Source organism: Centruroides vittatus, unplaced genomic scaffold, assembly GCF_030686945.1.
Source record: "Centruroides vittatus isolate TY-2023 unplaced genomic scaffold, ASM3068694v2 contig_391, whole genome shotgun sequence".
Lineage (NCBI taxonomy): Eukaryota > Metazoa > Arthropoda > Arachnida > Scorpiones > Buthidae > Centruroides > Centruroides vittatus.
Window position 1 is genome coordinate 1,410,594 of NW_027122207.1, and position 288,358 is coordinate 1,698,951.

Here is a 288,358-nt window from a genome sequence, read left to right on the forward strand (position 1 = left end):
AGCCGAGTTCTTCACAGTAAGCCTTAATCCTGTCCCTCTCCCCGCTGGAGAATATCGAAAAATCCCTTTTTAGTGTATATTCTGTTGACGTAACCTATTAAAACACAATTAAAAACGCAAAAAACCGCATGTAAAATAGAATAAATAGAAGCCGAGTTCTTCACGGTAAGCCTTAATCCCGTCCATCTCCTCCCAGTAGGGGGAATTTCGACATGTATATTATATAAAAACACGTGCGTATTCGAATGCAACGTTGTGTCAAAATTTCAAAGGAATCGGTAGGAACATACAAACGTTATATTTTACAAAAAACTTAAACAAACACCTTAATGTTCGCTGAGAAATTTATTAATTTAACTAACGTTTTCGGCTTATTCAATAAGCCATCTTCAGGTTTTAACTTTCGAACAAGAAACAATATCGTTCTATTAAAAGAATACATTAGTTTGAAAAAATTCAAATCATTAGGTTTTATTTTTTGTCCGTTACTAATGATTTGAATTTTTTCAAACTATTGTATTCTTTTAATAGAACGATATTGTTTCTTGTTCGAAAGTTAAAACCTGAAGATGGCTTATTGAAAAAGCCGAAAACGTTAGTTAAATTAATAAATTTCTCAGCGAACATTAAGGTGTTTGTTTAAGTTTTTTGTATATTGAATTCTGCTGGGTACTAGTGTGGGTTATATTTTATTTATATAGATAGGTAGAAAATGATCTGCTTTAGTCCATTCTCACAGAAAAGCATAATGCCTCACAGAAAAGCAAACTTAGGTCGTCTGAAGTTAGCGCCATCTGTTGGACATAAAAGTCTTAATCCATATATAAATATATTTTTGAAAGGGGGGAAATGGTGATCTTCACATATGCCACAAACCTTCGCGGGAGTGTATTAAACAACTTCCCAAAGTTTCATGGCAATCGGATAAATGATGTGGTAATGCATGAAGGACAAACACACACACACAAACATACATTCGTTTTATATATAGAGAGGTTTCATGTCGACATCACGAGTGACGTCATGAGCATGCGCAATTGTCCAGCGCCATCTTTGTGACTGTTTGTGACTTGTTTACGTTTTGTGTGTGTTCACGTGCGTTTTAACTGGAGTTCTTGTGTTGTTTTTTTCGTCGCGAATATCACTATGGTGATTTGTTGTGTAATTGGGTGTAATGCTAGTTCACTCAAGAACAAAGGAACATCATTTTTTAAAATTCCCGGCATTATTTGTCATCAAGGATCTCAAACTGAGGAGCTTTCACGACGAAGGCAAACTGCATGGCTCTCGAGAATTAACCGGAAAAATTTCGTTACGAATAAAGTGAATATCAATACAAGAGTTTGTCAGAAACATTTCATTTCAATATTTACGTTAATAAACACTAAGTTATATTTTAAAACCTAAAAGAGTTTACTGATTTGCTTATATTAATTTAGTTAGGTATAATGCATTTATAAACGAATAACTAACGTAATTTCAGGCTTTAGCTAGTGCAAACTTATAAACATTACACGTTAAAACGAAAAGCAAGTAGACTTATTATATGCTAGTTTCAACTAGAAAATAAAGGTACTGAACAATTTGAATTAAAAAATTTCCACGGCTGTTTTTAATTAGACTTTTACTTTCAGACAAAAATTCTTACTTAAGAAATACGTAAAAACACGAGTTTAAACAAACAAAAGAAAACATATCTTTCCAAGCAATATTACTTCGCTGTTATTAATTACTTTTACTTTTATATCAGGAGAAACCCAGCCACTTGTTAAATAGTTATGGGCCTCTAAAGATTTACAAGCTTTCATTTGTGACAGGGTGTAGAAATTTGTTGTAAAAACCAAATAGTTTATAATGTCACCAAATTCTACTTTCGGCCACAACTCTTGATATACGACGAAGTCTGATAAACTGGCTTCGTATGGATCACCTTGACATAACGAAATTTTCTCTTCGTACAGAGCTGCATCTCGTCCTGTTAGACTGCTAGAATAGCTTGCAAGAAAAGAATCTTTTTTAACTTAATCCATGATAATAGAACTGCAGTATTTTTGTACGTTTAAACTAAAAAAAAGACGTCGAATAACAGACTACGTGCAAGCTAAGCGGAGCGTAAAACAACTTCCCAAAGTTTCATGGCAATCGGATAAATGATGTGGTAATGCATGAAGGACAAACACACACACACAAACATACATTCGTTTTTATATATATAGAAGATTAAGAGGGTAAAAAGGGTAAAGGAGAAAAAGGCTTTATTCTTATCTTCTTATACAAAAAATTAAATATATTGCGAAATAACATCAATTATATTTGATGATAAAACAAAAATAATCACTTAATAATAGTAATACAATTTTTCTGCACGGTTGAATTCTAGGCTAAATATACGGTGTAACATATATAAATTTTGTTTTTACGAAACATTTTAACATATTGTAAGAAGGAAAAGGTACGTAAAATTAAAATATCATAACATCTTTGTGTTTTAAATATTTATTCCTATAGGAAATATATATATATATATTATAATGTCTATCTAAAGCATAGTACAGTACATATCATGCATGTTGGCAAAATTTTCCAGGGAAGGACGCACAAAGCTTGCAGACAAATAAATACATCAAGAAATTTTTATTACATTATCTAATTTTTGAGCGGGTTTTCACAAATAGATCATAGAATACAAGATGGCATCACAGTCTTTTATGATTATAATTTGTGGAAGTTTTTACTCGATCCTAAAGGAGGACAAATTGCTCCGTTTACCTTGTCTAAAGACGATCATGATACAGACACTTATTGACTTCCCAAACATCCCATTCTGTAACCGAAATTAGGTAAAAGCGCATTTAGACTGGTGAGAAGATAATCCCTCTGCGTTATAAGTTAAGGTCTGGTCCGTCTCAACACAGAAAAGCAAGATATCCAGCTATCGAAATCTCCACTGTCATTTGTGCCTATTTGACTTTAATTTTTGTAGTATAAAACGTTTCGCTTTAAATTTCGCTTGCATGTTGCAATAGCGGTTAGATTAGAGCTTACAGCAAAAAATAGTGAAAATATCTGACGTAACGTTTTTTCGATATAAATAACATCTACGAAGAGTTAGTTGTGCTGAGTAGCGTATTATTGGATGATGATGTTGTAAATTAGGCCTATGTAATTCTTCGTTTGCACTCAAATTAAAGCACAATCTGCCATAGTAGAAGAAATGAGCAAAGATTAAGTCGGCCGTCTTCGACCTGTTATTTTCGTTCTTTCTTCGCCCTACACGTGCACTATTTTTACAGGGAAGTCGGCCATCTTCGACCCGTTATTTTCCTTCTTTCTTCGCCCTATACGGGCTTTATTTTTACGGGGAAGTCGGCCGTCTTTTATTCGTTATTTTTATTTTTTACTGATTCTGCTTCATCTCCTTATTTATCCAAGTCAGTGTATGACAGGTTATGTGAAATCATGCCATATTTTAGCCACTATTTTTGTCTTGTTGATGGTTTTACATGTGCTCATGCTCCAGCAATTTTGTCAACAGCTTGTTTTACATTGATAACTATGTCTAGAAAAAGATCTCAATGTTGCAGAAAATGATCCTCAAAACTCTGCTTCAGTATTTATCCTGCACAATGTGAACTATTCCAAGATAGATTATAGAATAGAGGTAATTTACATGTTTTCCAGATGCAGTGGCGTAGCGTGGGTGTCAGCCGCCCGGGGCGGAAGAAAATTTCGCCGACCCCTTATTTAGGTATCTCAATTTAAAAGACTAAAATATACAGTAATTCTAAAGAACGTTTCGGCAAGAACAATCATCATTATTGTGTATTGTACAGGTTCAAATTTTTACAAGATATTATTATTTATTGTGAAATTTTGCCGTCCCCTAAAAGTGCCGCCCGGGGCGGGCCGCCCTTGCCGCCCCCACTACGCTACGCCACTGGCTTATATATATAGATTATAATAACTCCACAATGAAGCAATGAAACTTTGAGATATAATTTATATATTTGAGAGATTTTTATAATTATTTTGTTAATCTATTATATTATACAATAAATAATTCATGCTTTATATGTTGTATATCTTGAAAAATTTTATTTCTTTGTAATGGTTTGGTGTGAAATTAAGCAAATATTATTTTCCTAATAACAATATAGTGAATTTATAGTAATATGTCTTATATATTAATAATGTGAAATAATTTTGTAAATTTATTAGCACGCACAGGGAGATAAAAGTGATTCCGTGCTGTGAAAAATTTATAAACTGCGCTACGAAATGCGAAAAGTGCCGATTCGACAAAAGGGCGCGGAGCGTGCAGGATTCAACTGTGCGGAACGAGAAAAAATGTACCAGTGGCGTGCCGTGACATTTGATGATAGGGAAGCTGTGTTTCTGTAAGAAGCCGACTTACAGGGGCAATCAAGTAATTGCGCGTCAGGGCCCGTTTGTATTCGTTCGTTCGATAAGCCAGTAAAAACCGTACACTTCTTTAAATGTATTTTTAATAGATTATCCGACGTACTTAATAAATAAGAAAGTTCAATATAATTACCTCCGTTATTAGATTCAATAAATTCCCTATACCCTCTAAATAACAATTCTTGCTTTGAGAAAAAACATATAACATCTATTAATTTAGATATATCTATTAATCGTAATTATCTTGTTATAATTTTCAATATTTATTTTATATTGTCTACCAATGTTAAATTCTATTCCTCTTTGATTCCCAAATTGCTTCAATTTTACGAAAGAATCGTCATTCGTCATAAATTTTATCGTCAAAATGTCGAAATTTTTTTGACGTATTTATATTTAATGTAGGCATCGGTCTTTCTCTTTTAATAATGTTTTCTTTTTCATTATACGATCTTGAGCCAAAACTTTTTTAAATAAATTTTTGAATTACTAGCCACGATATAAGGACTAAAATTAAAATTATCAGAAAAACTTACTTGGTAAAACAAAATGTGTGATGAATACACATACCTAGTACAAAAAATTCTTCAATTGTACGAATATACTTTTAAAGAAACTTATAATTAAATATAACTTTGTGAATAAACGTACATAAAAATAACAAAATATTCTTTACTTTTTAAATCTTAAAACAATCCACTAACAAGTAAGTGAAATACTGTAGCTCCCTACGAGTGGCTAATGAATGGAATCAGAGACAGTCCAGGTAAGTGTGTGCGTGCCAAATCCCGAGGGTACCGATTCCGGTCAATGTCAGATGCCTCTTTTGTCGCATCACTAGTATATATCAAAAGACGCGACAGGGTTGTTGTAGATTTTAAACGTTTCTCACCATAGCTGTAAAAATCTAAATATGTTAAACTCAACAGATTGTCCGTCTTTCGTTTTCTAACTAATTCGTTTTAGAACCAAGTGTTCGCGGAAATTTCCAAAATTTACAACTTTTCGGGTCACTCTCATTGAACTGGAAAAATTTCTGTCTTTACTACATCTAATATTACGAAGAGATCAGACCTCACTGTACTCGGCAAGAAATTGGTTCGGATAAGCTTCTGTTTAAGTAAAATTTCGGCTCTCATCAGGGTTTTATTTATGTTTCTAATTCCCTAATCGCTTAATTATTTAACTACTTCTTAAGTAGAAATAAGTTGAAACCAGTTACTTTGTACTTGAATATCTGTAGTCTTGGGAAAGAAGTGGAAAGAAATTTTTATGACAACCGATACATAAATCGTAAATTTAAGGAAAATAAATTCTAGAGCTTTTTTTGTACCATTGTACGTCTCATTCATTAAATTTGATTGTAAATGATGCTGCCAAAGTAACAGTTAATTTTTTAACACTGTACTAGAATTGTACACGTTTTTTCAGCATCCCCTTACAGATGGGACATACTAAATCGTAATATCACCGGTTTAACATTGAAATCCGTAAGTAATATAAGATGAGAGAGCAGAATAAACGCGTTAGAAAATAGAAACTTTTCGCGAGCCATAGCTGGCCCGCGGGCCGGGGTTGCCCGCCGTTGATCTAGTCTACTCGTGATTCACATAATCGGGCGAGGGCGGCCGAATATCTAGCAGGCAGGCGGCTAACAGCCCACAACCGGTCCGGGATATAAAATTGGACACTTTATGCGTGTGTTGCTTCTACCAGCTAAACCGTGACGTTGGTGCTGTGTAAAGCGCATGCGCCAATGCCTATAATCTGGCTGATTGAAAACTGACCCGGTTTCGACATTCCTTCCGCCAATGAATTATTCGAATATACAATAGCAATTTTATCGTTTTTTTCACACGTAGAATAGAAATTTGTAAAAGATACATAATGCAGTTATAATAAAATATTAATTTTAATTAATTCAAATTACGTTAAAATATGAAAATTTATATTTTATAAAATACAAGGGAAGGTCATTGGAAGGCGGAATCGGCGCTTCCATCAACGGCACGCCACTGTAATATGCTCTCACTTATATTTCAGGAAACACTCACTAAATATACAGGCACAGATCCCACACACAACGACCACGAATACTAAAAATCAACACGTCCAAGGAAGTAGGAAAAACACTAAATTATGTAAACACTCACTTACTACCACACTACATTCATTCAATTTCTACACTCGCAGACATTTATACATTAGTTTATGCTAGGGCAGTCACAGTAGTGACACATCATGGACTGAAAGTACATTCACAGACAAATACATAGAAAACACAATTCTATCACAAGCATGCATGGCAGAGAAGAATAGAAACACAAATAAATGACATTAGACAGCAATTAGGCAGGCTGACACAATACACTAAAAACAACATAACACCCAAATTAAGGAAACAGCTCAAAAACATTTTTAAAAAAATAAAAACACACACAAAACATGAACATCACAACACATGCATTACAGAATACATTGATACACTAAAAACTTGCTGCCAAAGCACGTAGACTCAAACATTTCAAAACATGTACACTACGAAAACAACAAAATAAATTATTTACAAACAATGAAAAACTCTTTTACAGACAAATTAATAACAAAGCAAACACTGATACACAGCACAGTGGCACACCAACAGAAGAAGAACTCACAACATATTGGTCTTCTCTTTGGTCCAGTGCTGTCACGCACAATGCTGATGCAGGCTGGATCGAGGAGGAGAACAGAAACTTGCACAACATACCAACTATGCCCTGTGTTGAAATAAACATACATGATTTCCAATACACTGTTAACAGAACACACAACTGGAAGACACCTGGTGTAGACAACATTCACAATTTCTGGTACAAAAAGTTTACATCACTGCACCAGGAACTAGCTAAACATCTAACACACATCATCATCAATCCACAAGACATGCCAAATTTTCTTACTCAGGGCATCACCTACATGAAACCTAAAAACAACAATACCACAGACCCCACACAATACAGACCAATTACATGTCTTCCAACACTCTACAAATTATTGACATCCTGTATTGCAAACAAAATATACAAACATGTTGAAGAACACGACATTCTAACAGAACAACAAAAAGGTTGTCGTAGAAACCACAGGGGATGCAAAGAACAGTTACTCATAGATTCAGTCATTCTACGGCAAGCACACAAACAACACAGAAACATACGCATGGCATATATCGACTACAGAGAAGCATTCGACAGTGTTCCACACAGTTGGCTGCTACATATTCTACACATGTACAAAATACATCCATCACTCATTACATTCTTTCAAAACACTATGCAGCACTGGAGAACAACACTACATCTCAGGGTTAGTAACACTTCCATACAAACAAACCAAATTTTTATTAGGCGAGGAATTTTCCAAGGAGATCCTCTCTGGTTCTGCCTAGCCCTGAATCCATTATCCAACATGTTAAACAACACGCAATATGGTTACAATATCAGACACGAAAAAACAACACAGTTTACACTGTCACATCTCATGTACATGGATGACATAAAACTTTATGCATCCACACAAAAACAACTTCATCAACTCCTACAAATCACACATTCATACACCAAGGACATACAAATGGAATTTGGCCTAGATAAATGCAAAACACTTCACATAGTAAAAGGAATCCTGAAGAAAAAAGATTTTGCACTTGGAAATGGAGACGTTATTGAATCCATGGAAGAGGGAGAGTTCTACAAGTATTTAGGATTCCAACAGGCCAAACTAACAGAACATACACAAATAAAGCAAAGATTAATTAAAGGATACCAAAGTAGGTTAAATGCTATTTTCAGAACACAGTTAAATGCAAAACATACAGTTATAGCAATAAACACATATGTCATTCCAGTACTTACATATTCTTTTGGAGTTATACATTGGACTCACACAGATCTTGAGCAACTCCAAAGGAAAACAAGAACAACACTTACTAAGCATAAACATCATCATCCTAAATCTGCCACAGAAAGATTAACCCTTCCACATAAAGATGGCGGACGTGGTCTGATTGACATAGTTAACCTTCACTACAAACAAATACAGTCACTGCAAGAGTTTTTCTACAAAAAACAAGAAACATCACAATTACATAAAGCAGTAACTCTAGCAGACTCAAATAACACACCATTAAACTTACACTCACATCATATGGACACAACACAACATATAAAAAGCATAGACACTATTAAGCAATCGTGGGCTCGAAAGGCACTCCATGGCAGGCATCCTTATGATCTGGCCCAGGATTTTGCTGACAAAACTGCGTCAAACAGCTGGTTAGCTCAGGGATGCCTCTTTGTGGAGACGGAAGGATTTATACAGGATCAGGTCATAAATACTAAAAACTACAGAAAACACATACTCAAAGATGCAACACTCACAAATGACACATGCAGAAAATGTCACATCATGCCAAACTCATCAACACATCACCTCTGGTTGCAAGCTCTTGGCACAGACAGATTATTTACATAGACATAATCAAGTAGCAAATATAATACATCAAGAGCTTGCAAAGAAACAAATTTGTAGACATCCACAAACCATACTACAAATACATTCCACAGACAGTATTGGAAAACAACACGTATAAAATGTACTATGACAGAGCCATAATCACAGATAAAACAATTTACCACAACAAACCAGACATCACACTCATTGACAATAAAATCACATACATTATAGACATATCCATTCCAAACACTCACAATATACAGAATGCATGCACTGAAAAAATTAGCAAGTACACAGAACTCGCTCAGGAAATAAGGCGTCTGTGGAGGATGGATAGGGTGCTTATTGTACCTGTTGTTCTCTCTCTCTACAGGTGTCATACCACACACACTACACAAAAGCCTGGGCACATTACAATTGAATAGAAACACATACATCACACTACAGAAGGCCACTATATTGAATACATGTCATATCGTGAGAAAATTCCTGAATACAGACACACACACTGATACACTTCTTTAATTTCTGTTTTGGTTACTATGCCTTGACTTTGGTCCGGCATAGTACACAGCCACCGGTGTTAACCGAGTATATCTCACTTAACCCAACATAATAATAATAATAACGGTAACACACCCCACCATCAAAAGTCCGTAGCATAATCACTAATCGCACATCATGATATCCCCACTACCGTTGATCGACTGCGAAACATTTATTGATCTGTTGCATTGTACAATCGGCAGCATTAATTTTTATTTCTATTTTTGCATTTTGAAATGTATAATAAAGTCTGTGATTGTTGCAAGGAACATTTTTTACCTAATAATTTATCGGCTTTTTTGTTCGCACGGGTCTACAATTTGGGGGTCGCCACCCCCTCATTTGGAACTTGAATCTTACCCCCCTAAATTCAGAGATATACTGTCCCGAAATTCCATAGAGCCTAATCGGATGTCCTATAGATTACTATCTATGGAATTTCGGGACTTTGAGTATATATCTGACTTTTGGACCGGAGATGAAAAATAAGAAAGTTATCATACTTACAATTGTAAGGTAGCCGACCCGGTGAAGATAGGGGACTTGGAAACCCCTCCTTGGCACCCGTGTTAGGTTGCCGTCTTTTAGATGGGATCGGTTAATCCCGCATCAGGATGAACCTCGGGGGAGGTCGTATGTGAGTCGTGACAGAGAAGGCAAATGACAACAAGTGTTTTTCACACGAAACCCGTTTATTTGTTAACATTAGTGCTTACATTGCCAATCGACAGTCCTTCACTAATCCAGACGAGAAGTTTGGCGTCGGTCGCATGGGAAGGATCGCTGGGTGTTGGGGATGATCAGAGAGTCACAGAGATGTCTCAGGCGATGGCACAATCCACTATGAAGGACTCGGCGAGCTTAATCCAGAGGAGACTCTTGGGGATACTATAGATTACCACCTATGGAATTTCGGGTCTTTGAGTATATATCTGAACTCAGGAGACCAAGACTAGTTCAACGATACCCTACTTTTGGACTGGAGACGAAAAATAATAAAGTTATCATACTTTTTTCCAGCGATCGCCGCTGATAGGGAGTCGCGTCACTCTCTCCGCTCAGTCGGCTTCGCTATCGCAATCGGGAGTCGTGTCGCTTGCCGTTAAAATTGCCTTTAGTAGACGTTTCCCCCCTTTTTTACTTTGTTCAAGAACTACCGTGAATCAATAACTAGTGACGTTTAGCACATGGCGGCCTGCCGGCGGCTCCCCTCCGGGAGGTCAGTCGGGAGCACAAACAGTGGGAACGGCCGCCATGTTCGCTGCCATAAGTAACTAACCAAAATGGCGATCGCGTGATGATCGGAAGTCGCGTCACTCTCTCCGCTCTCGTATCGCGTGTTTAACCCTACTAGAGATGACCGATATCCAACGTCATGGTTTGCAGACTTTACCGCAAGATGGCAGTACTAGCAACTATGGTGCCGTCTTCATGAGAGCATTAAAAAGGTATGGTAGCTTAAAAAGTATATACTTTTTAAGTTACCATACCTTTTTAATGCTCTCATGAAGACGGCACCATAGTTGCTAGTACTGCCATAAAAAAGTTATACTTAAAAAGTATAACTTTTTTATTTTTCGTCTCCGGTCCAAAAGTAGGGTATCGTTGAAATCGTCTCGGTCCCCTCAGTTCAGATATATACTCAAAGTCCCGAAATTTCATAGATAGTAATCTATAGTATCTCCCAGTAATCTATATACTATCCCAAGTTTTTCATATAAAATTACTTTAAATAAAAATCCTAAATCCCGGATATAAGTTGTATAAAAAAATTACACGAAATAAATATCATTTATGTATATTGTGATATTACAATGAAATACAGTAATAAATTTTCTGTCGTTTAGAATTTTTTGTTCCGTAAACTTGAGGTACTTTTTTATTAACTTCTAAATATTTACAAAAAGACACACCAAGCAGTTTGTACAGTGTAACAGTACCTTTTTGCCTATATTACAGCGTGTTCGGATTTCCTGAAAGTGTCAATAATAGTTTTCATATTTTTGCAACAATATTAATTTGTTCTTCAGATAAAAATTCAGACAACGCAAATTTCATATTTATAGGCTAATTTCTTCATTGACTCATTTTTTTATTTTTGTTCATTAATTTTATTATATTAATTATTTTTTTAACTTCAAATAACTTTTGGAACTCCTTTATCTTTAATAATGAGGTTATCTTTGATTATATTCCATCCATATCCTGCATAACAAATTATATAGTTAATAAGGACAACGAAGTTAGATATACAGAACTAAAAATACTTATATAGTGAATATAATTTAAGTGTAAATTGAAAAAATAGAGACTAAATTATATGAAATGACATACAAGTATGATTATAGACTAAAATGTATTGAGCAATGCTGTTATATTAATAGAAGTAATATTTTAAGGTAAAAATAAAAAAAATTTTACTTTAATTCTAAAATCTTCGGAATTCAATTTCATAAATGCTTTATGGCTATTCATCTCAGTTCCAGCTTGGACATTTGCTTATTGCTAATGTGAATGATCATCAGGAAATGCACACAGAATATTTATTCAAGAATAATACAGGCAATGTCTTGTAGATAATATGTACTGCCCCAAAACATAATGTTGCACAATAGTGTGGCATACATTTTATGGTATCACCTTGCAACCTCCCAATTGTTCCCATTCATTTTTCCATATGCAAATATCATGCTTTCCTATTCCCAACAGGAAGAACAGACCATTCTCACAGCACTATGGAACTACGTTACACCACAGATAGAATACACACTACTTACTCCCATTTTCGCTGATAAGGAAATCTGATGTCATAACACTGAATGATGTCAATCCGTCTTGCCATCAGTACAATTTTCGGCTTATGTTAATAGAGATATTTTGATGTGCAAGCTGTGGGTCCATGATTGGCAGAATCAATTATGGACCCACAGCTTGCACATCAGCATCAAAGGAAAATCATCTGTTTTTAAGTGCTTTTTTTAGTTCTTTGAAAACAGGAAAGTCATAGGGCAACAGATTAGGACTGTAGGAGATGCTCAAGCTACTCCCATCCAAACTGCTGTAGTGGATCCTTTGTCCTTCCAGCCATATAAGGATGTGCTTTGTCATAATGCATGATGATCCATTCACGAGTTTTCCAGGACACCTGTGTTGAATTTGCATTCATAATGTATGCAAGATGTTGCAATAGGATGCTGCATTACGGTATTGTTGTGTTGCACAAACTAACAAGGAGAAGCCCCTGATATTCAAAAGAGGATAAGCACTACCTTCACTACCAATATTTGAAGACCCTGACTTTTGCTGAGTACAGATAATTGGTGTTTGCACTGCATACTGAGATCTTCTACCATTTGCACATTCTGTGATGTGGCTGCATGTTATGGACATCCCGAATGTTGCTTGTCCTTCAAGCTTGTCAAACCTTCCTTAAATTTTTTTGCCCACACCTTAACCTGAGCAAGACTTATGGTGTATGGACCATACACTTTTTGCATTCGTCGATGAATTGCAGTGGGTCCACAACCTTCAGCAACTAGGAACCTGATTACATCATGTTGTTCAACTTTGGATGCTTCCATTTTCCACCACAATCATGCAAACAAATGACTGAGACTACATATTTGTGTCATGGAGATATGTACCTTTTGGGCACCATGTATTCACAAGAAAATTTTCTGCTTTGCACAACACACATCAGCTGGTTATTTATTTATCCAACCTTACATAAAATCAAGTAACAAGCTAGTAATGTTGAAGCATAGATGTATCAGATTAAAAAATTTCAACAGTTTTTGAGGAATTTGAGATAATGTATAAATTTCTTCTCTCTGTAATCATATTCTGGTACCATCATTCACAATATGGGGATGCTTCCTGTTAGACAAAGCTATTGATGTCACAGTAATTTTTTTCAAGAGTTATAACCTCAAAATTCATCAAGATGAAAATTCAATCCAAATTCTACTAATCAGTTGGCTTCAAATCAAAGACAAGTCATCTAAACATTGACAATCTCTCAAACATAGTCTGATTCAACCAGATTATCATCCACAGCAGAGGTCAAAGCAGTGTGCTGAAACAATATGTTCTTCAACTATCAGAATTCTCTTTTCAGGAACACTGATCTCTTTGCACAGCACACACATAGATGGCAGATTCCACAGCAAGAACCAATTTGACCACTAAAGACAGAATAACAATAATTACAATATTAACATACTAACCTAATATGAACACATTACCATTATTGTTATTTACATACTACATAATAAAAATAATAAAGAACATTATGTAGAAAAATATTCTTTATCTTTAATGTGAATTTTGCATCTAACATTTATTTCATAAATCAAAACTAAACATTAAAAAAGTAAAAACTGACACATATTAAAATGTTTCAATTATTTTTTTCTTATGATAAAATAGTACTTCAACAAATTTCATTGTATGTGTTATAATCCATATTTATATACATATAATATATAAACACACATTTTTTACATGCACGGGATAAAATAACAAATGTAGGAATTAAAATTCAGCAATCAATCTAACTAAATAAAAATTAAAACAGGGTTACGCATCATTTTAAAATATGTTTATTATTTCATATTTTCTGCAAGTGATAGAATTTTACTGATTGAATAAACATCATAAAATTAATTACAATATAGCTGGTTATCCCAACATGAATGAAAAAGACAATAAAATTAGTCACAAATTATGTTATAGTTTCAAACAATAAAAATGAAAAGTCAAAAGATAAATGAATAGGTTGAATAAATATATCACTTCAAGTATCAACTAATGCACATTTTAGTTAAAACAAACCGCCATCTACTTCATACCATATGATGAAAATATGCTAAATTGTTACCAAGGTTTTCACCTTAATAATATCTAATTCACTACTTTTGAATCTATTATTTATTATTTTTTTTTTGTTTTAATTTTAAATATTTTATGTAGTTTATAAGATTTTTTGTCACAACAGCCAGAAAGGTCATTTACTACTTTCCTGGCTGTTAAAGTAACAGATGGAAAGTATCGCAAGCAGTCAAATTCTGACCTTCCAGGTTTTTTGCATTTTCTCAACATTTTTGGATCTGAATTCCAAAAACAACAAGAATAAAATTCCATATGTTAATTTCAATTCAGTTAAAACTGACCAAAATATTTTATTTTCTCACATATAGAAAAACATGACAAATGCATTTTGGATAAAGATTTATAATACAATTCCTCTTCAGTGTTATCCTGTACATTAATTAAAAATGCCACTACTTACTAGAATACAAAATAATCTTATAAAAAAGAAACTTGTTTAAAATACACTTACTCATACTATACTCCTAATTCACAACACTCTAGATCAGGCATGACCAACGTATGGCCTGCGAGCCGGATCCGGCGCACTTAATGAATTTATGCAGCCCGCGATTAATCTTTCAATATTAACTACTTAACTTCCAATAATTGGTCAAATGGATTTGCAATACTTTTTTTTTTTTTAAATTCCATTGTAGAGATTTACAACTTTTGTACTCATCTGTGTGATAGTGCCAAAATAATAATAAAAAAAAAAATAAATTTAAAATCTTAATATTTATCATAAAATAATGTGTTAGACAGTAATTCAATATATACAGATAATATTCAATTTAACTTGGTAATTCGTGTGCTTTGACAGAAATATAATACTAATATATTTAAACATTTATTTACTTAAATGAATTGTTTTTGTATTTAAAATTTTTTAATTTTAATATTTCGTTCGGCCCAGGGGCAAAAACTGTTGGCCACGCCTGCTCTAGATGCTAAGTACAAGTTTAATAAAAACATTAAAAGATTTACTAAAAACATTCTGAATTTCATTTTGTTAGATTTGATAGAACTTTTATAACAGTTTTATGTATCTTTACATGATAACCAACAAGACTCTTGCTGGTGTGATAATCATGTGAGTGTACAATAGTCCATGAGAGGCAGTACACAAAATAAATAAATGTTATTTATTTTTTTCACGTGATTAGCAATATACAGGATTCTTTCAGATTCCAACTCTTAATGTTATACAATATCCAAAACCAGGGTGAGGAATCGAGCAAATGCAGATCAAAGGAACATGCTCGCAATAAATAAGAAAAGACAGACTTGTAATCTTACGACTAACTTACACTAAATTATAAACTAGAAAGGAAAGGAAGAATAGAAAAAGTTTTAGTATGATAGAGGAGGTTATAAGGAATACTCGGGTTCTCTGTTTGGTATTGATGCTCTTCTGGCGGGAAACCACTCTAAATCGTTTCTCGCTGATCTTTTTCAGATCTCTTCAAAGATTCTTTTTATACAAGAGACGTTGTCTCTCTCCCTCTCTTTACGTTAGCGGGGTCCTTTCTCTTTCTGTGGGCCACCTTCGTCTCCTTTCGTCCTTCTAGACGATGAGCAGGAGCATAACTTTCGTATATCTACCTTCACCAAGAGTCTGACCCAAGAATGAACTTTCTTATCGTTTTAGTAGCCTCAGGGCCTTCACTTCCCATTGTTAATGTGGTTCGTGGAAAGGGTTACCCCACCCACGGGAAGGAATGTTAATAGAAAATTTGAGAAAACAAAAGGAAGAACAAAGAAAGAAAACTTAAAACTAAACTTATATCTAATATATACATTAATATGGCAATATTGCCACACTGGTTATCACATTCTAAGTCAATATCTATCAGTTCATACAGCAGCACACTTGAAGTACTTGTATCAGAGTTACATACTCGGTTTTCTTACACCCTCTATACAATTTGCATTGTTCGGCATTAGTCATTATGGGCTTTTCTGATTCAACACAGTGCCAATCTAACAGTCACAATTATCATTTATTTGGCCAACTCAAAAACATCTGAAAGATCAATGATTTGCATTGAACACTGTGTAATGTACTGTGCAACCAAACTAAGTCCAAAAAATCAAAAAAGCGGTGTTACACAAAATTAGGGTTCTTTCAAGTACCAGGCCTGCACTTAATGGAAAGAAAAATATAATGATCAAAAAATGACACTTAATGTATGCAAAAATCCACAGTAATATTTAAGTTGAACAGTAATATATATAAACAAATAAACAACAATGATTATAAACAAGAAGTTAGTAATAAATATATATTTCAAATATTCAAAATAAGTCAACATCAATTATGTACAGGAGGGTCTAATGATGTGTTCACTTGTTTATAATCGATCAGCGCAAATCGCAACCGTCAATCTCGTAACGGTCAAATCGTAACGGTCAACTCTTTGATAACAGGTGCGTGTCTGGGAATTGTAACGGATAAGTTACGGCGGCGCTGATCGATTATAAACAAGTGAACACATCATTAGACCCTCCTGTACAAGCAAAAAAAAACAGTCCTGAGTTGGGAAAAAGAATTTCTTTTTCCCAACTCAGGACATACAAGTAATTAAATTGCCACCAATATCAAATAAAAAGCAAAGAATGCAACTATTAGTCAATCGTTTCACCATAAGAATGCCAAACAATTCAGTTCAAAAGAAAGTCACTTTCAGGAGCTACATCACACCATTGAATGGGTGTATCGTCTTTTATCTGCTTACAAGCGTAATTCTGCACTACCCTATTTACATATTGAAGCATTATGGAATCAGTCACTTAAGTAATTTAAATTTTGAGTTTAGTATATTTTGGAAATTTTTGGGAGTTTCCATCCTTAAAACATAAATGTTCCCAAAAGAAAATAACAACTAAAAATAATGCCAAAAACATAAAATAATGATCAGACTTCAACTTCTTACACCTGAAGTCACAAACAGTATGACAAATTGTTTGCTTTCAGATCAAGGCCTTCTTTGAAAAGGATACACAATAGTTTTTGCAACAGTAGAATCATTGCCACTAAGCTCATGACAATTCTAACCAGAACATATGTGCTATCATTATGGGCACTTGTCATTTTTACATTTGACCATACCTTTAATATAAACATACATTAGTTTTTGAGATTAACATTATTTTCTGTACTGTTCATTAATATTGAATATTTTTTATGTTAATGCTTCTTTTATCTAAATAGCACATTTGTTTATTTGAGTGTTACAAAAATGTTACAAATTTTGACATTGAATTAATAATAGGTTTAACTGAACTGAAATAATTACACAGATACAAAGATATATGCACCACTCACTTGCTAACTTGATTAACTCCATAAAACAAAAAGGGGAGAGAAGTGACAAAATAATATACATTCTTTTTAAAATACAAATTAAAATAAACATTGTAAAATGTTTGTTTTATTGTAATTGTAAATGTTATTATTGCAAATGTAGCTGTTTTATTTAATGACATATAAAATTCATAAGATAGCACAGATATGATATAATCATTATTATTATTATTATCATTATTATGATTTTGGTGTGATTGAGGGAGTTAATCAATTTGGAAAGTGAAAAATGTAATATCAAATTCAGTCTTCACATAGTTTTTCATTATAGAGAAACTTCATTATCGTACATTTTATATTAGATTTTTTGCAAAAATGAATAACAACTGTTCTGTTACTTTACATTGATTGTTATTAGTATTTTGTTTAAATTGATTATTCAACAACATAAATGATGTCTTTTTCATCAGATGTCTTTGAGGTCCCATCGTGTTGATTTGTTCTTAAATTTTTATAAAAATCATGTTTAATAGGAGAAATGAAAAAAATTATTTTTAGTTTTATTCATCTTGATATAACAGTATAACTTTTCCTATTTCTAAAAACAAATGCCACCAAAATTAAAACAATCGTTCAATAATCCACAAGTATACTTACTTCTGTGGCAGTTGGACTGTAACTAACTAAATTAATTTCTTTTACTTACTTTTTGTCATGAGATAACATTAAATAATTTATTGTTATCTATAAGGCAGTGGTCAGTGCACACTGCTATTGCAATGCTGTGGTCTGTGCTGACAGATTTATATTACAGTATGGAGTTAATTAAATTGGCTTCTAAAATAAATAAATATCTTTTTCGATGTCCAATAAAACGCCATTGTTAAGTGGTATTGTAAAGTTTGGCTTGTAAACAGAAAGGAAACAAAGAAAGCACCGACCTCGCTAATTGGATTCAAGGGTGGTCTGGTCATAAACAACTTGCCAAGTGGTCAACACCTGGCAGTAAAGTAAGTGGGTGACCATCCACATCAAATATTGGCAGACAGGAAAGTAAGCTACACCATCATCTGATTCAAATGGACCTGGACAAAAGCTGTTCACCAGAAAGATCTGTAATTGGTCAGAAGCTCTTATCCAAAAAGTCCCTAAATTGGAGGGTGAGCAAGAGAGGAGGAGAGAAAGGGCTTGAGACTGGTAACACAGAAGTCTCAGACACTTGGAAAGCCTGCTGCTAGAGAGAGAGAGAGCAAACATACTTCTCTGCAAGATATCTCAGGGACGATAAGTGCCATAACTGGACGAACTGTGCAGTAGAGCTACTCCACAGGCTGACAGAGGCCTCTCCAGAATTTAATCATTGCCAAAAGCCAAACTAGTATGTGCAGTAACATGCTTTGTATATCCTGTGTATACTGTGTTGTCCAACTTGTATAGTCTATATATATTTTGTAAATAAACTGTGTATACTGACTATCTTGAGTGTGGAGGTGCGCTTTCACCAAACTACACCAGAACAATTTCGAGTCATGCTTCGTCCAGCAAACCAACTCAAGGAGATGGAGTTTAAGGGAGGAAACTTCATTGATATTGATCCTTATTATTAGGGAAACTTATTATGAATATAAAAAGTTACAAGTATATCATGTTTTAAATTTTAGTGTCAATGCACATTTGAAATTTGGAGTTAATTGATTTGGCTTGTGAACAGTTCATCTAATGATGAGTCTAAATTAAACTGAAAGTACTTGTTAATATTGGAATTTTATGCTGATAATAAGATATTTATATATTTGAAACTTTGAAGATTTTTGTAACTGTTAATACATGCTTCTTGTCTTTAATTAGTTATGTTATGCTTATGTCCACTTTGGACATTGGAAGTTTGCCTACTTCCAGGGGAATCATTAATCCCGTGTCTGGATGATCTAGGGTCGTTCGCGTGTGGGTGTGATGGAGGAGACACAGATGACAAGTATCTCACAAAAACCTGTTTATTTTAACATGAGACAACTTACACCAAGTACAGAATTCTTCAAACAATTAAAGATCCAAAGGGTCCAAGTCTCGAGGGTGTTTTCCAAATGTCGCTCGAATGTAAGCCCCGGGACAGCAGCAGGTGAGGAGATTCGTCAATTGTTGTTGGCAGTCTGACTGTGTGGCACAAGTTATCAGTTGGGCACGATGAACAGAAAAATGTCTTTGCGCATTGATTAACCATATGCAGGTGCATCGTTTTTTCCTGTTTTCCAAAAAGTCCTCTGTCCTTGAAGCTCGGTGATTATATCAATCTCCGTTTGGTTTATTCTGATTGGCTCCACATCCCCTTTTTTCCCACTCCTCGATTAGTCCCTCTCCTGTCTCTAAGCGAAAAACGACCCCTGTTTGAGTCACAAGAAAGATCCGCTTTGAAGAATCTACTTGACACCATCCATTAACTCTGGACAGAAAGAGTTGATGGGACTTTGAAACTTGCGCTCGTATTTTCCCCATTGTTGTCTAGTCTGCGATATTTTTGAAACTTAACGATTCGACGCAATGTTCCTTTTCATCATTAACCTTTCCCTTTTTCCAAATTTCTATGATCTAAAATTTTGTATACGAGCGACTTGTCAAAGGTCCATCTCTACTGATGGACACTCGTCTACAATTATTAATCATTACAATTATTGCATTCTGTTTTACATCAATAACATTTTTTTTCTTTTTTATTTTTCTCATTGCGATTTCATATGACTAGCACGACTAATCCGATCTTTGATCGGTTTTTAACAATGGACAATTTTCTAGTTTCGTTTTACCAAATTACTATAATAAATGTTTAATGTCATGTTTTTGGAACTTCACAACATTCTTGTAAACTAGGACTTGTTATACTTAGGGAAACACACCATTTCCACTTAAGATATACTCACTTTTTCACAACAATATATCTTAAGTGGAAATGGTGTGTTTCTCTTCCCTCAGTATAACAAGTCCACAAGTGGACACAAGCATAATATTTTTTGAAGTATTTATATATTTGAATTTTAACCAATTGCTCCTTTACATAATTACATTGTATTAAACTATATCTGTTTTTGTCTTGAACATATTTATTTATGAAAATAAGTTTCTCGTGTTTGATGTCATCACATCCCTGTAAAGTGTCTTCATGTGGACAGACTATAAGATGAAATTTTTCTCTCTCATATAACAGGATGTTAAAGTAACAGTCTTCTAATCAGAAATACTGGAGTGAGAAATGAACTGTCACAAACCAAACCTTTTTTACCAGTATTGAACTAAAGAAAACTTCCAAACATTTTTGGCTTTCACCAAGACCTGCTTCAGGTGCTGAACTAAACAGGCTTCCTACTTGGACCATTAGAACGATGCTGTGTGATTTTAAACATTGTATATATCACATTTGACCCTTCTGCCTGGCTCTGTTCGAATTCCTCAAACAGGTATCTCCACGCATGTGCAATAGTCTCACTGTCTTTAAAGTCAATACAGTTGCCTCTTAAGTTGGCTTTATAAATCTCCAAGATCTCCAGGTGACGAATATGATCTATTTGAAAGGCCTGTCTAATTAATCTGGTGTTCCGGAAGTCTGCCCAAACTTCCGGGTCAGTGGCAAATGCTGACAAGGCAGTAGTGTGCCTGTTGTTTGTAAGGTCAGATTGATGTTCACATATCCCGTAACAGGATGTTCTAAAACATAAAAAGTATAGAATAAATTAAGTTGATTCAACATTTAAAAAGTAATTTTATATTTGTTTTGTTAATGCTGAATTAACTTTATTCTCTTCAGCATTACAAAAGTGAATATAATATTACTTTTTATTGACAACCACTACTTGTATGTGGCAGGTATTAGCAATTCTGCTAATAATTGCATTAGGAAAAAATTTTACGTGTTTGAAGATTTTAAAAATTTTTGCATATTCAATCATCATTATCTTCCTGAAAAACTTAGAATCTAACTTAACTGAACTTTATTTCAAATTATGTGTGGCTTCATCACAGCTTTTTCATTGAAGAAGAAGCTATAATTCTGTACAAATTGACAAGAGAAGTTCAAACAATATATTTTTTTTTAGAATATTATTATAAATTAGTAATAGATTTAAGTATACAGAATAATGAAGGTTAACACGATGGTTAGATTCTCTACAGAACTACAGATGCTATATCAATGGAATCTTATGGATGCTGTATCAATACAGATTATCTGTAAAAAGAAATGCAATTTGAAATCAGATATAGGTTATGTGAAAGGGCAACTTATCTGTCCACTTTCAAACTTAAAATTTATTATGAAATATTTAAAAAAGACTTTCCAAAATCAATCCATCAGTTAATCTTTTATTCAAATTTAATGAGTATATCATTAGAAATGTAAAGAAACCTTGATACACAAATATTTTACCATGTTTAAATTAAAGCATTTACTCTGAAGCTTATAAATATGTATTTAGTATTGAAGTTTTTGAATCTTGCTTGAATTTACAACCTATTTCTTTCTAAGGGACTGTCCATAAATGACATCCACACTGAAAGAAGAAGGACTGAGCTTTAGTAGTAAATAACTGTGTAAAATTTAATTATATTTATTTATTTCAAAATAGCTCTCAAACTGGTAGAAAGGATAAGGCAGAATTTTCATTTTTAAACAAACATTATTAGCAAATCAACAATATATTGTAATGTTGTGTCTGTAACATACTATGTGACACAAAAGGCGGGGTTACACAATTTAGGGTCCAAATCAAGTACCAGGCCTGGACATGAAGGGAAGCAAAATATAATGATCCAAAATAATACTTATAGTAATGAGTATATATAAAAAACAAGCAAGATGAGTTATATACAAAATAAGCAATTAATCAATGAATGAAATTCTTTTTCATATAATCAAATCTCCACCAAAAATAATTAAACAAAGACTTCTTACAAGCTAATCACTTATCAAAGAATGCCAGACAATTCACTTTGACGAAGGTTGCTGTCGGGAGCTACACCACAACGTTAAATGGATGTGTCGTCTTATCTGTCTCTCAGTGTAACTCCCAGGGCCGGATCATCGCATAGACAAATGTCTAGGGCCCAGTTTTTTGAAGGGACCGGTCAAACTGTCTACTTTGAAAAGCTTTGTAAATAAGATAGTTTACTTTTCTGAATTTTTAAATAAAGTTTATTCATATTTATATACCATATTTTCCAGTGTATAAGACAACTTTTTAACCCAGGAAAATCTTATCAAAAGTCGGGGGTCATCTTATATGCTGGAAAATACGGTATTTACTTTTTTTAAACTATCTTGGCTTTTATTTAAATTATCTTTTTCATTATTCAATTTACCTTTCATGGGTAAAATATTATATTTAAATATTAACCAAAAAGTTTGAATTAAACAATTAATATTTTAAGGTAATATTGTTATTGTATAACAACGTTTGTTAGACATTTAATAAAATAAATTTAAATTTTTTAAATTTATAAACAAACTGTTCAAACTTTTCTAGAAAAACTAAAATTTATTGTTGTATATTAAATATTTTTTATTAATAAAAATTTAAGATTTGTTTTAGTTTTTCACATTATTTAGTTTTATTTTATTTATTGTTTTATATTTTTTGTGCTCTGTAAAATGTTTTAAAATTTTCTTGTTTACATGGTCTAAAGCAGTACACAGATTATTTATAACACAACAACAAAACTATTTGAAATTTATTTTCAACACTAACAAGTAATACTCAGGCACCTGACAATTAATTAATAAAAGCACAACATTGGTTCTTTACTAGCCACACAGCTACGCACTCTGGTCAACACTGACCAGACACACCAAAGGGAAAGCACAATTTCTCCCTTTCTAGGCAGGAAGAACTCTCCCCACATTCCCAAGTCTATTGTTACACAACACACCTGACACGTGTGACAGAGCTGCGGACTGTACAGTACATCAACACTACGTAACATAAACACACGTGTTACAATTTTGTTGAATTGAATATTGAACTTAACATGCTCTATTTCTTGTGGGAAAGGGAGGGGGCCCGGTAAGAAGAAAATGTCTAGGGCCCCAAAGTGGGTTAATCCGGTCCTGGTAATTCCACATTGCCCTATTTACATTCTGTGTGTCACAGGATCAGTCACTGATGTAAATTAGTATATTTAGATTTTTTATTTTTGAATTTAACACATTAGGACAGAAACTCCTATAAAACCCTAATAATAATAATAAAAAAAAGAGGAGACCCTGAAAAGAAAATAACTGAAAATAATGCCCAAAACATAAAATAATGATCAGATTTTGAGTCCTTACATATCTACTAAGCCAGCTTTAACACAATAATACAATAGAAAGGCATAAAATATCACACTGGACCATGTCTTTATTATGGACAAAATAGCACAAAAATTATGGCCATTTAATATAACTTTGTCTTCATTGTTGAAAACCTTTTTTTTTCTCAATTTTTAGGTGTGTTGTGGAATTGCAACATGTGGCCTGAATGATTTTTTTCCGATCATGTTATGCTATCTTGTATGATCATCAGATTTTAAATTCAATGGAACATCTATCATATAAATTCTAGAGTGCCTAAATGGATCGATACAAATCCAAGAAAAATAGAATAAGCACTAAAATTATATAAATACTGTCTTTTTTACAGTTTTTGTTTACTAAAAGATAATAAAAATTGTTTCTCAAATATTTGTTTTGTGTTTTATATTTGTATGATGTTATATTTATTCTTGTTCATTGTGCAAGAAAAATATTGGAAAAGGCAAATTTTGCATATTTTATAAGAGAAAGAATTAAATTTTTATTAGTATTCTATCATTAAAAAACATTTATTGGGCCAAGTGGAATTTCCATGCTCTAACTATTGGCCATATTCTAGCTATTTCCATTACATTTATATGAATAAAGTGTTGCTCCAAAGTAACATAGTGCAGATTTAAATGTATAGCATGTGTTGCATTTCTGTAACATAGCCTGGGTGAATTTCTGGGTGTGTTGCATATTTGCAAAACATGGTGATTAATATGCTAAAAAGTTGGTACACAACATGACTGCAAAATCTCTATAGGTTGATTTTAATCCTAAGGAATTTGGGAAAATGAAATATAGAAAAGTAAAAGTTTCTTCCATTCTGTCTTGATTTATAGGAAAACTGAAAGTATATCACAAACAATTTATGAAATTTTGCTTATTAAACAATTTTAGTTCATTTTTCTCTTTTTTCATTCTCACAAAATATTGAAGAAATATCTTCAAGAAATTATGATACACAGATGCTATGCTTCTTAATACCAGGCTATGTTTCTAACAGAAATAGATCAAATATTTGCCCAATTCTATCAAATGTTATTTCAGAGTTATATAGATTGTTCAAGTTAATGATATTATGTATCAACTAAAATGGGTGCAGAAAATCAGCATTTGGCTATCTCAAAGAAAATTTAATCAATACAAATAATTATTGACAATTTTGTATAGTTTCAAATAATTAAATAAAGTTTTTTCATCACTTATTCAAACTATAATACAATAAAAAGTTTACATTGCTGTGTCTTATCTTCTAAGCATATTTCTTGATTATTAAGAAAATTCCAATTCCTTAAAAATATAACAAATATTCAACAATGCAGATTTTTTGTTATATTCTTAATTATCATATATCATCTAAATTCTAAATGATACAGTGAAAAAAAGTTATAGATTTAAATTTCTTGATAATTTATCAAAATACATAGAACACCTTTATGAATTTTTTTTCTGATAATAATTGGTAATAAATTAATTTAAATAAAATATGTTCATCAGAAATATTTTTTAAACTAACATATAATCTTGAAATGAATTATTTTATCATTATATTTGCAATTTTCAATATCCTTTTAGATTTATCATCAAATGAAGTACATAAAACTTAAGAATATAAAAACATTGTTTTTGCCATTTTCTTGCTTAATGTCATAATTTATATATCTGCCCCATTTTAGTTTATTTAACTCTTAGTAGTATTAACAGACTGTTCTAATCAAAAAGCTTAATTATCCTTATCTACTTGACTAAAAATTATAAGTATCTTTGTTTTAAATTAAAATATATTAACACTTTATTTGGACAAATTTTACTAATATAAAGTGCATATTAATTTTAAAAAATGCCTAGTAAATTTTTTCTTCAATCAAAAAAATATATTTCCTATTATTTATTTATTTAGTGTAAAAAAACATATAATTTAAATTTGCAGTTGTTAAAAATAGTTCTTTAATGGGTTAAAAAATAATTATTACATTAGAGCGTCGATAAGTGGAACGTCGGTAAGTGGAATGGCCGGAAAGTGGAACGATTTTCAGTCGGACTGTGTCGTGCTGAATCGAATGTTTTTGATACTAAATTTACTTCTAAAGTATAATTTTCATGTTTTTTTATATTCTTTAATATATTTATTTTGTTTGTACAAAATGCAGAAATAATTTTTAACAATACGATAGCCTCGATGATTATTATAAAAATTTTCGTTAGGCTTAAAATCGACGAAAATTCAACACGAAGCGATACGCAACGGAGAAAAATTTGAACATCGGACAGGTTAATGTATTTTTTCGTACAAAGTCGGAAACTGGAACAAATCATTAACTGGAAGGACCCGTCCCCAATTGGTTCCACTTATCGACGCTCTACTGTATTGGTGAATTTACTATCAGAAATTTCAGGCTCAGTTTGCCATTTGGTTAACTCTGCATTCAATCATTGGATGTTTGTAATCAAATACAATCATAATCAAATTAATAAGTATTCTGAAAAAAAAGCATAAAATTGCACGATAAACATGTTTATATAAAAATAGCTTTATCAAAGAGACTTAATTAAATTCCAGTATAATTTAATAAAATATCAAGCATTCCATAATCGAATACATGAATCTGAAGTTCCTCCATTTATAGATCAAAAGTGTTAGTCAAAAAGTTTTAAGTTTGAAATAAATCTCGCTGGAATTCAACTAAGGCTCTCTGATTGATGTGATTGCTATATTATTCTAGTCTCCCAATTGCTGTAATGCCATGATTGTTAAATACTTTCATAAATTTTGTTACAAATTTTCAATAAAAAGCATTTTAAATCATCTGATTGACTACATAATTTTTGAGAAAATTTACATATTCTAATAACTAAGAATATCACTGTAATTGTAAGTTCATTATATATGCTAAAAATTCATTATAAAATTCAAAACAAAAACATAATATATTTTGACTGAAAATCATATCGTCAATTATAAACATAATAAAAACTGAGTGAAATCATTTTAAAAAGTTATTTATTTATGGTTTTTTTTTCTTTTTAATTTCAAAATTTAACTAAAGGCTAATTTAATTTTAGATTTTTTTTAATATAACCCAAAAATATTATTTTTGTTTAAATAAATATATTGTCAAAATAAAAAAGTATTTTAAAAATTCTATTATTAAAAAAGCAGATATTACATTACTCTGAATTTTATTCATAACAAATTTTAAAATTCAGCTAGCTTCTAAGAGTCAAGCTTGAGTGATTCCCATTTAACTAACATTCTTAGAATTAAACTAGTATCATAAAAGCAGATATTGACATTATTATAAAAGGAAGGCAATGTCAAAAATCGCATTGAATTTATTTTTATTTTGTGAGAGTATAATTCCTTTTTTTACTGTCAAAAATACTGTATTTTTTGTAATAATATACATTTGTTATTAAAATTTGATATTCACATTTTGAACTTTTTAAAAGCATAAGTTTATATGAAGTACCTTTGTGGCCAGCTGAATATACCTAAATTTCTATTTTGGCCCATTAAGAAAAAAGGTTGGATAACCCTGTTCTAGAGTCCTAGACAATGATACACCCTATAAAATTGTCAATTGTAGAGATTGCAAAATTTGTCACTTTCAAACCTTTGGAAGTCCCACTTTTGTACTCAATAAGGACCCAACCATTGGTAAATTTGATCTTCGCTCTGAAGAAAGAATATTCATTGGCTATTCTGAATAATCCAAAACTTATCGAATTTGAATGCCAACTGAGAAAAAGATAGTTGCAACCCTAGATGTCAAATTCCTTGGATTGAAGCTCAAATGAAAATTTCGAAGAATTCACCTCCAGAGAACCTTCATCACAAAGACAAAGAAGCTGACCATTACAAAGTGATTACTCAGCTAATCAAACTTCCACCTTTAAACCATTAACCATTAATTAAACAAGGAGAAGATATCAGTCAAACCATCCAACAAAACAACAATGGAAATGAAGTTCCCAGGGAAAATTAAGGAGGGGTCCAAGTCATCCCTGCCAAATCAAGACTGGCTTAAAAGGTAGACATTGCAAACTTTTCAACATGGTAGTGACCAAATCAAATCTTCAATACAAAATCGAAGAACCACATTTACAGAATGTGGAACTAAACCGAGAAAATGTCTAATAAGGGAGTGAATTCTTTCAATGAGAAAAGGAGGGAAAGACTGGAATCCAAATCTGCTGAGAAACTTTTGGACTGTTTCTCAATGAAAAAATACAAACCAGTCACAACTCCTCAACCCAAGCACCCACTAAAATGAGATGTGTTGGCAAGAGTATTGTGGTACCTCTCCTAGAAACATTCCAGGTGGTGCTTAAATCTTTCCATATATAAGACGACATCTTATATACACATGTTTTTGTACACTGTGTGTACTGTACATTAACCTTTCAGCAGTGGGAGAGTCAGGTATGGTTCTATCCCTTAGTAGTGGGGAATATACCCGAAAAATTTTTAAAGTATTTTTTTACGCAATTTTTCTCATTTCTGTTTTAGAAAAAGTATTTGTAAACAGTTATGTCTAGTAAAGAAAAGTCTTTTTTTATTGTTACATAATTCATTTTTTATGTGAATTTATTTTTTGCGGTAGTTTTTGGCTATATTTTGGTAATACCCCCCAAAAGAATTTAACGTATATATACGTCCCTCACCACTGCCACACGATCGCCCTCGACGTATATATACGTCCCTCACTGCTGAGTGGTTAAATTCTATTCCAACTAAGCAGTTCCTTTCTTTACCCCACTACCATACACTACCAGCTATAACAATTTGCTTTTTTTTTTTCTTTTTACTTAAGCGCACTGATTATCTGAAATCTTATTCTAAGATAAGAAACTATGATCTCAAGTATTTGTCTTTAGGATTTTATTATTCTGGCAGGAAGCAGTCAGAATCAATGCTTCTGTGTTGTTTGTCAAGATATTCTTTTCAACAATTCAATGAAACAATCTTTAGTAAAAAAAAGCATTTTCATATGACACACAAAAACCTGATAAGTAAGATAACTGAATTTTTTAAGTGAAAGAAACAAATCTAGTAAACAATTTCTTGTTTTTTTTATTTTTTGAATATGAAGGGTTTGAAGTGAAATCCAAATCAATTTGGAAGGTATATTTTAAGTAATAACTTTATTGGCTAAGATCCACAAATTTGTTAGATTATTATATTTCCTTGACATTAAAAATAAAAAATATGTACACTTGGAAAAAGTTACAGAATAATTAACAAAAAACAAAAGCCAAGCAATGTTTAGATGCAATATGAAATTCATTAACATACTGCTTGATTTTTGCTAATAAGTACATTGCTAAGCTTATATCAAAAATTTTCATCAGGCTAAAGATTGTTCATATTTGAAAAATATCCATGATAAGGAAGAAATAATCTTGTATTTTAGGTAATTACATTTATTTTTAATTATTGTGAAATAGTAAATTGTCTAATAATAATAATTAGTTTTACTAGTGAAATCTATCTTTGAATATATGCTTGTTAAAATTGTTTGGAATAATAATCAGTTAGTATTTAGAAAACTAAGTTCTCCTACAATTGATAAAATTTCTGAACAATAATCTATTATTTTTATCATTTAAAGATTTATTGAAGAATCTATTGAAGTGAGTTATAATTTCATGATTTATATTTAGTAAGATGCTCAAAATTGTTAGAAGTTAATATTGTTTAATTATAACATGGAGTCATATGAATCTATAATTTTACACAAAATACCGTATTTTACGGACTGTAAGACGCACTTTTTTCTTCGAAAAATTTCCTCCAAAATTCAGGTGCGTCTTATAGTCTGTAGCATCTTATAGATATTTTTTTTAAAAATTGCTTAAAAATTAAGGTGCGTCTTATAGTCCGTAAAATACGGTAATAATAATCACAAGGTTCATTCAAATCCATTGCTGTCTTTGTTCTATAACTTCGCAAGCTTGGCCGAAAGTTGAATTTTTGATACATTGTTATAACTTTCATTGAAATTTGGCTTATTCAGCCTTTATTCATCCATGTTCCTAAAATTTGGCACAAACATTTGTTTATATCAGTATCCTTGATCATCCAAATTTTAATTGATTAGTATAATTTAAGGTGAAGCTATCAACAATGGAAATTCATAATCATGTAACATACATCTTTGTTCTTCAGGACAATGTTTAGGCAACAATAATTTTGGCACCAATCATCCGACTGGTATGAAATTTAAAAGAAATAGTCATACCTTTTCTCTGTGATGATTTTCCAAGTTTTGCAGCAATTGGATTAGCAGTGTATGAAAAACAGTAAAAAACAAAAATAAGCATGTGCTACAGTTTTCACCACACTTCTTCCTTAGGAATTTTTCTATTATTCCTCTTCAGATGGTGTCTGCTGGGCCCATAATCTGATGTGCTAGCACAGTGTGTGGTAGCAAGGTAAAGAAAGGAACTGCTTAGTTGTAATAGAGTTTAATGTAAGTACATGCTGCAGAGGTACAAAAATACATATGTCTACATAGGTCTTCTTATATACGAAAAGATTTAACCACCACCTGGAATGACCCTAGAAGAGTACCACGATACTCTTGCCAACAATACCATTTGTGAAAAAAAAACAAAAATTCAAAACAAGCTATGTAACTGGCAACAGTAACATTTCAGTGTCTTGTCAATAAAGAAACTAAAACAACAAATCATATGAAGCACTCAAACTATTGTGGTTAGCTTGTTTACTTCAGAGAAAAGTAGTTACAATTATATCTGATACTTTAAAAATATTAAGAGAACAGTCATAATAAAATAAAATAAAAATGGAACTAAGCAAGCTTAAAAGAAAAATTAAGTTTGGCATCAATGGTAAATAAATTAATTAGATAATAATAATAAAAAAAATTTCTTCAACCATCTCAAAAATTCTGTGCTTGATTTAGTTCTCATCATTTTGTCAATATTTTCCTTGTGAGCTGTTCATGTACCCCCTGGGGTAAACATACCACAAATTTCAGAACCACTGCTGTAAAACACATGAAATAAAAACAAAGCTGCTTTAATGAGGATTAACAAGAAAAAAAATCAGAGAAAGTTCAAGTATTTTCAAATTATAACATTCACCATGATTGGATGCTCATGAAAAGGACCATTTCTTGAGCATCCTATGATTGTGAATATTATAGTTTGAAAGTACTTGGACTAGCTCTAACACTCACTATCATAAACAATAAAAATTATTTTTGTAAATGCTTAAACAATTAGTTTTGTTAAAATTCTTTTAATATTTATAAATTTTTTAACCAAAAAATATATATGATCATTATTACTATTATTATATTTTTAAATTTTAACTTAAAGGTTCATGGTTGGCATGAAAAAAATGGTCCTCTTAGACCAAGTGAACTGATACAGAAAATAAATTTCATATTTGCCATGTGTTTTGTCAGGCTCATAATAGCAATAGACAGATAGTGAGGAGGAGGTTGGCCAATACATCTGGATTAATCCACTTATGAGAATTTGAGTCAACCTAGACATGGAATTGATCCTGTAGAGAAATAGACTGAACCATTCTGTTATGCTGTCCAGAATAATTCATTTGAAATAAATAAGAGTTAATTACATAATCTATGATTAATAAAGTAAATGAGTATTACTATAATTAACATAATGTTGATTATAAGATTTAAATGATTATAAAGATTCCTATTATGGATTATTTGAATCTGAGAAATTCTGATTATTATTTTGTATAAAATTATTGATTCCATGTTATAATTAAACAATATTAACTGCTAACAATTTTGAAGGCATCTTACTAAATACAAATCATGAAATTATAACTAACTTCAATATATCTTTAAATGATTAAAAATAATATAAAATTTCTGAACAATAATCCATGTTATAAGAGAACTTAGGTTTCTCAATACCAACTGATTATTATTCCAAACAATTTTATCAAGCATATATTCAAAGATAGATTTTACTAGTAAAACTAATTATTATTATTAGACAATTTAGTATTTCACAATAATTAAAAATAAATGTAATTACCTAAAATACAAGATTATTTCTTCCTTATCATGGATATTTTTCAAATATGAACAATCTTTAGCCTGATGAAAATTTTTGATATAAGCTTAGCAATGTACTTATTAGCAAAAATCAAGCAGTATGTTAATGAATTTCATATTGCATCTAAACATTGCTTGGCTTTTGTTTTTTGTTAATTATTCTGTAACTTTTTCCAAGTGTACATATTTTTTATTTTTAATGTCAAGGAAATATAATAATCTAACAAATTTGTGGATCTTAGCCAATAAAGTTGTTACTTAAAATATACCTTCCAAAACTTGGAGTTAGCCATCTTTACATTATATGTTAAATATGTTTAAAACACTCTCATGTTATTTTTCCATATGTAAAAAAATTTTTATTCTAAAATTAATTTGTATTATAATAATCAGAAAACTTTCTTATTAGATATTTCTAAAAATAGTTTTTTAAAAAATCAATATGATGACTTTTATATTAATACAAGCAATCTATAATCAAGTCATTTCTTACAGCACAGAAGTGTGAAATAAATGCCATTGCACTTTATTTTATTAGTGTATATATACAGTATAAACATGTATTTACACTTATCACTTGACATTGGCAGATACAGATTAATTCTAATTCAACTATATCTGCTACAAGAAAAGACCAAATTTGTTTTCAATATGAAAGTCAACACTTGATTTTTTAATACTTTTAGAGATAACATATTTCTTAGAAAATCTCACATAACTATTAGACTTTTCCAGTATTTTATTCATTCATATAAATAGTAGATATATAGATTTATGTACCACTTGCACAAACTAGTTTTCAAGTTTAAAAATTTTCCAACTTTCAATCCATTTTTATTCCATATATTGATTATCATCATTAAAATTTTAAACAGTAGTAGAATGATTGTTTCAAATATTAAAGTAAAAATTTTAAGATTAGTTTTCTGTCTTAGATGCTGGGAAGTATTCATTGTATGTAAACTGACTGAATACAATGAATAGTCCTTTTTCCAGTCTAAAGATGAATTGAAGAAAATCTTTAAGTTGACAGTTGTCAATTACAGATCAATCTTTCCTTCACCCCATCTTTAGACTGAGAAAGTGTGTGTTCTCATTGTGCTCAATCAACTTAGTTTAAAATTAGTCATTATTTGGTTACTGAAACATGAATATTGATTGTGCCAATTCTAACATCAATAATCAAAAAAAAATTTATAAGTGAAAACAGGGATTGTAACATCTTTAAAATATATTTCATTTGATATTTATAATTCTTAAAAATATTTATCTAGAATTTTCATACTTAAAGTTCCATATTAATGGACATTGAATTGAATCAATTTAAAAGGTATTTTTTAACTTCTAACAGAAAAAGTAGCAACCTGCTTTGTAAAAATATATTAACAAAGTTAATTTTAGGAGTAGCTACATGTTCTAATAAAATCACTTTTCTCATTATTCCTTAATATAGATTTCAGAATTAATTCTGCAATATAGATAACACAATAAACTGAAATGCTTGATTACTTTTATACTTATCGATGTCAAAAAAAAGTCAATCCCATTCCCAGCTAGACTTCTTGGGTCCAGACAAGGGAAGATGGGTTTACTGTTTGTTGTTTCCATCTAGACTGAAGACAACAGCACCTGAGAGTAAAGAGGAACCAAATCAGACAAATATCACACAATTATAAAATATTTATTCTAATTTACAACAATAAAGCACAACTTTTTCTTTCAAACAGCAACTGTTATAATTTTCGCAACTATTCAATATAAACTATAAATTACATTTAACAAATTTAGACCGTATATATATTTTCATATTATACATTTTTTAACCAAAATTATTTGACAATCATTACAATTTTTACATTAATCTGATATTCAATTCATAAGAATATATCTTAATCACTAGAAGATTCATATTCTTTCCCAGATTCTCCTTCCGTAGGATATAGCTTTTTTCTTAAAGTTTTGTGATGCTGTCGAAGTACTTCATTTTCTTCTTGATGTTTTAAAAGTTCTTGTTGTAAGTCATCTAATGCATACTTGGGATCATACTGTAACAGCTGATCTTGCAATTTGATAACTTGCTGCTCAAGATCATGATACATATCTATCAGTTTATTGTGAGGTGTTTGCATTAGTTCATCAAATCTGGCTTTGTAGTAGGCCGTTTCAAAATCTCTAGCATAAAACTGAGTGGTGTCGACATCGTCTGCCGACGCATATTCGTAATCAATATCTTGAAATGCAGCATCACTTTCGTACGAACCTTTAAACGTTTCAATAAGTTCGGTTCCATAACTTAAGTTAGATTCATCGAATGGTTTTTCAAAACTGATATACAGCTGGGAATCTTCGTGATCATCAATAATGAACTGAGTGGAATTTTCGGGAGCCTTTGGCACATGAATCGGCCTTATAATTACCGAAGACAACCTCCTCTTTTTATTTGGAGAAGGGATAGTGTCCGAATCTTCCAACAACGTATCTTCAAACGTTTTGTTCACTTCGTCCACTGGATCGGGATCCGAGGTCGACCTATCAAAAGACGTATGAACGACATCCGCATCTTCTTCGTCGCCGACACTTTTATACCTTTTCTTTTTACCTCGTCTCGTCTTTCGTTGTTTGAAAATATTAACGGAAATAGAATCAGTTTCGTCCATTACATCAGCAGAATTAGCATATTCTACAATTGAATTGTCCATTGCCGAAACACCACCGTCAAGAGTCATGATGATTTCTTCCAAGATATACCCCTAATAACGTAATAATAAAACTTAACCTAAATAATAAATTATAAAATAAATAATTTTCTAAATATATGCTTAATCCCTCCGAAAACTAAAAACTGGCAAATGTTAAACTAAAGCCAAAAAAAATATTAAAAAAAAAACAACAGAATCCCTCGCTTCTTCCTAAACAAGTAGAAGTTCCGTAAAGCAATAACGCAACGACCGATAACAGATCTATTCAGTTAACCTAAAGTCAAAAGCGTTATCCTTCCCTAAGCCTTAATGGATATTATATTTACATCCAATCAACGCTATAATGTTCTAAATTAAGGCTCTTAACAAGAACCTACCATTCGTTCAACCGTTCAACCGTCATTCGCAATAATGGAATAATACAGAAAGGTTGCCAAATATAAAATATATATTGATTACTCAATCGGTTATCTATGGTTTTACGATTTTTCAAATATTTCATTTTATTATATTTTGTGATAAATTATTAATATATATATATAATTTAAGATAAATTAATTTAAAATATAATAATTATACACGTATTAATATTATCAAAGCAAAATTCAAATTATGGTTGGCAATTTTTGAATAGTTTCTTAACAGTACAAAATAACGACGAACGAAAAAATAATAATAATAAATAGAACGAAAATAAAATATTTTTCCGTTTAATTAAGCATTAAACGTTTGGTTGCTTTCTTTGAAATTAGAACTAATGAATTTAGGGCTCGTTCTTAAAAATTATAGTTGGTTTATTTTGTTATGACATCGCGACACGTCGGCGATTTGCTGCGGGGAGTGCTAATCGCCGATGGGGGACGGGGACAATTTTTTAAATGGGAAATTGGCTCCTGTTTAGTTAAAAAGGAGATACTATAGATTACTATCTATGGAATTTCGGGACTTTGAGTATATATCTGAACTGAGGGGACCGAGATGAGTTCAACGATACCGTACTTTTGGACCGGAGACGAAAAATAAAAAAGTTATCATACTTTTTTCGGCGATCGCGCGATGATAGGGAGTCGCGTCGCTCTCCGCTAAGTCGGCCTCGCTATCGCGATCGGGAGTCCCGTCGCTTGCCGTTAAAATTGCCTTTAGTAGACGTTTTCCCCCCTTTTTTTACTTTGTTCAAGAACTACCGTGAATCGATCACTAGTTTAGCACATGGTGGCGTGTGGTGGCGCCCATACGAGAGGTCAGTCGGGCCGCCATGTTCGCTGCCATAAGTAACATCAGAGTCGGTAGATTAACTGGTCTTTCGACTCATAGTTCAAACTTAGCTAGAGCCAATTTTTGCCGCTAGTTGGCGCCACTGTTGGCAGAAGAGCCTTGTTCTTGCTTTGGATATACAGAACTCAGTGATTTCGACCTATAATAATTGTTTTTTTTAGCTACATAAAAATGCCAACGTGCTTTGTGCCAGGATGCAAGGCAGGATATAAGTCATCGAACGAGAAGAGACATTTCTTCCGTGTTCCTAGCGATAAGATTGAGAAGTGGATGCGATGCATTCCACGAGACGACAAGAAGCTAACAAGTAAATGTTATGTTTGTGACGTACATTTTGCGAGTAGATTTATTTTAAAAACCTACTCCCATGTTATAAATGGAGAGAAAGTAGAAATTCCACGAGATCGCTGGGCATTAACGTCAGATGCATATCCATCAAACTTCCCTAATTGTCCTAAGTACATTAGTAAGTCTGTACCTCAAAAACGATCAACGCGATGTCTCACAAGAAATGAAGAACCATCTACGAAGAGATACCGAAAAGTCAATACCAAAGGTAAATATTTATATGTTTTTTATGTAATCTTAATCCTTAGTGAGCCATGTAACTTTTTGCCCTTGCCTGAGTTGCAGTGGGTCTCTCGGACCCTGTGTTTTAATATAAATTTTTCGATTGGAAGCTTAAGACATCTAGTCTAAGTAAAATCAAATAAAAAAACGTTCTAATCTCATGTTGATCGGGCCGAAAAGTTGGAAAAATATAAATTTTTTCAGTATTTTTAAGGAACATTTTATATTTAAAAAATGCTAACTAAAGATTGAGCTGGGTTTGTGAGACCCACTGTGATTCACTGAGGGCTATCTCTCTGTGGCCTAACTTTTCTTATAACTACTTTAAGATTAATTGTCTGATTTTTTTAATATTTTTTTATCAATCATTAGATTTGCATGATACACACTCTCAAGTAACAACTGTAGAAAATGAAATAGAAGAACCCTCCACATCTGAAGCAGCAACTACACAGCATCCTGAGCTGTTATATGTCAATAAAATCTCTGCTTTGCAGTCTGAATTGTTAAAAGTCAAAGAGGGTTTGTATCGGTGCAGAAAGCAAAAGATGATCTATAAGAAGAAACTGAAAACTCTTCAAACAGAAAATCTCAAGCTTCATCAAGAAAATGCTGAACTTAAAATAAAACAGTTGTCAGCTGATAAACTTGATTCCTTACCACCGAGACAGAAACTTGTAATAGAGCACATGCTGAAAGCATGCCATATAAAAAGCAAAAAGGGTATGAGATATGACATTAATTGGTTACTTGACTGTTTGCTTTTAAAAATTAGGTCACCATCTGTCTATGAATTTTTGAGAAATAATGATTACTTGCCTTTACCTTGTCAGTCTACACTGCATCAATATATCAGAGGCATTAATGCCAAATTTGGATTTGATGAAGATCTTTTTGTTATTTTAAAGTCAAAATTGGAGACTATTCCACAAACAGAATGCCAGGGAGTTTTAATTTTTGATGAAATTACACTTCAAAAACATATAGAACTTTCAAAAGCTACTGGTGAAATGATTGGACTTGTTGATTGTGGTGATAATTCTGTGTTGCCACAGAGTGAATTTACAGCAGGTGATCATGGCCTAGTGTTTATGTTCAGACCTCACTTTGCTAGTTGGGTACAATGTATTGGCACATTCTGTTCAAAAAGCTCTGTCCCAGGTTCTACTGTTGCAAAACTTATTTTGCAAGCAATTATTCATTTAGAGCAGTGTGGTATAATAGTCAATGCAATAGTTTGTGATGGTGCCAGCACAAACAAAGCAGCTTTAAAAGCTTTAGGAATTTGTGCAGACACAAATAATGTACAATGCTCATTTACAAATCCTGCTGCAGATAGACAAGTACTGGCAATTATTGATGTACCACATATTTTAAAATGTATGCGAAACAATCTTTTGAAAAGTAGATACTTTCAGGTAAAACTAAGAAAATAAAGTGTTTTCACCTAATTTATAATATAAGCCATTGCATTATTCTTCATTTTTACTTTTAGTTTCCTGAAGGAAGGGTTGAATTACAGCATTTTAAAGCAGTTGTTGATGAAGATTCCAAATTACCAAAGGGATTAAAGGCATGTCCCAAAGTAACTGAAATACATGTTAATCCCAATAACTTCCAGAGAATGAGTGTATTGCTGGCAGCTCAAGTAACACTTTTTTTTTTTTACTTATATAATCTGATTTGATAAGAATACTTTTATTTATCTCATTTCTTTATAGATATTTAGTAATACTTTTGCTGATGCTATGCTGTTTTATAAACAGTGTGAGGTTGCTAGCCTAAAGAATGCAGATGTTACAATAAGTTTCATACGTCGCATCAATGCTCTTTTTGATGCTTTAAATCGCAGATTGCCACAGGATGGAATCAGACATGATTCAAATGATCTCAAGGTAATAGTAATGATTCACTAGGAAAAACTATAAATGTTTTAATAAACAACTTTTTTAAAATAGGTTATTGAAGAATCTCTAGAATGGTTAAATAGATGGGAAACATTCAGATTATAGATTGAAAGCAGTGATCAAAAGGGATTTTTGAGCCACCAGACAGCAGAAAATCTACGCTTGACGCTAACTAGTATCTCAGCACTCATTAAACAATTGCTTCCAAACTCATATTATATCTTGACAGCTCACTTTAATCAGGACCCATTAGAGGTAAAACTGACTTAGTGTAATGATTATATAATCTTGTATTAAACTCTTAACTTATGTTTTCTTTTCAATTAGCGTTTCTTTGGAATGATAAGACAAGGAAGTGGAAGCAATTCTCATCCCACAACAGTACAGTTCTTATACCTGTATAGACTGATGACTGTGTACAGTTTGGTTCGTCCTCCCAAACGAGCATCAGTTCAAACTGATCCTGGATCTTCCCTTGTTACTTTAAAAAATCTTCTTCAGAGTCATAAAAAACCATTTAAGGAAGTTCAAGAACAATTGGAAGAACATTTACAAAATTTGCTTTGTAATCCAAGCCTGCCCTGTGGAGATCCTACTGATAATGAATTATTAGATCACAATTATTGTGCACCAGAAACATTTAAGTTTATTTTACATTATTTAGGAGGTTACATTGTTCGTCATCTGCTGCCATCACTTGGTTGTGATGAATGCAAAAATATATTAACAGCAAAACCTGAAGATGCTGCACCAGAGAAGACATTTACATTCATCAAATCTCGAGGAGGTTTGTTATATCCAAGCTATAAGCTTTGCCAATTGATGTACTGGGCAGAAAGCAAAGTATGTGAACAATTAACAAACCCAAACATGAATGTTTATTTTTCAATAATGGATATTATATTAAATCAGTGTTCTGTTACATTGATGATAGGATGCCACAATGCTGGTCACAAGTCCTACTTGACCTCCAGATTTTTGCACTTTTTTGTTACCTGTCGATTGCATTTTTTCACGCGAACGATTAATCAATCATTTATTTCATCAATTGAAAGTAAAAAACAGAAAAATTTCTCACTTAAAGTAAATTTTAATAGCGCAAATAATAATAATTATTATTATAATTATAATTATGTGTAATATAATTTGTTTGTATGTATAATAAATTTTTAACGTATAATAAATTGGCATAATAGCACAATTTAATAATTGTACTATTATTTCAGTTTTGTTCCTTGTCATTTATTTAACTGAATATCAATCTTTATTAAATAAACATTTCTCAGCGATGGAAGGTGTTTAATGTTTTATTAAGTGTCATTTATTTATCCATAAACCTGGTTTTGGGTTTAAATAAAAGCCTTTTCATTCTTATAATAAAATTCATAGAAAATTATGAAATCGAACTCGAAGGTTATATAACTTTCAATTAAAAAAAAATATTCGACCTCACTGCGATTCGATCTAGCGCTCTTGTAGTGATTGCAATGCCCCTGGTGGTAACATTTGTCTCTAGTTGATTTTAGCTACTAGCGAAGATAGGTAGTCGAAAGACCAGTTAATCTACCGACTCTGGTAACATTAACCGAAATGGCGATCGCGCGATGATCGGAAGTCGCGTCGCTCTCTCCGCTCTCGTATCGCGTGTTTAACCCTACTGGAGATGACCGTAATCCGACGTCATGGTTTGCAGACTTTACCGCAAAATGGCAATACTAGCAACTATGGTGCCGTCTTCATGAGAGCATTAAAAAAGTATGGTAAGTGAAAAAGTATGATAACTTTTTTATTTTTCGTCCTCCGGTCCAAAAGTAGGGTATCGTTGAACTCGTCTCGGTCCCGTCAGTTCAGATATATACTCAAAATCCCGAAATTCCATAGATAGTAATCTATAGTACACCCGTTAAAAATCATCGTATGGATTTATTTAGATTTAGCACTGCCAATAATCGGAATATAAATGGTGACGTCTTATACGACGAAATTAAAATATTTTGCAATGATATAACTAATGCGACTCCATGAAATGTTTTAAACATGCCATCTAAGTTGCAGATTCTTTCCCGAATCCAGGGCCGGATTTACATAAGGACATTTGGGACCTGTGTCCAGGGCCCCACAAAACTGTTTAAACAATTTTTTTTTTTTTTTTCTATTACTAGGACAGCCTAGTGTGGCCTAATCATGAGGGCTACGGGCAAAGAAAACCAAACCCGGGAAAAAATTTTACATAGGTATTTTTCAATTAAATTAAAATAATTAGTTTTACACAATAAAATGTATGTTTACAATAACCTTATTTCTAAATGAAATTTACAACTTCCTAGTTGAAATCCAGTTGAAAGTAGTACAGTATTTTGTGTGAATTTTCGAAATCATCAAATTTGCCTACTCTTAAAGGGGGCCCACCGAATTTGTGCCCAGGGCCCCTGGATTGGTAAATCCGGCCCTGCCCGAATCTAACTACTGTCAACAGAACAAAAATAACGTAGTAGGTTAGGATGCTGTGTATATTAATCCTGTATGAATCGTCTTTGTAAGCCAAGTAATGATATTGGTAGACGCTCAAACAGCTGTTAAGACCCTAAGGTTAGACCGAGGTCTATTGGTCTACAAAAAAAATGGAAAGAAGTCGGCTTACAGAAAAACGTGTTTATTTGTAATTAACATCAAAACGGGAACAAAAAAAAAAAAACATATACACAAATTCCCTTCCAACCACACGTGTCTAGATACAATTAGTACGCGTACACATCTTCGCTCTCCTTGTCGTTAGAACAACAACACGCGGTGACTCCGTAACTACACTAGAGTCTAGCCGACAATTATCCCGCTGGAGAAATGAAATAATTGCTCAAGACGATACCTTGGACCTTCCTAAGTTTGTATTAATTCATCTTAATTCGTTCGTCTTTCATACGGCTCCGATGGAGTTCGATTCTTGCTCCTCTTCTTTTTTGTTCTCAGAGGGCTTCCCGATCCTCACTCACGTGCTCGACACCGGTTCAGCTCAGGCGGACGAAGTTCGATCTCCAAAAAATCAGGAAAAAAGGTGCCCTTTCACGCCTGGACCTTCTGTTTATACCGTTCTCGGCTATCGTCTCCCACGTGGTCCTTCGGTAACCAATCCAAGGGCCCCTTTTGCACGCGTCCCCCAAAGGTGGTTCGAAAAGTGGGCGCGTGTCGTCTAAGAATGACGAAACAAAAAAAAGAAAACCCGATACAAAAAAGACGCGATAAAATAATAACCCGATACAGTAACGCGAAGTTATGTCTAATGATATACAATATATACAAACTAGCAGATAGGCCCGGCGTTGCTCGGGCAAAAGTAACGATAGCGAAGATTAAGATTATTACGTTATAGTCACAGAAGAAAAAGAGTAATTTCATCAACAAACTAAATATTTCTAAAGAAAAGTCGAATTTGAAAATCGAATATTCTTATATTGTTCGATTTTCACGACGTGTTCTGATTATTTTGAAAGAATTCTATTTGCATTCTGTTTCAAAACCGTCGATAAAAACCTGACGAAGATCGCGGAGGCGATCGAAAACGTTAGTTAATTGGTTGTTAATGTTCGTATTGTGTACCGGAAATTTAAAAGGCTTAAGAACTTATATTGGATATGTTCGATTTTCATCGAATGTTCTAAAGAAGAAAAGTCGAGAAAAACCGAACTAATCTGTTTAAATTTGAAAATCGAATATGCTCTAACATATTACTCTATTTCTTTTTTTTCCTCCAGCGCCAGTAAATCTTTCACGTCGCTTTCTCTTGTTCTCCATTGTTACTTAACACTTCCATTGTTGATGGAAGTGTTAAGCCTTAATCCTGTCCCTCTCCCCGTGGGGAGGAATTTCGAAAAATCCCCTCTTAGTGAACGTTCTCGTGACGTACCCTAACTATGTACCAAATTTCAACTTTCAACTCTTAACCGTTTGGGCTCTTAACATTTCCATTGTTACGTAACACTTCCATTCTTAACGCTTCCATTGTTGACACTTCCATTGTTACTTAACACTTCCATTGTTGATGGAAGTGTTAAGACTTAATCCTGTCCATCCCCCCGTGGAGAAAAATTTCGAAAAATCCCTTCTTAGTGTGCGTTCTCGTGACGTACCCTAACTGTGTACCAAATTTCAACTTTCAACTCCTAACCATTTGGACACGTCTCGATAATGTATATAGAAGCTTTAATCCCGTCCCTCCCCCCCGTGGAGAGGAATTTCGAAAAATCCCTTCTTAGTGTGCATTCTCGTGACGTACCCTAACTGTGTACCAAATTTCAACTTTCAACCCCTTACCGTTTGGGCTCTGCACTGATTATTATTATTATTATTATTATTATTATTGTGTTAAGTGAGATATACTCGGTTAACACCGGTGGCTACGTACTATGCCGGACCAAAGTCAAGGCATAGTAACCAAGACAGAAATTAAAGAAGTGTATCAGTGTGTGCGTCTGTGTTCAGGAACTTTCTCACAATATGACATGTATTCAATATAGTGGCCTTCTGTAGTGTGATGTATGTGTTTCTATTCAATTGTAATGTGCCCAGGCTTTTGTGTAGTGTGTGTGGTATCACACCTGTAGAGGAGAGAACTACAGGTACAATAAGCACCCTATCCATCTTCCACAGATGCCTTATTTCCTGGGCGAGTTCTGTGTACTTGCTAATTTTTTCAGTGAATACGTTTTGTATATTGTGAGTGTTTGGAATGGATATATCTATAATGTATGTGATTTTATTGTGTTTGTCAATGAGTGTGATGTCTGGTCTGTTGTGGTAAATTGTTTTATCTGTGATTATGGCTCTGTCGTAGTACATTTTGTGCATGTTGTTTTCCAATACTGTCTGTGGAATGTATTTGTAATATGGTTCGTGGATGTCTACTAATTTATGTTTCCTTGCAAGCTCTTGGTGTATTATATTTGCTACTTGATTATGTCTATGTAAATAATCTGTCTGTGCCAAGAGCTTGCAACCAGAGGTGATGTGTTGTATAGTTTCTGGCATGATGTGACATTTTTTGCATGTGTCATTTGTGAGTGTTGCATCTTTGAGTATGTGTTTTCTGTAGTTTTTAGTATTTATGACCTGATCCTGTATGGCAATCATGAATCTTTCCGTCTCCCCAAAGAGGGCATCCCCGAGCTAACCAGCTGTTTGATGCCGTTTTGTCAACAAAATCATGGGCCAGATCATAAGGATGCCTGCCATGGAGTGCCTTTCGAGCCCACGATTGCTTAATGGTGTCTATGCTTTTTATATGTTGTGTTGTGTCCATATGATGTGAGTGTAAGTTTAATGGTGTGTTATTCGAGTCTGCTAGAGTTACTGCTTTATGTAATTGTGATGTTTCTTGTTTTTTTGTAGAAAAACTCTCGCAGTGACTGTATTTGTTTGTAGTGAAGGTTAACTATGTCAATCAGGCCACGTCCGCCATCTTTACGTGGAAGGGTTAATCTTTCTGTGGCGGATTTAGGATGATGTTGTTTATGCTTAGTAAGTGTAGTTCTTGTTTTCCTTTGGAGTTGCTCAAGATCTGTGTGAGTCCAATGTATAACTCCAAAAGAATATGTGAGTACTGGGATGACATATGTGTTTATTGCTTTAACTGTGTGTTTTGCATTTAACTGTGTTCTGAGAATAGCATTTAACCTACTTTGGTATTCTTTAATTAATCTTTGCTTTATTTGTGCATGTTCTGTTAGTTTGGCCTGTTGGAATCCTAAATACTTGTAGAACTCGCCCTCTTCCATGGATTCAATAACGTCTCCATTTCCAAGTGCAAAATCTTCTTTCTTCAGGATTCCTTTTTCTATGTGAAGTGTTTTGCATTTATCTAGGCCAAATTCCATTTGTATGTCCTTGGTGTATGAATGTGTGATTTGTAGGAGTTGATGAAGTTGTTTTTGTGTGGATGCATAAAGTTTTATGTCATCCATGTACATGAGATGTGACAGTGTATACTGTGTTGTTTTTTCATGCCTGATATTGTAGCCATATTGTGTGTTGTTTAACATGTTGGATAATGGATTCAAGGCTAGGCAGAACCAGAGAGGACTCAAGGAATCTCCTTGAAAAATTCCTCGCCTAATAAAGATTTGGTTTGTTTGTATGGAAGTGTTATGAACCCTGAGATGTAGTGTTGTTCTCCAGTGCTGCATAGCGTTTTGAAAGAATGTAATGAGTGATGGATGTATTTTGTACATGTGTAGAATATGTAGCAGCCAACTGTGTGGAACACTGTCGAATGCTTTTCTGTAGTCTATATATGCCATGTGTATGTTTCTGTGTTGTTTGTGTGCTTGCCGTAGAATGACTGAATCTATGAGTAACTGTTCTTTGCATCCCTTGTGATTTCTACGGCAACCTTTTTGTTGTTCCGTTAGAATGTCGTGTTCTTCAACATGTTTGTATATTTTGTTTGCAATACAGGATGTCAATAATTTGTAGTGTGTTGGAAGACATGTAATTGGTCTGTATTGTGTGGGGTCTGTGGTATTGTTGTTTTTAGGTTTCATGTAGGTGATGCCCTGAGTAAGAAAATTTGGCATGTCTTGTGGATTGATGATGATGTGTGTTAGGTGTTTAGCTAGTTCCTGGTGCAGTGATGTAAACTTTTTGTAACAGAAATTGTGAATGTTGTCTACACCAGGTGTCTTCCAGTTGTGTGTTCTGTTAACAGTGTATTGGAAATCATGTATGTTTATTTCAGCGCAGGGCATAGTTGGTATGTTGTGCAAGTTTTTGTTCTCCTCCTCGATCCAGCCTGCATCAGCTTTGTGCGTGACAGCACTGGACCAAAGAGAAGACCAATATGTTGTGAGTTCTTCTTCTGTTGGTGTGCCACTGTGCTGTGTATCAGTGTTTGCTTTGTTATTAATTTGTCTGTAAAAGAGTTTTTCATTGTTTGTAAATAATTTATTTTGTTGTTTTCGTAGTGTACATGTTTTGTATCGTTTGAGTCTACATGCTTTGGCAGCAAGTTTTTGTTTTAGTGTATCAATGTATTCTGTAATGCGTGTGTTGTGTGTGTGTTTTTATTTTCTTGAAAATGTTTTTGAGCTGTTTCCTTAATTTGGGTGTTATGTTGCTTTTAGCGTATTGTGTTAGCCTGCCTAATTGCTGTCTAATGTCATTTATTTGTGTTTCTATTCTTCTCTGCCAGGCAGGCTTGTGATAGAATTGTGTTTTCTGTGTATTTGTCTGTGATTGTACTTTCAGTCCATGTTGTGTCACTACTGTGACTGCCCCAGCATAAACTAATGTATGAATGTCTGAGAGTGTAGAAATTGAATGAATGTAGTGTGGTAGTAAGTGAGTGTTTACATAATTTAGTGTTTTTCCTACTTCCTTTGACGTGTTGATTTTTGGTATTCGTGGTCGTTGTGTGGGATCTGTGCCTGTATATTTAGTGAGTGTTTCCTGAAATATAAGTGAGAGCGTATTAACTAAATCCATGTCTATGTTATCAGTGATGGACGAGGAAGCGTCTGTAGTATCATTAGTGGTAATTGTTGTATGTGTGTTATTATCAATGCTTTTTGCTGGATTATCCTGACAGGTTACATGATCTTCATTAATGTTAGATGTTTCTGTCTGTTGATGTATTTGATCAGCAACCTGTTGTTTGATAAGTTCAAGTGTTGTTTGTGGAATAAGGTTGTTGTGTATAATTGTTCTTTTTTGATCAACAACCCTTGTTCGGTGACAGTGAGATGAGGATACTGTTGTGTGAATCTATGGTGTAGTTGTTGTCTGTATGCTGTCATGTTTGTTTCGAGTTTTGTGATCGTGTAGTAAGTACGGATGATAAACTCGTTCATTTCTACTGTCCATTTCATCCGTTGGCGTGGTTTTTCAGCCTTTGTGGTCTGTGGATGCATTGCCACAGAAACACCAAGGCTGGGTTGGTTCCTCACATCTGTTGAGGGCATTGCAGTAGCCATGCTTGGGCCGGTGCTGCTTTCGCCACCGGTAACCAAGGGAGACTGTGGCCTATTTTTCGAACGTGAGCCTCTGCCTAACCCACAAACGCGGACCTTGTTAACCCGGGCGACGTCCGAGCCGATATCACACTTTGATCTAGTTATTACCATAATAAATATCACCACAGAATGTGGGTGTGGTCACTCTTAGCTTCATTTCTCCCCATAGACCTTACTGGCATGGGTGTCCCTACCAGGAGCTTGTGCTCCAGCCTGCATTGCCCTATGGATAATTAATATTACTGGGCTCTCCCACCACGACCAGGTAGTGACCACGGGAGAGTTATTATTATTATTATCATTATCATTATCATTATCATCAACTCGTCTCGATTATATATATAGATACACAAAAAAAACGAACAAATAGTGGCGGAGCACTACACAGCAATGGTTAGGTTAACTTAGTTTATTTAATCATATGCATTTCGGGTTGGTTTATTTCCCAACCCCTCTTCAGTGATATTATAAAGCTGGTGCGTTATTATAAGTTGGTACAATTTTTATAATTATTTTACTGTTTTTTTTTAACATAAAGGTGTGTTACATTCAATTTGCAGAGAGGGTGTTATGTTCATGATGAGTTTGAAGATGGGTAAAGGCTGCCACGCACCAGCTTTATAATATCACTGAAGAGGGGTTGGGAAATAAATCAACCCGAAATGCATATGAATAAATAAACTAAGTTTACCTAACCATTGCTGTTTGAGCGTCTACCAATATCATTACTTGGCTTACAAAGACGATTCATACAGCAAGAAAATATACGATAAAGTGGATTTTGCTGAAATCAAAGCACGGACTATAAAATTTTATAATATAATTCTTTTTAAGAGTGGCATGCCGTACATCGAAGCTGTGGAAGCGTCGCTACCCTTGTATTTTCTAAAATGTAAATACATATTGTGCGATTGTTTTCATATTTTAATGTATTTTGAATTACTTAAAATTAATATTTTATTACAACCGCATTATTTATTTTATTAGAAATTTCTATACATGTGAAAAACAATGATAAGATTGCTATTGTATATTCGAATATAAATTCGTATATGCATATTCCCAGTATTGTCGAATCCGGGACAGCGTCCACAGCGAAAGTATTTGAATCGTGTAAAGCAGCCAGATTACAGGCATTCGCGCATCCGCTTTACAGAGCATCAACCTCTGGCTGTTTGTCATAGTTCGTCAAGAAAATAAAAAGAAAATCAAAATAAGAGCGCAAAACATCTGTAATGATAGCTACAGTATCTAAGATAATCACCGTGGCGACATAGGAGCTAGCGCCGCCATTTTCAGTCGAGTGACCCAACTGTTAACATGAAGAAACGCAACTCTCAATTTAATGGTGTCTTTTATACGTGTTTTTATTCTCGAGTTTCATGAAAGGAAGAAGTTTTCAGGCGCAATCAGCCGATTGCAGAGACAGCGTTAACGTTAAACGACTTTTAACAGCCGAACAGCCTCTAGACGTCGCGACGTCTAGAAGCCGTTTCGGCCGCGGTTCAGCCAGCCGACGCGTCGGCTGGCTGAACCGCGGCTTAAAATGATTTGCAAAGACGACGATCGTCTATTTCTGAACGCCATCTAAACGAACCTCGGCAAAACGTTGGCTTTTACTTTCTTCGCCATTACTCCCCTGTTTTAGGAGTCGTTCAGCATAAGAGAATTATTCGTGTGACTGCATCGAAAACATGTATGAATTTTTCCGAAGAAGAAAAGAACGTCCTGGCGGAAATTATTAAAAATTAGCGAAGTTGAGGCCGAAGTTTTAAACTCGAAAACGTGTACGTCGGATGTTCAGCCCTGCTTTCCTGTAAGCCTAGAAGTTTGACAATGGCGTTTGGAATGTCGAGCATGATTCCACTGACTTTCCAAACACCATTTTATCGAAATTTAACTTAAATATGTAACTTTCTTAACCTTAATTAAGTAAGGATGATATTGTATGTAAATAATTCTCACCTGGCAGTTAATCTAATAGAATAATAGGATTTTCTATTATAAAAAAAGTTGAGCTCTACTGTTGTCAGGACACTGGATAGGTATATGAGTGCAATCAATTGCCCCAATTATTCCAGGAAAGTTATCCTTAGATAATGTAGAAAAATCTTGCATAATAGACGGAAGTTCAGATTCTGTCAGAAATACAATTTCGGCATTCTTCAGATGAACTAATGCCTTTGAAACGCTTTGGATAGTTCTGATAACGATATAGTGATAATTAATAGAGACTACAATATATAACTTAATACAAAGGTTAAACAAGACCTCATTCTTATTATAAACGTCTCTATTATTATACAAAAGCTTTTTAAATTTTGTAAAATGTTTTAACATGTTGCTGTTTACACGTTCTAAGCACAGTACACAAATTATTTATAACACAACAACAACACTATTTGTAATTTATTTTTAACACTAGTGAGTAACACTGGCACTCCACAAACGAGTAACACTCAGGCACCCGACAATTAATTAATAAAGGCACAACACTGGTTCTTTGCCAGCCACACAGCCACACACTCCGGTCAGCACTGCCCGGCCACACCAAAGGAAAAAACACAATTTTTCCCTCTCTAGGCAGGAAGATCTCTCCCCGCATTCCCAAGTCTGTAGTTACACAACACACCTGACACGTGTGACAGAGCTGTGGACTGTACATCAACACTACGGGTAACATAAACACACGTGTTACAATTTTGTTAAATTGAATATCGAACTTAACAAATTTATTTAATAATAGTTTGATAGATACCTGCATACAGTACAGACGTGAACTCCAATATCACCGGCTACACTCCGGAAGCTTCCAGTGGCATAAAATCGGAATGGTGTCAACAACTGTTGTTCAGTAGTTAATGGCAACCTCTTCCATCTAGATGCTTAATTTCGTCGCCAATACGAAAAAATCCAGATTTAGAAAATCTATACCGAATTCGAAATCCGTCTTCGGAATAGCTTTCTAAAGGATTACTTTGATCTCGAATTATCCTCTCTCTTCGCAACTGTCGAGATGAATAGTTATCTTAATTCGTCCAGTTTACAATATTTATTAAATAAATAATATCCATTATAATATAAAGTTTGTGACCAACAAATGAATATGGCGACTTTTACTCATGTACCGGTACAATGATGTTTAAACATGCTATCAAGGAAGTCTAAAAAGTAGGTCAAATAACTTGTTTCGAATCGCTGTCTAAACAGTGGCAATGAAATTTTTCCGAACCGCGGTTTACATGATCTCTAAATCGTCGTTGGCATCTAAACGTTTTCTCTGCAATCGGCTGTGTAAGTTCAATCGTAAGTTCGCGCCTCGCCAGGACAGACTGGCCACGTGGAGTTTTCCGGGTTTTCCCCACGTCTGTAAAGCTTGAATAAAAGCCAGTTATCCTTAAGATCCTAAAACGCGTCGTGATCAAAACAGTGTCAATTTCTCACCGAAATAATATATTATGTAAAATATGGTACATTGAAGAGGAACTAAAAACAATATCTGTGCCAGTGTCCTGCATGCAATAAGAAACAGTTTATATAAAAGTGTCGCTACTTGTTATACTTTCAACATCTGGTATAACAAGGTGACGGCCGGATGTTTGAGCGATTAAGACTTCAGTCTACCGCTCTGAGATCGATTTCGGGCTGTTGAAGAACCCGGGGCGATCTGTATCTGGTGTGTCAAGACAGTCCAGCAGCCCAAATTGTGGATCTTCAGAAACCGACGATGGGTAAGATTAAAACGGCCCTCTATAAACAAAACAAAGAATCACCAGCTGCCATATATGCAAGTGTGATGAAATATACGATGAGCACGAAGATCTTTAATTAATGACCATCTTAGGTAAGAGTTAGCAATACTAAAATACGAGCGAGATTTGTGCGCAGATAATTTCTTACCACAGTAAATTTAACAGAAAAATTTTATCACAAAACGATTATTGATGCTAATGTCTGAAATTCTATTTAATCCATGCAAGATGTGTGATACCAGAGCCCCTTCGGCCGCCAATTTAAAGTCTTTTAATCTTTAAAATTGGCGTTTCCACTTCCCGGGACGAGGACCCAGGGGTTGGATTTGTGGGAAGCGAGTGTTCGGGTTGTTTCATTGTGTCGAATTACACAGAACGTGGCGCTTGACGTGTAAGTGCGTGAGTGCGAGAATTCGAGTAAAGGTTAAACGGTGTATATCTTCGTGTACAGTGATGTTGTGTCCGTGTGTGTGTGTGTGATCGAAGAACGTATTCGGCATGCCTATAAACAGAAAAACAGTAAATTACGATATGAGAATAAGATGTGTTAAAAAAACGAAACGAAAGAGTTCTTACCATCGAAGATTTCAGAAAATATTCATATGTCCACTTGGTCCTCTTCGTGGTAAAGTTGGGAAGGGAGAAGAATCTCCCTCCCAAATGTTCCTACAAAACACAAAGACAGTGAGAAAAGCAGAAGTTGATTCATTCATTACCTAAGGTGAAGATTATTACCTTTATCAGACAGTCTTTCTTCCCGAACAGTGTTATGAGAAGAGCGAAAGACCTGACCTAGCCTAGCCTAACCTAACCAACCCTAATCGGAAGCTCAATCCTCATAACAGCTGTTTGGGAAGAAAGGTAGGCCGAATGTCGATTCCGGTGAAGAAACTTGTCACGTCCGGGTGGTCACAATCGGGAGTCAAATCCGTTTTTTTTTTTTTTTTTTTTTTGGTAACTCTTTCCGCCCTGTGGGCACTAAGAGGGCCTCTTACAGCAAGCCCATTATGGGTTCGGCCAGGCCCACAATGGGGCGGCCGGGTGGTGAGGGACGGGGACCGACATATCCGGACGGACCACCCCCCGAAAAATTCCTGGGGATTTCTCGACCCGTCCGGATTCGATCCCGGGTCCCCCAGGGCGGTAGGCTGCTAACCTTGACCGCTCGGCCATCCGGACATATTCAAATCCGTTGTCGTCGACCGAGTGTCACGTTCGGGAGACAAGTCCGTGGGTCACGTCCGGGAAAAGGTGTCGAGTCCGGGTGAAAAGTGTCTAATCCGGTAAAGATTAAATAGAAAAAAAAATTAATTAAATTTAAGGTTTTAGTTTAAATGTTAGTACGACAAGAGGAAAAAAAATTAAAAAAACCTCTTGCCTTCTTATACTACGTTAGTAAATTGAAACTAAAACCTTAAATTTAAATGATACTTCAGAAATAGCAAAGGAAAAAGTCGTTCACATCTCTTGCGAAGCGACGCTTTTTCCTTTGCATCCTTGCCCACACCGAACGAGAGGATCCCACTCGTTGGAAAAGGGAGGAATGATCGAAACATTCCTCCCCTCCCAGTGCGGCAAAGATGATGTCGTCAACATGGAGAATTTTCACTTTTCGGAACAAGTCCGAACAGCGAAATGCCTCCTCTCCGTTCAACGCGGAACAGAGAATGCTGTCGACATCTTCTATTCCTGAAGTCGTTCCGGTGAAGAAAGAACCCCTTCCGCAATTGATGGAAGAGAGTTCCTCTCCCCGCTCAAAGGGGGAAAAGGCCCTCTCTTCATCCATTGCGGAAGGAGAACGCCCTTCACACTTCTTCATCTTCTTCATCTTCTTAGGCCGCAGCCACCGCCAAAACCGCCAGTCCTTCATTCTGTAAAGAAAGAAAATATATATATATATATATTAATGGGATTCGGATATACTTAACGCAGAAAAAGTTCACGACGAATCGGAATTCGGATAGCTCGCGTTAGATCCTAGCGGAAATTGCTAGAACGTTCCAACTGTATTTGCAGTAGAGACGACCGACCCGGAACGAAGAAACTCTCTTACATGTAATTTGTATTTGTACGACGGAAAATTAAAGACACGCCGCACGTAGCCATGCGGAAAAGGCACTCGAGCCCAAGTCGTAACAAGTGTTTCGTTATAGAGCAATTTACCCTAACGTGTATGTCGCATAAACGCAACGACGGCATTTAAAAGAGTTTCGTGCAAAGAAATTGCCAACGAGTCGTCCAAAACACAAGACAAACGTACGAAGAAGCGAAACGTGCCCACAGCCGAACTCGCCATTCGGGACACGAACGTTTAAGTGGCACAAAGCATTGGCAGAGGGTTACGTAAGTGTGGAAGATCGACTGCACTCAGAAAAGACCACCTCGTGGAAAGACACAAAGAGCCTAAGGAAAAGAATTCTTTGTGTCCAGCCTGTATAGATAACTGCCAAGTGTATTGGTATTAGACGTGTTTGCAGACAATTTAATTCTGGCAAAATAAGCCATTGAAAAGCGTTGTAACTAATACATAAATTGCATGGAGAAGTCGGAGGTCAAAGGGCGAAATTTTTGACCTGTCGAAGGAACATCCCATGCTTCAGAATGCCGTCTCCGTCCATCAATGTTACCAGATGGAATTCGTATTTAAAGTTAGTATTAAATAATTTTTAATTGAATTTCTATAAATAATCCTTATTCTTTGACAGTCTTTATAAAATATAAATGAATTAATTACGAAAATAAACCAATGAGCAAATACTTAATTCGTTTTCGGCGCTTCGGTCGCTTTCCAATGTGGCGGCTTGTTTAAAAGTCCTAATTCACAAGCGACGGCAGATTTAAACGCAAATACGCCGGCCGATGCCGTCTCCGTCAGCTGGATTAAACGAAACGAAAATAAAATCGTACAGCTAGCTAAATTCTAATTAAAATCTTACTTTGTGTACTGTCGGCGTCCAAAAGTCTTCTTAAAACCACTTCGGGTAGCAAAAAACACCGAGAAAAGGCAAAAAACACACCGAAAACAGGAGCAAAGAGTGACGCAAAATCGTGTTGCAACAATACGCGTTTCCATAGAAACATAGAAACGGCAACAATTGCCGTTTCTATGGAGATTAGAAAGCGCTTAACGAATTCGAATGCGATTGACGTAATGGATTCTTTTTGAATTTTAAGGCTAAATATCTGCATTTTTTACGTTTCTATCCCCCGAATGACGACGGATTGGGATCGAGAGACTCCCTACCGCCCTCCGCCTTCCGTTTCCATTCTCCACAAGAGGTTAGAAGCAAGATTTTCTATAATCGAACGTCATCTTTACCTCGCCACCCCCAAAACTAGAACAAATCATTCCTCTCGTTCGTCCAGTATTCTCCGATTGACCGACAGCGCAATTTTTGCTAAATTTCGTAATATTTCGTTTATCCGACGCCATTTTAAAAGCGGTTTCCTGACGTCATCAGACGTTGGTTATATGAAATATGCGTGTTATAGTTTAGTTACGTAAACGTTAATTAAAGTGACTTATATATTAATAAGACTTATTTCCAAGAACTAATAATTTATTTATTTAAACAAGGAAGATGCGTGTACAGTACAACTGTAAGGACTGTTGAGCAGATTTGTATTTACCTCTTATGCTTGGGATGTGACGTAATAAATAAGAATGATGCTGATGAGTTTTAGGAAGTTTGGAAGGCAGTTATTGATTTGAAGAGGAAATAAATTAAAGGACGGCAAATTATGGCACTACGAGATACATTTTATATTCAAAAAATACTTTTTTTCTGTACATTTTGAGAATGTACTCATAGTAAATATTCAGTATAAAAAAGAAAGAAAGTTGCTATAACTAAGAGCGATTTTTTTATCGTATGTGTAATTTTTTTTAAACTTTCCGCCTTGTGGGCAGTTAGAGGCCTCTTTTTGCAAGCTCATTATGGATTCGGCGAGGCCCACAATGGAGCGACCGGGTGTGAAAGACGGGACTGACATACGCGGACGAACCACCTTCCGAAAAATACCTGAAAATTATTCGACCCTATTCGATTCCTGCTTTTCAGAGCGGTAGGCTGCCACCTTGACCGCTTGGCCATCCTGCCGTCGATTATTAATATCTAATAATTATTACGTTAAATTTTTGAAAGACTTTTGGAGCTAAAACATAGCGCCAGAAATCGCACACCACCATTTTATTTATCAAAATATTGTTGTAACATTTTTATCGTTCGCAGGCAGGTTGCCATCTCTACAATAATTATCGTATATACGATAATTTCAGAAATACGCCTTACTCTCAAAATAACCGTTAATTAACTATTGAAAACATTTAATTCGCAATCACCATTTTTGTACTATACGTACAACAAGCTAGAATATACTACATAGAATGGTTGAAGCGACGTCATGGGCGTTTTCAAAATTTCAGCGCGCAGCCAGCACCTCTCAGTACCTCTGTTCAAAATCTCAGATAACTTTCAGTTGCTGCCAGCGTGCTTCCAGCATACTGCATGCGTCTTTTTTCGGTGCTCGATACACCAACAAACAAGATGGCAGCCATCTTGAGGCTCTATTTTGCGTTGATAATTTTGAATTTATTTGTTAATGAATAAACCCCGAATAAATTAAAATTCAGTTAGTACATTAATAGAATATTTTAATATACTAGTATATCTGCGTAAGGCATCGCATAATTTGTTTGAGTTATTAAAGTGTAATCTTAGGATTGATTTAATTATTTAAAACTTCTACGGAAATTTAAAAAATCTACATCTCTATTTTTCTTTCCGAAATATTCATTTTTTATTAAGCTGTTCTCATTAAATAAGTTCAGAAATAAATTTAACACGTGGAAGTCCACATCATTAGTAATTTTTATTTTTATTTTTTCCCGAAATTCCCGGCAGTCAGCGTTTGTGTTCTCTATAAAACACCAGCAGTTGCGTCACTTCCGGCAGCATCTCACTGGATTAATGCTGAAATTTTGAATACGCCTTATGTTTGAGGAAAATTGAATACACGTCCGCCATTTTTCTTTTAGTCAAGGGGCATGGTATTTATGTTGTGTAAAGGCAACGTGATAGAATATTCTAACTCGTCGATACACCCGTCGTTGCCACCAAGAGCGCTGTAATCATGGTCACAGCCACTGTATGTAGTATATTCAGGCTTGTTGTGTACGTATCGACTTCTCGTTGATATTTCGTGTCTTTCTCTTCATTACAGGGATACAAAATTTTCGGCAGTTTTTGCTTACTCGTTAGATACTACTGTATATTCTCGATTATTAAGTATGAAAAAGGTGTGCCCATTCATACTTTTCGAGGCTGCTAACTGCTATTTTTAGACCAACTGATAAAATGCTCAAATTGATGTACAAAGAAAATTCGTACAAATAAACGTTCTGTTGAAATGCCATTATAATTCTACATGTACAAAATATAACTATATGTTAATATATTTTATTACAGTGTAGTTTCTATCTAGTGAACTGTCTAGAACTAAGATTTTATTGACTTAGGACAGCGTTTCTTAAACTAGGAGCTGCGGCCAAACATGAGTCGGGTGGATTAAAAATTTTAGACGGTCGCAAAAATTTCGAAAAACTAAGGCATATACATATAAAGTAAGTACGGTATTTACAGAAAGAAATGCGTTACATATTTATTAATGATTATTATTTGATAATGTTCGATATGTTGAATTTGTATGAAATTGTATGTAAATTTTAAATTATGCCATTTAGAGATTTGTTTTGAATCATATATTATAAGGAGGAGTCGTGAAAACTTCAGTGTAAATGGCGTTTAAAAATTTTTTTCTTGTAAGTAGGGATCTTAGATAAAAAGTTTAAAGAGATTCTGACGTAGGAAAACGTAGTTAATACGTCTATGGCTAGAGGGTGTAAGTGTGACGGATCAAGATGTCTGTACAATAATTTCTAGGGACAGATACGATAATTTTCTCTCGTAAGGCTGTCAACTCTGTCCGCAAGTGTCAACGCAGTGTTAGCGTCGATTAATTGAGGAGGAGCATTAGCAAAGCCTCTTCTATGTCACTTATAGAACTGTGTTCGTTCTCAATACTGTGTTTGATCGATTAATTCTGATAAAAATTTTTCATTTTCCATTAATTGCGATACGGAATCCAAAAACCATGATTTCGTTTTCGAGATATAAGGTCTTAGCATGAGCACACGCGATGTTCCAAGGTCACTAGCACGTCTTCTGTATGGCATATAGAATTATACAGAATTGACGTCGTTGTCAAAATCTGATGGTCGATTTTGATAAAATTTTACCACGTTCACTAATTGCAATGAGAAATTCAAAAATGTAATAAAAAATAGGGCTCATGACTTCTTTTCAAGATACAATAGGGTCAAAGTTACAATATTCATACTTCCTGACGCGAATTTCGAAGATAAAATATAAAAAAAGCATTAAGCACGCCTAACGGGAAATGGGCGCAAATACGAACAATACAAGAACAAAGAAATTGGCGTCAATTGCTTTGTTCTTGGATTGCGTCTTTCGTGGCGACAAATGCAAGGATCGCCAGTTTCTTTCTGGCTCCGCCTCAATTCTATCGCAATACGAGAAAATGGCGCGATATCCTAGTTAGACTAATATTAATTGTGAAAGAAAAGAATAAATGACGGAAGGGAAAGACAGTGGTCGTCAATATTTTAAAATGAGATATTACATTTTAAATCTCATCTTGAAATTTTCAATGTGGAAACCAAGCCTAAAGGCTTGATTGCGCTCTGTCAATGGTTACGGAGTAAAGATTTGCACGTTATTTATCCTAATGTTGATATAGTTCTGAGAATCATTTTTGTGCACACCTGTTCAAATAGTACACGCCTGGGCCCTTAGTCTCGAGTTTTTCGTGTTGTACTCGAATTGACGTCATTGAACTCACTCGTGTTACTATGACTCACATAATCGGTAGTCTCGGATTAAACCCGTCAAGCGAATTCGAAAGGCGAGCGGAAGTAGGTCATATTCACTTGTTTACGTGTGTCGTTAAGCATGATGGGATTATTTACAATGCGTCTGGGTTTGCGACTATAATGATTCGACCAATCAATTTAACTGTAACAAGTTGTAAACAAACGAACGTGAATTGAGCGGCTCACTTGCCAAATCGATTAACTCTACAAAACAAAAAGAATAAAAATTGATAATATAAATTATTTTTAAAAATTCTCTTTAAATTTTAAATTTAAATAAACATTGCAGAATGTATTTTTATATATCGTTATATTAAAGCATAGTTTTAATATAACGATATATAAAATTAATTACGCGAAAAATTTTAAAATAATGACGATTATTCTTTTTAAAGCCTTTCTATTTCCAGTAAAACAAAAATATTAACGTGTTCCAACCAACGTTTTCGTATCTCTATCGAGAACTGCTTCAGGTTCATTAATGTTTTAAAATTGGAATGCGCAGAGTTTAAAAATTAACTGCCAATCAATACAGGCGTTCGAATTATTTGATGTAAATTAATTTGGCTATTTATGCTCCTCCCCATTATAGGCTTTCACCGATTGCATCGGTGATATCAGCCCTATAATGGGGAGGAGCATAAAAGTATTTTAATTTAATCCTTTCTTCAGTATTTTTCCTTGATCTATTTCTTAATTTAACATTTCTGATTAATAAATAATCTTAACATAATGTGTATGCTCTTAATAATTTATAATAATAATAATAATAATAATAATAATTATATTATATAATTGGTCGAAAAATTTGTTGAAATCTTAAACAACGTCTTTCGGCTCTTTCTAACGCTTCGATTGTGATTAGAATAGCATATCTGTCAGCCATTTTCACTTTCGTGTAGCGATCTCACATGCTCGCATCAACGTGAGTAGCAACTCACATGGTGAGATGGGAAAGCACGTGAGTTATAATTCGAGACTACTAATTTGACGTCAGAGTGTGAGATGGTACCACGTGACACCTTCAACACGTTGGGAGTTGTAACACGAAAAACTGGAGACTAAGTGTCCTGTTCTTTTTCATGTTTAAAAATAATAAAAGGCTACCTACGTTGTAATATGACAGAAAATCGTTTCAACGCATTAGTCATATTATGCATTGAAGCCAAAACTGTGGAAAAATTAGATATTCAGTTAATCATTGACGAATTTGCTCAACGAAAGAATCGAGGAAAGGCAATCAATGACTAAAATTTATATTTATTTGTTCGAAGTTTAAATTATTATTTTTATGTAAAAAAATTTTTTAAATGTAAATAGAATTTTATTGCAGATTATCAGTATGTTTGTTTATATTATATGTTGTATACTATAATATTCATTAAATGAAATTAGGTGATGATTACTATTAAAAATTATCCATCTATATCGTATTTCCTCCTATTCTGTATTATTCTATTTAAATAAATATGAGATACGTCAAATTGGTTGAAAATAATAAAACATTCAATGAATACATACAGAAGTTAGTAATTTACATTTAACCCTTCGGACGATTTACTGTGAGTATAGTTATAAGATTAATGGACAACTTTAAAAAGTGATGTCTTGAGCAGAAAACACGGCGATAATTCGGTAATCCGTCGTTCGATTTTAATGAAACTTGTTTTATTTAGTTACTATTCTCATTTGGAGTATAGGATTCTTAAAAAATGTATCGGTATTTTCTATATAAAAATGCCGGTTTTTCTGTATTTAATTACAACCAACCAAACAATCTCAGACTTTTAGTATATAGATAGATTGTATGATTTATATTTCAATTATTTCTTCACATGACTTAGGAATCCTCTATCTTTAATTAGGCAATATTTCACATAAACATCATCACTTATAATTTTATTGTTTGATATATATTTTTATGATACTTTTATCTGGCACTTCGTTTATTTATTTTATGCACAAAAGTTTTTCTTTGTGTTAGACAAACGTAATTATAATGTAACCATAATTACGTTAGACTTTATCCCCGATGTTTACATAATACATTTTTGTGGAGAGCATTATTTAGTTTGACTTATTTGAAATATTTATCCTACATTTTCTAATATTAAGTGATAACAATCTGTGTTGGTCTTAAATACAGTATTTCGTAACGATTATCATTATTAAAAACAAAAATTTTCCTTAATTCATAGGTATATGAATGCTCTAAGTATTTTTTAAATTATAAATTTAATTATTTGATTTTCATTGGAGATAATTATTGCTTTTTAATAATCATTACTTCGGGCAAAATTCAAACTAAAATAATTATGTAAATTTATTCGTTTTAATTGCAAAAATTGTAGATAATTTTCATATACTTATAGTTATGCAGAATTCAATTGCAAGCATTCCACTAACTAATTTTTCAAACGCTTAAAATGTCAAATGAAATTTACTTTATACAAAAGAGTAAAAAGAAATGAACTGTATATATATATATATATACAGTAGAGAGTCGTTTATCCGAACCCCGGTTATCCGAACGCTTTCCAGTCGGACTGTGTCGTACTGAATCGAACTTTTTTGATACTACATTTACTTCTAAAGTATAATTTTTATGTTTTTATATTTTTCAATATATTTATTTTGTTTGTACAAAATAAATATTGTTGGTACAAAATAAAGAAATAATTTTTAATGATACAATAGCCTCGATTATTATTATTAAAATTTTCGTTAGGCTTAAAATCGACGAAAATTCAACACGAAGCGACACGCAACGGAGAAAAATTTCAATATCGGACAGGTTAATATATTTTTTCGCACATAATCGGTTATCTGAAAAATCAGTTATCCGAACAACCCCAGTCCCCGATTGATTCGGATAAACGACTCTCTACTGTATATATATACATGTTTATATTTTCAAAATAAAATTAATTAATTTTTCCTGACTAGATAGACTAGAATAATTTTTAATCAGCTAATTTCTCCGGAAATCCTTGTCAGAGATTTCCGGATTTCCGCGATAGGACAATGATTTATATTTCAGTAATTGTCATTATAAAAAATCAAACATTTAGATGTTTGTTTTTTCACATTCAAACTCAATACAAATCTTGAATAAGTTATGTAACATACAGAATTGGAATAAGTAAAAATTTAAACAACAAATATTGACAGTTTTGAAATATTCCGAATTGTATGATATGATCTGCATATTGTGATACGGTTAATAACATATTTTACTTTATTTTCAATTTATTTTAGATATTCTTGAATATTTCAATTCACGATCGGCGACTTATAAGAAATGCCTGTATATAATAATATACAAAAAAAAAAAAATTCCTGTAATGTATTATTTAATAAATTACTTAATGAAATAATAACATACATGATAGCATTATCATTTAAGAGAGGTAAAGTTTATATTCCCTTGTCTGCGCAGAGATAACTTAGATATAGAAAGCAGATATGATAATACGATATTATATAAACATATAGCAGTTTCTTTGATAAAACCAAAAACTAAAGACTTTTCTGAGAAATTTAATTTCAATATTCGAGTCGACTTTATTTTGTTACGTTTTATTTAAATTTTCTTATAAACATTGGGAAATCCCACAGAATAGACGTCATCGACTAATCGACCAATAAGGATTTCTCAAGTATGACGCAGTTTACTAAACCTGATGTTGACGGTGCTATCATTGAACGGTCCACATTGCACCATGTTTAGACGGATTCCAATATCTATACGTTGTAAAGTGGATTTAAAGTGTGAATTGTGCTGTAGGAACTTTATATTTAGGTGTTTTCCATCTTGACTTCATATTTTATTATCTATCGATACAATATTTTTATATAATTAACTTAAAATATGCCAAAAGGAAAGAAAAAGTCAAAGACGAGTAAGTAGGCCTAGGCCTCGTTTTAGGCTTAGCATATTTATAGAAAATAGCGATCGCTATTAAATTATTATTTAATATCATTTATATATCTTACATTATGCACGATTTTAACGTTAAATAATCATTTTTTTAATCTGTTAATTCTTAGAACTGCGGTCTTTGCTAACCTTGAGCTTTGTAGCTGTCCTTGGAATGAATGCCAATCGTGTAGCTGTATTTTCCGCTTTCTTAACGTTATTTTTAGTATTTTCTTATAATATTCTGTATATAATTATTATTAATGTTGAAATTGGGTCGTGTTCTTATATTAATAGAAGGACAAAGATATGTTTGATTATTATTCAATTAATATTGTTTGTATGAGATCATCTTTTGTTCTTTCTCTTTGCCACGTGGGGTTATGAATTGCTTCACATATTGATTATTTTTAGTTTAAAAATGTCGGATTTATTATTGATAAATTCGGTTTAAAATGTTTTAAACTTTATTAATTCCATGTGTTAATATATATATATTATAGAAATTTATTTCTTTTCCTTATAAAATTATTTGGTTTTAAGTTTTTAGATTTAAAATATGAGTATTTATTTTGATTTAGTTTAAATGATAAAATAGTAATTTTATATAGACGTAATAAAATTTGTGTCATGATCTTAATTGGAATAGTTGATAAAATAAGTTTTATTTTTATACTAAAGAATGTTTGAGATATTTGAGAATTAGGGCAGAAACATGCTATTACATAGATTGTTTTGATAATGATTTGGTTATTCCAACAGGTTTGTTTAGTGCTGGTATTTGAATTTATAGAAAATTTAATAAATATATGCAATTTTCGAATATATAGTAATAATTTTATTACTATATATACTATATATATATTACTAATAATAAAAATATTCTATAAAATTCTGTTCATTTAAAAATGAGAGATCTTTTCTTAAATATTATATTAAAAGCATGGTATTTATTTAAAAGCATTTTGATAATTTGAAGATTTTTTTTTTTCAGTTGTTAGTTGAGATTTACAATTTTGTGCACTATAAAATAAATTTTAAAATTTATAATTTTGTATATAAACTTATATTTTATATATAAAATTCAAATATTCTGATAAAGAATAATAAACAATTAATGTAGTATATACTTTACTAAAATTTCTAAACTATTTTTTCAATAACTTATCTCTATTAAAATACTAGATAAATTATAATGAGATAAAAAATTCCACATTGACTACAGGTGTTTATAGATTCAAAAAAAAAAAAAAAACTAGTAAGAAAGAATTTTTGTTCAGATTTCTTAAGTTTATTTTTAAGGTAAGTATGTTGACTACCTAATTTTGAGTTATCCGGTTTTAATTTAATTATGTTCTTGATTCTAAATAGTGATTATATTCAATTTGAAATAGCAATTGTACACAGAAAAGTTTATAATTTATTTTTATTTCATTCCAATTCTAATTTTTTTTAATTTTGATGTTTTTAAAAAAAATTATTTTCCATATGCTAAAAAACAGTTATTAATTTCAGAAATGAAAATATTTTATAATTTTAGTTCTTTTGACTTTATTGATAGTATATATAAAAGTTTTGATCATTTACGAATCTAATTTGTCTGTTAGCTTAATTTTTAAAATTTGTATTTCAGATCGTTTTGTTTTTTTTTTTTATTAAATATGAAACATGATTAAATATAATTTTTGCATTACAGTATTAAAATTTTTATGATTCTGCATTTTAATTTCCATTGTAAATGATAGAAAAATTTAAAATTTCAGTTAAATTTTAAAACATTACGTAACTATTTATTTTATGTTGTGGTTACCTGTAATAGATAACCAACTTTTATTGTGGGACCAAGCTTCTGTCATCAAGCCGATGAACAATAGACATACAATCAAACATCTAGAAAAGCTAGAAATATATAAAGCCCAAGAAAAAACGGGATGTATCAATCATAGAGACGCGGATTCTTTATCAACCGCATGGAAATCGTTTTATAAAGATAAACAATAACAACATACAAGAGATGCGGCCACGTATTTTTGTTTACATAATTTTATTCATTTATTCTGTATATTAGGCATCATGCGTGATACATTTATAGTTGTGCATGCGCATTTATTATTTTCGTATTTAATTCTATTTTATCGTTCTTTTTTTAATTTGAGTTGTAACTGAAGATGACCGTTGAAAACGATCGAAAATGTTTTTATTTTTGTTAAAACATTTGTGCTGGACAATTAAAGGTGATAATTTTCATGTAATAGATAAGCTAAGTCACATTTAGTATAATCAGTTATGTATTATTATTTGAAATTTAAAATTACTAAATTTGTTTTCCAAATCATTAAACAGTTATTATTTAGATGGAGAAAAATCGTTAAAATGTTGTTAGTACATATTCATTTATATATACAGTTGAACCTGTCTATCTGAAATTTCATGGGAATGAAAAAAAAAATTTGAGATATAGAGATTCCTACACGATAAACGATATTAGGTGTGATTGGATATATGATACCACTAAACATTGGTAGTTGATCATGGATTATGGGTTTGCACCTTGCAAATAGGTTGGCCAAGTGGAGTTTTCTGGGTTTTCTTAGTATTTGTAACATCTAAATAGGGGCCAATTTCCTATTTAAAGTCCTTCTGGGGGCATCCCTCCTTAGCATATCTCCTATATGTCATGTTGCTGTAAACAATTTTTTTTAAAACTTGTAACCAGAGAAAATCAGCATTAATTGCAACTATGGACTGTATTATAAGAGGTGTTTCTCAACTACAGTTTATTCTATCAAAATGTAATTGCTGAGCTTTGAATTTGTAATTGACACTTCAGTCCATAATTTGAGATAGAGATTTGGGAGAAAATGATTTGAGATAAACATGGAAAATATATTGAAAGGCTGAAAATGCAGGGGGGAAATACATTTTGAGATAATGTTTGCGATAGACAGGTTTAACTATATTAGCAGCAGTTAATAAAAATATTATTTATAGTCAAATGTCTTTGTGTAAGACTATTTAAAAAGTAAATAAATAAATAGGTAAAATAAAAATCTTGTATGATTTCTAGCATTTCCATCAAATATTTTAAGAATTAACTTTGGAAAAGTCCACTAAAAGTTGTGTATCAAAAGAGACTTGGGTATATAGGCCTGAGTTAAAATACACTAAAAACTTGTTTATTGGATCAGACTTTTGGTTATAATTATCATCTTCAGGTAAATAGGCATTTTTAAACTGTCTTGTCATGCTCTCTGCTTCAACATGTAGTTGATAATGTTTGTTACTAGTCACAATTATCAGTCTTATCCATTGCTTTAAATAGTAAATGTTTATTCTTTTAATCATTATTTGCTTTCAATACAGTAGTTTAAATTGTGGCAAATTTTCATATTTAGTTATACTTTAGCTATTATAAAAAAAAATTCAAGCAAAATAATGCTGAATGATTTATTATTAATAACTATAATAAATCTGCATAAAAAATTTCTCCACATGGAAAATTTGCAAAGTAATAAACTGCATTTAAAAGCTTTTTCTGATTTGTCTTTATTATATTAGCTAAATAGAAGTGTTGTCATTATTTTATAAAGATTTTTCTTTTGTCTCCATATTTATTTTTATAGATATATTTTGGCATTAATATTTTTTATTTTATAATAAAACTTAAAATCTTATATATAAAATTCTCGTGTCACAATGTTAGTTACCTTACTCCTCCGAAACGGCTTTACCGATTTTTACCAAATTTTATATGCATATTCAGTAGGTCTGAGAATCGGCTACTATCTATTTTTCATACCCCTACACCATTTCCCCCCTTTCAAAAATATATTTATATATGGATTAAGGCTTTTTATGTCCAACAGATGGCGCTAACTTCCGACGACCTAAGTTTGCTTTTCTGTGAGGCATTATGCTTTTCTGTGAGAATGGACTGAAGCAGATCATTTTCTATCTATCTATATAAATAAAATATAACGTTCGTTTGTTCCTACCGATTCCTTTGAAATTTTGACACAACGTTGCATTCGAATACGCACGTGTTTTTATATAATATACATGTCGAAATTCCCCCCAGTGGGGGGAGATGGACGGGATTAAGGCTTACCGTGAAGAACTCGGCTTCTATTATACTATTTTACATGCGGTTTTTTGCGTTTTTAATTGCGTTTTAATAGGTTACGTCAACAGAATATACACTAAAAAGGGATTTTTCGATATTCCCCAGCGGGAAAAGTGACGGGATTAAGGCTTACTGTGAAACTCGGCTTTTATTATACTATTTTAGATGCGTTTTTGATTGCGTTTTAATAGGGTACGTCAAGAGAATGTACACTAAGAAGGGATTTTTTGAAATTCCCTCCACGGGGGAAGTGTTATACATTTATAATAGATATATTTTGAGCCACAACAACATGTGGCCGAGTCAGCTAGTATCATTAAAATATGGTCACATTTTCAAAAAGAAAATAATAATGAAAAAGTCAGTAAAAACTGAAAAAAAGCAAAAAAATAATAATAAAAAAGCGTCATTTTGCAAAAAATTGGTGCATTTTTCAAAATAATTTTTCAGAAGAAATTGCATGATATCATTATTGTAAAGAAATTTTTGTATTTTTGAACATTGAAAGTCCTTTAATTATAAGCCCATACTAAAAATAGGTTGTTTATTGTATTAGGGTGGGACTATGCAGGTGCAAGTGAGTGAATTTTCAGAACGAGCAAGAATATGTGGTGAGAAGAGATGATGTTTTACGCCCTCTGTTTATCGCTCTCATTTATTATGACCACAGACTAGAGCGTTAAACATCATCTCGCCACATATTCTTGCTTGCTTGCTTCTGCATAGTCACACCTTTAGTGATGTCTGTTGCATTCAACTTCAATTTTACTTTTGTTAATGCAAATTTCAAAAATGGAAGTTACTTCTAACTTACCGGAAGAATATCAGTTAATAGTACTTTGAAATAATTCACAAAAAATAAATATTTCTAAATGAAATAAGGAGTTTTTTTAAATCAAATTTAAAATTCGGTACTAAACACGATACGCACACGCGATTGGCTAGCGTATGTCGGATGATCACTCCTCAACGTATTATCATCACTTTGCCTGACTAGGTGGTAGCAATATTCATAATGACCGGTCAATTTGATAAATGAATCAATATTTATCATACTGCACGCCCTTTTTGGTCATTATTCATAATGCCTGATTAATCACTTTGTCCATAACATATACATATATCTAACTGTTGGGGTTGTTTGGAAAGTAATTTCATTTTTTTATTACTAGATAATTAGTTGTATTTTTACCATCTAATTTCATTTTAAACCACATTTTCATTACATATTTTGACAACTGACATTTTAAGGCTTATTTGTAAAAATTTTTGTTTGATTCTGTACAATTGTTTTTTTTTTTTTTTTCCGGTGTCCCATCAAATATGGAAAATCAAAAGCATCTTTTTTGGCATATTTTGTTTTTTTATTACCAAAAAGTCAAAATGCTGTTCAAGCAAGAAAAAAATTTTGGTACATGTTTGGAGAAGATGTGTTTAGAGAAAGACAATGCCAAAACTGGTTCACAAAATTTCATTCTGGCAATTTCAATATTGAAGATGCACCATATTCTAGATGACCAATTGAAGCCAATGAAAACAAAATAAAGGTACTGATTGAAGCAAACTGCCGAATAACCAGACATGAAATCACTAAGAGATTAAATTTATTGAATTGAACCATTTATAATTACTTGAAACGAATTGGTTTCATTTCAAAGCTTGATATATGGGTTTCACGTGTTCTTAGAGAGATGCTCTTTTTGGTGGGATTTTAAAGAAATTTTTTTTTGAGCATTCACCAGACAATTTAGCAATTGATTTGAAAGTGTACTACCATCAAGTAAACAAACTGAGTAATATCATCAAACAGAAAAGGCCAGAATTGATCAACAAAAAAGGTGTAGTGTTTTACTATGATAATGTCAGATTTCACACAAGTTCATTGACTCATCAGAAACTTTTACAGCTTGGATGGGATGTACTACCACATTCACCATATATGCCAGATCTGAAACCCTTGGATTATTACTTTTTTTGATCCTTACAAAATTTTTTAAACAGTAAAACATTTACAGTAGCGAGTCGTTAATCGGAATCGCCGATAATCTGAACGATTTTCAGTCAGACTATGTCGTGCTGAATCGAACGTTTTTGATACTAGATTTACTTCTAAAGTATAATTTTTATGTTTTTACATTCTTCAATATATTTATTTTGTTTGTACAAAATGAAGAAATAATTTTTAACGATACGATAGCCTAGATTATTATTATAAAAATTTTTGTTAGGCCTAAAATCGATGAAAATTCAACATGAAGCGACACGCAACGGAGAAAAATTTGAACATCAGACAGATTAATATATTTTTTCGTACATAATCGGTAATCAGAACAAATCACTAATCTGAACAATCCCAGTCCCCAATTGATTCCGATTTTTGACTCTCTACTGTACTTGAGATCAGGATGTCAAAAATCACTTGGATCACTTTTTGTAAACAAAGATCAAACCTTTTATGAATGTGGTATCATGCCACTATCAGAAAGATGGCTACAGGTATTTGACCAAAATGGTCAATATATAATTCAATAAAATATTTATATATTATAAGAAAACTTTTTTTTCCCATTAAAAAAAAACTAAATTACTTTCTGAACAATCCAATATTAGTTTCTTGATTTCTGTGTATCAGTTCATGTTTTAACTGTTTATCCTCCTCATACACACTGGGGTGTATAGTAGATAAATACAACACTTACTTGAGCCTGTGACCGGTGTGAAAATAAACATGTTGATTTGATTTTGTTTATTTTCACACCGGTCGCAGGCTCAAGTAAGTGTTGTTTTAACTATTATTAGAGAGATTGCGACTGAAGTTCAAACTTTAAACTTGTACTTCCGGAGTTTGATCCCAAGTAAAACACATTGCGTCACACGTTTATGTCATGCACTGGTTCATGGGATATCATTGAAAAATGGCAGAAACATGTAAGAACAATGATTATCATCAGTGAATGTAAATAAACAAATTAAACTATCTTAAAATATTTAGAGAGTGTTTAATAACACTAAATAATTATTTTTGACTTTAATTAGCATTATGTCTCTTACTGTATGATATAATAGTAGGACAATTCCAATGTGTTTTGCCTTTTCTCATGACATTTTGTTGAGAGAAGTAGTGGCTTATATAAATCCATGTGTGGATGACAATCCGAATGCAGCTTGGAAAATTGTTTAGAAATTTACAAATGAATTATTCTGTTGATTGTAGATGCTGTGAAAGAACAAACCTACTTCTACAGTATTGTGATAAGCTATTATGAACATAAATGTATAAAAATTCTATAGGGACTTCACATTACTTGCAAAGAAATTGAATAATTAAATAATTTCTGGATTAAAATCATCTGTTTCTTTACAATGTTATTCACAAATGCTTAAATAATCATTATTTTAACAAAATACATCATAATTTTAACCCAAAACACAAAAAAGTGCAGACATTTAAGCTGAACTTCTACTTGCTATAAGTCCTGGTCACACTATGCGACTTCCAGCCGCGCAGGCGACCGCAACTGCAACAAGCGCGAGTCGCGCGCGTCTTCTCGTGGTCACACATTGTTTGTTGACGTTGCAACTCGGAACACCTGACCCTATAATAAACCAATAAAATTACAGCAGCTTGTTTTTGTCTACTTTCATAGAGTTTACCGACATTTTTACGTTCTACTTCAGAGTATTTACGGAATTTTAGCTACTTTTCTTATTAAAATAGCAAGCAGTTCCTTTTCTGGAATGAATAAAAGAAAAAAGGCACTAATTTTGTTAGAGCTGGCGAGAATATACGAAGAGAAAAATAAGAGAGAACGTTCATGCTGGGTTAAAACTTGGCGAAATAAAAATCAACAGGATAAACAATCGTGCTTTCACCAGCTGATGAATGAATTAAGGCTTTCGGATACCGTAGGTTATAGGGGATATATTCGTATGAATACCAATACTTATATATAATTTAGGCGAAACGTTTCGTAGTTTGGCATATCAATTTAGAGTGGCCCATAATTCGATATCAGTCATTATCCCAGAAGTTTTGGATGCTATTTATCAATCTTATAAAAGTGAATATTTGAGGGTAAGTGTTGTTTAGAGGAAAGCTTGAATGATTTAATTCATTTATAATCGATATATTTTTTTCTTTTATATAAGCATTTATTTTATTCAGTTGTATATTATTAAAAGTAATCAAACTTTTTAAAATAAATCTAACAAATAACTTTTATAAATTCAGATTTGATTTATATCAAATATAGCATTTAAATGTACTGAAACTGAGTTAATACAAATGTTATAATCAAGATATGTTGACAAATATACAACACAAAGTATGACGTGGCACAAAGACGTTTTCTGATTGGATGCGCGTTTGCAACCGTCGCGAATAGAACAAACTTTTTGTTTCTAGTTGTGGTTGCAGTCGCGCCAGTTTTTGAGGGAGGATTACTAGTTAACAGAAACAGCCGTCGCGGTTGCAGTTGCCCGCACGACTGGAAATCGCATAGTGTGACCAGGGCTATACTCGATGTTTCAAACACCATTGTCAAACTTCTAGGATTGAAAGATGGTGGCACTTGATGTTTGATGTTCATGTTTTAGAGATGAAAACTTCAGCCGCAATCTCTCTGTTATTAAACACTATTACTTGAACTTCATGTCTCAAAAGCTGATAAGTTTCCAATAATTTTTTCCCTCTCTATATAAAAATTTTCAGTGAACTATTTATTAATATTTAAAAGGTTCTGTTTAGAAGCTGAGCAATTGATTTTTATCCTGCATCAGTGAATGTCATTGACATTAAAATTTTTCTGTTTAATTCTAGTATTTAGAATAATTGTTATTTATTTATTTTTACTAATAAAAAACACAACACGATCACATGCAGCAGTTAGAATTCATTTGAATCTAGCCCCACCCAGGGGCTTAGGATTGCCTAATGACTGACATAAGATATTGACTGATCCAAGAAGAGCAGCTTTTTGTATTTGGTAGGTGGCAATTTTGCCAATGTTGAGTGTTTTTAAATGCTACTGATGATTTTTTTGATAGGGCCGATCACCACAGGTACTATATTGGCTGGTTTGTGTCAAATTTGCTGAATTTGAATTTTGATCTTCAAATTCTGGTATTTTGTGATTTTTTTCCTGTTTCTTTTCTTCAATTCTGCTCTCACCTGGTATGGCTATGTCAATTATCCATACTTGTTTCTCTTCAATGATGGTAATATATGGTTTATTGTGTGCCAATACCTTCTCTGTTGATCCAAAAATCTCACAGTATTTTGATGTGGTCATTTTCAATGACTTTTTAATCTGATAGTACAATCAGTTTTTAGAGGTAGGCAGATTGTAATACCTGCATAAGTTCCAATGAATCATATTTGCTGCTGAATTATGTCAAAGTTTGTAGTCGGTTTGGGCAATATTTTTACAGCAGCTTAGAACATGGCCCACAATTTCATCAGCTTCAAAATGCAGATTGTTTTATACAGTCTGCATTTTGCTTCATCTCATGACTTTTCGATTCTGGCTTTGATTACATTTGTTTGAATAGCTTGATCTTGAGTTGCTAAAGCAAAGCCTTCTGTTTCTTTTTTTTTTTTTTTTTTGTGTGTGTGTGTGTGTTTTAATTTTCCGGATGTTAACCCATTGTTACATTTTGCTGTTATCCACTTTGTGTTTGATCTTTTCCTTAAATTGGCTATGTAATGATTTATTTTGCCAGGTTTCTCTTTGTTCTTTGAAAATGTTCTTTCTCTACTCTTTTTTTGTATTTTTGACTTCAGTCAGGGCTTGTTATTGACTAGTCCTGACGTAATCTGCCAGTGCATGTTTTTCTTCTTCAACTGTTTGTTTCACTTGCAAAAAGGCCTCTGCTTCCAGTTTTGTGGGACAGGTATAATCTGTCAACATCACTTCAAGGGTTGAGTGATGAATAGTGATCAATTTTTTTGTCTATATCTGCTAAAGTCCAGTCAATGATTCCAGCAGTGTATCATATCATAGGCAAAGCTCAGCTATTGATGGCCTTGACTGTGTTGCCACCATTGAACATTAATTTTTCTGACCCTTTGATTGTACTCTTTGCTACCTATGCTTTTCACTTCACTATGATTGATATTGTTCATATCTAAAATTTCCATGTATTTATAAGCTTTATCTGGATTACTTTTGATAACTTGTCCATTTGGTATTATAATGCCATCACTGTTTTTAATTTTTTTTTGTTTATTGTTATAGATGCATTATAATTCAAATTTCATTGCAATGTCTTATTACTTATTATTAAACTATTATTGGTGTCTTATGATTAAAATATTTCGTATTCATATGCACTAATTTGTATTCTGATTTTATAGAGTAAAATTAATAATTTTGCTATGTTATAAGTATATTAATTGATTGCTGTACAAAAATGACATCTTTATGGAGAGAGCTTTAAAGCATCTTGAGTGTAAATGTTTGTAAGGGAAATCACAGAAAATAAAAGTGAATTGTATTTTTATCAACAAACTTGGGGAAGGAAAAACAATAATAATAAAAATTAAAAAATAATAAGATAAATAAAAATATTCTAAAACAATGTCTAGACCAAGGGACCTTTAAACTTTTTTGACTATCAACCCCTTCAAGGATTCAGTGGCTTTTTATTGAACTCTCTTTTACTTTCCCAGCTGTTAAATATAACAAGAGAAAGTATTGGAATTGTGTCAAGTTTTGACTCTTAGAGTTTTGCAAATCCTGCATTTTGAGACCTCTGGAATCCAAAAGGCAAAAATAATTCCATGGATGTGTGTATTGGTGTCTATTTTGCTTAATATCTCAGGATGGAGTAAAGATTAAGTAACAAAATTGGCATGGTGGCTTGTATATGAGGGCATCAATGCTATGAAATTTTGGTGGTGAAAGGTCAAGACCTTTCACCACCAAAATTTCTTCAAGAGACACCTCCTCCTTTCAGGAGGTCATGTCTCTTGAGAAGGGTAGGACTTAATGAAGATTTTATTTGTTATTAACATTTATACTTTTTTATAATTCATTCCTACTCTCAAAATTAAGCTTTTTACCATTTTATAGTAATTAAAAATGTAAAAAGATTTTTATAACAAAATCTCATAACAGATGGCACCATACACAGTTTTATTTTTTGATCAATAATATAAAAGTTTTTTTATTAAAACCTCATAATAGCTGGGAAAGTTAGGCATCTCTTGTTGTTGAATCTTTTTTTATACTAATAAGTTGCAGTTAATAATAATAACACTCCCACACGTTCACTACCTTGTTGGGAGAGAGCTCAATAGTTCCAATGAACCATAGAGTGATGCCAGTAGGAATATAGCTTTCTAGTAGGGCCATCCATGCCAGTAAAGTCTACAGGGAGAAATGAAGCAAAAAGTGACCCACAAGCAGCATTTGATCCAGAATGGGTGGTTGCTTAACAGCATCTGTTCCTATGTTAAGAGTGACTGAGTTATAAACACCTGGTTTTAGATATATAAGTACACATACTTCTGCGGAGATAACAGAAAAATGGCTGTTACAAGTTCATGACATGATGCTGGCTGACTGGGTGACTCTCAGCCACAGAGTCACTCAGGTTAACAAGGTTTGTGTTTGTTAGTTAGACAGAGGCTCATGTTTAAAAAATCTGTTGCAGTCTCCCTTGTCCACCAGTGACAAACACAGCATTGGCCCAAGTATAGCTACTGCATCACACATACATTCACCCCCTCGTTCACAGTTAAGAGTCACTGACCACTATGCCCAGAAAACCTTGCCAATTCATGAAGTGGATTGAAGAAATGAATTAATTCATTGTCTGTACCTCTATACCATCACAAAACTGAAAACAGACATGGCAGCTTACAGACAGATATTACAGGATAAATTCACACAAAAATACACATATCTCACTGTTACAGAGCAGAGAGTTGTTGATCAGAAAAGAAAGTTGATGGACTCAGTGTCTAACCAACTTCTCTTACAATTGAAAAAAATAAAGATCAAAGTTAACTTGCAATCATCTTTCTATCACCTACCAAATGTTAATGTTGTTAGTAAAGAAACTTAGATGACTGAAATTTGTTCTCACATTCTCAGAGTACATTTTCTGTTAAATACTTTCTTTTATTAAATATAATTAATGAAAGCTGCCAGAAGAGTGTTGGGTTAGACTACTGTTGATCTGAAAGGATTGGAAGTTATGTACAGGATCAAAACAAAAGCATGTTATTTTAACAAGTTTTGTGTAATAAATGTGAATCAAAAAGTACTTTCCACTGTAGTTTAGATAAAGTTAACATGTTTTTTTTATTAACCTTGAAAATAAATTAGTATCAACAAATATAAAAATATCTGACATTCAAAATGAAACTATTTTGTTATACATAATCCATAATTTGTAATATAACATAATCAGCATCATATGAGATTTCTTCATGACCTTCAAATATGCTTCTGTAATACAGGATACATGGTGAATACAGGGAACATAGTCAAACCTCGGGTCAAACTGAACATACAGTTCAGTTTACGAACAAATTTTGAACATCATATTTGCTCCAGTTGCCAAACAAGCTGCTCAACAAGAGCCAGACACAAATTAGAGAGAGACAGACAGTTAACTTTATATCCTTCCTGTGTTAAAGAAAGTCAATGGTCTGATCAATTAATGATGGAACTACTGATTTCAGAAGTCTGTGTTGCCAAGATCGCTTTGTGCTATTAGACGTCACCACATGAACCATCAATGACATTGTTATTCAAATTAGATTTCAGTGCGCCTACAAGTAAGGTACTACTTCCATTTTTGGTATGTGCCTCAATTGAATTTAAATCAAATTAATTAATGAAAACCATGTTAATTGACATTTGCGTAATAAAATGATATCCACGAATCCATGCTTAAAGGTTCTTAACCAGGGCTGTGGAGTTGGTAGATTTTTACACAACTCTGACTCCAACTTTTTCTTAACATTCGACTCTGACTCCAACCAGGGGTGGACTTGTTAACAAAGTAGGTCCGAAAATTCTGATGTTATCACGTGACCTCAGAATCTTAGTTCTAATAAAGATAGAATGTAGAAACTTTTTATTCTATAGCTAAAATATTCCTCTAAGTAATGAGTCAATATGATAATTTTTACTTTTTTGGCTTTTATACAGTGGAACCTCACTTAATGAGCATAATTCGTTCCAGACTTACTCATAATGCGAAACACTCATTAAGCAAAACAATTTTTCCCATAGAAATTAATGTAAAATACGATAATGCGCTCCATGCTGAAAAAATGCTCAAATGTTTTATGTATAATGTTTATTAAAAAAAAAAAAAGTACAATATACACTGTTAAGGAGTGTGAATCATCATCATCATCATCATCATCATCATCATCTTTTCTTCCAGCGCAGAATGAACCATCCTGGAATGAGAATTTGATTTGCAGAAACAAAAAATATTACAGCTAATATGTTTGATAAACACTCCAAATGATATGCCAAATTCTTGGGTTATGTAAAGGCTATAATTAAATATTAGAAATTAATTAATTTGACTAGAGGTAGGCAGTAATGTTTTCATCTCATATTAAATTTAATAATTATAAATAGTTAATTTTTAATTCAGACATTTCTAAAATTTAATTTGGAATCTGTCATTAAATTTAATGACCCAAGAATTTGGCATATCATTTGGCATGTTTATTATATAACAGGCTATGGCTGTTGATGTTTATAAGTAATATGCATGAACACAAGTTTGGAAAAATATGTGATCACAAGCAACACTAAGATGCTAGCGGAACAAGTGCTAAACGCATATAGAGCATGCCACATGCACACAATTCAGGACTTCTCCTCTCCTCTTCAGTCATTATGTGAAACATTATTCATTAAGCGAGACAAATTTTTACAATTTGTTTTGCTCGTTATGCAAAATACTTGTTTAGGTACTTGTTAAGTGAGGTTCCACCGTATATAACAAAGGAAAAGTGTAGTGATTGGTCAAAAAATGATCCCACCCCAAATTTTTGCATTTTTGGCTCAGCACCTTGAAATGTCAAGATGCCCTGAGTCCAAAAATGTTCACCTTCTATGTCTCTACCCTGTCAACCTTTAATTAAGAACCAAAATTTAATAGCATTAATGACCTTTATATACATGCTACTGTACCAAATTTTGTTTCTTAAACTTTACTCATTCTGAGATATTGTTTAATAGTTCAGAACGGTGATTCCCAAACTTTTTCGATTCACCGCCCCTTTGTCTATAAAGTTATACCCAATGCCCCCTAACCCATTTTCTCTTGTGTGAGAAAGGATTGGAAATATTCTTAGGAAAACTTTTCTATGAATCTCACACTTTGTGCCCTTACCGTACATTGTTCTCAACATCTGCAAACCTTTAAACGCAATGTTTCGTTTATCTTTTTAACAGAGGAAAGGGAATGGCTGTCAGTAACCCCAACTTTTGCCTTTGGTCACTGTTCAGTACCCTGCCTCCAGTGCCCCCCTAGATTTACTCACTGCCCACAAGGGGGCGTTATTGCCCACTTTAAGAAATGCTGATTCAGAACAAAATAAAGAAATTAAACAAATTAGATGCCAACATACGCGTGTGGACGCGTGAATTTTTCCCTTTATTTGACATGTTTTGGGTTTGAGAGATCTCCAAACGTATAGATTTGCAAAAAATTTGGAGAGTCAAATGTGACATGATTCAAATACTTTGTTTTTTATATACATAAGTTGGAAAAATAAAAAGAAGTTGGAGTCAGGAGGATTTTTGATGACTCCAACTAAAATACCAAAACTCCAAATACCAAAAGTCTACTATCTTTGATGACTCTGACTCCACAGCCCTGTTCTTAACTCAAATTAAATAACAAAAATTTATTAATACTAGGTAGCCAGTTAATTAAAACTCTGGTTTTTACACTGAAACTGAAACTAAAATTAAAACATAAATCAAAGCAATTGAAACAATGTTTTGGAAAGTGGATAAAGGTTGTCTGTCTTGATTGATTTTGTTATATTTCATCTAGGCAGAGTTGAGTCTATTTATAGCACTTTTTTGTAAAGTTCAAAACCTGAGATTTGACTGTATTTCATTAAAATTTTTAAATCTTGGAAGTTTCTTTGGAAAATGGGCTTGTGATGAGTATCTCTGTGGGAGACTGCTATGGTCTTTGCATTGGGAGATCACAAGCATCTTTGCATCAGGGGAATCCTGTACAAAGGAATGCTTGCATATGCAAACATTCCTTTGTACAGGACACAGACAATAGCACATCTTTAACAATGCTTCAATGTTGTGCTAACTGTCAGGATAAAGCTGTATTGTCTGTAATTGTCATGTGTATGATGTGACTGTCATCTCATGCTGACGTAACATTTTGTGAAAATTCGAACCCGCCGGAACATCTTCCTCCTCCACTCGTGTGACGCGTAACACGTAACAAACCTAAACCGCCATCTTGACTGTGGGCCGGTCTCACTGACCCGTTAGCCGAAAAAAAGGAAGGTACGACTCCGTCCACCTCCCGGTGAACCCACAATTTTGTTGTCCACTGCCAGATTTGTGACTCATCTGGTTCTCTTCAGCCAACTGCTTCCACACTCACATTACTGTCATGGTACTATGCCACATATGAGTTGCAATTTTGCAATAAGAAAATTCCCCTTCACACCTGCCAATCATTCACCCTGTTCAAACTTCATAACCTGCTCATATGGTACCCTTTGTCATCAGTGAGGAGACACAGTAACTTCTCATGAAACATTTACTGCTGGCAGACAATGATACATTACTTTCAACTTTCCACTACTGCCCTGTATTTATACGGCTAACATGACTCTTCAGATGGTGCTTTTCAGCCCATGCATATGCTATCACTCTAATAATCTAATCATTTGCATGTCATACCCTGCTTCTCATTTCCTGTAAGTGTCAGTTTATTTGCATGATTTCTTTACAGTGTTACAATTTTTATAAACATGAGTGTATAGCTATCAAGCGTTGAGATTTTTATATTTGTATTTCTCTTCACTTTTATATTTCTTGTACATTTATCTTCATACCTTGGCAAAAAATTAGCAAAAATTCAAATTACCTTCATTCCTTGTTCATTTACTACTATGATTTTGATTTCTGTTGTTTTCATTTTTACTATTGTCTCCAACACTTGCAACCACTTCCATATCAGCCATGTTTGTTCTTTTTACACCTGACTTAACATAGCTGTTTTATTGGTTTTTTAAGATTAGAACAGTATTGCATCAATTCTGAACATTTCTGAACTAAGAGCATTAAACATGATTGCTAGAACTCATGTTAACATTTGGTCTGAATTCACAGTGATGGTAATAGTTAATATCAAGAAATGCAGAATGGAAGAATCTGTGAGAATTTGGTGTTGGAAGGATTAGAGCACAGTTGTGTTAGCCTCTCAATTATACAAAACAACCTTATTTCACAAACATCACTTGAACATATCAAACTAGAAGTTGCACAGCAAATACATCAACACACAGAAATACTAGATCAGATGGTAGATCAGATACTCCACGAAGTATCTCAACAACAGTCACTCAATAAAATATATACAGCATAATATGCACCAATGAAAACACTAATACAGCAATTATAACTAGTGTCACTAGACACTGTAAACTGATTTAATTAACACACACACTAATTCATTTGAAGAAACACTCATTAAATATACAAGTTTAGTCCCCTACAGCAGTGTTTCTCAAACTTTTTGGTCCGCGACCCCCTTTTGCATTTAAAAATTTCAAAGGACCCCGAAGAATGAGTATGTGTAGAAAAACATCCCGGAGGTAGTGGGTCAATTTAAATTCAGGAGGAGTTAATTTCTTTTGTTTAATTAATCTATCCCATGTTGAAATTCCTCTCCGTTGCGTGTCACTTTGCGTTGAATTTTTGTCAATGTTAAGATTAACGAAATTTTTTAAAAAATTATTTCTTTATTTTTCACAAACAAAATAAATATTTTGAAAAATATAACAACAAAAAAAAAATTATATTTTGGAAGATAATCTAGTCTCGAAACGTTCCAATTCAGCACAATACAGACATCAGAAAAACAAGCAAAACTTACCACTCACGATGGGAAAAAGTCTCGTTCAAATACTGGCAAGTCCTTAAGGACCCTCCCAGTGTTGCCTGCTAAAAACACATATCAACTAAAATAATATCGGAGTATCCCAAGACATAGCCAAATATTGCAGCGCCACAGCACTAGCGGAAATTTGAATTTGCCGACTGAAACGCTTTCGGTTGATCGGTTTCCGGATAACGACGCTCTACTGTTTTTCTCACTAGACTTACCTAAAAACGCAACGCTGCTAGCGAACACCATTCCAAATGACAACATTGTTCTATCATAGTTTAGGCAGAGAGTGGCACTCGGGGATTCCCCAATAGCGCACAAATTTATGAATATTATATTTAGGCTCGTATTTAAATATTTATACTGTTTTTATTATTTATATGTGCAATTTATTTAAGTAAAAATTATTTTATATATTTTTGATATCTATTATTTCTAAACATGAATCCATAGTCAATTTATAAAATATTTGGAAAAAATTGATCTGGCATCATTTTTTCAGAGACCCCCCAAATATTTTTTACGACCCCCACTTTGAGAATCACTGCCCTACAGAGACCACGAAAACCCAAAATATATACATCATGATTATTATTGAAAAGTCTACACCAGTGGTTCTCAATCTTTGAGGCCACTGAACACTGTTCATATATTTTTTATTACATGGAGCATTAACATCAGTATATTCAAAACTAAATTAGTCCTCATGAGACGCAGCACCTACCGTCAAGGCTTAAAGGAATATATTCAAAACTATAAGCATTTTCATTTTTACTATTCTGATGAAACGATAAAGCGATAAACTAATAAACTTTGTTTGTAGACAGTTTCATGTTTCTATTTTATTGAATACAATTAAGTAATATGTTATAGTATAATGGAATGATTTGCAATAATAACTTTTTTGTGGAATACTTGAGGCAAGTTTGAGGAATACAAAATGCACTCAAATGTTATGCAAAAATTAATTTCTCTTCCTAGAATGTTTTTAATGTCAAAGCTTATAAAACAGATGGGTCTTTAAGGCCTCTCATGAATAAGCATAGCCATATCACATTTCTCTTAGAAAAGAGTTATTTATGTGCTTAGTTAAAGAATCCATATATGTAGTCAGTTCAGAGAGCCAAATTCATACCAGTGTATCAAAATAAAGTTTATGGAAATATTGCTAAGACATGATGTGGATAAGTATAATGTGAAAGCTATTTTAGATTTACTTTGATTTTCCAAACAAATTAGTTTAGATACAAAAGTAAATTTTGCTTGTAACAATCGAGAGTGTCAATGGGCTCACCCTTATCAGCACTCTTGGGCAAAGTAGTTATGAGAAAATTAGAAGAAATGGTTTATCACAGGCCCTTTATAATTCTATATCTAGTATTTTGGCACAGGTGCATAGACAACATATGAAGAGAGTGATTTCAATATCTTCTTTAGCCACATTAACATCTTACTATCTGTACAATTTTCTCTAGAAACACAGGATGTCATGATAATTATGTTCTTCGATTTTTATATATCTAACCCAATAACGTGTTTGTCTTTAGATAGTACCACAAAAACAACATACCCCAATTTTCCCTATAAAGGAATTTTACCAGTTTGGTAGATTTGTAAATGCTGCAATTCATGTCTCACATTTCAACGGTATATAAATATTCATTTAAAGCTGCTTTAGAATTAGAAATAGATATCATTAGGAATTCTTTGAACAATAGGTTTCTCTGCAACAAATTTTAAATCTTCAGTCAACAAATATAGACACTGAATCATCTTTCAGCTACTCTGATACTGGATAGGAAATTATGCTTATCTTCTGTCCCAATATCCTTTCTAGGAAACATCGCGCACAGTTTATTAAAATTATGTAAGAACCTACCTTTCCTCTTACCAATAACATTCCAGCTCACATTGATTGTGCTGTAATGATAGATAGATGGGAGTTTAAAGAGGAAATAAAAGTACAGTACATACTATACCACTAGAAAAACCAGTAAGCAGAACTTTTATTTTATTTTGATGTAACAGAAGAATCTAATCAAGTGTGTTATAGAATATCAAAAAACAACAACAGGTCTGGCTGCACTAACAATATAAGATAATTATGAACCTAAGTGGGACCAAGACTAAATTACTCAGCCCAGGAAGTCAAAAACTTTTAAGGCATATATATTAAAAGAAACAATATGTCAATGTCTCTCCAATAAAGTTTGTGTCTATATGGGTTTATGTCATTTCTTTTTAGCAGAAAGTATAGCATTTTCTGCTGTTTTTTTGTAAAAAGAAAGAAAACCCAGGGCTATTTTTACAAATGTGTTGTTTAATTTTTAAAATTTTAAATTTAAAAATGAATGCAATCATTCAATTCTGTTTTTTGTTTTGAACATTAACTGATGAAACTTTTTGTGTCAAAAGCAAGTACTTTTTATTAAAAGCAAATTTATACCATAGATAAATATGATATTTTATTTTGATTGATTATTTCTGTGAGTTAAAGTGAGAAAGTAACTTCAATCAAATGTGTACAGTTATAATATTGATTATTTTTGTCATTGGCTAAAGAAAGATTTGGCTACTCTAACTTCATCATAATATATATCTGTTGTGTGCTTCCTCTTTTCTGCTGATTGACAGTACAAATATGTTATTTTTAAGTATTTTAACTATAAATAGAATATGTAATAAATATTTTGTTAGGAATATTCACTATATTATCTTATTTCTATGCATTATCTATAGGATGGCTTTAAATTATGTTAAGCAATGTATATGTATTTTAAAATATACTAGTATTAATTTGTATTATTAATGTATTCTTATTTTTAAAACAGGTGGGAATTTTCATCCGAAAATTGAAACTAATCTATTAAATAGTGAAGAAGAATCTAATATTGATAATGCAAGTGTTATAAGTGTAGCATCAGATTCTCGATATGGTAGTGATGACGGAACATGTAAGTATTTAAAATAATTATATGAAATTCAATAATATAAAATACTGAAATGTTTGTAAAATTTTTTAAAATGCCAACATGAAATTTAGATAAATTTATATTTGCATATGCATTAATAAAATGATAGATAATATTTTTTGTAATTTAAATATTTCTTTATAAATTAATTTTGTTTTATTAAATTTGGAAATTGTTGGTCATTGGTATTAGTATCAAATTTTAGTAATCATTATTAGCCAATAATATTTTACTGATAACCAATAGAGAAATTAATAACATTCAGATTTTTCATATTGAATAACCACACTTCTGGCCATAAAAATTGCTACACCACGAAGGTGGCATGCAACAAACACAAAATTTATATGAAAGGTACAACATGCTGGATGCTCTGTACCTCAAGATTACTTGTCAGTTTAATTATGTCTTCCTATCATTATACTGTATGTGTGTAATAAACATGATTCTGCTATTTGCTTTCTTTCCTGGTGTAACAAATTTAATTGCCAGCAGTGTATTAATAAAGTTATCCAATGTTGAATATAAATGTGAAAAAATTAAGTATACAATAAAGAAATTGATAAATCTAATAGTTTTCATTACTATCAAATTAAATTTGAAATCAAAATTATTTGATCTAAACAATTATGCATATACTAGCAGGTAAGCCTGGCATTGCCTGTGCAAAAAATAAGAACAAACATTAAGATTATTAGATTATTTCATACTTCTAACCCTTCTATTACATTATAGTATTTGGTTTATATAACTACAAAGGTTAACTTATGTAAGATAACCTTCATAGTTATGTACTGTACAGTACATCAAATACTATAATACAACAAACATTAAAATGAAAACCATATAAGAGTTTGGTTATTTCAGACTACCATTGTCATGTTTATTGCAATACTTGGATGGTACAAAATGGCACAATTTCATTGGTCAAGTAGACAGAAATTGTTATATCTTAAAAATATTTTTTTAAGATATCAATTTTTTTTTTTCTAATGTTAGCTCTAACAAACTGTTCCATTCATAGCTGAATATCAAGTGGTAATCTGCCAATGAAAAAGTTTCTAAAAAATGGACCAAATACAAATCATACTTCCACATCTGAGCTTTTTGCTGAGAGAATTCTTTATTCACAAATGTTTTCAGCCTACTACTACAGCTCAGGTATTGGCAAGTGCCAAATCCGACAGAGGGTGCTCAAAATGGCTGCCGAAACAGGTAAGGAACTGACAGGAAACATTGTCTTGTAGAAGGTGAAGCTGTTTTGGATGCTGGATGCATCGTATTTTGTGGATTAAACTCTAACAACAACACTGAACATAGTTTTATTTATCATAATAGTTATGTTTTTATATTGGAACAATGTGTATACTGCTTAAAATATTTAAACACTTCTCACCTGTTAACGTGTAACAGGTGAGAAGTATTTTAATTCTACAGACGATAGTCTTTTATTTTATTTTTAAATAATAATTCTTATGTAGTCATGACGTAGCGATAATATTCCAATTCAAGTTTGAAAATTATTCTTTTGAAAATCTGAAGCCATCCACATAAAAAGAAAAAAATGTCTAATTGTTTTTGTAAATGGACATACCTGTCGAAAAATTGTTTTTGTACGCAGAGTGGAAAGAAAATAGGTAAATTTTCTATCTTCATATACATATGTCTAGATAACTTTCCAGTCAAATTTTTAAAAATATTCTTAATTGAAAATATAAGTTAATTTACATTTTTTGTTTTTATTTTAGTATTATGCTTGGCTGTCACACGTTTACAAAAACCAGACAGTCCCGCTTTGCACGTGTATTCTCCCCGTAATTGAGATGTATTAGAATGACAATATCTGAGATTGCAACACTAAAGCAACAACATGAACTTTCAGTGTTGTTGTTAGAGTTTAATCCACAAAATACGATGTGTCCAGCATCCAAAACAGCTTCACCTTCGACAGGACAACGTTTCCTGTCGCCGATACAGTCTAGAATTTGACATAAATTCAATGATTTGTTCTCCATTTGGTCATCGCAGTAGTCGTCACAGATGGAAACTGAATCGGTTCAGGCATTGAACAAACACATGGTCGGTTCCTTACCTGTTTCAGCAGCCATCTTGAGTGCCATCTGTCGGATTTGGCGCTTGCCAATAGTATTCTCTCTCTCTCTCTGCTGAGTACATATGGTATGAATGAACCAAAACCAAATACTGTATTGCTTTGAATTTAAGCCACAGTAGGAGTTTAAAATTGGAAAAAAAATAATAAAAAAATGAGCAATTATTTGTTGTAACATTGTTATGTAATATTACAAATTTTAATAATACAACAATTGAAATAAAAAGAAAGGCGATTACAAGCACAGATGAATTCAATGTCCGTTCTACATATGACCAGTCTGAAAGAGGTGACCTTTCTCTCCTCTATTTCCTGACCAAGCTCTTCCTTCCCCTTCGTGAACCCTCAGTTCTGAATTCTTGATAATGGCAGATGTGGAGTTAATAGGGAGGAGTCTAATGAGTAGCAGATTTTAAACTCTGCTTACATGTTACAATGCCAGGCTGCAGTTTTTAATCATATTTTTAAAATGTATGCTCTCCACCTCAAATTAGTAGTGACTTCTCCCTGTACATTATACTTTTTCTTTAACAAGAGTTGTGCCAGTCACCTATCTAACATCTTTTAGGGGAAATTTTTCAAATTGAAATCACATGGCTTCTAGTTTGCAGTGGAAGTTTGTATATACAGTAGAGTTGTTAATCCGAACCCCGGTAATCCGAATTGCTGGTTATCCGAACGATTTTCAATCGGACTGTGTCATGCTGAATCGAACATTTTTGATACTAGATTTACTTCTAAAATGTAATTTTCATGTTTTTGTATTCTTCAATATATTTATTTTGTTTGTACAAAATAAAGAAATAATTTTTAACAATACAATAGCCTCGATTATTATTATAAAAATTTTCGTTAGGCTTAAAATCGACAAAAATTCAACACAAAGCGACACACAACGGAGAAAAATTCAACACGAAGTGACACACAACAGAGAAAAATTTGAACATCGGACAGGTTAATATATTTTTTCGTACATAATCGGTTATCCGAACAACCCCAGTCCCTAGTTGATTCGGATTAACGACTCTCTACTGTAGTTAATTGGGACCACCTGTCCCTAAGGTTTCCATATCTGGTCTTGTCTTTCATCTATTTAACTTCATTCTCAAGATTAAGGAAAGACAGATGGACAACAGTAGGAATTTATATATATATTTGCATCAGTTGTATGGGGTATCTTCCTTTTTTAGGCCCCAAGAATGATTCTTTTCCTCCAATGATGCACATTCTTTTCATAAACTGTAAATCTTTTACCATCTGTGCAATTTCCAATCGTTTTGGTAAACAATATAACTTTTGAATTCAGCATCATATATGAATTGTTTTTCCATTATTAGTGAGTATTGGTAATAAAAAATTTTTAAAATTCAATTCTACACAGCTGCTATCAAACAGCAACTGGATTAAACCAGAAAAGTGTGAATAAGAAACCATTGAATAAATTGCTATTAACAATCGTAAATCTATACACATAGAGCATAAAGCAAAGACTCAATTGTTGGGAAGTGGGAGATTAGCAGAAATAAGAAGTTAAAATATTTGCTTTGAATTTAAACTGTCTAAAATATTTGAATAAAAAGTGTGGTTTAAATTCAAAATAATAAGGTATTTAATTAAACTTGAAAACCACTTAAATCATATTTTGTGCTCACTGGTAACCTTGTATTGTATAATTTTCTTATTTGAATGCCACCATATTGCTGGTCCAATAGAAAGAAGAGACTGCTGTTGAAGTAATTTGACCAAAAGTAGTTATTGATCCTCTCTTCTAAGAGAATGATCAATGTCTACTAATTAATACTAGTCTACTATTAATATTTGAAATGTGATCCATGTTGAACAGATAGTGATGGCTCCACATGTCATTGAAGTTGCTAACTTTAACATCTGAAAGACTTCTATAATTATTCACACTATACACAGACTACAACTACAGGAAATTTTGAATGAAGCAAATGTCACCATGATAATAAATAGGAAAAATAAACATTGGCACAAAAAAAGACTTTGAATTCAACTTTGTGCCTTAAAATTATTACACACACATTTGTTTGGCTGAATGTTAGAATATCTTTCAGCAGTATTAGTAGTAAGTTTGAGGCAATGGGTTTGAGTTAATAAGGGTAGATGAAATCAAGGGAGGGAGGAGGTGTGTCCAGATTTTGTGGTGGTTAAGTATGTCCTCGTAAATACTGCATTTATAGAAAAATTATTGGAATTGGTTTGGTTTATTTGATTGTGGAAACATGACAAATGAATGATCTGCAAAAGAGGATGCATGCTGGGAAGACTTTTATGTAAAGCTGGCTCCTATTTGAAGAAAACTCCATGTGGCCAGTCTGTTGGCAATGCACAAACCCATGACTGACTACTGGTGTTTGATGGTTTTATAGACTCAATTATTGGAGGGTACTTATTAGGCTGCAATTTGAAAAAATTGAAGACCTATAAATTTCCACTGTCATCCATTCGTCTGTCCTTCCTTAATGTCGAGACCAGATATGGAAAGCCTAAAAGCAGGAGGTCCAGATTAACTAAATACAGTGGTGCTTCATATAATGTACTTAATCCGTTCCAGGTGCACGTCTGTTAAGTGAAACGTCCGTTATACGAAACGCATTTTCCCATAGAAATACATGTTAAAACATCAAATTTGTTCCGCAGCATAAAATAATCGTACTGTATCATAAAAAAACGACCATGGGGTGCGTTCTTTTATTCCTCTGCGGATCGCATTCCTAAATTCCGGTGGGAGTGCACACCGTCGAATGGCAAAAACAGCCGCTTGTAGCAGTAGTTTACAGTGGAAAGCAACATGGCATCCTCCATGACTCAGATAGTTTCGTTTCCGGGTCCATTATGTGGTTTTATGAATGAAAATTTATAAATTGTGAAAGCATGAGTTAGCACACGCGGTGATGTAAGTGTCTTTACAAATTTTTTTTCGAATGGTAGCCGGCATTCTAATTTTTTTTCGTGGTTATTTTGAATGCTCTTTCAACAAATAATCCATTTTATGGTTAAATTTTACAATTGGGACCCTTCTTTTGCCTTTAAAAAGCTCATATTTTAGAATTATAGATTCATCCATCACGATACTATCGATAGTGCGGGCTCTGCCATCTTTCTTTCTTTCACCGTCGTTCCTAAATGCCTACAAACAGCAGTGCACTCCTGTAGTAGCGGAGACGCAGAGCAACCGCTATTAAAGAACGCACCCAGTGGAGCAGTCATCGATTATGCCGGAAAGTCCGTTGTTCTCAGCCAGTCTGTTGCTCGAGTCACGTAACGGCCAAACAGAAAGTCTGTTGTTTGCAGCGTACGTTGTACGAGGCACCACTGTATATATATTTATTTATTTATTTATTTTGTTCAAATTTTCAATCATTAATAAAATACTTTTTATTCATCCACTCAAGTTCAAATACATTTTTTTAAACTTGTAGTGGATGACACTTGATGTTAATACAGTTTTTTCAAATATTAATTCATTAATTAATTAAATTTAAACTGTGACGCCCGTCAGCAATATGCCGATTTGGACCGATAGAGGGCACGGGGAGAAAAAAGCAAACTTTGTAATTATTTAATAAAAACTAACTAAAATAAAATTTTTCTTTGTTGAGGGTACTTATTAGGTAGTAGGAAGTAGTAGTTAAGTAGGAAATTACTTTAAAAAATTTATTTTTATATTACTTGTTTGTAAGAATTATATATACAGTAGAGCATCAATTATCCGACTTAATTGGGGACTGGGGTTGGTCGGATAACTGAAAAGTCGAATAACCGAAAAGTATTGAAAAAAATACATTATTAGTATAGTGTATTAGGCCTGGTTTAAATACTAGCCTCCCTTTCATGGTCGAGCCAGTGCTGCCAGCTAAAACATGCAAAAATTTAACAAAAATAATATTAAAGTAGCCAAGACATAACCAAATATTGTAGCGCCACATCACTAGTGGACATTTGAATTTGCTGACTAGAACGCAGTCGGTTAATCGGGGGTCGGATAATCGATGCTCTACTGTAGTTTGTTTCCTTAAATTTTTCCAATAGATGGCACTACATGTAAAGAATGCAAATTGAATGTTGACAGAAATTAATTGACATAGAAATCCAATCAATATTTTGGGGTGGGATGTACGGCATTATCTAAGTTAAAAGTATATGAATGTAACTGCTGAGTTTTATAGCAATTGATCGAACATCCTAGGGATGTGCATAGCAAGCAAACAAACATCCTGATATACAGTGAAACCTCGTTTAACGAGTACTTTGCATAACAAGTGTTTCACATAATGGGCAAAAACAAATTGTTAAAAAATGATGACTTGCTTAACAAGCAATGTTTCGCATAACGAGTGACCAGAAGATGGAAAGTCCTGGATTTTTGCGCATGCTCCATCAGTCTGTGTTTAGCACTCATTTCGCTAGCATCTTAGTGTCGCTTGTGATCACACATTTTTCAAAACTTGTGTTCACACATATTACATATAAACATCAACAACCATAGCTCATTATATAATAAACATGCCAAACGATATTTCAAATTCTTGGGCTATGTAAAGTCTATAATTAAATACCGTCTTTTTCCGAAAATAAGACACTGTCTTACTTTCTTTTTTGGTCCAAAATACGCGCTAGGGCTTATTTTCGGGGGAGGGCAAAAATAAAAGTATATTTATATATTTTTATTTAATATTTATTTTACACAGAATACAGAAATTTAAATTTATTCAATTACAGTCATGTCATCTTTTTCTGGAACATCGTCATAAATAAAATTTTGAATTATATTCTGATTTTCTTCCAAATCCATTTCCTGTTGAATCATTGGTCCGAATCTCCATGTTTTGCGATATAGCTATCGTTAAATGAATACTTCTTGTCTAAGTAGCCTGTTCGTAGTGCATTGGAAACATCACTATCAGTTATTTTGTCCCATGAATTTTTTACCCAATTCACAACTTCTTGTAAGCCTGGTTTTACAAAATTACCTCGATGATTTCTCACCATTCTGTTTTCAATATATTCATTGATTTCCATCCGCAAATGATCCTTGAATGGCTTGTTTATTGCAATGTCAAGTGTCTGGAGGTAACCAGTCATTCCTGCCGGAATCATTATTTGATCAATCTTCCTCTCAGCAAGAAAGTTTTTCATGTCTTTAGCGCGGTGAGTACTGGCTGAATCCCAAACTAGTAAACCTCTATTCTGACCCCTCAACAGTGGTGGCAGCATAAAATCAACCCACTTTCTTATAACTGCTTGGGTGCACCAGGCTTTTTCACTTTCAATGACATAAATTCCTGAAACACGTTGAATCTGGTCTTTTTTACCTTTAGTGATTAAAAATGGCGATACTTTCTTGCCATCTAGACGAATCGCCAAAATACAGGTAACACGTGCACTATCGTAACCGGTAGAAGGAACGTAAATTGACGAAGAAGCCTTGTGGTGAACTGTCGTTTGAGCTCCTTGGCCTAGGAATACCGCGGTCTCATCCATAGCAATCATGTTGGAGAGTTGGTATTTCGAAAAATCAATGCCATCAACAAAAAGCTTAAACGCAAGTGCACGCTTAACAACTTCATTGTCTTCCAGCTTAAACAATGTTGTTGATCTCCTTAGAGACAATTCATATCGTTTAAGGAAGTTGTCCAACCAGTGTGACGATGCTTTAAATTCTTCTGTGGATATATCAAATTCAATTGCTGTTTCAAGGGCAAATTTTTGAATATCAGCCCTGCGCACAACCAAAGCCATTGCTTTCCTGCCTGCAATCCATTCCCAAATGCAATCTTCCAACTCAGAAAATAACAGCTGCCGACCTGATCCAATTCTGCATTTTTTCTCATTTCCTTGGTCCACCAGTTGACACAGGTAATCGTAGTCTGCACGCCATTTACGAACCATACAGAGATCCAGCATCTTCTCTTTACAGAATGCTACAAGATTTACACCCCTGGAGTCTTCCACGATTCCCCTTTTGTACTCGACGGAATAGCTCTTTCATTTTGTACTCATTTTAACTGGGGTTAAAAATTATTTACTTTATTTTTAAATAAAATTACGTATGAGGAAATAATCAGACTTACAAGACTGAAATGAATGAACGTTGTATACCTGCACTGTCGCTCAATGTAGACTGCTGCCTTATGTTGTATTTTTAACTCGGGTGAGGTCGCAAAGGTCAACAACCTATAGAGGTCGCTGCGGGTCACCATGACCCCAAAGAGCAATTATCTCTTAACACATTCTGAAAAACTGAGTAACGCCGATATGTTCCGATAATAACAATAAATTTAGGAAGCTACTGTGAGTCACATCGGTAAAACTTAATTATTAACGATTCAGTCGATCATGAAATAGGGGGTGCGGGTCAGAATGGGTCATGCGACCCCTCCCAGGTTAAGATAAATTCCAAGAATTAATTTGAAACGAACTGTAGAGGTAAACAATTAATTTCTCTGAATATTTTGTTTCAAACATTTCTCTGAAATACGAGTATTAGGAAAGCTAAACATATTATTACTTACACTTAATAAATCAACAGCATTTTTTAACGAATTCTTTTTGTCACATTATTTTAACTAGGGATTATTTACGAGGGATGTCTTATTTTACAAAAAGTTCCGAAAATCACGATAGGACTTATTTTCGGAAAAAGACGGTTTTAGAAATTAATTAATTAGACTTGAGGTATGCATAACGTGACCAGACATCCCGTTTTGAACGGGACTGTCCCTTTTTAGAGTTACGAGTCCCGGTGTTCCCGAAATGAACTCTGGGACGCAAAATTGTCCCGTTTTCTGAAACCGCACGAAAATTTTAGTAGTTGAGCCGGCCGGACGCGATCGGTGTGCGAGAGCAAACCGCGTCGTCGGTTGACGCGACGATAGCCGAGAGTGGCGAAGACGTCATCGCTCGCGCTTTGTTGACTAATTGTTTGGCAGATTTTTCGTTCGCCCACTTCTTGATATTTGTTTTCGTTGTTGTTTGATGCTTGTGTACCTAGTAAATAACTTAAACTTCTTTTGTTTTGGAATCATAAGTTAAAATGCCGAAACGCAAGTGTACGTTCAATGTTAACTTACAAGCAAAATATCCGTTTATCAAGCAAATAAATACTCCCTCAGATGTCAGATGTGAAAAGTGTCGTACAGAATTTAGCGTTTCCCATGGTGGTGCCAGTGATATTGAACAGCATTTAAAGTCTGAAAAACATAAAAACGCCGATCGTACCGCTGCTTCGAGTTCTTCGATGTTAACCTTTTTCAAGAAATCGGACGCACCAACTTCAAAGGATTTGGATATCGCCGTGGCAGAAGGCGTCTGGGCTTATCACACGATACAAGAAAACCACAGTTTTCGCTCTAATGATTGTGCGTCGAAATTAATTCAATCATGTTTTGATCCCAAATTTACATGCGCGCTTACGAAATCAGAAGCTATTGTAGTAAATGTTTTGACGCCTACAGCAATGAAAAAATTAAAAGATGATCTTGATAAGTCCAATTGTATTACAATACTAAACGACGCTTCAGCAGCAGATGGCCGAGCGGTCAAGATGGCAGCTCACTGCTCTGGGGGACCCGGGATCGAATCCGAGCGGGTCGAATAATCCCCAGGAATTTTTCGGGGGGTGGTCCGTTTGGATTTGTTCGGGCCCCGTCCCTCACCACCCGGTCGCCCCATTGTGGGCCTGGCCAAACCCATAATGGGCCTACTAAAAAAGGCCTTCTTAGTGCCCACAGGGCGGAAAGAGTTAAAAAAAAAAAAACGACGCTTCGAACCACGGTAACAAGAAAATATACCCTATTCTAGTGCGCTTTTTTCAACCTTACGTAGGTGTGCAAGTAAAAATTTTAGATCTTCAAGACCAACCAGGTGAGACTTCTGACATCATTGTCGATTATTTAAACCAAGTGTTGACAGATAATAATTTGACAGCAAAAGTCGTGGCATTTTGCGGAGACAATGCCAACGTCAATTCCGGAGGTGCGGCTAGGCGAGGAACTAACAATGTGTTAACGAAATTGCAATCATCACTGAAAAAGCCATTGATAGGTATTGGATGTGGAGCCCATGTAATTCACAATGCAATAAAATCTGCTGCAGACAGGCTACCCTTAGATTACGAAAGCATTATTGTGAAGATATATTCATTTTTTTATGTTTACACGATTCGAGTTGAAGCTCTAAAGGAGTTTTGCGCCGAAACTGAAACGGAATATCACAAATGCTCGGCTATAGCAAAACTAGATGGCTTGCTCTTATGCCTGCCTTGGAAAGGGTTTTAAAAATGTATCAGCCATTAATTAAAAAACTACTTTTTGAGTATTGAAAAATGTCCCCTGTTGCTAAAAAACTTTTTTGAAGATCCCACATCCGAATTGTGGCTTTATTTTTTACACGCTCTGTCAGCAAGTTTTCATCAAGCTGTATTGAAACTGGAAGGTCAGACTGTATCGGCAATTGAAGCTGCAAAAGAAATCAATCAACTAGAAGACAATTTGACTCAGAAACAGACCAATCAGTTTCTTCCATTTATGGTCCGTCAATTAATAGTGAAATCGAAAGATAATGTTACTGACATAGATGAAGAGTTTGTGAAAAGGGCGGCTACAGAAGTTTATCAAACAAGCCGTGAATATCTGGAGCAGTGGACTTGCTTTTTTACCAAAGAAATGGAGATATTTTATTGGGCAGATTTAAAAAAGGTCCCCGCATGGGAAGACGTTCAAAAATCTCTGGATGTATTAATTGAAAAGGAATATATTGACTGTAATAAAGATGCAGAAGTTTTTGAGAATTTTCGTTAATTTGTAACTACATTACATCGCAGAAAGTAACCGAATGGAATAATCTAAATGTTTCCACGGAAACTCGTTGGGTGGAAGTATTCAAACACTTTCGAGCCAACAATCTTCAGCATGAAAACTTTTCTATTTTAATTGAATATATTTTATGTTTGCCTGCTACAAATGCTCCAGTAGAAAGAGTATTTTCTATGATGAACAAATTGTGGCCATCTGAGAAGACTCAGTTACAAATTTCAGTTCTAAAGGCAATGTTGATAATTAAGGTAAATATTTTAAAAAAACGCGCCAAGAGTTTCATTCTTACTTAAAATCATCACCAGCTATATTAAAGCAAATTTGTTCCTCTGATAAATATAAATATAACTAAACGTTTCGGGTATATATATTTTTTTAATTCGTAACTTTTAAGCTAACTGACTATTTCTGAATAAATAACTTTAAAAAAGTGTTTTTTTTTTTTATTGACTACCTGTTAATTAACCTAAATAAACCAATGTCCCGTTTTGAGTCAAAAAATAAATGGTCACGTTAGGTATGCAGTATGCTGCCATCTTGTATTAAATTTAATAACCAATTCCAAATTAAATTTTAGAAATGTCTAAATTAAAAATTAATTATTTATAATTATTACATTAAATGTGAGATGGAAGCAGAACTGCCTACTTCTAGTCAAATTAATTAATTTCTAATATTTAATTATAGCATTTACATAGCCCAAGAATTTGGCATATCATTTGGTGTGTTTATCAGACATATTATCTGTGACTGTTTCTTTTCTGCAAATCGAATTCACATTCCAGGTTGGTTCATTCCAATATATAATATATATATATATATATATATACTATTTATAATGGTGGTGACATGTTTAACAAACAAGGAAGAAACTACAAGTAACTTGCCACAATTAAGCGATCAATGGCTGATGCTCATTGGTTAATACCCAAGTTGATTCTTTCCATAGACATTATAATCTAATAATTAAGCTGATTATTAGATGCAAAATATTGCCTGACAATAATTTTATTATTGAGCCACATTTTGGTTAATTAAATATACAAATGCTATGTAATTTGGACTAAACTAAATGTAGGCAATTAATGTGCAGTTGAATTGCCAATTATGTTGCCTGGACCTCCAGTTCCTGGATCTTTGTTTTAAGACAAATTAATGTAGAAAATATAACCATATTGGTCACTTAATATAAATTATGTAGCATTTATATATTTAATTACAAAATGTATGGTGATAATACAAATTCAGCTTGATTATTTGATTAATAAATAAGATATTTAAATTTCAGAATTGAAACTTAACATAAACGAACAATAATGATTAGTGATGTAACGAATAGTATATTCAGCTCAGGCCGAATACCAAATATTCGGCCAGGAGCGTGGCCAAATGGCCGAATATTTGGTTTGATTAACGCACGTACGAAAATTGCACACAAACCATATTATGGCAAGGATCACACACTCTGCTCTCTATTGGCCCACTGTCACTACGATTTTTTTCTTCCAGTAGGTCTAAATTATTTAAATTAATTAATTAAATTATAATTATTAAAGTTAATATGAGATGGAGTCTAATGTCTACCTCTAGTGCCAAATTGGTTTATAATTTATGTAATAGCCGTAAATAGCCTGATATGATTCGGCAGTTGGTATTTAGATGTAAGTTATAACTATAAGTTATTTTATTTGCAATCAATTTTTTAACTCTTTAATTAAACACTAAAATTTTGTTTCTACTATGTATTTGTAGACTGAATAGTACCCTAAGGATATACTTTAGTGGGGACATATAGTCTAGTTTCTCCCCAGTTGTGGAACAGTTCAAATATATTATTGGGGGGTTTCTATTTGTGAAGTTTTGTGATATTTTGTTGCTATTGTTTTTGTCAATATTTTTAAAATTAACATGATTTCAAATGTTATCTTTTGTATATAATGAGAAATGCTCATTCTTTGCTTTATATATAAAGTAAATTATATATTAGTTACTCATCTTCTAGAAATAGATAAATAATTCTTTCATTAAATATGATAAATTTCAATAAAACGTTTCGTAAATCATTTTAAAATATCATAAAAAATATTAAAATATACGCGAATACGAATATAACATAATTAACTAAACAATAACATTAATGCCTCGATACATTCTAACCTACAGCGCCATCAATGCCATAAGATATCGGGCTAGATAAAGGCTATATTATTATTTAATTATGAAATAATTTAATACTAGAGTTAGATGCTATTTCTTACTAACTTTAATAATGATAATTTAATGTTCAGCATTAATAAAAGTTACCAAAATGATTGATTTACTGTGTTTTTGTTATTTCTTACTCCTGTTTTTAGGTATTCGGTATTCGGCCAAATATCGAATATTTAATCACTATTCAGCCGAACAGTGATTTAAATATTCGGTATTCGGCTGAATAGTGAAAAATAGGCCGAATACTGGGTAGTAACCGAATATTCGTTACATTACTAATAATGATTAATTATTTCATGAGAACATTTTTAAAATAAATCTTTTCAATTCTTTAATAATATAGTTTTATCAAATACTTAATAAAAACTAACTTACAGATCAAGTAAAACATGCCAATTATATTTTATTATTATTAATGATTTAGTATATAATTCAAATTATGACCATTTGTAAGAAATTAAAATTTGATGTTTTAAAATCTGTCAGAAATGCTTATTAAAATTTGACGTGAAATGCATAGATGTAGTTTATGATGATTTTTTTTTAATTCTTATGGAATTATCATCATATCTTACATAAAACATTGAACTTTTACGATAATTTTAGTGTAAAATGCAACTTCAACATGTTTTCTGTTGACATAGCAATTTTTTTATTCTGATTTTTTTTTATTTTTTTGTAGTAAGCATATTTAATCCTTTAGTGGTAGAATTAAAAAAAATACAGTTGGTATTGTTGAAATTTTGGATATATATAATTTATAATTTTTCAGGTTTTGTAATTAAATCAATTATATGATAGTAACTATGTTTAATTTTGTTATACTTTAATTAACTAAATTAAAATATAACAAAATCATTTGAAAATTATTACAAACCAGAAGATGATCATACGGTAATGAAATTCTTCTGCCGTAAGAGATTATTTTGAATCTATTATGGACTCACATTGCTGCTACTGACATTTTTTTTTTTTTTTTTTTGAGTAGTTGATATTATTATTCTTTTTTCTTACCAATTCTAATCAGTTTTATTATGGAATTGTATTGTATAATCCATATGGACATCACACAAGAATGCAATATAACTTTAATATTAGATTTATTAAAGTTGAATAGGACAAGATAATATTCTGAAAATTGTTGGAATTATTATTAAATTGTAATGTTCAAACTTTTCTGTTTTTATTTGAGATTATCTAAATATATAAAATTACTTGTTTTGACTGACTGAGTGATTCACTGATTAATTCTTCATCGCCCAGAGCAAACCGTTGAACCTAAAGAGGTGAAATTTCGTACACAGTTTACAGTATGTCATGAAAATGCACACTTGAGGGGATTTTTCAAAATTTCACCCCCCTCCTTCGCGGGGGAGAGGGAAAGGATTAAGATATAACCTGAAGAATGGCTTATACTGTACTATTTTAGATGGAATTTGTTTTGTTTTCAACTACATTTAGTCTTCATTGAGTACTTAGGCATATTAAATTGATAACATTTCAGACATTGTTATAAATACATTTATATATTTCGATTTTTAACCAAATGTTTGAACCGTTTTAAATTCAAATTTGTTATTGCATTTTGGTTTGATTATAGAACGAATGTAAACGTTCCAGAAAATTGATCAAATTGAAAACAGTTCATTTGATTCTCAGCAGTTCTCATCATTCTCAGTGGTAGGTGTTATATAACAATTACTATGGCTGTTGAAATACCGAATACAAATGGTGTTTGTTTGCAAAATCCACATGGGCAAAGTCGCAGGTAACAGCTAGTAAAAAATATAGTAGAAATGTATTTGCTTTAAAAAGAACAGCACTATAAGAAATTATTCTAAACAATTTTTATATTTTGATTTAATTTTTCTTATTTTTTATAATTTAATTTAATTATTTTTATTCTGCATTACAGAAAGTAATTCACTTTTAGTATAACCTGAAGGTAAATGTGCCTATCAAGGTTGCAACCATTCTTTTATTTCAGATATATGATTTGTTTTGTTGGTGCTTTAAATTATACAAAATAATGCAGAGCATTATCCACAATAATGACTGTATTGTTGTGTATGTTTAGGAGAAGATTTTTTTAAACCATTGATGAAAATAAGCACCATTTATTTTGTCATGATAATCTTGAAACTTCATTTTTGACAAAAATAAAAGATGTAAAATTTGGGACAAAACAAGTATCACTTCCAGTGTGACACAAAATAAGATGGCACCCTTTGTAGATGTTTGACACTCATTAATTGTATTATCATCATGCCTTTTTTTATTGTTTATAACACAATCATTATTGTGGATAATGCTCCATATCATTCTGTAGAAAATGACTCAAACCATAGATTCTAAATAATGGAATGGTTGCAACCAAGACATACATACCTGTCAAGATACACTAAAAGTCATGTCTCAGCCAATGTATTCCTTTGTTACAGAAATGCTTTAATTGCCACAGATATTTATGATGATGTGTATCTTTTTCATATTTTAAGTTCTGCTTGTTCAGTGGTATTTTCAGAAATGTCAACGTGTCTCTAGAAAATTAAATTTTCTTTTAAAAAGACTTTAGTAATGTCCAAAGTGGGATAAATATCTTTCTGTGCAGTTCTATTAATATTTGTCTAACAACATACAGATCAAAATCATCCATATCATTCATTGGGAAATTTTATAGGCATTTCTTGCTTGGAGTTGTCAATACAGATTTCTTGTTGCTGAAATGCTTGCTTCACCATCTTCTATAATGTGTCAAATAGTTGAGAGAGAACACCTGATCTTCTGCCATTTGTTGCCAAAGGCCTTCCTTTATTCTATTGGGGAAGTTAAGATTAAAATAATTAAATACATATCAACACTATCTCTCTTGCTTGAGAATGTAATGTCTTTTCTTTATTATACTGACTTAACATTTCAAAATGTCAATGTGAAGTAATAATGAACTAGCAGTTGTGACAAGATAAATGATGTTTATGACTTGCATGTTTTAAGTCAGGGCTTCTTAAACTTTTTTTTATTCATGACCCCATTTGTGATTGTGATTTTCTTTCACAACCCGAAAAATATAAAATAAAGATATATAAATATTTTGTGATGATTTATTGATTAGGTAACAATATATATACATATGAAAAAATATAGTTTTAGAATTTGTTTAGAAACATACAAAAATATAAAATTAAAAATTGCACAAAAAGTTGTAAAATTGTATTTATTATAGTTACAAAAATTATATATCCTATTTTTCATCAAAACTGCATTTTCTGCAATAACATAAATAAAAGAGAATATTGGGCAAAATATATTGTCACTGATATATATTTGAGCCCAGGCATTTTGGCCGTCTTAGTTCGTTCAAATATATTCGAGCGCAGCCATTAAATGGTTAAATATACTGTACAAAAATTAAAGGAAAATTGTTTTTTAATGAGACTGATGTGCTTGCTTTTTACTGCATAACAAACTAAATGTTGGTGCAATGTTTGACACTGCTGGACATAAAATCTCTTCAACATATTTTAGTAATGAACGATATTGGAATTTGATGTGTGTTAAAGCCGAAAAAGTAATTTCACATAAATATGTGGTGTTCAATGGCAGAAGAACATTTTCAAACTCTCACAAATCATTTTCAATATTTTGCATTAAAATCTCGCGACCCCAAATGGGGTCACAACCCATAGTTTAAGAAGCCCTGTTTTAAGTGATCAGCAAACACCTTATTTGGAAGAATGATATCATGTTCATCTTTTGCCAAAATAAATATAATTATTAAATTTAATAGAAGATGGTTGCATAACTTCTTGATAAATTATTCAGTATTTAATTAACTACATAGCCATATTATATAAACTGATGAGCTGGAATAAAACATTTGCCAAATTAATAGTTAAATTTGGTTGTCACTTAAAAATTATTAAATATTTTGAATTTTTGTAAGAAATTGTTTTCTAGTGATTCAGATGATAGCTAATAAGTCAGTATACTTTTGTTCATCTGGTCTCTCAATTATCCAGTATATCTTCTCAGTGTGAACATTTGTGTGCTTCAGTTTCCATGAAAATGTTGTTACTCATCTGACACATTCTGTTTTCTTGTTTATTTATATTTCGTTTCTGTGTATAGCGCATGTCAGTGTGCCATATTATCAGTTTGCCTGCCTTCAAAAACAATTAGTACCAAAGGGGCACCACATTGCATCATTCATCGTCTTTAGGTAGGCTTTAGGTATATACACTCTCAGTAATTGGCATCTTTCTGTGCAAAGAACAGCCTGGTTAGCAAGGATCTAGTGTAATTTGAAAAACATTAACTTCTGTGTTTTCTGTCATTATACATTTTTAATTGTTTTTTATAATTAATATTGAATTTTTATAATAGATACATTTTGTCATTATTATTATTATAATAATGATATTATAACATGTTATTTTAGAATAATCTTTGAATGCAATTGAATTAATATTGTAGTTTAAAAGTAGACAATATAGTGCAGAATAGAAAGTAATATAAATACAAATAATGTAATTCAAGTATAAATTGATTTTAAATAATAATTGAATATAAATAGGGGGCGAGCCAGAAATTGAAGAAAGTCCTATATATGATGACTTTGAAGAGAAACTGAAAGAAGCAATAGATGGTACTAATCAAAAAAGGTAGTTTATTATTGCAATTATTAAAGTAAACATAATACAGTCAAACCTGTTTTTATGCGGTGGATAGGGACCGCATTAAAAAAAACGCATTAAAAAAAATCTCACGAAACTTCACGAATGGCTGTAAATAATAGTTTTCGCAACACAATTAAAAAATAATTTTTTTATGCGGTCAACAGGGACCGCATAAAAAAAGTCTCACATAGAAAATAACTCAAAACCGTACGAAATAGAATTTATTGACAACAGATGTCAGCACTCGACTGCATCGTCTGGTCTATCGTCTGTTTTACATATTTTTGTCCAGGTGGTGTTTTGTTGACTTAAAAAGTAAATTATTTCATTTTTCGCATATTCATGCAATAATATTACTATAATAAGTGCATTTATGCTATAATAAGTTTATTTAGCTATAATAAGTCAACGTGAGACATGACGAATCGCACGAGACTAGTCGCCAACTATACCGCACAAATTAAAAATTCGCATTAAAAAAATCGCACAAATAAAAATCGCACATAAAAAGAGCGCATAAAAACAGGTTTGACTGTATAGTATAGTAATTTATAAATCAGAATTTTCAAAATAGTGTAGATTAATATTTTCACAGAAGACAAAAAAAAATGAGACTATAGATTTTGAATGATTTTTCTTCATGATGAGCTATCCATAATTTATTTTCATATAAAATATCCAATAAAAATCATTTATTTGAAATTTTAAAATGAAAGAATACATTTAAATGGAACACTTGAAAAGTAAACAAGAATTTATTTCTTATATATTTATTTTGTTAGATATAAAATTATTTGTAACTAATGCATAACTTAGTATTTAACTCTAAACAGGAGATTGTCCAAAATTGCCTTAATCTGTTTGAGATGAAATCAGCCAAAGGTAAAGTTGTTTAACTGGTTTTTCTATACAAATTCCCTCATAGCCTGAGGGGTAAAAATTTCATCTCCAGGTACCTAGAAAGAAGAAATATTTAGAGCTTAGAGTTAATACAAAAACAATCTTTGTTCATAATATTATAAACAAATTGATATTTCAATTATCACACTTTACTTAATTCAAGTTTTCTTAAATGGTTGGTTTTCTTAGTAGTCTATAGATGTGCTATGAGTCCAGAGCTATGTAGTTGTAATTTGGAAATTTTGTGTATTGACTCCGCATCCTGATGAAAACAAACTTTGTTCTTAATAAATTTGTATGAATTACATTTCTCATTTGACAAATTTATTTGGGTGAAACACTTCAATTATTTATGCCTCCTAACTTAACATTGTTATGATTTAAAATAACTTTCAACAAGTAAAACTGTATTTGGGACAAGACTATGTCTCAGAGACTCACTACTAAGCACGATCACATGGGAACGAGACCCACCGTGAGCAGTCTCGTTCTCATTCTCCAAACATCTTTGGTATCACTGGTTTTGAGCACGATCATTCAAACTTTGCCAGCCACGACCACGAGGTCATCCACGATGCATTTTCAGTGAAATTAACCTATCCAATGTTGAAATTTCTCTCGTTGCATGATGCCCCAGGATGAATTTTTGTCAATGCGAAAATTTCCCATTTTTGAAAAAAATTATGGTGGCTATTGTATCATTTGCAGTTATTCTTTTATTTTGCACAAAAGAAATATATATATTAATAAATGTAAAAAGAAAAAATAATTCTATTTTGGAAGTTAGTTTTAATATAAAATTATAATGACATGCCATCTAGTTTCAAAAAGTTCCGACGACGAAACGAGATATCTGTGGTCAATCAGTCAAGGTTAGCACGAAGCAACCAGAAATATGTGGGAAATAACACGGGACAGGTAAATGGGTTTTTTTCAAAGATTCATTTGTCAAAATTTGATTTATTAACATTTGCTTTTTGAACTTCCTAATGCATGTGTTTGTCAAAATTCGATTTTACAATATTTGTATTTCCAACTTACCAATGAGCAACACATGCGCAAATCTCTCACTACTGCCTGTTTGTAGAGTGTGTCACCATTTTGTATTTTATTGTGTTTCGGTTCTCGGTGCCCTGACTACCTACAAGTCTGGTTTTTTTTTAATGCACGCATGATTTGGGCACCTAATACTCTGTGCCAAATTTCAACTCCTGACATGTACTCCTTCATACCTGTAAGCTGATAAGACAGCAGGCAGTACGATTTTATAGACAAGACATAGTCTTGTCAAAAATCATATATAAATTGAAAACAGATTTAAATTATTTTTCGTATCTTATGATTTAAAATGTACAAAATGGAAATTAGCACAAAATTGAATATCCTTTTTTTATGAGTTTTACTTTGAAATTTTGTTATCTATTCTGATTATATTATGAAATTTATTTGGAATAATAATTGTCTTAAAATATGGTTTTCATTCAAAGAAATATAATTGATGAAACTGAATTTTATATTTCATTAGATAGCAACAAGTTTCATTTTTAGCTTACAATTGATGAACAGATTGGTATTTCTATAATTTTATGTCACTCTAATAAATGAATATTAAATTAATGAATTCTTTAGGTAATCTGTTAAATTAATTGTATTTTAAAATTTTTATAATGTTTTATATAAATGAAAATTGCTATAATTTTTTAATTTTTATTACAAGATATTTTTTACAAGTTGATTACATATTTTGAAGTTTGGTACTGTACTTTCTAAGATATCAAAAAATTTTATATTGCAATATATACAATTATTTGCAATACAAATTTAAATATGATGCACTGATGAGACTTACAATCAATTTGTTTAGTTCCAAAAGTAGTCGTCTTCAACTATTAGCCCCAAATATGTCTGTTATTTAATCTCATGACATCAAAATAACTCATTTTAGTTATTTATTTTATCTGCTTATTTGTTTAACATATGGCATATAACTAATGATGATTTTTCCAAATAACAAAACAAAGATTTTACTGTAATTCCTCATATAATCCACACTAGGGTATATCCTGTGTAAAATAGCTTGAATGAAAACAAAGTATTGCATAACTTGCAATTCTAAAGTTGCCATTGAGAACATGTCATTTAACTAGTATGAAGTTTGGAAGGTTTTGTTTCAGACATTTTATTTTTCAGTATCTTTCATTCTGTTAGCAATTCATTATAGAGATAATTTTGTGAAATGAAGAAAATGGAATATTTGAGACAGAACTTATCTATGTGAAAACTGCAATCTGTGAAAAACACAAAATGTTACCAATTGATAAATTTTTTTACTGTTCAAATAATATAAATGTTAAAATAATAATACAAATAATAAATGCTGAAATAAACTGGACTTTATCCAAACAAAGTCATGCCCTCAATTTGGTGAGATTGGAAGTGTGTTTTGTTTTATGAACTGCTTTCAAAAAACAAAACGACCAATTGCAATGTATACTGTGACCAACTAGACAAATTAAATGCAGCAATTCAGGAGAAGTGTCCAGAATTGGTGAATTGCAAGAGCATTGTCTTCTACCATGATAATGCCCGGCCACATGTGGCATTGCAAACTTGGCAAAAAAATTATTGGAGCTTGGCTGGGATGTTGTTCCTGATCTTCCATATTTATCTGACCTTGCCTTCTTCCAATTACCACTTCCAATTCTGATGATGACATAAAACACCAGTTGGAGCAGTTTTTTGCAAAAAAAAAAAATAACAACATTTCCTCAAATTCTTTACAATTAAATGTCAAGAATTAGATATGTTGTCTTTGTTAACATTATCATTATCCACTTCATTGTTTGTCCTTGTTTGTTACTTGTTTTATTATTTTATTGTTGTTCAAAATTTTGTATCCCAAATCTTGAGCTATCCACATTCAGCCAGTCATTTATATCTCCTGTTTTATTTGAAAAATGTCATTACGTGTTCAAGAAACATCATCCAGTAATTGATTTTTTTTCATTGCTGTTACTTACATTAAGTGCATCTGATGGCCAAATTTTGTTCCAACTTCAAGACAGTGTTTCATTTGAAATATTCCATGCTTCAGCAATGTTAAAATTGCATGTTTAATAGATTTTTTTTTCCAAAATTATCCCAAATTCCATACCCTTATCACAAGAAATAAAATGTTGAACAAATATTTTCCAGTAGCAGTGCTTCAAATTTTTAATCACTTCCTGAATTGTCAGCTCAATCAGAGCAATTGTATTGGGAGGAAAAAAGACACATTTTATATCTTTATCAACTTCTAAATCATTTAATGGATTTGTTGAGGCATGTCCACAATTAAAAGTGCTTTTTCTGGTAAATTTTTAGATTTAAGATACAATTTCACGTGAACTGCAAATACATTACAGGGTGACAATAATTAACCCGTACAAGTTTTTTGCATCGTAAATTTATTAAAAAAATAAAAATTAGGAAAATAACAGTAGATAGCAGTGACAATACTTTATGTATTAACCAGATTTTCAACCGGTTTCAAAGTGGCCTCCTTTTGCCTTGATGCAGAGCCCCAAACGTGTTTTGAAATTCTTGGCGATGGGCCGCAGCTCTTTCGGAGACAATTTGTCCCACTCCCGGCGCAAGGATTGCTTCAGCGACTCCAAACTTTCATGGCGCTTAGAACAGGCCCTGGCCTCCAAAATGGACCACACACTGTAGTCCATTGGGTTCAGATTCGGCAAGTACGGTGGCCATTCCGCAGACGAGATGAAATCGGGAAAATGAGCCTTGCACACTCCTGAGTCTTCTTCGCCCTGTGTGTCGGCGCCGAGTCCTGCTGAAACGTCCATTTCGCACTGACAAAATGCTGCTGAGCCCACAGAAGTACCACAGCCTCGAGAATGTCATGGTGGTACACATCTTGATTGATTTTGGCCCCTTGATCGACGAAAACAAGGGGTGTCTTGCCGCTCGCACAAATTCCGCCCCAAACCACGACTGACATTGGATTTTGTGATGTTCGATGACGGCTGAGCTTCCAGGAGCCCCCGCGGACCAGTTCCTGTCGTTTTGATGGTTGTACGGAGAAAAGCTTGTTGTCTGTGAAGAGAATGCACTCCCATTGTCGACCTGCGGCCCGACGCTTGAGTTAACGGGATCTTTGGAGTCTCACGCACTTGTTTTCATCGGTGAGGAGCTGAACCTTTTGGAACTTGTAGGGCTTGAGTACGAGTTCCTTTTTCGCCATTAACCGCACCGATTCGCGATTGATTCCGATCTCGCGAGCAATTTTTCTCATGGAGACCTTTGCATTTCGGTCAACTCGCTTTTTGATGATCTTGCGGTTCCTAGACGTGTTGACGGTGCACTTTCTTCCACGTCCGGGACGGTCACCATCGTGGCCAAGCTCCTTAAATCGCCGAACTGCATCTGAGACTGTCATTTTGGGAACACCGAGCAAACGAACAATTTCACATTGTCGTTTTCCTTGCCGGAATAGCTCTAAAATTGCACAACGTTTGTTCGCCATCCTTAAATAAGTAAAAAACTAACTCTTATTACAACGAAAGCACATCTACATGCGCAGGAAATCACGGAGAATTAAACACAACAGTATACAAATTAGTGACGTAAAAAAATTCAGTTGCAGCATTGCTACAAACTTTGTACGGGTTAATTATTGTCACCCTGTATAAAACCAAGCTGGAAAGATTTCTTGATTCATCCATGCATTTTTTGGGGTGTAATAATCAACAGGCAATAATTTTTGATTAAAATTTTTTAGATCTCTTGGTTTCTTAGTTTTTCCAACTATTGTTAACCTATTCCATGTTGAAATTTTTCTCCATTGCATGTTGCTACACATTGAATTTTTGTTGATGTTAAGCCTAATGAAAATTCCATATTTTAGAAAAAATAATCATAGCTATTCATCCAAAATTATCCAAAATTATTTTTTTATTTTGCACAAACAAAATAGATATTAATAAATGTAAAAACAAAAAATATATATATATTTTGGAAGTTAGTTTTAATATAAAAATTATGTTGACTAGTGACATCTAGTGTCAAAAATGTCCCGATGCAGAAACGAGATATCTCAGGTCCACCAGTCAAGATCATTACGTTTCAACCCGAGATATTTTGGGAATACTAGGAAACAGGTTAATGGAAGTTTGTGATTTCCACTTGCATTTGAACAAACCATAATCATCAATTTTTCTTTCCTCATTTTATATTCTGGAGCTGAAGTTTCTGAACCAGATCCTAAAGTTTAAGTTTTTGTTGGTAGAGCTTTCCAGTACAGATAATTTTCATCACAACACTTATACACTTGTTGTCTACTTAAGCTTAAATTCAAAATCTGAAGATCAATTTTTCACATTAACTTTCAACATATTCACTATCAGCACTCATAACTTCTTGAATAGATAGCTGCTGAATCTTGTGTCACTGCTTAAATGTTTCTAGCCATCCTATGCTTGCCTTAAATTTGGGATTTCCATTCATGTTTGTATTCATTTCTAGTGCTTTTTGGATTAAAATTGGACTACTCAGAGGAACAGTTAAACTTCATTGTTGTACAAACCATAAGTACATAACTTAATCTAAATCTGTGTTTGCTACTGGAGTAAGTCTAATATGTTTACTTAACTTATATTCTTACATGAAATTTTCAGTTTTGATCCCATTCTTCTTTGTCATTTATCAACATTTGTGGAATTTGTAAATTTTACAGAGTTTGCTGGCACTTTCTCCTTTTCTAAGCTACTATAGAATTTCAAATTTCAATGATACTTCAGTAGATTGGTAATTACATGGTCTTTTTGAAGCCATTACAGGAAATATAATTCACTTTTAATTTATCCAAGTACAGTATGTAAAATGAGAATTAAAACTTAACAGTAAACACAATAAAAACATGCAGGCATGTTGCTAAATACAACAACTGACGAGAACTGGCTATAAGACATTGTGTGTGAAATATGAGTTAGTGTCTAAAAATTTCACCGTTTTCGAGGTGACAAATTATTGCATTTTTTACTGTATTAGGATGTATTGCACTCTAATACAACAAAGTAGTATTTTGGGTTTGGTAAGGAGAGCCTTCATGCACTGCTCAAACATTCAAGATGGGTGTGTGTGTGGGGGTGTGTTGTGTGTGGGTTGTGTGTGTGTGTGTGTTGTAATAAGTTGGATTATATTAAGGAGGTTGCAAGAAAGCTTGGATGCCTAAATCCTTTAACATCCAACTGTGAGAGCCCGAACTTGACGATCGAAAGAGAAGAAAAAGAACTAAAAAGGATATGATTATATTTTTTTCTCATAGACTTGTTTCTTTGTCCAGAGATGACACATCTGGTTGTGTCACCAGGAACCTAACGACTAGAATTTGTCTATTGGGCATAGAGCTTAACATTACCAAAGATGGGCATGAGAAAAAAGGGGAAAGATCCCCAAATAAGAGAAAATTGATGATAAAAAAGCAGTTTGCCATCTTCCAGAGTTCGTTTACCTCCAAGTAACTTGGATACACCTATCCTGCCAATCACCTCTTAGATCAACCACCTATGTTCTTTAAAATGTTAAGTTATTAATGCATCAGGAAAGCAAGCATAGTTATTCTTCTGTTTTAGAACTGAAATGGACTTAAGTCAGGAACAAAAATGCATAAATGCAGACAGAAACAGAAAACTTTATAAATAACAGATTGCACAACAAGCAAGCTGGTTACTAGAGTTTTGTACAGGACAACTTTTAAGTTAAGATGGAAATAATGTGTGAAGTTATAAGCTAACACATTGTTCACACATCACACAATATAAATGATTTAAACATAATAATAATAAACATTTAAATCAAATATTTGTTGTTCAGACAATAATTCTGAAATTAAATTACAAATTGAATATTATCATTTTCTTATCTAAAAAATTTCAAACAAAAATATTATCTTTGGATTAACAGCTCAGTTAAGATTTAGAATAATTAACTCAAATTGAAAATTCTGTTGATTAACTACAGTTTTATCTTATTCATATTTTATTTAACATCTAATTTGTATATTGTTTAAGATATCAGAAAAATATTAATATATAACAGGATTACATATGGTTTGATTTTTGTTAAAATTATAATGAAACAGAAAATCTTTAATTTTTAAATTACTGTAATATTTTATTATAGTGCTAAAGGCAGACAGGTGTGCCTAGAAGCTGTTAGAAAAGCATTATCTACAAGATATATGTGTGATTTTATTGTAGAAAGGTAAGATAGATAAATTCCATTTTTTTAAATTGTGTTTTATTTATTATTGTTCTATAATAAAATGTTTGTTGGCATTGGATATTCTGAATTTTGCTTATTTCAATATATTAAAAAAATATATTTTTATTGAAGATTACAAAAATGTTTTCAAAAATTAATGCATATATATTTTTATTTAAAAAATTTATTTGCTTGCATAGCTTTCTGCAACTTTGGTCTAAAAATCCTTTTTGTCACTGTGTTGAGAACCTGAGAACCCACATTAAAGAAACCAACATTTACTTTTTACTGTCATTTTTATAATCTAAGAACCACATTTCAAAAAGTAAACTTTAATGTGAAATCTTAATACAAATTTAATAGCCATGCAGTTCTAATAAGGCCAACCATGACCTTATATGGTTATGTTTATATATGTTTCATTTCATTTTTTATATGTACAAATCATAACTGAAGTGCTTTTATAAAACTCTGCTCAGATTTTGAAAATAGATCAAATATGCTTTAAGAATATATACAATACATTACATTTTTATAAAATATATGTAATGTCATAATGAAAAATGTACTCACCATATTGAACAATGAGCAAAATCTGATCCAGTTGCACATATCTCCTACTTTCTGCAGTGATGTTTACTGCAAACCAAACAGTATCTGACATATCCTCACATTCAGAAGAGCATGCTGATCAAGGAAGTGCTGTCAATAAACAGAATTATTAGTTAAGGCCAATTAACAGTTTATGAAGAACTAATTGTCTACATGGCTTTATTTTGCACACATTTATGATTACCAGTCTGGAAGTTAGGCTCTTTTCTGTCATTCAGAAATAATAATGTTTCTAATTTATTTTTAGTTTTGTTGTTATTGTCAATCTCCCGTTAGGAGATTGTGCATCAAAATATTTTAAAAAGCGTTCCACAACAATTTTTGTCGATAGTTCAAATTCCGGCCACATTCGATTGTAGTTGTTCTTGAAAAAGGTTATTAAAAATAACCTAAAACGTTAGAAGAATAGTAAAAAATGACTGTGGTTAAAAGGTTTTTAAGAGTCTTTATTTATGTGTTTACATAATGCAGTCATAGAAGAATTTAAAGTTTCTAATTAATATTTACAATATATATTACAGATTTGTTTAAAATGTTAAGCCAGCACATGAATACATATAGAAAGTAATAATGAAATAAAATTAGTATTTATTTACACAATGTAATATCACATATATGACAAACCACAATCAAATCTTGATTTTGCCTTAACAAATATTTGTCTCTGAAATTGTGATATTAAATCAATTGTGTCATTAAATTGAAGTATCTCAAACAATAAAAACTATATATATTAATGAGGTCTGCCTTATACCTGCCTGAGAGTTGATCCTTCCATGAGAGACATGATCCTTGCACTTGCCAACACAGCGAGGCAATCCCAGAACAAAGCAGTCACCATCATTTGCATTATTCTTGTGTTTTGTTTTATATTTTGTACTTATTTTCTGTTAGGTGCAACACAATGCTGACTGGGCTGAAATTTGAAAAAATTGTAGAATTATAAATTCCCACTGTCGTCCATCTGTCTTTTCTTAATCCCAAGAACACATTTAGGTAGATGAAAGAGACCAGGTATGGAAACCTTAGTGATAGGAGGCTCCAATTAACTGTATAAGAACTTATATAAACTGAAAGTCGTGTTATTTCAGTTCAAAAAGTTTTCCTTGAAAGGAGTTAGATGACTGGCATGAGTGTATTGCTAACAGGAAAAGTATGATGTTCAGGGGCAAGACACTACTAATTTGAGTTGGAGAGCACATATTTTTAATTAAATAAATTAAAATATGATTAAAAATTTCAACCTGGCATTGTGATGATGTCAGAAAAAATAATTGCTTGTTTTGCCTAAATTCTGTTAGGTATACTTAGTTGCATTAGAGAGCATGGACATTGTCACTTTAATACCTCTGTATATTTAAAACAAAGTTGTGGACTTCTATTTTTTCATTTAAATGGACTCTCATTATACTTTTGGATTCCTTGTCGCAATTAATGGAAAATGGCAAAGTTTCGTCAAAATCGATCCATTAAATTTTGAAAACAAACTGAATTCTATAAGCCCATATAAGGCATGCTAGTAACTATGGAACATTGTATCGCAAGATATTTTATTGCACATACTTGTGCTATGATTTTATATCTCAAATAAAGTCATAAATGCCCATTTTTATTACATTTTTGGATTCTATATCTCAGCTAATTGAAAATACCAAAGTTTAATCAAAATTGATCAAACAGATTTTGAAAATGAATACAATTCCGTAAGCCACAAAGAAGAGTCTTTGCTAATGCTCTGCCTGAAAAATTTTTTTATTTTTCATATTTCCATGTGTAGAAATCATAATTCAAACTGAAAATTTTGTTTGCTCTCTTTAAGTTTGAGAGTCAGAGGTTTTACTGTATATCTGTAAGGTGAATTCATTAAAATAATTATAGTTTCTGTAACTTGAAAATTTTTTCTTCTCACTTCCATTTTGAGTTATTGAAAGTCTACTGTACCAATGTACCAATAATTAATTTAGATTATAAGAGTTATATAATATAATGTTTTTATAATTGTACCAATATTATATATTTTGTATAGGAAAATCACAGTTTGTGACATGCTTGAGAGAAGCTTAAAAAGAGGAAAGGGAGATGAACAAGGTAGTGCTGCTCTTTTAACAGCTAGCATTTGTATCCAATTAGGAGTTGGAAGTGATAGTGAAGAAATATTTTTGGAATTACAACCTTACCTTGTTAAAGTATTGCTTGATCCTACAGCACTTCCTGAAACACGCCAGAAAGTAAGATTATAAACAATATCATCTTATATTCATATATATTTGCCATTTTAGGATTAGAAAAAAAAAATTCAAAGATTATTTAGCATAATAAAGCAATAATTAAATTGAAAGTTTCAAATAAACTAAATATATTTAAATTATAATTACTTTATATTTAAATATTACTTGCTCTGTTTTGAAATAGTTGTCATATTTATAAAAATTCTTGTTTCCATTTCTTTCTTTATCTACAGAAACAGTAACTTTTGTTTATTTCATGACAAAGATTAAATTTAATGTAATAACTAAACACTTTAATTAATATTAACACAATTTTGGGCTTTTTAATGTATTGTTTGTTTCCAGAATCAGGAAATTGTTTGGTAATGAAATTAGTTTTTTTGATGCAACAAGTTTAGCAATATGTTTCAGTTCTTTTGTTTAGACTGCTTCAAGAAGATCACAAAGCACTATTATGAGTATTATTTATTTCTGATTTCTTATGTTTTTTTTGTTTGGCCTCAAATTTTCATTCATTCCTATAACTTTAGAAGTAATTTTGCAATGACAGTGTGTGAACTTTGTTTTTCTTTGATTGATTGTAAGTTTGCTTTAACAAATAAGTAGAAGAGAAGTGGTGAATTCTTTTATTTGTTTCAAGTGCAAGTGTATAGGAAGTCTTCATTAATCCAACTAAAAGTCAATTTGATAGAACTATCAAAACTTATAAGATTTACAAATGTGACAACTGTTTTGGACAGATAGAGTTATATATATATATATATTAATTGTATCAAGATTCAAATGATAATTTGGATTAAGACATTAAAATTATTTTTGCAAAAATGTTTTTATAGTTATTGCTAAAAAGTTTTTTCTAGAAACATTTCATTATTAATATAATTATTTCATCTTTTCATTTAAAATTTAGCATGTGATTTAAATATACAGGATTATACATGACATGCCAAACTTCAGTATGTTTAAGACAATAAACAATGTAATAAATATGAATTTGAAAATCAAGGGAAAATGATATAAAATTATTTACTTCACTTCTGTAATAGAAATGCCAATAGCTTTAAAACTTCAGAAATTTTCTTTGACAGACATATTCTTTTTCACAATGCTTTTAATCATTTAACACTGTATATTGAAAAGTATTTTTTATCCTTAGAATCTTTGATACAAGACTTTGAATGATTAAAAAGAATAAAAAGTTTATGAGAGTGATTATTAAGGGCTGAATTTGTATGCATGTCCATGTTTTTTTTAAAGTGATATGATGATAAAACCTCAAACATGATTTGAATCCAAATAAATCATATTAGGTTGTCTGATAATGCAAGTGTGATGCATTATGCATGTTAAAAGCACCAGTAAAATACTAAAATTTGTAAATTGAAAAGTTTGTTATTCTGAAAAATCTGTTGTTCCACAATCCATTAAAGCAAGATTCTACTGTATACAATTGTTTACAAAACCTTTGAGGATGGTTTGGTTAACCTAGTTTCCTCATCCTATAGGTGTGCCACCAATTTAAAGTAAAGTAGTTGTATAATTTTGTTCATTGCCCTGTTCAAATGACGAGAAATAAGTAAATGTTCTTAAAGTTGTTAACTAATTATAGATTTAGTATCAAAGTTGATAGTAATGTTTTGTTCCCAATTGATATCATGAACTCTACTAAAATGAGTTAGTGCAACTAGCACTTCTTATTTTGCTGGAGTAAAGATATTTCAACACTCATTTTTAGCAAGAAATGATTTGTGGTATACATTACAATAAATTTTTTCATCTGTTTTAAATATCAAGGATTTGAACTCCTATACATACTTTATCAGCAATTCACCATTAGTTTTTGCATCTGTTACATATGTGGAAGTTTGACTATCTTCCTCATATTTAATTAAATATATTCACAAAATTTTTTGAAATATTTAAATTTTACATTATTATATTAACAAATAATTTAAATAAAACCATTAGAAAGATCATTTGTAACTTGTGTGTATTGAAAGAATGTATGTATATTTTTTTTTCCTTTAGAATAATTGAAATTCTATGAAACAATACATTTTTAATTTTGATATCTACTCAACATTTTTTACCGAATTTCTGAAGTGATTCTAAAGACAACTGTGGCATAATTTAGTGTTCTAAACTAACCATTAATATTATATTCTATTTGCAGGATTGGATGTTTAATTTAATATAAATCTAAGACTAACTTAGTCAAAGAACAGCTTTGAGGTGTTTGTTAAAGGGACAATGCATATGTAAACAACACTGAAATCATTTATATGTAGAGGTGAATTGGTCCATCAGCACCATTGTCTTTACAGCTTTCATTCCACACAAATAATAACAAGATTTTTTCATCATGTGATGGGATGTTGAACTTTTGGTTGGTCACTCAACTGAAATAAGAAATAAATGGAGAAGTGGAAACTTAAGAGTTGAGGAAGATACATCACTGTAGAAGAAATCTGGAGTTGTGTGAGTTGTTCTCTGATAGGGATGAGAAAGATTGTGATGGAAAGTTTGTGGCCTATGACAGCTATCCTCAAACTTCATCCAAGAGATAGCAGAAGTGACTTCCCTGCAGATAAATGGCTCTGAAAGATGTTTGGGACATTCACCTGTTTTAGCATAACACCTCCATATTTATACCAATATATATTGTATACTTTTTCTTCTTTATATTTTTGTACTTTTACTTCTTTATTTTTAAATAATTGAAGTTATCAGATCATTTATTTTAGAAATTTCTCAAGATAGGAAATATATAATTACATATTTATTTTCTTATTTTTTACTTCACTTTTTACTTTTATTTAAATTATTTACATAAAATTAATATTTGACTTTTCATTTTAGTGTGCCACTGCTTTGGGTGTCTGCTGTTTTATTACTGATGTTGGAGGAGATGTAAGTTTTGCTATGGAATTTTAAACATATTCTGTGGAAAATTTATTTGGTCAATCTGAAAACCACTACTTAACATGAAATTATTTCAGGTTTAGTGGTAGTTTTCAGATTGACCAAATAAATGTAAGCTTTGTTCAAAAATAGTGAGAACATCTAGAAATGACAGGAAAAATAATGGGAAACATGTTTCCTGCTATCATAGATGCTTTCACTGTTGAACAATAATGATAACAAAAGTTAAGTGAGTCAATAAGTATTTGAAGAATTTTGGAACAAATTTTGAGTAAAAAATCTTGCATAATGTCTTACTATAATTCATAGTAATTAGATTATCTTAAACTTGAAGAGAAGGTTCAAGCAAGTATAGTTTATAGTATCATGATTAAGTAAATTATCTGATTGTAATTGTTGAATTAGTTAAAAAAATTATTTTTAGTTAAAATTTATTAATTATCTCATATCTCAGTACATCATATTTTAATCAGTATGTCAGAATAGCAATACAATAGAATACAATACAATAGCACACTATAAATCAGCCATTTTTTGTACACTGGTGTGCCAGCTTAACAAAAATACTGGATTACTGAGTATGTAGACCTAAAGGCAATGAATGATGTGACACTCATCTTTTTTGGTACAGATTTTTTTTTAGGTAGGTGGGCAAAGAATATAATATGTTGACATTCAAAACTACTTAGAAATAAAAACTGAGTAAACAGGAAAACAGGATGTGTGACATCACCTAATATTTTTATAGGAAATCACACTGGAAGATATCCTGGATATTTGAGACACTGGAGTAGCAAGAGTCTATTATATCTCTCAGAAAACTTAAGTTTATTTTGTATCAGAGAATTAGAGCTTTGTTTGCTGATTAATAAGATAGAATCTTACCTTATACTTAAGAAACTATTTTAAATATATTTTTATTTGTGTGATATTAAAAAAATTACAGAAACAGAATGATTATTGCATTTAAAATACTCTGATACTGAGATAAAGTATAGATATCTAAACACTCATAGCACTATTTGTAGCATGTTAGGAAAAATTAGAGATTGATTCTTATGTGTTAAGAATTGACTTGTTTTCTTTTTCATAAAATGTTTTGTTGGGTTGTATCATATATTATTTTACAAGTTTCATCATAATAATTATGCTTTAAAAACTAGCATTTGACTTTTCAGTAAAAACAATTTTAAACCACAACCAGCAAAATTATTTATTACAGTAGAGAGTCGTTTATCCGAACGCTTTCCAGTCGGACTGTGTTGTGCTGAATCGAACTTGTGGGTACCGAGGAGGGACGATGAGGGCAGACCTCTGTTTAATTTCGGCTAACAAGTCGGAGTGACTTGCCCACGTGTCAGGGATGGCTTATTTGCCGGTAGGGATCCTGTAGGGACGGGACTACTTTTTATCCGGTCGAGTGTAGGAGGGAAGGTGGAGTCGTGGTAAGGCGATAAGCGAATATTCGAGCAAACAAGACACCATTTAACAGGATAACAACGATTTAATGGAAAACAAAATATACGTTACAAAAATCTGACATAAAAGGGGTGACATATAAAAAGCTATATATCCCTATCACGCGAAGGGAGAGAGAGAGTTCACATAAATGGGTTCCATACCTCTTAAACAATCAGTATTTCCAATATTCTGTCGGTCACAAGGATCGATAATTCTTTTGAAGGGAAGGATCGGTAACTCTTGAGGCACAACGTAAAATATTCCCTTAGGCACAAAGGACAAAAATGGACGAGATCGCGACTCGATCTAAATCGATGATTGACTCCCTCGAGGGGGGAAGGAAGCATCTTATATAGCTTTTTGCTGGGAATTTGGTCATGTGCATGTGCTTAGGCCATAGGTGTTCCCGGGATTGGAAACAATACGGCGAATTCGGGCACTAACTATAAACTTAAGTTGCAAGATGATCTGTACTCAGCATAAGAACAATGGATAGTTGACAGTTATACGGCCGGGGACGCATATTTTCTTGTCCAGGATTGTTTTTAGGCAGGATGTTTATAATAGGAAAATTTTCAATTCGATATAGGGAACAATTTTATTATAATTCATATTATATTCGGATTATATCCGGATATAAGAAAGGGGGTAATTATTAATTCGGACATAATTTATTAAAACTTTCGTTCAAGGGGGGTTTCCAGATCTCGCAAACTTTTTTGATTCTAGATTTACTTCTAAAGTATAAATTTTGTTTTTATATTTTTCAATATATTTATTTTGTTTGTACAAAATAAAGAAATAATTTTTAATGATACAATAGCTTCGATTATTATTATAAAAATTTTTGTTTGGCTTAAAATCGACAAAAATTTAACACGAAGCGACACGCAATGGAGAAAAATTTCAACATCGGATAGGTTAATATATTTTTTTGTACATAATCGGTTATCCGAACAAATCACTTATCTGAACAACCCCAGTCCTGAATTGATTCGGATAAACGACTCTACTGTATTCTAACGTTGCATGTTGTTGTGTTTTTATTTCTTTTTATATATATATCCTTTGTGTTCTTTTTATTTTATTTGTAATTCTTATTATTTTTGTTTTGTATTTAACTTAACTTCAGTTCTTGTTTGATATTTTAATATGAATTACATATATTCCATCTATATTATATTTTATTTCTTTTCTGAAGATTCTGAAGATGGCTGCATAGACAGCCAAAAATGTTTGATTAATAAATAATTTTACTAGTTGAGATTTAAAATTATTTTTATTAATAATAAATATTTAATAAAATTGTCAATATTTTCATATTGATAAAAAAGTAATTTATTGAATGAAATCGAATGTAATCATTTATTTAAGTTTTTTCAAAAATTTAAAAATATATATAAATAGTTTATCAGAATATTAATTAATTAAAATTGATGTTCTGATACACTATTTTTAGAAAATAATAAAAATGCTTTGTTTGAAATGTTTTATAAACATAATATTACTTAATGATGATGATAAAAATCATTTATATTTTATACTATATTTCTCTAAATACATATATTTTTTTACAGGTCATAACTAGCACAATGGATGCTCTTCAGTCTGTATTTAGTTCTTCCTTTTTGAAAGGAAATGGTGTTCCACCTTCTCATCCACCAGATGTAACTGCATTACATAGTACAGCTTTAACAGCATGGAGCTTATTACTCACTGTTCTGTCTATGAATCAAATTCTTGCTTTAACAAAAAGGTAAATATAATTTAGTTATTAGAAATTTTCAAATATAGATCATTTATATTAATATTATACAGATACACAGAAACAAAGCTTCTGTTAAATGTGATTTATTAGAAAAATTGAAAATTCATTTTTCATCTTATAGTAAAAATATAAAATCAACTGAACTGGATTTTAAGTATTACTAAGAGGTTCTGATCATTATGAATTTGTAATTTGTAAAATTTTAATATAATTGAAAGGTTTTTTTTTGTTCAAAATTTTTAAAATTTCAGATGTTTTACTTTTATATTTTATATGTTCAGCTTTTCTGTAGTGTCAAATAAAACATCTTTGAAGTTTATTGTCATGTTTTTACAGCATTTTAAGCATGTAGCAAAGAAATAAAGGAAGTAATTGATAGAAAGTAATTTTTTAATAATAGTCAGACATGATATTGGCTAAGTATCCTCTTCAGTACCTCAGAAAACCTTGTCCTTTAGAAATTCTTATGAAGCAGTCAACCATACCTGTATACATATTATTACTTAGTGTTATTTTTTTGGAAATTATACTCAGACATTTTGCCTGCATTAAGTAGTAATATTTAAATTGCTACATAAATCAGAAGAAAAAACTTTGGAATTATTTAAAACTGAGAAAAAATTATAGAATTATATATTTAGCATACTTAAAATGTTGCTTAGTATATTTCCTCAGTTTTAATGTGCAAATAGTAAGTCTGAATATAAAGTGAATGCTTGTAGCAACTCAAATGCTTTACTCTTCTGTTAATATAACAAAATCATGGCACCAAGAAAGGGATAATCCATCAAAATAATGGAGAAGATTGTAAAACTGCTTAAGAATATTCATTGTTGTCTATTGCAGAAGATGTGGCTTGTTCACAGTAAGCTGTATATAAAATTTGATGCAAATATAAACATACTCACCAACCGTGAAAGATATCAAAGCATCAGGTTAGGAAACTAAAAGCAATATGTATTGAAAATAGGAAATGTGCAACAAGAGAGATGACTAGGAACTGGAAAGAAGCAGATGTTAGTGTTTTTGACAGAACAGTGAGAAATAATTTGAAAGTGTGATTTCCATATGAAGAAGTAAAATGAAAACCAACACTGACATCAAAACATAAGAAAACAAAGTTACAATGAGGTAAAGCAAAGTAATTGTGGACTATAGATGACTGGATAAAACTGATAATCAGTGATGAATCACAAATTTGCATTAATCATGGAGAAGTCAGAACCTTTGTATGGTATTGTTCTAAGTATATAAGGATGACTGCCTAATTTAGGGTTGTGTGTCAGGTGAGGGATCAGGCAAACTGCCATTGTTACATTAGCATTTAATGCTCCGGTTTACAATGATGTTTTAGAGAGCTTTCTTATTCTATCCATTGAAAATGTTTCATGATGATGTCATTTTTCAAGATGAAAATGCATCTTGTCACAAAGCTTGAACTGTTAAAAATGTTCTTCACCAACAGCACATCAATTCAGTGGACTAACTAGCAAACAGTCCAGATCTCAATCCACTAGAAAACATGGTGGAAATTTAAGAAATTGGTTCAGGACAAAGCTCCATGCTGCAAATCAAATCACTTGACTGCTATTTAGATAAGCTATTAATGGCAAATATTGTTTTTCATTAGTGAAATCCATGCCTGAAAGAATTAGGGCTATCATAAAAGCTCAAGGTAGAGCAACAGCATATTAATTAAATTATTTAAGTTGATTAATTCTATAATTTTTCTCAGTTTTAAGTAATTGTAAAATTTTTCCTATATGTAAAATGAAATAATTGTGTTTAATTTATAAATTACTATTTTAATTGTTTAAGTATGACTTAAACAATTGAAATAACAACTTAACAACAAAAAGTTTGGATGTTATTGAAAAAGTATTTTGTATTAATTGCTTGTTTTGTTTATTTGCTACATGCTTAAAAAACTGCAGAAAATGTCTTTACAATGAACTGATTCCTTAATTTTTGCCAAGATTGTTGTCATTTTACCCAAATGTAATTATATGCTGTTTAGCCAGAGGAAAGAACATTTTTATACATCATATAGCTCAAATGTAGGTTACTGGGTAATCAGAATATTTTGGCATTTATTGATATGGTATTTATAAGATAAAACGTGGAAGGGGCATAAACAATCCATGCATTGAATAATTTTGAGAACCACTGATCTATACTGTTAATTTGTTATTGTATTTTTCATTTTCAGAACATGATATTGCTATATATTGAACTTAAAAATAATACTTTGACAGAAAATTTGTCTGTAAATTCTAAATATAACCTTTTAACTGCCTTTTAACAATCAAAAATCAATTATTGATTGCTTAAACATTTTTGGAGTTCAGTGATTCTATTCTCAGAATTATTCCCTTACAGTTAATTATCATTACAAATCAGAAAAAATCAAACTAACAATTTTTAAAAAGTAAATAATAATTAAAAATTTCAGAACCCAAACATTTCAAAATGTAGCTTCCAATATAAAACTTGTTAATAAATATTAATCACTATTGTGATTTTTAATTAGCCAATTTAATAACATTTTCATCAACAAGTTACTTTTACAAAGTTTAACTTTAAATGACAATATAACATTGAATTGTATAAAATGAAAATGTTGAATTTAAAATAATATAAAAAGTGTAAAAAAATAAAAATAGTTAAATAGGTTACAAAAACATTTTCTTATTTATTAGTAAGGTTTCATTAGTTTATATTTCATAGAATAAGGATGAAAATTTGTTTTAATAATAACAGATTATTCTTAATTAATCACTGAAGTGAACAATTGTTTTTACTTTCAGTCATTTAAAACGATTGCCTGAATTACTAGAAAGTTCGGACTTAGAATTAAGAATAGCTGCTGGAGAATGTATTGCTATATTTTATGAATTAATAAGAGAATATAAAAATGTAAGTTATTTTTGTATTTGAAATATTAGTCAATATGTAAAAAAATCACTACAGGTTAAATTTAAGTTATGTTTTTTATGAAAAGTTGACTTCAAAATTTTTTGTTTTGAAGTCAAATTTTCATAAATTTGAAGTTGAATGTTTGAAGTATTATTGTAATTATTCCTAACATAAAGATAAGTATTTTAACATACAATAAAGTAATAACTTAATATCAGTTTGCTTATTAGTTTTAATGGGAATATGGGGGATATTCCAAAAATAAGGTATACACTTTAATTGTAACTTAATGACAAATTAAAATATATAAATATATCTATATGAAACTATAATGTCTAAGCCATTTTTCTATATATTCATCAAAGTTTTTAAAATACTTTCTCAGTGAGACAAGGGCAAAAACTTTCATTTTAAAATCACTGCATTTTTATCTTGTTATCATCAGGAAAGTTAGCCACATAAGTGAAGATACTTTTTGAAAGGTTCAAAAAGATGGTAGAGGTTACTAAGTTTGGCTATGTGCAGTGTGCTTTTTTACTTCCTAGCAATATTTTTTTTTAGCTAAGCTGAATGAAGTCTGATATGCAATATTGCTAATCACTAGAAATTTTTGTATCATGGATATATATATATTTTTTTGCCTGAATATTAGATAATTTTGGTAATGCAATGTTTCTTAGCTGTGTGCATTTAAAGTTTCGTAAATAATAAATACAGGTATACCTCGAGTTACGTCGTTCCCGATTATACGTCGTTTGTCAAAAAAGTATATGGAAAGATAAAAATCAAGTTTAAATCACACAAAGCGTTAAAAGCACATAAAATCATATTAAAATATGTATATTTACAGTAAATGTTAATATAATCATCATAAATCCTTGAGAACGAAACATGAAAACATCTGTGTTCCTGTGTTGTCGTCTTATTTAGCGGTCTTTAAGTGCTCATTATTGGCGTTTCCTCCATTACTGGCGTCTTATTTAGCGACTATAAGTCGAAACTACGACTTACGTTGTAACTACACAAGTAAATTCGACTTACGTTGTTTTTCAACTTACGTCGCCTCTCCTGGAACCAATTACCGACGTAAGACGAGGTATACCTGTAGTAATGCAATTTTTGTATTTAAAGGTTACATTAATTTACTCAAAATTTAAACATCTTTTTGTAGATAATCCGGAGTTTGGATAATCTAGTTTCCATTATATATGTAAAAAAAATAATAGTTATTCAGCTGCAATTTGAAAAAATTGTAGACTTATAAACTGTTGTCTGTCTACTGTCTTTCCATAATCTTGAGAATGGAGTTAGATAGATGAAATCTGAGATCAGATATGGAAATCTTAGGGGCAGAAGGTCCTGATTAACTATATACAAACTTCTGATGCAAACCAGAAGTCGTGTTACTTCAATTTAAAACTTTTACCCTGAAAGATGTTAGATGACTGGCATGACTCTATTGTTAAAGGAAAAGCATGATGTACAGGGGCAAGCCACTACTAATTTGAGGTGGAGTGCATATATTTTAAATGAAATTAAAAATATGATAAAAAAAGTTGCAGCCTGGCATTGTGACAATGTCACAATAAATAATAGTTTATTTTTAATATTAATTTAATAATTCTGTTTTAGATAAGCTGTCAAAATTTTTCCTTTATTAAGGGTAAGCTTCATACATGTCCCTTATTTTGAGGTTGTGTCCCATCATCCTGATAAATTTTATTGTAACACAGAATTGTCCCATATTTTGTAGATTTGTATGTTAATTATTTTGTAAATTAATAAATTGTGATATCTTGCTTTAAGCAAGATATGCCAATTTATTAATTTGAAACACATTCAGGCTAGAATTGGTCTATATTTTTTTTTTTTTCTTTTTTATCACAAACATATCACTCTTAATGATTGTTAAATTTAATATATAATACAAATTTAAAATAATTTTTCAATGTTAAATTATCAAGAAAAAGCAAACATTAAAAAAAAATTAAATAGATGAATTTGCAGTGTTTATGAAGTACATGCATCTATTTTTTTAAAACAAAACAAACTGCAGGTTTCTAGCTGCCTGGGGTTAAAAGTTATTATTCTGTTTATGGTGTCAAGTTCCACCCTTCCTGCTTAACTGCAAAGGGTAGTGGAGTTTGCTGAATATATGGAATCTATGCCAAGCAAAGTGAATAAATTTTTTGCTTTGAAAAGTAAATATTAGATATTGTTTATATATTATATGAACAAATATTGCTATAATCAACCATAATAAGTAATTCATTTTTTCCCCTACGATTACATAACAATCGGAAGTGATGAGTTTCCCATATGAAGTAGCCCAGAATAAGAAACTTAATCAATTTAAATTTGTTAATCATGAATTTTCAATAAATGTTAACTTGTTTAACTATAGTGTATTGTAATGCTTTATTAGCTCTATTACCATTCATTAATTTTTGTTTTTAAGTCTTTGCATTCAAACTATTTCCAATGGTATGACTACTATACTCAAAGAAGTAATTCAAAAGCTATAATAATACAATCAATGATGATAATATTAAACAACTGAATTCTTATCAATTATTAGAAAGTGACTGAAAAGCTCATTGTACCAATATAATACCAGCTTAATTAACACATTAAAAATAATTTTGCAAGTGAGGCCAATAAAATGCTTGGAATTGTTTTAAAATCAACATTCCAGTGTAAAATTAAAACTATCTGCTGCATGTCACAATTTTTATGGTGTAACTGGTACAATATTAGAGCCTGTGCTTTAGTCTTTGTAGGTCAAACTTTTGCAGTTTTGCCATGATTGTGCTGAAAAATGAGTAAATAGACCTTTAAAGTGCTATTAAAATTTACTTTAATAATTCTTACACCTTTGCTGCACACTTGTCTCTTAGTAGTCCTTCAGATAATCCCACTGCCTCCAGAAGGTGATATCATTAATTTGATATGATTTTAGAAACACAACAATACACTTTACTAAAAAAAGATAAAATGCATAAATTTTATTTGATTAATAGTCAATTGATGTATTGGGTTTGAAATTTTTTAAAATATCTTCATTATTTTTCTTTTTAGGATTATGAAGGTGAAAATATAACTGATCTGTGTAATAAGCTTCATGATTTAGCTACAGACTGTCATAAATCTAGGGCTAAAAAGGACCGTAGACAGCAACGTTCCAGTTTTCGAGATATATTGAAAGCAGTTGAGGTATTATTTAAATTTACTAAATATAAAATACTACAATTAATTTTAATATCAAAATCATAAATTAGTACAGTAGAGCATCGATTATCTGACTTAATTGGGGACTGGGGTTGGTCGGATAACTGAAAAGTCAGCTAACCGAAAAGTATGAAAAAATACATTATTAGTATAGGTTTAAATACTAGCCTCCCTTTCATGGTCGAGCCAGTGCTGCCTGCTAAAACATGCAAAAATTTAACAAAAATAATATTAAAGTAGCCAAGACATAACCAAATATTGTAGCGCCACATCACTAGTGGACATTTGAATTTGCCAACTAGAACGTGGTCGGTTAATCAGGGGTCGGATAATCAACGCTCTCTGCTTTAAATTATCACACATTGATAATTTAAAGAAATTTAATTTCCAGTTTGAGAGAAATTTTTTAAATTTAATGGAGAATAATTTTTAAATGATATGCCTATTTAATTATAGCACTTGATTAAAAAATTATTTTAAAATTTTGTTAATTCCCAGAAATTATCTATAAAATAAAAAGCATGTGATGACTTTATATACAATTATGGGTAATAATACTCTGTAAATTCTATATTCAGTAAACCCTTGATTTAATGGACTAATTGGGGAAAGGTGGTGTCCACTATGCCAAAAGTTTATTGAATTGAATGTATTTTAAAAACATACATTTTGTACATATAAATTTGTTATTAATGTATTCAAATATCATTGTTATGTAAATATGACCATGATCATATTTACATTATAACAAATAAATGGACCGTTTATTTTGAAAGTGGTGTAAGTCCATTTTTTCTTCTTTCGAGATACTTAAACATTTGCGTTTTAGTTGATTCAAAAATATAAATAAAGTGTACTAAGTTTGACAATGTTTCTATGACTTGAAATATGTAAGTTGGTTGCATAAAGACTTCTACGTGAATTTAACTAAACTAATATATTCTCTCTGGGCCATAAATGGACTTGCACCACTTTCATAATTATTGAACTGTAAAATTCATTAAATTTCTATTATGTAAAACTCAATTTCACTTGAAACACATTATGTTTTATTCTGACTTTGTTTATATATAATAACAAGAAATAAAATAATGTTGTTTATTCTGAATATTAAAAATATTTACTTATTGTTAAACTATTTTATAAGTTTATTATTATTATGAGCTTACCGTTAGACACTGCTTTTCATTTAGGTTCATTACATGGATTTTTTTCCATTCCATCAAATTGTACATTTGTTGGTAAAATTTGTAGTTTTATTCGTCTGTTGTAAAGGGCTGTCCATAAATGATGTCCACACGGGAAGGGACTTGTCTTAAGAGAGGGTTAACCCCCTCCCTTACGACAAGTCGGACAAGGGCGGTTGAGCATTAGTGGACGTCCATTTATTTCATTAAATTTTATACAGTTTATGCATCTTATTATATTTATTTCAAAGTTTCTTGTATGTTTCATTTTCACTTATGGTATCTATCATTCATAAAGTGATGAAGGTTTTAATGGGGGTTGCATTATGTTGGACATCCAAACAGGGGAAGGGTTACAAAAACTGGGACAAGAGGGGGAGTAAAAGTTCAAGGAAAATGCAGATGTAATTTATGGACAGCCCAAGTGCTTAATTACACTGCAGAAAATGGACTTACACCACTTTCATAATCAATGATTATGCAATGTCATTTACCAATGAATTTATAATTGATCAAAGCGTATGGTTATTTTAAAATGCTAAGTGTGAATTGTTTATAAATAAAAAGTTTACACTAAATTGTATGTATATTATGTGATTTCTCAATTTTTTCCAAAACTGGACTTACACCACTTTCAAAATAAATGGTCCAAATATGATTATAATGTACTGTACACTGAATAATTTATAGTTATTGACTTATTAACCCAACCTCTTTTAATGTGCTCTGTTGCAAATAGAGGAAAAGTTCTATAGTTATTTCCTTTAGAGCAAAAATCTTTGTCTTTTAATAGACAGAAATTTCTGCTCTAAATTAAATCTAAAGTTTCTTAAATTGAGGGGTTATTGAATTGAATTTAACATATATGTATGTGGCTAGAAATAAACTGTTGAGTTAATCTTCTTTATTTTTGTGTTGTTAGTATAGAAGTCAGCAGTTGTTTAACTTCATTGTAATAATGCTATTTATTTATGTGAATACAGTAGAGCATCGATTAACCGACTTATCGGTTAACCAACCGCATTCTAGTCGGCAAATTCAAATATCCGTAGTGATGTGGCGCTACAATATTTCGTTATGTCTTGGCTACTTTAATATTATTTTTGTTAAATTTTTGCATGTTTTAGCTGGCAGCACTGGCTCAACCATGAAATGGAGGCTAGTATTTAAACCAGGCCTAATACACTATACTAATAATGTATTTTTTCATACTTTTCAGTTATCCGACCAACCCCAGTTTCCAATTAAGTCAGATAATCGATGCTCTACTGTATTTGTTTAATTATGTGTATGATATAATAATTTTAAAGTTTTATTCTTTTTATATAACAAATTATTCTATGTTTTACAAAAACTTATTGGATTAAAATTCTTACAGAAAAATATAAGTGTGATAAACATCAAAGAAATGTATCTAAAACAACAATTAAAAAAAATTTTTTAAGTACCATTTTTTTAATAAAATTGTTCCTACTTTGGTACACATTTTATAAATTTTTAATGACTTCATCCAATACAACACATACTGCAAAAAAAGAGAAAGATTGGTTTTATTTTAGATGACACTGGTTCTGCAGATTTTTGATGAAGATTTATTTCAATAAGTCTCACTAAAACTTCTGAATTTGCTATTGTTCTGTTCAATTAGTTCATAGTTTTTTCTCTTCTGAAGTAAATATTAATATTATTTATTTTAATTCACATCTTAAATACAATATTTATGAATTAGGTTTATTGAATCTGTTCATTATCAGGCAGATAATCCTTTAGGACTGACATCAAAATAAACTAATAAATAGCATAAATAAGGTATTTCATATATCTTTCTCAAAAAATATTTAATATATTTCTGTTGTACAAACAACATTTTTATAAATTATTTCTTTAGTTGTTAGTTTATTATGTATTAAAGTAAAAATTATATACAAAACATAATAATTGAATTATTATCTACAATATTGGTAAGATGTTTGTATAGTTCAGTTATTTTACTTTGAACAAAAGTAAAATAACTGAACTACACAAACTACATTTTACTACATTTGTGAATAGACTTTCTAGATGTTCCAGCAATGGAAAAAGTTTGTTTTTCTCAAACAAATCATAACATACTATAGAGGGTTTTTCAAAGAGCTGAAAAGTAATCACTTCTTTGTTACTTCATAAAATGCCATTATCATCACTTTCTTCTGTTTCTGATTCATCATAAAAACTATTAGTGTCATTTGAAGTTATTTAATGATTAGATAATTAATGTTTATTAAATTAGCATTATTACAGCTCAATAAATAACCCAGCAGTTCTGTTTAAACTGAAACTTCTTACTATTATGAATTAGCTTATACAATACAACTATCTCAGCACTTTGAATATATATATTATAGGATCAAGACACCAGTTTTGGATCAGCCTAAGTATCAGCATGCATATTAGCCAAAAAATAACTATTTTTTTGCATTTATTTGTTTATCAGACTCTTATAATTGTGATTATACCTTTTCAGCTTAATAAAAAAATTATTTCATTCATTTACTTTGTCTATATGGACTATGACATTTTGCCTACAATTGAACCCCAGGAACCAATTTGAGGGTCTCTTTGTACAATTTAAGGTTTTAGCTCATACTCAACTGTACATTGCCTAAGAACAGTATAAATAGTTTGTACTACAATGTGGTTTATATCTATGAAATCATTAACTCTCCTTTGTATTGTATTGAAAAGTACACCATATGTTCATTTAGCTTCCCTAATACTATGATCACCATTCATAACTGTATTTACAGCCATTTCAAGAGCTTCTTTGCTGTAATCAATTTTGCCATCAAAAAAAAGAAAATTTCTTACCTGTTTTGTTTAGTCATTAAAATTAAGCATTCATGTTGCTGCTATATAAAAGGAGCAAACATAAATGAGAAAAATTGTCCCAGAAACATAATCAAAGGACAGAATATGAATGAAGTTCATTATTTTTTCTGATAAATTATATTCTACACTATTATAATATACATACATAAATTCTAAGTATTATACTTATTGGTTAAAGTATACCTAGGGACCCCCAATGGCCGCGCTTCCGGTAATCTCGATGGCAGGTGATGTTTGAAAATCGGCGTAGGTTGCGCAATTTTTAAATAACGCTATCGTATGCAAATTTATGGTTTGTCGTGACGGCTCGACTGCTGCGTGTGGTTTTTTTTGACCAGTTAAACATTTTTGATGAAAAAGTGCTAATTTCTGCTATTTTTTAATAGTAAATAGGTAAGTTTCATAAACTGTATAAAATATCTAATCAGGTTGAGAAAACTTAAAAAGTTTCTATATATATAAACATATTCATGTAAATTAAAAACCTCCGTCTACTTTTCGTGGTGATATGTGCAGCAAATTTAGTAATTTTATCATATTTGTATTTGTTGTCAGAAGTTTTTTTTTTTTTTTTTTTTTTTTTTTTTGGCAAGAAAATTGATGCTGCAGACATTAATTCTGAAAATTTTTGGATTAATTGTACCTCCGGTCGATTCTTTCGATTAATGTACTCTGGTTTCAATGATTTGGCAATAGATAAGAAAATACCTAGTGATGTGAAATTTGCAATTTTCTTGAATTTGCAACATGTAGAAGATGTATGCGACAAATATGGGAAATGTCATAAATTTCGTAGATCCTAAAACAGGAGCAAACACTCAAAAAATCGAAAGATTGTGGGGGTTTTAAAAAACAGGAAACATCTTCCAGTATTACGGAGGAATACGAAAAAATTGTCAGAATCCTATCTGTATTCTTTTATGTATAAGAAATCTCACAAATGGCACTTGAAATCTGCAGGTGAATGTTTTTAAATTTTTATAAAACATTTGAGCTTTATTTATCCCGGGTCTGGAATCGAGCCGAAATGGAAAGAACCGGAGTCTGTTCCAAATGCTCTACAAAGCGACAAGTGTAAGAAGGTAAAAAAAAGTAAGGCACATTCGTGTGGCGGAACTAAAAAACGTGTAAAAATATCAATAAAAAGAGAAACATCAGCGATAGGGCTCGCAAAACAAAGAAAAGCGAGAAAAAACGGAAAGGAAATGTATGACAGAGCGTCAAACACGTGAGTAAAAGTTTGTTTTATTTCATAGCTAGCTGAACTTGCAAAATAATCTTAAAACATTTATTTTTTACTAATTTAATAATTATTTTTTCAATAAATTCTAAATACTAACTAATTTGCATAAGTTTTTGAACATAGTACGCGTGCGTAGTACAGTAAACAAAATGGTGACCGGAAGCACGGCCATTGGGGTTCCCTAGGTAAACTTTAACCTACTTATTAATATAATTTTGAAATGAACTCTCCCTAATTTTTGGATTTTGGCTAAATCAAAATCAACTTCATAAAATGTGTTCACTTTCTGCAATCCAGCTATAATGTGAACAAGAGCTTTAAAGAGTTAACACTTACTTGTACCTGTTTGATATGTTTGCTAACTGAAAAAAATTATGACGTAAATCATTCTGATCCACAACAGTGCCTTTTACCTTATTTGTTACAATAAGAGTGATCTAGCCATTATGGTTAGTGTAATTAATGTCTTTAACGATGGTTAAATTTCACCAATGTTAAAGATGCATTATTCAGGTCATATATGTTAATCTGTTGACTATAATAATTGTAGTAATAATTATGTAATTTGTGATTGGTTTCAATACCAATATTGTGTGAAGAAAACAAATAGTATAATAAAAAACATTTTAAAAAAATTCAGCTAATAATAATTATCCAAAGACATGATTTTATTTAAACAAATAAAATCATGTCTTTGAGTTTAAAATAAGCTTCTAAACAAAGAATACAATCTCACATTCTATTAATATGTTAAATATCACAAATGTTATAATTAAATCACACATCTAGGTTAAGATGTAGAAGTCAACAGTGCAACCGATAGATGCAATTTCCATTTTGTTATATAGTATTTATGTTTTTTGTATTTAAGTTTATTATTAGGGCATTTAGTTGTGTTATTTTTACTTTAAATTATGTGTATGTGATGTTTTAAGTTTATCAAAATGGGTATTGTTCAGGTTCTGGTAATGGATTCATTTTCCATTATTTCTAATGAGAAAAATTGATTCTGACTTCAAACAATTTGGAGTTTGAATGACCTCTTGGAATGAATTAAGTTAGAAGTACAAGGCATCACTGGATTTTATTTTAACAAGTTGATGTATTAATCATACTCACATTTTAATAATTATATAAAATTATTTGTTAATTAGTATCATAGTTAATCTTAAAAAGATATCAAAAATACTTTTATTGTACATTAATAAACATATGTTAAATTTTAATCTCTATATCTGATATCTTATTAACTGGATATTATATCAAATTGTTATTTTTTCTGCAATATATTAAAATTTTTAAGCTAATTATGCAAGTTTAAAAAATTTGCTTTATTTTATTTTATATAGAATGGTGAAACTCCAGATATAAGAATAAAATTTGGAAGAGAAACATTATATATTGATAGTTGGTGTAGGAAACATCAATATGATGCCTTTTGTCAATTATTGGGATCCGGCATGAATCTTCATCTTTCTGTAAGCATCTACTTTTTTAATATTTCCTTTCAGTGCTAAACTTTCATTTAATAATTATTAGTGAGATTTCAAAGTGAAAAAAATTACATGCTATTTTACATTTTATAGGTTAATGAATTGATGCGTGATATTTTTGAACTGGGACCACTTATAGATACTGGACTTACACCAAAAATTAGTAAAATGGAACGGGTAAGTTTAAACTGTCTATTAACATAAAATTAATTCCTTTGATGGTATTAAGTTATTTAACTTTTCATAAATTCAAATTTATATATTTAACAGAATGTTGCAAATGCAGCCGCATGCAAAGCTAGAACAAGGACTCGTGGAAAATTAAGAGATAAAAGAGCTGATGTTATACGTTGATGATAATTTAGATAAATTAAGATGAATAATTAACTTTGTTATAATAGATTGGTTTTAACTTTTGCAGTTATGACAATTTTTCATTATTTTAATGTTTACAATTTCTTGATAAATTTAATATACTGTTGAAAAATACATCGACAGTGCAATACAATGATTATAAAATTGTAAAAAGTATTTAAAAATTCTTATATAGACATTTTTTGAAGTCTTATTACAGAATATGTGATTAATTAAAAATAATTAAAATATAATTGTTTTTATTTTTTTAAATCAGTCCATTTTTACATTGTAATGACAACTTGTTTAATAGACTAAATGTAATAATGTTTAAAATTATAAAATTATTTTCTCACTGCACTGTCAATGCCAACAAATGGTGTTATATTCTTATGTATATTTAAGAAAATGTGATTCCAACTTATAATAAACTTATGTAATTAAATTTGTAAATTTGGTCTATTTTGAAATTGATAACTGGGATAAAAATTGTGCTTCCTAATTTTTATGTATCATATAAATTTAAATAATTATATTGTATGTATTTAAGTTATGAGAAATTTAATAGGTAAAAGAAATTGTATTTATTTATTTTGGAAAATAATATAAAATAATTATATAATTATTATATTGACTAATAGTCAGATATACTGTTTTAAATAATTATATAAGTATATTTTAACTAAGTAACTAATACTAAAAATATTAATAGGTCAAAAAATAGTAATTTATTTATTTTGGAAGATATTGTAAAAATAATTATATAATTATTACGCAGACTTTAATGGTCAAATATATTGTTTTAAATGATTATATAAGCAAGCTTTTTTATCATATAATTAATTACAGAGGATATTAATTTGGAATTCTTATAATTTTTTTTTCCATTTTGAAATTGTATTTATCAATATCTGGTGGTGGTTGGGTATTCTTATCAAAGTACAAGTCATCTGAGTGTGTATCAAATAAAGTGGTTGAAAGATTGAAGATTTTATGAAAACAGGTGCCTATATAAGCTAGTGATTTAGCCATTTGTTGACACACTGAAATAACTTGTATAATAATTGATGATAATGTTGAAATAAAATTCTGTAGTTCTGATTGTAGTAAATAAGTTTTTCTTGTTTTTTTCTTGGGATTTAATAAAACTACAGTTTGTAAAATAAACTTTCATTTTAATAAAATTTACTTTTTTATAGAATAGTTGAATTTGATTTGTATATAATTTGAAAATAAAATTTATTAATTCTCTTTTTTTATGGAAAAATTGTTTAAATATAAAAAGCGATGAATTTATAATTGTTATTTTTGTTAGGATTAATAAATATATTTCTAATAATCAATATTTATAATACTTTCGATCATTTCTTAATTAAGTAGCAGTATTATAGAAAAATAAAAATTTTTTACTTAGTTTTAAGTTTAGATGATATTTTTGTATCAAAAAACATTCATTAATTTATTTGTGTGCGTGTTATTAATCAAATAGTTGATTTGCATTATTTTATTATATTATTTAATTAGATAATTGCTATTATAGATTTTATAAAACTTTGAAAAATTGATACCAGCACATCATTTATTGGATGAAATATTTAGTTGGATTCTTCTCATGCTTTATTTCATATTATAAACTTTGGTTGTGTAATTACTTTTTTCAAAACAGTACTTTTAAAAGTAGACAATTGAAAGAAAAATTTATAGTCAGACATAATAGGATGCTTTATTTCAGTAGTAGTATTTCTAATTTTTAAGGTGTTTAGTTATAATTCTTATCAGCTTTAATGATCAAAATAAATAAATATGAATACAGTAGAGCGTCGATAAGTGGAACCAATTGGGGACTGGGGTCCTTCCAGTTAATGATTTGTTTCAGTTTCCGACTTTGTACGAAAAATACATTAACCTGTCCGATGTTCAAATTTTTCTCCGTTGCGTGTCGCTTCGTGTTGAATTTTCGTCGATTTTAAGCCTAACGAAAATTTTTATAATAATCATCGAGGCTATCGTATCGTTAAAAATTATTTCTGCATTTTGTACAAACAAAATAAATATATTAAAGAATATAAAAAACATGAAAATTATACTTTAGAAGTAAATTTAGTATCAAAAACATTCGATTCAGCACGACACAGTCCGACTGAAAATCATTCCACTTATCGACGCTCTACTGTATATTGAAAATACAAAAAGTAAATATTCTTGAATAGTTGTTTGTTTACTTTTATATAAGAACAAAATTGTATTTCGTTTTCGTATTCGTAATTTAAAAAGGTAATGTTTTAGTAATGATAGGAATATTCTCATCTATAAATAGACTAGGTCGTATGATAAATTTTAACTCTACATACGGTCTGACACTATCAGTCTGCATATAAACAGCCTTATATAAATGGTGTTTTTGACAAATGGTCTGTAATATAAATATGATATGCGTATCACTAAGAATAACGACTGTTTAAATCATTGCGGGAAACGCACGGCCTGTGTTGCACGAAATATTAATATTAAATTTTCCAAGGAAGTATGCAGCAAAAATTCTATCGTTATTTTCTACAATTTTTCCCGCAATGAATTGTTGCGGAACTCTTGTGTGCGGCCCGCGTTAGTTCAAAAGTTTTAAATGTGGCCCTTATGAAGAAAAGGTTACTCATTCCTGGTTAAGATAATTAATTGTTACGTTTAATTTATGATTTAGAGAGAAAAATTAATCCTTGATTTTGCGCTAATCTGACATTGTTATATAATTAGGATCTTTAAGCATTTAATACTTTTTAAGTCTTGTGAAGGTTCCAATTCGAATACGATACGGTCGTAATTTTTCACGATTAATTCTGCTTAAGAGGTTTCCCATTCTTTAAATGTATGCCAATTCCCGTGCGATTGGGCTCGCTTATATTGGACAAGTTGGTCCACGTACAATAATATATGATAATGGCATTGATGACCCAACCAAGTATTCAACGTCCTTAAAATATGTGGGCAATTTTCAAATATTTTAATTTTTACATATTAAAGGGCACATGTTTTAAAACAAAAACATTTTCGAATCCTTATATAAAAATGCTTAATAATAAATATAAATTTTGAAACTCATATTCTACGTTGTAAAATGTTTGTATCAATATTATGCAATTTTAATGAATAGTTTAAGTTGAAATTTTGTTTCAGAACGAGTAGTTACTGAATTGCCAAAGCAGCTGAGCTGCTTTGAGAGACCCCGGGTTCGAATCTGGATTAGTACTGTTTAGATATGTTGAGTCCTTATCGTCTGGTTAGTCCCATTGTGGGGCTGACTGAAACTGATGGGTCTGTTATAAAGGCTTTCTTGGTTTCTACTTTTTCCTTTGATGAATTATTGTGAGGTCTACTATGTCCAAGCAGTATATCGTACGTTTAGGTTTACCCTGTACGATGTAGACTATTAGAGATTTTACGAGTCAGCATATTACTAAGTCTGATAAATGTTTTCCATAAAAGAAGTTAATTTTTTTTTATGATTGGGTATTTTATCAAATTAATACTTAATGGTGATGAAGATAGAGTTGTGGTTTCATTGTTAGTTATGACATTGATATTTTTCTGTTTTCTATTATTCGTTCTAATTCATACATACACGCAATTTGTGCGAATATCAAAAAAAGTAGAGACAGTATGTTCATTTTATTGTGTTTATTCACTAATATTTATAATTTACTATTAATTAGTATGGTCCAACTTTTTGGGGCCGTCCATTAATCACATACACAATTTTAAGTATGAGAGGATAGCGAAAATGCATTATTGTACTATACATGATGGTGAGTGTGGCCTGAGAGTGCCATTTTTGTTGCGGGTGTGTATCCGAAAATAAGGGAGAGGGGACTCAGAAGGTCAACTGTAGACAGTATTGGAATTCGAAAAAACAGTAAAACAGTCTTGTCTTGCAAACGGCTACCGTTTGAGTTTAATTGTAAATTGAGTGTTCTTTAAATCGTTTAGTAAATTAGTCAAAAGTTTCTTCCTGGTCTCTATCGGAGATTTTCACTTTTTATCAGAATTTTAAAAAAGATGGTCAGTGATTTTACCCAAGTAGTTAAGATATCAGTCTACTATTAGGGAGGACCAGGAAACAAATCCGAACGGATCGAAAACCCCAGAAATTTTTCGGGATGGTTCTTCCGGATATGTCGGGCCCCATTTCTCACACCTGCCTGACCCGAACCCACGATGGGCTTGTTAGAAAAAAAGAAGCTCTTTTGTGCGCACGGCAGAAAGGGTCGAAAAACGAGAAAAATCAATTGAAAATTCAATAACGTTTCCAAATTATTCGAAAATAAAGACAAAAGCAGTTGGCTGTTCTTAACAAAGTTTTCGTGAAAGTTCTGAGAGAGCAGAACGATACGAAACGGATTGTTTTCGAGCTGATCATTCTTTCGGAGAATTGTCTTTTGTGTGGAATAAAGTTACAAGGATTTTGAAGTGAAGCTAGATAAGCTGGAATGTTCAAATATCGCGTAGGCAGAGGAAGGAATTTTAGACGATAGCTGTTGACTCGAATAGAATTAATGTCTGGAAATTAAATTGATTAAACTTTGAATTATTACATTACTTATTAATAAACTGTAAACTTAGTTTATCCTTTACTTTGTAAACTTGTTATCATTACCATGCGCATATTGCAGCTTAGTATGTTATGAAATTGCATTTAAATAAATCACGTTCGTTATTCGTGTAGTTTTATTCAATAAAATAGACTTAAAAATAGTTTTGACAAATGAGTAACATTGCTACGACGAGCGTATTTTTACAGATCAACAAATCAGTAGTTTATGTAATACCCAATAGAAGAGAATATTTAGATACAATACAGTTTAGGCTAACGCAGTAAATAATAGGTATTCAGTTTCATGCGGAGATATTTATTTGCCGAATTCTTCAATAAACCAAATTACTAGACGATGTGTTGAAGTACGCTACCACACAGATGATTCTAAGATAAGAAATAAATTATTCCGTGAGATAAAATTATGAGATGGACCCACATAAATTGGCGTTATTCATAAGTATGGCATAAATATTTTTTACGAATAAATACAACGTAAAATAACATTATCGGTATTTCTTAGAGCTTTGAGATTCTTCTACTCTCGCGAGATTCAAGATTGTATTCGATCTGGTTTCTGGTGATTATTTATGAGTAATTCAAATCGAAACTGCTTCCTTCGTCTCATGCCCTGCTTTAACTAACCAAGTCTAGTATTTAGTGTTGATTAATTAATTAATCGTTCTGATACCATTGTGGACCGGACTGGCTCGTAATAGGCAAAATTATGGCTCTTTATAATACCTACTGTATCGTGTATTAGTGTCTCGCAAAATTGTTTTCTTTGGTTAATAACATTAATTTATTTTAAAAAATGAAATTTTTCTATCAATAACATCTTGATTCTCTACACTTTTTAAATAAAAACTGTTAGCAAATACATTATTAAAGATAATGTTTTTAAAATATTTAATTGACTCTTGAGTATCAAATTCCGTTTTATCTAATCTTTATTTATCATGAGATGTTACAACACAATTTGAAAAAAACTAAAACAAAATATACATATATTATAAATTAAAATATTTAAAGCTCAGAAAAGTTATTTTAAAAAAATAAAAATTTTGTTTTGTTTTAGTCAAAGTGTTGTTCATATATAATTTAGTAAATAGATGCGATACATTATAAGCTTTTAATAATAAAGCGTCGATTTTTAACAATGCTGCCCCCAGACTAAATCAGGCCAGCAAACATATTTGACACATCACTTATAAATTATAAAAATTGGCTTACTTTTATTATATATGAAATATACAAAATATTTGTGGCTCGCCTATCTACGCCTTATGCGCAATTTGGCTTGCAAATCAAAAAGTTTGGACACCAGTGGAGCAGAAACAATATAATTTCATAAAAGTTCCATTTTCACATTTAATAAACGTATGAGATAAGAAGTAAAAAAAATATTCATGAATTAAATGTTTTATTTCATTCATAGTACAGTACTCTTTTACTTTTAAGTTCCACAAAATACTGTAATGGAATTTCAAAAAATTCATATTTATTTGTATTGTGGCTTTGCCCCACACTCGCTTCGTTAGCTGGTCCCACGGGCATCGTCTACCTGTTGAAAAATTTCGCGACTATTCTTAGATTACCCGTTCCGCCGTTTCTTTTATTATTTTATTTTATTTATTTCTTTAATCGACGATTTTAAGCTAAGTATTTTATATAAGTAGAGTGTATTAAATCATTCCACGTTTAACAGCGAGGAAACGTTTTCTACCAGTATATCCGAATTCGATTATTTTTAAAAGGATTTTTTCCTTTTCCCTTCCTTAAAATAATGAATTTTTTCCTATATTTAATATCATTTTCTTTTAATGTCATATAGCGTTTAGATAGATCTAATATTAAATGAATGTGTATTTCTTTTAAACTTCGTAATCGAATAACATTTTTAGTTGTGTCATCAGACTCTGTGGGAATTTCCTATGATTTTTCTCTTTAGATCGATTTTTAATTAAGGAGAAAAACCAAGTAGAGCGTCTTAAGTGGTTTGATAACACAACAACCGTTACCAACAAGAAACCACAAGGTCGGTATAACTAATGTACAGTAGTAATTTTGATTTTTATATATATATAAACGCACGTAGGCTACGTGTATGCCATTTTCATATTTTGTAGTAACGATGAAATTATATATTTTTCAAATTTGAAAAGTAATAATAAAAATTAATTTTACTATTTAATAAATATAATATAATATATAATTTAATATATAATAAATATATTTATATATTTATCTCTTACGATTATTTATTTATATTTTTATTTTACTTCAATAACTTTTTCTATTTATCATTCGCATCCGGTCTTTTTTATAAAACAAAATAAAAAAATTCTTTATTATTTTAACATTAATATTCGCTACATACACTACACTTTTTTAAACTAAATATGCATTTATTATTGATAAGCATTTCTGATGGTTACCAATTTCTATTCTAATCAATAACTTTTATAAAGGAAATAATGTATTTTCTTTTATTATACATTATTTAAGCACCCACAGATACGTTTATATTCCTAAAAACAATAAACAAATATTAATTCTCATATTTTTTATATCAAAATAAAACTTTTTTTGCGGTTTTTAATACTATTTTAGTCATTTCGACTATATTAAAATAAAAAGGAAAACTATAAAATTATTTTTAATTTCTTTTTTAATCGTTGATTTTTAAATATTATTTTTTAAATATACTGTACATATTTTTATTTATAATCGTATTTTTTAAATTGATAAATCTCAATTATATAGACTACACCATCACATTGTCACGTAAAATATTTTTTATAATACTTATAAATATGCAAAGTGGCGTTTTTAAATCAATTATAAATAATTCAGATTAAATACATAATACAAAATACAAAACTCACGAGTCGAAGTACAAAATAATAATACAATTGGCTGGTTACACGTAAAGATTTCAAAGGTTTTAATAGTAACAAAGTTCATTCAGTCTAGAAGTTTTGTCTATTCTCTATAATTTTACTCGCTTTGTGATAATTTTTTTTAATAGTACAAGACCGGAAACACTAAAAACTCATTCATCTCGATTTAAGTTATCTTCTGTCTGGAAAGATCACATAGATTCGATTGCATAAACATGATTCACGGGAGTCCTTGTAGTAAATGAATCATAGCTATTTTCTTATTTTAAAGGTTGGTACATTTTTAATAGGTAAATGATAAAAATTATCTATACAGTACTTAAAACATTACTATCATTACTTTTTCGAACGTTGCCGAATATGATAAAACGTATCTTTATCCAAGTAAAACTAACACGTAAGTCATAATTTATTAAATTATTCTTTTATATTAATGTAGATGTAGGCATAGTTTTAATTAAAACTGTAAATAAATTTATATTTTACATAGTAAACCGATAGATCAGATACTACGTTTTGTGCGTGTCGAGGGAGAATACCGGTTAGTCATTGATGTAGAAAACAGAAATGAATTTTGCGTAGGCGCGCAAGTATTTTTCCTCCACCTTAAATAACAGTTAAAAGCAAAATTGCTCCAGTTGAATACTTGAACTCGTCATTAATTCGACATATTTAAAAAGAATTGCGAAAGATCTCTCTCTCTTGACTATTTTTAATACTTAAAATAACTTCATTTTCCGGTTGCTGTTATTAAAGAAAATGTTACGAAATATTAACGAATAAGTTAATTTTCGGTTTAATATAAAATACTTCTTAGGAATAATCGATTTTCAAATCTTTTCTGACGAAAATATCATTTTTATTCGTAATTTTTATCTACATTCGGTAAATAAGAACAGGTTTTGATGATGTCATATTCGATTTTGTAATCCAAGCGTAGTACTCGAGGTTGGTGGCAGATGGCGTTGCGCAATGACTCAACAGGTGAAAATTTCTATGAACTGTTTGTAGAACTCACTCGACTTTTTGCGGCTCTTTAATATTGCGCTATTTTACTCCACGATATTTTAAAACTAAAGTTTTCAATTAAGAAAATAGTAATAATAAATTAATAAAAAAATTTACTGAATTTGTTTTTGAAACGACCTCACTTCCGGTCGAAGTAACGAATCCGGCTGTCAAGGTACGGCGATAGGTAAGGTCTTTTCGAATTTTAAAGTATCTAACTATAAAATACAATTATTTTAACTAACTTAAGAAAAAATATATAGCATTTTTTTACATAAAATTTGAATTGGAAGTAATTAATAGTTTCCCCTTCTTTCATATAAAAATTTTAGTACAAAGAAACCTAAAAAAAGTAAATTATTAATTCAAATTTCAAAGCTGGGAATTTCTCTTTATTTTTCAGTTTTTGTTTTCTGTTTATGGTTATTTATCGATTTCTTAATCATTTTACCTTCATCTTAATTAACTATTTTCAAAAATAAATCTATTATTGCGCAAATTTCTGAAAGAATTAAAAATAATAATTCAACAAAAACACTTCAACTTTTATTTTCATTTCTCGACGATTAAAGTCCCCCGAATTGAAAAATGTAAAAATTTTCAGGGGTCATTTTTTGACCTCTGTTATATATTACAGCCGGGGAAATAAAATAATACGTTAAAACTAACTGAACTGATAAACTAATATTCTATAAAACATTTAAATATTTTATCATAATCTTTTATATTGATAATTATTAAAATAGTGATTATATTCCAGTTAAAATAAACACGAACAAATATATTGATATTATTTCAAGTAGATTATAATCAGAGATATCGTTTATATGTTTAATCTCTTCGTTTATTTTCAAAAAGGAAATCGATGATCTGAAATAAGGATGTCCTTCGCAATTTACTTATTATAACGAACCTATAAAGATGTAAATATTGTTTTTATGTCGACCAATATGTTATCAATGAAAAAATTTTAATTAAAAAATGGTAAAGTTCTGTAGAACTTCCTTACATAGCCTACATAAGTATATAATAAATGTAATTTCTTACGTTAGTTTATTACTTTGGGTGTTTGAAAGTAACGAACAAAATTTTTGATATTGTCATATTTATTACATGAATATTGTAACCAAATAATAATCTTTATAATATATATTTATGAAAGTAAAAGTATAATTCTTAATTTCGATCATGGAGAATTAAATCAGTGGTCTAACATATTATATATTTTATTAACATTATAAATATTATTATCAATACTGTTACATTAGTAATAGTATTTATATCGTAATAAAATAGCAATAAATCACGAAAAATTCTGATTTATCGAATATTCTTAATTCATAAAATTTCTTATTATATTTACATTTAAATGATTGTTTAATATGTTTTTTTTTTTTTACTGTAATAAATACTATATATCACATAGAAAAATTATTTCAAAATTTATTATAAATATTTAATTTTAATTAATATTAATTATAATTAAATTTTCTCTACAATTAAAAAAGTTATTTTAATAATTCTTTTTAAAAATCGAAAAAAATCTTTATACATTATTACGTTGCCGAATTCAAAATAATTTTCAAAGTAAGTTTTTACATAATTTCTTTACATTTACCGCAAAATATGTTAAGGAAATTAAACGCTATTTATCTAAATAAACATATGTATACTGCAATATATTCTTTCCGTGATATAACTTATTAAAAATAATATTTACAAAGATTAAAATAAAGATTTCTGTGATAAATACCAATTACTTTTTTTCTGTTAATGATCTAACTAGATATGTATTTTGTGTATAAAAGGCATTAATTGAATTTGTTTTCAATAAAGCATTTGAGAATTTTTAATAGAAAGCCTTAGGCAAAGTCACCGGATGAGGCCTCTTCCTTCACATACTTCAAATTTTCCGCCTTGAGAAAATTAACTTACATTTATGATTGAACAATTGGTTGTTCTCCTCTTTAAATAGCGAAAATATCAATTGATAGTAAATTTACTATGTAATTTCGTGAAAAATTAGGCAATTTCTCTTTAGAAATGCTGTATTTTGTTCTTCGGGGCGTAAGCATCCGGGAAATAACGGGCGGTAATTGATCGGAAGTTAGAATATACGCGATAAACTATCAGTAGCACAAGTAAACTTACTTGGATATCTGAAACTTTTAATGTATTATACCACTTTAGGATCATCTGATAACTATAAAACCTGGCAATTTTTAAATTCGGTTTCTGTATTTAAGAGACATTCCTGTTCCAAGCACGTTCACATCTAACGTTTCTACTTGAACCTTTATAGAAAAATGTATTTATAACACGCGATAGACCTATATAAAAAAAGAAAAAGATAAATCTAATAATGGGGAAATGTAACGTGGTAAATGGATTCAAAATGGAATGTTTTGATATCCGGAACCAGAATTTTGTTTTTGGTAGTTGGTTTAAGTGATCGATGGTTAAAGTTAGAGATTAGCGTATCCAGACAGCTCCACTTGGCCTGTCAATTTACAGGACCTACGCTTATGTCATGAGGACAGAGAATGATATGAGAAACAGAAGGTCGGAGCGAATAGATAAATATGAATCAATAAACAATCGTATCTCTGCACTTTGTATAAAACGATTAACTGAAGGAACCGTTAAAAATAACTCTATTAGAAGGATTTTAGTCGAAAAAAATAGTAAATGTTGACCCGATAATAGCCTAAAATAGAAAGGAATATAATTTTGTATAATTTCTAAAGAAATAAATTATTTTCTCTTATAAGACGTGTAAGAAATTATCAAATAAAAATATAGTTTAGTTTTATTTGCGAATTATATTGAAATTAAATAAACAATAAAAATGGATAGATTCGTATGAAAAAAGCGCAAATCTCGAATCTTCTCCAAGATTCGTGGGATCCGATCATTCGTTAGAGATTAGAACCCATCTCTAATAAACAGTAGGCCTATATCTAATGTTAGTCTTTCTAAAATTATATTTCTTTATTTTCATACATATTTTTAATATTTTGTTAAAACACTAAACGTACTTTTTAATGAATAATTTCATTTAAACTTCCATGACCATAAAGCTTGTACATTACGAAGATTATGACAAAAGATATAAATGAATAAACAAGATTGAGTCAGACAAGGAAACTATATTCTTAGAACATGATTATGGTGATCATATGATTTGTTGTTGAAATAAATACACTTAGATTGTTTTTATACATTTTACAAACCAAAAATGTGAAAAATATTAATGCATTATGAAAAATTAATTTACTCATTAACTTTTATGATAATGCTTTTTTCTCATTAAAAGCTGAATATCACTTTCATATTTAGAAAGACCCTTTTCTAATATTAGTTACTTTCTCCTAACATCAAAATAAAATATTTTATAAAAGATAAATGATTCTTTCATCTGGATTATTTTTCAAAATCCATGAATATAAATCCTTTTTGTTAATTAGTTTCTTTAATATTAAGCTTTTTTCTCTAAAAAGGAAGAGGAATAATGGTTCCATATTCGATAATAAAACAAAAAACTATTCAAATTATGTACAATTGTTTCTCATAAAATAAAAAAAAAATAATATTTTTTTATTTTATATTACGCAAGAATGCTTATCATTTCATTTTATAATATGAAAATATTTTACATTTAAGTTAATGTTTAAATAATCAGAAATACGAAACGTAGGAAAAATTGACCTTAATCGTTTTATATACAACTTACAGTACGTGTGGTTGTTCGTAGATTTCTAAATTACTGAATTATTGGCCGCAGAGAGCAATCAATCTGTATAAAATAATTTATAATCCTGCTATAACATTGCATAACATTTTGCGACGTATCAAATTATTACATGTTAAAGATGGCGGTCCATAATGGAAACTCTTTATAAAATATAAAACAAGCTGTGTAGAAAAAAAAAAAAAGTTAATTTTCCGTTTTCTATCTATAATTAATAATAATAAAACGAAAATAATTTTTATTGATTATTATTTTCTGTTTCAATCAAGTTATATAATATATTAACAGAAAAGATATAGCTTCTGTCTATAAATGATTTTAATATTTTATTACGTGCGTAAATAAAAAAAATGGCAGCTTAGATTTATCTAAAGTCATAAGAATCGATAGCAATACCGACTTGACAGTCAAGCACAATTCGAAGCGAGCCGAATATTATGAACTGAATTAACGTTGAAGGGAAAACTCAGGAACAATAGGTAGTCAATGATTTGAAGTGACAAGGGTCGAACTTCTTATTACCCAACTTAAATACTGTAAATCAAAATTGAGGCGATATTAAAGCCAAGGCTATGACTGTAAAACTATGATTCGATTCGCTTTCTATAAATTATGGATAATCAAACAGAATATATGCATACAAACAATAAGGAAAAATGTTCTGCAATGTGAAATTAAATAATTATTAGAATGCAAGAACATTGCTCTTTTTAGAAAATTAGAAAAAACAGCTTTCATCATTAGTTAAATTTTTAAAAATTAGGAAGTATAATAGATATAGGAACAATGTAACAATTATAAAAGTAAACATTAATCCATACACAAGTGCGTGTATTTGGAGTGCGTGTATAGTTCATTCTATCATAAATTAATTATCGCGTTAGTGTGATTTTGGTATATGTGATGATGCTAACTTTCCTCATAAACGAAATGATAGGTCAGAGGTTATCCGCCAGTCAGGCTGACTAGTAACCTCCGATGGCTAGTTACGATATCCGAGTTCCATCTACAAAACGATGTTTTCATTCATTCTCCTAACTAGGACTCTCATTAATCTTTTCTTTACTCTCGAGTTGGTCTAATAATTTCACTAATTTCGCCGAATCTCCAAATCCAAATAACATAATGTATAGACTTATGCTTAGAATATAAAAAGAAAAGGATTGAAATATCTGTAAAGAAAACTATAAAAATTATATTACATAATAAAGACGGAAGCTGTGGCTTTAGTTAAATAATTATTAATTTGACTTAATTAACTAACAGAAGAAGATAAATATATAAGTTCTGTATGTTATTGAATTACTTATAAAGCAAACTAAAGATAATTTGATTTCGTAGAGAGAAGTTCGGCATTGTTTGCTAATAAATGTTGCAGCTTTAAGTTGTAATATTGCATTTCTAAAAATAGGGGATGTGCCTGTTGGAATTTTAGCTGATTTCTCTTCCTACCTTTAATTCATAATTCTGCATTTCCCGTATAACTGCGTATTGAAATAGGATATAGCGTTTTTTTAATAGTAATCGTTCGCAATTGTTCTCATTAAATTTCGGATTCTGAACTATTGGCTATTCCTCGTCGAAATAAACACTCTATCAGATTAGAGAATTCATTTTATAAATAATTATTTCTTAACGAATATGCGTTTATCAGCACGTAGCAATATCACTAATGATGCTGCCTATTATGTACAGCATCATTAACGATATTGCTATAGTTTAAAATACGTTGTATACGTTCATTATTTAAGTTTCAACATCTTTAGTGATTAATTTCGCACTAAAAATATTCATTTTGTCATCAGTATCAATATGTTTATGATAGCAACATCAGTCTCTTTGTATCTGTTATCAGTGTCAATGATAAAGTATAGCCTACATAAAATCCTATCACTGCGTTCACCAAATGTCTTTTTGATCAATTTGGAATATGACATATTTTTGATACAAAGTAATTTTGATGGATATAAATATAATTGCGTATATTACCGAGTTAAATATATTAAAAGTAGCCTACTTGTAACTCAATAGTTTCGTGTGGCAGTCTCAGAAATTATTCATGACGATGAAATGTCACTTAGCATTGAATCAGAGCACAGGCCTACTCTATCAATTTCATAATCTCTGCGCAAAAAACTTTTTTGAGTTGTTTTGTTACCAAATCTATTTTTGGACCAAGTTCACCCACGCTTATACTGCTTACAATGGCTTGCATTGTTGTGTTCAGATATTCCCACGACGGTTACCACTTAGAACAGTTGCAACAACAAAATGTTTCTGTATGAAATGTTGTTTTAAGCTCACTCTGTAAATAGCTATTAATTGCTCGAAACTTTACTATATATAATCTTACCACTAAGTTACTTCATAATCGATAAAATTGTAATATATATATACTTTGTAAATAATATAACTTTGGAGTTTAATATTTAGAATTTTTTAAATATTAGTTGCACCAATTTTTTACATCAAAATTGTGACTTAAGAAGACATTTTTGCATTTCAACGTAATTAACAAAGCATTTTAAATTTATACAACTATATATCTGCTATTTTACTATTATTATTAATTTGCATCACTGATTTTCTTGCAATTACAATAAATGCCAAATCATGCTAAACCTGCAATTTCTTCGGATTTAGTTGAAAAATCATAAACATTTTCATTTAAATGTGCATTTTTATAAATTTTCTCTTTCAGAAAAATAAAATAATTTTGTGTATTTCATAGAGGGGAAATATTTCTTTTTGGTATTTTTCTTTCTCATAATTCAGCTTATTACTATAAATAAACTTCAATAAATTAGAATTAAAATTAAATGAAATAAAAGTTCACATATTTAATTTAATAAATGTATTCTCTCTTTTAAAATAATATCTGCGAACAACTCAAAGATCCTGGTTGATTCAACTTCATTTAAGTACTTTAGAAGTATCTAAAGTAGTTTATATTCTCTTAAAGTAACAATTCTTGTCACTTATCATGAAAAAATTAATATTAAAATTATTTTTTTGTTTTATTATGGGATAAGTAGTAAAATATTTTTAACTTTCAATTAAAGAAATGTTGTATGTGTTGAAGATAGTCATAAAGAAAAAGTGCATTAGAGATTGCATCTCAATATCCTGTCATATGACTGAAGCAAAGGTTTTTCCCTATAGAAAAACTTCTAGAAAAGCTATTCTGCAAACAAAGGAAGTGATTTTTCCATTTATTTTTTAAGAAATAATATTTGTTATCAATTAATAAATTGAAAATTTTATAAATAGTTTCAATTTATTTTTATTTGATAGAAAACTTCCACCACGAAAAAACTTTTGACGCTCGTAAAGACTTTAAAAAATTCAGTAGATTGTTATTAATAAAATACTAAATTTTTTCACTGATATTTTAACTACAGATTCAGTAATTTACGTTAAGATAAAAAATCATTTTTAGGAAAGAACTGAAAAATACAAATAAAGTAAATAAGAAATAAAACACACGATTTATATATTGAGTAAAGATTTATAATAAAATAAAATATTTTTACTAATAAAAATAGATAAGGAGTATAGTAATAAAAGAAACATTAAAAATTATGCTTAATCATTTTCTATCAGCTGTTGCATTAAAGTTTATATAATCTAATGTAATTTAACGCTATGAAGAAATAACTCGCAAGCATTTTAGTTATTTAAATAAATAAAATGTCGAATAAATTTTAAAATGTTTTTAAATCAGATTCCGTATTCTTAGAAAAGGTGGAAGAAGTGAGACAAAACAGAAATAAATGAATTTTCCGTAAGGAAATTCTAAATAGGCCAACAATGTACAGTACAGTACGTTTAACATTTTCCGTTTCCGCTTTTTTTCTTCGAAGTTTGGTCAAAATTTTCCAATTTCTTTCGTTTAATGAATCAATTGTGAAAATCTATTGTGAAATTTAAGTTAATTACGTTTATTATATTAAATATTACTATTTAATCTTATAATGTTATTTCGTTTTAGCTTTATAAATTTATAAAGGAATATTTTCTATTGACGTAATAATTCAAATACAAGAACGTAAACATAAATTATATAGACCTACTATAACTATTTAGTAATATAATTGTCGTAACATAAAAGTGGTTATCTGATTTTACTTAAAATAAATCTGATCTCGATGTTTCGGTGCTTATTACTCAAATATTTGGTATTAATTTATATCAATGAAATAAAAATGGGAGTAAGAAAAGCTATTCTTAAGAAAATTGAAGAAGTTTCCTTGACTCTTCATTCATATAATTGAAAAGTCATCCGAGAAATAATAATTAGGAAAAGCGTTACCGAAACGTGTCGCTTCGTAATCTGTTTTGAAGTGGTCCAATTATCGAAGGAAGCAATTAATACGGTCGCGATCTTATTTTTCTGTCCCAAGGTGCGATGGGCCAATCCCTTCTGGCGCCGGGCGAGTTTCTTTAAGACACTCCGAACTCAGCCAAGGTTGACAGTGATGCTGTCCAACTGCCCTCCGGTTTGTTAGGGTGTAGCTGACGTCAAAAACAGACCAGCGAAATGCAAAGTTGATGTTTTTTCACCCACACCTTCACAATACTAATGTCTGTGTATCAGAGACAGCTTGAAAGAGGCCATTCATTGTCATGTCTCCGACGGCCGATGCTGTTAGGCACCGAGGCGCCTCTCGGCTCAACATATCTCCATCCGTCAAGTGTGTTTAGTTGCAGCGATTCGCTTAAGGAATCGCTTACGTTTCGTTATTATTATTTACGAAAATAATAACTGATCACCTGCATCTTTAAGAACCTCATTCAGGTAGGGAAGGGGTATTTTGACTCTCTTTACTTTGTTATTCTGTAAAAAAAAACGTCCTAACAGCATTTCCGTTTTCGTTTGTCTGTTAATTGACTCGTCTTCTTTTAAAATAGTTTCGTCAAATAGCAAAGTTCTGTAAAGTTATTCAGAAAATTCGACTAAACTTCTTTGATATTTGTATCAGTAGAACTTTACTTAGGATTTAAGTAACTTAATACTTTGTGCTAGTGACAACTAGTGATTGAAAGATGCCCGGGATGAAACTTAATCCGAGGATAAAATTAGTCGCAATTGCTGAGTCGTAACCGCGTGGCTCCAGTTTGACTAATTGACAAACTGAAATCGGGCATCAAACGCTCATTGACAATAGATGCCCGAGCCGGTACTGTTTTATCTTTATTATACAACTAACTAACAAAACAAAATTCAAACTTTCATCGAAACTCCGAGCGATTTGTTCTCTGAGAAATACTAAAAATCTTAGAATTTTCGGCGACTTCCTTAAAGATTAACGGATATGGGGCTACCCATAGTACCTCGCGAGGATTGTACTTCCTGCTGATTAATCGATCGAATAGCTCATTAAGTAGTGAGTCAGAACACAAGTGGTGAGTCTCAATAATATTTTTAATAATACAATTAGCTTCTAAATATTTCAGGTTCAAATTTTTTATTCGGTCGCTATTTTAACATTGTATATCTTTAGATCATTTTATATTATAAATAAACACATAGTATTAAAATTAATTTTCTTAATTATTATTTAAATTTTATATTATAATTTAAGTCAATTGATTTTAAACTTTTTAAGGATCGTTGTGTGATTTTTATACTGCTTAACGAGTACGCAATTTAAAATTTATATCACTTAAATAACGAAAAATTAAATAACTTTTTCGTGCAGATATCCACAATGTTTGAATCTAACTGTCAAAACTTTTTCGTAATACCTGTAAATAGCCTTCTTAGCAATTGGAAAATTGATAGCATCGGTTTCGCAGTGAATGCCCTTATAACACTTTCAACTTATTCAGATAATTGGGAGAATTGGTATTATCGGTCATCACACGAATGGGGTGTAGCAGCAGCTCCGATGTCCTTTCAGCGCAAAGTAATTGGTGATATAGGGTATAACATAAAAATTATTTTATTTGTGCCAGTTTTACATGGTCGAAATTCACAAAATAGGATACGACTTTAACTGATTCTGTACGGCTTTGCGAAATTTTGAATTATTAATTTCATTGTTTACATAGAGCAGCTCGATTTTTTTTTCCTTTTTTCGGATAATTTCATTTGTATTGCTACCAGATATTTTTCTGAAGAATACTTAATCCACTTCTTAGAATGAGTTAAGAAGTTTTAAATAACATAATCGCATTTTAAATATTAATTAACCAATATTTGCATTTATTTTGGTCTCTTATTAGAAATTTAAAGCGATTTAAAAATTATTTTCGAAGTCGACCGTTTAAAAGGATTTACTGTAAAACCGCCTTTTAGTGTCCAGTTTCAAGTAAACAAGATCAATTTCACGCAGAGTTATTCAATTACTATTGACATAACTATCGTACTACAGTCCCTTACAAATAGAACTGTATATTCATCGACGTAAATCATTTTATATCGTGAGATCTTAGTTATATCAATATTGTAAAATGACATTTTTTTTAATATTCTTGACATCTAAGTTCGAGCGTTGGATGTTACTTGTTATTGTTCGCTAATCAACAGAGACAGACGGAAAATCTATCGATTCAATAGAACGCTTATGCACTAAGACAATTCTTTGTTTTTTTTTATTTTACATATTCTCAAGAAATTCATTCATTAAATTAGGCTGATATCTATTCAGGTTTATATTAGGTATCTTTTATTATTGTGTTGATATATTCCACATAACGCAAATTTAAGTTTACATAAAAGTTTATAATTTTAAATCTTACGCCTTTTTTATTATTTTCAGAATTATTTTATGAAGAAAAGTTTTCCTCGTTTATTTGTGCATTGTGATTTGAATCTAGAAAGATAAATGCTATGAAGTTATACATATCTATGAAGAAATTAATTTGCATCCTGAGCGTTTTTCCAATCTTATATTTATGTTCGGCAGAACTTAGAAGAACATTTACAAGTGAAAAACGCGAGTCGTTTTCGAAGCTTCTCATTCATAAAGATTCAGTGTATGTCAGTGGTAATAATGAGATTTATAAATTGAATTCGGATCTTGAGAAAACACAAAAGTTGGAAGGCAGACCCTGCCAAGAACAAACGAGCGACGAAAGGAATGACATTACAGTGTTGCTAATGTACAAGCACACCAAATTTGATTTACTATTGAGTTGTGGCACGGCTTGCAGAGGAAGATGCAAATTACATTTGGAGACAGATATAGTGAAATATAAATGGATCGGAGATTTTAACGATAATCGAAGTTATGTGGCAAGTCGCGATACAACCGTAGCATTTTTTGCTCCGGGACCTTTTGATCTTAACTCTCTCTACGTCGCATCCACATACGATAACAGACCTTTAGATCAGTCTCCGGTTTCTGTATCAAGTAAAGCGATCAATTTTACACCAAATACGACGCAGAGTTTTACTTTCATTTATTCGTATCATACGGAGTTACGATCGACATCAGTTGATTTTCATCAATCGTATAAGAAAAGATATATAGTGAATTATGTCTACGGCTTTAGTTACGAAGGTTACAGTTACTTTTTAACTCGTCAAAAAGTAAGTTTGGAATCGCAAAGATACGAAACGAGGTTGGTTCGAGTATGTCAGAAAGATACTGCATTTTTTTCCTATACAGAAGTTCCTTTAAGTTGTCATAAAGGATTGGATAAATATAATTTAGCTACGACTGCATATTTAGGAAATGTCAGCAAATCTCTCAAGAAAAGAATGAATTTAAATCAAACCAAAGATGTCCTTTTTGTAGTTTTTGCTGCTACTATTAGTGATCACGAGAATATGATTGACAGAAACAAAGGATCGGTTATTTGTTCGTTTCCCATGTCACAAGTCGTCGGATTTTTCAAAAGCGCCGTGGAAAAATGTTTTAAAGGAGAACCCAGAACCCATTTGTTAAAAGTAATAACTGGTAATTATATCGACTGCAAAAAACAGGTAAGTCTAATTCAACATTGTTATATAAAATATTATAGCATTTGTATCTATAAAACTAAAAACTGAATTGACGTTAATTCTAAGAAAAGTTTGGTTTAATAATAAAATGAAGTAAATTAAAATTACGGTAGACCTATTTGCAAGTTATATTTTCTTATAATAACATTATTTATGTTAAAATTCCTTGTAAAATCCCAGTTGATTGTCATAAATGTTTAAATGTTTTTTTAAAACATCTCAAGGACAAAATTAGAAAATTTAATTTATATTTTGTTTTATTTAACAAATTCTCTAAAGTAACTATATATATATAACTTTTTACCAAACAATTTTTCAATAACAAAATTGATGTATTTTTTTATTTAAAATTTAATCGTTATTCAAAGAAATGTATTTAATATAAAATGACATTGAAAAACTGATAATACGCTTTGATTTCAGAATATTCTTGGATGATACAAAAAACTCTCATAAAAAATACCTTTTCTCTGGTTTAAGATGTTATCTTTGGGTTGTGCTAGTCAATTTATGAGCTTTGTTGACACTGCCCGACAGCTCATGACCGTTAAGACAAAAAGTTGTCCGGAAGATGCATTATTCCTATGTGTGGGCTCATAAATTAGTCGAGTTGGGTGGTTAATATATCCATTAACCTTTCTCTTCCCTCTCTTTTCCTCTATTATATCCGTCTATAATGTGTACAGAGACGAATTTCTACAGCCTATTAATTAATTGTATATATTTTTTAAAATATGAAAGTGTTAATCAAATAATAATATACTTCTAAGTTTCCTAACAAAATCCAAATAAATAAAATGTTAAAATTTTTAATTTAAACTTACTATTTTACTTATGAAAATTATTTTTACAGGATATAGATATTAAAGACGATTTTTGTGGATCACAGTTGAATCATTATATAGAAGGAATGGAAGCAATTCCTGGAGGATTTAGAACTCATGTTAATAAACATGTAACATCTCTGGCTATCACCTTACAAAAAGAAGAAACTGTTGCGGTTCTAGGTTCTGATGATGGCTATGTTATAAAGGTGTTTTTAATATTTTAATAATCATTTTAATTTAAAATACAGTATATTAGTAACTAATAAAAGGAACTATTAATAACATAATTGCAAATAAAATTCCATATATCTATTTTTAAAAAATTGGGAAAATTGGATGCGTGTGAATTTATTGAAAAATTTAATCATGCATAACATATGTTGTTTTACATCCTCGTTTTTTTTAAAAGGAAGGAGTAGGTTTCAATATGAATGGAATCCATCAACCAAAACTCAAGGGATAATAATTCTGGAATGAATTTAATTATGTTACCAATTCCCTTTGGATAATTCAGATCATTTGCAATTCTTCACTCTGTTCTTAGCATAATGTCATGGCAAAGAAAAACAGATAACCCTTTTAAGTCCTGTTCTGTATCATCTGACGGAGAATCCATCAGCGAGAATTAGTTTCCTGCATATTTTATTCATCCGGGCCTGACATGATCGTTTCTGACTACTTAATCAATGCATGGTACACGATGCTATGACATTCAGTGGGCGAAAAATTGTCATCCTTTGTGCCCACGCTATTAGTACAAGTTGGTCGAATGTGTTGGTGGCTATAAACACAATGACAGTAATGACTCCAAAGACGAAGACCAGATTCACCAATGGAAGCACTTGACCTTTCACTAACCTAAGATTAAAACGAATCCTCAAGAGATTGATGATTTAAAAATATTGGGGCGATATTTATAATTGAACTATCATGTTGAAGCAAGCAATTTTCTCTTAAGCTGATTTTCAATTATTATAATCGTTCGATCAATTTTATTTCAAATTCATACATATTGTTGAAATAAAGGAGTAAATAAGAAGAAAACTACATAATAATAATTCCTATTCATATAAAATTAGATCTTTACAACAGAACGAGAACATCAGATTGATATGAATCTTGTTTCACCATACATTTATTGTTTATTAGAAATTAAGTGACTCTAATTTCCTGTTATTTTGAATTACTGTATAATAATTTTCGATATTTAGGATGTCCTGTGTAAACCAATTACCCAATAAGGCAACTGAAATGAATGAGCAGAATATAAAAATATTCTAATCAGCGCCATAACTAGACAGGTGCAACGATTACACCAGCACAGGGTCTAAAACAAAAGGGGTCTAAAATGAGGTGTTAAAATTATCAGTATTATATTTTTATATTCGAGTTTTAAATTTTGCAGGTGGGGGCTGATTCCGTAACGTTTTTGGTTAAAGTTCAAAAGTTACAAACCATTTCTATCCTATTTGTTTTATATATATATATTTTCTAAAAAAAGATGGAGCCAAAAATAAAATCTTACACAGGGAACATGAAAAGCTAGTTAAGGCACTGATTCCAATCACTTAGTTTGTTAAAGATATCTTGTTTTAAATTCTAATTTGTTGCAATCAGAAATATTTTAAACAATGTAAACTGCAAAACTCTAATAAATTATTTCCAATATATTCTAAGATGAATTCAAATAGTCCAGACGGACAGATTATCTTTTAATGATCTGTAAAATTAATTTTATGAACAGATTAGATTATGTTTTAATAAGCCATTAAAACAGGATTAAGCTATAAATTATTTTTATTGATAATTCTTAGTATGTAGGAAAGAAACTTTAAAAACTGATATCACAATATCATTCACTAAGTTTATAAAAAACGAAAAAGGAAAACAAGAAGGAACTGTCGGCAGTAATCATCTCACAAGTCTATTATGTTTTAAAAACACTAGTTGCTTGATGGGTTCTCACATAACTCACCCCACCCTTATGTTACTTGATATTGATCGCCTACTTAACCAACACTGGACGCTTTAACAATCATTAAACTTGTCCTATAATGCTGGCATTTGTATAGTATATTCCACATAAATAAGCGTATTTTAGTTATTAAATGAGTTTCAACATACGACGAAATAGATTACGTTCTTTATAAAGTATATAAAATCTTTGTTTATTTATTCTTTGAAATCTCGTAATTTGATAACAACTCATCGATGATAATTATTTTTGTTTATATTTTAATATCAAATTATTGTGTCCGAGAGTATCGTAGGGTTAATTATACTTTTGGAAGCACAAAAACACTTTGAGAATTTGACCTTCGGGGAGTTTACTTTATGAGTCATAAAACTTTTTACTTTTTATTAATCTCAGATTTTAATATTTACGTTAAGGATTACAGGTATCTGAATTATTATTTATGCAAATTTATAAATATAAGCTATTGCCTTTATCAGTGGCGGCTCGTGGCTGTCTAATGTGGGGGTGCTGTCTCAGGAGGAAGATCCCCACGCAAATAGTTTTGATTTCATACATTGTTTTGATCGGCGCTAGTTTTGATAAAAACATTAATTTTTAACTGTGTATAATAATTTTTGTAATTACCGTGTATTAAATCTTTGGTGATTTTATTTTTCTCTGGGGTGCTTCAGTTCTGCAGGGCTTATCACGAGCCACAGACCTTAATCAAACTGTTTAATTATTCAGCATCAATTGTTGTATAAATCTAGATAAATTTTCAAACATCAGAATAGCAAACAGTTTTTAGAAAATTGCTAATGAATATTAATATATTCTAATCAACAATGTGTATTTGGATAAATGTATTAATCATTAAATTTCTATACTACAAAAATTTGCTGGTGATGCATAGTGTGATTCATTGCAGCAAAACATATGCAATTTTTTTCTGGCATATGTTTCGAATTAATGTTATGCAATAAATGCTGGGAACATAGTTACTGTAATCATAAATAAGTTCTATAATTAACTCTAATGTAATGTTTAATTGACAAAACTCCAACTATTTAATATTGTCAAGTTAATAAATTGAGTTTGCATTTAAAAAATAAAATATTTTTGCAAAATATCATAAAAATAATTCTAAAATTTTAAACTTCTTATTTTTTCATTAATAGGTAATATTAGAAAGAAGAAAAGATCAACCACTTTTTACTATACTTCTCGCAGACGATGATCAACTTGACAAAGAAATTAAACCATCCAACGCATTTGATGAGAAACATGAAAATATTTATTTACTTGTAGGAAATAAGGTTTGTTATTTATATTTATCAAACATAAAAAATAACAGTAATAATATAGCCTATATTACAGAAATTGAACAGTGATAGTATTTTTCTACAGTTTTTAGAGAGTAAAATATATTAGCATTTTATCTGTTCGTTTGCCCATATATTTTTATGTATATCTCGAAATAGTTTATAATAAAAACCTAAAATTTTCATAATAGCTTTAGGGGCATATCTTACAGATTGGAATAAACATCTACAAAAGTTAAAAATTCTTTTTTTTCTTCAAATTTTATCGCTTTTAATTCCACTATAACATAACTTCTAATATTATAATTTACAATAATTTTATACATATTTTCAAAATTAATTGACTGTGAAAAGACTTATTAGCTAATTTATGGGGAAATAATGTCATAATTTTGTGAAGTATCTACAAACACTGAAGCTACAACTAACATTGAAAATAAGTGAAAATAAATATATAAATTAGCACTGAGTTTTAAAAAATTTCAATGATTTTTTTATGCATATGTGTAAGTAAGATTTAAGGTTAAACTCATTAAAGCTTTCTTCAATTATATTTATCGTATAATAATTATTATAGATTAGCTAAAATATATTTCCAAATTTAAAAAATATTTCAGGTGGTAAAATATCCCATTAGTTCCTGCACTGTATATACAAAATGTGGTTCGTGTCTTAGTACAGATGATCCTCTACATTGCGGATGGTGCGGTTCTTACTGCGCTCATGTTGACGAATGCGAAACACCACCAATTAACACGTCTACTTGTCCTCCTTTCATTGACAAAGTAATTTAAATCATTATTTATATTTTTTAATATAATATTTTAAAAATAATAATTAACTATATTTATTACATATTAATATAAAATCTTATGTAAAAACTCAGATAATTTTACTTAAATACAGGTTTCTCCATTAATGGGCCCAATTCAAGGTGGAACACTGATAACTATCGAAGGCGATAATTTTAGTACTTCTCAAAGTAAAGCTAATGTCTATATAAATATAGCAGTAGCTGGTGTTCCATGTGAAATTGTATCTTGGGAATACACAAGGTTTGTATTTTTCGATTTTTAATCCCAATTTAATATCAGCATATTTTATATAAAAATTAGATAAGTGCGAGTTTAATATGAAAGTTTAGACTACTATTAACATTTAAATTAAGTTTAATATAAAAGGTCTGTTATCATATATCACAGGTTAGAATTTAAATACATATCCATTATTTGTTTTTATATGCAAAAGTAGGATTCGAATACATTAATATAGTTTATTAAACTGTTATAGGACACTTACAAAATAAGATTTAAAGTATGGATTAACATCAAAATTAAATATTAAAGAAAGTAGATGCTGTGTTTAACGACTGTTTTCTCTTTATTTGATATCCAATAAATTAATAAAAGTTTTACTTTTGAAACATGTTAAGATCGTTTCTCTTTCATTAACGATTTTAATATACTGTATAGTATTTAAAGCTATTAGTGGAATGGTTTTAACATTACATATCGTTTTCGAATAGTTGTAATATAAATATTATTAAAAATTTATTTTAATCTTCATACAATAAACATATAACGGGTAAAAAGATTTTGAGTTTGCAATTCTTTAAACGATCACTTTTACATAAATTCAGTTTTTATTAATTATTATAACTATTATATAATATGTAATAATTGTTTTAATAAAAGTTATTCCAAAATATCCGAAATAATTTTAACCAATAAAAACTAAAAAGGAAAGAATGTGCAAAAAGTTTATAAGTTGTAGGCATACATACAAAAATCTCTTGATAAACATACATCAGTAAAGTATTTTACATACATAGGTAAAATAAAGCATCAAGATAAGTTAATTAACTAGATGCATATTATCTGGTTGAAAAAAATTCAATGAAATTTCTTCCAATAAATGCTAGTATAGTTTCCTTATATTCTTTTTTAATAAGTTATGTCATAAAATATTATCTAGTTGTATATTTCATTAATCACAAATTTTAAAGATTTTTATTTTATATTTAGAGCTTGTAGCAACGTATCGGTACGTTTAAAAGTTTATATTATTTATTTAATTTTGATATAGTTCTATTCTATAATCTAATCGTAGCCACTTATTTGAATATAGTGATTTTTTTAAAGTTATAAATATAGTTTATTTATTTTTTAAAGTTAAAAATAAAAAAATAGAAATAGTAATAGAAAATCATTAAAAACTGTATATATTATAAAATTTATCTGTCATTCATTTATTTTAATTTCTGTGGCTATGAAAAAATAAGATACTATTAAATAACTTTTGTTTTAACAGCATAAAAGTCTTCGACGTGATTTCTGAACTATACAGATGCAATTGCAGTATCTCAGATTTAAAAATAAAAGAAAGACGAGCAATTATTTATTGTGACATCGTCACAATGCTGGGATGCAATTTTTAATCATATTTTTAATTTTTATTTCATTTAAAATATATGCTCTCCACCTCATAGCCTCATATTAGTAGTGGCTTGCCCCTGTACATCATACTTTTCCTTTAACAATACAGTCATCTACCTAACACCTTTCAGGGAAAAATTTTTGAACTGAAATAACGTGACTTCCGGTTTGCATCGGACATTCATATATAGTTAATTGGGGCCTCATGCCCCTAAGGTTTCCGTATCTGGTCTTGTCTTTCATTTATCTGACTCCATTTTCTCTACCCTGGTTTTTATTTAGGATATTACAATTGTTTCTGCTCATACTTCCAGGGTATTTTGTAATCTTGTTCTATTTAATCTATATACACGCGGTGTTTGTACTTTGTTATTGTATTATTATTTCCGTGTTTATTCTGCCGACACAGCGCCTTGGGGGCTCTTTGAGTAACATTAGACACACCCCTTTTGATTGTAAACGGTTCCCAGCCTGGCATCATGAGATTCCTCCCACTCTTTTCTTCTCACCTGTCCTTCATTCTGCCCTCCTCCCTCTCCTTTACCTTTATTCCCCCATTTATCCTTGGCTATACCAGAGGTAAGGCCTTCTCTATCTATCTATCTATCTATCTATGTGACTCCATTTTCGAGATTAATGAAGGACAGACGGACGACAGTGGGAATTTACAGGTTACAATTTTTTCAAATTGCAGATCTCCAAAAAGTATATGATAGGTAATCAAAGATGTTCCATCCTTTTAAAAATTACAGACAAAACCAAGAAATCTCTCTCTCTCTCCCTCTCATGTTTTCATTATTACGAACTAATAAATCTTCACAAAAGTTTGACAAAATTCTCAATAACAGTTTACTTTATTTGGCTACAATTTGAAAAACTGTAGACCTGTAAATTCTCACTGTTTAAATAAATATAAATCAATTATATAAATACTTCAAAATTGAAAGTGTAATAACAATCCATTTAAAAGTTAATTTGATGCTGTTTTTATTCATAAAATGAAAATATTTTCCATTAATTGTTGCGGATAGCTATTAAATATTTGCGTTAAAACCAAACTAATCTAAATTGAAATGAATTGTGTTGACTGTTATTGCGCTTTCCCATGAAGAAATAAAACTGAAGCCATAGGCTATAGAAGAAATTAGAGGAAATGGAGGTTTTCGATTTTATTCAAATAAATTCGTTTAATTTTATCATAATTATTTAAGTTCTTTTGGAAAATAGATTGTAACTTATTTTAAATGATAAATTAATTTTTGAAAATCGTTAATCATAACGCAAAACTTTTAAATAACTAAATATTTGTGAAACAAATTTTATAGCAGGAAAACGAAGTAAAAATTTCGTATTGGATATAATTTCCAATATGAATAATCTTACAAAAAATTCGCACTCATTCCATTACTTTATGATTTGATTTTTCGAAATAATTAACAAGTTCTCTTCATTAAAAAATATCAATTTTCTATTTCACTGCACAATGTTTTTCGTACACAAACATTTACACATAGACTAAGTTACTTTTCTATAGTGCTTTCTAGTAACAAAAGATTTATTTAGTGATTAATATTTTAAAAATTGTAAGTGGTAATATTTTCACGAAAAAATATATTAGAAAAAATCATATTTCTTTAATTCAATTTCTCATTCGTTAAAAACAAGGAGAGAAGATTGATTCGGATTATTACTAATGTATTATCCTTATAATGTCACTTTGTAAAAAGCAATATTTTTTATTGGAAAATAAATCAAATTTAGTTAAGATACAGAGTTATTAATTTTATATGTTTAATAAACACACTTAAAATTGGCCTAGTTTGCTTTACTTAGGTATTTTAATAATGCCAGAACCACTTCAGCTTTACTAAAATGCACTCAATGACTCATGAACTTTTATCTAATACTTAACGATAAATGGATTTCTTTTTATTTGGTTGTAGAAATTCACAAAATCTATAAATGCGAAAATTCTTATATTGAATCGTGATGAAATATAAATTTTATAAATATAACAATAGAAATTATATATGAGATATTTTTTCAAAGTATCTGTTACGCAATTACGAAGTTTGCACGGATTTTTATATAATTTCCGTGAATATATAGATTTATTAGCGCGTAATAAGTTTATATATTAACTAGTTATACAGTATTTGTAATCCATTAGAGATTACAAATAACGACATAAGAAACTATTTTAGTACGTAGAATATCGACGTTAGTAGACTACGGAAGCAAACGCTGGAGGAATGCACTTTTCTACGAAATGGGATCACTCACTTTAACCAGAATGGCTGTTGATAAAGAAAATTGTCTCATATACAGTTACATGATAGACGTAACTAGTAGCTGACACGATCAACTCGACGACAAAAATTATAATTAAAACATTTATGTAAAATTTATTTCTTGAATTTAAGATAATATTTAATCTAAGATGCGTATGGAATTATTATTACGTTTCATTAATAATTAATGTAGTAACTAATGTTTCTTATTTTGGATGATTTCTTATTGTTTTTTATGATATCTTTGTCTTTTTTTACACTCGATTTAATAATTTTCCACAAAAAGTACTTATTTTATTATCTTTTGAATGATTTTCTTACCCCAGAAATTAATTGTAAAAAGAATATTTCTCAATAATTGACTTAAAAAGTGTAATATGAAATCAAATTATCTTGGTAATTATAAATGTATTTATTATCTAACTATGGAGCTATGATTAACTTATTAATAATGCACACTGTAAATTACTAATAAATTAATAATTGAACTAAAATATTATCTCAGTTGTAAAGCATAAGACTAGTGAAACCTCATGTCTTTTTTCTTCCAGTATCCATATTAAATCAGACCAAGACTTTAAAAAAAAAAAAAAAAAAAAAAAAAAAAAAAGGCTATTTTACTCTTTTCCTTTATAAGCAATGCATTTCTTTATGCTTATGTTTTATAACTGAATTTTAACTAAAATTTTTATATGCGTTTCATTGAAATTTTTTCAAAAATTGTTTTATCAATTTTGAAAAAAAACTTTTTAACAAAAGATAAAATATCATCATTTAGAAATAATAGATTCTTAATAATTAGAATAGTTAAAATTATAGTATATTATTTCAAAAGGATAAAGTTGCAAAAATATTTAATTTATTTATTATTTAATTTAATTTATTATTATATTAATAGAATTCAATGCAAGACTGGAGAGGTAGAAGGTGCAAAGCAAGGATCAGTTGTTTTGAAAGTTAGTGATACTAACTGGAACATCAAGAATTTTGATATTAAAGGAACTGCAGTTTCAACCGAGAAATTTTCTTATATTGTATGTATGATTAATGTTCTGTGATCAGTTTGATTATTACTTTGGTTCAATTCTTATTTCAACTAATTACATTTTTCCCTAGGTCTCTAAAGTATATGACATTATTCCAGCTTTTGGACCAGTATCTGGAGGAACTAATGTTACTGTAAGAGGTGAAATGCTAAATATAGGAACATCTAGAAATATTACTCTTGCTGGTATTGCTTGTAACATATTTAGGTACTTAATTTCATAAATTGTATGTTTAAGTAAATAGCTGTAGCAATTAAAGAAAAAATATATATATATAGGCTACTGTATATCAGTGGCACTTTGCAAACTATGAGAAAGGGGGGTACAAGTAAAAAGAAAAAAGGGCATTGTACATTATGCAAGGAGCTTCAATCTCTGATTCAACATAGGATCAGCACTTCCACAAAGTATACTCAGGGCTAACTTGGCTTTGAAACAAGGAATGGGGTTTTGGTTAACATATGACGAAGTTACTTGGGGTCAATAGACAAATTTCGTTCATTAGTTTCTTTTATATTTACAGAATAGGCTAAAAGTCACAAATTGTCTGTTGTTTGGTGCCCCCTTGGTAATTAGGAAAAGGGAAACCGAGACAAAAAGGGGGCACATACTACACTGTACGGGCGTTCCTGCTGTATATAGATAATTTTAATATACTAAACATTACATTTTAATTGTAGATAATTACCATAAGTTATTTCTAGTCATGTTTGTATAACAATTTCTTTAAAACTTCTTGTGGTGTAAATATTCAATCGAATATACAGACCTAAAGAATATCTCCAATTGCAGATCGAAAACTTTAGTCAAAAATCTTTTTTCAAATTAAACCTTACTGGAATACAATTTAAGGCTTTTGATTGAAGTATTCAATATTCAATTCAAATATTCATCATTGAAGTGTTTAATATTCAATATAATATACAAATAGTAAATTCTTATATTAGATTTGTTATACATTTATTATTTCTATGTACAGGACTTTTTAAAAACTAAAAATCATATTAGAATTACTAAATATTTATAATACATTGTATAATTTTTAAATTTTATTTATTTTTTCCTCATTTTAGTGTATCTGAAAATGAAATTAAATGTACATCAGGTCCATCTAATTTAAAATCTGAAAACTTAGTGAAAGTAATCATTGATGATGCAGAATTAGAACCATCAGAGCTGAGTTTTTATGAAGACAATAGACAGCAATTTAATGGTCTGACATATAGATATACAGAAGATCCAATTATTTTTGACATAAAACCACATGTTGCCACAATTAGGTAATATAAAAATATAATTTTTAATTATTAAGTAATAAAGAACCAGTGTATAAGTTCTTTGTATTGTGATATATTATTAATGTATATCATAAAACAATATTTGAAATTATCTGATCCATAGATTGTTAATTAAGTAATGTTTTAGTTAAAAATTTTTATAAATATAAATAAGAAATAAAAATTTGTCTTAGTAAATATTTTACATTATTGTTTAAAAAATGTTTGTATTTTTAGTGGAGGGACTAATATAACAGTTATAGGAAGAAATCTGCATAGTGTAGCTTATGCTAAGATGATAGTAAAAGCTGTTTTCACTGCTAGTGGTGAACAAATAAATTTTATTCAGGTAAAAACTGTTTAAAATGTATGAAAAATACAATCAAGTATGTGTAGTAATAATTTTATTGTATTGTTTATAACAAGTATTAATTATATTTTGTTTATGTATTCTTTTTAAACTTTAGAATTGTTCTATAAATCGATCCACTGGGAAACAAATGACTTGTCCAGTTCCTCCTTTAAAACATGAAAGATTACGTTTTCAAGCTGATACTATTGCTCCCGTAGTTACACATATGGCTTTTTTGATGGACGGTGTTACTCAATTAAGAGAGTTGCCTTTAAATAATCCTGAATTGTCTTATCTTCAATACTATCCTGATCCAGTTTATTTTAAGTTTAATGATGAAGGAGAAGTTAGAAAAATTCCATATGAACTCTCTCTGTTAGATATAAAAGTAAGTATAATTTTAAAAATTTATAAATTTAATTCTCAAATAAAATTTCGGAAACTTTTAGAATTATTATTTATAATTTGATAAAGTTTATGTTGTAAAAAACATACAAAGTAATGCTTTATAATAAGAATAAAGTAATTTCTCTATTGCATTTTCTTCAAAACTAAATAATCAAATTTTCATTATTTAATTTATATTTCATTAAATGCAGTGTTTATGAAATTCAAGTATTTTACAGTTTCCATTTTATTTCATTAACAAAAATAAATTTTTGTTAATGAAATATTTTACAATCTGTTTATTAATAACCAAATATGGTATTTTAATATTTTGGTGCATCTACGTTTTTCTTGTTAAATCAAACAATTTATGTATGAATTTATATGATTTTGTGATTACACTGATTAAAAATTTTTAATTTTTTTAAGGGAAAAAATCTGAATTCTGCTCATACACCCAAAGATGTTATAGTTATTTTGGAACATAATAATTTTTGCAACGTAACAAGAATGACATCTGATACATTGTGGTGCATTATTCCTCCAATACAGACAGCTGAAAATAATTCTAAAGTATCCGTTGAGGTATGCAATTAAATTATTTTTAATTCAATATTTACAAACTTTCTTCTCAGATTAATTTTTTTTATAGTTTTATTTAAATAGTGTTTAAGATCTGAATTAAAAATTAAATATTATTTGGTGTTTTTTTAGTAGAAGCTGATATTTAGAAAATAATTAGTAGATTAATATCAGTAGAATCTTCATAATTCAAGATACTAATTATAGAAATTATTTTATTGGGATACATTATTTTAAGCATGTTAAATGGGTGTTTTTGGAAGAGGTTCTAAGAATATGAACTAAATAGAAGGAAGGATGTATCCACATTTTTCAAATAACAAACAAGTTTTGCAAACAGATTTTTTATATAAGATATGGCTGAGGCACAGTATCAATATTTAGTTTGGTATAAAGGGTAGATAGTGAGAAACAAAAAAGCATGAACTTTATGATGTATGTAGTTAAACTTGGTAGCATGATATCCATGACCATAGCTAGTTTGACAATATTTAATTTGTACTTTAATAATATAAATCTGATATAAAGTAGTAAGAAGATAAGCCCTAGGTAATGTAAGGATTAAACATAGAAGTGGAATTAAATTTGGCAATAAGCTCAAATTATGTTCTAGACAGTTAATGAATAATCCCAAAAATGAAATTTTATGTTGTTCAAACTCACACTCAACAAGAGCTTAATATATTAGTTTATATTCTTAAAGTTATCATGGGGTATATAAATACTATAGTAAACATTAAATTTTTATAATAAAAAAAAACTTTTGCATTTTAGTTTTCATTCTCCCAGTAAAGCAGTTTTTGTAATTTTTCGTGAAGTTTTTTTTTAATATATATATATTTTTAAGAAATTTCATTAAAATTAATTAAATTAATTACATGTAATAGAATATTATTATAATTTCTACATTAAGTAGCAATATTAAACTTATATTTTATCAAATAAAAATTATACTTGTTAACCTTATTATTATTATAATTGAAATCTAAAAATTAAACAATTTTTAATGATTTTAAGATATACTAGTAATTGAGTAACTAATTCTAGAAAAATATTTACACAAAAAGTTAAATTTTAATTGGAATAATCAGGAAAAGAACTTCAAATTTAATTTATTGTAGAAATGTTATGTTGCATCAGGCTTCATTCCCCTTTTGTATAAAAATTTCCTAGGACAGAATCTAAATCTACTAAATTAAATGCATATTTTTTTTTATTTATTTTGGTTAATAATTATGCAAAAGCAAAAGGCTTAATCATTACCCTAACCTGAGAAATTAAACAAAACAGGCATAATTCCAATACTTTCTCATGTTAAGTATATATATAGTGTAATCACTCCATGTCTGGTTGCCTGGTGAATGATGCAACAGCTGAACAGAATAAAATTTGTAAGTCAGTATGTTGCAAAGATAGATGTCTAGGAAATAGGATTTTTATTTCATTTTCTTATTACATATTATGGGTGTACTATAGATTACTCCCTATGGAATTTCAGAACTTTGATTATATATTGAAACTCAGGGAACCGAGACGAGTCCAACGGTACCCTATTTTTGGACCGGAGACGAAAAATAAAAAAGTTATCATACCTTTTCACTTACCATACTTTTTTAATGCACTCATGAAGACGGCACCATAGTTGCTAGTACTGCCATCTTGCGGTAAAGTCTGCAAACCATGACATCGGACTACGGTCATCTCCCGGAGGGTTAAACACGCGATACGAGAGCGGAGAGAGCGACGCGACTTCCGATCATCGCGCGATCGCCATTTCGGTTATGGCAGCGAACATGGCGGCCCGACTGACTTCCCGTATGGACACCACCACACGCCGCCATGTGCTAAACTAGTGATCGATTCACGGTAGTTCTTGAACAAAGTAAAAAAAGGGGGGAAACGTCTACTAAAGGCAATTTTAACGGCAAGCGACGGGACTCCCGATCGCGATAGCGAGGCCGACTTAGCGGAGAGCGACGCGACTCCCTATCATCGCGCGATCGCCGAAAAAGGTATGATAACTTTTTTATTTTTCGTCTCCGGTCCAAAAGTAGGGTATCGTTGAACTCGTCTCGGTCCCCTGAGTTCAAATATATAATCAAAGTCCTGAAATTCCATAGGGAGTAATCTATAGTACACCCCATATTATTACTAAAATAGTTGATAGTGTTTGTTTCTTTATTACATTTTTATTTAGTATAACTCTACTGAATAAAATTGCATTCTATTAAGTTAAAATATACAATTCAGAAAATATATTAAATATCTATTTTTTAATTAAGGTGAGCCCTGAATTGTATCCCAGAAAAAGTTATTGGCATGCCTATCAAGGGTTGTCCATTCCTGCTATAGAATAATAATTTGAATTTTTAAGCAAGCTAATCAATTTAATATTAGAAAAATTATCATAATTAACTTGATTGATTTAAAATTTTGTATTATATATTTTAACATATAGTTTTCTATACTCATGGATACATCCATAACTATGTATTATCTTATATTTCAGGTATTTGCTGGTCAAAAAAAATTTTTTCTTGGATATGTCCAATTTGTAGATATGGAAAAAGAAAATATCAACAAATTATTATATATTCTTATACCTGTGATAGTTGTTTTAATAATAGTAACAGGTTTAATAGTTAAACTTATTCATAGAAAATTATCTCAGAAGGCTCTGCATTCAGATTTAATAGTATCATATACAAGTGAATCAGATTCTCGACAAGGTAGTTGCAGAAGACGACAAGAAGCAAATGGTAGGTTCAAAACAGTTTTATTTTTGTGTATGTATTATTTCTGTGTATGGATTTATTCACGGAAATATCTTTCAGAGAAATAATGAAAATTTTTCCTGAGTAATTTAATTTTTCCTAGGATTTTGAGATTAATTATTTATCAATGAATAAATATTATTCAATATAACTATATTTTACATCTATCTTTTGAAAGATACTATTTGATCATATCTAAATTTTAAACTTATATTTAATATTTTCTATGAGTTTGTTTTTTTTATAAAATATTCTTGGTGAATTAACCATATTATCAGAAATATTGGGAAAAATATACACACAAACCTATGCACATATGCACGTTATTGTATACAAACACATTATATACATTACATGCTTGGTAATCTTCTGAATCAGTAACTTTGCATTCTTTAATTATTTTGTAACATTTCATTTTAATTAATAAAGTTATATAACAAGAATATACTGTATCTTATTATTAGTAATCAAATATAGTTATGCTTTCAATCTGTTGTGAATGTGGTTTTGTCATATAATTTTTAAAAAATTTTTCTGTAAGAAACTAAAATAAATGTTTAAAAGCAAACATTTTCACTAATAAATATTTATATTTATACTTTTCAATACTAGAAGTTTCTGTAATATTGCTATTATATTTGATGTAAATATTATATTGTTATACATAAATGAGAATGCAGTCGCATTAATAATAAACAAGATTAAATAAAATATAATGATAAAATAGATTTGTAACACTATTTATTATTGAAAAAATATAATTTTCAAAAACATGTTATTACAATTTTAATTTTAATCCAGAGATTGAAAATTTATTTTTTTAAATATTTTTGTACTTATGAGTATTAGTGTATATATTTGAACATTTATGATGATTATGTTTCATATCATTTTTTAAAAAGTCTCGGATTGTTATATAGCATCACAAAATTAAAACAAAATTTATTTAAAAATTTTACAGAATATTAAAATTAAAGACTTTAATATTAAATATTAAATTACAGTTATTTCAAAAGACTGGACATTAAATAATTATTATTAAGTTTCAGCTTATTAATAATTGTAGTATGCATAATGTAAATTAATAAATGCAAATACTGTTTAATCAAAAATAATGTTTTTCAAGTTATTTTTTAAAGTTTAACCAATATAATAATTGCAAGACTAAATTTTTAATAAATATTATTTGATAGACATTACTAATTATATTTATAAATGTGTGTCTGTTATCATTTCATATATCCATTAATAAATTATTATAATTAGATACAATTAATTTCTGTATTAAAATTCTTAATTTTAACTGAGAAATCTTAAATGATATTAATAAATTCCTATAATATTGAAAATAATAAATTATAAGAAATATATTTTATAGTTTTTAAATTTTTATTATATTTTTTTTAGATTATCTAGATATGAGAGGAAGGAATCAATCGACAACAACTCCTGTCTCTCCAAACTCGCCTTTAACTTATCAAGTTGATGATGAAACTGTACGTTTATTACATGCAGAAAACATATTTGTCATAAGAGATTATTTGAGTTTGGGAAATGTTATTGGACAAGGTAATCATACTAAAAATTATATTTTTATAAATTAAAATAATTTATTTTAATTTATAAATTTTATAATTTTATAAATTTTATAAATTTATAATTTTAATTTATTTTTAAGAAATCAAATTTATATTTAAGAATTTAAATATGTTTAAATACATTCAATTTTGTTTAAACTCTTATTGCCAGACTTAAACAGAAAATAAATTTGTCAATAATTCTTTTTTTGTCTTTTAAAGCTTTGAAATACAAATAAAAAATATGGTTTTAAAACAGAGACAACAATTTTACAAGTAGCTCTGAAATAATTGAAGAATGATTGAAAGAGTATTAAATTTTCTAAATTTAATAATTTATTTCACTGTATATTTTGCAAATTGGTTCTTAATCTGAAAGGCATAATTAAAAATTAAAAAGACAGTTAATTACATATAGCCAAATATTATTAAAAGGAATAAGCAAAGAGCCAGTTCTATATACCTTTTCACTAAAATCCTTGCCAGTGAAACGTTATACAAGTAAAAAATCAAAAAATTTACACTGTTCTAAAAATATTACAATATAAGTGATTATTATTTAAACAAGAATCAGATAAAGGACTTAAACAAGTAAATAATCTAAATGAGATTATAAGTATGCTAAAAAATGTCAAACATTTACTCAAAATTTTAAAGACAAAAAGAACCCAGTTAATAGGTGAAAGATAAACATTTTTGGAATACTTATCGTTGCTTTCTCTGATCTAATCAATTTAAGCACCTTAAACCAATTAGATGTGGCACTTTTTATGATACCTATAATAATCATTTGATGTTGTTTCATCCACTGAATTGTTTAAATAAAATTATCTATCTATCTTCATTATCAAAATAATAATAATAAATGTTTTAAATGTGTAAAATTGATTTAATAACTTTTATATTATATTTTTTTAATGTCATAACAATCTGAAAATAACATCCAAACTGTTTATTTTAAAAACTGCAAGACATTTAATCAAATCAATGTGCTGATTAAATAAAACTAAATGACTTATATAAATATTTATTAATTCAGAAAAATATCTAAAACTGTAAATCAATTATTATTATTAGTCTTCATTTTACTAAAACACGTGCTTTACATTGCAGTACAGCAGAGCAATAAATGGCAGGTACTTTATATTGCAATACAGTAAGTAGAAAAAAAGATAGACACAGTACATGGATTCATTGTATGAATCATCATAGTATAACACAATATTTCATAGATTTTTATTCATAGATTTTCATAGGTAAATATATAAATAAACAACAACTAACCCGTTATACATAAAGACCAACTACTGCCGAATTATCGGGCTAGCAAATTGCTAGCCCGATAATTCGGCAGTGGTTGGTCTTCATAGGTAAACAAATTTTATTTCATAAATAGGGATTTAATTCACTTAAAGAAGTGAAATTATTATATTGTATTTAGTTTTAAAAATAATTTTAAAGTTAGAACAATATAAATAATTTTAAAAAATGGGTGATTTAGGAACTTTCTAAATTTTTTGGATACAAACTTTTACATGATTCAAATGATGTGTATTGGCATAAATACATATTATGAACTGATACATATAAAAAAAAACAATAATCTTATAAATATCATTTTATTTTTATAGGTCATTTTGGTCGTGTTTATAAAGGAAAGCTTCATTTACCTGGAAAAGAAGATGATATTGATGTAGCTGTAAAGACATTGCATAATAGTAAGGATTTTTGATATTATGTAATATATAAAGTTTATTTTATAAATTATAATTATTTAGATTAAATAGGTACTGGAAATTTTTAACAATAAAAAATTAGTCAAATCAGATTCTGGTTTGGATTGGGTCTTATGTTTAAAGAGAGTATGTAATTGAAGCACATTCAGAATTTAAATATGTGAAAACATTTCAAGATTATCTGATAACAATTTACATCATTTCATAATCATGTAATATTTCCTACCAATTAAAATTAATTAATACATGTATTTAATAATTTAAAAACATTTACTATTAGCAAACATTTTCAAATGATACTTTTACTAAGATAAACTTATTTGCATTTTAGAGTTAATGATTTATTAAAATGCTTTTCACAACTTCAAATTACTTTTACCATATTATTTATATATATTTATATATACATAAATATATATAAATAATATGGTAAAAGTATGGTAAAATTCAAATTACTTTTACCATATTATTCATATATATATATTTACTTTAATTATATTTTATTTTTTTATTTAACAAATTGTAATTTTTTAATTAACAGTTAGAATTTTAAAACATCCTATTTAAAAATCTTAATTGACTAATATTTTTTTTAATTAAATACAATACAATAAAATTATGTTAATATTTATTAAACATTACAAAAACTATTATTGCTGTTTCCACATATGTAAATATAAATATTTTTATTTAAGATGCTTCAAATGGTGAAGATGATGTTAAGTCATTTCTTCAGGAAGGATTAATGATGAAAGATTTTCATCATCATAATGTATTAACTCTCATCGGAGTTTGCTTTGAAGCAGAAGGCACTCCAATGGTTATTATTCCGTACATGAAATTTGGAGATTTACTCTCATATATTCGTAATGAGAACCATGTAAGTATTAAGTATTAAAAATAATTTTGTATCCCATAAATAATTTTCTTGTATTATATTATTAATAATAAATATGTCATTTATTAATTTATTATTAATTTTACTTTACAGTCTCCCACTGTAAAAGATTTATTGCAATATGGCATTCAAATTGCATCCGGAATGAAGTATCTTTCTGATCTTAAATTTGTCCATAGAGATTTAGCTGCAAGGAATTGCATGTAAACAATATATCATACTATAATTTTGTAATATTCTTTAAGTAAAGAAAATATATTAATAATTTAATTTTAATTCAGGCTGGATGAAGATCATACAGTTAAAGTAGCTGATTTTGGTTTGTCAAGAGACATATATGAAAGAGATTATTACAGCAGTGATAACAAAAAAACTAAACTGCCTGTTAAATGGATGGCACCAGAAAGTTTAGAAAAAGGAACTTATAATACTAAAACTGATGTGGTAAGTAAGACAAGTCAAAAATTCAAAACATAATTATTTATTACTTTATACATGTATTATATTAAATCAATAAATTTATCTTATTTTAGTGGTCCTTTGGTGTGGTATTATGGGAATTAATGACTCGTGGTGTTACACCATATCCAGATGTTGATAACTGGGATATATTACATTATCTAAAAAAAGGACGTCGAATGCCACAACCTTCTTATTGTCCAGACATGTTGTAAGTTAACCTTCTCTTCATATTTTTCATTATTATATTTATATATTATAAATATAAATACTTATCAACTTCAATGAAAATTTCATTATTTAATTCAATTTTTAATACCATAGATGTCTAAAAAAATATTCTATAGTGATTTATTACAAATGAAAATTTTTTCTTTTAGATATAATATCATGTTACGGTGTTGGTCTGAAGATCCAAAGAAGAGGCCTTCATTTACAGAGTTAGAATCAGATGTTCAAAATGTAATTACCAAGTTAGAACAAAAAAGCAAGCAAAAACGGGTTGGTCTTAATGTTACATATGTGAATTATCCTTCTGCAATGGCAGATGTGGAAGCTACTGGAAATATATTTTGAAAAACTTCTGTACTTGAATCAAAGATGGTACATGCATAAACAAAATGGTTTCTACTGTACAATATATTTAAGTACAACAAACTTCAAGCTTTTGGAGAGATAATTACACATGACATTATTGAAGTGTTTCCACTAAGGTCACTGTCTCTACAGAAAGCTCCATGAAATGTCTTGACAAGTACCACCACTCAACAGAACAAAAGTCTACAACAAATATATATCAATGCCTTTGAAATTGTGATAAGAACACAGATTAATATGTATCTATCACGTAACTTCAGAAGGATACCATTTTTTATTTTTGAGAAATTTACATTTTTCCATTTCCATCAACTTCGCTAGTGTTTCCTAGTGTGTGAAGGAAACAATGAAATACAAAGGTTTTGTGACATATTTTAGTGCCTTTGGAATTGTGATAAGACTGTTTTTAATCATAATGTACTATTTACAAAATATTTTTGTAAAATGTTATAACTAGTCATTTTTTTAAACATGGATTTATTGCCATCTTAAAAGAATATATTAGGAAGAAATATTTATAATGATGTGCTACTCATTTATGAGGAAAAGTCACAAATTTCAGAGAGCAATATTTATTTCAGAATGTTTGTTTGCTTTCAAGTGTATATAGTGAAAAAAGACTGAGTTTGTTTGAAATTTATATTTGAACAATTTGTGTTTATGTGAATAAGGAACTTTGAAAGGATATGTTCTTTTCTCACAAACACCTTTTTAAAGAATTCATTTTAGGACATTTTGATCCCATTAATCATCCTGTACATATGTTTTTTAAATAGTTTATAAACTTATTTTAAAAATAATGATGAAATTGTGTTATTTTTTAAACTATACATCAGACAAATAATTTAGAATTTTGTAAAATATCATTAAGAAATGAGTTCAAATGTTGAGAATTATCAAAAACAATAATATTGTGTTAAAAAATATTTCCTACTTAAATGTTGTATGCTATGAGGTTTTATATGCATCATATAATGATTATCATTACAATACCTATTATACTTAGTAATTATTAAAAATTTATCTACCTAGTATATAGTTTGAAAGATAAAATACAATACATAAAAAGTTACAACAATAATACCATTAATATACAATATGTTAAACATTCCAAAAATTTAAATGATTATATTGTAATTGTTATTTTATATACACTTACTTATTGCAAAACTAAAGTATAAAAATTGCATGTACAGTACTTCAAATAAAATATATCTTGTTCACATTCTGTAAATATATTATCAAAATGACATGAAATATGACCTTTTTATATCTGAGTATTAATGCAAACTTCATTTATAGTAATTGTTGGAAATACAGATACAGCTATCTGTTTTCTTGGAGATTAAGATATAAAAAAAATTATTTCTTTTTGATCATGGTCATCTTTCCTATCACTACTGTTGATATCCCTAAAGATGGGCTGGAAGTATTGAGGATTAATGAAAATTTTTATAACTTGTCTCCAAGAAAGCAGATAGCAGTATGTGATATGTTGGAAGAAAATAATGAAAATGGATTTCTTTTTTTATTTTTGATTTATCTTTATTTTGTTGACATTGAATTTTATAGCAATGTCAACAAAAAAAACATTGCTATATATTTTAGTCTAAATTAATTAAATCGCCAACTAATCTTATAAATATGAAAATTATCACCTTTAATTGTCCAGCACAAATGTTTTAACAAAAATAAAAACGTTTTCGATCGTTTTCAACGGTCATCTTCAGTTACAACTCAAATTAAAAAAGAACGATAAAATAGAATTAAATACGAAAATAATATAAATGCGCATGCGCGACTATAAATATATCGCGCATGATGCCTAATATACAGAATAAATGAATAAAATTATGTAAACAAAAATACGTGGCCGCACTCTTGTATGTTGTTATTGTTTATCTTTATAAAACGATTTCCATGCGGTTGATAAAGAATCCGCGTCTCTATGATTGATACATCCCGTTTTTTCTTGGGCTTTATATATTTCTAGCTTTTCTAGATGTTTGATTGTATGTCTATTGTTCGTCGGCTTGATGACGGAAGCTTGGTCCCACAATACCTCAATATCTTGTTGCTTGGCGTATGAAGCTAGAACCGTACTGTCCAGATTCTTATTAATCGAGTACTGGTGTTCTTTGATTCTTTGCCCTAAGTGCCGTAAAGTAGCTCCCACATAAACAATATCCGAATTAAATCGTTGGTCCTTTATTGGTATGGAGTAAACCCCGTTAAAGAGTTCCGATCTTCTCTCTTCTTGTCATATCCGTAACAATCTTTAACGGGGGTTTACTCCATACCAATAAAGGACCAACGATTTAATTCGGATATTGTTTATGTGGGAGCTACTTTACGGCACTTAGGGCAAAGAATCAAAGAACACCAGTACTCGATTAATAAGAATCTGGACAGTACGGTTCTAGCTTCATACGCCAAGCAACAAGATATTGAGGTATTGTGGGACCAAGCTTCCGTCATCAAGCCGACGAACAATAGACATACAATCAAACATCTAGAAAAGCTAGAAATATATAAAGCCCAAGAAAAAACGGGATGTATCAATCATAGAGACGCGGATTCTTTATCAACCGCATGGAAATCGTTTTATAAAGATAAACAATAACAACATACAAGAGTGCGGCCACGTATTTTTGTTTACATAATTTTATTCATTTATTCTGTATATTAGGCATCATGCGCGATATATTTATAGTCGCGCATGCGCATTTATATTATTTTCGTATTTAATTCTATTTTATCGTTCTTTTTTAATTTGAGTTGTAACTGAAGATGACCGTTGAAAACGATCGAAACGTTTTTATTTTTGTTAAAACATTTGTGCTGGACAATTAAAGGTGATAATTTTCATATTAAGTCTAATTTCCAGTAATTTAAAGTTGGTTTCTATATAATCTTATAAAATCCCTTTTTACCTTTTCCTTTTTGGCATAGTGTATTGAACTTCAATACTTGAATGCACATGCACAATACACCTCAATATCATCATTTTAGTTGCACCATGCGTAAGTTACATTAGAATAAAAAGTTTAAGGCTTATCTAATACAAGAAGTTAATTGGGGCACAGTTTGAAAAAATTGTAGACCTATAAATTCCCACTTTCCTCCTTCCGTCCTTCTTTTAATCTCGAGAACAGAGTTAGATGAATGAAAGACAATACCAGATATGGAAAGCTTAGGAGCAAGAGGCACCAAATGACTATATACGAACTTCCAATGCAAACTGGAAGTCATGTTATTTCAATTCATAACTCTTACTCTGAAAGCTGTTAGATGACCAGCACAACTGTATTGTTAAATGAAAAGTATGATGTACAGGGGCAAGCCACTACTAATTTGAGGTGGAAAACATACATTTTAAATGAAATAAATTAAAAATATGAATAAAAATTACAGCTTGGCATTGTGACGATGTCACAATAGATAACTGCTCCTTATAATCTAATTTTCAGTAATCATATTCTTATTGATCATTACCATGTCAAATTCACTTGTACAGTATGAGCAGGTACAGCTTGAGCACAAGCATCTAGACCAGTGGTTGTTAACCTTTCTAAGGCGGTGGAACAAACTTCATATACATTTTATTAAATGGAACATTAGCATCAATATATTCAAAAGTTTATTGATAAGCAATTCTGTGTTTACTATTCTCAGGAAACATAGCAATAAACTAATAAACTTTAATGTATTGAATAAAAGAGAAACATAGAATTGTCCTGAATTGTCTACAAATGTGGCTTTGATAATATAGTATATTGGAATAAATCTGCAACAAAAATTTTTTTACGTGGAACAACCGAAGCAGGTTTATAGAACGGGTGGCAAACCTATGGCACACGTGCCCAAAGTGGCACATAACTGTGGCCAGATGATTTCTGTGTGGCCAAATGATTTCTGTCATTTTCAATCATCCTTTCTTCAATAAGATTTTTTACATTTATTTGAATTAAAGTGTATTCGTTTAATTTCTTTAAATATCATTATTCGAAGTGTAAGACTTTGGCATGCATTAACATCTTTAAAGCTAAGTATGCTTACAATATGGCGTACGGACTCAAAAAAGTTCGCCATCCCTGTTATAGAACACTGGTTAAGAACTATTGGTCTACCTGCGGCCTCCGTTCCGCATTAATATTTTGTGCGGCCCGCATTGCACAAAATATTAATAAATATATCAATTTCTCAATTTAAGCAAAAGCATGAAGCAAAAATTTGCTCATGCAAAAGCAATTTCTCATGAAGCAAAAATTCTGTCGTTATTTTCTACAACTGAGTAAAAATTTAGTAAGAAGTAAAACAAGAAATCGACTAACAGACTCACATGAAAACTAAAACTAGCAGTGACTAATATTCAACCAATTATTTTGGATATATCACGTTCACATCAGTGACAGAAGTCAAATTAAGCATACTTATGTTAATTTATGATTATGATTATATATATGAATAAATAATTGTGATTTACTTGCTTTTTTTTCTTTTTACTCGTGTGCGGCCCGGGCCAGTTCAAATTTTTTAAATGTGGCCCTTACATAGAAAAAGATTGCTCACCCCTGGTCTACACCCTGAACAAGCATAGTTCTAAATTATGCCGCTGCAGCAAACAGCGCTAATACCTGGAACTGTTTTGTTGTATTTTCTGGTCTTTATTTCTAATTACTATTAATTGGAAATGAAAATAAGTTAAATTTTTAGATAGACACTCTTACTTATGCATAACTCTATAAAAATAAATACGGTAATGTTTAGAACGGAATGCTCTAACTCAGAGGTTTCCAACTTATTTTTTCATGGAACCCTTTTCACCTTAATAAAAAATATTGGAACTCTGCAGATATCAAGGAATTAAAGCATACTAGGTAGCCACTTTACATTAAAACCGAAAATAAACCTACAATTAAAAATAAAATCAAAACTAATTAATTAAAATTGAAATCAAATTAATTGAAAATTAAAACAATGATTTAAAAATCGTTTAAAAGTTGTTTTGAAACTTTCAAAACGTAAATTTAAAAATAAATTTGATTTACAATTTTTGTGTACAGTGGTGAAAGAACATTTTGCTTTTAATATAGACTATATACAAATTTAGCGATTGTGTGTTTTATTTCTATGTTAGATCTTTTTTAAGGTCATAATTTTTAAAATGATTTTCTAGCTTTAGTTTGTTTCACTGTTTTTATGGTCCATTACCTTGTCAAACATTATATCATGATTTCGGTTCGTTACCGATAAATTGGTTCCACTGTTTATAAAGCTATAAATAACTTTAGCAACGTGTATACCAGGGTCGCCAAACTTTTTTGATAGTCAACCCCCTACAATTTTTCGAAACCTCACATCGACCCTCACCAAAAAGTTTGTGTTACGAATAAAACAAAGCACTTACTATTTTAGCACATTTCTTTTAATTTTGCATTTGTTTTTCATTTATTGTATATTTGTTAATAATAATTTTTGTAACTGACAATCAGTGAGACAGATAAGCTTGATCCTTAGCTCTTCCTTATCCTTAGCCTAAGCTTAATAATCGACCCCCTTATAATGTTATATCGACCCCTGGAGGTCGATATCGACCGCTTTGGAGACTGTATAGTCTCGGATCGAGTCCTCGCATGACGATAACGAGGTCTCGATCCGAGACTAGAACAATTACACCTCCAGTGGCGTAGCGAGGAGGGTGCAAGGGAGTGTATCGTGCACCGGGCGCCACTCGCAGAGGGGCGCCCAAATGGTCTCCAAGACAAATTATATGTGTTTCTGGAGGGAGGAGGGGGCGCCAGTTATGTTCGCTACGCCATTGTACACCTCACATCCCAAATCTGCATTGGCACATTCGTACATCACTAGACTCAACGGATTTTATTGTGGAACTCCAAATTTTTATTGGCGGAACCCTAGGATTTCGCGGAACACAAGTTGGGAACTCCTGCAGTCTAACTCGTAAGATTATAACATGGAATTACGAATAAAATAAAATATAAGGCGACTTAAAAGTTAATATTTTTTCACTCTAAAAATGTTTTTTGGAAATATTTTCTGGCTACGAACTTCAATTCTAAATGTGAGGTTAGCCGAGACTGGGAGGGCTGTCTCGATAACCGAGCGATCGACACAGCTTCAAAGCTTGAACAAAACCCAACTCTGGGAGCGAATAAAAAGTTTTTTTTTCTTCTTTTTGGTTGAATGTCCAACGTTCGGTCTAAAGTTCTTTCGGTCCCTCGACGACGTAAGTTTCGGTGGACGGCCCCGGGGTGTGTGGCACAGTTTCAAATCGAAAGTTCGGGAGAAGGATCTAGGAGAAACACGATGTCTCCAGGAGCGAAGGTTAGTTTCGGGCGTCGACTATCGGAGTCGATGTTGGTTCACACAGTGGCGAATCCTGATGGCGAGCACCAACAACCGGAAACCAAGAACCCCGAATGTCCTTGAAAAGCTCAGTTTTATAAGTTTTTCATCCAAAGTCGCCTCCCCATTGGTCTCTCATCGTCATCTGGTGACAATTCGAAACCCGATGGAGGACGCGGGAGAAGTCAACGTCGCGACTGAATACGACTCCTCTCCAGCTGCGTTTTCCTCGACCTTAGTCTTTTCTATTGTTTAAATAGTCTACAAAAAACTTCCATTCTTCAATCGAGATAGCCAATTCCTCCCATTCGCGTCTGAAAAGGATATCTTTAATTTCTCGATTGATATCCCTCATTCGGACCTCCCAGTCGACCCCCGTTCGGGTCCTCACGTAAAGTTATGTCAGATTTGTAAACAAGAAATACGACAGTGCAGTGAATCTTTCATTAACGGACACTCTCGAATAGCGGACACCTCTACTTAACGGACATCTTTACAATCCCCACACCCTTCAAATAGGACATCTATTATATTTAGGCCACTTCTAAATAGCGGACGCTGTCGTCCATTTAATCAATCTTAGGAAAACATAGTTCCGCCTTCAATATTCTGAAAAAAAGTTAATTGCGTACGAAATATTTTAAAACTAAAAGAATCTGTTCAAATATTCTTTCAGGAACGAATTTTGATCTTAAGCGTCAAATAAAGACGCTGAAAATAGGAATGGGAAGGAGAGAAGGGCGTATAAAGCCGAATAATAGGGCTTACTCTCAGTGGCGTAGCGTAGTGGGGGCGGCAGGAGCGGCCCGCCCCGGGCGGCACTTATAGGGGGCGGAAAAATTTCACAATAAATAATAATATCTTGTAAAAATTCCTAAATAAGGGGACGGCTTTTCCTCCGCCCCGGGCGGCTGACACCCACGCTACGCCACTGCTGGTCAAAAATATGCTTCTTCCGAAATTCGTTAAAATTTTATTTTAAAAAATTAGTTTATTTTCACTTAAAATTTATTACTTTAAATAAATAAATTATTAGTTCTTGGAGATAAGTCTTATTAATATATAAGTCACTTTAATTAACGTTTACGTAACTAAACTATAACACGCATATTTCATATAACCAACGTCCGATGACGTCAGGAAACCGCTTTTAAAATGGCGTCGGATAAACGAAATATTACGAAATTTAGCAAAAATTGCGCTGTCGGTCAATCGGAGAATACTGGACGAACGAGAGGAATGATTTGTTCTAGTTTTGGGGGGTGGAGAGGTAAAGATGACGTTCGATTATACAAAATCTTGCTTCCAACCCCTTGTGGAGAATGGAAACGGAAGGCGGAGGGCGGTAGGGAGTCTCTCGATCCCAATCCGTCGTCATTCGGGGGATTAGAAACGTTAAAAATGCAGATATTTAGCCTTAAAATTCAAAAAGAATCCATTACGTCAATCGCATTCGAATTTGTTAAGCGCTTTCTAATCTCCATAGAAACGGCAACAATTGCCGTTTCTATGTTTCTATGGAAACGCGTATTGTTGCAACACGATTTTGCGTCACTTTGCACGTTTTTCGCTTGCCGGGCGGACGTGTGCGCTCTTTGCTCCTGTTTTCGGTTTGTTTTTTGCTACCCGAAGTGGTTTTAAGAAGACTTTTGGACGCCGACGGTACACAAAGTAAGATTTTAATTAGAATTTAGCTAGCTGTACGATTTTATTTTCGTTTCGTTTAATCCAGCTGACGGAGACGGCATCGGCCGGCGTATTTGCGTTTAAATCTGCCGTCGCTTGTGAATTAGGACTTTTAAACAAGCCGCCACATTGGAAAGCGACCGAAGCGTCGAAAACGAATTAAGTATTTGCTCATTGGTTTATTTTCGTAATTAATTCATTTATATTTTATAAAGACTGTCAAAGAATAAGGATTATTTATAGAAATTCAATTAAAAATTATTTAATACTAACTTTAAATACGAATTCCATCGTAATTTTAACTGAAATATACTCTGGTAACATTGATGGACGGAGACGGCATTCTGAAGCATGGGATGTTCCTTCGACAGGTCAAAAATTTCGCCCTTTGACCTCCGACTTCTCCATGCAATTTATGTATTAGTTACAACGCTTATTTTTGCCAGAATTAAATTGTCTGCAAACACGTGTAATACTAATACACTTGACAGTTATCTATACAGGCTGGACACAAAGAATTCTTTTCCTTAGGCTCTTTGTGTCTTTCCACGAGGTGGTCTTTTCTGAGTGCAGTCGATCTTCCACACTTATGTAACCCTCTGCCAATGCTTTGTGCCACTTAAACGTTCGTGTCCCGAATGGCGAGTTCGGCTGTGGGCACGTTTCGCTTCTTCGTACGTTTGTCTTGTGTTTTGGACGACTCGTTGGCAATTTCTTTGCACGAAACTCTTTTAAATGCCGTCGTTGCGTTTATGCGACATACACGTTAGGGTAAATTGCTCTATAACGAAACACTTGTTACGACTTGGGCTCGAGTGCCTTTTCCGCATGGCTACGTGCGGCATGTCTTTAATTTTCCATCGTACAAATACAAATTACATGTAAGAGAGTTTCTTCGTTCCGGGTCGGTCGTCTCTACTGCAAATACAGTTAGAACGTTCTAGCAATTTCCGCTAGGATCTAACGCGAGCTATCCGAATTCCGATTCGTCGTGAACTTTTTCTGCGTTAAGTATATCCGAATCCCATTAATATATATATATATATTTTTATCTTTCTTTACAGAATGAAGGACTGGCGGTTTTGGCGGTGGCTGCGGCCTAAGAAGATGAAGAAGTGTGAAGGGCGTTCTCCTTCCGCAATGGATGAAGAGAGGGCCTTTTCCCCCTTTGAGTGGGGAGAGGAACTCTCTTCCATCAGTTGCGGAAGGGGTTCTTTCTTCACCGGAACGACTTCAGGAATAGAAGATGTCGGACAGCATTCTCTGTTCCGCGTTGAACGGAGAGGAGGCATTTCGCTGTTCGGACTTGTTCCGAAAAGTGAAAATTCTCCATGTTGACGACATCATCTTTGCCGCACTGGGAGGGGAGGAATGTTTCGATCATTCCTCCCTTTTCCAACGAGTGGGATCCTCTTGTTCGGTGTGGGCAAGGATGCAAAGGTAAAAGCGTCGCTTCGCAAAAGATGTGAACGACTTTTTCCTTTGCTATTTCTGAAGTTTCATTTAAATTTAAGGTTTTAGTTTCAATTTACTAACGTAGTATAAGAAGGCAATAGGTTTTTTTAATTTTTTTTCCTCTTGTCGTACTAACATTTAAACTAAAACCTTAAATTTAATTAATTTTTTTTTCTATTTAATCTTTACCGGATTAGACACTTTTCACCCGGACTCGACACCTTTTCCCGGACGTGACCCACGGACTTGTCTCCCGAACGTGACACTCGGTCGACGACAACGGATTTGACTCCCGATTGTGACCACCCGGACGTGACACGTTTCTTCACCGGAATCGACATTCGGCTTACCTTTCTTCCCAAACAGCTGTTACGAGGATTGAGCTTCCGATTAGGGTAGGTTAGGTTAGGCTAGGCTAGATCAGGTCCTTCGCTCTTCTCATAACACTGTTCGGGAAGAAAGACTGTCTGATAAAGGTAATAATCTTTACCTTAGGTAATGAATGAATCAACTTCTGCTTTTCTCACTGTCTTTGTGTTTTGTAGGAACATTTGGGAGGGAGATTCTTCTCCCTTCCCAACTTTACCACGAAGAGGACCAAGTGGACATATGAATATTTTCCGAAATCTTCGATGGTAAGAACTCTTTCGTTTCGTTTTTTTAACACATCTTATTCTCATATCGTAATTTACTGTTTTTCTGTTTATAGGCATGCCGAATACATTCTTCGATCACACACACACACACGGACACAACATCACTGTACACGAAGATATACACCGTTTAACCTTTACTCGAATTCTCGCACTCACGCACTTACACGTCAAGCGCCACGTTCTGTGTAATTCGACACAATGAAACAACCCGAACACTCGCTTCCCACAAATCCAACCCCTGGGTCCTCGTCCCGGGAAGTGGAAACGCCAATTTTAAAGATTAAAAGACTTTAAATTGGCGGCCGAAGGGGCTCTGGTATCACACATCTTGCATGGATTAAATAGAATTTCAGACATTAGCATCAATAATCGTTTTGTGATAAATTTTTCTGTTAAATTTACTGTGGTAAGAAATTATCTGCGCACAAATCTCGCTCGTATTTTAGTATTGCTAACTCTTACCTAAGATCATTAATTAAAGATCTTCGTGCTCATCGTATATTTCATCACACTTGCATATATGGCAGCTGGTGATTCTTTGTTTTGTTTATAGAGGGCCGTTTTAATCTCACCCATCGTCGGTTTCTGAAGATCCATAATTTGGGCTGCTGGACTGTCTTGACACACCAGATACAGATCGCCCCGGGTTCTTCAACAGCCCGAAATCGATCTCAGAGCGGTAGACTGAAGTCTTAATCGCTCAAACATCCGGCCGTCACCTTGTTATACCAGGTGTTGAAAGTAGCGAAAGTATGGGACCAGATAGAAATATCGAAGAAAATCAGGGAGGTACTAGAAAAAGGCCCTAACTTTGTCCCAGATGTTGTAAATAGTTGGGAAACCTCCATACAGGAGATTGAAAGAGGGGTAGTTGGTATGGATCCCTTGGATAAAGAATTGTTTAGATGGAAGACGGTCATCAGTAACCGCCCAAAGAAAAAAGCAACTAGTATTAAGAATAGAGACATATGGCTTACGAAAGAGTGGTTAAGAACGAATGGCTTAGTGATGACCAAAGCAGACAAAACTGGGCATTTAGTTATTATGAAGAGGCATACTTTTGAGAAGGAATTACATGCTTACATCAAGAAGACCGAGTGTGACATTGTTGATGACAAGATTATTGGGTCTTTGGACAGAAGGGTCAAGAGGTTAGAACGCTCAAGTCTTGCTGCCGTTTTACCTTTTCTGAAAAAATGTCACAATCCAAACGCAGGAGCTCCAAGATTGTTTGCGTTTGCTAAGACGCACAAAGCCGAAACGAATTAAGACCAGTGGTAGAGAAATGTAGGGGGCCACCTTTGTCTTAGAAAAAAGATTACATGAATATTTATCCTCACAACTTGAAGATGATAGGCTGGTGGTAAAAGATCCTCTTGTCGTAGTCAATGAAGTACAAAATATTTCTTTAATGGAAGATGAAGTAGCGACCGTTTTGGATTATGAAAGCATGTATCCTTCAGTAATGATTGAATCTTGTGTGGAGACATTATTGAATTTCATGTACAACAACAAACCACAGTTGCTTAATTACACCCAAGACCTAGAAGAGCTAGCTAGCCTTGTATGCCGTCAATCTTGTTTTACTTTTTGTTTTTGCAGATTTATTTATTTCTAAAATACTGGGGTACAGTACATACCTGGTGCCATAGACATATAACCAGGTGGAAACCAGAACATATTTACAATGTTACGTTTTCAATAATGAACAGAGGGTACAGAATTAAAATAACAATAGAAGTGTATGAAAATGAGTACAGATGGGTTAACATATTGTAAGATACAGATACAGGTACAAAATAAAATACAATATAGGGAATAATACAGTAGATGGATATTAAAGTACAAAATACAAAATGATGAACACAGATAATAAAATACAAGAAATAAAATATGTACAGTACAATTAATATACAAATACAGTCGCAAAGTGGTCAAATGTACAGAAATTTGGTCAAATGTACAGGCAGAAAAGAGGGGTTCCGATGGGAAGTCCCCTCTCTGGAATTCTTTGCGAGTTAGTAGTTAGAAGATTAGAAAGAAGAGTCCAGCGTGGTTTTAAAGAAAATATTATACATCTCTGTAGATATGTGGATGACATTTTTATTTTATGGAGAAATGATAACAGGATACATGAGTTTTTAAATAGAATCAATGATAACAAGGATGGTCATATGTAAACTTCAAGCGCCTATTGGGAGCGGTATTTAAGCCTTTTTTCTCTTCGTTCCTTTCATACTTCTTGAGTAATCCAACAATAGTGCTTTTTTTGGTAACCTAGGGTCTGGGCTACTTGCAATATCGTATTAATTTCTTTATTTCTGTCATCGATTCTATCACAATACAAATAAGCTCCTCTTATCAAAGTTTGAAAAGCGGCCAATTTATATCGATATGGATCCATTGACTGTGCGGGTATATATAGTGGGGTGTAAGTAGGTTTCATATACACGCTGGTGGACAAATGATCTCCCATGAACTTGATATTAATGTCTAAGAAGTGCACATTCAAGGAACTTTTTTTGTTCCAATTTTAACATATAATAGTAATTTGAATAGTATTATGAAAGAAGTTGCTAATCGAAAACAAGCAAGAATGATTTTAAAAAGAGCCCCCAATTTATATAAGATATTGAGGAACGATAAAGATAGAATAAGAACAGAAGAAAATACAGGTGTCTATAAAGTACGTTATGAGAGCATCCAACTAATTGTTAAGAAAGACTATATAGGCGTCACCAACAGAAGCTTGGGAGTAGGACTAAAAGAGCATAGATATAACGTAAAAAAAGGATCCAATGCTACAATTTTGTCGCAAATGTCGCAAGTCTAAGGTTCGGCGGTAAAATGGGACGAGGCAACAATTATAAAGCCTATATCTTTCCCCACTTTATTAATGACGGCGGAGAAGATGGAAATATATAGAAGTAGGCTACATGAGGGATGTTTAAATGAGAGTGACGCTGAGAGCCTGCCGTCAGCATGGAAGTACTGTACATGATTAAAAAGTCCACTAAAAACTCGGACTAGAATTAGTTTATTGGAACATTTATGATATTTTTTATTTTTTATTTTAATTCGTGTTAATTTTATTTTGTGTTAATCTTATATGTTCTTCCGTTTATCTTGGATATTTTTAAAAAATGTTTTTGTTCTAAATTTTGATTTAAATACATGGAACGTATCTGTTCCATTTTCGTTTCCTTTTTTAACCTGATGATGGCCTGTTAACTAGGCTGAAAACGTTTGTTTCAAATATATTCTTCTCAGCAACAAATTAAGGCGTTTTATTTCTATGTGTCTATTTGCTGAGCACTTTTAATGTTACACCAAACGATCGCCTAAATATCGGGCTATAACAAGGCTAATTAAAGATGTTACAAGTATGAGTTTATTAAACATTAACTAAATATCTGGTCAACAGTGGCGTAGCGTAGTGGGGGCGGCAGGGGCGGCCCGCCCCGGGCGGCACTTATAGGGGGCGGCAAAATTTCACAATAAATAATAATATCTTGTAAAAATACCTAAATAAGGGGACGGCGAAATTTTCCTCCGCCCCGGGCGGCTGACACCCACGCTACGCCACTGCTTACTCTTTATCTGTTAGAAACACTAATCTGGTTAAGTTGTCAATCATCACCTATCGTCATACATATTAATGTTATTAAACTTATGTCTTATTGTTGGAATTAAGCTTACGGTATCAAGAAACCATAAACTCTTTCTGACTTATTCATTCATTCAACAAGAACCGTCGTACAGCAGTAACAAAAATGAAACTTAAAACAGTTACAACAGCGTTTATTGTCAAAGATCGAGTTAGAGTGATTTGGCGGCTACTTTAAAATGTGAGAAGATATTCAGTATTCTGGCATTTATGATGCCATTTATGATCTTAATAGTTTTAGATGTCTTTTTTTATAAATCGTTTATTGAAAAAAAAAAACAAATATTCGAAAAATTACACAAACTGTTTTGTATAACTACAAAATCCTTATATCAATTTTTATTAGACGCTTAGATCATATATAATATTATAAATGCAAAAATAGCGAGCGAGGTTGAGGCCGAAGTTTTAAACGCGAAAACGTGTACGTCGGACGTTCAGCGCCGCTTTCCTGTAAGCCTAGAAGTTTGACAATGGCGTTTGGAAATGCTCGACATTCCAAACGCCATTGTCAAACTTCTAGGCTTACAGGAAAGCGGCGCCAAATATCCGACGTACACGTTTTCGCGTTTAAAACTTCGGCTTCAACCTCGCTAATATCAAACAATTTCCCATCCCTTGTAGTGGCTAGCAAATCGCCTTCGTAACTCGACATTCGAACTATCACCGCCTAAACCGATCTTCGTCCACCCTTCCGTTCGTAACAAGTTTCATTTTTCTTTGTCGTTCTCTGCTCATGTCGTTTTTTTATGAATTAATAATTAATCGATGTACGAGTATTTACGTTTATCGTAATTTTTCTGTGCCATTTAAAGTGTCCCGTCCAATTTATTTGCTATTTAGAATTCATTTAAAATATTTTTACAGCCTAAAAGATAAATAATACACTGTATATATACCCCGTATTTTAATTATATATGTTACGTATACTGTCTCTGATAGAACAATATATATATACTGATATTGTAGACATCAATATTAAAAAACTGTTCTTTTTGTAATACGTAGGTAAACACAACCTGCACTTAATATTTTTTTCCACTTCTGTTGTCGTCCTTTATGCGCATGCTTGCCTTAATATGCCTGTTTAAACTTTATGATTTTATTTTAAACCCCACTCACTACATTTCATTTTATTTAACATATAAAGAGTTCCTGGACTTTGACAGTAGGATAAACAATGACAAGCGATTATTTACTGCGACATTGTTACAATGCCGGGCTGCAATTTTAAATCATATTTTTAATTTACTTAATTTAAAATATATGCTCTCCACCTCGAATTAGTAGTCCCTGTACATCACACTTTTCCTTTAATAATACAGTCTTGCCAATAATATATTAACTGCTTTCAGGGAAAGTTTTGAATTGAAAAAAACGTGACTTCCGGTTTGCATCGGAAGTACGTATATACAGTAGTTAATCGGAGCCTCCTGCCGCTAAGGTTTCCACATCTATTCTCGGATATCATCTATGTAATTTTTATAGGTCTACAATTTTTCAAATTGCAGCCCATAAACGTTCTAGGACCCTTGGCCCATAAACGCTTCGAATCGGGCGTAGAAGCTGACATTGCATATGCGACATGGTGCGGAAGAAATTAACATTAATGCTCGGGGTGTAGCACTGTAGACCATGGTTACTAGAACATTTGTCTTTATTTAGCTACTATAGATCCATGGTCTTTACCCAGTAGATACAGATGTTAAGAAATATTAGTTTTTATGTATTTAAAGTTTTGTAGCTTTAAAAATCTATACTTTAAAACTTAAACTTTATATTGTATTTTAAAAAAGCTGTAGAAGTATAAAATAATTTTTCAGAAATAAATATAATTTCGAGATTTAAAATTTAGCAATGAAATTCATTTATTTCGTCTTTTTTAAAAATATTTTAAATTAATTATAATGTTCATTTTCATAAATAACACAAGAGGGCGTAATAAGAGAAAACAGGAAATCTGCCGTAAGTAAATTTAAAGTGACTGTCAAGAAGGATGTGTTTTTGCACCATACACAAATAAAAAATGGGAAAATTTTATTTTTTTGATTATTTATGTTTATTAACCGTAATCTAAGAAGTAATTTTCATTAGAAAATATCGATTTTAAATTACTAAAATAAATTTACTGTTATTCGTCGAAAAAAACTTATTTTGCACGACAATTTGCATTTACTTTACTTTATTTGTTCGTCCTTTAGAATTTGATTTTTTTTTTTTTTTTTGCTTCTTTTATATCTCTACGTGTGACTCTTTGCAGGATACATCAGCCTCCTTCCAGGTTGCATGCATTTTGTAAGCATGTTGCTTTGCTAAACTATTACATTTAACTATTTAACCCATGTGACTATACTGGCTTTCAATAGCAAACTTGACTGTTTGTGGAGTACTTGATATACTGTTTTAGGAGGGTATGGGCAGTGCCATAACTAGGGCGGTGCCAGCAGTGCCCAGGCATACGGCGTAGACCCCCAGGGGGCGCAGAAATGACCTGGACCAAGTTTTGGGTCATAGTTTTGGGGCGTAGTTACAGATGCTTGCTCCAGGAGTATAAAAGACTAGTTACGGTGCTGGGTATGGGGCTTGCCTCCAGAGGTGTGAGCACCAAAGCACACAACTACATGTGGAACGTGGAGTATACTGGTTCATGGTAAAATTTTTCCATGAACCAGTATACCAGTAAATCTGGCCAATGCTTCACTTAGTAGAGTGAGGAATAAGATATACTGGCCAGGAATAAATTGTGACATAGAAGAAGTAGTAAAATCTTGTGACAGTGTCAAAGGTTTCGACCAGCTCAGACAAAAGAACCTCTGATACCCCACAGAATTCCTACATACCCAAGGCAAGAAGCAACAGCAGATATTTTCTATTTGGCAAACAGTCCATATTTGCTAATTGCTTCCAAAGTTATTCCCAAATTCAAAGAAACCTTTTCGCGATTTGGAAGTTCAAAAATATCGATGACTGATAATGGTCCCCCGTTCTCGTCAGTAGTTTTTAATCACTTCTATGACAAATGGAGTATCAGGCATTGTACATCTAGTCCTTGATACCCCCAGAGTAATGGCCACATAGAATGGCATATGCAAACAATAAAAAACATACTTAAAATAACAACAGAACCAGGTCAAGATCAGTATTTGGCTTTGCAAAATTGGAGAAATACTCCTAGGAACTCGTTACCATCTCCAGCTCAGCTGTGCATTGGAAGGAACATAAGGTCAACACTTCCATGCAAATCATTCCATTATCACCAATGCATATTTTGTAGAGAGGATACCCAACAACAACTGGAGTAGAACCAGAACAGGATGTCAATGTATTATGACAGAGGTAGTGTTCCTCTCAATCTGTTGAGACCGCCAACACGAGTTTTAGTGCATACAGGAAAAGAATGGTCTCCGGCAACTGTTGTTAAACCTCTAAATGAACCCAGATCATACTTAATAGAAGACCCACACACATGGACAACAGTACCAAAGAAACATAGTGTATCTGAAACTGAATCACATCCCCAGGAAAGCACCTCAAGAGAGAAGGAGCTGCAAACCCCTACACGAAAAACTAAATCAGGAAGAATCATTAAAGCTCCTGTTTGACTTGATTTGTAAATATGTATGTACTTAAGTTTTAAGTTTGTGTTTTTGTTATTTCAAAACAAAAAAAAAGGAAATGTGTTATGGACTGGCACCATCAGAGGCGTGAAAGACATGGCCTTGACTAATGTATAAGAGCGGAGATTGCCCGGTCCAGGAAGGATCTCGAATAAAGTATTCAGAGTAAGTGTCTGTATTCCTGTCTCACGGGGGGTGTTAAGTGCATCACAAAGGGCATGTAAACAAAAGCAAACCACTTAAAACATATGTTACATGTAGTTCTTGCTGTACCTGGAGACTTATTTTTTGGAGAACCAGTTTCCTCAAAGTTCTTAATACATGTCATAATGGCATGTCCAAATTGCACTGGATTATTTCAATGGATGCAGAGCTGGTGACAAAATAACTGTTGAGTGACTATAATACAATCGTCATTTTTATAATATGTTTTAATAGTGAATATACATTGAGCATCTGTCCACTGATTCATGATTACTGAATGCTACACATGTATATTAACATCCCAAAGCCCAATTGGTACTAATTATTAATTATAGCATAATAATAGCCTGATTAATTATGGCAATTGTTTGGCTTAGTAAATGCTGTACTCTTAATAACACAGCAACAGTGAGCAAGCTTATGCCATGTCATGAATACCTGGAAAAATCAACTTTGAAAATCTCTCATTTCTCTGCCTCACCCAGTTTAATAGTGATGATTAAATAGGTTTTATTGAAAGTGGCTTGAAATTCCAGTGAAGCTTTTAATCATATTTTTGGAATATTTTTTGAAGTATAAAATTATTTCAGGTTTATAGTTGATTGTTACATTCATTTTGATGTTTTTTGTCAGTTACTTTAATAATTTAAAGATTATGTACAATAGGTCGTATAAACTCTCTGTTGTTAATGTATTTTGAAGAAATGCATATTGTTTTTGTCATAAAATTTTGTTAAATTGTAAATTAAATAACTATTTTCAAATAAACTGCAAATGAAAAACTATTTTAATTCTAAAAATTACTAAATGTGAATTTTATTGAAGTTTAAAATTATTAAAGAATGTATTAAAAATTCACTAGAATTATACAATCACAAATTTAACACTTTAATAACCTAGCAACTGTTTATTTGATTCTGAACAGCTTGAAAGGTCTACTTCAGTTAGATATTATTTTGAAATCTTAATGTTCATTACAGGGTTGATGGTGGGGATGATGGTGTAACTTCTAAGGGTCCAGACATCATCCCACAATTTGTTTTTTATGTTCTAATGTAATATAAAATACTTAGCAATAACTATTGTTCTTTATTTTGTAAAAAAGTAATATATCCGTAAAAAACTCATATTTTTAAATAATTCATGTACTTGGGCCCATATAAATTTGCAGGAGTGTCAAGAGATGTTGACACTCCTGCTCATTACGCTTAATGTTATGAAGTAATTCTCTGAGACAGGCTTTCAAGAAGGCTGAAAACATTCATAGGTTCTAATAAACAGTTTCTGGGTTGGTAAAGGTCTAAGTGATTGAGATATCTTCCCGGTTTTAAGCTTGTATTTTAACTAGAATTATGTACTATGATTACAAAATACACACTGTTTCTTTTCATTTTCAAAACAATATATATATTAATATATAAAAAATTACATAAGATTGCATAAGCAACATGAAATAGTTAAAATTTCTAAGATAATTTATACTATAAAAATGTCAAGATTTGTCATTAACACTAAAATTCAATTTTCCAACTGTCAAAATTCACTATTTCTTGCTGTAATAGAGATTGTAAAAATGTTTATTTTAATACCCAAGAAGTTGAAAGTCTTTCAGCTCATTATTAGCTAAAAGTATTCAGAATTAAAATAAATATTTTTATGTAAGAAAACAGGAAAAAGTAATTTTCATTAATGTTTATTTTTGAACGCATCTCTGTGTATAATAAAGTTTCAATTATATTTTGAATTAAATAATAATTTACTATAATCTAATTTTTAAAATTTTTTTCAGGCTTGCAGGCATCTTATTCATTCCTTTATAAATTAAACAAAGCATTTTTACTTACTCATATTATAAGGTAAATATATAATTAATATTTTAATGTGTTGTCTTAAAATTTTTGTTTCTAGTGAATGAAATTTTTCTGGTTACGTATAAAAAATTCTTTCTAAATCCAGTAGAATCTGCCTAATCACAAATATTGTTATCAAAATTAGAAAATTTGAGAATATATAAGTTAAATTGTAATGATAAAATTTCACTTATTTTAATTAGATTTTGACTATAGTTATCATTATCTTCAGATAAATATGTATTTTTAAATTCCTATCACATTATCAACCTAAATATGTGCCAAGTCTTCTCCAGTGTTTTTAAATGTTAAACATTAGTTGTTCTAATTTTTATTTGCTAAGTACAGTAATTTAAATTGCTGGAATTTATTACTTCAGTCTTATATTGGATGAATTATTTTTAATAAATCTTCATGTTATACATTTGTCTTTGTTTTAACATGTTCTCTTAATGTTGGAGTCAATTAAACCAGAATTTTCACTAATTGTAATTTTATTTACTTGCCATACTTAATGTTGTTGCCTGTAGTTGTTTTTACCATCAGTATTGATAATTAGTGGATTCTCCTGTATTAATATAACATTTATTAATGAGATGATTTTAAATTTTAAAAGATTTAATTGAAAATATTTTATAAAGTTTTAGTTAACTTATTATTTCATTTTAATGTAATCACTATTTTTTATTTTAAGATAAATGTATTTGTCTTATTTTAACTAATATTAAAGGAAAATTAAAAATTTCTAATTCTAATTAGCAATGGATACATTACCAAAAACTATGAAGGATGACAGAACTAATACTGATAAGTCATGGTTGTGGAAAGAATTCTGGCAAGATGCTATACCGCTAGATTTATATACAGCAGCAAGTATTGGACAGATAGATTGCATTAAAAGAATTTTATCAGGGTATGTATAAAGAGTGAATGTGAACCATAAACACACATGTGTGTGTGTGTAAATTCATTGAATCAAATTTATATACTGATATTACTTCTTAGTTACTTTTATGATAATTTTATTTTCATAAAAATATTTATATAAATATATATTTATATATTATTCACTAAGAGTATAATATGACATCATAAATAGTTCTCACAATACAGTCATCATACACAGAAGTGTGAAGACATTTTAGTTTCTTCTATATATTTTTAATGTGAAAAACATTATTTTAAATCAGAAAAAAACCAAACACCTTAAGTTGCTGAGAAAAAATTTAATAAATAACGTAACAAACGTTTTCAGCCAAACCTGTTGGTCATCATTAGGTTAAACCAGTGTTTCTCAAAGTGGGCGATAACGCCCCCTTGTGGGCGGTGAGTAAATCTATGGGGGCACTGGAGGCAGGGTACTGAACGGTGACCAAAGGCAAAAGTTGGGGTCACTGACAGCCGTTCCCTTTCCTCTGTTAAACAGATAAGAGGAAACATTGCGTTTAATGGTTTCCAGATGTTGAGAACAATGTACGGTAAGGGCACAAAGTGTGAGATTCATAGAAAAGTTTTCCTAAGAATATTTCCAATCCTTTCTCACACAAGAGAAAATGGGTTAGGGGGTGTTGGGTATAACTTTGTAGACAAAGGGGGCGGTGGATCGAAAAAGTTTGAGAATCACTGGGTTAAACATATTCGAATGCAAACAAAATGGAACAAAAATTTAAATACAAATAAAATAACAGATGAAATATACATATAATAAAGTAAAAAATAATTATAAATAACAAAGAAATATAAAAAATATGTATAGGTTAAATAAGTGAGTTCACTTCAATAAACATTATTTTAATTGAAACTATGTATTTTTAAATTATTGGCTTATATCCAGAGGACATTTTAAACTGTTTTACATAATTTTACAGAAGTATAGCCCCTAATAAAAACATTTCATTTCAAATAAGAATTTAAAACATTTTTGTAAAGAAATATTAATATATTACTAATTTAAATATAATATTATGAATATTATTTAAACTTTATGAATGTTTTTTATTTGATTATTTTATGATTTGTTTAATTTTTATTTATCATTGATTAATTAAAATGACTTTATTTTAATTTTTTTTAGTTTAGTTAATAAAGTCAATGTTTTAAATAAAAGAAATAAAGGAGGATGGACAGCATTAATGTATGCAGCTTATTGTGGCCACAATGAAGTGGTTCATTATTTATTTTGTGAAGGAAGTGATAATAATATGAAAAATAACGAAGGAAAAACACCTTTAATGCTAGCTGCAATGTGTGGAAATCTTAAATGTTGCACTAGTCTTATTGAAGTAAGATTTGTACAATTAATATGATACAGAAAATATTAAAAATTGAAATATTTTTAAAATAAACATATATGATATAAATAAAGTGCAACATATTTCGATAAATAAGGAACAGAAATTGAAAACAATTTCTGTTCTTTGTTTATGTTTTCATAAAATTATATAAATTTGATGTTTACTTTAGTATATTCGAAACTGTTAAATAATTCACACTTTATTAAAATTACAGAATTCATACTTTAATTAAATAAACAAATATATTATGTAGATTTTTTCCTACTTTTGTTTATTTCAATATTTTTATATTCATTTATGTAGGTAGTTTGTTTAATTAAAAAATGCATTGTAAAGTAAAGATTGGTGATAAGTTAAAAGCATTTCTTTGAGAATTTTTTTGCAAGCATTTTGTTCCTGCATATGCAGGAACAAATACAAAATTCTTGCAAAAAATGTGGTCAAAATAAAAAATATACCAGTTTACCCTTCTGCCTTCAAAACAAACACACTTTATTTTAAACATTTTTCTCTACAATGCTTTGTTTTGACAATATTTCACTGTTTCAGTTTAAATGCCTTACCCTGTATATTTAAGATTTAACTACTTTATGCAAAGAAAAACATTTTGGAGATTAAATTTTATCTTTACTTAAAAAAGTACTTAACTAAAATTTTTATTGTTTTGAAAGTGAAAATTTTAAATTCAAATTCAAAATTAAGATATATTCATAATACAATAATGTAAAAATTATTAATTAATGAATTATTAAAATAGTAAAATGATTTAATCTAGTTGATTCATAAAGAATATTTGTTAAATTTAAAAAAATATTTTATCATTTAACGTATTATTTTAGTGAAAGCCATGAAATAGCTGTTAGATTAATTTTTTCAAAGGAAGAACAAAATAAAATTAAAATTAAATTGAGATTAATGAAAACTACTTATTTGACATCTATTTGTAATATATTATATTTCAAGAGAATGCTTTCTCATTTTTTATAGTCATTAATTATTTATTGAACTTCCTTATTTTATTACCTTACAAGTTATAATAAAATACATGTTTTTATATATCTTTTAATTTAATATTAATTATTGCGTTGTGTTAAAAATATTTTAAAATTATTTTAACTTTCATTATTTTAAATTAATTATCTTTTCATAATTTAAAAAATTTTAAATTAAATAATGCATATCTGTTATAATAACAGAAATATCAATCTCCAATTGATTATAATGTTATGATAAAAATAATTTTGATTTATTCAATGTAGGAATTGCTAACAAATTTGTCTAATCATTAATAAAAATTTCTTGTTTAACTATAGTCAAAATATTGAAATTAAATTCAGTTTTAGAGATTTAATGCTTTTGGAAACATTATCATTATAAAGCTGGGCAACCATATGAGTGATTTTACTGTGAGATTTATACACTTTTGAGACTGTGCATCCACAACCTAGAAACAATGAGCATGAAAATTGCATGGTTAGGTGAGAATTACACCTTCAATTATGATGAACTTTTTCATTGCATGAATCAGATGCTGCTGATCAGCAATGAGTGAATGTCATCAGACAATTTGATATCATTTTTTACAATATAACTAGGTGGATGATTGCAGCAACTGAGAAATTAATAGACATTTGCAATTTTTCTGAAATTTTTGCTAAAGTTGTGGAAAGTATAAAAATGAAAAATGATAAAAATCATAATTAATTGATGTTTTTGTTTTCTTTTTCTTCTTTCTATAAAGAAACAAGTGTCACTAAAATGATTGCAATGTTATCATCCATCTTTGATTTATTCTCCTATTTTTCCACTAGATTGCATACAAATGAAGCATAGTGGATTTCAACAGTGAATCATAAATACATGATTACATACAGGCTTGGTACATTGAAATTGCTCATATGGCTATCTAGGTTAACAGTTCAGATTTAATATAGTTTTTATATGCTGGAAGATTAGTTCATTTATTATACATTGAAAAAATTTACAAATTTATAATAGTTTTTTTTTTTTTCAAATAGCATGGAGCCAAAATTGATGATACAGATGAAAATAATCGAACAGCTCTATTTCATGCTGCCTCCTGTGGACATTACAATATTGTGCAGTTGTTATTAGAAAATAAATGCACTGTTAATATTGTGTATGACAGGTTACTATTTTTGAGGAATTAAATATATAATATAATTAACCTGATTTATATATTTTTTATTTTCAGAGAAAAATTGACAGGTTTTACACCTCTTATGGTTGCTATAAATGCAAATCATGAAGCTATTGTAAAAGAATTATTAACATACGTGAGTATTGAAATATAAAAAAATTATAAATAAACAACAACTAACCCGTTATATATAAAGACCAACAACTGCCAAATTATCGGGCTAGCAAATGGCTATAGTAATATTAATAATTTAAGTTAATTTGGTACTAGAGTTAGGCGTTAGGCGCCATCTCTTGCTAAATTTAATAATTAGAATTTTAATTAAATAATTTAAATAAATTATTAAATTTAGCAAGAGATGGCGCCTAACGCCTAACTCTAGTACCAAATTAACTTAAATTATTAATATTACTATAGCCATTTGCTAGCCCGATAATTCGGCAGTTGTTGGTCTTTATATAAAAAAAATTAAAGATAAATAAAGTTAAGTGGAATAAATGCAAATGAAATGTTTTATTACAAATTCTTAATTTATAATTATTCTTGTTAAAAATTTTTAATAACAAATGCAAAAAGTATTGTGAGGTTAACCGAGGGTAGGAGGTGGAAGATGATTCTTACCTTCTCTACCTCTTAACGGCACAAGACCTTGAGGTCCGACCTCGTTTGTCGAAAGGATGACTAGGGATCGAGCGGTCAATGGTTATTTCTGGATGAGGATCGTAGGATCCTGTTTACGTCAGGAACTGACACCAATCTATCAAATTTCTCGCGGATAGATATGCGTTATTTTCAGAATCGTGGGATACCGGATGACGACAATGGAGGAAGAAACGCATACGCTTCTATAGTTAAATAAAAATACCTGTTTATTTTGGGATTGATATGAAATACATCAATTAACATATTTGGAAGTATTTATATTATCGAATCGAATTATTAAACCATGTCCCGATTGATTAGAGGGAGAGAGTTTACAAAACATCGCGAGTAGGATAAATACCTTCGTGATCCTGAGATTTGTTGATAAAGTCCGAAGAACGAGAGTTCGCTTGGGTATAAGAGTCAAAATGGACTGGAGAATATTGGGATAGACGGCTTCAATGGCGGGAGATGATAATAGTCCACGGCGCGCACACAATCACTGGACAGTTGTCGAAACTTTTCTCCATTTTGTGTCATCGTTCGTTTTCCTTTTATTTCGGGATCTCGGGTTCGAGATTTCATGATGCACGTCAAGGGTGGAAGTCCTTTTTGACCAATGGTGAATTACATGATATAATTATTTTTCAACAGTTAACTCATCTTCTACAAGGAAGTATTACCATGGGAACGATGGTTTATGATTAATTTTTACGAGAAAATTTGTCGGGTGTTTTTCCGTTTTTTGTTTCTGTGTTTGATTTAACCCTAACTTTTGAAAATCGGTTGGCAAATAAAATAAAAATTTTAAATCGAATCTCGTCATTCTTATATTCGGGTCCTCACATCATCATTAATATAAAAAATTCTTCAATATAAATTTAATAAGTTTTGAAAAATAAAATTAAGATAAAGTTATAGGAAATTGCAAGGAAAAATAAATTTATGACTACTACTATTAAGGTTTTGAATATTCTTCACTATCATTTAATTTTTCTAATAACACCTTTGTTCTAATAATAATAATTTTGAATATTTTCTTTCTACTTTATAACAGTGTTCAATTTTTATATATTTTTAATTTGGCATTTTTTAGTACGATATTTTAAGATATAATCATTAATTAAATTTATATTATTACTGTAGAAATGTATGAATTATCTAACAACAAATTATGAATTAATTTGTCAAAAAAGAAGCAAATTGAAGAATGTAAATGAAGACATCACAAGACAAAATATTTTGGATATTTTTCCATAAAAGTAATAAGAAAAAAGTTTTAGAATGAAAAAAATTAAAAACATTTAGTGTATTTGTCATAAATTAAACATTTTCCCTAAACTTCAGTGAATATTATAATTTATAGATGATTAAAATTATTGTGAATTACTCTGATTCCCATGTTCGTGAATAATTGAGACCAAGTAATCCTTCAAGAACATCAAATTCTCAAATTTTGAGTTCCATTTTCAATGTTAAATTTGTAATTTGTTTCAAGACTTTATGCATTAATGCTATTTTAAAAAAATTTTCTGAAAAATGAATAGTTTTATTAAATAAATATACTGTGCAGTGGTTTACAGTGCTGCAAAAGTCATTTTATTTAAGCCAAAAGAAAAAAATAAACAAAATAGTAACATAACCTATGACAGACACCATACAGATGAGTGAGTGCAGTGATCTTTTGGCATTGTGCCACCTGAACATTCAGTTCATGCAGGTGCCAACTCCAGTTTATAGTAGTATGTAATCTCTCATTTCCTGAAAGGTTGAAAATGAAAGTTGAAATTTTGGTGCATAAACTTCTGATCATGAATAATCAAATTCCCACACACTGATGTCCATGAAAATTGAGGGTCTAGTGCAGCGCTGTCCAACTTATCATAGCCTGCGGGCCATATTTTCTTCACCAAACATTTCGGGGGCCAAGAAGGTTGATAAATGAAAACTCAGTTTATGTTAATTAAAAAAATATTTTATTTATACTAAAAAGAAAACTTTAAAATATTCGTAATATATTAATGAGAACATTGTGGCCGTAATTTTCACATAGTAAAATAATTTTAATATTAATAATAATAATTTAGTAACATAAATTTATTCATAGTAAAATGTACTCGCGGGCCGTAAAAATAATTTGGCGGGCCGTATACGGCCCGCGGGCCGCCAGTTGGACAGCCCTGGTCTAGTGTATTTTTAATTTTCAAATCTTTTAATTGAATAAATTTGTATAAATATCGTGTGTAAAAACATGCAGAAAAACATCCAAACTTGTTTGCAGTTAGTGAGAATCAAACTATGAAATAATTGAATACAAAATCAATTACATGTCTCAAAAGAAACAAAATACTTTTATTTCAAGATCAGTTTGGTGACCTTGACCACCTTTTTTTTTACCTTGAAAATATTTTTCTTGCACCATCATTAAGATCATCTCAACACAACTAAAAAATGTTTTTGTCAATTTGGGGTTTGTTTTTGAGATACCACTAATTGAACTTGAAATAAAAATGTTTCTATTTTTTAATTTGTAATGCATGTGGTCAAGGTCACCAAACTGACCTTGAAATAAAAGTTTTTCTTTTGAGATGTGTAGCATATTGCAGTAATAAAGCTTTGTGTACTACCAATTTGAAAATTTGACCTCAGACCATGTTCACAGTCAAAATTATCTTCTTCAGATAATGAACAAGTTTGTTGCCTGAAGAAGACAATTTTGAATTTGTCAAAAGTGCTTGTGCTTGTTATTCTTAATTATATATTAAAAACCCATTTAACACCAACACAGTAAAATTTTCTTAAATGTTCTGATTTCAAACATTTACGATTTAAGTTGAGGATGATCTAATATAGGTTGAAAATGTTTTTTATAAGATGACAATAATGAAAATTTATATCATTTAAAATATCTGTTGCTAAATTCATCAGTATCAAGTTGGCTTAGTTGGAAGAATAATGGATTTAATGATACAATATTTATTGCTTATTTATTTATTATTATAATTTTATGTTGTTTTTTCAGTTGTCTTTTACTGTCTTTTGGATTCTGTAACTATAATTTAATTTAAAAATTTTTATTTGATATATTTTCAGGGAGCAGATATATATAGTAAATCATGTAATGGTGAGTCCATTTATTCACTAGCTACAAAAACTGGAAATATAAAAATAATCAATCTTGTTGATATGTTCAAAAAATCAGAGACAGCTTCTAGGTAAGATAATTAATTATAAATAAGGATTTTAAAATTATGTTTGCAGAGTTAACAATGTAGGATTAAATTATATTACTGTACAACTTTTAAACATTGTGAATTGTTTGAAAGTTTCAGAAAGAAGTTAAAATGTGTCTTTATGTATTTTTTTTATTGTATATGATATCAATTATTTAAATTTTTAATATAATATAATATACATATATGTACATACTTATATTATACACACACATTGTATGTATACCTATATTAATTGGTATCATATATTCTAGGGGTGTACCAAACATTATAAAAAGTTCATATAAATATGAGTCTAGAAATGGCTTTTAGAATTATTACAGTTTTTCCACAAGTTTTCCTTCAGATATCAATCAATATTGCTTTGATAATTTGCATAAATATGTAATATATGTATGTGTTTTGTTGTTTACAAATGCCAGTTGTGGAAGATACAGCAGATTACCTTGTAGTAAAGAACTTGTAAAGGAAATATATTCAGTGAGTAAAATGGAAGACATGCGCTATACTTGTGATCTTGCAGATGGGAATACATTAAGAGCATGTGAACTGTATTCAGAAAGATACCCCATCAGTGTTTACCTTGTTAAAGAACATTCACATGAATTTACCAATGTTTCAACAGATAAGCTCATTTGAGAAAAGATCTTTTGACACTGGAAGACCAAAAGAAATATGAAATGATGACCTTGAGGAATAAGTTCTTTGTAATGTGGATGAAAATCCATTTGAAAATACAAAACGAATTTCATTGAGGGAAGAAGTTAGTCTTATGTCTGTGAGTAATATTCTTCATGAAAACTGTCTCTATATATTACCTTCTATGGTACAAGGTCTTACTGAGGCAAACTGAATTCTTCAACTATCATACATAATACACACTTGGAGTGATAGCCCTCATGCATGTGACAGGCCAAACATTAATATCAGTTCAGTCTAATTGTTTGTACTGGAATTGTGTAAGATCATTTGATAGGTCTCTAGTATTTATTTTTATGTCTGATAGTAGATATTTACTTGCAATTTCTTCAAAACAAATTGCACCATTTAATGGACAATGTACTGTACCTCTGAATGTCATTTTGACAAATGTAGTTTGTGCACAATGATACTCTGGCTTACTTCAGTTGGAGAAGTCATCAGTATTTGGATGGATGTTTTCTTCAAAGATGGATTTGTCATGGAAGATCCATTGAATGCTCTATTCAATTACCAGATTCCACTGAATTTTTATCTTTGGGGATATTTAAAGTCCCTTATTTATCAAATCTGTCTGATGCCAATATTTTAAGACAGTTTGCAGTAAACATATGTGAGCAAATAAGTTAACACTTCAGGAGGATTTGACAGAGTACAGCAAAGAATCGAATACAGGCTCAGAGGATACATTAAAACATGAGACCATTTTGAACAATTTTTGTAACAAAATGTTCTGTCTTGTGTTTGTGTTTTTTTGTTTTGGTTAAACTTTATCTTGTTAATTGCATTACATGTTCTATTGAATTGTTTATTAATTGTTGGTTATTAATTGTTTATTAATACACTCTATGATAATTATATTATATAAGGCTAAAGCTCTGCTACACATTTAATGTTAATGCCAACTTTGTCCCTTAATATCTCCACAACCAATGAATTAGTTTTGATGAAATTTAAAATACAATGATGCCTCATACTTTGAATTGAACGCATTTTAGGAGACTGTTTAAACTTTAAATTATTTGAAGTCTGAATCAATTTTTCCCATTAAAAATAACAGAAAGTGAATTAATCCATTCCCAGACCTTAAACAATATTCAGTTTGGTAAACTTAAAACAGAAAATACACATAATTTAAAGTAAAAATAACACCATTAAATGCTCCAATAATAACTTAAAACATGAAAACAATAAATAAAATAGATAAATATCGTATAACAAAATGAAAATTGCATTTACTCATAACACACCATTGACTTTGGCATCTTGAACATGGCTGCCATATTCATCCTTCATCTAACACTTTTGTGTTTTGTGATAATTTCCCTTTTCACCTCAATTGTTGTTATTACAGCCGTTTTCTTAGACTTTGTTGATTCCACACATTTCTCAGTTGTCAGGTTAATAAGTAACAGTTATATTGGGTTGAACAGAAAGTTTTTACACATTTTTAGCATTCTCCACTATAGTGGTGAAGTGCTTATGTTACGACTTTTGTCCGTTGGGCAATGTTGTCCGTCTGTCAGATTTTCACATGCATGCACAATGACTTTACTTTTGTTATCTAATTGTTATGTTCTGTTCAATCCATTTATTACACATGTCCCATGCATGTGCACAACTACTTGATTCTAAGAATTTATAAAATTTATTTTAAACAAAATTAATATTTGATTCACTTTGGTGGAGCATGCTATCACATCGACTTGACCAAGCTTGTTAACAACTGTTGTTACTTAACACAGATGTGTGATTTAATTATAACAGTTATGAAATTTAAAATATTATTGCTAATTTGAGATTGTACTCTGTTTCAAAGGTTATTTTTAAACTTTTTACTTCTCACATTTGTTTGAGTAAAAGCAATTTGAAATGTCTACAGATAAAATAAATATTGGGCATATTATGTTTTATGAGTTTTGGAAAAGATATAATGCAGTATAAACAGTAAAAGAAAATTTGTAATATGTATGGGGAAGATGCTCCTAAACTTCAAATAAATCAAATGTACTTTAAAAAGTTCTATTCTGGAAATTTTGAACTAAATCGTACAAAACATAGGGGTGCCCAAAAGCTGTTTACAATGAAAAGTTGCTCAAAGAAATTGTTAAAAATTGATAACATACAATATATATATCCAAACATACCAAAAATAAACTGAAAAAGCACTGAATGCATATAAGTGTTAACATGAGAGTGAGAGATGATTTGGGCACATTATAGATTGTATTTACTCTTCGAGTGCATTTTTTCACTGCACATGCAGTTCAAACTTTAAAGCATTGTTGAAATTCTGAGGCAAATTTTTGTCAAATTTAGCATTCAAACTCTGAATTGTTCAAAGCTGTAAAGCACTATTTTTAGTATCTTAGGAAACTGACACTAACTGTGGCCGGTAAAACTTCCGTTAACCTAACAGGTACTTTATGCGGATTCGAGATTAGTTTGCCAGGCCTGGGCTTTTACGCGTGCACCGAAAATATTAGTACGAATAACGACAAATATCAAGTCAAAGCAAAAGTTTCAAATATATTTAATTAGTAAATCGAATTTAACTAGGTACAATGGTCTATAATCCAAAACAAAATTTATTAACGAAAATCAACAAGTCAACCCGACAATAAAACTCAGCTACCTAGTTTAACTTAATCTTAATTCCCCTTTTAAAACTCGACAAATCAAATCCTTAAGAACTGTGAACAAAATCTCTTACGAACTAAATGTCTATCCGTCGCCTCACTACACTAGGAACCTATTTCCTCAATCCTTTCGTTATCGTCAAATCGAATTCCTCTTTAAACCCTTGGATCACCTAATTCTCAATCTGGACTTCAACCAGGAATCACCTCGCTCTGGAAATCACCTTGATCATCTTCGGTTAGCGTGCTGGTTTTATGCTGTGAGGTGATGTCACAATTCAGCTAGGTTACTCCCCTTATTTACATACTTAGTTTTTCTAACATCAAGTTTCTTTCTGGCAGCTTTAATTTTCCGACAAAATCTTACAAACTGTTTACAAAGTATTTAGCACAATTTTCTGGGATGTTTTATGACGGTTTAGTAAGTATTTCTTTGCTAGTGAGTGTGGGGATTCCCCCCTCCATTTTTCTGCGGACTGTTTATTTTCGCTGGGTAGCGCAAGTGCGCAAGAATTTTTTCCTACGGCGCTCATTCTTTCGTGAGTTACTTTATTATCTTCTTTTTTTTTTTGTTACTAATAAGAGAGTGGTGGGGAACCTTCGTCCTAACTAAACATAAGCCCCAAACAAAATATAATAAAATGAAAAAATAATAATAAAATAAAAATAACGCTCGGACTCAGTTCCTTACAAAGCTGTCATTTGAAGTACAAGGTACCACTGTAATCAGTGTCTGTGGTGAATACTTTGTACACCTTAAATTTTGAATAAATTCATTGGATCATTTTGGACTTACACAATCATTATTTTGTTACATGAATTTACAAAGCGAGAGAATATTTGTACATGTATAGTTTTTAGATTATATCATTTCATAATGTTATATTTTTTGACTAATACTTTTGTATTAACATAAATTTCATTTATATTTATTTATCTGTGAAAGTAATCAGAATTTATGTCAAGTTCTTTAAATATTATGTTGAAGGTTATGACTTTTAATGTTTGGAACAAAAACTTAATGCACTTTATCCTAAACAGTCTATTGTATAGAATAATAATTATCAATAATATAAATTTATGTTTGATGTACTTTGTATACTGAATAATTTTCAAACTTAAATTAAGAATATATGTCAATTAAAAATATTTTTAAAAGTAGAAAGGAAAATCATTGCATAATTGATATAAATATAACATTCTTTTAATATTAAAGTTTGTAAAAGCTAGTGATTTAACAAGTAGTATATTCAGCCTCAGGCCGAATACCAAATATTCGGCCATTCGGCCACACTCCTGGCCAAATATTCAGCCAAACTATTCAGCTTGATTAATGCACATATGAAAATTGGTGCACAAACTGCATTATGGCAAGGATCACATACCCTGCTCTCTAGTGCCAAATTGGTTTATAATTTATGTAATAGCCATAAATAGCCCGATATGATTCGGCAGTTGTTGGTATTTAGATTGGTATTTAGAAGTTATAACTTATAAGTTATTTTATTTGCAATCGATCTTTTTAACTCTAATTAAGCACTAAAATTTTGTTTTTACTACGTATTTGTAGACTGAATAGTACCCTAAGGATATACTTTAGTGGGGACATATGGTCTAGTTTCTCCCCAGTTGTGGAACAGTTCAAATATATTATTGGGGGTTTCTATTTGTGAAGTTTTGTGATATTTTGTTGCTATTGTTTTTGTCAATATTTTTAAAATTAACATGATTTCAAATGTTATCTTTTGTATATAATGAGAAATGCTCATTCTTTGCTTTATATATAAAGTAAATTATATATTAGTTACTCATCTTCTAGAAATAGATAAATAATTCTTTCATTAAATACAATAACTTTCAATAAAACGTTTCGTAAATTATTTTAAAATATCGTAAAAAATATTAAAATATACACGAATGCGAATATAACATAATTAACTAAACAATAACATTAATGCTCGATACATTCTAACCTACATGCCATCAATGCCATAAGATATCAGGCTAGATAAAGGCTATAATAATATTTAATTACGAAATAATTTAATACTAGAGTTAGATGCTATTTCTTATTAACTTTAATAATTATAATTTAATGTTCAGCATTAATAAAAGTTACCAAAATGATTGATTTACTGTGTTTTTGTTATTTCTTACTCCTGTTTTTAGGTATTCGGTATTCAGCCGCATAGTGATTTAAATATTCAGTATTTGGCCGAATAGCAAAAAATAGGCCAAATACCAAGTAGTGACCAAATATTTGTTACATCACTAGTAAAAGCATTTAAATATATAGAAGATTTTATTTCTTCAGGTTGTAACATTCATGATGGTGCTAGAATATCGAAACAGTTGGTGAAACAGAAACAGAATACTGTAATGACTAGGCTTCTACTTTCCAAAGAAATGAATAATGCTACAAGTAAGTGTTTTAAATATATTTTTAGCCAACAATATAGTAAAAATTATGAATATATATTTTTAAGTTAAAAATTAAATAATAATGCCTTAAGATGCCTTTTGTTTCTGTGTGTATTAATAGCTTTAAATTTAATTTTCTAATATACAGTAGTAATAATTTAATGTTTTTCACAAATGTAAATGATAAATTAATAATAATATCAAGAAATGTGTATAAACTTAATTATTCCAAATTAAAAAGAATTCTCCATAACAAAAATTGAAAATTTTTAGAAATTTATAAAATTACATTAAAAGCATGTTTAAGCAATTCATTATTGTTTTATCATATTTTCACGGAATGACCGGCATGTTGGTCTATCTGGGAAGACCACAAAATCAGATATTTCCATACGGTAAAAGCCGGCATGCCAGTTTATTCCGGGGGAATGCATGCATGCCAGTTTAAGTGAGGTTACACATCCCTCTTTAGAGGGTGCATTAAAAAAATGAATGAGTTTTTATTCTAAAACTGTGAAACTGTCAACAGTACAACAAAAGTTACAATTATATGTTTGTGTGTGTCTCTCTCTCTCTCTCTGATTTTATTCCTTTGTTAACTTCTAAACTCTTTGACTGATTTGGATCAAATTTTTTAGAGTAACTCTCTAGGATCTTGCAGAAAATATAGTCTAATGAAGGTATAAGCAGTTCATGAATCATATTAGAGATTCAAAGAGTATAGGTTTTTCTGGATTTATTCTGGATTAACACTGTTGATTTGAGTTGGCCTAAAACAACCAAACTTTTAATATACAATAGTTTTAATTTATTTGCTTATACTTATTACTTTTGCTCTGGCAATGTCAGGCACATCTAGTTTTACTATAATTATAAAAATTCTAATTGTGGGGTTGGCTTATTATGACACAGAAATTTGGGAGAGTCAGGTAATTGGGACTTTATGATTTCTATGGACTCACAAAGTATTTGAAAATCAAACAGCAAAAAAGTTGTTCAGATAAAAAGAGAATTATGTTGCATTAAATGCAACTGTGACCTGTGAAGAATACAGTCAAACCTGTTTTCAAACATAATTCATTCCTAAAAGTTGTTCTAAAACTGAAACAAATTTTTCCATACGAAACAATATAAATTTGTTGTTTTTATTGTCATGACTAAGTGCATAGATAGACACTGGGCATTTCTGACATCATCTTTATGGTGTCTTTATCTACTTATCCACTTAAATCTTTATCTACTTATTTCTGACATCATGACGTGAGAATTTTACACAAGGAAACAAATTGGTACAAGAAAAAATTTAAAGAAAGTTATGAAATAATAAAAAACCAAAGAAAAAAAACATCAATAAAAATTTAAGTGTTAAAATTCATGATAATTGGTTAAAATTATTAATTAATAAAGTTAATAATAATATCAACAGCAATAATAATAATAGTAATAACAATTAGAAAGATTAATTTATCATATAAGTGTTTTTAAAGAAATGCAAATATGCCAACTAGATTAAACAGAACCTCATTAACACGGACATCAAGAGTATGTGCTAGAAGATGTTCAGTGTTAAGTCAAGAAACTTTAACTGTAATAGTACTTTAACTGTGAATATATTTTAAACTATAAAGGTATTTTAACAGTAAAACAATTTTAACTGTAAATAAGTAATTTTAAACAGGATGTTTACATGTTAACACTACCTACAAGAAATCCTGGAAGTCAGGGTACGTTGTAGCCTATTATAATATAAACATTTTGTAATATGAGAAATTTATGATATGTTTTATTATGTAGCTGACAGAAGAGGGGCTTATGCCCAAAACGTGTATCGGCCTATAAGATATTCCGAATAAAGATGAAGTCAGAAATGCCAGTGTCTATCTATGCATCTAGTTGTGACAATAAAAACAGATAAAAGAAGACATGGTTTCAGAATACACAAATATAAATTGTGAATTAATCCATTCCTGATTTCAAAATAAAGCCTTTTTTTTTTTTTACCTTTTTAACTGTATTTCACACACAAAAATGCCTACAAATGCAATGTAATATTATATATAATATATGACATTAATAAATATTAATATTATAATATATAATATTATACTGATAAATTTTTTAATTGTTCTTGAAACCGTGTTTTTACTGTATATTGAGCATTAAATTTTGTTATTTAATTTGACTTAAGTGTCTTTAAACATGAATTTTTGAATATCATTTATGTTATGTGAATGTCAATTAACATGGTTTTTATTCATTAATTTGATTTAAATTCAACTGCAACGCATATAAAAAAATGGAAGTACATGCACATTGAAATTAATTTAAATAGCAGCAGCATCAACAGTGACATGAGGCAATCTCAGTGTCACTAACTTCAGAATTGGTAGTCCTATCAATCATTGGTCGGGTTGTTGACTTTCTTTAACATAGCAAGTACAAGGAGGTAACTATCTGTCTCTCGCTAATCTGTGATTGGCTCTTGCCAAATAGCTTGTTTGGCAACAAGGACAAATATGAGTTTGAAGTTCTGTTTTTGAACTGATTTGTTCAAAAAGTGAGTCATTCAAAAGCCAAGGTTTGATTGTATGTTGATAATCATACTCTGTCAATTGTGTTGAAAGAATAATGTAATGGAAAAGAGAAAGAGAGAGAGAAAAGACAAAAGCAGAAAACTCTCCTCTGGACAAAGCAGTCAATCCTGGGATACCCTTGTAAACTACTTGTGATAGACTAAAGATCAAATTGCAGACAAGTTGGATTGATAGTTCACCAAATGAAGCTTGTGAAAAAATTCCCAGAAGAGGAACATTAATATGATTCTATCAGATATTCAAACAAAAAATTGTTTTCATAAATCTTAAGAATGTGTGACTAGTGTGATATTGATAAATCTTTTGAATAATTTTTTTAATATGATTTATAATAATTATAAATTATTAAGAATGTAATTTAATGTAATAAATAAATTTTAAAATTTGAATTTTTAGATCTTTTATCAACGTCTTCAGTTTATTCCCTTTCTTCATTATTAGAAAGGTTAGATCTTTCAAAATATTATCATGTTTTTGAAGATCAAGACATTGATCTCGACACATTTCTAACATTGACTGATAAAGATTTAAAGGATATTGGAATTAAGTAAGAATATATTTAATTAGTTCATAATTTTTTAATTAACTACAGTTAAATATATTAAATAATGAATTAGAATCATAAATATAAATAATTTTTCTTAGAATTAATTTATATTAAGTTTAGAAACTATTACTAATAAAATAATTTAATCATTAAAATTTGTTTATATCAAAAACAAATTAAAAATAGGAATTAAAATTGTGATTCAATGTTTCTATGGTTAATGTGCAAATTTTTATTTTGTATAATTAATTACACAAACAAAGTTGAGATTGGTTTTCCTGTTTGTAGAATTTCAATGAAGTTTTTTAAAATTTGTTAAGTTTAAAAATACATAATGCAATATTTGAATTTATCTTCAGTATATTAAATATTTATTTATTCTCTTAAGCTTTTTCTATTTTATTTTATCTTTGTAGTTATTTATATATTTTAGACACAAATAAATAAATAAATTATATATACACCAAACGATCACCTAAATAGCCCAATTATTTAGGCGATCGTTTGGTGATGTTTCCATATACATATCAGGTTTTTGTTATATATATATGTTGCTATTGACATTAGCATGACTATTCATTTTAATAATACTGTAAGACTTTGTTCAGTCAAATTTGAGTGGGTAAAAAAAACTTGACCAAGTTAGTTTCAAATTAATGAATTTAACACCTAATTTTTTTCAAATTATTCTGTGGTCTTAAATCTCCTATTATCAAGCCATTTCTCAAGAATCTGAACACTGAAGCCCACTAGTGGCCAAGTGGTTCCTGAACACTGGGAGTTTGGTCATGGGTTTGCACTGTGCTCGGACGGGCTGGCCATGTGGAGTTTTCCAGGTTTTCTCCACATTTGTAATGCCTAAATAGGGGCAGTTTCCCTTAAAAAGACCTCATGGAAGGCATTCCCTCTAGGCAGATTGCCCAAATGTTGCATTGCCATAACTTAACAAACAAACAAACTGAACACCGAATGATTACAAAATTGCATAGTTTATGGTGCTTTTGAGCATGTTGTCAAAGCACCCCCTTGTGTTCAAATCAGAATGCTGATGACATACTGTATCAGTAAATGGATGTCAACATAAGGTTGTAATGGTGTGATATTGTGTTTGGCATGGAGCCATAGTGTTTATCTTAATTATGTGTATTTACATTGGATATAAGAGATGATGATGAACATGGATGTAGCAAAGGGTGGAGGTACAGAAAATAAGTTTGAGTTTAAAAATATTAGCATTTTCAACTTAATGAGATTATACTATATGGAAAACCCTATATGTTGTGTTGGGGACCTGTAGACAGATTTGAATTAAGAAGTTCAACTTAACAAGATTTACTGTATTCACTTATCTTTTGTTTCTTTATGAATTTTCAAAAATATAATTTTATTGAAAAGCTCTGAAGAGTCCTAAAGAATTTCTGATGATTTAATGTGCTCAAAAATGTTAACATGCACTTATGCACTTATTTTTTAGTTTAATAATTCCAAAAAGACTGTTGAATTTTTATTTAATTTATCTAAATGAATTTCTATTTAAAAAATTTACAAGAGAAATACTAAATTAAATCATTTTGCATGATATTGCAAATTTTCTTGTTGAGAATAAAATTTTTAAAAAAGAGCATTATTATTATTATGTTTTTTATTTTTTTTAGATTATTAGGTCCTCGTCGAAAAATGACAACTGCAATAACTCGATGGCATGAAAATGCGTCTGTTATTGGCAATCCCTTAGAGCATGCATTTACAAATAAATTACTGGTTGATAAAGAAGAACAAAACAGAAAAATAGAAGAGGTAAATTAAAATAATTTCATTAATGTTTCTAAGTATCAATTGCAATCTAGATATCAAAGTATTTATTTGTGAATCCATATTAAAATATAGTTTTAAATAAATTTTTAAATGAATACCTGTTATGTAATTTTTCATTGAATCTATTCAAAGAATATAAATATTAATCTAGCTTATCAGTTTTCTGTAAGAAAAATATGCCAAAATTGTTGCTATACATTATATTTTATATACTCTTTCAAGCTTTTTATAAAACTAAAGTTAGTTTTTAATATTATAAATGTCAATACTGTATATTTGAATGCACAAAAAATACTAGAATAATTAATAGTAACAACTTTTCCAGTTTTACACACACAAAATTTTAATCGAATACTATTATTTTTGTGTAGTTTTTTTCTTGTGTTAATTTAAATGATGTATTTTTATTTATGTAGAAAATTTAATACAATAAATTATGTATCTTCTTTTAAAGAATATTGTTAAAAAATCCAGAATGAATAGATTATCTTTTCTGGCAACATTTGATCATGCCATCTGTTATGATATTTTATTAAAAAGAACTTTTTATATATTAATAAATGCTAATAATGAGTAAAATCATCATTAAGTCAAATCCTACTTGAGATATGACACACAATCCTCTTTATCTCCCATTCTGTCAACCTTTAATCACCAAAATTTAATAGCATCAATCCCCTAATACAGAAACCACCCTGCAAAATTTTAGAAATTTTTGACAAAAGGTACAGGAGTTATTAAGCTTCAAATTGGGTGAAGAAAATTGTGCCCCACACCTAACATACAAGAAAAAACCCCCACATTCTTTTGCATTTCTGAATTTCAAGATCCTGAATCCAAAAATTAAAAATCTTGGGTGGTCATGTTTTGACCAAACGTCATACTTTTCCTCTGGGAAAGTAAAATGTTTAGAATATAACAGATATGCCCAGTCTGTTTTTAGTTTCATCCGTAACATTTAATTTATATGTAAAACATTATTATATTCTGAGCATAATAAGTGTCATAATCTGTATTTTACTTATCTTATAATTAATGTTCTTGTGCTGTTTGGTCTATAAGTCCTTGAAAATTTTCATAATAATAACAAAAATTATTATTAAATTATACAGAAATATTATTATTAAATTTTCAGTTATAATTTTTTTGTAATAGGCTATAAACATTGTATAATTTTTATAGAATGCTTTCTAATATATAAGTTCTTATTTTTAATTTAATAATTTATTATCTGGTCAGTATTTATGATACATAACAGTTTGATCAATATTATTTAAATAGCAGGCTGTTAGAATTATATTATTCAAGTTGATTAAAATGTTTTTTTATATGAAAATTATAATTTATAAATGTAATTACTTAATAAATTATTTTAAAATGTTTATATTAATTTATTATTTATTTGTAAATCTTAGCTAACTTCTCAATTAAATCAAGAAAAAGATTTAAGAAAATTAATTGAGATGACACTTGCAACAGAGAGACAAGCATTAGCCACAACAATGTCAAAATTATATTATATAAAAGAAAAAATGTCTATTTTGATAAGTCAAATCAGGTAAATATATTAAGTAACATATGTTTAAATATATAATAGCTAAAATAAATGTAATCTGAATATGAAAATTCACTTTATCAAAACACATTTGTTTAGGATTAAGTAAAGTTATTACTTTTATTAATGCAAGTACTTAAATATAAAAGGAATGTTAGTTTACTATCAACATTACAAGTTTCATCAAACTCCTATATTGAATAAAAGCTAATATCTTATCACATCTAATCAGAGCATGTTAAAAATACAAATAAAGTACAGTAGAGCATCGATTATCCAACCCTTGATTAACCGACTTATCGGTTAACTGACCGCGTTCTAGTTGGCAAATTCAAATGTCCGCTAGTGATGTGGCACTACAATATTTGGTTATGTCTTGGTTACTTTAATATTATTTTTGTTAAATTTTTGCATGTTTTAGCTGGCAGCACTGGCTTGACCAAGAAAGGGAGGCTAGTATTTAAATCAGGCCTAATACACTATACTAATAATGTATTTTTTCATACTTTTCGGTTATTCACCTTTTCAGTTATCTGACCAACCCCAGTCTCTAATTAAGTCAGATAATCGATGCTCTACTGTATATGCAGGAATACTAGAAGAGTTAACCCCCCTCCCGTTGTCACCCATTGTCACAGTTTTCAAACCTACCTTTAAAATGATGTCACATCAGTTACAGCCTCCTTTTTCTTTGAGAAAAGTACAATAATCAGAAGTAGTATTCAATTTTATTTACAATGTAAATATCAATTAGCTTACTCCAAAAATATATTCACTCCCATGCATCAGTTAGCTGTCTTTTTATTGACACTATGCAAGAGATGGTACTTTGGTTTCCATACAAACACTTTTGGGGAGATTTTTTACGTCAATAAATTCTTTGTTGATCCATTCAATGTCTGCTGAAGACATTGAATGGATCAATGAAGAATTTATTGACATTGTCCCTTTTTGTTACGACATGTACCAGTTCTTTTTGACTGACTAGAGCTTGGCCTTGAGAATTTGTAGTATACCATTGAGAATCATTGTGTGGGCTTTTCAAGGAGGCATGATATAATGTGCAGTTGCCATATGTCCAGTTTGCAATTGCCATAGACATGCAATATGAGTCATATGGCAGAGATCAGTACTTATGACAAGACTGTTGCAATATTTCTTCTTTTAAAGCCTTTCTCACAAACAGAGTTGCAAATATACCTACATTTGAAGATGGTTCTACAGCTCTCAAATCTTCAATACTATGAGTTAATTTTATTGGTGAAGGCACGAATTTATCTGGCATTATCTTATTATAGCACGTCTAAATGGTGAACAGCAATTTGTCTTAGCATTTAATAATTTGTAGCATGTATTGCAATTCCCTGATGTGTTTAGAATGCTAAAAAGAAGAAATTTCTTGATTTGTCAAGTCAGTTTGAGAATCATCTACTGGGACAAATTCAGCAATTACTGAATGATTATCAATGACTATAGTTGACCATACTTCTGCCAATGTGCATCCTGTAAAATTAAAGTTATCTTCTTCGAGTTGTTCAACTGTTTTCCCAATTTTGTCAAGATTGCTGCTGAAGTAAAATTAATTCAGCCATTTTCCTAAAAAAAAGGAAACCGTTCAATGCTCAACTCTATTATAGGCATTGCAGTCGGGGGCATTTGTGGCTATAAACATTGCATGTAGATTATTCTGTAAAAAGAGAAAAGTTGCAGGCAGCCTTGTTAACTTTGTGATAGTGCAGATTTTCATCAGTTATAATAACAATAGGTTTTAGATGTCCACCATTAAATTTAACATACTCAGCAAATTTTGGCAAATTTAACAATTTTTCATAACACAGGAATAGGAATAAGATAGAGGTGAATCATGTTTATCACTTTGTACAGCAATGTACTTAGGACCAGAGTAACTCATTGTTTGGGGATTACTGAAACAACCTGACTTGACATCAACACATGCATAAACTGATGGTATTAATTTATGATCATTGGCCACTACCCAATCATGATCTGGTAGCTTTATCCTATATTCCATATGCATGAGTAATGAGGATTTTTACAGGAATGGTTATTCCTGTAAAAATCCTATCTTTGTCATCTTGATTAAGGAAGAAAACTTTGGTAGGTTCTATTAATGAAGCCAATTCCTCTAAGTAGTGAATTGATGCTCTAACAAATTCTGAGTCTGGATGTTTTACATGTAAATCATCCTGTGCCTTTCAAGCTTTACTGGCACTGTCACAACATGTCTTTTACCTTCAATTATGTTTGAAGAACTTGGCAACAAATGCAAATAAACACTGCTGAAACTCAATTTAATTCAATTCCTTTGTTAAATTATCAAGAGTTTTAAAGTTCTGATATTCTTATTCTGGCACTCATTTTTCTGGACAACATGTGGTAAATAATCTTGACATACTATTGGATCATTGTTGCCACACAAAGACCAACAGTTCTACAGAAAAAAAAGTTTCCTCTTCCAAAACTTCCCAAGTATTAATATTTCTACCTGGATTTGTTTAAAATTTTTTGAATAAAATTTGGGTTAAAGTGAAAATTACTGGATTTCCAAAGCTGAACATTCTTTTGATTTGGCAATACTGAATTGGATAGCAAAAATCATCAAGTAGGATGCTTGACTTTATAAACAAAAACCAGGATTGACTACAGAAATGATAGCAAGTCCAAAAATATGAAATAAAATATTTTATGTGCAACTTGTTGTGCTGATCAAATTTTCTCTTATACAAACTTTGGTGTTTTTATTCCTGCACAAATACTCAGTCAGTGGTGCTTCTTGAAAGAGTTTTGCAATATCAATACTGAAAGTTGCAGAATAAAAGAGTATGCACAATTCTATTTTACAAGATCCATCCTTAACCCAAATTGTATATTTAGTAAGCAGTGACATCATGCTGCTTTAAATCTTCTCCCCCTCCCTTGTCAAATTCTTAAACTCCCCGTTTGGGGTAGGGGGAGTTTAAGAATCCTATCAATAAGAAATTATTAATAATATGATTCTAAAAAACTAATTTGTAGTTACAAATTTAAAGTATTAATTTATTAAAACTTTTTGAAAATTTATCAAATCTATTAAAAATTAAATGAATTTCATTTACTACAGCTAGCAACATTTCTAATAATAATTATAATGGTAATTTATTAACTAATTTAAATAATTAAAATTTCTTATCAGAATTATTCATCCTAATTTACTTTTAGACTAGTAAAAGAAATTTAAAGGCGATTATTAATTAGATGTAAACAGTTTTCCAATTAATCAGTATAATCAAGCTATGTAAAATTTATAGTCAAATGAATTATTTATGGTGAATAGTATTTAGGCACTAAGTAATTTATCAACAAATTTTCATTATTTAAAAATAATTCAATATCTTTTTTGAAGTTTTCTGAAATTGCACCTTACATCAATAAAGTTTTTTTTTTGATTTTTGAATATTCTATTTTACAATATTTCTACTTTATCTATAATAATATATTGAATTTTTGTTTTTTATTTAAACTAGTTAGTTAATTAGCATTAGTATTGGATGTAGCATTCAAAATTACACTATGATTTTAAAACAAGTAATCAAGTAATGCATGAAATCATTAATACTCATACTGAAAATCACTTTTAAATTAAAAACTTGATTGTTAAATTAATAATTGATATTAAGTATTCACATACAATTTATAATTTGTAATTTTATTTTATACACTTTTAGTAGAAATTCAAAATTATATTAAGTATGGGTACTGGGAGTAGAACGTTGTCGTGTCTCCTTTTTTTCATCTAACAGGTCAGTGAGACCTGCCCACTGTCAAGAATGGCGGTGATGTTGTTACACCATTACGCGAGTGGAGGAAGTGAGTGGGTCCAACAATAAAGCAGCGGCGATATTCGAATAATCAATAATCAGTTGAATAACAAACAAAAATTTATTACCAGACAAAGATTAACAAAATACAATTAGAACCTCTAAGAGGAGGTACATCGATTAACCTAATACGGGGGAGTCCGAGAGAGAACTCAACAAAAGTTTGTTATCATACCTCATCGATCGATGGCAAATGGGTCCTTGAAATTTCATCGATTCGGGGAGGTGTGGCTGGGTGAGGCTAAGTACTCGTCTCGGGCGGTGATTTCTTAACGGGACTGCCCCTTTTCCCTCTCTGTTCCCCCTTTTATCTCTTTTGGTCATGCTACTGATTTTTGCCAATCACCAAATTTTGGATTTAGTTTCTTGTGATTCATTTCTGAGGTCCATGGGAAAAGCACAATTAAATGTTTTAATGTTATTTTTGGTTCTGGTCAGTCCAAACTTTCACATCAGTATTGAAAAATTCAAATTTTTTATGATTTCTTTATTTTCACATTGCCATTATTTGTAAGTTTTCATGTAGATAATATATATTTAAATCATATGCAGGCAATGTCTCTAGAAAACATAAACTGTTACTTTAGATAAAAACCATTCTTCCAAATGAAAATTATGGTGGTTATTAATAAAAAATGCTTTTAGGATCAATTTATATTTTAAGAGTAGTTATAATAAAAATTAAATTTTGATAATTTTAAACAACCATGATTTGAAAAACTATTTAAAAATTGAAGACTAAATACAAATAAAAATTTGATGACTTCACGACATCCTTTACAAGAAAAGTCAACTCTGGTCATGTTAATTGTGTTCCTGTGGTTGTGAAGGATGTTATTGAAGACATCAAATTTTTTGTATTTATCAAGGCACTATCAAAGGTATTGCTATTCATGTTTGTCTGATAGTGAGTGTAGCAAATTACTTGGAAACTGAATACAAAATGAGTTTGTTTATTAGTTCAAGAAGCAGCTTTCTAGGTATTTATGCAGAAAGCTGCTTCTTATGAATCAATGAATAAATTATCTGCATGATACATATCAAGTAAGAATAACTGGTTTGTACTTCATTAAAAACAATTTTTATAAAACTTTAAAAAATCTGAAAAAGAAAAATTTTAAATAATGTGTATAATAGAATATAGTACTGGCAGTTAAATTTCAGAAGTGTAAAAATTTATAGTATTTCTTACAGGTAATGTAACAGATTATATATCTATAATCTGTTAAATTATAATCTGTTGTATCAAGATATAAGTACAGATATTTAAATAATAATACAGTAGAGCATCGATTATCCGACTTAATTGGGGACTGGGGTTGGTCGGATAACTGAAAAGTATGAAAAAATACATTATTAGTATAGTGTATTAGGCCTGGTTTAAATACTAGCCTCCTTTTCATGGTCGAGCCAGTGCTGCCAGCTAAAACATGCAAAAATTTAACAAAAATAATATTAAAGTAGCTAAGACATAACCAAATATTGTAGCGCTACATCACTAGCGGACATTTGAATTTGCCGACTAGAACGCGGTTGGTTAACCGATAAGTCGGTTAATCGGGGGTTGGATAATCGATACTGTAATCTTATTATCTGGCCAGAATATGATAAGTTGTTTACTGAAGCATCATTTAAATTGAAGAAAATTGAATTTGATACAGATTGAAAAATTGGTTGAAAATTGAGAAATATTTATTTACCTACATTATAAAAGAACACAAACTAGTATAGTAAACACAGCATAAACAGAGACTGCATTAAAAAAACAATGTTTTTTAAATAACAACTTTTGTGTTTTAAGTAAAATGTAATCTGTAAAATTTTTGCAATAAAAATAATCAAAACTTTATTTTCTTTTCAAGGGCAATAAATAATGGTACAGCCTTTTTACCTCCAAACATTATGCATCCAAGTCAATGGCATAATGTTTCTCCACAAGGCGTTGCAGTTCCTATGGATAATGCAAATCAGTTTATTAATACTTTGGCCTTGGAGCTGTGCAATCAAGCAGACAGGTTTTTGCACATTTTAACAGAATTCAAAACATTATGAAATACAATTTTAATATAAAGATCTAGTTTTTAAAAAATATTTTACAAGTAATACTCCTATTTTTACATTTATTTGTTATACATAAAAATTTACATTTTATGTATTTAAGATTTTAAATAATGTTTTTAAATGTGTATAAATTTTTATAACTATTTATGTAGCAAATAGATATTTTAAATAAAATCATGTATTCAAAATGTATAATCAGCTTTTTTCATGTTCTTTCGTTGTCGCTTATATTTTGTTGTTATTAACAAAATAACACTATATTTTGTTGTTGTATATATTTAAAATCAAAACATTTTATCAAGGATACTTTAAGAACTATTTATACAAATCAGTTATTCATTTTTTACTTCTAATAAACTAAATTTAAATACAATGAATAAATAGTTCATTTCATATAATGAAATATAAATCTGTTTTATTTAAAATACATCAACTAAAACTTTGCTTGTTATTTCATTTAGAAAATTTGATTCAAAGAAATTTTCTAAATAAAAGATTTCTTGTTATAATTTTTCCACAATAAACCGGTGGTTTTGTTTATCTGTATATTAAAACAAAAGTCACAAATGAAAGTTTAAAAATTATTTAATAAATCATCTGTTTAAACTAAAACAAATTATTAACAAATTTTTCAAAATCATCATAACATTACTTTTTAAGAACAGAAAGAAAGCATTTTTGCTATAAATAAAAAATCAATGAAAAGGTAAGTAAATAAATTTTAAGAACATACTTTTTCTACAGGTTGCATGTTTTTGTGTTGCATATATCTATTGATGCTTACATGCAATTGATAGTAAGTTATGTTGTGAGAATTTTTAATAGTAGACAAAGCATATTTATGTTTAAAGACTTTATTATTACTTATTATTATAGTTAAAATTTTTATATTAATGTAGTAATAATCTTAGTGTGATAGTGGTGGACAATTGAACATAGCTTATTATGCAAAGGATGTTTCACACAGATTAAAAGATTCAACTTTATTCCACTCATCAAAGACCCAATCAAAAGAACCAATTTCATTGATCTTTTCTCCCCTTAACATTTAGATTATAATCCTAGAATAATTTAAATTACTTATTAAAAATTATAAAACATGTAAATAAAATGATTTGAAATGTAAGTACTTTTCTCTACAGTTTATGACAGGAATTTGGCATACTTTATTTTAGTACAATCTACAAAGCAAAATCTTATATCAGTTAGAGTCGCAGAAGTTAAAAAGTTATTAATTAGTTTCCTAGAAGTTAAAGTTAAGTCAGATATTTTATTATGTGGATGGAATCATACTTCCCAACAAGAAGCAACATTTGGAAAGTCAATTTTATAAATAATTACAGTAACTGTAAAAAACCATTTATTTATGGTTATTACTTATACTATGGTTATTATTGTATACTAGAATAATAAGAATTACTTAAATTTAATGAGATTTAAATATTGTGTGCATGTCCAAAGATTTAAGTTTTAAATTAAAAAAATAATAAAACAGAATTTATACAAAATATTAATTATCATTTATCAAATATTTACTACAATATTATGGTAAAGATATACAGTTAAGGAATAGATATTATATCTTCACTTTCTCTGTTGTTACATTGTTATAAGAGTAATAGAATTGATAAATTTGATTTTCTTCCCTTTGGAAATTATATAAAGTGTTAAACAATTCATTTTAGTTCCAATTATCATTTAAATCTTTTTCATTAGCATGTTTACAAGTTCATTCTTCATCTGGTGTAATTAGTTAATGCTAAGTCAAATAAAATCAGTATTAATATATGTACAAATCGATTGGTTTGTGTCTTTCTAAAAATAACTTTTCTCAAATATCACCTTTATTTGTTTGTTTGGCTAATCTCCAAAAGAATGAAAAATCTAATCAGGAACATTTGTTTGAAATTGTTGACTAAATAATATTTTTGTTCTCATTAATCCAAAACAAATTTTTAATGTTATTTATTTACATGATTTTTAAGAAGCACATGAAAATTCTTTTAAAATAAAGGAAAATCTGTTTCAAAAAGTTTGAGATAAAAATAAATGTTTAAAAAATTTATAATTTATCTTAAACTCTCCATATTTAATATCATATTATATACTTTAACATGTGATTTAATAGATTATAATTTTGTATTTTATGATAAAACTATAAATTATTGTTGATCAAATAACGAAAACTTACAAAATTTTCATTTGAGATAATCATATATTTAATATTTCTGCTTATTTCCTAAATATCTACTCTCAAATTATATCTTAATTTGGCTACTAAATATAACTTCTTACTTTTTAATTTAATATTTACCTGAAGTAATATTAAAGATAAATGAATAAATATAAATATTACTGCACTAAATGATTAAGATAATACACCAATGAAAATGATTTTGAGAATCTAATAATAAGCTATATTTTCAATTCATCTTAAGAAATTTTGAATGTTCTTGCAAATTAATAAAATATTCACATAAAACTAAATATATAGGATAATAAATATACAGAATTACTTTAAACTTTATTATATACTTTGAAGTCAGTCTAGGAATAATATATTATATACAACTCAAATAGATATAAACGAATTTTAAAAAATTATAAAAATATCTTTTTGTTGTTTAAAATAATTTGCTAAACATTTTATAAACTAAACATGCAATTAAATCACATGAAAAATTATATATTTATAAAAATAAACTAAAAAATCCATCTTTTTGACAAAATTATGTTAAATATTGTTTAATTTGGAATAAAAATATCTCAATGCTTAGTTAATTAGTTTCCAATTAGAATAAAATGGGTATTGTCCTATATAAAAATTTGATATTTTTGATTAATTTTTGTAAAAATTTAGAAGAAAAATTTTTGCAAGTGTTCATAATGTAAAATTCTATAAATACAGTTTTAACATTGAAAAAATTCATATAATTTTTCATATTTTTAATATTATTATTATTGATTGATAAATTTTTACCTTATAATTTTTAATGGCTTATAATAACACTAGTTAAAGTCAGTTTATTTTGCAACTATATTGCAAGTTTTAGACATAATTAATTTTAATATATTGAATTTTAGATTGTACAGTGATACATTCATTTTTTCAATGTTTACTAAATATACAGGATGGGAAAGAAAGTCACTTAACACCTCTACTACAATATAGAATGTACCCAAAGTTAATTCGCTCATGTCAGGGAAGCATTAGACCAAGAGGAAAACAGATTGATGTGTATTACAAGCATGGCCACCATTTTTATGGCGGCCATATTGAATGCAACTGCGAAACAGTAAATGGGAAGCACATCATTTACGGTCAATTTCACCAGGAATTGATCGCTGAAAGATTTTATTGACCTATCTCAAACAGTTACAGAGCATATTACATGATGTGCTCCATATACTGTACATTCTTTGGGTACATTTATATTCTGCAGCAGGGATGTTAAATGGCTTTCTTTTCCACCCTCTATACTGATAATTTAATAATGTATTTCTTTTTATTTATCAAAAATTAATTCTTATGTTAATAATCAATTATTAGAATTATTGTTGTTGTTGTTAACTTTTAAGAAAAGTATGACACATTTAATTGTTTATATAGGATTTTTCTTAATATGGAATTAATTTACTATATCTTTACATGATACCTGATCTTTAAAATTTATGCTCAAAACTCAAATATATTTTCTCAAGAAAAATCTTTTTGGTATAAAAAGCATTAAATTTCAAAATTTGATATTTTTGCTAAAGTTTCAACTGAATATTATATATTTTTTTATGTAAAAATCATAGTTTTATTATGTATTGTAACAATTACTTGCACAGTACATTATTTTCTGCTATAACATTAAACAATTGTATGCTTCTACTTAAATTTTTAAATATTGTTAACAATTCATACGCTTAATTTTGTATAATTTCATAATTATAAATATTTTGTTCATTCCTTACACTTGTACAATGTACTAAGAATTTAATATTTTGCATATCATTTCAAATTTTGTTCTTGAAAAACAAATAGTACAAATGAAATTTTGATAATTTTTTTTTTATAATAAAACTTTCTTTAAATATATTAATTATTTAAAGTTTTTGTTTTGTTTAGAAAAGTTTATTGTGTATTAATTTAAAATCTCAGTATTCTATATTGTTTTTAATGAACTATAAAAAATTATGATGATTTAATCATTTGAATATTTATTCATCTGAAACAAGTTACAGCAAAATTAAATTCAGAAATAAATAAAGTAGAAAAAATATATTGATTTAGGCATGAGAAACGTGAGGTGAGAGTTGGGTAAGACACAAATGTGGGCCAATCCGTTTCTGAAAACCATAGGACTATATGAATAAAAATCAATAAATAAGAAAAAAGATTTTTTTTACCATTTATCAAAAGAAACTTAATTTTACACCATTTTTTTCAATATAAAAAAATTAAAACTTTGATATTTCTCTGTCCAGGACACTGTGCAAATGATCCTATCCTGCTTATTCCTCTCTATCTGTGTTATTTATTAAATAAAAATTACTTTTTGATTGCTTCTACAAAAGTAAAATAATAAAATTTGTCTTTTATATTAAACAAAATATACAACATTTTAATAAAAATTGGCAAGACTATCGCTTAAAATTTTTTTTGTTGTTGTTGTTGTTGTTGTAAATTTTCGATTTTCCTTCAATACAAAAATGTAATTTTAAAAGTTATATTTATCTATATGAGAATTTTTCCGTTTATAATAAAAGTGTATCATCTTGGTGCCGCTAGAAAATATAAAACATAGGAAAACGATGTTGTTCTATGTTTCTGGTTCGACAGGGAAAAGGTTTCATGCAGTGTATACTCTTGAAGAAAATATGACGACAGTTGGTAAATGAGAAAATGCAGATCCACTGGCAACTCTATAAATCTTAATGAAACCTTAGCTACGATATCAAACAGACTTTAAAAGAAAAACAAATATAACTTATTCAATTTTATACTTTATTTATATAAAGCATAAATTTATCCAATTTATCTATTATTTAAATAGTATTTTATTTGCAAAAACTGATCCTTTATGACATTATTTTGTGTTGTTATATACTTTAAACATTTTTTTTTTATATATGTATTTTTTATTCGGTTTATTAATTAATTTTTGTATAATATAAAAATTTTGTTTATTTATTTATTATAGTTATATTGCATTTAATAAAACTCCATTTAGTGAAATGAATAAAGTAAAATAAAATAATACCCCTAAGCTGTAACTCCATCTGGTGTTGGATTATTTCAATAAAATTAAAAATTTCGTGTTTATTATTATAATCAATATCGTAATTCGTTGTCTAGATTATACGATTAATTCAAATATATTTATCTTTTAAATGAAAAAGTATTGGCCTTTATATATATAATCAACTAATAACTTCAAAAGATATTTTTATATTCAGAGATTTAATTTTAAAAGTTTTTTCTATCGATCGCGTACTGAATATTGATAGATTATGTTCCGAGTTAATTGAAGATGCAACTAGATGATGATATAGAACCTATAAAATATTCAAAAAAAGCTCTTTTTGATCTAAGAAATAGGTAATAAAAGATATTCATACATCGAATTACAATTACTCATAGACACGCGCTATTCATCTATCTCTGGCAACATTACTCCACCCAATCTCTCCACTTGGTTGAAATATAATGACAGACATTATTTTCCAATCATCTGACAAGACAAGTAACTTGTGTAATTAAACAAAATTTTCTTTGTTGGATGCGTCAAATGAGCAAAAATACATGATATTAACTTTAAATGTCCTCTTTCTCTGTATCATTTCTGTATCAGCTATCCTTGTAATTTAACTAACGTTCAGTTAAGAGAAAATTATTCCTCGCTTTAATCTTTATTTGAATACTTTTAAAAATCGTATTTCGTTAAGAAATTTTTCAACTTATCTACAAATATTTTCGGGAGTTAAATCTTAATTGACAGATGTTATTAAACCAATTATGTTGGAAGAAATAAAATCCAGTTAATTGCACTAATCTACTTGTCGATTGAAACATAATTACCAATCGCCATTAACATTTAATGATGAAGTCTTTGATAATTAGTTGGACATAATGCCTCTGGTATCGACAAGATATTGGCGCAATTGAATTTAAGTTGCAGTCTTTAAAAACTTTTATAGCTTTTAGTACTTTTATGCTTTTACACTTATTTAATAACACGTTCGACATTAAATTACTGTAAACTAATTATAAGAATTGCATTTTTTTTAAATGTAAATTAACCGAAGAATGTTCGATTACGTTGGAGAAAAACCTTATCAGCTTGGAAGGAACTCTATCCATTGTAGTTAAATTATATAAAAAAAAAGGAACCCCAAAAAACCTCAAAATGTTCTTAAAGTGACAATTTCTGATTTAAAAAGTGTAAGAGCCAACTTAAATGGAGCAGAAAAATTCTTAACCGTCAAAAATACTTGCAGCGGCTTCACCAATAAACTTGTTTCATCTTTAAGAACAAACAAATTTCTTTTTTGAAATAAAAAAAAGGTAAAAAGTCAGTTTTTTTTAAAGTTATCTATTTAAAGTAGAGTGGGAACGGAAATCGAACGACATCAGAGATCCTTCCTTTTGTACGTTTATTCTTTTGAAGGAGCCAAAGTCATATTTCTTTGGTGATGTTTTTGAAAGGAAGGATTGACTGTAAAACTTATAGTCTGACATACTTTTCAAATACACACGAAGATTTACTTAATATTTTTCTTATCCAGTCTTATGATTGATGCACAGATTTTTAAAATATCAAAGTCGTTTTTAGAATGTTAATATACTTTATGATAATAAAACAGTATATCATCCATAATCAGACGGAATTTTTACGATTTTCAATGAAAGATACACTACTACTTGAAGGAAAAAATATCGAAACTCTATTGTAAAAAATGCCTCACAGTACTATAATATTTTTGAATTATTTATCTGTTCGATAAAAATAATAAAATCGCATAAAGAGATTAAACCAGAAACAAATAAACAGACGGGCACAACACAATCAAGTTTGAAAGTCCAAAAAAAAAAAAAAAAACCCAACAATCCATTATTTTCGACAATTCTCTACAGGATCCGATCGAAATTCGAGATAAATTTAATTCGATATTGTGCATCATAAATAAATCACATATTTGACAAAAAAAATTCGTTGAAAATTTTTATTCTATCAAATAAGGCATTTTTTTAAAGAAGATATTTTGTTAATTAATATATTCCATTAAAGAAATAGAATTGTCTCATCACAAATACTGTTAAGTACAATATATTCAGCATTCGATCGAATGGAAATAATAGAATCATCAGTCCCAAGTGGGTTATAAAATGGCATTGGAGCAAAGACAACAGCTAGTATTGGACTGATAATGAGTGCAGTTCTTGGACATCTCAATGCATCCATTCAACTCTTTGAATGAAGTTAGAGGCCGATTCTCGAAGTAAAACGAATGTCTTCGATTTGAAAGTTACGTTTAGTCTCTTTGCAAGAATTCCATTAATTACACAAAACGTTTCTTCTATTGTACACATTTATACTGTAGATACTTTTAAGTACCAACCTGTTAAGGTAAATGTTAGAATAAATCGCTAGTTTAATGAAAATAAAATTAAATAAACATCATTTTATTTGTGCATTTCATAATTTTGTTATTTATTATACAATATAAACTTTGTTTACTTTAAAAGTTATGAACAAAGTTAAATTCTGTACATATTTTAATTCTAATTAAATGCAGAAAAATAAAATCTCATATTAATGAATATTTATGAATTTTATTGCCTATTCAAGTCAAACCATTAAATTTATTTATTAAAATTAAATTATTACTTCCTTTCGGGACTTTATATGAATTCATTTTAATAATTTTTTTAAAATCTGAATATAATTATAGTAATAACTGAAGATATATTATGTCGTTTGTAACTGGTATAAAGCATCAGCTACAACAATCATATAATAAATAAGTTCATTTGCTATCATCTGAAGGAGAATGTGATATATGATATCGTAATGTTATCTCTCCAATACGTTATATCATATGAGGTCTAGAAGAGAAGGGAAGAAAGAGGACCGTAGATGGATACATTACTGAGGTATTTTGAAGGTAAGGATATCAAATCACTTTGATCATAACACTGGATTAGCTATATTAATATGCTTAAGAGTGATTTTTGTAATCAAGATAAAAGCTAAACTTATACTATTCATTTCTAGATTATGATTTATAATGTAAAATTAAATTTGTAAATTATTTTTGATGTTTTCGATGGAAATTACGCCAAAACTAAAATTTTAATAAATTTTAAAATATTTTCTATTTTCAAAATTAATTTTAATATTATATATTTAAAAAGTATGTATAATATTTTATAATTTTTACGAGGATCGTGATGGAAATGATAATATTCTATAGATATGGGAATAATGCATGAAGATATTTTATGCATTATTTAAAACTATATTATTCTATGAGTAGATCGATAGGTCTATACTTTAGTCTTATATATAATACATTTATTTATGAATGTATTTTTAATACGATTTAAAAATTTCACGCAGGGATATACAGTATTAATAGTAGGTATAATAATCGAATCACAGATGAATTCTACTATGACGAAAATAACGTTTTTATATTTCTTTTTCATTGGATTCTACCCTAATTTCTGTAAATGAATGTTCAGAGCAGTGTTTCCCAACCTTTTTTGTGCTATGCCCCACCTAAGTCTTTCTAAAATTCTTATGTCCCCCCCCACATATACGTTGAACTCTTTTGGAAGATCTCTTGTCGTGTTCGTTAAAGTTTTTCTTGCACTTAATTGCCACACTGTTTTATGGTAACCACGAGAAAACCCGATCCTTTCATCAAAGTCTCTTGCACTTTCCAGTCGTTGCCAAACGCGATCTGAAACACCACAACTTGTGTCTGTCCACCTCGAGGTCTGGGCAAAGAATGTCCTTTCTCCTCTTTCACCAGCCTAAGGGCCTCGTTCATCTCTTTGTTCTCAGTGGTTCCCAGAATTGTTAATCCTTCCTAAGGGAAAAGGGTTATAAAGGAAAGTTCTAGAAGGAATGGGAAACGAAGAACAAAGAAAACTAAAACTAACTAAAATCAATATTTACAATAAATATGGCGTACAGCGGCTATATGGTTAACTTTAACTCTGGACAAGTGCATTTTCGAATTGCCCCCCTTAACAATCGAATTGCCCCTCTGTGGGGCGTGGGCCCCACGTTGGGAAACACTGGTTTAGAGGATACGTAGGTATTTGTAGGACACAACACATGATCGCTCTGCCAGGGAAGGAGTTCTTCCCAAGGAGACTTTTATGGGAAACTGATCACTATTCACCTGAAGAAAAGTCGGAAAACTCTACCTGGCCAGTTCTTTAACGAAGATGCGAACCCGCGACTAATTACCAGTGTTCAGTGGTTTTTTTCCAACTTGCCACTGATGGGAACATTTTTAAGAGGAATGTCATGCATTTGTGGTTTTCGAGATAATATATAACAGTATACCTTTTCTTTCTGCCCTGTGGGCACTAAGAAGGTCTCTCTTTTAGCAAGTTCATTATAGGTTCAGCCAACCTACAATGTGTGAGGGACGAGGCCCAACATATCCGGGCGGATCACCCCCGAAAAATTCCTGAAGTTTTTTCGACTCTTCCGGATTCGATCTTGGGTCCTCAGAGCTGTGGATTGCCATCCTAACCGCACGACTCATCTAGCCGTTATATTATCTATGCCATAATTATATATATCGATATGCATAGTACACCGATATATATACGTTCTTATGCAGGAGTTTAAATGGTAATTTATTTTTATAAGAAGAAAAAATAAACATAAATTATAATCTATAAAACGAGAGTGAATTTTCTTTAATTTATTTATTTTAAATTGATGTTTACCAGTCTGTAAGTCCTAATTTTTTTTTTTTTTTTTAATGTAAAATGGTCGAGCAACTCCAGCATATAGCAATAAAACAGTTTGCAACAAAAAATTAAATAATAAACTGAGATACTATTCGAAATTAATTCTCTTTAGGAGTCCTATTCCAGTCACATATTGTGATATTCGTGTTTGTCTCTGTCGTCGATTTTGTCCGGAAAAAAAAAAAATCTTGTTACAAGTTAACGTTGATAGAATGTCACATATTGTTATCGAATATTCTTTCAAAACAGAAGAGAAATAAAACCTAAACAGATATATTTGAATATTATTAAAAATGGAAAATGTTCTTTAGAGAATTTCTGTTTAACCAAACATTTTAATAATGAATTTGCAACGAAAATTATATGATCATAAATCTTAAACACGTATGCCTATATAATGTCTAATATAAAATTTAATTTTCGTGCAAGTCCCTTATAAAAATGTCTTCAAAAATCGAAATATCTCGAAAAAATCAAACCTTTTCGGCCATATTAAATTATACATTCGAAAACTTTGTATTATTAATTACTAATGCTTTTTAAAATTTATTGTTGGGTTGATATACAGTACTATAACGTTTCTAATTGCAATTTATTTCTTTTTGCTGTCTAGAATTCGGATAACAACTATATAAAATGTTCTAATGAAATATTTAACTCTATTATTAGTTTAAAAGCTATATAAACTAAAGTATATATACACAGGATCGGACATTGTGTATATACCAGATAATTGTCTAGAGCCAGTAACTCGATTTGTAAATTTACATCTGTTTATAAATAAATAAATAAAGTTTTAAGGGTATCGTGAACAAAAATCCCAGCTTCTCCAAGAAAATTCAATGGTAAATATTACAAATAAAATCATTAATTTTTTTTGGTCCAGATTTCAGGTTTTGTCCGTGATCCGAAATTTCCTTAATCTAGTACTATATATATATCCGCATGTATTGCTTTGTAAAATACCTAGACCCAGTTAGAATGTCAACAAGCCTATCTCACTAGTGTCACACAGAACTCCTTAAACGTAACCATTTATGTAAAAACATGGCAGGAAATAATAGAACCTAGGCATTGTTTCGTCAAGTGATGAACACTGTTTTTATTTGTATTGATTTTATTCTTATATGTTTTGTCCTAGAGGAAATAAGAGCCAAAATTTGTGACAAGCTTCGATCTGTCTCACTTCTTTCAGGCCTGGAAAAGCTATTATCTATAAATTAGAATTGACGTGTGTATGTGTGTAATTTAAATACCTATAAAAGTTTTATATTAAAATTTATACGATTATTTAAATATATTTATACACATATAAATAACTATATATTTTAAGTTCACTTCGAAAGGCAAAATTAATATATTTTATGTAAATGATTTGTAGTAAAATATGCTTTAATTCTGAAAAAAATGAATAAAATATACATTTTATTTATTTATTATATAAGGCATAATACGATTAATATTCATAAATTTATGATTTTAAAGTAAAATATAGAAAGTATTATCATAAGTTTGCTTAATCAGTTTATGCGAGACTTTATATTCTTTACACGAAAGATCTTAATGTAAAATGTCCATATTAATGTCAAATATATCATAAACTACACATAAGAGTAATTATATATTTAAATGATTAATTTCAATTCTTTGCAAATTGAAGATCTGTCTTAAACTTTCCAGTTCAACCATTCCAATCAAGTGGAAATGACATTTAAATTGGAATTGAATTCATTGCAATGTAAAATTCCAACGTTTCGATGCCTCCATATTAACAATTTCAAATATGTTTTGTAGACAAAGTATCAATTATTGTAAGATAATTAAAATTTGATAAAGTATCTCATTCAGATTATTACGAGACAAATTTTTAAATCATCGACTTTGAATAATGAAAACTTAAATAAATATATATTCTTTTTTTTTCTAAGAAATAAAACTATTTAATATTAATTTTATTTCTAAATTGAAATTAATTATTCTTTCATATTTTTTACATAAAATAAATTTAATTTAATACCAATTTGAAAATTTTAATATCGAATATTTATTATAATATAATGTATAAAATATTAAAATCATTCTTAAAATTTCATTATAATAATAATAATATTTTAAAAATATTCAGTTTAAAATTGATTTTATATTTAATATATTCAACATTTAAATTAAATAAAAGTAATAAATTTTATTTTTATAAAAGTTAAAAAAATTATAAAAAATACAATTAAATAACATTTTTTATTGAATTTTTTCTCCTGACATTTTACAAATTTGTAACGTTATTAGATAGAATTAAAATATTAAAATAAGTTGTTATATTATGATTATTGCAATTAATATATATATATATATATTTATTTATTTATTTATTTATTATTTATATATTATATATATTTATTTATTTATATAATAAAGGTTTTCAACTTTAGTGTTAAGAATATTTAACTTGTTAAGAAAGAAAAATTTCCATTTGAATTTTTTCTTAAAGGTTACTACTAAAAATCAATATCATAACTTTAATAATAGATCTACGGAGATTATCATTATTATTATTTAATTTTTTGTCGGATGATAGTTGAAAAGTACTTTTAAGCTTAATCATTATTTATAAATGATGAGAACATCAAGAAATAAAAATTTAATTGGATCTCAAATGATTTGGTTCTCGTTTCGTTTAAAATCGCATAATTTTTAGAAGAAGAAGAAGCAAAAAAAAAAAAAAAAAAGAAAAGTTGTACAAACAGTTATTTTTATATAAAATTTAAGTTAAATGTTTTGAAATTTGTAACTTTTTTCTGTATTTTTATGATATTTTTTGTAATTGTATCTAGATTAAAAATTCTTATATAATTTTATACTCATTTTTGTCATTTTTAGTATGTTGTATTTTTATTTTGCAATTTATTTTTATTTTTATAAATTTAAGCAAAGATAAATTTGTCAACAACTGAATTTTAAAGATTTTTTTTCTTGCTTTTTTTTATAGTATTTTCTCACGAAATCTTTTCAGTTGTATGAAACAAAAGCATTGGAGAAATGTCATTAAGAAAGTTGTCCTGATAGTGTTTTTTTTTTCAAACGAAAAGGCTAAAAGTAATAAAAAAAATTGTTACAGAATATATTATAATTGCAAAGCAAATCATCAAAATTGAAATAGTAAAACAGAAACCATTAAATCTTTAGATAAAAAATTAGAATATTCTTTAAATGTTTAAAATGAAATTTTATAAAAGTTACAAAATAAAATTCCATTTAAAATTATTTTATCGAAAAATATTCTTTTATCTTTTATTATTATTATTATTATTATTATTATTATTATTATTATTATTAAAGTTTTGAAGTTGAATATAATGTAAATCGATTTAAATGCTCGTTTTATTTCCAGATTCAATTTTATTTCTCTTGTATCGATAATGATATGCGATTATTCCACCGAGTTCGATCGTTATTTATTGATCAATAATAGAATAAAATTGTCAATAAGCAAAAGTTATTATCAATTTTTAGATAAATTATACATTTTCAAACACATTTCTATAACTGTTATCTGCTTCCTCCCTTTCTTCTTCTTCTTCTTCTTCTTCTACCTCTAATAATATGGAGATTATGACTACTGCCTCTTTCTCAACAACGGGCCTTTACTATTAATATGGATTTGCAATTTTCAAACTTTTCAATAGAATTTTATATGTTAAGCTTATTTCCCTCCTGTATTTTAAAGCAGTTTTTTCCTCAAATTAAAATTTATATGTCTTGTAAATGTTTTAAATTTGTTTAATTCTATTCTATCATTTTAATTTATATTTATTTTTTATTGTAATTGCTTTTTATTTTCTTCTTTTTAGTATTAAAACACGGTATATTAATTACAAATTGAAAAAACTGAAGAGTGAATTCGATATTTCACTATCTTATTTTCTATTGAGTGAGCATTGAATATGTTCTGTTAACATTTTTTCCCCCACTGTAAGTAGTTACCGAGCGTTTTTCCTCATTTTTCAAAAGAAAAAAAAACGTGAAGAGTGCTTTTGGGATTTTTTTTGTAGTGGATGTGAATGGAGTGTGGAATCTATCTGCGAAAACCGCATATTTTTCTCTTTTGTGATTGAGGCCGTGAGATTTATGTCAGCGAGTGAGTAAAACCAAACAGTCCTATTATTATTAATATAATTTGAAGCTTTTTTCAATGATTTAAAATTGTATATTTGCTAATAACATTTCTAATTTTTATTGTTGTTTTATATTATAAATTATCTTTTTTTTAATTAGGAAAAAATATTTGTAGGAATGTTATTTATATAGCTAATAAAGAAGGCTAGAGAAGGACTGAATATAAATAAGCCCTAAAATTTAGTCTTCTAATGTAAAAAGCGTGGAAAAAAATAAAATAAATGAAGGTTTTCTTTTGATAAATGAAGAAAATTTTGTTTTTATGTTGTTCTATAGATTTTAATTATACATTTTTATGGCTTTCGAAGAGGAATGGAACTATACATTCGAGACTGTCTCGATCTTCATCTCGCCTCTCTCAATCCATGCATAAATAAATACATCTTCATAAAATTATTTATTTTTTAAATTAAAAGTTGTTTCTACTTTTATAAATAAAACTACTAAAATAGAAGACACGCTTTAAGGAAATTATGAAAAATGTATTTATTGTAAGGACTAAATAATAATTATAATTGAAAAAGGAAGAAATAATGAAAATTAAAAAAAACGCATTTTTATTTCAATATGTTTTTATTAAACTGAATTTTTAATAAATGAACCGCGGTAGATATCGACTGATGAATATTAAATAGGTTAAAAAGAAAAACTATAAGATAATAATCTTGAAATAAATGCTTAATACAAAAATATTAGTCCACAACTTATATTAAAAAGTAATTTTTATATAAAAAAATCGATATTTAAGAATCTTTATAAATTTATATATTGTTGTTTTGAGTTTCATACAATTATCGATTATTTAAATTTTCAATTTTGATAATATTTTATTGTATTTAAAGCATTTATTATTATTATCATTAAATATTTACTGTATATAAAATATTTAATATATTTATGTTTAAATGTAATAAAAAATATATATTATTATCTCAGTAGTTCTTCGATTTAACTGTTTTGAGAAATTATTGCAAACTCCCTTTTCTAATTAGCTGTTAAACAAAGGGGCTTACTGTATCTACCTGTAGGATAAATCAGGGTTAGATGGCGAATGAAAGTTCTGGAAGCTATGAGTATAAAGCAACTAATTGTATTTTAAAAAAACTGACTAAACTGGTGTTTTCTTATCATACCAACAACACAATAACGAGCAAAAACAACAGTGTTTTCCGAAAAACAGATTCGAAAAAACATCATTAGTTGATGAACGGTATATGGATGAGTCCTCTACCAGAACCTACTCTGTTATTTTTCACCGATTACAGGATACAAGAAACAAAAGTCTTAAAATTTTCCATGCTACAGTAAACATAATCATGTATTAAACATTCTGCAAGTCAGAAACAGAAATATCAGTTGCGCCTAAATAGCACACGTAGCAAACATGACTTTCAACTAACACAATATATCAATACTTAGCGCTACCTTTTAGTTTATACAGTAATTACACGTGTTCTCCATCCAACCCAGTTTATCACATAACCCTCATTTACCCTCAATATATAATAGATATAAAAATAACATTTTAATTAATAAAATATTAATATACCTATTGTTTTGCAATATATATATATAAGATAGCATTTATTTTTTATGTATAGTGGTGTATATTTTATTTATATATTCTACATCACGTAATTAACTTATGTTGCTCAGTTTTATGTAAAGTAGAATTAACAAAAAGTGTAAGTGGACGTAAATGGCTATTAACAAAATTAATTGGACATAAAAATGTACACATGCTTTAAGAATGTAACAAATATGTAATCATTTTGAATGTGTTATAAATGGAAAAAAAATTAAAGAAGTTTACATTAAATTAAAGGGAAAAATAATAAGTGTCAGATTATTTTATTTATTAATTTTTAAAAAATTATTTATTAAGTTCCTGTTGAAAGATATCTCTATATTTTTTTTTAAATTTTGTTTAACAAGCAGTTGTTAATTTCTTTTTAATTTATCAATTAATGTTTTTAAAAATTATTTTTTACTTTCTTACATAAAAGTATTTGCTTAAAGTTTTTCAACATTTGTTCTTTATTTTTATACAAAAATTATTAAATTCTTTTCAAAAATTATTTGTTGTTTTCTTTTTGGAAATTACTAAAATCCTTCTGAAAAAGTTTTTATTGTTTCTTTTGAAAAATTGTTGAAAGTCCTTCGAATTTTCGTTTCTTTTTAATATAAAAATTTAAAAAAATCTTTTCTATATTTTCTTTAAAAATGATTAATTTTGACTTAAATATTATTTATAATTAAAATCGTTGTTAACTTATTAAAATATTAAAAAGTTATTTAAAAAAATAGTAGTTTGATAATAATAGGGCTTACATTTACTTATAGATAAGACACGATATTTATAAGTAATATCTTTAATTAACACTAAAGAAATTATATAAAAAGAATAGAAAATATACTTCATGCAAGAAAATTAAGGAATTTTTTTATTTTTCCTGACGAATTGAATTATCTATTAAAGCCTATTCCGGGCCATTAAACAGACTAACTGGATTTATAGTATTAAGACGACGTTTTTTCTCTCGCTCTTATATAAAATAATAATAACACTTAAGTAGTACAATTGTGAAAAATTGATTTAAAAAAATTATGTAATAATTTCTTGTAGAAAAGATAATACTTTGTAAAAGAGTTTGAAAATTTTCATTAAAAAATTCCTGAAGTTAATTTCTTAAAAGAAATTAATGTTAATTTAATTTAACAGTTTTAATTAGATAACCCACATTATTTTATAATTAAATTTTATTAATTGAAAAAGTTTGCTTTAATGTTATTATTATGAATAAAAATTTTGAAAAATTTAATTATTAAAAAGATATAATTGCTGCTAATTTACTTTACTCTAGTTTATAAACAGCGAATTTCTTATAAATGTTTAGCAAACAATTCTTATATTAACTTAAAAATTAAAGTAGATTTTTTTTCTTTTAATTGAAACTAATTCAATTAATTCTCGAGCTTATATTTAAAAGATAAGCATAGAAAATATGTATAATTTTTTATTTTTTAAAAGGAAAAGTGACAAAATAATGTATTTAACGACATTATAAACGAGCGAAAGGTGTGTTATATTTTAATTTTATCCATTTACTATCTCTCGATACGTTAAAGTACATTTTTAGCATCCAATGATCTCATAGAAGAATTTAAACTCGTTACTAAAAGTTTTATACGCTTCATAAAAACATTTCGATGCTTTAGTTTAATAAATCCCGTTGACGATAGTAATATCAAGCATCGTTTTGGATACTTCGATAAGGAATCCTATCGGAAACGACATCCTACAAAATGGCTGACATTTGGCGATCGCTACTATGATGTACAAAGGAAGTCGATAATCACACCGTCGAGAATTACATTTCTCAGACCAAAATGTATCGTTCTAATACAACACAAAACTTTTTACACACTCCTACAGCAAATACCACAATCATTGTAAGTCATATTTAGTCATTTAAAATTGATACGTGGGCTTCATTAATATTAATATTACAATATAGATAAAATACGAAATTCTGTAGAAAAACACTAGTAGAATGAAATTTTATAGTAATATTATTTGAAAATTATTCAGACAATCTTAGAAAAATTTTTTTTTCCCCCTTCTTTTTTTTCAATCGATTTTACTTCGTGTATAACTGATGTATAAAAGACTTGAAATAGCTCCTAAAGTTCAAAAATGACTTCAAAGCTATTAGTTACTAGTTACATAGTCAGATGGAAAAAAAATTGGAAACTTTCGAAAATGAAAGATAGTGTGTCCTATTTGATCCTCATTTTTATAAAGTAGAAGGGTTCGGATATGACAAGTTATAGTGGAAATCTACCATCTGGGTATAGAGAAATTTTCTTTCTGCATCTTTCTCTCATGCAGCTGGAACTTAATCCATCTTCTGAATTGAATGAAACATATTTTTTCATCTGGCATTTACCTTTGAAAATTGTAAGAAAACTTCATCGAACAATTTCTTTAAAATTCTACAGGGAAACACCAAAGAGACCGCAATTAAATCTTTTAATTTTCTTTTTATTCTTTAAAAAGCTGTTAAATTAAATTTTTTTATCATTATTTACAGAATTAAACAAAATTAATTTTTAAATCTTTAAAATTACAAAAATATTCAATGCAATAGCATTTAAAATAATACCTTAAATTATCATTTTCGATATATGTTAATGGCATTTCTAATTCATCTTATAAATATTTATAATATAAAGGGAAATGGAAGCGTAACTCTTTCACTCTTCCGTTTATAAGAGTTACTACAATCTCATTCTACTCACAAGTACACTATATTACAATTATAGTAACTATTAAATTCATTAAATTTTAGATCAAATATTTAAAATATCTTGTTCCTTTATCGGTAACAATAAATGTAACAATATATTTAATGTATACAATACAAGACATTGAAAAATCAATATTTATATTTATCCCGTAACATAATTAACTAATATTCCGAGTCCCCAAACACCAATCAACTCCATATGTAACAAGAAGAGACAACAATATATCAAATTAAGTACGCTATGCACAAGTTCTGTTATTGTTTGGTCTATCTTCTATTGATTATCTTTAGTAAATAGCCACATTTATCGATAAAAATAAAAATTAGCATCCCACTATATATACAATTAATGCTAAAAATAAATTCAATAAATAACATTATTATACTTACGTAAAAATTGTTGCTGTATACCAGTGTATTTTTTAAATTTTTTGTGGTTTTTTTTGTTTTTTAATGTATTTTGGTGCCTTAAAAATATATTTAAGTCTTTTTTTAACTTTGCACATAAAATTTGTAAGAATGACAACAAGACACGAATGATATATTCGCGTAATGCATCATTTTAGACATCTAATTAGAGAAGAAATGCTCCTTTTTTTCGTTTCTCGTAAGCGAAATAAAGAGAGATAAATAGAAAAATAATCTAAAGACAACGGGATAGCATCCACATTAACGAAAGATAAATAAATATCGACAGAAGAATCTTTTGTACCAAAGAGGAAATCAATGATAAAAATATTTTAGCTACAGAATTCCGTTATCTAAAAGACAATAACTATTATCCATAGCTTCGAATCTGTTACCTTTCCTTTATATATAATATATATTAAGAAAAAGGTTTAAAATTTAAAAAAAAACATCGATTTTTTACCAAAGTTTTAAAACTTTGGAAAAAAATTACCGAGTAAGATATCAAACATAAATAGAAAATGAGACACTTCAGATATTTCAACCTGACACCGTATTGTCAGGTCATTTAATAAAATATGTTTAGTTGGAGAAAAAAGGATAAAAACGTAGAAGTTCGATTTATAATGTTTTTGGCTGTTTATGTCAACAAGACAAGGAAAAATGATCGATTTTAGATTTGTTCTTTGTCCAATGTCAAAATACTATTTTGCTAAGTTGAATGGTTGCTTTGGGTTTTGTTCAAATGGATTATTACGTAGATAAAAGACAAACGATTCGTATAATAGATAGAACACTCATAAATCTATTAGTCACACAACCCTTTACTTTTCTCCTTTTGAATAAATAACGAAATTTGAACATTTATATAAATATTAGTTAAATTTCGATTTTATCTTTATAAATAATTCTCTTCTCTGCTTATTTTCTTTTTATCAAACATATTTTTTTTTTCTTCCTGGCAGAAAAATATTTTAAATAAAATCGCAAATTGTAGTTGGCAAAATGACAATAACATCTGCTTGTTTATATCCAAAGGAATATATATTTATATATGTCTATATATTTATATAAAATTTTTTTGTTATTTATGGAATTATATTGATTTGCTATTTATCAAATGTCCGACAAGAAAATGATACCATTTTTTAAACTTTTCTTTTATTCCTAAATGAAAATTTTAACGCATTTACATTTCATTTTACTTTTTCTTTTATTATTTTTATTGCTAAAATTTATAAAAATGTACTTTTAAAAAAATTTTTACGTTTATTTTATTTGTGTAAAAAGAAATTTTTAAAATTTGTAGTGTTGTTTTATTATGTTTCTATACTAGATGGCGACACTTTCTATATCATATTCCTTATTTGTTCTACCAGGCATTTTCATCGATTGCCGTATCTAAATTATCTAACACTAAAATTAAAGCTTTAAAAGCGTTGTAAAAAGAAAAAGAAATTTCGAATGTATCAATAAAATGTATTATTTATTTTATAATTAAATTGCCTAAGTTCCCACAGCTTGTTTAGTGTAAGATACATAAGAATCATATATGCTCTTTGCCTTTAATTAAATATATAAATATATATTAGGCTCGTGAAATAATATAAATAATGCTCAATAGAATGCTACAATAAGTAAATATAAATATATGAGTTCAATTCAAACACGGCAGTATAAGTTTCGTCACGTGCGAACATATATACACAGCAAACATTTACATTTCCTGTCTTAATGCATGATTAATCATTTGTTACATACAACAACAATTGCTCAATAATGTCATAATTATATTAAGTAAAACAAAAAGAATAATTTAAGAATAAACCAATTCTATACGTTCGTTATTGTACAATTGTACAATATACTAAATCCTTTTAATTATGTTTCGTATGGTTTTTATTATAGTTGTGTTTGGAGGAGAAGCAACTCGATTTAATTTATATGATTTCATATTAATTTTGATATTTTAAAATAAATTTTAGACAGCAGAAAAGTATTTTTGAATTAATACGAGGGAAAAATTCAATATTAGAGAGAGAGGAAGTTCTTCAACGGAGAAATGTTTCACAAGAAAGTAATACAGAAGTTTTGCAAAACAATTCATTTTCGAAAAGCTCCATTTCTAAATAAAATTTTCTTCTGTCGAAAGTTTTAATGTACTAATGGAGATCCGGCTCCACTTTGATTTTTTTCCCCTATATAAAATTTATAAAGTAGATATTGACTGTATAAAAAGTAAAAATTACAGTCTATAAAGTATTCTTTAAATAAATGATCTATATGTAAATTTTATTAGATATAAAATAAACTTAATAAAATAAAAAGTAATTTTGATTAAGTTCATTTTATTTAATTTAGAAACCTGATTGATGTTCTTTTTAATAACGTAAGTAAAATTAATTGAATTATTTTAATGTATAATTTTAAAAGAACGAATAAAAATTATATTAAGATGTTATATCTAGTTATAATGTATGTTTACTATACTTTGCTATAATATCGCATTTTCGTTTAGGGGGAATGCTTTAAGTGAATAGTTGCACATAAAAGGGAACTAATGGAACGGTTAGTGGCCCGTAAGGGAAGACTATTTGTATACATTGATAAAGTAAGAAGAAGTAGATTGGCCCAAAGGCAAGAATTCTAATTATTAACGCTTCAATGATAAAATATTATTAGATCTTCGAGATATAAATGTTCCCCGACGTTAAATTTTGATTAACTTTTACCATTTTATAACTCCTGCAGCATCGCTTAATTGTACTGATTGGTACAATTGTTCAAATTCGTATAATTAATCGGGTTTAATTTCAAATAAAATTTGATTTAAGTCAAAAATTATATCTCGTTACCGATTTAATGAAGCAGAGGTTAACAACATTAAGAAGTCATTTTTATCGCTTTCAGCTTTGCCGTCCTTAAAAAGAAAAATCTTTTTCTCGAAACACTTTAAACGGCTAATTTTGCCGAAATGATAGAGGAAAAAACATTAATAAAAAAGCGAATTTTTTAAAAGGGATATTTGCATTTTTTTTTATTATTTATATATCTTCCAGAAAAATCTTGCGGTCGAATAAACTGAAGAGACTCTGCACGCTAAAAGCCACTCTTGACTGTATACTAACCTAATATACAATAAATCTGGATTCGATAGAATTTACTGAGTGTTTTAATACTTACTAAATTTAGAATTTTTAACTTATCTGAAGATTTTCTTGTATTTTACTTTACTTTAACCACAAATTAAATTTAGTAGAGGCTAATAAATAAACGAATATTACAGAAATTATTTATAACTTATTTGTTCTCATATTCTGTTAACAAAACAATAGAAAATTTATTAACATCATGTTTAAATTAATTAAAATTGATTAAAAAAAGAGAACTTAATTAAAGTTTTTAAATTAAAATATTCTTTTTTGGAATGATTTTAACTCCTAAGCCCCATTGTTTAGTGTTTTACGTAATTAATGTATTTATCAATTATTTTTCTTTATCACTCTAACAATTATAAATATTGTATAAGCTTGAAAAAATATTCTTTAGAAATTACAAATTTTTATTAAAAATAACCTAAACAAAAACCTTAAATATTTATTTATGGCTAAGAATTGTCTGTATTTTTATCGTAGATACCAATATATATATAACCTATATATATATATAAATTTATTATCTGCACAAAAATAGGACAGTTAAAATGAAACTACAATAAAATTTTATTTATTTAGAACTGTTATTTTTTATTTATTTATTTACAAGCATAGATATATTTATTCTAATTTCATTTTTTATTAGTCTATGTTATTAATTTATATGAGTTTATCTCAGTAAAATAGATATAAAAATAAGAAGAAAATTATAATAATCTAATATTTATGCGAAAACTATTAGAATTAATACTTTTACAAGATTTTTTGGTAAAAATAAAATATTTACATTATTTACTTTCTTTCTTTCTCCTCCTTTTTGCTTGTTTTCTAAAGATTTATTCATTTTTCTGTTTAATAATTCAGGTGTCTGTGTTAGTGGATTCCATAATTTGATAATATTGTTAAGTGAAGAAAACCGAGTTTAATAAATAGAAATCGCTTGGGGATGGAATTGTTTAGAACAAGTTGAACATTATATAGTGTCTACGCTAAACATTTATCGATCGAATGCAGGAGAAAATAGTATAAGAATCAAATATATACAGACTAAAATGCTTGTAAAGTATTGTAAAGCTATTATATTATCTAGAAGTGAAAGCTACTTTTCGATTCTATTGTAATTGTCATGTAAAATTGTCACATTCTATCGAGTTATCCGACTAGTTACAATCGAATCTTGAATGAAAGAATTATTTAGAAAAGCTCTTTTGCATTCTCGAGTTTTGTGTAATATTCTAACAAAAACATTGTTTGAATAGAGAAAAAACTGTTTTTTTAGGTATTTATTTGCTACTATCTTCGAAAAGGCTTTTCATGTTATGTACAGTACAGTACAGTACAGAACTGGTATGTAATCTTTACATCGCACAAATCGCCTAAGAATCGTTGTAAAGTAGTAAAGAGTCGTTCTCTTCTCGAAAATGATTTTATTTTCTTTACAAACGTTTATTTTTATAAATAAATATTTATAGAAATAATACGAAATAATATTTCAAATTTCATTTATTTAAATATATGGTTAAATGCCAAAAAATGTCATATTTATTTATAATAATTTCGGTCTATTTTATTCATTTTTATCGATATTTTCTCTTATAAATAAATTTTAAACTGAAATATTTTCAATATATTATTTTCAACTTAAAAGTTTCAAGAGTTTAATAAACTGAACACTTTCAGCGAAAATATAAACGAAAATGTTCATTAATTTATTCCTTATTCTGTATTCTATATACAAAAGCGATAACCCTTGAACAATAGATGACTTTCCCCTTTAACAATGTAAAACAATTTCCAATAAAAAACAAAAAAAGCAATATCCGATAATTAGAATATAATAAAATAAAGCCGACGAAAATATGTAGATTAAATTACAAATTTAACATTAATAATAAAAATAGGATGCATAAAATTAATAATGGCGTAAAAGATTATGAGCAAATAAAACATGATAACAGTTAAATTTTCTATTTTTTTATTATTATATAAATGATCTTTTTACGGAGAAATTTGTATGTTTTAAATTTAAATCCAATTAATTTAATTTAATTATATTTAATTAAAATTTTTTTAAATTAAGTAAAATGGCTGAAATAGCCTAAAAATGGACTGAACTAACGTTTTATTTATATAAATTGAATTATATTTAAATTTTGCTGTATTAAATTTTACATTAAAAATTGCAAGTGAGAGAAATACTATATTAAAATAGGAATTTAGTTAAATATTACATTGAATAAATTATTTAAAATTGTTTATGTAATGCAAATTTTCTATTTATATCCAAAAATACACGAGAATTTCAATTACGTTCGAATTTAATCTTGATTTATAGGCAAGATATTAGAAAATTACAAGAGTAAATATATGATATTAGTAAATATAGATTTTGATTTAGTAGCTATTTTTTTGTTTATTTCAATCAGAGAAGAAATAATTTCTAAAAATCATAGAGAAGAAGAAACACTTTCATTAATTTTCTAAGCTCGTAGAAGTTTCTTTTTTTATTCTTTTTATTGTTAGAAAATGTTTACTTTTCTTTTACTGATAACAATTCTCTAATAACGTTAAGGATTTGTGTTGTTCAATCTTCTCGCTTGATTAAAGAATAAAAACAATACTAGCCAAGATCGCATCCATCACGTTATTGGATTTATGCTTGCGTGCCCGCATAGAATCATAACAATCTCCATCTGTAAATTTTCGGATTAACTTGATAAAAGTTTAAAAGAATTTTATGAATTTTTCCCCCTTTACATTTTTAAAATCTCATTACGCATAGTTATTACTATAAAATTTTATTCTCAGCGCTCTTCCATTTACAGAAACTTCCCTTCCACTCAATGATTTCATTTAAACTCATTTTAAGAAAACAGAAGTGACAGAAATGAAATTGCTCTTCATTGAATTGAATCAACGAGGAAAGAATCAGCTTTTAATGGAATTATGAATAGCTAGAGTCTATCTTACAGTAATCTATTTATGTGAAAGTGTGTGTTTATGACATCCCAAGTGAGGTAAAGCAATGTTAACTGGTTTACCACTTTTAATCATATAGGAAAATCCGCACTTAGATGCATAAAATCAAAATATAATCTAGGTTTTTACATAAAAATTTGATGTACAATAACCTTAAAAATACAACAAAAGATCAACTTGTAACATTACCTTCATTGTCATGAAGTGACTACTTTAAAAGTAATTATAAAACTTCATTATAAAGTAAAATTATCTGGTAACATTATAAAAAGAAAATTTAAATAACTATAAAAGTTTTCAGCTTGCAGATAATTTAATAAATCACAGAATGTAAGTTTAAATGATTTTTTTTTTAAATCCCCTGTTGTATGTCTTTACTCTGATGTTGTAACTCTATTTCGTGATTACATACTTGTACAAGTTAAGTTTGACAGGTAATTTATATCATGTCGTTTTCGAATTTCCAAATAGAAAAATATTCCTGACTTTAATTATTGTAATTTACCTAGAAAGAATTATTGTCAATTTAAAGAAGGAAATCAACATATATAAAATTTATTTATTATCGTAATACCTTACTTTATTTTCTACTTACAGCTTGTATATATTTTATACATGTTTTATAATCCCTTAAATGAAAAATTTAATGAAATTAAAACATATATATCTTGTCATTTTAAGAATTTAAGCACATACATTCGCACCAGTAAGTGCAAACAAAAGGAATAAATGTAGCATCAGATATCATATGATATGGATAGAATTGACTCCGGCTTTCATATCTAGAAAAAATATATCATAATTTGTCTTTCTGCTTAGATAGCTGATGGATGATTCATGATACCAAATAATTTCTAGGTTATCGGCAAAGAATCTTATAGAAGACGAGATATGACTTAAATGTGAATTAATCATTTTATTTCGATGAAAATTTAATCAATATGTAATCATTTTTCTAATTATACCATCAATTTATTAAAAATTGTAATGAATGGCATCAAAAAATAATTTATGGATGAATAATTGTATTTTTAAATGAATTTATATCATTGCACTTTCTATAATCGATAAATATATTATTAAAAAAAATCGATTTTTTCTGATCATTTTATTATATAGTAAGTATTTAAATGAACTAAACGGAAGCGAAAACTTCAATAGTCTATTATTTAATTAGTTCAAATCGAAGACATTCGTGTTGTTATTTTATTAAGTAATTATAATCTTGTTTTATATAATTCCAACTTTAGAAAAGAGAAAATTTTAACGAGTTTTTTTATTTTATTTTTTAATTTGAATGAAGAAAAATGTTCTAATGGCTATTTACGTTTTACGGATAAAAACGATATTTGCGTCGAGAAGGAAAAGTATTGGTTTAATTAAACCGTTAAAAAACAATTTGAATTTTATATTCTATACGTCCATGTTTATATTCTATACGTCCACTTATAAAGTTATAAAAATTATAACGAATAAAAACATTAATTTAAACTGTATATATTTTTGTAAAATAAACTTAAATTTCGATTTAAGAATACTGCTTTTTCGGTAGATATTCTCTTTTTTCTTATAAAAATTAATTAAAACATTTCAATACGATAATATAATTTATAATAATCGATTTTAAATTATTAAACGAATAGAATCTTTATCAAATTATTTCGAGGAATCCTCTCAAATGCTGAAAATAATTTTCTTAGAATTGGATTTTGAATTGAAACGAAAATTGAAAAATAAAACAATTTAGTTATTTTTCTATTAAAATGTTTATCGCAAGGCATTTTCTTGTATGAATTTTCTTACTTTCACGCATCTTCCTTTCCAATAATGCATTAACCTCTGATTATATGTTTCCCCCTATTCTGATATATAAACTTTTTAGTTAAAAATGATAATTTTATATCATATTTTTAATTTTTGTGTTTAAATTGTAACATTTTTATAAATTAAAGTTTTCATCATTCAAAAGATTTAACACCAACCGAACGCAGGATTCTTATTACTGTCAAAAGAGGGATAAATAGACGTAATATAGGGGCCTTTGAGGCCACCTGCATTGCCTGAATATTTTAAACATTTATATTAATGTTTTAAAATTCTATATAGACTAATATTATATCGAAAATATATAAAATGAAATGGCTACTAATAATAATTCAATCTAATTTTGTAAGTCTGTTTTCATACAATATAAGAAAAATTGAGTTGCATTCAAACACATTTTATGCCTCCACCATGTTTGAGATTTTTGTTGATGGCTGTTTAAACATTAGGATTTACATTTTTAAACAAAATCATTTATCGATTATTATATCATATCATTGATTTGATTTGATAGGTTTAGTGGAAAAGTGATACAAATGACAAATAGTATAACTTGAATATATTTAGTGATTAAATTTAGCACTGGTTAAAATATCACACTTTATTAAATTAAATACACAAATAAATATATTTACAGGTATATTGATGAAATTTATTATCCTTTTATTTTTAAATTAATAATCTTTTTATATTTTTAATAAAGAAAACTGTTTTGTCATTTATACTACTTTTCCACTTACATCTTCATTTATCATGTATAAATTTATTATTATTTTTTAAAATGACATTTCTGTATTGTTCTAACAATTTAATAAACCTGAAATGAAATTATAATAATCGAAACTATTATATTTTGCATGAAATTAATTTATTGCATTTTTTAATTCGATAAACATAATTTATTATAGCTAATAAACTTTCTTTTTTACATTTTTCTTGTCCACTAATGGCCGAGTTCATAAAACCAATGAAAACTTGTAGTTGGTCGAGAGTTCGCACCTTACCAATGGGCTGGCCACGTGGATTTTTCCGGGTTTTTTCATGTGTCTAAATAGGACCAGTTCCATATATAACGGCCTCCCGACAGGCATTCCTTTGGCAGATTGCCTACGTGTTGCGTTGTCGTATCCTATCAAACCAAACCAAATTCGTGGATGAAGAAAATAGAATATTGGTTACTGAGAACATGGGCTGATATTAAAACAGACCTCATGACCTGACATTTGTTAGGATAATGACAATAGAAGGAAATGTATTATCTGAAAAACTGGCCTGAAGCGATGACATCATTGTATTAATTTTTAATTTTTGATTTAAAAGAATCTTCAACAAAGCTCTGTTGATACATAAAAGATGTAACAGAAATTAAAGTTTTTGAGAAATTAAATTAATGAAAAACAAATATTTTAACAATAGCCAATTAAAAAGTTACTGAAAATTAATTGAATTTGTCACTTAAGATTTAATAAATGTATTGATATATAGATATACTATTGTAACCATATTTAACTATATATCAATAGTAACTAATTATTAACGTAATAAACACAAACCATATTTTAGTATCCTGTACTCAAATATTTACTTTCTATATTTTAATGTATATAAAATTAAAACATTTATTATATTTTTATATAAATATACTGCGTTTATGTTATAACGTTCAACAAAATTATTCTTTTGTATTATATATATATTTTTAATTTACGTTAAATGTATTATTAAACATAGACTATAAAAAATATTAAATCAACGTAAAACTTACCTTGATAACAGGAAATGATGAACAGTTATGATTCTAAAGAGATTTCCATAGATGGAGACTTATTTAAAATGTCTGAGATGATTTTCTTTGGAGGAAATGATCTACAGTTTTAAGAATGTCATTTACAGATTACAACAAAGAACAGGAAATTCTTTCAGAGTGGCTTAGTAGCCGAAAAGGAAACATTTCATTATTCACAAAGATTCATATTTAGTAAAAATAATTAATTTAGACATATGAATGAATTTCTATTATCTTTCTTTAAAACGGTTCAGTCAGTTTTCATTTATGTAAGATTAACTTAAAATTAAAATGATCAATACTCACTTTTTAATACTATCTTATAACCTTTTAAAAGTAATCTTTAAAAAAGACCATCAAAATACTTTTTTATCTATTAAACTGATTAATAATTTTTGTTTTTTTTCTACGAAAATTTTTAATATTAAAAAAAATTCTTAAAATAAAAGAGAAACAATTTACATTCGCGTTTAATCAAATTATAAAGTATAAATGATAAAATTTCTAATATTCGATTATTAATTTATTAAATAATTTAAATATACATTAAAGCATTTTAATATAAAGTACTAATTCAATATTTATAGAGTTTTCAACTATGTTATACGGAGCAACAATTATTAAATAAATTTTAAATAATTTCTTACATGTTACATTTTTTTCCCCCTAACAGAAAAAATATTTTTGAGATAAAGCACGTAAATTGTGAGAGACATTAATATTAATTAGAATTTAGAATTCATACCATTAATATAATATATTAATACATTAATTATTGACTTCTTGTTTCAATCAAATTTTTTGTTTTTTAAAAATTTTCTGTAATTTAATCTTAATAATTAAAATTTTCCTTTTTTTTGTTTCTATTTAGATGATGTTTCCAAATTTTAAAAATTTATTTATTTATTATTATTATTATTTTTTTTTTTTTGAAAGAAGAAAAAGTTAATCAGAAGAAGAGGAAACTCATTGGAGCCTAAAATATATAACTAAATACTCAAAATACTGTAGTAGCTTAATTTTAATTTGTTTTGGACATTTTCTTTTATGCTTTACTGAAAATAAATTAGATAATAAATTACGATTTTTTTCAATTTTCATGTAAAAAATTGTTTAGAAGTTTTTTAGTAAGAAAATATCTTTCATTCTTTATATTGAATATGCAAATATAACTCATAAATGTGGAAAAATTCAATCATTTTAAAACAAAATTATTAGTTTGAAGGAAGAGAATAATTGAAATAGTAATGTTAGGTTTTTCTATACTTTGATGCATGATAATTCTGTAAAGAATCGGAAATATTTTTAACACTAGTTAATGCGATTAAAGGGAATCTTTAGTGTACTCATCCTTGCAAATACTACAGTAATTAATGTGAACAATTAATTAAAAGAATTCACGCTACGTAGTTACACCAACCAGTGAATTGGTTTTGTCGTTCGGGGCAAAAGTCTGCAATGAATCGTAGCGTAAGAGTGATGATGATGATGTGTGTGAAGAAACAGTACAGTGACGTTGCGAGTGAAGAACTGCCTCAAGAACTCTAGATAAAACTTGATAGTTGCGATGAATGGCGGTAGGAAAACCTCTCATCTTACAAAGGAAATATATCAGTTGATAAATATCTTTAAAAATAATTAATTTTTATAATCTATATAGATTTATATACGATATATCCAGATATAAAGATCAGATATGTTTGTCTGTTATTAAGATTATATATACTATATTAGAATTAGATGAATGATAACAATGATATGACTAAATGAGAACTATTCATATGTTTACAAACCTTTCTAGTTATTAATAAATGCTAATTTACTTGAGATGATCTTCAGAAAGTTCTTAATCTGATAGAAAGTTTCATAATAGAGTAAAATGAGATTTTATTCTTAAAATTTGATCTCGTTATCAAATTACATTGTTCTATCATTCGGTGGACCATTCTAGTTACATTTCAATTCTTTTATCTGGTTAATTCGGCAACGACGGATCATTGGAGAATTTCTAATTAACTCTTTGCAAACTTTAATATTAGTCTAGTATAACTGAAATAGCTTTATTATCACCGTATTATTATTAAAATAATAGAATTTATTATATCCATTAAACAATTCTCTTCGTGAATCATAAATTGCAAAAATAAGATAAAACTAATTAGTGAAATATTGTAACGTCAAAACTTTAAATAGTAAATCTGCTTAACATAGTAATTTTTCTTATATTTTTAAATAAAATCTTAGGAACTATTTGTGTATTTTATCAAAATTAAGGGAAGTTTTGTATATTTATTTATATATTCTATTCACAGAAAACTTCTAAAGTTATTATTATATAAATTAATTAAATTTTTATAATAAATATATTAAAAACAATTTTATTATTAATATAATTTTATATTAATTATATTCTATAGCATTGGGATAATTTATTGAAATATTATTTTACCCATTTTATGATTTAAAAAATATCATAAATTATCTACTAGTGAGAAAAATTGGAGATACATCGCATTATTATTACTTTTAATAAATAATTGTCATAATTATCAGAAAATATAATTAAAATATTCCAATATAAACCCAAAATTAAAATACAAATAATTTAGTACAAAATTAATAATTTCACAGATGAAGGAATTACTAATATTTAAAAAAACTCATGTTTTCATTTACTTTTAATAAAATATAACTTCGTAATATTCTTAGAAACTTACAATGCTTGTTAAAAATTTCTGTTGATAATAATGGAATATGTGATAAAATATATTATTTATTAATAGTTATGAAGAAAGAACTAATAGAATTATACTTTATTTAATAAATATTCTACATTAAATTATTAAATTGACTTTTATTTATAAGAAAAAAAATATTAACGCATATAAGGTTTTGTATGTAATTAACATTTCTAAAAAATATAACTTCTTATACGTAATAAAAGATTTTTGTAATTATTTTTCGAAAAAATATTTTCTTCATACTAATTAATAATATAAAAGCGTTTACCTGTAACATCTTTATAAATAATTCTTTAGAAAGTTTCGTTTTAAATTCCAAGTTGATTTTGTAACTAGCCACTCAATTACATTAGTATTGCTTGACTTTTCTTTCGAATCTAATCTAAATTATATTACTTTTTTTAACTGATATTTTTATCTAAAAAATTCATAAATATTTAATATAACTAATTAAATCTTTTTACTAAACATTTAAAATGTTTTTTTTTCCATATTTTAAAACTAAACTCGTTTAAAACTAAATTTGTATTAAATGATTTAATAATTATTTCACGTTTAATTTAATTTTAATTTTAATTAACATTCGTGTAGACGTATTTATTGCGCTTTTATTAACTGGAATTGCTGAATCGAATCTGTTATTATTAACTGTGTAGAACTATCAACGTATTCTGATACAGTAAAGGTTATTAAAATTTCCACTTAATTATTTTTCAGTTGAAAACAATACATAAAAATTATTAAAGAAATCTGTCAGCTGTTTTTAATCTAAATATTAAAAGAAATGAGAACCGGTTAGGTTTTTAAAACGTATTTGTCTGTTTGTCGTCGCTATTCAATTTTTCATCATCATCCCCTGAGAGTTTAAACGTAGACAAACACTGATATCAGAATAAATTTTGTATGGAAATAGGCCTTTTTTTTATTATAGTATTATGTCATTTATTATATATATTATTATTCAGTATGAGCGTGTACTGTACGTACACACACCCACACATTTAATCATACAAATACCTAATTTATTCCTTTTGTTTCCATAAGATCTGTTTGCGAAATTGTTTTACCATTTATAGAGCTTATTGATGTAAAATTCCTGTATATAAACTCTGTTTTTTTTATTCATTTAGAAGTTGTTTCAGAGCTTAAAATTGAACTATAAATTTTTAAATTATACTTAACACATTTATTGATATTTTCTATAACTTGAAATACTTTGATTTTAGAATAATATATCTATTTTCATTATGATATTTGTCTATAAAAATTTTTTATAGTGAAATTAATTCGAAGAAAAACATTGCAAAAATTTAAACAAACTGTAGCAATTTATTTTTAATTATTATTTTGTTTCAGATAGGATATTAATGATAAATAAATTTATAATTTCTATTTTATAAACAAAGTTTATTTTTTTAAATTTCATTCTGTCAATTATTAATATATAATATTTTCATTTCGTATCCAATGATTACAATGAAAGAAAAATATATATTTTGTTTCTTGTATTTACTAAACAGTAATGAATTTCTTTAATTATATATTCTTTATTACTATTATTAAAAACACTTTTGAAGTGAACAATCATTTTCAGTTATTTATAATTAATTAATATGACTTTAGTTTTGAAAATAAATAGAGAAATAATCAATTAAAAGTTTAATAAATATGTATTTATATTTTTTTAAACTTTGTAAATACTTTTTAAGTATTAAACTATCAAAAACTTAGCGAAAACAAAAATTATTTTAAAAATATCTCAGAAATCTGGATAAAAAATTCATCTTTTCATGGTTTTAAACACATTTGATCTTTAAAATATTTTATAGAATAGATTACTGTCAGATTCAAATTTAGAGTAAATTCATCTTATTTCTTATATAGCCATTATAAGATTCGGTATACATTTTTTCATATAAAATCAATACAAGTAATCTTTAAAATCTGAAAAAATGTTAACACAAATAAAATATATCAAAATTAAACATAAAAAAATTTAATAAAAATGATTTTGGCATCGAAATATCGGAATTTGTTAAAGTTTAGATGACAATTTCTAAAAATATTTATGCAAAAAAAGTGAAGAAGTAATATTTATTTATTTATTTGTACAGGAAATGCTGTACGACACGTGTCTTCCCATATAATTATAATTACATCATTTAATTAAAAATATTATGATAAATAAGAAAAATATTAATTTATATCAATGAAAAAAATGTTTTTGAACATTTATATATGTGTATAGAGAAATCAATATACTCTTTTAAAGAAATATAAAGATGTTAATATAAAATAGGTTATCATAAAAGGTATCTTTTCATATGAAAAATCTGATTTAAAAATACTTTTTTGTAAACGTTTGATTGATACCAAAAAAAGAGATTCCTATCTAGATTTGATTTTTTTTAAAGAAATGCAATCGTTTTTCAATATTTCGATCTGAGTATTATTTATTCGTCACATACGCTTTAAAGATAGAATTTCGGAATATAAAGTAGTTTACTGACAACAGATACTTGGGTAGATTTTACTTTTATAAAGGTGAAATTTTCAATGATATTAGCATAGAATTTAAGCATACTGTATATTACTAGAAAACTGAAATAACATTTTAAACTTTCTGTTTAAAGTTTTTATGTAGTTCCATATGTTCGTATTTTGAATATATCTTTTTTCTTTTTTTTCTTCTATTTCCTTTTGAAGAATATCTTATTGTTTGGGGGCGTTTCAAAAATGATATCAGTTATTTTTATAACTCAATGCACAACTATTGACAGAATTTTTAGTATAAAGATAAAGAAAAGCGTGCTTTTTATATAAATAAAATCTATCAAATGTTACGATAAAATATTGTTTTGTACTTCACTACGACGAAACCCTAAAAATATTGCAGTGTAATTTTCTACAAGTAACAGCTTTTGTCTTATAATATGATTTATAATGCCGAAAATATAAAAATAAATTTTATAATAATATCTCTAACCATATATCTTAGATAATATTTGACTTTTGCACTTTAGAAAGAACTAAATTAAAATTTCCGAAGTTATATAAATCACACAGATTAAATATTTTAAAGTAATTTATAATACGATAAAAAATACAAAAATAATGAAATTGTAGTCACGATAGAAAGAAAAATTTCTCTAAAAGAATTTTTATGTAAAACATTATTTAAATTGAAACTAGAGCGACGATCAAAAAATCATAATTAATATAAACGTTATTTTGCAAAGATAACGAGAGCTATCAATAAGAAATTGTATCCATGTAGTTTAAAAAGTCGTTTATCAAAGGACAGATTGGTGCTGAGTCAACACAAGCCCAGGACATCAATCATCTTGCCATGTCTTAGACTAGAAATATATACAGGTCAATGCTATGAAAATCGGACGTTGAAAGGTGACGTGCTTTTAATCTCATGCAAGGCAAAAAAAATCCCTCCCTAGGTTTGTTTTACAATGCAGGAAAGATAAAACCGATAAAAGAATAAGTTTTGAATGACAATATGTCATTATGTCAAATTATATTTTCATGAAAATTTCTTGTAAATTTATTCCGCAACATACAGATTATCATAAAATTAGTTAAGTTTCCAATAAAAAAAGGAAGAAAAAATAATGAAGAATTTTTTCCTTCAATTAAAGCTATCAAAAATTTATATGAAACCGGAGAAGGTTTATCATTTTTTTAAGCCACGCTGTCAACTTCATAATCTAGGAGACAAGAAAATAAATTTTATAAAGTTTTATTTTTCCGTTTATACGACATGAAATCATGGATATAATTTAAATATGTTAAAAAATATATTTCAAACAATTTTTCGGATATATTTAGTACATTTGTTTTTTTCATTTTTATTTAAAAAAAAATTAATTAGTTACACAATATCAAGATTTAAAGACGAGTATATTGTCTGAATTCAATTTTAAACTGCAAGGTATCAAATGTCACTTGACAGAATACCTCTTTGGAAGTATCTGTTGAAGATGTCATTTTCTTCTAAGAACATGTTTTCTGAAGATATTCTTTCGTGAAAATATATATGTCCGACACGTAAACAGTTGACATATATCGCCATAACAAAAAGTAAATAAATAAAATAAAATAAAAAATAGAAATTGTGTCTTAACAATCAAGCTATAAACGACACGATATCCTAGAAGTAAAGATGATAACTCATTTCATTTCTAGAATCCCACTGAGTAATAATAATAGGAATAAAGTTTACAAACATCTGGAATTGAAGTGTTTACTTCAACTAATTTCCATTGAAACAATATCGAATGTTCATAATGTAGAATTTTCCACAATTTTTGCAATTAAAAATAGCATAAAAATATAATTTTTACTTTCAGAAATTAATTAATATTAAGTAATTTTATTAAAATAATTTATATATTGTTTCATTTAAACAAAGCACGTAACTATTTTTTTTTTTTTTTGTGTAGAAATAATTAAATATCTTGTTTACAATTTTTTTTATTGAAAAAAGTTACACAACTGTTTCTGAATAACTGAATAATAAATCAACTTCATTATTCATTTATACCGGAGCTGTAATTAATAATAACATTATAAATATATATTTGTTCAAATATTTTAAAAAAATCACAAAAGTTAAACATGAATAAATTTAAATGAGTTATTGATAATTTAATTTTTATTAATTTTAAAAAGTTTAAATTCTCATCAAATATTTAAAATTATATTAGATTAAAGGAAATATTTTAAACAAATATTTTTGTGTGTTTTTAGGGAAATATTTTTATTCATTTTTTTATATTTGGGTTGTTTAAAGAAGACAAATTGATAAAAAAGTTTTTTTATACAAATAATTATTCCCCAATTTTTTTCTACTAAAATAATTAAAATATATCTACCAAAAAGTTAAGAATAAAAATATAAACAAGATAAATCTCTACAAAAATGAATGAGATGAAGAAGAAAATAAGAACAAATGAGCGCGTCAACATTTGTAGTAAGCAGTTAAAAAATTGAGATAAGAATCCTTAAAAATTTTTAATTTACTTTAATTTGATTGGTTATTTTTAAATTGTAAATGATGAATTACTAGTGCCACCTTTACACTAAATTGTAATAAAAACAATGATTAATTTATATATTTTTTTAAATTTATTGTAAATATTTTTAAAATTTTTTATATTTAGAGTAGAGTTTAATATTCAAAAATATATTAATCTCCAAACAGGATTATTTATAATATATGATTTTTACGTTTTTTAAATTAATTAAGTTTTTCTTTATATAAATAAAACTTATAATATTAGAAAATTAAATCTATTTAAACTTGTTTTTTTTCCCCTTTATGTAAGTCTAATATGTATATATAATATATTTATTACATAATATATATATTTATTTAAAAGCAGTAAAGATCTTAATACCTTAATAAATATTAAAATATGTATACTATTTAATCAACAGTTTAATGAAATATTTATAAAAAAACATGCCATTAAATCAGAAAATAAAAAAATACTTTAAAATATAGTTTATAATTTATAGGATCAATAGAAAATTTTAATTATTAATGGAAAAAATTAATGCAAAAAAAATTAAAAGAAATCTTTTCGTAAAAGTATTTGAATGCCATTAATAAACTAAAGTTCATTTTTAAATTATAAACTAAAAGAATTTTCTATTAAAAATTGCAATTAACTTAATTTACTTTTTTTCTTGAAGTTAAGAAAAATTGATGGATTGTAAATTCTAGGGGAAAAAAATAGTTTATTTTTGTTAAAGCTAATAAAATATTTAAAAGTATGGAAATAAATAAATAAATTACTTTTACAGTTAATAAATTAGAAAGGAAATAAATTCGCTATTAATTTAATTGAGAAAAATATTTTTATAATGTCAGAAGAGATTTTTATGATTAAAATATATTTAATAATAAAAATATTAAATTAATATTTTTTATTGTTATTTTTTTAAGAGACAAAAGATGTTAAATATATTTTAGTTATCATTTTTATTATTATGTTAACATTAACAGAATTTCAATTTTATTACGTAGTTTGCAGTTCGTAATCATTAAAACTAAACTAAGTATGATATGTTTGATGTAAATAACAGAAATGATAAGATAATAATCTTTATTTTATGTATTACTTTTAGTATTCTCGTTTTTTCACCTGTAAATTAGTAATTACGACTGTTACAACACCATAAAACTTACCATTATTTCTACGATTGCTACATTAAAAAATATACAAACATATTAATTTTTTAATTTATTTTAAAATGAAATATAATGTAAGTTTTTTAATTAAATTTAAAAAAATTTAACTTTAAAGCAGTTTTCTGTATATAACTTCACTTTGATGTTTTATCCCTGAGAATTTTAATATTCTTTTCGGAAAATATTCACTGAATAAATATTAGATACTTAAAAAATATAAAAATAAAATTAAGAGAAACAACAGTTTTTTTTCAAATCAAGCATGCACAATTAAAGAGAGATATCGAAATGACTCCTTGATTGAGTTCAGTTCAAAGGATCAACTCTTACAAGATAAACCATTACAGAATGCTTAATGTTACTTTATTTGAAGTCACTCTAATTATACAAATTTAACGGCGTAATCGTCAGAGTTATCAGATTGTGTTGACATTGCCAATCTAACATCTTTGAATCGGTTTGTTATTCGACTTCAAACAGACAATTAAAAGAATCCCTCCAAGCTTTCATTTTCTTTTTGCACATGCCATTAAAACAAACAATTTTTCTAATGTTCTCGAATTGTTAAATATTATAAAATTTTAAAAGTATTATTTTGTATACTGTAAAGATTACTGTAGTATTTCTCTTTTATGTGCATAGAATATGAGCATTAACACAAAGCTAAGTCCTTGTTGAGATAGCATGTATTTTGCCATTTCCTAATCTTGCCAAATGACTTCCTTAAGAACAAAATAATTTATTTCTCTCGAAAGTTGGCAGTGTCTAAGCTTCTTAACAATCAATATCATTAAGCTTGGTATTTGTTTTATTTTATAAAACAAAGAATGATTCTCGCATCTCGCGTAAATCATCGACACTTTAAATTATTGGATGTTTATCTATTATAAGAATAATAATTATGAGCCTAGAAGATTATTCATAGCCAATTTAACGATTTATTTCGTTAAAAATAAAAATATATTATGTACACCAAACATAGAACATGTTGATATCACTTAGCAATTTTGAAACATAAAGAAATGTTATACCGCGAGTGTTTCCATTGAATTTTGTAGTATATGCTGTTAGCAGCAAAAATGATTTTCTGGATTCATCTGATATCCTGCTTCTTATTATTATTATTCGAGGCACATATCTACAAAAGCTTTTAAAGATCTAGTATGAAGTAGAGTCTTGGGATCCCTTTATCGTGTATTATGACAAGCTTGGAAAAACGAGGCACTTATTACGGACCCCTCAGGGAAAATTATTTTGTTGATGTGCTTTACTTTACTTTAACTTTGTATAAAAACATATCAAGGACAATTTTACAATTAAAAATGCTGTTATTTGATTTTATTTAAAATATTTTTAATATCAATTTTTATTGTTAACTGGAAGTTATATCATTCTTACTACGATTCAAGGTTTATATTAGTTATTATAATTTATAAAGCAAATTGGCCAATTTTCAATGAACTAAATGATGATAATTTTACAAAATAAAATGAAAAATAATTAAATTATTATTATTGTTATTTATATAATTTAATTTTTTCGTATATATTAGATAAATAAGCAAAATAATCTCTTTATTAAATATATATATATTTAATGTATTTACTAGGGAAAATATATGTATATATATATATATATATATATATACATATATATATATATATACATATATTTTCCCTAGTAAATACATTTAAATTTAAGATTGATATAATTTTATGTATAAAATTAAAAAGTATTAATTTACTTCTGTTGATTATTAAAACTTGTATAACATTTAAAAAAATAATAATAAGTTTGAATACAGAATGGAAATTTTGCTCCATTAAATTTTATAATGAAATTTTTAAGGAGTGAATTTTTGACCCTTTTTTTGTCTAGCGTATTTAAGGATATGATATGTCATATCTCTTCATACTTTGATGCCTTCTGTAAACGACAACTTTAACGACAAACCGTTATATCCGCATATTAAACTTTAGAGTGTCGAAATGCTATTCAGTTTCAAGATGCCATAAATAGCGACTCCCGTAGATACTGAAAGAGGTGTTATACATTTTCGCTTATAACGAATAACAAATTTATATAACAAGTTAGTTTTACGGCAAACAATACACAAGAAGATCTAAATTTTAATGTTTTTAGACGATAAATTTTGATTGATTTTTAATAACAAGCGAAGTAAGTTGTGCGTTTAAGCGATAGAGGTTTTTATTCTCATTTCCTCTTTGTTTTACTTAACGAAAATTTTTAGATGCTTCAATGAATATCTACCAAACTAGAAAATGTATGCAATGAAAGTTCTTATATTTTTTTTTTTTTTTAATTTTTATTTTTATAAAAGCCAAACTTTAAACAATCATTAGTCAGTGTAGCACATAAGCGTGAAATTTGCATCAGAAACATAAAGTGGGAAATTTCGATTGAAAAACTATCTCCCCTTTTTATTTAGTAACGTCAGAAGTTTACAACGTTACATAAGAAATTCTCGTCTTACCTGTCGCATGTAAATTTATTATTATGGAGGATTTTGTAGCTGAAATAAGAGTTAAGAAAGAACATTTAGTGCAGAAACCGAGTTAAATGGCAGGAAATAAACAATAAATGATGTTTAAGAATGTAAATGTATAGGAACTACAAATAAAATGCGCATAAAAAAACTGTTTTCTGGCTTTAAATTTATAATAACGTGTAAAAAAAGACTAGAATAAAAAATAAGAAAATTCAAGAAATATTAAATAAAATATCTAAGAGTGTATTATTTTTTAACGCAAAAAGTGAAAGAAAATTTACTCTAATTAATTGTTAAAACATTAAATTAACACGTCTTAAAAAATAAATTATCGTAGAAAATTGAAAATTTTCTGATACTAATTTTTAAAACATGCAAAAATTAATCTAAAATAATGAAAAGTGTTCATTTCTTGAAATAGGTAGGCTAAGTAATGTAATATGATCTCTGCATGATATGTTAAGAAAACTCAGAGTAATTGAAGAAACGAAGAGAAAATGAAGTGCAGGAAGATGATGTTATATGACTGGTTTATTTCATCTGTAGATCCTATAAACATGCCAAGAAGAAAGACCAATATAAGCCAATAGAATGAACAGAACTTAACTGGTATCATCAATAGTGTTACAAAAGTAGTTGTATGTAAGAAAGGAGGTAGTAACACATGCTGTCATATAGTTGGAGCGAACTTTTCGAGAAGATCTTTTCGGAAAAAAACGCTATTCTGCTGTAACCGAAAACTTTATCTATTAAAAGGAGAAAAGTTAAGTAGAAGGAGATTAAGTTAGCACAGCTGTTAGTGTGCAAGCGACACATTGCACTGATTTGCGTAAAGCGAAAATTAGAATTAACCGCTTATAATAAAAATGCTAATTAATTAACCTAATTAGTTTTAGTTTTAACTCGATTGATTTTATAGATTTTAATAAATAATTTTTGACAAGTTCGAGGATAATATTGTTAAAAGGTCAATTAATATTGAATTAATTTATCTAAATATATTTAGGGGAGAAAATATTTCAACACCTGAGTAAGTTAATTTTATCTTTAAAATATTGATATAAATGCTGTTTACATTTATCATATTATTAAATTTAATTACATTCTAGGTTTTTTTCTCCTTCTAAAGATAACTAGATAAGTGACAGGACGTTTTAAATATTTTTAATATAAATTACTATAACAACAAAATCTATACGTTCGAAGTAACTATCCCAACTTTTTTTAAAAATAAGGTATAATAAATGGCATTGATTTATAACTGAGAAATTATTCTAACGGTAATACTGAAACTGTACTAACAGTCATATTTAAATATTTATTATATTTTAAAAATTTATACGAGTTAATGAATACCCTAGAGATACCAATTCTTATAAATTTCATATCGATTTAAGAATTAAAAAAACAAGAAAATTTAATTAGTTTTTATTTAAACATGTTTATTTTACTTATATTTTGCAAAACATAAATAAAATATAACTCAACTTTGATGTACTGTACAAGTTATAAAAAATAAACTTCTAAGAATATTTTTTCTCCTTTCAAGTTATAAATATTGGTTTTTTATTTAAAGGGAATAAAAAACAATTTTCAAGTTAAAGTAAATAATTTTTTTATTTTTATTTTAACATTTGAAAAAATGTTTTTCTTTCCGAAATAAAATTAGTTTGGCTCTGTATAGCATTCTTTTACTTTATATTTAAGATCTTTTTAAAATTAGAGACAGCAGAGTATTAAATTTTCAATTAAATTTTTACTACTTCATATCTTATAATTTCTAAATCTTATAAGAAATATTAGAAAAATAACAACAGAGTGAGTTCAGTTTATTGTCAATTTCTTTCGATTAATAAAATAAAATAAATATTGTTAATGCCTCAATATAAAATTTTGTTTTAAAAGGATCATGTTGCAAAATCAATTCTTTGCTATTACATGAACAATGTACCTAAGGCAATGTTATCTCTTAATATCTTTATAGAGTTACCAACAAGTATATTGGATGTTTCTGGTGTTTTCATCAGCTGAAAGGGGCGATACCAAACCAATAACTTTCCTCCATAACTGACAAGCTACTACTTTTTCTACGGTTAAATGAACGACTTTCCTTATCTTCTTTACGTACTACTTTATTACTGCGATATCAATATTGCAAATATAAGTCCTCTGCCTTATCATTAAACTTAAATCCTAAATTTTAACCAAAGAAAAAAAAATCAATGAAGAAAAAAACATTGATTATAAGTTTGGAAATTTTTTCTCTTTTTTATATTCTTTCTCTTAACAATTTTGTATGTAGTCTTTCAAATTAATTAAAAATATGAAAGAGGAAGAAGAAAGAAAAAAAAATCTTATAATATTAATTGTTTGCAAATGCTTGTTTGTTAAGAGTATAAATTAAATTTTGTAGAATATAATGTTGTAAATGTGAAAAATAATTACGAAATCGAGATATTATATTACTTAATTTATAGTAACTAAGTATAAAGTTGTTCTTAAATCACATTACAAGATGTTTTATTTGAAAAAAATCATTGATTGTTGTTTTGTTTTTAAGATTTTAGGAATTCATTTGAACGTTTTTAAATATTTTCAGAATATAATTTGAAAATCATGAAAGTAGATTAAAAGATATATACTAGAAATTTATAACTTCAGATTTCACTTAAATTTTTCTTTTGCGTTTTATTCGATGTGAAATAAAAATAATTACGAATTTTTAAAAATTCCTAAATTTGTATTGATTTGATTAATCTGTAGCTTTTTCGTAAATCACTTAATATTGACAGAAAACCAAATTTTAAGATGCAAATGCAGTTAAAATGAATCTTATAGAATATGCTACAGTCCCAGGCCAAGACTTTTGTGTTTTAATATCCACTTTGACTAAATTTTTATGCTTGGGATGATTTTAACCAGTGAAGAATTGAACTAAAAGCGTTATTTACTAGATTTTCCAAAGTGTAACTCTGGAAAATCTAGTTTTACGTCCTGGTCGAAAATCCGAGAAACTTTTCATAGGCGGTCAGATATGTTAAATCCTCACCCCTCACCAACCCAGCCTTCCCCATTATTGGTCTGGCCGAAGTTATAATGGGGAAGGCTAGGTTAGGTAAGGGTGAGCAAAAAATTCAAAAATCCATGCTAAAAATGCTAACAATTATTTCAACTCTTCTAAAAGAAGAGTTGAAACAATTGTTAGTATTTTACAGTAAGCATTGACGATAAATTATGATATTCATATAGAAAGTTCATTTTGATTATGCAAAATGTGCGGTTGAAGATTTTAATGTAAAATGAAATATTTTTATTTATATAAATTTGGTTGACCCTATTGAAATTCTTTAAATAAAATTCTAGAACTTAAAAATGAAATAAACAAAAATTAGCAGAATAAAATGAAATATTTTGTATCTAACTTATAAATACCATGCCATTATAGATTATAAAAGATATTAAAGATGGAAAACACAATCCGTGGTCTATGAACGATGTCATTTATCGTATAATCATTTATTAACGCCTGTTCAAAGAAACTCCTCGGGCTTAGAAAAATTGATAAGCTCTGCAAAATACAATAGATACTTCTTAAATTTTATAAGAAATTAAAATGAATAACATCCGATTCCCTTTTGGCGATCGTTTATGACACTTTCTCAATAGTATCAAAAATCTATTTTGAAGCTGTCAGAAGTTGAGAGAGTTTCTTGTTCAGAAATTTGTTTGTATTGACTTAGTGAAGCGTTTTGAGATTTGTACCATCTGCTACTCTGATGCATCACTTTCTATATAGGACACAGATGGGACACATATTGTATGACAATGGCAGATAATACTCTGTACATATAAACTTTCTTATTAAATTGCTTCTTCGCTAACAATCGAATCGAACTTCAACTTTGAACTTAACAAAGTACGCCTTTCAGAAATATACCTCATACTTTTCAACTATTGTTGCTAAATTTATATCTCTGTCATTTTATGCTAAATTTTTGTTGAATTAATCTCTCAGGACATTATATTATATTTTAAAACTTTGAGAATTAATTAATTGACATATCGCGCTATTATCTGCTAATTTACTTTAAAAAATTACTAAAAACTTCTCTTCCATTAAGCTAGAAATGAACTTTTAATGATTACGATATCATTCTTATTGTTAATTAATAAGCTATTGTTAGATATTTTGCAATTTTCTAAACATTAAACTTCAATAATTACTCAACTAATTTATATTGATTTATTACAAAAGCAAACGGTATCAATTTTAATGTAGAAAAACAAGCGAAAGTTTGTACGTAGACCTGTACAGCAAGAATTTTCATTATTATCTACTTAACAAATTTTTATGAAAGGAAAAAAATGTCAAAAACAATACTTTCTGTCATCTCATTTATTTTCTGCAAGTAATTAATTATATACATTTAGTCCAATTCATAAACAAGATTAATGTTTCAGTGGTGTAACTCATACGTGTAATTTATTGTTTTGAACAATTTAATGAAATTGACAAATACAGTATATTTCACTCTGTATATATTGATTTATTTAAAATTGAAATTAATAAAAAATTAAATTTATTTTAATGAATAAACCTTAACTATATTAACAAAAAACACCCATAGAAGCATTTAAAATACAGTCAAACCTGTTTTTATGCGCTCTTTTTATGTGCGATTTTTATTTGTGCGATTTTTTTAATGCGAATTTTTTATTTGTGCGGTATAGTTGGCGACTAGTCTCGTGCGATTCGTCATGTCTCACGTTGACTTATTATAGCTAAATAAACTTATTATAGCATAAATGCACTTATTATAGTAATATTATTGCATGAATATGCGAAAAATGAAATAATTTACTTTTTAAGTCAACAAAACACCACCTGGACAAAAATATGTAAAACAGACGATAGACCAGACGATGCAGTCAAGTGCTGACATCTGTTGTCAATAAATTCTATTTCGTACGGTTTTGAGTTATTTTCTATGTGAGACTTTTTTTATGCGGTTCCTGTTGACCGCATAAAAAAATTATTTTTTTAATTGTGTTGCGAAAACTATTATTTACAGCCATTCGTGAAGTTTCGTGAGATTTTTTTAATGCGTTTTTTTTAATGCGGTCCCTATCCCCCGCATAAAAACAGGTTTGACTGTATTGGATTGGCGAAGAAAAGTTCTCGAAAAATTCTCGAATAGTAAATCAATGAAAGAAATTAAGAAGGATAAATGTTTTAAAAACATTTCGATAAGTTATCTTTATCTATATTAAGTTTTTAAAAAGTTGTAAAGAAAAACCGATATCGAACCATTTCAACCAATATTACTAGAAGCACTCTTGCCCTTGGAGGCAGTTACAAAACCGAATTCCATTTGAAGCAAATAATGACAAGCCGGAAATTTGATATACGATGGTTTTCTAGTCTAGTTGACACCCATTCACCTCATCCTCTGCGAGGTTCAGTATTTTTCTCTTTACTGAGTAGTAAAAAAATCATCAAACTCAACCGATGAAATGGTTTCGCTTGCAAGCTGAGATAATAAAGTTTGTTGATCCATCCAGTTACTCTCTACATAAAAGGGAAGACCTCTCAGTCGGACCAAGTTTCTAGTGATGGATGAGGTAATGCACTAGATGGGATTCTTGCAACAACAAAATTAAAGAACTGAACTGTTTCACTTGCTGCAGACACAAATCGCTTTTGTATCTATAAAATAGAATTATTATATTTTTGAGTTGTAAATATTCTGATGAATGGAAATTTCCTTTAACTAAGTTGTCGGATTTTTTTATATCGTTATCATATAAATACATTTTCTCTCTTCTATCTCAAAAATATTTGATTTTTTTTTAATCGATTCCTATCGATTCAATTCCACTTTGTATTGCTATAAATCATATTTCTATCATTTTAAATATATTCCATTTTAGTTATTTGATAAAATATTAATTAAATTTTTACTTATTTATCTTATTTGTCTTTTTCTAATTAAATTAAAATACATTTCATTTTCTTAATTGGTAAATTGTAGCAAATATAAAATTGGCAGCAAATACTTTGTAAATGAAATTTACTAAATATTGAAAATCAATGCTCAAAAATGTTTACAATTTGTAACCTAATTATTCTTGAAAATTTCAATAAAAATAAATAATCAGGATATCAGAATAAATTTTTGCGTAGTGTGTGAAAACAAAAGACACACTTTTTCTCACTTGAAGTTTTTTATAAGCTCTCGAATGTACTCTTACAATACGTAAGAGAACAAAAAAATAATAATTTGATCGCTTCAGTAATTTTATAAATAAACCAAGTAGAAATTATCTGTTGCATTTCTTATTGTCAAAAATTTCAGCATCTTGTATAGAAGTTAAAAAAAAGAAAAGAAAGAGACAGAGCTTTGCCACACCCAGCCACATCCATCATCGACCGTAAAGTGTTCTGGAGAGTTGGTCTTGGTATCTAACGCTCACAGTTTTGTCCACTAATCTTGTCACCACCGTTTTCTGACGAAGAACATGAAACGACGATGGAAATGATTGATTATTGTCTGGATACACAAGAGCTTCTGAATGACAGATAATGGGAGAGAATATCATGCAAGCCATCCAGTAGCGAACATTACTCACACTCACTAACTTTGGCATCTACTCAACGTACGAAAAACATTTCTAAATTATAGTTTAAATTCATATAAGTGGAAATAACTTCTAATAACATATAACTATTCGAATTTAATTAACGATCTGTTCCGCTATATCATTAATAATTTGAAAGATTCTTTTCTCTCTTTTGCAATTTGTCTTTTATCACAACAGCTTACATTCGTAAATCTGTAACATTATTTGTTGCTGCAACTTCTGCCCTGTTCTTGCGATCAATAGAATTGTTGTGAGTCGCAGCTGCTGTCTACAGTCGAACAGCTGCCATCTTCCAACACGTGACCCGTTCCCATTCAACTGTTCTTTGCTGTTGCTTCTCTGGAACATCAGGAATGTCGGTCGAACACATAATTTATATACACATCATACGGATCTAAAGGAAGTCCGCTAACTTACTATTGGATAAGAATTTGTCCAGGTAACGATCGAAGTAAATGGTTTTATGCAAGATTCGTATAAACAAACTAGATCTATCATTAAATGAAATGTAAATAGTAAAGCTAAAACGTAGTTTTTGTAAAGTTTCTTAAGAGCAGTTACTGATTAGAATCTTTATAATTTTATAATATACAGATAATTATTTATAATACAATTTTTCTAAGATAAATTTAGTAACAATTAATATCAAATTAGGCGAAAGCAGAGATTTTTGTGCATAATTTATATCAATAACAACTAATGTTGCTTTACTTTTGATGGATTTTCTTTTGTGAGACCTCAGAAGATTTATGATGAATGCAGCATTTCTGATAACAGTAACAAGGTTTCCAATGAACGTGTCCTGTATGTCTACAGAAACAATATTTCCGTTGAATTATTGTTTCTGCCAAAGAATGTGACATTTATGTCGGCATAGCATTAGTTTTAAACATGTTTCACTCTCTTTGTGTCCAGTACAGCTTCAGAATATTTATTAAGAATAAAAACAGTTTTTTCTCCTGATAAAATGTAGAATAACAAAATATCGCATCTTTGCTATACAAATCTTTATTGGAAATAATAAAATAAAGATTTTTCTGTTGATTTATTTTTATAAAAGAATAAAAAATTTTCATTGTTTTTATTCTCTTGATACTTTATACTGTACATAACAAGATTTTTTTAATATGCAAAAAAGATAGGATAAGTTTATTTTGAAAACGATTAACGTAGAAGCGCAAAGATTTTTTTTAGTTATGAAGAAATATCTTGTAACAAAATGCATTTCTAAGAAAGCAGATCACTTCCGGCTATTGCTACAAAAACCATTTTTGATGTGGAAAGAACATCTCCACCACAAAACACATTGGAAGCCTTAGGCTCAACTCTGACATTTTACAGTGTTTTGAACGAAGATCGAAACTCCTGAATGGACAGGAATGTAATATTCTGTAAAGAAATAAAAAATATATATATGATTAATAAAAAAATATATAAATATATATATGTATAGTTTGTAAGCTGTGCGGTACATTCGAAATTTATCTATTATTCTTGATAGTAAGAGAAGGAAGAACAAACTGTTTCAATGATGGTCGAAGACACTTACAAAACTATTGATATTATTGAATAAAGGATCGTAAAATGTAAATATACTTAATGATATGAAAGAAAATTTAATACTAAAAAATACACAAACCTAAACTCAAGAAGATAAGTTCAAAAGCCGATGATCGTAAATATTATACCAACTTATATTATTTATATTTCATGACGGAGAATATGAAAAAAATTGTAAACATAAAAAATTCGTTTTCTAAGAAAGAAATATCTAAAATATATATGTTTAAAATATATCAAAAGAAATATTATAAAGAGAAAAATATTCTTGACTTTTTATGAATATCTAACGCTACTTTCGTAAATATAAAATGTGTTTCGTTGCATTTAAATCTTAAATATTATCGTAGTCTAAAATTATGAAATAACACGTTAGATGAATATTTGCCAAGTACATTCAATGTTCACTTAAAAAAAAATATATATTTTTTTTTCTATTGTAGTGATAAATTTTTAAAAAGTTTTGCTGTCTTTTCATTTATTTTTCTTAAATTATTACTGAATAAAAACGGGTGAAAATATTTATTTAATAAATTTACATGAATAATAAAATATATCCGATATTATTCTTGAGAATCTACATATTTTTTTTAAATCTTTTTTAAGACAAAGAAAAACGTTCCCATTAATTTAATTTTTTCTCCTTTGCACATATTAAATAACAAAGAAATAATTAGCATAAAATTAGAACTATAAATCTTCTACTTGAACAAAACTTATAAATAATATATTTGTTTTTTTCTTTTTAATTGTGTTTTTTGACGCCATTTTGAAAGAGTCAGTTACTATTAATTTAAATTAAAGCTAGATTAGTCTATAGAAAATAAGTTTACAAAAGTAAATATAATGTTTTAATCAGCATAATTCATTAATTTTATAAACACAATTAAAATTTTGCTTGGTTATTATAATTAAAAACTATTATTTTAATATTCGATTTTCTAGAAAATTGTAAATTTCTTATAAATAAATTGAAGTTTGTTGGAGAAAATGAATTTTTCTTTATTGATCGTATCTTGTTTTTTTTTTTTTTTTTTTTTGGTAAAAACCTCATTTCCACTGATAAATGTACAGTACAAATAAAATTAGGCACTATTCTACATTTTTGTCACACGGATTTTGTAATAAAGTGGAAAAATTTTTTAATTAATTTGATTGAAAAATCAAAATAAAATTGAATACAATGAAATATTATTCATAAATATTCTATAAATCTATATAAAAATTCAAGCAATTTCTCAAAATATATTTGATTGAAAAATATATATTTTCTCAGAATTTCTGCAGATGTCTAGAAACCTTTAAATCCATGGAGTTAGATACGATCTTATTCGGTCTAATCAGGTTTATAGAGCTTCTACTGATACAGGAGACAATCGTTATTTGCTCTTTTTTAAGTTTACAGTTGAAATAATTCGGATCATTAAACAATACCGTTCAGGCATATGAAACTTTACTAGTGATAGATCTTTTTTTTTTTTTTTTTTTGCTCGGCAACAGAAGCCATACTGGGATCAAAACCAATGAAAATGTACCGGAAAAAGCAGAGATTGTTGTCTCTAAGTTAACTAATAAAGACTTTTTTATATAGAACCCTTAAAGTGAAGAAAGGGGGAAAAAGTTTGTTTTTCAGATAACACTGATCCTACGAGAAATAATGTTCTCATGTCATTTTTGTTAGTTTAATTTCTTCAAAATTATCGCAAAAAATTGTTTAAATAACTAACAAATATTCTTAAAGTATTCTTAAATAAATTTGTTTTTCGTTATTTCGAGTTATTTATTCCTTTCATGTGTTGAAACATTATCTCTTTTTTTGAAAATTTTACTTTTTAAATACTTTTAAAATCTTAGAAAATAAATAATTTAACAACTACTTTAATCAACTTGTTTGAAATAAATCAAAAACTTATCATTACAATAGAATTAGTGGCTATTTATTTATAATAAAATCTACAAATATATAAAATTTACATCCATATATTGTATATTTATCACAAAATAAACAGACAAATTCAATTAGATTTTCAAATAATTAATCGTCTTGATTTAACGAAAAATGATAATTATTTCAGAAAATGTGGGCAAAGTACAGATTTATATATACAGAGAGTAAAATTTGAATGTTTTGTTCCAACGTAGAACTTATAATAAATCTTTTGTTAGAGAAAGAATATAGAAAAATATGTTTATTCAAAAGTGTATAAGTGTATAAAATATCAAATATATAAATTTAATATAATTTTAATAATAAAAATTATATTAAATTTATATAATTAACATTTAAATTTACCTTATAAATTGATAATTTAAGATGAAAACTTACTAATTAAAACTTTTAATGAACTTTTTTGAATGACTATATAAAATAATTATACTATTATGGTTGCTAACGTTTCACTATGTTTTACCATTAAAGAATGTAAAAAATTCTGTAAAATATATAGTTTTGAATAAACATGAGTTTCTATATTCTTGAATAAATAGACAATATTTATTCTTTCCTTGAAAAAGTATTTATTATAAGTTCTACGTTGGAACAAAACCAAAATAGATAAAATTTAAAATCGTATTTCTTTATTTAATCTTCGTTCATTGCATTTCAAATTAACTTGATACATTTCCAAACAAATAAAAAAAAAACATAATATAAAACAAAAATAATATATACTGTAAATAAAAAGTAAATATTTTCCTACAGAAAAATAAATAATAGTCTTTCAAATATATATAAAAATCTGTAATAAAAGTTTTATATATAGATTTATTTGCTTACAAGAAAAAAGGTATATTTATTAAACTGTAATATTATATAAGAAAATTTAAAAATAATTAATAAGTTAAAATATTCTTATATATATATTCTTGGAAATTCTATCAGACAGTTCAGATATAGTATTTTAATATGTTTAGAGAAAGAAAACTTAACTAAAATGATATGAGTAGATTGATTTATGTGGAATCGGATTCCCAGTTGAAATGATTCCATGGAGTAATACATCACTTTCCAAAAAAACATATTGCATATCTCTAGAAAACCAGTTGTTCCATATTACGATTACGCAAAAGAAAACTCATAAATTCGATTTATACATATTTAAATTTCATAATTCTTTTGTTATAAATTATTTCCTTCTTCGGCTCAACTATTTACATTTTATAGCTTAATCCGTTTACACAACTTTAATAAATTTCTTGATTATTACTTGAAACTTATTAAATATTTACATATGATTTAAGTTAAATTTAATTAAAATTCAATTAATATAATTCAAAGCATTGTTATATTTACTTATATAACAATATTAAAAATATTTTTCATACATATATATGATTATTTTCTTTTATTTTTCAGGAAAATATATCATGTTCTATTTTTATTTAGCACTGAAATAATAAAATAACAACGAAACTTTCATTATAATAAAGTATTTTTTTTTGTTTTTAGTATTTTCTCTGCATCTTATTCTCTGTTATTGAAAAATAATATAAAAAATTTTGCGATTTCTGAAACTCGTATTTATAAGTAAAATAATGTTTACTTTAATGAATATAACATCAAATATTTATTTTAAAAAATAAGTTTAAATAATTTTAATAAGTTACAATTTAATTAATTGAATCTTAATGGAAGTTGCAGTAAATGTCTAAGTTCCATTAACTTTCAATTAATTAAATTGTATTAAATCTTTTGATTCAGAAAACTTTTGATAATTTAGAAATTTATATTTATAAAATTTTAAAAAACTAATCTAAATATTTATAAAAATTCCAAGCAAATTACAACTACAACTACCAAAAAATACCATTACCACGAAACAAATAACTACATTAAAAATAATAAAATAATATAAACATAGCTTTATAAAGAGTAAATAAATAAAAATTTAAATTGAAAACTTTAATATTACTCATTTTTAAGTTAATTCACTTTGAACTGAAGTCGATATTATTGATTATTTGGATAAAGTTATACGGCTTACCCAAGTTAAATAATGCTATTCGATTATGCTGTGGTGCTGAGGTAGGCTTTGTGCACAAGCACAAAGCACTGTGATATGGATTATGCTTTTAATCCGCATTATAATAGATTATTTCTTTACAAATCTTATATTTTAATAATAAAGGCGGAACTAATATTATTATAATGATTATAGTATAACTCCAATAATCTTTATAAACATAAAGTTAATGTTAATGTAAGGAAATCGTGTTATTATATTATTTTTTAATGTAAAATCCTGTTTATTGATATTATAAATTTGTATTTTTTTAATATCAGTTATTCATATTTTCAAATATTTTATAAAATAATATATTTTCAAAAAATATTTACAAATATACAGAATTAGCATCTTTTATATAAAAAATAATAATATCTTTTTTTACAGTAAAAAAATCCTTAAAAATATTTATTGATATATATTTTTTTATCCTCCTCCAACAATCCTCCGAGAAATTTAAGAGGAAAGATACTCTTGATTGTTAGAGAAAATTTATTGTAGATACGATTATTGAGAAGATAAAAATAGAAAAAAAAATTCCTACTTATTCTCACTTTCCTAATTGAATTGTTTTGTTTTTAATTCAGTTAATATTTTAAAATTATTTTAAATTATTAAATGAATTAAAAGCAAAACAATTTAATTGAATAAAGTAAAAATAAAAAGAGGTGTTCCTACTTTTACCTTCTCAGTTATCGTTTAAATAATCGTATCTATAATGAATTTTCGTTAAAATTCTATAAAATCTTTTAAATTTCTCGAAGGTTTGATATTTTAAGGATTTTTAAAAAAAATAATTACTTAATTTTCATAACAATCCTGAGGGTTGTTTTGTTCAGTAATGAATTTTATATTTAAATTTCTTTATAAAGATAAGACACGATTTATTCTACACTTAAATAAAAATTATAAAAATAAAATAAACCAAACAATATACTTCCACTATATGTATTTATATAAAAAGAAGAAAAAACACACACAAAAAATAATAAAAAATAAAATATAAATTTGGTCATTTCGTAATATGCAAATTTCTTATCTCGGAAGAATTATAGACATGCAAATACGTATACTACAGAGTAATAGAAGCCATTCTGATAAAATAATGATGTCGTATGTAAAGGAAGTTACTATGTCAATATTGTATGAATCAGATCATTAAACAGAAATAGAGTGATATTGGATATCTCAGGTAGAAGGATCGAGATAGCACCACAAACAACTCTATCCATGAAAAACTGCCGATTTGCTGCTGCTCTATAATCATTTACGGATGGAAGCCTTTTCCAGCTAGAATTTTCTAGATAGATACTTAAGCTACGTCTCTTTTTACAGTTAAAAAATGTAATATTTATTATTAAATTTAACTTTTTAAAAGTTATTTTACAATTTCTATTTTTCTACACAGTAATTTTCTCTATTATGCCAATTTTTTAATATATTATTTTGCGGTTTAGAAAGAATCAAGTATTATTTTATACAGTTACTTGGCAGTTAAATGTAAATATATATATTAAAAGTCTGATAGAAATCATAAAATAATATTAACTAATTATTTTTAAAAGATAATTAAAATTAAAATTGTTTTCTTCTAGAAAAATTTCTCTATTATTTTATATTTATTAATTAAAAAAGTTTTTTTTATTAATTTTTGATGGGAAAAACGTATAATTTAAACACAAGTAATGGTTTTAAATCAATTTTATAATTTTAAGTAATTTCTTTTGAAAATCATTATATAAATATTTTCTTTCGATGAGAGAAATGGTGAAGGAAATATAAATTTTTATTATATAAACTTAATTAAAATAGAATTATCAAATAATATTTAATTTTAATTATTATTTTACGTGCAATTACATAAATGTATATTATTTAAATATGTAATTATTTATTTAATTTTAATGTACAATTTTCGTAAGAAACAAAGGCAATTAGCGACTTTTTCTTTACATATATTTTTTGTATTTAATGTTAAATTTTTTTTAAAAACTTTACAATAAAAAATAAAATAAAAACAAATAATAACTTAAAAAGCAACTAATAAAAACATAAAAAATAAACTTTGTTTTATTTCGAAGTTAAAGTGATGAAACTTTGTAATTCACTGAACACAAAGTATTTCTAACTTTAGCTGTAAAATTCGAAAATGGAACGGGATTAAATGTACTGAAAATATGTTAAGAAATATTTCATCTTTCAGATCTTCACTTGGCATTTTTAAAAAACAAACAAAATGCTTCCATGTTCAAATTACAAAAATAAAAAACTAATAAATAAATTCGTCATATCTATAATCCATTTCTATAGAGTTACTTAATTATAGAAAGTATTTTATTAATGATAATGCACAATCGATCTATGGTAAAATATAATTTATTATTATTTTTTTTCAGACCTGTAGAAGCAATCTCAAATAAAGCAAAGTTACAATGTTTTGAAGGAATAGTGTTTTATCGTCTACTGCTATTTGGTTTAGTGTTAAATCGATTGGAGGTCATCAGGGACATAGAGAGTACCTGGGCGTATCCTTTAGTTTGTCAAGAGAATTTAATCGTGTACGTTGCTGTTGTATTTTGCTCCGCCAACAACACTAATCAATTGTTCGTCTATATCTCTTGGAAGAGTTGAAATGAATATAAACTACATAGAACTAGTACTTAACCAGTTCGGCTACTAAGTGATCTATGCAATAGCTACACGGAAGCAATTTAATCTTCTAAAAACCTTTATCATCTCTTTCACTCAGGATCATGCTCTAGATAATTCAATTAGAAAGTTTATGTACGGAAAATAATATGTACTGTACTGTACGGCTTGTAATTTCGTGCTTGTAAAACTATATAAATTATTTCAAGAAAATTAAAGATAATTTAATTTAAATAGTTCAATTTAATAAAAAAATTTTTAAATTAATTCATTACGAATATTTTAATTAGTAAAAATTCAAACTAAGTTATTTTAATTTAAAATTATAATAAAAAATTTCAACAAAAAAAATAACAAGTATTTTTTTTCAATTGTAGTTAAAACAGTGTCTTCATTTAAATTATTATCTACTGGGAAAAGGGTAATTAAAAGCAGCAATTTTCTCCAGAACAAATTGTTTCTAAAGAAGTATTTTAACGAGATTTTTTAATATGATTGCTGCAGTTACAAGCTTTTTTTATTTTACTTTATTAAAGATTAATTTTGAAATTGCAAAGATTTTTTCATATTAAAAAATTAAAACCGATATTAAGTTCATTACTTTATAAAAGATTTTTCATAACTCGAAATTTATTATTCGACATTACTATTTTTTTTTTTAAATTATGGTAGTAAATATATTTTGACAGAGTACTGGATATAAATTGGATCTTCCAACATGCGTTTTATTGACAAGTTTTCAGAACAATATGTTATTATTGGTTTTTACCTTCCATTTTCTTGGACAACAGCACTTACTAGTATCGAGCTAAAGCCAAGTTCAGGAATGTTTGAAGAATGCAGAGATAGCCTGCTATTCATGTCACATATATATAGTGCTTAGGAAGTAAAGAAGAAAAAAAAACTTTTTTGAAGTTCTTTCGGCTTTGGGAATTTTTGTGTAATGCTTTTTTTATATCTACACCATCTCGAGCATATCGTGAATTCGTTATGGAGATGATAACAACGCATAAGGAATAAAACCGTATTATTTCGTATGTGTTCTGACATTTATATTAAGCAGATTAATGAGAAATTTAATATTTAATTACTGACATCAAAAATGATTTAGAGACCGGATAAACCAGTGAAAACTGCTAAGTGCAGCCATTTTATCTAAATTAAATTCAGTCTAGATCAAAGTATTTACTACGTTGTTGATGAATAATTAATTGGTACAAAATAATGTGGCAATAATGAGATCTGGATAATTCTGATGTATAATTGTTATTTGTTAATTAATTTATTTATAATCGTGATTATTTTGTTTGTAAATTGTACAATGTTTTGATGAAATGAACATTTTCTTCTATTGTATGTTACATTTTGATATACACATTTTTTAAACTTTCTCCTTATTAAAATTGCAGAAATTTTTATAAGATAGATGAATTTTCCTACAATAAATAATGTATTTTTTTAAATAAATATTTATTATTAAAAATTTTATAAAATTATAAATTTTTATAGCATTTAACAACATAAACATGCATAGACAAACGTAAAAATCTATTGTAAAATATTTTTATACAAATTTTAATGCCGAGCTGTTTTAATTCTTGTATTTAATATGAAATTTGAAGTATTTTAAAGCTAAATAACAATTATAATGCAATTTTACCATTATCAAAACAAAATAATCTAATTATCACTTGAGTGTAATAAGTTTTGATATCTAATTAAATTATTATTAACGATTTAATATCAATTAATTATTTTAATGATTACTCAAATATTCATAATGGTTATTAATATACTTGTCGTATTTATAAATATCTCGTTATTATCATTTGATTTTTTATCATTTATAACTTTTATTTAATAATAATAATAATAATAATAATAGTTAATTGACGTCAGCGAATTAATTATTAAATTATAAAAGAAAATTTTTGTTAGACATTAATTTTATTTAATTAAAAATATATATGTATATTTAACTTTTTAAGTCTTAAATTCTTTAATTTAGCTATAAAAAACGATTAGAAAAATCAATTAAATAGAGGCTTAAGTTTGAAAGAAACGTGTATTAAATTAGATAATCAGAAAGAATTCTGTTTCTTTTAAAGTAATTTCCTTATTTTCGATTCAGCGTTATCAGAAAAAAATATGGAAAAGCAATTTCTTTTAAAGTATAGTTCGTATTCAGATGGAATTTTTCAAGCTTGATAAAATGCAAAAGAAAAGAAAAATCTTAGAAAATATCATACAGTTTATTACTTTACTTTAACAAGAAAATTCAATTGTTATGCCTCAATATACATACATTAAATGCATTTTTGCATAATTTTGTTTTTAACTTCTTCAATTGCATGGATAAAATAAACATGAAAATGGAACATTTTTATTTAGGTTAAACTTTTTAGAAAATATTTTATTTATGAAAAGAAGAAATACATCTTACATAATTTTAAAAATAAACTTCTAAAAGTACTTAACTTTGTCATATACACGATAAATATTGAATATTTATCATCTATTAAATCTGAGAATGACCTCCATGTAATTTTGAATAATATTTAAATCAGTTATATATAATTGTTTAATTATTTCTCAAAATATGTTAAAGTACAGGCTATATTTAATGAATTATTATTATGTTTACATTTATTATTTTATTATTTAAATTTTGTGACATTATTGTATTACGGTTTACGTTTCGTATAATATTACCTACGGTATGTTTGTCAATATCTCCTGTAACAAAATTTCTCTCCTTATTGTAATGAAATAAAACAAAATAAAAATTTAGGCATTCTTTTTGTTAATTAAAAATTCATTCTCAATGTGTGTGTATATATATAAATCGGCGACGAAGCCTGGAGAAGTTCTGGAAGCAGGATACATGATTAAATATTCAAAACTTAATAATTCTAATATATTTACACATTAATTTGTATTTCTGTGTTCTTAATTTATTAAAAATCACTATACGACACTTTAAACATTAAATATAAATATTCTTCAAAAGGCACAAATGTTTGGACCTCTATCTTAAATAAATTCTGAGTACATTGCTGATGTATAAACTTATATCAGTAGTGACTGAATACAGAAATTATAAACTGATATAACGTATTTTATATTCTGTTTTCTTCTGCTAAAAAAATAAATTCTTGGTCAAACTTAATGCAACCTTATTTTTATCATAAAGCAATATAAGATTTATTGAAATGAAAATTAAAATCCAGAAATTAAAAATTCTCTGATTGATAATAGAATTTAAATTCTTTCTTTCGATTAAAGTTTTTTGAAAGACTACAAAATTGATTTTTTGTTTCTTAAAAAAATCAATTGATATGTAAATTGTATAATTTTATCGATTATTTTTTAAAATTTTATTTTTTTTTAAATTAATTCAAAAGAAATCTTTTCATTTTTACTCAAAATGAAAATATTTTATTTGAATATTTAATAACTTTTTTATGAAAATATTTTAGGTTATATTAGATTATTTTATTAATAAAAAAAGTTATGTAAAATTCAATATTTATACAGATTTTTTTTTAAAACTAATCTATATTAATAATAAAATTTTTATTTTAAACAGTTCGTGTTAAAAATTATAAATTCGGGATTATTTTAAGTTAAGAAAAATTGAAATTTATTTTTAAACTCTGATTTCATTACTTCTTATAGCTTCCTTTATTCGTTTTCTGATTAAATAAACATACATAATTAGAAAACGAATAATATATATATATATATATATATATATATATATATATATATATGTGTGTGTGTGTGTGTGTGTGTGTATGTATATATAATTAAAAATAAATTTAACACTGGCAAAATATATTTGAAATTTCGTAAATAGAATTGAATTAAATATGTAAAATATAATATTATTTGAAAAAATAAGTTTTAATAATTTACAAAGGGCTTGCATATAAAATTTTGGAATTATTGAATTTATAGTTTTGAATAAAATATTTAAATAATATCCAGAATTTTTTCATAACCTTTAAGCTATTCTATAATATTAAATGCATAATTATGAGAACTTAACAGAAGAGTAAGATCTTAATCTTAAACAAAAAAACAAATTCACAAACCTATACGTTGCATGGTTATGTCATTATTATATTTAGATTGGTAATTTCTCCGTCCCTATGTTTGCCATAAACTATAGCAGGAAGTCATTCCCTAACTATTCATTTAAGAATCAGTAAATTTATTCTTTAAAACTGAAAAAAATAATTAATTCCACCAAAAATTATTACTTTTAGTGCTTATTAAATACAAAACTTCATTATTAATATGACAAAATAAAAAATAAGCTGTATATAATACTATTTTTTAAACATTTAACTCTAACTCAAAACAATGAAATGATAAATACAATGCTTATAACTAAATGTTTACGTTCAATATATCTATATATATCTATGTAAATAAAGAGTAAAGTATTCTTTATACTGAACAGTTTCTATATTAAAGTATGAATATCTGAAATCGCTCAAGAATACTCCAAAGAAAGTCGAAATAACTGCAGGATAAATAGAAACAAGTCACACACACACACACACATATATAAATTGTTTCATTTTGGGTCTGTTGATTTTGCTTTTCAAAGAGATTGTGATCTTACAAGTTAGTATATTTGCCATCTAGAACTTTTTTTATTGTATTGACTTATAAACTTTTCTTTCTAGGATAAAATGTTATAAAGTGCTATATATATGCTTAAAATTTTATCTTCAAAAAGTTGTTTACATTTGTTCCTTTATTCGTATTTAATTAAACTAAATAAACAATTACACAACAGAGAAAAAATCGATTAATTAAGGGAACAATTTTAAAACGGATCAGTTTCAAAATTAATTTGTTATAAAACACCTAAAAATAATTAAATTATTGTGTAAATCGATTTGGCTGGTGATTTAATCCTCAAAAGTGAAGTAACCCAATGCTTGTAATAAAGTCTGAATTGATTCTCTTTCTATTTTCCTAACTTTTCTATAAAGTTAAAGTTTGATGTTTTATCTTTTCAGCTACAGTGGCCAAATTCATGTTAAATGGCGTAGAATATTAGGTGAGTGGAACGATGCGTAATGACACGTAGTTTTTCCCAAACCAAATCTAGAACATGTATTCGAAAGGGTGTTTTAATTAAGGAATTCCCTGTGCAAACATTTTGCTCTGTTCTCTCAGCCTTAGAAGCCTTAAATATCCGAGAATCAATATTATTATACGTGGAAAAAGCCATTCATATGGAAGACGAGTTAGTAAAAGGCATCATAAAGAGTATAAACTGGATATATCATGATAATTTAAAGTGTTTTTTTATTTAACTGGGAATGACTTGTTTATAACTTTTAATAATAAACTTTCATAATTAGTTGTTTACTAGATAATTATGCTTTAAAATAATTATTATTTGATCGGTATATAATATTATCTAGAAGTCATTTAATGATTGATTACTTAAGTAATATAATGTTTTTTTTATTTTCAACCCCAGAGTGAATTACTGCGAAATTCATTATCAGTAATTAAAGTATCAGGAAAATTGACATTTTTATCAATTAAACTAATGTTCTTAAAATTAAAACTAATTCTAGAAGTAATAATGACCTTAATGATTCTCTAACTTTGTTCTTAACAGATAATTGAAATAATTAACTACTAATTATTCACAGTTTTCTGTCATTTTTTTTTTAATTCGACGTTTACAATTTGTATGAAATAGTCATCAGAGGTGAACAAATTTGTTTAATATTATTAAATGATTATAAAAATTAACAGATGCTTGATACATTGTTAATCAGTAAATTAACTTTTTAATGATTTAAAGTAGAATAAAATTTTAATAAATTTTTTTTCTTTAATTTAATATATAATATATAAAATTAAAACTTAATAATTAAAAAATGTAATTTTATTTATCGTCGAAGCTATAAATTAATTTCCAAGGAAAAAATATTATTAATACGTTGTTTATGCTTATGCAAATAGCGAGAAATATTTACAACTAAAAATATTAAAATTTAAATTCATTTCTTCTTTTTTAAAATGTATGGAGTGTTTACTAAATCTTTTAATTATAATATTAAGTAAATAATATTAGAAATTTAGGGAAAAAAAAATATATGTATGGTATATTTGGATAAACAAATACAGTATACAACTAACAGAAAATGACTAAAACGGAAACTTTTGAAAGTAATAAGAGAAAGTAATGCTAAAGAAAATGATCATTTGAGTTGTGTCAGATGTACTTGATTGTATGGTAGTTTACATTATTATTATGGACTCGTGGGAGAATCCATAAATAGAAATAACGACCATTCAGAAAAGTATTACGAAAGCTACAGGTGTACAAATCCATTAAGTGTTAGTCACTCAGAAAGTGGATATAAAAATGATGTGTTTTAATCACGCGAAATATTTATAATATTAAAAAAGAAATTAGAAAATTGCTCAAATAATGATTATTTAATATTCTTGGAAAATATTATCAAATTTGAATAATAATTTTCTTGTATAAAGAATAATAACTGCCTGTAATTTTTAATTAAAATAGAAACAAAATATAATTAACTAAAGCTATTTAAAAGGAAAAAAAAAATTCTTTTAAATTTCGTGTTAATTATTTTTAAAGTTAATGTAAATCTGTATACAGTAATTGTAAATGTTTTTCCATCTTATTATTGTTATGATTATAAAAGGTTATTTAAATTTTATTTTTGATAATTTTTATCTTAATTAATAAAGAATTACTGTATCTTCATTAAACAATGTAATTTATTTGTTAGTTTTTTCTCCATGCTAACACGCAAGCAATTTTCAATTCTTGTTTTTTTTTGGCAAGTTGTTTTTCTATAATTAAAATTTCAATGTTTTGTTGTTTAAAATGTAGTCATTTTCCACGAAAATAATAAAATAAAATAAAATTTATATACTCATAATTGAGAATAACGTGTGCACTGACTGGAATAATGCTCGGAGCAACAGACAGGTGTAAAAATCCATTAGCCATTAGTCACTGTATGCAAAAAGTTTTCCGTTTTTTATCGAATAATGGAAAAACTTCGATAAAAATGAGTCATTTTTTATATTAAAAATAGTTTTAAAGCTTTATGAAACCCGCAAATATTTTTAGTCGAATGAAATATAGAGTAGAAAAATAATAAGAAAAAATGTGAATAGTGATTACGTTGAAAGTATGGGTTTTCAACGTAGAATTATCTCATAATTGCCGTTATATAGATTGTGAAATGTTGGTATTTTAAATTTTAAAAATATTTAAGACATTTTTATTTATAAAACAGACATTATCTAACGCTTAAATTTCCATTATTTTATAATCAATTGAGATATTATGACGCTTGAAAATTATGAAAGTTGGTTGATGTTTTAAAGATGTAGTTTTCGATTTTCTATTAACACATAACCATTTTAAAATTCATATAATATTAAATTAGCATTATTTATAATGTTAGCATGACATATGCATTCGGAAATGCTATTTTTATATGATATTTTTGGATTTTTGGCATTTGTTGTGTAGAAATTGAGAATCTCTCAATACTAAGCAGGCCTAGTGATTTATTCAAAGAAAGTACAGAACTATGCGTGTGAATACTCAAATATATATATATATAGAAGTAGAGTCAATTCTACCTTCCTGATGTATTTCAAAAAACAAAAATGAAAAATCGTGGAATTAGAAAAGGAAATAAAAATAGCAGAGTTATATTTTTACGAGAAAAATATCTTGTTCGTCGTCATAAAATTTCCAGGAGTTTAAAACTATAAAGATAGGTACCATTGGTTTGATGAATAGCTGCTAAAGTGAAAATAGCGTAATTTGGCAGAATTCGCGATAAATTTATTGGACTCTTGGAATCTCTTTATTTAGGAAAATCTATGAAACGGTTGAACAGTCACATTGAACTCATTCTGATACCGAAGGGGACATTGGAATGTAATGACGGGTAAGGGTTCTATAAAAATTCATGGTTGATTCAGTGGAAAGTATTTTATCTTACTCAAACTGAATATCGTTTCAACATAGAGTCGGCTTTCTTTTTTCCTTCCTACGCGTGTAAATTTACATTGTTGTGGATTGGTTTCCAAAACATAACTTACACCAGCTATTCTGTAAGTAAGCTATGAAAAGTTACAAAATGTTATTTATATTAAACGAGAAAATTTTCCAAACAAAGACTCGTTATAAATGATCTTAATGAGGGAACTTTCCGTTTCTAGATAATAACACGAAGGAATTAATTATAATTCTCTTTGCCTTTTAACAGTAGGAAACGTAATTTATTTAACTCATTGCAGATATGGCGAATAATAGTTTCAGAGAAAAGTGTTAATAAATTTAAATGTTTAGAATTAATTTCTTCTTTTAAGTATTATCTAATTCTATTTAATATATTTTTTCTCTTTAAGAAGTTAGAATATGTTTTAAAGTATTTAACTTTTTAGATTGATTTCACATTGAAATAAAAAATTATTGTTGAATTAGAATGTAAAATTGAATCAATTATTCATAAATTAAGCTTTAAAAATACTTAAAAATTTATAAAATTAACGTTGTTTTATTGTAATATTAGAATATTAATTATTAAAAGTTCAATTTAAATATAAAAATCATATAATGATTTTTTATTTAAAATTTTTAAAGTATTTTTTATTTTAAAAAATTAGCGCTTTTAAGTAAACACATAAAATGTATGCTATAAAATTTTAATATGATAGGCTACTTTATGATCAACTTTCAATATTTTTTCCACACAGAAAGGTGGAGAAGGACGAAAAATTTATTATTTATTCCTTGTTTTATGAGCTAGAAACATCAACTCATAACAAAATATGAAGCCAATAAGATTGCCTTATGCAGAACCTTTTATATAGAAATTCAACAAGTTTTTTCAGGAAAAATTATTTAGAAAATTGCAATTTTGTTATTTCTTGTTGAAAATTAAGAATCAAAATATTTTTTTTAATACAAATAATTTACTTTATATTTAAAATTTTTACTTTAGTTTTGCTATTTTAGTAGAGACATTTTATATATCTTATTTGATGTATTAATGACAAAATTAAATAAAACGGGTTAAATAAAAACACTAATTTTGAGACAAGATAAATATGTAATTTTATATTAAATGATACTTTAAAATTTTTGTGTTTATATGTTTAAAACTTAGTAAAATTATCTCTTCTGCCTAAGAAATAAATTGAAAATAATGTAATTCAAATCACATTTAATCCGATTAATATAATTTGCATATAGTCTGATCACCTAATATTATGCACGAAAAGATAGAAGTAAGAATTAATTAAGTGGAGGAAGCATATGCAATTTTCTAAACAAGAAATATTATCAGACAATATATATTATAAGTCATCTTATCCTTAAAACTAGATAAAACGGCTGAATCTACATCTTTTGTTTTTGATCATTTTCTTTATCGCAAGATACCTTAAAATGAATGATATGATATCATATAAACAGATATATTGGATTTCTTTAATTAGCAATTAACTTTTGTAATGTTCTAATATAAAAATGAGATTTCAGTGAAATTAAATGAATTATTCATGATATTTAGATAATTAAAATATATCATTTAACAGAAAATCACATCTCATGTTATCTTTAAACCTAAACTTTAAAGTATATTTAATCACATTTTTATAAGAAAAAATTTGCAGCTCATATATTTAGTATTTATAGCCAACAAGTTTACAACATTCTTTTGTTGGTATCCTCGTATTTTTGAAAATATTTCACGTCTAATGGTTGACATTAATAACTTTCCTGTTAAACGGAAGTTTGCTTATGAATTAGTGACGGCGTTATAATTAAAATCTAAAGACAACAATACTGAAAATATTTCGGCAAATATAAAAAACCTGGCTTGTTTTGTTGTTGAGCGGGATCATTTTTCAGCTCGTCCTGTCATCTGGTTGCTTAATTACACACACTGGGTGGCAAATATAGCGAAAATAAAATTTTCTTTACGAATCAGAATTAATTACATTTCTTTATACATATTTGCTAGCAAAGAAGAACAAAACTTTATAATGTATCAAATCACCTAAAATAGGAAATATAACTTTTTCTTTTATTAAAAAAAAGGAGTTACTTCATGAATATGAATTAACAATTTTCAAATTGCACATAAAAAATGATTTGTTAGAGTAATCATTAAGTATGAAAAGAAAATAATTTTTGTTTCTTTTTGTTTCTCTCCAATAAGACAAATAATCCAGACAAATAATTAGTTTTGTACAAAATGTCATGTATTGTGTGACAGATCTGTTAAAACAAACACGTCCGAGTTGTTTCGATAATACTTTTTATTAAGCAGACTTATATAAATAAAACGTGTCAATTAAGTTTACAGTTTGTTTCACAATTTAAGTTAAAAAAAGTATTTTAACTATTTACTCAAGTTCTTTTAATGAAGTTTCTTATTGGTTTCCATGCAGTTATTTTCAAGTAGAGAGATATCGAAATCGGTTTCGTCCAAGAGAGTTATAAGTCTTCAAATCTTTGTTTCTCTCTAACAAGACATCGTTTGTTCCGGGATCTTGTACAGGCATTACTCGTTGTTACTTTGTCCGATTCCGATAGAAAAATCCCCCGCTGATCTCTAACAACCTTTACTATAGAAAGGAAGAAGATATTTGCTAAAAGATAGAAGGAAAAAAGAGAGAAGATTTTGTCATTTTTAGTCACATACACTTCAAAGAATAAAAGAAAACAAAATATTTTACTAATACTTTTAGAATTCAATTTTTATGCTAAAAAAGCAAATAATATGTAGGTTTAAGTAAGCGTATGCATACATGGAAAACTTTAATAATATATAACACAATCACAATAATAATTATGTTTTGAATATTTTATTTATTTTTAAAAGTGAATATGGAAGTCAAGAAGAATAACTTAATTTTTAGTTAAAAGATGAAGAAATGTCTAGACGAAAAGAATGAAATTATGAATTGATTTAGACGTAACTATGAAGCTTATTTTTCAATAATAATAATAATAATAATAATAATATGGAATAATAATAATAATAATAAAATTTTATGAAAAATTTTAGTGTTTGCTATTTGAATCTTAAGATTTAAGACATAAAATATTTATTTGTTTTCATTAATATAAATTATTTTTAAATTAATATATTATATATGAGTAAATTGCCTTAATGGCAAAAACTTTAATATTAATTTAAATTTTTAAATAAATGACGAATTTATATTATTTTCTTTTGATTTTTATTAATTTAAAGCTATTTCAATATTGCTTTTAAAGTGATTGCTTTGGGATTTGAGACTAGTTAAACTCGGGTCACACAGAAATCCAAAACAGCCTCATAAGTTAATTACAAAGGTAGGAACTACCTCTATATAAATATAAAATATTTTTAATAAAGCTAAGACACTATTAAAATCTAAGAAAAGAAATATTAGTTATAATAACGCTATCAAGTAACATTATATTAACTATCCATAGTATATATTGACTAAAATGTTTAACGTTAATTATAAGTTAACATAGTTTAACAATGATTAATTACCATCATTACTGACCATTGCTAGCATTAGAACTGTCTAATTGAAAACTGTTTGAAAATAAAACTTTAGTTAGTAAAACAATAATAAAACCTTTAATTATTAACAGACCTTTATAAAATTATTTAGATAAAGTTTAAGAAACGAAATAATTTATTTAAAGAAATAATTTAAAATATTATATTTTAAAATCTATAGAAATATGAATAAATTTCGATTTAAGAAAAAAAAATTTAATTTAAAAAATCAAGATTGTATTATGTCATAAAAAATTTTTAGATTCATCTATTAAGATTTAAGTTTCCATAATAATAGTTTTATCCGATAAATAAGAAAAATAAAAATTATTATAGCAATAAACATGGCTGTTAAATGCATAGGAAGATCTTTAAAAAAAGAGAAAAATGTTCATGAACTGAAAATGAAAAATGAATAGTGCCAAACTGAGTGAGGAAAGTAAAGAGTTTATAAGAAAAGTGAATAAATTATATAAATATAAATTTTTCTTACAGAAGATTAGATTTATATAATATTCCACCGATCATATTTTATGTGAAAGAATTGTAATTTTAACGCACAAATAATCTTTAACGTTATTTTTTGTTACGCTCGAGCAGATATTCAAACTAAAAATTTCCGGTTTGTTTCATTGAAACTATTTGCCTGTTTGTAATTATACGAAATTATCATAACTAGTTTATTCGATAATTAGAGAAATAAAATTGCAGTAGATACAAATTAACGAAATTATCAACATCTAATATATTTATTGAGATATTACAGAAATATCGCAGTCGAATTAATGTATTTAAAACATTTTAGGAATAATCTGAAAGCCATTTTAATGATATTTTTTTTTAAAAAAAATAATAAATATTTAAAAATACTTAAAATTAGATGTTTTAAATAATTAATTTCTTATTTCTTAGTTTTTATTTGATTTTTTAAAATTTAATGACATTATGTCAGTTTAAATAAATCTTATAGAAGAATGCTTATTATAATAAAAACCTATTTTATTTTTAATTTATTGATTATTTTGGAATATTTAACTTGTTGCAAATATTTGTAATATTGAAAGAAAGTAAGCTAACATATCTTAGATTACTGCATTTAAAATAAAATAAAATAATTTATTAAATATTTTTTTGCTTGAAACGAAATCAAAAATGGTTGTTTAAACAGGATATTAAAGTAAATTTATCCCTTCAATTTTGACTGACCGACAGCATTTAAAATATTATTGGGGCCCCATAGAGCTGGAGTTCATGTTTTGCAGGTTTATGGTAGTTTTAGATGTTTTCCTTTAAAAGATTGTATTTAAGTGAAATGATTTCTTGCTCGTTTTAAAGATTTAATAAAAAATTTTGATAAATTGTTGTTTAAGTCAGTTCCGTATAAATTGATAACTTGATACCGGTACACAGCGTATAAATATTGTATAGTAAAAGCTTCTATGATAAATGCACAGATTTCGTGGTGTAGAGAATATAACATTGGGGTATTTTAATATATAGCTTATATAAGTAATTAAAATAAATTAAACATAAGTAATATTTTAACTTGAAAATCGTATTTATCTTTATAACATATTATTTTGATAACAAATTTGCAATATATTTGATTAAGATCGAGATGTGTCATTAAAAATCATTTTTGGAAAGCAAGTTTTTAGAAAACAAAATAAAAATTTAAATAAATCAATTCTAGAAAAAAAGAGCAATATTAAAATTGCGAATTTAATTTTACGTGTATTATTTATTTTCATTACAAACGTCGTTTAAATTGTCGCTAGAATGAGACGTAAAGAAAGCAAATTATCTTATAAGTTTCATTTCCTTGACTGTGAAATTCCCTGTAGTAGTTGGAAACCCCAATGGAGGAAATAGGAATTGAACTCGAGTTCTTTTTTTCTCTAGAGAACGAAGTGTTATCTTATCCATATCAACAGAAACTAATGTATAAGCTCTACTTTTGATATCCTTGTTAACAAAGAAAAAGATACTTAATTAATTAAATATAGATTTACAAAATTTTACAACATATTTTCATTTCATATATATCTCGTACATTAAATTACATATAAATAAATTAAAAATTTAACGTAATTTTCTGTTTTATAATTCACATGAAGTTACTATATTTTGTATACTTAAACAGAAAATTTAAAAATTGATTATAATTTACTTTGATTAAAGTTACTTTTTTATATTTTAAATATTGTATAAAATGTAATTTTAACAGGAATTTTATGTTGACAAAACTGCAGTATATACTCAGAAATACAGAATTAATTAGAACCAGCCTGATTAAATATGAATGAATAAATATTTTGAAATAGATCATCACGTGTACTGTACACATTTTTTTCCTGTGAATTTTACAGGCATTTCTCTGTACCTTATACAAATTCTTTAATGGCTTTATATAATATTTAAACTCGGAAATTACTTTATTTTTATTTATTTTTATTTCTCGTTCTCTTCATAAATTTAAATTAGTTACAGTAACACGAATAAAAATCAAGATATAAATTTTTACATGTTCTGTTTGCATTTATAATTGTAATTTCTTTTAAAAAATGTATAAAATTAAAATTTAATACGTTTATACATTATAAAGTATATAATGCTATTAAATTTTCATTTTTTAAAGTTTTATTCCTATGATAAATAGTATTGTTATGCAGTTCTTTCAATATAAAACTGATGAATTATTTGTTGCAATTTACATAATATGTAATATATATATATATAAAGAAAAGATAATTCCATAAAAATAAATAAAAAGTAATAATGTTAAAAAGTAAAATAAATAATAAAAATTAAAACAATTACATATATAATTATCATCAACTATAATTTAATTTTGTATTTTATTAACAGCTTTTTTTTTTAAATTTAAAATAATGTTAAATATTTTATTCGAGTGTTTTTTTTAATGTATGAAATAAAAATAAAATGTTAGTAAAAATTTAATTAATTAAAAAATAAAATTTAATCAATAACTTCTAATTAAGAAATTTTTGATATAAAATAAAATTGCCTAGTTTAATTTATATATTTTTTAATACATTAGAAAAAAAATTACACCTGAGAACAATTTTTTTATAACCAAATGTTTAGATGAAGTAATTAATTATATAAATTATAAAATTAATGACGTTCATTACTTGTTATAATTTATTTTAGATTTTATATATATATTGTAAAATAATTAAAGTTAGAATTTTAGTTGATAAAGTTATTATATGTATTCTATTTTTATTGTTTCTTTATTTCTTGTTCTTTTAACTGTATTGTTTTCTTACTTATTAGGTGTATAATAAATTTAATATGTTGTAATGTGTATAATAGTAGTTATACATGGTAGCTATACATATATACATAAATACTGTAATATATTGTACAGTACATACTTTCGTATTATAAACCTTAGAAGATATCAGAACAAAACTTTTGTTCTGATATCTTCTAAGGTTTTATTAAAACTTCAAAGCTTTTAAATAGATATCAGACTTAAGGTTTGATATCTGTTTAAATTAGGTTTTGACACTCTGAGGTTTATAGAAAGTTAATCTAATATTAAGAAGTTATTTTTAATATAATAAATATTGACTTTTTTCCAAACTGAGATTGGAAAAAGGTTCTTTTTAGCTATATATTCAAATACCTGTAGTTACCATTCATAAGAAGACTTTAAGGATAAGAAGCTATTTTTTTTTATTTTTACTTATTTTATCTTCAAAGATCATTTTCTTTGTAGATAACATTGAAGGAATCCAAAAATGTTTGAAAAAGATGAAAATATTGACTTCTTAAGGGATATCATCATCGATATTTTTCTCGCGTATCTGTCTCACTATTTCCTGTGAAAAATGATTCAAAGATTTTATATTAAACTTCGATAATATATATATATATATATATATATATGAAAATAAAAAGTCAAATAAAACTTTAACCGAATTTATAAAAATAGTCCCTTTTTTTTTAAATTTAAAATTGTAGTAATTAATTACATTCGACTGAATGTACTGTTATGAGCTGACAAGTAACAACTCTGTTTAGTAATTAAAAAATTGAAAATTAATTATACCAGCAACAGCGAATTTTTTTAAAGGGAAAGTGTTTATATCATATATCGTTTATTAAATTTTAATATTACAGTAAAAAAAATTTACACAAACACTCATGTTTAAACTTTGCTCAAAACTTAACAGATGGATAAATAACAATATTAAATATTCAAAATTTTATTTTTATTTATTTTTTTCTACAGAAATTAATGCTAATTTTATTCCAAGCTGTCAGTTCAATGTAAATAACCATACATTCTGATCGAAGAATGTTTTGACAATCTACAACGAACAGTTTGTTCCTTCTGCGATATTAAAAGTGTACGGAATAAAGTAAAAATATTAATAAAAAAATGTAAAGATTTATTACTTGTTATAATCTTTATTAATAATAATTTATTATAAATCATATTTTGATTTTGAAGCTTTTTCTTCTTCGTGATCTTAACGCTTGATTTTGTGTTAATTTATGCATAAAACACGTTAAGATTCAGAAAAAAATCATTAATTTAATCGAGGAAGGAAAAATGTTGGTTTGAAAAGAACGTAAGTGATAACAACAAAAGAAACAATAAAGATTTTTCTCTGCATTAACAAAATTCCGAAATAAACACCTGTTCACAATCAATAAATGTCAAACGAAAAAAAAAATCTAATTACTAGCATGCTATCAACATCTGTTTTTGATTATGTTGTCGCAAAAGTGTAAGACGAAGAAATTATTCCTCCGTATTATATATATATTTTTTTATGATATTTTATTGTAGATAGTAGAGCCTATTTTAGAATATTAAAACGCCATTAGTTAAATCCGATAGTGGAATATTACTTTAGCATAAGTATCACTTTTGTCGTATCGGTAATGTCTTTACAACTATTGACTTTTCAGAAAATAATTTAATATAAAATAATAATAATAATATATAATGATTGTATTTTAGTGCATAAATATTAAATATATTTTTTAATAATTTAAATGTAAATAATTTAATAAGAAAAATCACTTTATATTTATCATTTGTATATTTTTATAATTAACAATTAAATTATAAAATATTAAAAACTTCCTATTAAAATTTTTAAATAGTTGGCTTCTTTTTTTAAAAAAAATTAGCCATTATTTATTATCTGTCGTTAATTTTATAAATTTTTTTTTTCCAGAATTTTTGCAGTTTATGGAAAAATGTCCATCAGAATTTATTTATAGTTTTAGGTTAGTTTTTAAAACAACAGTTCTTGTAGAATGGATAATAAATTATTCTGAAGTACTACATTTATAACGTGAAATTATGATGTTGAACTTTAAATTTATGCATAAAATAAATTTTAAAACGTTACATCTACTGTAAATTTTGTATGAATAATAAAACGTAATTTGCATAATATTAAGGATT

General features: G+C 28.9%; 4 protein-coding genes across 10 annotated transcripts; 3 read left to right on the forward strand and 1 right to left on the reverse strand.

Moving 5' to 3' along the window:
- Positions 1 to 33,694: 33,694 nt before the first annotated feature.
- LOC136975891 (uncharacterized) lies at positions 33,695 to 35,177 on the reverse strand. 2 transcript variants are annotated; one of them, XM_067271044.1, is made up of 2 exons: positions 35,109 to 35,177; positions 33,695 to 34,782 (listed from the first exon to the last, which is right to left on the reverse strand). In XM_067271044.1, exons 1-2 carry the CDS (start codon positions 35,109 to 35,111, stop codon positions 33,922 to 33,924), a joined length of 864 nt encoding a protein of 287 aa, XP_067127145.1. In that variant the 5' UTR covers positions 35,112 to 35,177; the 3' UTR covers positions 33,695 to 33,921. The 2 variants fall into 2 exon arrangements, with proteins under 2 accessions (XP_067127145.1, XP_067127146.1); XM_067271045.1 differs by lacking the exon at positions 35,109 to 35,177 and adding an exon at positions 34,936 to 35,098.
- Positions 35,178 to 60,773: 25,596 nt separating this feature from the next.
- On the forward strand, positions 60,774 to 130,810 carry Ifrd1 (Interferon-related developmental regulator 1). The gene is made up of 12 exons (XM_067271066.1): positions 60,774 to 61,089; positions 81,192 to 81,314; positions 99,067 to 99,154; positions 107,249 to 107,329; positions 109,968 to 110,169; positions 113,029 to 113,079; positions 116,130 to 116,308; positions 119,128 to 119,236; positions 122,315 to 122,449; positions 129,112 to 129,240; positions 129,349 to 129,432; positions 129,526 to 130,810. The coding sequence occupies exons 1-12, from the start codon at positions 61,059 to 61,061 to the stop codon at positions 129,607 to 129,609; spliced, it is 1,296 nt and encodes a 431-aa protein (XP_067127167.1). The 5' UTR covers positions 60,774 to 61,058; the 3' UTR covers positions 129,610 to 130,810.
- A 5,244-nt stretch (positions 130,811 to 136,054) lies between these two features.
- LOC136975892 (hepatocyte growth factor receptor-like) lies at positions 136,055 to 171,547 on the forward strand. Of its 6 annotated transcripts, none has more exons than XM_067271049.1 (20): positions 136,055 to 136,232; positions 148,621 to 149,789; positions 150,661 to 150,840; positions 153,770 to 153,907; positions 154,531 to 154,698; positions 154,820 to 154,968; positions 159,538 to 159,673; positions 159,756 to 159,892; positions 160,759 to 160,965; positions 161,200 to 161,311; positions 161,430 to 161,702; positions 162,131 to 162,286; positions 164,793 to 165,042; positions 166,465 to 166,626; positions 168,266 to 168,352; positions 169,066 to 169,250; positions 169,362 to 169,471; positions 169,550 to 169,712; positions 169,802 to 169,938; positions 170,108 to 171,547. In XM_067271049.1, exons 2-20 carry the CDS (start codon positions 148,692 to 148,694, stop codon positions 170,301 to 170,303), a joined length of 4,044 nt encoding a protein of 1,347 aa, XP_067127150.1. In that variant the 5' UTR covers positions 136,055 to 136,232; positions 148,621 to 148,691; the 3' UTR covers positions 170,304 to 171,547. The 6 variants fall into 6 exon arrangements, with proteins under 6 accessions (XP_067127150.1, XP_067127152.1, XP_067127147.1 ...); XM_067271051.1 differs by lacking the exon at positions 136,055 to 136,232 and adding an exon at positions 137,206 to 137,368; XM_067271046.1 differs by lacking the exon at positions 136,055 to 136,232 and adding an exon at positions 137,965 to 138,292.
- A 14,556-nt stretch (positions 171,548 to 186,103) lies between these two features.
- On the forward strand, positions 186,104 to 216,562 carry LOC136975923 (ankyrin repeat and SAM domain-containing protein 3-like). Its single transcript, XM_067271089.1, has 13 exons — positions 186,104 to 186,225; positions 189,768 to 189,834; positions 190,588 to 190,741; positions 191,903 to 192,110; positions 194,141 to 194,262; positions 194,338 to 194,419; positions 198,019 to 198,140; positions 198,187 to 198,263; positions 203,811 to 203,918; positions 206,908 to 207,058; positions 208,714 to 208,855; positions 210,289 to 210,431; positions 216,169 to 216,562. The coding sequence occupies exons 3-13, from the start codon at positions 190,590 to 190,592 to the stop codon at positions 216,356 to 216,358; spliced, it is 1,497 nt and encodes a 498-aa protein (XP_067127190.1). The 5' UTR covers positions 186,104 to 186,225; positions 189,768 to 189,834; positions 190,588 to 190,589; the 3' UTR covers positions 216,359 to 216,562.
- The last annotated feature ends 71,796 nt before the right edge of the window (positions 216,563 to 288,358 follow it).

Coding starts and splice junctions, on each gene's coding strand:
- Ifrd1 (XM_067271066.1), top strand. CDS start 61,059: ATGCCAAAAGGAAAGAAAAAGTCAAAGACGA. Junction 81,315..99,066: donor TGGTAGTGATGACGGAACAT/GTAAGTATTTAA, acceptor GAATATAAATAG/GGGGCGAGCCAGAAATTGAA. Junction 119,237..122,314: donor TAATAAGAGAATATAAAAAT/GTAAGTTATTTT, acceptor TTTTCTTTTTAG/GATTATGAAGGTGAAAATAT.
- LOC136975923 (XM_067271089.1), top strand. CDS start 190,590: ATGGATACATTACCAAAAACTATGAAGGATGACAGAACTAATACTGAT. Junction 198,264..203,810: donor TTTGAAAGTTTCAGAAAGAA/GTTAAAATGTGT, acceptor TTATTTCTTCAG/GTTGTAACATTCATGATGGT. Junction 207,059..208,713: donor TTAAAGGATATTGGAATTAA/GTAAGAATATAT, acceptor TATTTTTTTTAG/ATTATTAGGTCCTCGTCGAA.
- LOC136975892 (XM_067271049.1), top strand. CDS start 148,692: ATGAAGTTATACATATCTATGAAGAAATTAATTTGCATCCTGAGCGTT. Junction 160,966..161,199: donor CCACATGTTGCCACAATTAG/GTAATATAAAAA, acceptor TTGTATTTTTAG/TGGAGGGACTAATATAACAG. Junction 169,939..170,107: donor TCTTATTGTCCAGACATGTT/GTAAGTTAACCT, acceptor TTTTTCTTTTAG/ATATAATATCATGTTACGGT.